Here is a 288,358-nt window from a genome sequence, read left to right as displayed (position 1 = left end):
CAAAAAGCAAAATGAGCTAGTATTTCTCCAATTACGTCATTGTTTACAACTATTGGATTTGATATATTTTTTATTATTTAGTATTAATTAAATTACTCAAGGGAAAGAGCAGACAGACAAGAATTTTTTAGATGGATTTTCTCCTACACTAATCATCCGATTTAAATAAAAGCTAATGTCAAATAAAAGCTAAAAAAATAAAAATATTAGCTCATCATTAATTATATTTTCCAAATTTGGCAGTATTACTACATCTTGTGATCATCCCTCTTTATTGTTGATTCTTAATTACCTCTAAACTCTCCAGACACCCGACTTGTCCAGGTTTAAGTAGTTTACAATCTCAACATTGACACTTCCAGCGTGGATTTTAATAGCGACACTCTGCCTTTCCCACGATTGTGGGATAAATACTTCTTTGATCGACACCAAACAACTCTGTCTAGCCGCCAAAACAACAAACAACTTCGTACCTCCATTTTTGAAGCTGCTGCAGGTGCTCAAATTTGGTTGTTAACCAACTGCCTCACGCTGGATGCTTCTCACCTACCTCTTGCGCCGTCTAATAACACTATCTAACAAAATCACACTTATATATGCACAAGAAGAGCATATAATCAAGTTAGTGCAGTTTGATCTTCTGATTTCAAATATGCCCTTATTTTTCCTCTCATAGCCTCATGGCCTTTAGATAAAGGCCATAATTTTTTTATCATTTTTGAGTATTTTTAAGGTTCAAAGCTGTTTTAAGCCCTCTGTGTTGAAGATTAAATTATAACCACTGAATTATAAATTATGTAAATATATTTTAAAGCCGAATGTTAAAAAATTAAAAAACCCTTTTAAAAGGTGTGCATCAAACTTTTAACTTGAGTTATCTTTGTTTAAAGTGGAAAATAGTACTTTTTATTCAGAGGATCATAGCTTCAAGATGAATAGATTCAAAAAGTTTAAAAGTATCTCATTGGATAGCTGAAAGTATGAACTTTGATTGAAAAAAATAACCTCCCCAAAAACGCTCTACATCGTTGTCAATTTAAGATAAGGCCAGAACAATATTTCAAGGATGAAACTCATTAATGAATTGATCTCATAATAAAAGTCCATAAGTATTGGCATGCCCCAGGTAGAAGAGATAGTAACAAAGAGAGAAATAGAAAAAGCAAAGGGAGAAATTTAAGGAAAAAGGGAAATGCAATCCATCCGATCCTGAGAGTGTATAACTCTAAATTTGGTATCGGAGTTCATCAATGCAGAAGAGTGAATGTGCAGGAAGGAATCCCTGCTGAACTTTCCCTGGCCAGTAAAATTTGCTCCGAGGACTCGCTTGAATGTCCGTCTTTTGGAATTACTCACTAACTACGTGTATGCAACAAGTCATATTTGTGTCCATGGAGCTGAAATAAGGATGCATGTATGGTTTAACTCTTACTAGAATGTAAAAGGATAAATATAGTTTCTGAGTTTAATCTTAGAATGATACCTTCTTAATCTTAGAGAAGGAACCCCTGATATATGATAACAAAATTTCTGCATAATACCACTTATTAAAAGAGATTAAAAAATGTAATATCCACTCTGATATCAAGTTCTATAGAGCCTTTTAATTGACGTCATGAATTGTATCATAATTGAAGGAGACGCCATTTTTGGGGCTCCATGTCCATATTTTTACTGTATAAAATGGATAAATTTATAATAAATCTTGGTTTAACTCCATCAAATGGCTTTATAAATAAAAAAAGACTTTACACTTTTATCGAATATTACTTTATGCAAACGATCAAGACTGATATTTGAATATAATAAGGAAAAATGTACAGAAAATCCCTATGAAAAGACTAAAGAAGATTGTACAATTATTATTCTTTTTTGGGCGATTAGGGAAAGATCGGATATTTGATAAAAATATAGTATTCCTTCCATTGTAGTCATGTATAACTGCAATTTATTTTATCTTAATCTTCAACACAGAAAGACGAATGTATAACGATTAAAACATATTTTAAATACATTTAATTATATATTTTAAAACTAGGCAATGGAGGTATAGATTTTTGATAGACAGTAGGGCTCCAAAATTCTCTAAAATATTTGTTTTAATTTAATTGGAATACAAATAATGTAAACGTGATAAATCATTGACGTTTGAATATATATTTACGTGTTATAAGTCTAATGGCTGATATTTGCTCGTTTTTAAGTTCTCATTCAGACAGATTACGGCAATCCTCATTATATGATCTATGTGCTCATGAGTGAGTTTAGTACTATATTTATTCTTCACCACATTCATCTCAGCGAAAACTGACTCCTAGAACTGTGTTGATACGAATATTCCACAAAAACAAAGGTACAGTTACTTATTACGATAGACTAAATTCATGGAATACATTAGTTTCAACAACCACACTTTTGATGAAATTAAACAAAAAATATATTAAATAAATAGGCTTAAAAATCAATAAGAAATTGACCTATTTTATTTTGCAGGTTTCTGAAAAATAAAATTCTCTATAAACTTTAGAAAAGAGCAAATTTTCACTGGAACCAAAGAGTTGCTTTCTTCTGAATTTATTTATGCAGGTTGATCCATGAGGCTTTATCTTATAAAAAATGGTATAATATATCTTCATTTTCATTGAAACTATTTCATATAAATTACAATTTATATAAATCTACAACATATTAAACACATTCTTAACTCAATAGTATAAAACATTCCACCATTACACATTTGTCAATGGTTAAAAATATATTAATTTATATCTGAGACACAGGTGATACATCAAAATAAATAAAGTCTAATAAGCAATTAATAAAATGAGGATTACAAAGCATAACTTTTTTATGCTAGACTATGAGCATCCCTCATCTAGACATCCATAAATTATAAGTTGATTTCATACATCCTTATTTCAGGCTCCATGGACAACTTGCTGCATGCGCGTAGTGAGTGAGTGATTCCAAAATACAGACATTCAATGGAGTCCTCCGAGCAAATCCTACTGGCCAGGGACGGTTCAGCAGGGATTCCTTCCTGCACATGCCCTCTTCTCCATTGTTGATCACCGATACCAAATTCATAATTATATCATGAGAATGTATAATTCCGAATTCAGTATCATCGATGAACACCGATACCAAATTTGGAATTATACACTCTCAGGATCGGATAGATTGCATTTCACATTTTTAAAATTTCCCCCCTGCTTTTTATATTTATCTCTCTTGGTTTATATCTCTTTTCTTTTTCACTGTAATAGGATTTATTGATGCTCGACGGAGTACTCTTGTGATATTAACACATTAAAGTGTGTAGGTGCATCTTCACCCAATCAAGCGTTAACTTTTTTCATTCAGCAAGTCCAACTACCATAAAAAGTCGACTTGACTTATGATTTGGTACGAGAGAAATTTTTTTTCGTGTTAAAATTGAAATGATTCCTTATAGATACTGATTTAGATTCGTGTTTCGGTCGAAAATCGATCCCAGACTGAGAACAAAAATTTCATCCTTCACAAACTGTTGTCCGTTATATCATTGAGCATATGACTATTAGCCTTACATCGAAGTGTGATATCATCAAAGCAAATTTTTTCTCATTTAAAATCATACATGATGTAATAGACTGTACATAAGAAAATAAACGATGGTAACGTTTTATATCTTAGTATCTGTATTTTCTGTATACAATTACAGGGGTGTACCCAGGATTTTGTTTGATATGGCTGGAGAGGGTAAGCTTAGAAATTTGAGAACGTAATGAAATGCTATTTTTATTCTTGCTTTGTTTTCTAAATTACAATTTCTAGCTCAGAAATTTGGAGGGTTACTTACTCAGCGTATGACATAATGACACAGCAAGTACCGGTCCAAATATCAATTTTATATAGTAACCCTGTAAATAATTTATTTCCCCGATATCACTATAGCACGAGTATATCAAACAACACTTCTATCTACTATTGAACTTTAGGTGTCTTGATCAATGCGAATGAAAAGTTGCGAGACAAAATAAAGATATCATTGTGTTCTTGATTTTTTATTCAAAGATACTTTCAAATCTTGATTAAATAAACTATTTTTTAGATAAATAGGTGACTATATCCGGATTTTTTTTTATCTGAAATATTTTTAAGAAACCCACAATATCCGGATTCGTCTGTAAATAAGTAATTTTGAAACTCCCTATTTCGATTTCTTGATTAGATACTGGCTTTGACATATTTTTGAGGAATTGTTACTTATCTTTCATTAAAAGTATTTTTTGGGGGGCATTCTTAATATGTATCCGTATAGATTGTAAAATGAATTTAATAAGAAAATTACGGGAACAAAAAGTGTGGGCTACCTTACGATTTGTTCCTACAAAAACGTAAAATCCTTAAGAAAATTCTTCATTAATGAAGAATGAGTAATTGATTGGATGACAACTTCAGGCACTAAGACATCCTGGACTGGATGTTGGGTTGAAATTAAAACTAGGTGATTGAATTACTTGCATGTCACTAGCACCTAGCATCAGCTGACATGAGTTGTGGGACGTTAAACAGTTCTTTTTTTTTTAACCATATTTAGCCTTGTGCTAGAAATAATACGAAGTACTTAGTATTAAATTAGGAGAGGGGTAACTTTATAAAAATGAGAAAATTAAGTTTTACCCCAAATTTCTCAGTGACTTTATATCTTGTTAGTATTTTGGTAAAAGAATATTTTAATCGGCTGGCACCCCCCCCTCTCTCAACTCTGATTGTTTGTGTATCCAAAGTATTTCGTTGGCTACAATTTGTTTTTCTTCAAAAAGAAAAATAAAGATTAAATTTTTATGTATGACTGGAAAAGGAACTTTAATGAGACTTTTGAATCCCTTTACGAATAGAGAATTTCGTTAAAAAAAGTCATTTTCAAATTGGTATAGAGGTCCAAAAACGCGCTCTTTTAAAGACTGAAACTTTACAATAAAAACTTTTTCATTAAAATACAACAGAAAATCAAAGTAACAAGTCACCCTAAAAATTAGACACCCTGGTACAAACGTTAAAATAATAGTTTAGATGAAATTGACGTTTTGTTACCTTTGAACTTTTACATTATCTTTAAACTGTACTTTATTACTTCAAAGTTTATATAACTATTGCTTTAAGCATAAAAAGTCTTTAATGATCCCAACATTCGCAAGTTTCTTTTAATTAATTTGAAAAAAGATTTCAATAAATACTCATTCATGCGTGAAAAAGTAATTTTTGGGGTAGGGAAGGGTTTTTTGCCAGGAATTAAAAATTATTCATTCTAGAGTCCTTAAAAGATGCTTTTGTATCCGAAAAAGTAGGGATTTAATTGAATTTCATTTTAAAGCCTCTTAATACTAAGCTGATATATAAGGATATAAGTAAATACTCTACTATTCCAGTTAAATATTTTCCCATTATAATAGAATACATAGGTAATTTTAAATTATGCTAGGAGTTTTGATAATGGAGGTAATAAAAAACATATGCCATACATATTTACATTATTAGGGTGTTTTACTCTAGTGACAAGAGAATTAAAACCCATTTCGACCTCATAAAAAGTAAATTTTAATTACTTGTTTTGTCCAACTGCATTTATAATTACATGACTATTTTAATTTTATTTTTTAAATTAACTCTTTCGTAGTTATACACAATAAAAAACTTTATGCATTTATGTCAAGGGTTCTCAACCAGTGTGCTACAAAGGCAATGGGGCTGTTTTTTTATTTTTTATTTAGCAAAGTAAAGAGGTAAAGCTTAAATTGAGTGTATCCTACTTCAGAATACAAAATTAACTCTACTGTGTTCGGAAATGATCTGATGGAATACTGAACGTATCAGGATACCCATAAAATAATCCTAATTATTATTTGTGCAGGCCAGAAAGCGAGACAGCTTCACACACTCTGTGGGGTGTCCAACCTTAAAACTTTTTAATTAATTTATTGGAAAATATTTCTAATATTTACAATGATTCACACAATAATATATTTTTACGCCTAATTTTGAGAAAACAAAATTCAGCCTGACCAAATTTTTCGTGTATAAAGCAAAAATGCTGTCTTTTTTTTAGGGGGCCACTGTACGTCCAGCCCACCCCGCGTGGGCACCCCTGTAGTGGCATGTTATTTATTTGTTCAATGAAAACTAGGAATGAGTAATTCCATCTCACCAAAAACTACTAAATTACCCCATTTGTAGTAATTTACCTCTGTTACCCCAACACTGATGTAAAGGGTCGCTTTGGAGACTCAGTGAACAGAAAGGATTTTCTCACACTACCTTCCAATAACAAGTATATATCATACAATGATCGTCCAAATTAAATTCTCCATTTACGCAGTGAAAGCATCAGGCTTCAAGGTTGACGGGTGAGTAATAAATATTTTGAAAAACTATATTGGCATTTTAAATACAATTAAGTTTAGGTCTAGAATTTTTTTTTTTTTTTTGGGGGGATAATGTGTTTTTATTATTTTTTTGCAATATACTACATCAAATTTTCAGTATCCCAATAAAATTTTAATTAATTCTGGTTATGAAAAAAAAAAAAAAAAAACTTATAAAACAGTCAGAAAACAGCAACCTGAAGCTATATCTCACAAACGTACGACTGCTAACTCATCTACCTTATTCGCTATATTTAGGCATCCTCAAATTATTTTATATTCTCAAAGTTGAACAAATGGCTCAGTATTTAAAGTTTTCCAAACAATGTAGTTAATGGCTGTTTGAAGGAGCTAGACAGCTTTTATCATAAAAAGTTTATCAAACTTTTTGAACATTGCCGGGAAAAGTGTATGGAGCTGAAAGGAGATTATATTAAATAATATTGCTTTTTTAATTTTTTTTTTTTTAAGTAGAATACTTCTGGGACCGCCCTCATATACTGTGACACCCTGCCCTAACACTCAAATACTTTGTTCATCGTGTAAAATGATTGATCAATTTATACAAAATTTAACTTGTTATTCTCAAAAGATTATTTACAAGAATAGGTTCGACGAATATGATTTTAAAATATCGTTGGTCATAAACAAAAAAATAAAACTACTGAGGAGGCTAGAAACATCTAATTAGGGTATCTTTATAATAATTAAGTTGAATATACCATTCCCGTTCTGTTTCTTTTTTAAATATGATGGACTGTGCACTTAACTTAACCAATTAAGGGTTTTAATACTGAATCATACAATTTCTAAAAAATAATTTTGGACAAAAAGATTTCAATATTTTGAAGTTAGATCCTTTCATATTTTGTAGTATGAAGCACTTTTGTTTTTAGAAAGATTATCCCTCAGCATTATAAATTATTAAGAGAATATAACTTCTAGTATTACATAAATGTTCAAATAACAAGAGAAATTATTAAATTTATCCGAAATAAATTGACCATTGGAAAATTTGATCAACCGTCCATCTGATTTGTGGTTTACAATACACTACTCTTTAGGAATTACTCATAAAAAATCACTTTTACATTGCCTATCATACAAAATTTAGAGGCTATTTTCAAAATGTTGCGAGAATTATATTTCAACTATCCTCTGTCGCTGTCTCCAATTTCGAGATGGAAAAATAAAGTATGACGTGTGGGCCAACTTATACAAGATACCCCAATATTATCCGGATGGTGTGCCCAAAGACTAATTAGGGAATACCTTGGGTTAAACTACTCTTCTGAAAAGTTTTAACAAGAAATGTTTTTTGAAGTTTAGAGGGTTCTTCTCTGTATATTTATTTAAATTTGTGTATAAAATTTATTCAGATTGGAACCCTCTTAAGAGTAAGCCCTGGTACACTTGCCCCAGTGTCCCTCCCCCAAAATACTCCACTTACAATAAATATATCACAAATTAATGAAGAAACGTAGCTCAGTGGATAACCCACTCGAGAGAAATTACTCTTTTTAACCAATATCAGAGATTCAATTCATATGAAACGCAGGTATGTTTAAAAAAAAAGAATCAACGTTGTCACCCAGACCATTTGAAGAATGTTTGGAAGAAGAGCCACATATCAGTCATAATTTTTGATTAGGCAGGAATTACCTTGATATTGATCCTCGAGTCTACTCCTATTCCAACAGGGACTTACATTTATTTACAAATATTCAGGTAGCTATTACAAATACCCGACCCTATTTGATAATATTATTACTTTTATCTATGTTATTTAAATACAAGCGGGAGAAACAACATTTCTCAAAGTTATTAGGTGTCGACAACAGACAGACACAAAAACTTTACAATATTGATATAGAAGACAAATATGTCCTTCAATTTTCTTTTTTAATAAACTTTGTCATGCAGGGTATAACTGACTGTGATTTTTTCTTTCCTTTTTTGAATATAACATACTGAGCTATAGTTACACACACTCGTAGTTTATAATCAGTTATCCCCAGACAAATAAACACACAAACTTTGCTTTATTTATTATTCTAACGGTAGTACGCAGCATTGTCGTAGATATTCGGCATTGACAAACAGACACGATTTGAATGTGAAATTTGATTAAAAAAATAAGGCAGGACGATTAAAACCTGAGATTATTGGAAAATAAAAATTAGTTAAAATATATATAAGATATAATAGGAACAACCTCTCCTCTTTACCCGCGTAGCGATTTAGAGGAAAAGTGAGATAGGCTAGACATTCATGCCTGAGAAAAGCCTGAGACATTTCTATTCGGCCCTTCGCGTTCCATCCTGATAATATGATACATACGATAAAGAGAAAAGACAAAAAAAAATTAATTGTTACAAATCAGTCAAGATCCAAATTAAATTAAAAGTTTCAAAAGTCTGATTTCATTAATTAATTTATTTATTATTCAAAGATTTAAAAACTCTGTATATACTGTGTTGCTCATCAAATCAATTTGTAAGCGATTTCTAAGTCCTAATGGCATAACACAAATCCACTTTGAATTTGATTCTAAGAAATTTAAGGACAATTTTACTCCTTTAAACTTAAAAGTAGTAATTACAAATATAAAAATTTTGTTTTCTTTGCATTAAGATTTAATTATGTTGTTTATCTTCAGGGTTTTTATTAACTTTTTCAAGTTTTAAACATGAAAAAAATAAAAAATTATTAGGTATTTACCAATTTTGTAGTGCATATAATTTAAATTTTAAAAATGTCTACTTTAGTTGTTTGTATCGAATGATCCCATTTTGAAAAAAATTGTTTTTTATCAAAAAAAAAAACACTTCATATTCCTTATTAAAGTAGAAGGTTTTTAATATGAAAAGATATATATTAATATCCCTTTATTATTAATATCAATGATTGTCTAAAAAAGTAGTACTAAGTTATAGGATCATTTTAGAGAAGAGCTATTTTCAATGATACCACATATCAAATTTGAGTCAAATCTGTTTCCCAGTGAAAGTGGAACAAGTTACTAGTTTAGTAACATCGATGTGTGAATGAACGTGTTATGACGATCTAAAAAATGCAAACAATTAGCATGACTAGGTATAAGAACAGTATGTAAATATAAATGAAATGTTATACAACTCTATTCTATAAAATATGAATTGACGACTTATTTTATTAATAAGCGAGTGTAACTAATGCTCATATTAAAAAAGAAAATAAGTACATTACATATATACAAAGTATATTTGCAAATATTTTTCCAAAAATATTATTACCGAATGCCAATTTTCCGAACGAGCTTTTTCACCGAAAGGCCAGATTGCCGAAAAAAATAGTACATACAGTGATGATAATTCATACTACAATTTTATTTAATTATTTTCTATTAGACTACTTCAATGAAAAACACACATTGATCAGTCAGAAACAGCATTGAGATAGAGAAGTGTCGATCAGAACTTTACCAGGTGCAACACATTCAATCCCAACGATTGATTCATTCGCATTGTCCATTGAATCTCAACAATAACACATCAATTGACTCCTTCCATTCTTTAAACATATTTTTTCGTCGTAATTTGTTTATTGGGTGGTTTTCAAGACTCTTGTTACAACAGTTCTAACTTTTGGAGTATCTTAATAATGAAATGAATCAATTATTAAGTAGTCAACACTAAACATTGAAATTTGCTGCAAATAATTAAACATTTCATCCTTTAAAATTTGTGTAACATGTATTAGGTTGGGGAAAAAGTAATTTTGTATTTCTTCTTCATTATTGGTCACATCAGATCATACGATACGGTGTTGTATTGGTGGGAGTGTATACTACAAACCTTTTTATACATTATAGTACTTGATCGGTTCAGTCGTGAATTATCGTGCGTCGAGTATGGAGATGCCAAGGAAAAAATTCTCTATATTTTACATTTTTACTACTTGAAAGGGAAAAACACATCAAAAGCGACCAAGTAAATTTGCAATGAATATAGGGCCCGATACTCTTTCAGTTCGTGCTGCACAATACTTGTTCGAGCGATCCCTCTCCCGCTCTAATCTACTGTGAACAACTACATTTTTTGAAGCTGGCGATCGAATAGAAGCGGCCAACATTGGTGAATAGGAGACAACAGGCATCATCAAGACAAGACCGAGCCACATACATCTTTGATTACACGCCAGAAGCTCCAAGAGCTCACCTGGGAAGTTTTTATGTATCCACTCTACAATTTGAACCAGGAACCAAGTGACTGCCACCTGTTTCTGTATATGATGAACACGCTTGGGAAAACAAATTATGCCTCAATAAAGGCCTGTGAAAATTAGTTATACGAGTTTTATAGCTAATAGTGACGAGGGATTCTACAAAAATCCCTCACTAGGTGGATGGATTCTCGTCGGCAACAAGTTATCAAACAGAACGGAGTATAATAAGCTTTAATTGGATGATTGTAACACTTCTTTTAAGGATAGAAATAAAGCAAGAAGTAAAAAAATATTTTCCCCAACCTAATAATTAAGTGGTTATTCGGTAAAGTAGCTTTCAGCAAAGTGCTTACGCATTGCTTAGCTATAGCACACCCAGGTAGCACTCTGGAGACTAACGTACTTCTAAACTGTTATTATCATTCTTTCATTCCTGAGGAGATAACACTTAAGTATTTAGCAACTACATGTGAGTGTGCTCATCAAAAAAGGGTAATAAGACTCCTGATTGATTGTAAAATTATCTTCTAATTTAATAAAACAAGTGTTTTCTGTTCGTTGACGCCTAACAACACCTGGTACCACCATTAGTTAATAAATATTAGAAACATAATTACCCTGATTAATCAAAGTAGAATATAGCTTATATGTTTTTTTTTTTTTTGTCTGTAGGCTGAAGTTTAATCTTTTTGTTTCTATTTTGTCGGTTCGAGCCCACTCATTTCTACATCTAGTTGCTCTTGATGTATGTAACATTAATGTGATGCATCATAATGATAAAAGTTTTTTGTTTTTTTTTAAATATAATAAATAATGTCATAAAAACATTTCAATTCGTGGAAGAAAATTTTTTAAATATTAAAAAAATATATGGATGTCAAAAAATGCAGCTACTGATGATATTATATTTTTTTAAAAAGAATAAACTTTTGTCTTAAAGAAAAGAAAACTTCTCTTTTTATTATTATTTAAACAAAAATATTTAAATGATTTCAACAGTTTTTATTTTTGAAGAGATAAACTTAATTAATTGAATTTATATAATTGTATGTTAATTAAATTAGTTTTTAAAAGAATAACAATTATAACAAAAGAACAGTCATTAACTAATTACTAAAATATGACATTGATGACATTATTTTCTCTAATTAGTTTATACTATTTATTTACAAGATGTTTGATTATTGAGTTGTATATATATGGAATAATGATTAGTTTTTTTCTTTATTAATTAGAGTAAAATAAGGACTGAATATATAATTGTGTTTAAGTAGTCATGTGTTGGTCTTGTTCAGTCCACTCTGAAAGAACAGTCCTTAGGACAGTCAATACTAGAACAGATTAATAAAAGAAGAAAAATGTTAAGTGACGTCATCAAGGACTGACCTTTATAAGTTTGTAGAATTGATAAGCCGAACTAAATTGGACCTGATCAAGACTGAACTTGAAAGGACTCCAGTCTTCAGTTCTTTATAAGGACAGGCACAGCACAATGTGTAACATTGATAAAATGTCAATATACAGAGTTTTTTTATAGTTTTTTTTATATTTATTATTATTATTATTTTACTACACGAGATAATAAATATTATTTTATACATTATATTTTGTATATATATCATTAAATAAGGGATCTGGTTATTTTGGGGGTATTAAAATAAATGTGCCTTTATAGATCTGTGCGGATCAATCGGTTTGTTGTAATGTTGTGTTTGTTAGTTAATGTAACATATCAAACAAAGGGTTATTTCATGGGATAAATTATAACTAATTAAACCAACAAAACAACAGTAGCTGCATATTTTTAGATCATATATACACATGTAAAAAAAGCTTTTAGAATGGATGGATCGTTTTCAATTCCCCCAGTTACTTAAGCGTTCTATTCACATCGAACCTCTCTAGCGCTTCGTGGGATCTTAGGAGGAGTCTGTCCGGAACAATAGGTATGCAAGATACTCTATTTTAAAGTATAATCAGTTTATAGCCGGTGACATTATAAGGCAATCTACAGCCGTTATTGAAGATTCGTAATATTCATCCAGAAACTAAGTGGCCATGTGCACTAAATGAATTACTTTTAGGCAATGGTAGAACAGATGTCTCAAAGTCTCTAGACTGAGCTTACAGAATGTCCAGTCTCTCTCTCTCTCTCTGTATCTTCAACTCTCGATTTTTTTTTGTATAAAGGGTTGAAGTATGTATTCTGTAGTTAAATCACTTTTCTTTGAGTCAAAGGACCGCAAAATATTTTTATTTTTTAGTTTGTGAGTACATCTTCCGATGGTAAAAACCTAAACGAAGGAAGCGTTTACGTTTTCGTCGAGTTGTTGATTGTTGCCATCACGGCAGTAATAAATTTGATTTTCTTAAATGTATCATCTAGTTATTAGTCATCTCATGTCTGTAGGTATGTAACCTATGTAACAAGACCTACATATTTTATCTAAAAGTGTTCAACCTATTTTTTCCAATACAATATATAGTTTTCATAAATGTGCAGGGCTTTATGACCCAACCCTCGTTTGCATGTCCCGGCGATTTTGCTATGATGCAGTTGTCAGAAGGTGTCTCTTTTTTTTCGGCAGAAACATTGTTAAGTGAAGTTTTGAGCATCATAGCTACAGCTGCTACAGATATAAGTATTATTGAATTCACAAAAGGAGGAACTGTGTTGCACCTTTCTGGTGTTTTTTGTACAAGCCAATTTAGAAATTTCAAATTGTGAGGCCACAAATTCTGATTCTGGAGATATCCCTAGAGTCATAAACAGGAATCAACACCTATTTATATCTCAGACAGGGCGCTGAAGTGAATACTGCTCTGACTTCACTTGTGAGAAAATATGGCCCCTCAGCAGTCTGGAGCTTAATCCGATGCATTATTCTGTCTGGGGCTACGTGGAATCTAAAACTATTCAGAGATATAATTCTGCCAAGGAGACAATGACTAACATGCCAAGGAACTACCTCATCAACGCCTGATCCTCCTTGTGGGCCTGAATTCAGGCCGTGATTGATGCTGTAACTGTAAACATCAAATGAGCTTTTTTTCATCATTCATATATAATATTCAAGCAAATGTTTGTACTAACTCCACGGAAATTGAGGCCTCAGTGACAATTTAAAGATTTTTGACTAAAGCACCGATTTGATTTTAACACCCTGTATCATTTAGACATTAGTACTCTCATGTATGTAAACGACATTTGGAACACAACTTCTATATTGCATCTAAAAAGGGTTTTGCCTACTATATCCAATACACGGAAAGGCTCATTTGTTGAAAATTGTTCATTAAAAGTATTATATTCCAATCATTTATCAATAATATATTATAAGGGGCTTTATGTACATTAACGTTCATTAATAAACATCTTGAGAAAATATAAATCGAAGATTGTTACAATAAAGTTATTTCTTACGTTGATTACTTCAACTTTTTTTAAAGATGAATTAATTAGCCAAGGCAAATGCACAGAAAACACTTTTAAAATAGAATTAGTAAATAATGCAGTATTTTATTATAATTTAAGAACCTTCACTTTTAAAAATTCATTTTTTACAAGTTTTATTGCTATTTTATCGAATCATCCTTGTTCATTCTTACATCCGTTAATGATTTCAAAAGTGAAACTCTTTACATTTTTTTTAGAATGGTAATTATGCGATAAACTGCACTTTAATAGCATTTAAAAAGGTGTTTAAAATAGCAATACATAGAGAAATTGACAAACTTTTATTGAATTTCACCTTGACTATGAGTTATGGACTGTTATAATTCTTTCAGATAGATTAAATTCAAAAAGATTTACTGGGTTTTCTAAAAATATTTGACCATGGCAATTGTGCTACAAATAATAGGGCACAACAGATCATAATGAGGGTGTATATGAAAATCTTAAAAATAAATTTTTATTCACGAATTAAAAAGATTATTATTTATGAATTTGATTTCCACCAGCTTCAATTACACACCCTTCAGACGATGTCGGAAGGCAGTACGGTGTACAAACAGTGGCAATGTAATTCCTGGAAATCCACCTCCATGGGACTCAACAGAGGCTTTGTGGTTGGTGATGCGTTGTAGTGGACTCTATAGGCTTTGAACTCAATATTCGACCATATTAAAATTCCAAAGTATTCAGATCAGGGGAGGGGGGGGGGGAGACTTGGTAAAAGTATTTCCATCTTGTTGGAATACCTACGACTTCTTAATATACTTCTTTAGGGTCTTGTTGATCTATAAAAAGACTTGGCTCTTCAAAATTTTTAACTAGTTAGGTATTGTTAATCAGTAGCTTGTTGGAAATAAAATTGACTTCATTTTTTCCGCTGTTGAGGTAATGATCACAAGCATCAGCATGGGACTGAATCTCTTGGTTGGATTGACTGCAAATGCGTTTTTAGTAGCCTCATAGGTATTTTTTAATGGTATATCTCTTCTAGGGCGATCTCTGTGGCTTTTTCCATCTTCGACAAGCTTTCTGACCTTGTACGCTATATAAAAGTTAACATTCAGCCTCTTAACAATGTCAGGTTGCTATGCCCGGTGTGGATCAATCCCTAACCTTTTTGCTTGCATTTTTATTAGCACTTAACATATAACAATGTTACACACCCTTTGTTATCGAGGAAGTCTAGCGTCAGCTGATATAATTGTCAAAATTGGATGGGAACTTTACAAAACCACTTAAATTGTCGTCATAATAGTGGTCAAAGACTTTTCAAACGCCCAGTATACGGATATCTACTTAATATATTTAGCATCATTTCACTAAAAAATTTTGTAAAATAAATAGTTTATGCCATTAAAGAAAAGCAGATGTCATTAAAAAGTACAATCCTTGAAACATTTTAACTTGAAGTCGTTAAATAGATAACTATCTTATAATAGGGCAAATAAACTTCTTGATAAATAGTTAGCTATATATACATATACTCAATATATTTTTAACTAGTGATAAGATGATTAATCTGAACCGGGTGTTTCTTCTAGAATCCCTGATTTTTCTATTTTGATATATTATTATACATTACTTTTCTTAGTTATAAATAAATAAATTCGAAATATTTCCGATCAAATATATATCATATCAAAACATGATCAATAACTGTACTTAGACAAACTTGTTTTTAACCATATGTGGTTGGTTCAGAAATTGTTATTTTTAGTCAATGTAATGCATGTTGTCTCATATCTGCGACGGTATTGAACATTTCCACACGTGTGAGATCTTTGTTGTTATTGATTAATAAGTATTGTATTTATTGAAAAAGGGTAGTTATTTTAAACGTTCATAATTTTCTCTTGTCTCATTCAATCCCCCTACAAACTGGTTATAATACAAACACACAGTAATGGAGAAAAATTATGTACGAATGTCAGTCTACCACCTCAGTTGCTAATAATGCTTCCTTATGACAAAATATCCCCGTCTTATTTTAATTAGTGCACAAACACGTTGGTAAAATAGGCAACGAGTTTTTGGCTGAAGTAGATGGGGGCATTGCTCGATTCGTCTAAAATTTCAGAATACATGTCGAGCCAGAAGAAGACACATTGTTGATTATTTCTCAGACGCCTTGTAAAAACGGTCAAAATCGTCCAAAGTCCTGCTTTGTCAAGGAAAATAAACAAATAAAAAATGAGAAGAATTTCGGTCAATCGATTAATGCGATCGCTGACAGCATCGACGTAGCGTCCCGTTCAACCGTCAATCGTATCATCAATAAAAACCTACAATATGTACGTCACAAGGGACAACTTCAAACCTGGATAAATAGGGAGACAATGGTCACCCGAACCAAGGCTTTGATCAAGCTAAACAGAATCCTCCCGTGAAAATCTTGTGTAGTTCTTCTCGGATGAGAAAAATTTCTATCAAACTCATAAGTATGACTCGAGGAACAATCGATGGTTAGCAAAAAGTTCCTTTGACGTCCCTAGGATCATAAGGCTAAGTACCCACTACAAGTTATGGTATTCAAGGAGGGCATAAAGGTCAATCCTAAGGTCTACATTAGTGTTCTGCACACCAAAGTATTTCCCTGTTTCATCAGAATCATAAAAGACTGAGCATGGTTCTGGAAGAAAAAGGGGAGCGTAAATCGGATGATTTGTGCAGAGTTAAATTTGTAAGTCCTTGTTGGACTCAGTGTAGAATTGGGGATCGACATCGAAGTAATTCTAACGAATGTCATTGTTTATATCCTTCCTCCCTTTTCACAGCTGATTGTAGGTGATCTAATGAAACGTCATGAGCATTATTCTTTCTATCCTCCAAAACATAATTCCAATTGTTAGGGGTACCATGTTGATTTTTGTTTTGTTTTTAAATACCCATAATTCACTGTATTTTAATCACTGCCTCTCATTATGACCATATATAATCTTCGTACCAAGTTAGATCAAAATTGATATGTAACTGTTGCCATAATCCTAGTGACCAACAAACAAACGGGCAACACTAACAAATAAAACATAACCTCCGTTGAACATCGTTGTCTGGGGTAACTAGAACGGGCACTTGCTAGAACGCAAACCTCTATCTACCGTCATTATACCAAAATTGGACTTTTTGCTATATGAAGCATTAATATTAAACCTCCTTAAGGACACCAATTTGAGCTCTGTACGTCAATATGTTCAAAAGTTATAGTTGATTATGTATTTTCAGCGTTTTGCGATATCTTGACCTCTCAAAATGTAATGGCCTCTCACTGTGACCATAAATAATATAGGCACAAAGTTAGATCAAAATCTATAGATAACTTTTGCTGTAATCCTAGAGACCAACAGACAAATAAAATTAAGCAAAAATAAACCTCTGTTCAACGTCTTTAGTGGAGGTATTGTATAAGAGTCAGAGCAAAATCAGTAGAGTATTACTTCCTCAAAGTAGTTCATAAGGGTTCGTATTACATTTTATCTTGTTTAATATTCGATATGTATCTAACAAATTTCATAAAGTCGGACAAAATACACTGTTGTTTTTTTCATTAATTGTTCATACTTCGAAGCTATTGAAATGAATCATTATTAATACCCTAATTATTTTTTTAAAGAAATTTGATTCATGTGTATTTATATGGAATCTCTAGGAGTTTAACAAAATGTGTTTTCACCTTTAATGGCATATTAACAAAAATACCTATAGGAGTTGTACAAATAAAGAATCAACAAATTGACAACAGCTATATACAGTTAATATATCCAATGAAAGAGCTTATCGAAAAACACATGTGTGTACAATATACAAATATATTGTATTTCTTAGTATAAATCTATATTGAAATAATTAATTACTTTACTAAACGTAGAGGGAACTACTGGATATTCAAAATACGACAAAATGAACGCTACTAAATATATAGCATACATGTACATTATATCATTTTTATTGATGAACAATGCTTGGCTCAGGAACATATTGAGCCACACATATTTTAAGTTATTCGTCTACCAGGATGTATTCATGATTATAACATTTGATGAGGGTCAGAAAACTAATTCTTTAATTTTTGTAATATACAATATATGGAGGAGAATGTTTTATAATTTTAAAACTGTTTATATAGTACCAAAATTGATCATAATTTAAAATATATTATTTGCAATGAGGTTCTAAGAATCTCTAATTCACTTAAACAATTCTTATATGTAATAATCATATCCATCCAATTGATTTTATCAACTCGAGTATGAACTATTCACGAATCATGTGTACATGGTTATAATTAAACAGTAGCAGTATTGAAACTTTGGCACAATTACTATTTCACAAGCTCTACAAGGTTGGATTATTGCAAAAATATCTACCTTCCATGATCCAAGGGGAAGGATGGCGCTTTTCGATTTTATTCATTTCCAATTCTGATTTGACCTTCAATTTGTTTAAAAAGTCAAAAGAACTTTGATCCTATACCAAAGTTGAATTTCCGAATTGGCTTCAATCATTAACATTATATCATCAGCATATAGGTCAATTAGATGTGGAGTCCCACAAAAAGAGACTCCCAATCCCTTGTTAGTTCATTGATTGCTGATATAAATAGCAAGGAGGTGACTCGGCATCCTGGCCTACAGCTCTTTCTTAATAGAATGGGTTCACTCATTCCTATCTCATTCATCATCATCCTACGAAATTATCAAAGAGCCGTTAGTGGATAAAACTCTGATAGGATTAAAAGAAACGTTAAGGGAATAACCTTTTAACAGATCTCATAATGTGGCAGTGACGTAGAGAGTCAAGCCCTTTGAAAAAATCAATTTTAATCAATGCATTAAACGCGTCGCTCCTGTAAAGAGATTCAATTGTTGTAGCTATATTTTGTGAAATATCTGTAATTTTTCTATTTCTCAGGAAATCTTTTTGTTCATCTTGAATATTTTGGTTTAAAATGGTTTCAATTTGCTTAGCTAAAACACCAGACAATATTCTGGAAGCTTCATTTAAAACTGTGATGGGCCTCCAGTGATTGAAATCAGTACCATTACCTTTTTTATAAGAGAAAGACTTCTCAATGGATTTTCCTACTTTTAAAAGGTATGGCACAATTTCTTCAGGATCAAGAGAGAAAATTTTTTCCTAAAGACATCCGAACCGGGTGCCTTGGAGTTCTTGAAATTGTTCTTTATATAATTTACGATGTTAGCCATGGTAAATACTTCAACCTTTGCGCGTCTCCTTCTCTTCGGGAAATTGGGTCTCTCTCCACCTAAAATCTTTGATAGCCTTTTATGGAAATATTGCAATACTTCAGAAGGGTTATCAATTGTTCTATTGTTAACAACAATTTTTTGTATTGTAGTGGTTGTATGATTATGTTTGCAAGGTAAAGCTCCCGTTCTAAGAATAGGATCGGTTTCACTATCTACTTTTATTCTCATTTTAGTTTCAGCAATGTCAAAGATTCTGTATAAATTCACCAAATCTGTGGTGTAATTTTTTTAATAGAGGAGCTATTTCAAACTTTTCAAGACTCTTTTGGAGCCTATTTGCTTTCTTTTTGTGAAATGTAATAAATTTCTTCACTGTTTTAATAGCTATACATATTCTTAATATTCTAATGATCCGTTCCATTACGGTAATTATTTATCAATGGTACACTCAGAAGATGATTGATTGATTAATTATTGACATCACAAATCCAACATGCTTGTGTGCTGGAGAAGACATAGTTCATGTGACTTGTAAAAAGAAGCGAGATCCTGATCAAGCTTCATTGTTCAAAGAAGGATATGAGCTGAGTCACATGATTGGCCATTTAGACATTCCTGTAATCTCAGTTATAAATAGAATGGTTATGGATGGAGGCATTGGCTTGAGTATACACAGAAAAAGTCACATTGCAACGGAATGGCCTGTATTGTCCATGCCAGAACTATTTATTGGACTATTTCCTGATGCTGGAGGCACCCGATTCCTACCCAGGTAAGTTATATCAATTTAGATTTTAGTAACACAGATTGAGAGGCGAGCTTAAAAAATAATTAGGGATGACAGGGTATAGAATTAAGCGATCTGATACGTATCACACTGGTATAATAACACAAATGTACCCTCAGGAAACACTTCCAGTTCTAAGAAGTGATTTAGAATCAGCTTTAATACATGATTTTGATTATTTGAAGACGGTTTGTAAAACTAATTTTTTTTGGGTCGTCATAAAGCACCTTGTCGGACCGTAATACAAAAATTTGCGGGGGAAATCGAGCTGTTGGGACAGGTTAGCGATGTGACGAATAAAACTTGTGCATGTCGCTCAAGAACAACAAAGAATATTGCTGAAATAGCCCAACGTGTTGAAGAAAGCCCAGGTTTGTCCATTCCTCGTTGTTCTTTGGAATTGGGCATTCCACAAACTCATTAAACCGTATTTTGTATAGAGAGTTGAGTCTTAAGGCTTATAAAGCTCATTTAACACAAGAACTCAAGCCGGCTGATCATTAACCAGGTCGTGTCCATGCAGATTGAGTCCCTTACATGTATGAAAATGATCCAGAATTTCCTCAAAAATTTATGTTGACTGACGTGGCCCATTTTCACCTCGATGGCTACGTCAACAAACAAAACTGTCACATCTGGAGCTCGGAAACCCCAAAATTTATTATTGAAAAGCCTATGTATCCTCAACGTGTAACTGTTTGGTGCGGTTTATGGTCCGGCGGGGTCATTGGGCCTTACTTTTTCGAAAATTAGGCTGGAGCAACAGATAAGGTGAATGGATTGCACTATTGAGAGTTGATTAATGATTTTTTATGTCTGGAATAGGATGTTATTGATCTGGTCAACGTTTACTTTCAACAAGATGGTCCTAAGTATCACACAGGCAACGATACCATCGTTCTTTTACAGGAAAAGTTTCTGGACCATGTTATCTCTCGAAGAGGTGATCACAATTGACCACCGAGATCTTGTGATTCAATACCTTGCGACTTCTTCCTTTGAGGCCACGTGAAAGATAAGGTCTACACCAACAGCCCAGCGTCGATTAAAGACCTCAAGGATAGAATTTGTGAAGCTATTGAGGGTATACAGAAGCCCCTTTGCAATTTGTTGATGGAAAATTTCATAAAAAGGATACGGTCCTGTAAGCGTAGTTGTAGTGCCCATTTGTCGGATATTGTTTTCCATAATTTATGGCATACCTTTTTATTTACATTGAAATAGACATCCGATCATTTAATGTACAAAATGCCATTTTTCTTTGAATATGAAAATAAAACCTCTTATTGGAAAACCTTTTATATGTATATATAAATTTAGACCTATACGCGGACGATATATGTGGTAACTTTTCTTTAGTCCTTATTGGACTTAGAGTAGAATTGATGATCGAAAACAGAGTAACTCTTTACTTGTATTTGTTTCTTTCATCTCACAGGTTGACACATCTAATCTAATGAAATGTCATAAAAGCTAAGCTTCTCTTTTTTCAAACATTCTTTAAATTTTCAGGGATTCCATGGTTACTTTCCGTTCCTTTTTTTTAACATACCAAAAATGTTTACGATTTACAATCTTAGTCAAAAGTACTTTCTGTCTAAAAAAGGATTGTGATGTTTTAAAAAAGTTTCAAAATAGCCTTCATAACATGTCGATCTTTAAGCTTTACGAGTGTGGTGTGAATAGTTTCCAACCTTTACGTGAAGATGGCAGCACTCGTAAATAAAAGCTAGTTACATCTATTTAGCATCTGTTGATAGTTAATCATCAAAGTTTCAGCAGTTTGGACGCACGGTTGTTTGTTACAGTCGCTTGAGTGAGCTGATGTGACTCTTTTTTTTTTAAATGGGCAAAATCTAGCATTGCTCTCTTGGCACAGTTTAAGCGCAATAAATCCGAGTTTTGGTGCCGATTATTTACTGTATATGAAACTGGGGTAAACCATTATACCCTCGAAACAAAAGTATGTAACAAACAGCGGACTACAAAGGTTTTCGTTAAATGAAGAGGCAATCGCCTTAGTGAACAATTATTTTACAGAGAAAAACGCTGAGTAATATTTGGGCGGATTATAGGGATGATGGGACAAATGTGTAAAATTACAAGGAGACTATGTTTTCTTTGTTAGGTTGGAAACTTTTCAGCCATCCTCGTATACATTCTTTAATTAGTCTTGGGAAAGATTGTTGAAAGTCTCATGTAAAAATTTTCGGCAAGCTTTTTTTCAGTTGATTTTTATGCTATCTTCTGACGTTGCTGATACATTTTCATTCAGTTCTCTCTAGACTAAAACTACAAATTTTTGATTAGATAAAGATCAGGACTATTTGGGACCATGTAAATTTACCTTCTCAGAAAGAATCTAAATTTATGGAATACACTTCTTCTGCCTTTTTTGAGCGGCAATTTTAGTCTTTTCTTAAATTGTATATTTAATATTATAAATTTGCTGGTAAAGAATCTGTATATCTAACTACTACTAAATGTTTAATGTTGGAAGAAAGAAAACTTATCTGTTCTTTCTGAAGGGAAGTAACGTAGAACAATTGATGTTTGTACATACATTCATAACTTTGAATTGATAATTTGTTGAGGAACCTTTTACGAATGTATGATGTATTGATAATCAATTGTCTGCGTCATGAAATGTTATAAACAGTGACTCATTTAATAATTATAACTTATTGTGAAGTAATTGCTTAAGAAAAAATGATATTTTATCATAAGAAAGAGGAAATAATTAAATGTTTAAATGGCAAATGAATTTTGGAAAATTTTGAACAATCATAATAATTGTAAGAAATCCTCTTCCTATTTACAACATGATTTGATAAATCCAAGATGTGTTGTGATATGTTAGACAATGATGACTCCATATTCTTTTTTTTTTAATGTAACATCAAAGAATATGTACATAGTTGTGAAATCTATAGTAATATTTTTTTAAAGCTACATATTCGATTAATATTAATCATTAAACCTCTTTTAGGGAACATCCTTTTTTACGTTTTTAGTGAACTGGGGTGAATTGTTCCCCAAATATTTAACAAATTTTATTATACGAGACAAAGTGGCGAAAAATTTACACTTTTTAAACTTGTGACATTTCCCAAAATATTTCAAACATTTTGCACTTGTAAATATCGATTAAAATTCCACAAAATAAAATATTTTTATATTAATCTTAATAACAAGATTTAATTTTTAATTTTTTTCGTTAAAACAGAATGAATTGAAATATCAATATTTAATTTTAAAGGAAGTTTAAGGAAGAAACTAAAAAGTTCCAGCTGTAAAATCTATTTTGACAGATTTGAAGCAGTTGTATTCACTTTGGGGCTTAGAAATACCGAATTCACTAAAAGAAGGGTTAATAGTATATTTTCAGTCATATCACAAATAATATAACCAATTAAGGCACCCCTATGTTGCAGTTCATATAGTTAAAAAATTATAATCAAAGATTATTCACTGGGGCATAAGCGTTCTTTACTTATATCATGCAGTTTTTTTACAACACGATCGAAAGTGGGGCAGACTTCGGGCTAAATAGCATATCTCCACGAACGATAACATCTATGTATATATTAATAAAACAAGTTTGACTGTCCTTTTGATTTTGATTTCTGTAATAGTCCGGTAAATTCTAATTTTAAGCAACGAACGTCTTATTTAAAAAAAAAAAAAAAGAAGAGTAGTACGTATAAAAAATAAATAATGTCATTTTGGAGAGGTCTAACAACAAGCGTGCGTAGCTAAATCTTAGCCAATGAGTGCCCTAGAAACTAAATTACTATATTAAAAAAGAAAAGGGAAGTATATATATTTTAGGCGGTGAATTATGAGCATTTTTTAGGCACGAGTTTTTTTTTTTCTGTAGCAGTTATCATTATTCTTTTATTCTTGAGGAGAGAATATTTTTGTATTGAGTAACTGAGTTTGAGTGTGCTCAATAAAAACGTAGAGTAAAATTGAGGACTTCTCAAGGAGTCATCATCATAGATGAAAATAATACTATCCATCAGTGTGTAAAAAAAAATTCCAAAAATTAATGTGTTCACACTGACAATTATAGCTTAGCTGGAATGGTGTTTAATTAAATAGGCTAACAGCAGCTATCAAATCAAGAAAATAAAAACAAACTCCACTCCATATTTAGCAATGATATACACAGAAGCTCCTTCGATGTAGACCCTCAATTCTACTCCACTTAAAATTCCTCTGCGTTACTCTTCGTCATTCACGAAAAAACACATTCGTTTATTTTTATTTTCTTTAGCAGTTGACATTAGTATTTAATTCCTGAGTAGTGAACATCCTTTCCTAAATAGATGTAATTATACTCAAAACCTTATTGAACCTTCTTATGTGCTCAAAAAAGACAGAGCGTAACCCTGAGGAATTGTTGTAGAGTTATAATTGTAAGTCATTGTTGGACTCAGTGTAGAATTGGGGATGGACGAGGGATTAATTTTGCATTGTGTATAACCTTTTCTCCTTCCTCTTTTGGCACAGCTGATTGTAGCTGATCTAATGATACAGACTCCAGGACTGGACTCATAGGACTCCAGTATTTTTAGTAATGAATTTAAAAGTTATCCGTGCTTTTCACCCCTTACCTTGACAATAAAATTAACATGTTAGGATTATGCTATTTAGATGGGTTCAAAATACTTTCTGGCTAATCTTCAGTCCCTGGGAATGGAATAAGTGCTCAGAAGCCCATCCAAATCGACGATTTATATTATTATTTTATCGACATTTTTGATGTCCAAATTACCATAATGGAATCCTTGGAACCACTGCTTTGCTGTTGTATTCAATAATGTATTGGGTTCATCAACAGTATGATTTTGTATCCGCCTTTTCGCCTTGGTCATAGTGACATTGAAGAATGTATCGAATTTTCTCTTTACTTCCATTTTGGAACGCTGTAACACATAACTGACTTCATCAAACACACAACTGTAAATGAACTTTTTCTTAAGTGTGCTATTAAGCTTTAAGCTTACATATATATACAATGTGGGAATCGTTAGATATAGCTTACTAGAGACATCTAGCGAAAAATATTTTGTATTGTTTACTTTACTTAATGATTATAGACCAATGCTACAATATTTGACAGAAATTGATGATAATTCATCGAAGATTACAAATCTAATCCACACTCAATTTAGAGAAAAATCATTCTTGCTTTATTTCGTGTAGGGAGGGGGGTCATGTACTCTTTATTCATATCTATAAAAAATACTTGAATTTATTTCCACCTCATTTATATAATTAATATGAGTCCCGATATCCCTATAAAAATGTAATAATAAAAGATAGATTGGTACGATTACATTGAGAGACAAAGGAAGAGTTCATAGACTTATCATGAAATATACTCACCAATAAAACCACTCACAATCAGTCAATTGAAAAAGAAAAAAGTGTAATAAATGGGCAAGCCATTTAAACTAATAGTATTATCATATCAGAATAACAGCATTTTAAAAATATTGTTTTCCAATATTTTATTTCCTTCCATTATGAATATAAATTCAGCCACACTCAATCTAAATTTGCCCTACGCTAAGAAAGTTAACATGATAACTGAGAAATTAAATTGTTTTCCTTCTACAAATGATATGAATAGGGATTTTATAAAAAAGATATATTAATATCAATTGAATAGACCAAGTAAATAATACGTGTTCTGAATAATAATCAATATTTATGGTACAAAGATAATCATGTTTGAAATACTTTGAAAGTCTAAAACACCAAAAACGAATCGGATTTCATGTCATTTTCCTTCACTCATATTCGTTCAAGATATACCAAAGGATGTACCTATGCTGATAACCCAGGAATCGGAGTGAATATTTATAAGCCAAAAGGTAGAAGTGGTCGATATTTCACGTCCAAATCCCGTTAAAATAAATCATTTTCCTTTCCTTAACTCTTCTAATACCTCTTACTATTGTCCTTCTGTGGTAGAGGACACTCAGTCTTTCTTTAAACTTTCGGACTCACTTCTACCTCTGGTCAGATCATTCACCAGGCATAAGGGTTCTTCTTGTCATAACTAGTAGGTTTTCTATCTGATTTTATAAACCCTGTAGAAGGAGACTCTATTATGAATAAGTCATTTAATGACACAACTAATTAACAAGTGAGCACCTCTTCTAATGATTTAAGAGATACAAGTGTGAGTATAAGTGAAGAAGCTGTTACGAAATTAGTTGTAATTTTAAAGATTTTTCACATATAAATTAAAACGATGTATTTATGTTTCTTGTATTAAGCTCTTTTCAAACAAATTAAAATTATTTTTATTAAATTAATAATTAGATAAAATTGATGAAATGTTACGCCTCAAGGTTACATAAAGAAGGTAATTCATAATTTTTTATATCAATATTGATATCATCGATATAAAAAAGATCAAAATTTGAAAGATTATTCGCCCCCCCCCCCGCCTTCTAGTCCGGAAAGGCTTCTGTCGAAGTAAAAAAAAAAATTGATAAAATTAACTTTTTTTTTTCTTATTTATAAAAAAACTTTATGTGCTTAAAAAAATGATATTGCACGAGAGATAATATTTTGCTAAAGTGAAATCCCTTACTTCAACAGTGAGATAAATGTTGTGCACCCCCAGATTTATTGCAAAATAGACAAAAAAGATAAAAATTACTAATGAAAGGTGTTAAGGTGTATTCACTGATGCGCGAGAAGTAAATTTCAACGCAAATCTTCCTCCTTTTTTTCTTTTTTTTTTCTTTGGGGATCTTTACAATAACTGCTATTAGAGGTTGCCTTGAACTTTTTACGCAACCTTTCATTATTTCATAATTTTGAGGGGAAAAGGAGGAAAAGAATGTGCTCAAACTCATGAGGAAAATGCTTCCACTCACTTTAACTATGAGTTTGAATGTTCAATATATATACATATTCAAATATAAACATTGCATGATTTTAGTTTTCATTAATGATGCCTTTTTGCAGGGTGGGTCATCTGATTTTTCTCAGAGAATTGCAAAGAATTCAAAGTAATATTTCATCATACGATATACCTTGCTTAAGTTAATTGAAGTAAATGATAATTAGTTATCATGTAGAGTCTGGAGCCGAATCCAACAACAGTAATTAAAAAAGTTTGACTTGCACTGTCTGTTAGTATTTTATTTGTTGAAATTTCGTTTTATTTCCAATAATATATTTGAACAAATATTATAGGAGAGGTAGGAATAGAGATTGCAAGTCCATATCTTTGCTCATAAGTCCAAGTCTCTTAATATTTTCATCGACCCCTCAAATTATGAGAAAATTTGTTAAAAATGGTCTTAAATTCATTAAAGGCTCGAATTTTAGATTTCAAATACAAGTCAATTCGTAAGTCTTGCATTTTGTGATCAGTGGAACATTTTATGTTCTACATTTTTAATTCTATTATTTTTGCACTTATTTAATTAATCCATTCTAATTAAAGCATAACCATAATTGAAATCTTATGCTTTATTATCATAATCATAATACTTTTATTAGAACTGTTTAAATCAAAAGTTATTTCGAGAAAAATTAACCATTAGTGGGTATTTATTTACTTATTAGTTTGGTTTAAGATTGTCCTACTCTCTGGAAAATAGACGAATCTTCTTACGGTTATCGATTGAGCGACTAAATGTTTGGAAGTATGTCTAATGCAAGCACCGTAAGAATATAAAAAAACTGAATAAAAATTTATTTTTCCAGATTTGGATACCCAAGAAATATAACAGCTCATCAAGGAGGATAATTCGGTTCCTTAATTTGAGAAATACTTGAACAAGATTGAAAAATAAAAAATCTAAAAACAAGTCCTTAATATCCACAAGGGAATGGGTTGATTGAAAGAGAACAAAGAAGTAAATCGCTTCAAATTACTGGACTCAAACCAACGTTGGGTTGACCTAGGATCTTGGTTGATCTAAGGAAAATTATAAAATTTGGAATGAATGTTTCTCCTGCAGAATTGATTATTTGGACAATAAATTCATTTCCTGATGACGAATATATTAAATTCAAATTTAACACTATATAACAATTTATAATTAATATATTAATAATATAAAAAATGATTCTTATATACATAATGAAATCTATGAAAGATTAATGCAGTTCAAAGAAGTATATGTTTTTAACCCTCCAACGAAATTTTCCAAACATTTCATTTTAACAGTCCCTAAATGAAATTATTGTTAAAATTAATGGTCAATCTAAGACAATGCCAATTTACAATTTAAAACCGAAATAATTCCGAGGGGAAAGTATGTTGTGCATGTAAATAAATTAATTATACATACTAATAAAGATGATGTTTTGGATTCCATTTTGTTTTCTTTGTAATTATTATTATTTTCGTTGTTATATCGTCAGTCAATTATGTTTTTAATTTTTAGAATAAACAACTCCATTAACAAATAACATGTTTCAATTAGAATCAAAGTTTAATCCAAAATTGGAATTTACATGAAATTATACTAATTTGAAGCATAATAAGCATTTTTAATTGAAAAAAAAAACAAAAATTCATATTGAGAAGCCTGACAACTTGAGAGATGTTTTGGAGGAGAGCAGCTTAGCTGTCATGTCGTTTTATAAGGAGACATAGAGACAAACTTTGCATTATTAATAAAAGATGAATTTAGTCACTTTTTATTAAACTTTCTCTATCAAGTGGAATCGAAGTTTCTAATATTTAGAGAGGAACTGTTGGAGATAAAAAAATATATAATTTATCAACAACAAGGTCATTATAAATGGCAGAAAAAACACTAATTAGATTGTAAAAGGAAATGACTCCCACTTTTTAAAGATTTATTAAGAAATAACTTACTTTTTGTAAACCTTATTGTAGATACAATTTTAACAATTTATGCATTATTAGAGTAAAAAAGTTAGTATTTATATAATGGCGTTGTTTCAAAAAAGACTATGTCATTAATACATTATTTGTAATCCAATTGTACCACGCCAATTCGAGCTCTATAAAATCATTACTACATGCAATCGAAAAAAAGTTGTCCTGAAATGTATCACCTTTCATTCGCTGTATTTTAGATTGCAACACATCAATAAACAACAACAACGGATGCGAAAAAAGCAACAGATTTCTGATTTTCTCTGCGTCTACTATTCTGTATGTTGAGCTTGTCCGTAAGGTCAGGAAGCTTCTTAAGATCCTCTCAAAGAAGACAGGAAGTTAATAATAAAACAAAATTCTCAATGAAGACTAATTGACCGGTATGGCTTGGGAAGGAGGCCGAGCAGGAGTACCAGGGGATGATGAAAGAGATTGCAAAGCTCTTGTTGGGTGCCAACTACTAGAAGGGTATTACTGTTGGCAAAAATACTCGCTCCTGGCCATAAGGTAATAACAACTGTAGCTTTATGTATAGAAATCCTCCTCGTTTTTTGTCCCCCTCATCCCCAGACTGATTGCCATTGGATTATGGAATATGGGAATTCCAGGAAAACAATACCAGCCAAGTCCCTCACCGCAATGTTGATTCTCTCCGTTCAGGCCCTGACTGGAAGCCATGGTGACCGCAGAAGGAGGACATTTTGAGTATAATTGTTGATTTTATAAGGTATAATTACAGATTGGGGACTTTAAATCCGGAATCTCAATATCAGGGTAACCCATAAATCCATGATAATGAAAGTGTGCTCATAAGAGTTAATTCACACAATTATATAAGAAAAAATACAAAAATCCTTGTGATGTCCTCCGATTGCGAACGTTGTGCAGCCATTATTATATGTATTTTTACTGGGCGCACACGCCTAAGGATGCAAATAACTCCATATAGAATTATACTAGAGAGCTTAAATTGATGATAATAGATCCGATATCATACTAGAATTTTTAATGGGTGTGGTTTGTCCAAATTGGGATTTTGGAACTTGGTTTATTTCCTTTAAAAAAAAAAACACATTTCTAAGCACTTTATGTTTTTGTTAAAGTGATAGTTCACCAGATCTTACTCCCTTGGACTACTTTGTCTTGGTGAGAGAGTCCAATTAACATACACATAACACTATTAACTCCTTGCAGCTGTCCATTCTCGAGGCAGAGTACAATATAGACAAGGAGTTCTTCATCAAGGCAGGTTCCAGGTTCAGAGCCAGGTTGGAGGCTATGGTTGAAGCTGGAGGTTGTTGGTTTGAGTGATTTACTTCACTATGGATACCTACATGGATGAGTAAAATATTTGTGAAATAATGAATTAATTGTGATAGACATCTTCTGAACCTATCAAATATTTTTTTTTTTTCTAAAACTGTCCATGAAACAAAAATAGAGAAAAATGATAAGAAAATTTGATGATTTGCTGATAGCGTGCCCCCTTTTTTTTACATTTTCCGAAAGAAAGATCAAAATTTGCATATGTTATTCTCAATTTTTCTCCTTAAGGGACTTCAGAAAAACAACTTTATTTACATTTTTATATATTAAATTAATGTCTTTCAAAATTAATGGAAAATAATGATGAATTTTGGAATTCAATCCTAATGGACAAAGTAAATAACTTACGTCTCCTTTCAAACTTTTCGTACCCACTAACAACTTTTCTGAACTATACGTAATCGAAATTCGAAGAAATTTGAGGAAAAAACTACCTTATTGTATGTTACATTCTGCTAATGTGAAGAAAATATATACATTTTTTGAGTCATGCTCCATATTCCTCCAATGAGACCTACTTTATTTTATTATGTCAGGAAGAAATGCTAACCCAAAAATCCATATTTCTTATGTGGAAATAACTAATGTTATTAATGGGAACCTAAATTTAACCATTTACTTGAAGCTATACAATATATATGGAACATTCTTCACTTACCAGAAAAAAATAATAAAGTACCTCACATATCCCTTTGTTTGAATCTATAAGAGCAACTGTTTGCAATTTAGCAAAATATAGAAAGAAAGAGCTTACCTTTTGACAACATTGGAAAAATGAATATTTTATAGGGAGTCCACTCTACTCCCTTATCAAAAAATATGTTAATGTTCCTCGGATGAATTCTTCTCTCGTCATCCCTTGTGGAATCAGAGTTCGAACATCTCTTGAGATGGATGATCAAGTTAGAAGTATCATCCTTCGATTACCTGGATCTTGATTTTACAAGGTATAACGTCATGAGATTGGCATTGAAATAGAAAAAATACTATGATAATGTTGACTATTTGCTAGTGCACCACCATAAAAAATGGGATCACTACAAAATGGAACAAAATCCTTGGAGACGCATATTTTTTTAAATTATACATGGAATATTTTTCTATAATATGAGCCGTGTATTTTGAATAAGGGTCTGAGAAGAGTGTCGTTTTTCATTATTATTAAGCCTAAAAATGGAAATATATCCAGTCCAAAATAATCATAAAACACATTTACATAAGTTTTATTGATCCTACTTTTAATTTGGGGGAAGTTTTAAGGTTAAATATTGACTCTGAACGATAATAGTCCCGATTTACTAGAATCCCAGATATTTTAGAATTCAGATGACTGAAAGAAAAACTTAAATCTGTTTTGGATTCTGTACGCATTGTTGAATTCGATTATTGTCTTCAATGCATTTGTACAAAATACCCCCCCCCCCTCGAATTGTTCCCCTGTGTTATTCATATTAGAAAATACTCATGGATTGACAAACAAGCATAATATCATTATTATATAATCATAATTTAAGAACATAATTAAAATATTATTATCCAAAAGAACACTTTTAAATTAAATCATCTGACATTTATAGCATATGAACAATACTTTCTTAAGTGTACAGTTAATATCTTAGTATTGTATGACTACTTCATTTAAGAAATAACAATGTATCAACAAGTGTTTGTACTTATATTCAAAAAGATGAGAAAATGGACGTTCATATGTATGTTATTAAAACAAAGTTTGTAATTTTCCTTTTTCAAATATTACTTTTCCTTTCCCTTCGTTATTTTCTAAGTAAAGATAACTTATGACAGAAGTCAACAAAATAAATATTTTATTGACTTTTCTTATTATAGTAGAAGTTGTTGACACGTTAATCACGAATGTGTTATTAGTAGTTGTTTATGACTTTTTTATTATTTTTACCCTTTTTGTAGATTTGACCCAACTTTTTAATAAGAAAAAACATCCGTTGAATATTTTCTTCATATATATATTGAATCAGGACATTTGAAATGTAAGTCCATATTTGAAATCAATATAACATTAATTGTAGTAAAATAAATCCAACTTCAAACCTTACTATATTAATATAAAGGATATCTACTCCTCTTTCCTGTTTGTTTCTTTTTTAATAGGATGCACTGAGCTGTAATAGAAACGCTCGTTGCTACACTGCTATTTTTTTTTTATCAAATAGTCCCGCAGTTCTAAGATAACAAGCGAACACTAACAAAATGAGGCATCCACAGACGAACTAATTTTCTTTTATTTATAAAGATATGCCAGGTTTTAACGTAAGCATTATAATAGGATTAGTAAAAATAAATCCATTATTTTTAATGGATTGTTTATTTAAATTTTTTACATATTAAAAAATTATCTCCCCGGCAATCAAAACAGTGCCTACATGACGGTCAGACTCGACAATTTCCATTATTTTATCTACATTTTCGACAATGAACCTTTCAGAGCGTGGTGCATCTATGACATCAAAATTACTATTACGGAATCCACGTAACCTTAATACCCCCACGATTGACTGTTATTGTATCAATTCCATAAGCATTGTCACATTTTGAGCTACCTGTCTTGCGACTAATCCTTTATAAAAGAAAAACGGTAAAATATGGCGTATTTTGTCTTTGCCGTTGTCCATTTTTGACAATGCCTTAAACACAAATGAGTCAAACAATCACAAACCTGTCCAAAGAGTTTTTTAGCACAAAGTCTCATCTTTCCAATGACATATAGCGTAAACCAATTGCACTTATAAAACACGATATATACATTACTAAACCCATCTTTAAGGAAAGTAATGACCATTTTTTTACTAAGCCTATTATTTTGCAAAAAATAATCTACATTTTATTCTAAAGTTAACAAATATACACATTAATTTTAAATATTTTTTTTGTCCTTGCAAATACATACAAATGACTATTTTAGTTTTGACTGGATAAATTGCATTGAAAAGAAGGAAACAGAGGCTTTGACCTTGCATTGTGACTATTGCAAATTCTAACTATTGATAGATTTAATGGAAAGGGTAAAAAAGTACTTCCGTATTGCAAAAAAATATTTAAATAATATTATGTCATGACAGTGTAAAAATAGTATGCGAAATGTTACATTGATACTTTTGGCATGCAATTCCGTACATGAGAATCAATATTTTTTCATACTTTCTTATTTGAATTTCATGCTATTCTGCATTTTTAATCTATATTAATAAAGCAAAGTTTGACTGAATGTATGTGTGAATCTTTCAAGCAAATGAAAGCATTTTGATCTAAGGCACAAGAATGGAGTCAATGTAGATCTTGCAATCGTTTAGCATGTAGCCCTTAATATGTATATAGGGAGCACAGAACAACATGCAGCTGCTGTTTAACAACGAATAATTAAATAAATGCGCAAGTAGGACGTTGTTTGTTGTTGGTTTGGGGGCCAGCCAGAAGTTTTTGGTATCTGATAAAAAAATGGCATGGATCAACTATTCTACAATCAATGAAAAGACTGAGTATTCTTGTTACGATCCGCACCGGATGAGATATTATTTCATTTCCAAACATCCAAAACCTGGATAGTTCCTTTGTCTTGAGAATCAGAAAGGAGCTGGTTGCTGTCTGGAGGTGACAGCAACGCTCTGGTTGTCATTTTATTTTTTTTTTTTTTTTTTATTTATTGGACAAAGTATTTACCGATTTTAAAGATCCAATGGTTTATTTTTGTTTATTAATATCTAAAGATTTATTCTGCTAAACATAATATTCGAAACATTAAAAATTGATTAAAATTTGTAATAACCTTAAAAACATGATATAAAAAAACTATTAACATCCATTATATGAAACAAATGAGAAGTTGAGTTTCCACATTATTATTATTCGTACTTTCTTTTTCTTCCCCCTTTTAATATACATAATACATATTAATTATTGCTGATCTTATCCTACATTTTATTCAAATAATAATGAAGAAATACATGAATAATGACAGCGGCAAAACATGACGACTAATAAGAGAGAAGAATAAAAACCAGTAAGTCCCTGCTAGAGAATTGGTAGACAAGCTAACATACGACTGAACATCTATATCGACTTAGTTCTCATAAATAATTATTTAGATATAATCGTATCGTTTAAAATGGTTGAAGTACACTCAATTATCTATCGACGAAATCATCTAGTCCTGACGTTTTTATTATTGAGTACATAGTTCGCCTGAAGTATAAAATACACATAACTTTCATGAAGAACTGCATCTGCTTTTAGGGGAGCCCGAGTCGTTGGTGTCTATGCCACCAACGAATCTTTTTTTAAGCTCTATTCCAAGTGAATTCCTAATTTTATCTTACACAATTTCCCTGACGGGTATCACTCTATCACATTCATAAAAAAATGAAAGGAGGACTCCATGCGGTCCTTGCAGAAAGAGCAGAATATATCTGTTTCATCTTTTCCGACTTGTTGGTGAAGACAGTTGATGTAATCGTAGCCATCTCTCTCCTAAATTGGTGAATGAATTTTTGTTGACCAATCTCCATTCCATCTGATGGATAGGGGGATCCGTTCTATTCAGCTCCATGATTTGTTGAGAACATCATGTGTGCTTCAGAATTGTGAACATCGACTTACAATAACGTAATATGATTTTTTTTATACAACTTAAAGAAAAGGATAGAGAGAAAATTGATTAAAGTTCGGATTGTGGTATGGATAAAATATCAGGTATTTATAGAAGTCTTATTTCACAGATCCAGGAAGATTTTGAAGTCTAAAAATTCAGCTATAGTCGCGGTTTTTGGAGCTGTTGTTTGCAATGATTCAATGACATCACCACATTTCATCATAGGTGGACTTAAGCGTAACACAGCTGAGTAGAAGATCTTGAAGGACTTTTTGCTACCCTAGAGGGAATAAAAGTTTGATCTGAACGATGTGGTACTTTTAGTAGAACTCTGCATTCCTACCGGTAGTTGCCTAAATACGCGGACTAATTTTTAAATGCTTATATCTCGAGGTTCCGTGACCTGAAATATAAAAATTCAGCACAAGTAACTCAGTAAATCTTTTGGCTTTGTTTTTTTTTCTTACTCGCATGAAACAAAGTCGTTTACGATGAATAACGAGGTCAAACGTCATATGGTTGCCACTCTCCTCCACGTCGGTAGGTCTGTCAACTTGGAGATTTTGAAGAACAAGGTCCTTCCATAGGCCCTCAAGATCTCTAATGGAGCCCCCTTTATCTTCCAGCAGGATAGGGCATCTGCCCATACCTCTGGAATGACTCAGGATTGGCCCGCTGCCAACATGCCATTTTGGAGCAAAAACATTTGGCCACCTCAATCACCTGATTTGAATCCCCTTGACTACAGTGTGTGGTGGCAAATTTAGAAGAAGGCCTGTGCTACCCACCACCCGAATTTGGACTCATTGAAGGCCAGCGTCAATTAACAATGGGCAGCCATGGAAGGCTATTACATCATCAATGTGTGCAAGGCCTTCCGCAGGCGCTTAAAGGGTGTCATAGCAGCTGATGACGGTTATATTCAGTAATTATATTAAATTTTATACCAGAATATATTCTCTATTATATAATTCTCAAAAAAAAAAAATACGTCATATGAATTTTATTACAGATTTAATTATTTGCCACAAATAGTCCGCTTATTTATGCAACTAACGGTATTTGGTTTTCGTGAAGGTTGAAATTTGGCCTAGCAATAATCTTGATTTAAATATTTCAGATAACTATCTGTAGGGCATCCTTCAAGAACAGATCAAAAAAGACCTCCTACAGTAGTGTTAGCTCCCTAACGGCCAGCCTCACCAAGAAATGCAGGATAATCTCAGCTAATCATTTAATCAAGGTTGCAGTACGTTTCGGGCCAAGATCCTAATGGTTATTGGAGCAACAGGAAATCATATCAGATCAATCAAAACACAAGATTGTTGGCAACAACTTCACAATTTTTTATAAGATTTGATGAATAAATGACGCTTTAAATATTATTATTTGCCGTGTATAATTTGACAATTTATCTCCAAACCCCTGTATATCCATGAAATTTTCTTACTGTCCTAAATAGTTATTGCCTCTAATGTATTACATGGGTAGGGGGCATATTTTCAAAAACACGCAATATAGCTAAAAACATTTATATATGTAGGGCATTTATCCACAAAATTCTTAATTAATCATAATCAGATGGGCCATTTTCCCACAATATATTACGAAACTAACTGTGGAAAAAGGGATTATTAATATATTATGAAATTATAAAATAAGACTTACATTTTTCAGATCTATCCATATCCTCTATTACACACTCTACTGAACACAACTGTCCATTGTTGGCATGCAACTTTAAGTTAGATAAATTATAGAATTGTACCCAATTGATTGTTACCAAGTCCAATTATTTTTACTAGGCTTGTTCTCCTTTCTAAATTTACCACTACTGAACTTTTCCCTTCAAATCATCACATGGCAATGTCAATCAATTGCAAGATAGTCTACAGCGTGAGTGGACTATTAGCTGATTTTTTTTTCCATCCTATCAAACGCTAATTAATTGATAACTGAAAAGTGATTTGCACTTCTTCCATTAGAATCACTGTTGTGTTTACTTATAAAATAATTTATTAAGAGTATTACAATAGTAAAGACTCCGAACGACATGCAACTGCGTTGTGTTCAGATAATGATAGGTAATAAATATTATTTCACAAAATAATATTAATAAATTGATAATAATTATATATACAGGGTGGGAATTTTAAATCCAATATATGTTTATAACTCAATATCTTGGCAACCCTTAAATCTATGTTAATAAAAGTACGCTTAGCAGATTCAGCTGACCAAACTATATAAGAAAAACTACAAAATCATTCATATATCATCCGAGTACTACTTCCATGCGGCATTATTGTGTGCTTCCGTACCGGGCGCACGCCAAAGGATATCATAGACTTTACAAAGCTGCCCAAATCCACTGTTTATGATGTTTTCAAGGCTTTCAAAATGTATAATGGGTAGAGAACACATGCAAGGAAACTTATGACCGTTCTGTGAGCACAAAAAGGACTCTAGACTTCCTAGGCTAAAGAAACGTGGCCTCTGAGCACGGCGAGTCTGGACCTTTTTCACTACTATGCATGGGGCGCCTTGGGGAGAGAGCCTATTAAACGTGTACATAATACTGTTAGCTCCTTGCGGGCTTCCATTCTCGAGGCAGTGGACAATATAGGCAAGGAGATCATCATCAAGGGTTTTGCCAGTTAATATCATTTTTTGGTCAAATGTCCGTTCTTCAAATTATATGTCGTCAAAATGTACACTCCACAAAATTAGCCTTTGGCAAAATGGTTCTGGCCAAAAGTTCTAGAACCAATCTACACATTCTCCAAAATTACAAGAAAATAATAAGTGAGAGTCCATGTGATTAGTACCTTATCTTCAATTAATTAGAATTCATTAATGGTTAAATCCCATATCTGGCAGATAAGGCATTCGACCAATTTATATTTGTGTGTGTATTGCAATTAGGGCATACTGCATAACATTATCCTCTATATTAATAAAGCAATGCTTGGCTTTCTTTCTGTCCGTAAGAATGTATATGAAAACTCGTCACTGGGTACATTGTATATAGAGCTCCATGAATCATGATGTATTTCATAATCATTATATTTAGATGTGAATTATATATAAACACTAGTATCTTAAAAATGATTTTATTCGTTTTTATTAGTGAGCGCTCTTAACACTAAAGTACTCATCAGTCATAATAACATATCATTTTTTTGTTTTTTATTCTAAAACTCCTATTGTCATTCATTCATTCTTCAGGAGAGAACACGTCATATGAATTGATATAAGTATAGAGTAGTTACGTGTGAGCGTGCTCATGAAAAATGGAGAGTAACACTGATGATTTCTTGGAGTGTTATATCCTATATTACTAAGGCAAAATTTGTTGGTAAACCGGCTTCTAATAACCCTCGACGATGAAATATATATATTTAAATTGTCAAACAAGCCAGTTTTCCAATATACGACAGTTCACTTTTCGCATAAAAATTTGAATTGGACAAATATGAAAATGACCGTTATAACCTGACATTTATGCTACTGCGACCGAGATAGTATTTTTTTTGAACGACATTATTTTCTTTATGTATATGTTGTTTACAAGTTGAGATGTCCGAACGAGTCTCAACTTGTATAAGCAAATTGTACAAGCTACAATTTTTTCGTCTTAGAATGCATTATTTAGTAGGACATGAAGTACTTATATTAGTTTGTAAATAATGTGACAGAGAGTGGTTGCAAGAAAATAATACTCCTCCCTGGGTGAAAATCACACAACTTTGTGGAGAATGTATATTTTCATGCCATACTACAACATTGGTCATTCTAATAACCAACTATTAATTAATACTATCAGTTCATTTTTATCTATAAACATAACAGGGTTAATATTTATTTAAGATTAATATAAAGGTTGCCATTTGAAATTTATTTTGTACGTCATAATTCTTTCATTTCAGTAATTTGTATTAAAACAGACAAAAATGACAGCATTAATATATCAATCATTATTTCCATCCCAAGTACGGTGAATGCTATATTTAAAATTATTCGTCTCATTTTTGGTTACTTTTACAATTTGCGTATACATGTTGGAACACATACACGACATAGGGAATTGATCTTATTTAGCGCTACACATTTATTATTTTTAATTTTTCAAGTGTAAAATTTTTACGAGAGGTTTTGTGAGGACATTTATTTTACAAAATCATTTGAAAATAGTGCTCGGTTAAACTTTTGTTCAACATATGATCCTTCGGCTCTAATAATTACCTTTATACGAGGTCTAAATCTCTTGGACCATGTCCTGAGACTTGATCTTGGTACACTCCTTCTTGATGGAAGCCTCTAGAAACTGGACACTCTGGTAAGGAGTAGCACACACCCTCACCTCCAGACGCACTTCGATAGATTATTCCAAGAAGTTTGTGTCTGGAAAGGAGGACAGCTACATGTTGAGGTCACAAAAGTCCAGAAAATTTTCTCTCAGGAAGGCCTGGATCTTAAAGGCGCAATGACACACTGCTCCGTCTTGAGTGAAAACAAAGTGGGCCCCAAACTTTTTCCTACCTATAAATGTTATAAATAGAAATCTCAAACTTATTTAAAAAAATGTATACTTGTACTCAAAATTATTTATACCCTTGATTTTGTCTCGAAACTAACGCATATTTGTCAAGTTTGTTTATGAGCTTCATGTTACTCTTACCATATTTACTTGTATATATTTCTTATTCATGTACCTTCTCATATTATAATATAGTCAGTTACTCTTCCACTATTCAACATGGCGCAAGAGCGGAAAAGAATCTATTCCCAAGGATTTGATTTTTAAGAGTGATAAGTGTTGAAATAGGATATCATTGATACAAGATAACTACGAACATTCTACGCACAACTCTACAATTTTTCTTCTTTTCGGATAAGAAGAAATGGGACCTGGATAAAAAATTTAACCGACAAATAACTTTATCTTGGCATCCTCATCAAAAAGTGTCTCTTTAGACCTAAGAATTGTTCCATACGGGTTTTTAGTCGATCCCGTATGGTTTGGGCAGGGGTTTTTTTTAATAGAGGAGATAAGCTCTACAAAGACGAGTGATCACATTTCATATACATTCTATAGTCCTTCTATGGTTTGAAACCGACTCATCCAAAATGAAAAAGGTGAGCTTTCAGCAAGACTCATACCAGCATATCAAGAGTGGCTTAAAACAAAAATTCCTTCCTGGGAAAAGTCAAGTCTATGTAGCCCCCTTGAATCCAACATAACCCCCTCGACTACTTTGTGTAAAGTTACCTCGATTCGAATCCAAAAAATTACTAAAAATCCTATTCGGAAGATATCCCTGTCGCAATTGAGACGGATAGGCATAACTTCCCAAATATATAGTATGTGCAGTCTGCTAGACATTTTAATCGTGTCTAAAGGAAGTAGTTGATAAATGAGGGGATATATGAAATATACAGGGTTAATCGTTGCTTACACGGAATTGTCCCTGAAGGTCATCAGGGAGCAGACTGAAGCCTTGAGGAAGACGATTTACAATGTATCCATGCAGGGAATACATTGTAAATTGTCTTTGTCCAAAAGAATAAGGGTGGGGGCATTAGATTAAAGTTCAAGTAATTTTCTGAATTATTTACTTAAAGAGTTTTACTCTACAATCAACTTATCACTAAATTAATAAGAATTACAGAGGTCTATCTATAACTGATGGTGAACCCTCTATGTTCTGCCTCTAACTATATACTATCACACAATCTTTCTGATGATATTTTTATTTTGTTCATGCCTCATTCTTTTTTAAATTGATTGCTTCTTAAAAAAATAAACTTACTACCACTTGATATATACACGCACGATAGATGTGGTTACCCACCTTAAATGTATTTATAATTAGCTTCCTCTGAAGTAAGATGGATTGGTCTTTTTGTAGTGGCAAAAATAGGGATGTATCACTCCTTAATACGAAACTTAGAATTAGTTTTATCCCATATTCTTGTTATAAATCCTTGAAAAATGTTCAATATTGTAGAGACCCCAATAAAATGTATCATTTTCCGTAATATTATTGTAAGTATTTTAATGTACCAACAGGGCATGATCAAACTAAAAATATATATAATTCTCAAGGTGGATTGACTGTCTGTAGGTTGCTGTTTTAAGTATTTTTTCTAAATGGGGTATGCTGAGAAGATATTTCAGAGGGGCCTCTATGTGAGTAACACACACCCATATTTTATACTTGCTATTAATTTTGTCACTTAAATAATATGTCAGAGAACTCCCAAGAAATCTTGAGTGTTGCTCTCCGATCTTCAGGAGTACACTAAAGTGTAACTACTAAATACTTATATCAATTCAGTGATGTATATTTTTTTACTTTACGTCAGTTTTATAGATTTTTTTTAGTCCATGAAATTTAGGCAACATAGAGCATAAGACTACATTAAATAACACGAGGATCAATCCTGAAAGAAAATAAAAGTATATTCAAAATGTTAAAAGCTTCCAAATAATCTACGTCAAGTTTTTCTCGTGAACATATAAAACAGAAATAAACAATTTGAGTAAACAAACTTTTCAATTTGTGTTATTGAAAGACAAGATGTAAAAAAAATCTATATTTGCTGCGTCAGCATAAAAACAATTTTGAACAAAAATCAAGAAAAGAAAAAAAACATTTATTTTTTTACTTTGTTTATACAAACAGGCAAATATTTTATAGACTTTTTGAGTCCTTTGTAGCCTTTTGTATTCAAATTTGTGGAACGAGTTAAGATACTCAAGACTTTTATGTATATTTTAGAATACTTATTTGATTCAAAAAAGTTAACATTGCCCGGATATGACATTTCAAATAAAGTTATTCATCATATTTTTTATTGTGACGATCAATTATAGCTAATTTAAGTGCAATTTGCGGCGGCTACAATAGTTTATTGAGAGTAATTTGTTTACGGCAGTGTGGGATTGGTCTTAAAAATGCATTCCCAAGGGCACTCATAGGATTATTTATAAATATTTTATTTTATTTTTCAAAAAAATAATTAAGTTCTTTCCCGAATGAACAATTTCTAAGGAAATAGGTCTTTAAAAAAATGTTAACCCTATTTTCGCGTAAAATTTTCAAAAGAAATTGTAGTAAGAAGCAAAAATTTCTAACTTCGGCGGGGGGTCAGATCCTCTCCATTCCAACCCCTGGGAACACCCCTGACTTTGGAGTTGAACCACTCAATCTTCACTATCCTTATATTATGAGGAAGTTACAATAAGCAGATCCGAGGGGCACAATCTCCCCTTAAAGTATATCCTGATCTCTTCCTCTACCATCTGAAGAATCGGAGTAATTTTTCACATTTGTAGAATAGACGAAACGGAGTTTCATACTCCTTATAGCAAAAACAGCAACCTCTCTCTAAAAGATCTTCCCGGGACTAGTTGTTAAAAATATAGGGCATTCCTATCTATACAAATATTAAGCAAATATATTCTTTAATTAATTAAGATTGTTTTATTTGTGAGAAAAACACTAAAAAACCCCAGAACATAGAATGATAAATGTTTATTAATCAATAAAAAAATAGAACACTACAAAATAGAAATAAAATGAACCAATCTAACCCATTAAGTCTGAACTCTAGATTTTTCTTCATCGCCATTAAAAACTAGTCTGAATATTAAATATCCCAATAAATAATTTATTTATTTGGACCTTTTTATCATCGATGCTCATCTTGATGTTTTTTTACTTAGTTGGGAAAAATATAATCTAACTGATAGCTAAAAAGCTTGGCTGAACTTTGCAATAGTTTAATCAATTTTTGACCGATTCCAGAAATAATAATTTTGAATTATGGCTTCAATTTTAGGCATGTAGATAGATTACATTCAAATTAAAAGGTTCAATGAAATAACTTACATCACTCCCAGGGTTGGATCAACTTTATAGCCGGATATTGAGTGTGTGTTTCATGTATTGACTATACAAAAGCCAATGATTATATTCCAGCGTAGAATGGGCATGTTAAAAAAAGAAACCGAAATTTAATATCGTCATCCTGTTAATTTGAAGAATATTTTGGAGGAGAGAAAGAGCAATGCTCAAAACTTTTCATTAGATCAGCTACAATCATATCTGACAAGAGAGAAAGGAAAAAAGGATATAATCAAGGAGATTTGCTAGAATTACTCCGATGTCAATCCTCATTTTTACTCTGAGTCCAACAAGGACTTACATTTAAAACTCTCAAGGTTAAATTCTGTCTATTAAGTGCACACACGAATGTTTAATCAGGTTTTGAATATAATTGAATGTATTTAGGAAATAATTTTCACTATTTCGAAGTGAAATAATAATGACAACTACCAAGCAGAAGAAAATTCATTATTCAGATTACCAATTTCAAAAAAACAGGCCAGCTAAAAAATGCACCGGATTTTCATCAATGATTATAGCGCCAAATTATTTTCATTATCATATACAACTATCTTTTATTTTTTATAAAATCGATTTATCTCTTCTATAAAAAATATTATTCGTTCAAGTTTAGTTTCGTAAAAACGTTTTTGGGAGAAAAATTTAAGAATCCATAGATATTAACAGAAAATTAAATCAAATTTCAAATGTTAAATATTTTGAAAAAAAAAATTCAAACATTAAATTGTCTAGTAAAAAACAAAAATTCCTTATTATTATTTTTTTGGAGGGGGGGCTACAGCCCTTCTAACCCACCTTCTGCTGACGCTGCGACTTGTAAAATATTCTTTTAAAATCTGAAATACTCCCTTAAGTTCCTCCAAGTATCCCAAGGGGTACGCATACCCCCATATGAGAACCACTCTTTTTAAACTATAACCAAAGTTCTTGGTATCTTAACTCATTCCAGAAATTTGAATAATAAGGTTACAACTGACTCAAATATATCTCTAAATTGGCTTTGTTGTATATATGAAATTTAAAAAAATATTGGGATTTGCTCCTTTTCTTGATTTATGTTGTTGATTGTATTTTATGTTGACACACACAATATTTTATTTTATTTTAAACTTCAAACGATTTTTCTTCTGTGAGTATGGATATTTTCTAACGATAAACCTTTATTGTTTATGGGGAAATAAAATTTAATAAACACATGAAGAAAGTTTTGAGAAAGAGTCAGTCAAATACGTGACAATTTTATTGCATCAACAAGAGACTTTTTAGTTACAAAACCTTCTTTCTTTGAAAAACTTAAAAGTTAAAGTTTGAAGATATATCGATTTTTGATCAAATGACAACTCTAAAATGATAATAATAGCCTCACGCAGTCTAAAAACCAACTAAAATTCTTCCCATAACTAAAGAACAAAATTCTTAGTGTGTGTTTGATGTAAAAACATAATAAATGGGCTAAAATTTAAAAAAACAAAATATCTTTAGTAGGCTTTGTTGGATCCGTTTTATACGCTCCAATAATAACTACTAAAAGAAGAATATCGAGCCATTTCTTAAAAAAAGATGCTGGTTTATCTGCCGTTCCACTAACGGATCCAAATACACCGTCTCTCCTCTCTCATCAAAATCACCAAAAAAAATACTGTCCTTTGTTATATTTTAATTAAATTATCAATTTGATCTTCTTAATCTCTTCTCTAACATTTTTATATTATCATGTATATATATGTATATGTAAAGTATACTCTTTATCTTTTATCACTATAAATAGGCTGACAACTTTGTGTCTGTCAGAGTATTATGTCATATGTATTAAGTAATAATATACGGGGCAGGTCGGCAAAATAGTGAATCGAGAGATGGATTTAGAAATACATCAATAATTTTACATTTAAAAAAATAATAATATTAACAAGACAAGGTTTTAGAAAAACTTTTTGCACTCAATATGGCCACCTTCATTATCAATCATGGCCTTTACACCATGCAAGGGTTTAATGCAAACTCCTCTAACAAGTTGTCCCATGCAGCCAATTTGAAAAACTTCAGTGATTTCCCCTTTGGGAGTGATTTCCTAATGGTTTCCTTCCCCGAAGTGGATATAGAAAAATTCAATGGGTTCAAATCTGGTGAAGAAGGGGGTCATTTCTCTTTGGAACAGAATCAAGCCATGTTATCTGTGCATAACTTTTGCCACTTGGCGGGCGTGGGAGAGGGGGCACTGTCCTGAGTCTACACGTAGTTACTCTCCAGGTAGTTTGTCTTCAGCTATGGTAAGAGTGTGTACCTAAGCACCTTATAGTAAGTCTTACTGGCCAATTTTCTGTCCAGCCTAGAAAAAAAACCGGATCTTCATTCTATAAGAGGCAAAAAGGGCCATGTACCATTGTTTGGGCAGGATATTAGGTACGGTAAGCCCCACTTAGAACTCTTATTTTGTTTTTTCAAGCAAGCGGTCGTTCCGGTGGCTGTGGAATTGATCAACTGTGAAAATCTCCTTGTCCGAGAAAATTTTCATAATTTACCCCTTTACCTAGATCCATGTGAGGATTTTCTCGGATCTCTCGAGTCTCTTGGCTTTCATGCCCTCTATCAGAAGGTGGTGTGGGGTACTTGAGAAAGAAAATAATCCTAATTTGTTATTTATAGACCTCTTGATGTTCCTATTAGCCACAGAGAAGTCGGCTTAGTGGGATCCTCCTTTATATTCTTCTCCAAACTTAACAAGAACTTTGTATCCCTTTTTCAATGATGCCCTCCACTTCCTGACATCCTGGACAGGTCTTATCCATTTTTTTTCATCTTGTTCAACTTAAAAACCAGGCTCCTAGAACACTGAACAACGTCCTTAATCTTCATCACATCAACTCCAGCATCTAGGAGATCGGAGATGCACTGCCTTTTTGCTTTTTGCGCGCTCATGATGATGAAATGGGTAAATGATTAGTATAGTTTTGTTTTTTAAGAAGGAGGGTGGACACAGAATATCAAAAAATAATCCCTAAACATTTTCATAGTAATGAGAAAATAAACATTAATCAACAGTCCACGTTTTGCTGCCCTACCCTGTATATGTATTCCTAGTAATCATACATGACCGTAATCCTCCACAATCCTCATCTTTATTCTCTCTCGACCATTCTGGATTCCTCATAATAAAGATTGTGTCTAGTAACCTCATGAAGACACAACATGTACATTTTTACTAGCTTTTACAAACCTATGGTATAGCTGGCCCGGAAGATCTTGCACCATACATCCCGGCATAAACTCGCTAAGACAAAAACACATAATGTATTTAGTTGTCAGCTGTCGATTCACTCATCTCACTGGATGAGTTGTTGCTATTTCATAATTTATTCTTTGTGAAAAATCAACAAATTAATAAATTGTACTAAAAGAAATGAATACATTTCATTTGATATCTCGTCACTTTGTGAGTAATTTTATTATGTGAACCTTTATTTAAGATATGTGCGTCTATTTTCAAACAGTTTGCTAGGAAATTACTTTAGAAGGCCAGAAATAGAACAAGAAATATTTTAAAACAAGTTTCGACTCTCTCAAATGTCATATAGTGGTACAATAGAATGGGAATTACAAAATGTGACCCCATCACACTCACTGAGCTGCAGAAGTTTCTCATCGATGGATGTGACTCACAAGGCTGTCCTACCTTGACTGTTGAAGAGCCTAAGGAGTGAGAAAGGAAGCAGTCTGGTTTGTAGTTCGATCAGAAAGAGAAATAGCTAGCTTTTCGAGCGATTGAGAGGGTAACATAGAAGGATGTACAGGTAAATTGGGACATTTTTGAAAGCCCTATAACTTAGAAAAATTTAACTTTACAAGATTTTTTTGTTCAAAAAAGTTATGGGGTTTGGTTTTAAGTTTAAGGAGAAAAAGTTTCTTTCAAATAGGTACACAAACAAATATGGAACAAGAGAAAAGTTCGACCATTATCGAAATTATTCGCGAAGACACAAACCTCCTGCAGAAGAGATCAATAACCAAAACTGACTCAGAGCTGGATTCTTTAAAATAAAGTTACAAGAATTCAGTGGAAAGTAATAATAAATCTAATCAGAGATGGGGAACTGTAACCTTAAGTCTACATTCAGAGATGTAAGTCAAACAAAATATCTCCAAATCTGAGGTGGAGTTGTACTTCAATATTTTACTGTATTTATATAATATCTTTTTAACTTATGATCATTTTTGATATAGTGCAGTACTCAAGAATGTCTATTTGTGGGGTTGTAAATCCTAACCATTTTTTAGCGTTTGATTTTTTTTATGTTGTCAACCGAATAAATATTTTTATCTATAAAAGCCGTTATCGTTATTCTTGCAAACGTGGGGAGATAACATCTAAATCTAAGCTGTAATAACTAGAACGTGTGCTCATGAATGATGGAGAGTAAAGATGAGTATTAGTTGGGGGAGTTCTATCCAAGTAGTGTTGCTAATTGAGAGCATTTTGGGCATGTTTAAAAAAAAAAATTAAGATAGTAACCTGACAATTTGAAAAATGTTTTATTGGAGAGCAGCTTAGCTGTTATGACGTTTCATTAGATGAGTTATAAATGATAACAATGATAAAGGGGAGGCGGAGATGGAAATAAACAAGGACATGGATTAGTATGTTATCATGACTCCGATGTCGATCCTGAAGTTTACTTTGAGTCGAAAAGGACTTTTGCAATTATAACTCAACTGAAAATCATCAGGGTTATTCTCCGTTTTTTATGAGCAAACGCGAATATTCCATCCGGTTTCGTATACCAGTTGCGTGGAAGTTCCGTCGATTTTTTTATTTTTTTTTGTAATGAAACTAATTTGTGACTAAAGACTTCCTTCAGCAAATCCCTCATGGTCTTTTCAGGAAATTTCAGCTCCCTCTAGAGCTTCCTGGTTGCTGTCCAATGGTTGGCTTCAATAAAAGCTACGGCCTCCTCGATCTTGGCTAGTTTTCTTCTTGTACTTGGCTTCCCTGATCTCTTTTTATTCCTGAAACTCGTGTGCCCCTTCCTCAACATGTCCCTAACCTTGTATATGGTATTGATGTTTATGCTTACCCTCTCGTCCATATGCTGAATCTTAGCACCTGCCCCGATCTGTTCAGGGATTTTTGTGATCCCTCTTCAATATTTTCAACAAAAGACCTGTAATTGTTGTTTACATTCAGCTAAAAATAAAATTTAAAATAAATTTACGCAACTTGTGTAAATATTTCAAGTCAGTATCTTTACTCAAGACCGAGCTATGAATCTGTAAAGTCACATCTAAGTAATTTCCACGAACCCGCTATATCAGTGATATATTGCATTTAGAAGAAAAGGAAGTTCACTTCTCAGGAATTAAACAGGCATGTCAAAGATGATATCCACAAAATTATGTTTCATAACCAAATTATATACGCTGGAGAATTATATTGTATGCTTTGAGGCAAAGTTTTCTCGTTCTTTTGTATCAAACCTCGAATTTGTCATGTACTGAGGGAGTTAAATTACGAGGTTCTACTGTATAGGTATAGAGAAAGGTAGAAATTAAGATATGTGTAATGTATTATACACATTCATCATACTATAATGTCTATCTTATTTTTACCCTGTTCATTTTATAATGATGATTGAAGACTTATTTTATATTGAATATTTTTTAGAAAATATTATCTCTATATATTATTTTGAAGTTAATTTAGCTTCATCATAAAATACATGCCGTACGATTTACATTATACAAAATGATGTTATCAATGTCTGTACGACCTTCTACATGCAAGTACAATAATTTTAGCAATGCCAATTTTGATATTACAAAATAAATCTAAAGCATTTTTATGTATTAATGGGTTAATCTGCAGAATTTCTAAAAATATACAAAAATGATAACTACAGAGTGTGGGCCAAAAGTTTGTTGTAACATTTATTTACAATCTTGTCTCTGTTATTTTTAATTTCATTCCACAACAAAACGAAAGCTGAAATAAAAATAAACAAGTTTTTTTTCATGTCTCTTAGTAAAAATGTCGGATAAACAACTAAAATGGTAACGCACGCATGACAATAAAAATTAAAAACAGTTTACTGTCATTGCATTGGCTGTTAGATCAAAACGAAGTCCTCTCTCATATGACCAGTACATTCTTGAACTTGGATATTTTACATCTGACCTTTCCTTAAGCATATTTATTGCAAGAAAGGTTATGAATTCCTTTGAAATCAATGCCAGGTGATATTTTCCCGTCGGAGTACCATAAAGTTTTGTGTTCGTATGCAATATCATCTATCATATCATCTGTAAAAATATACTTGAAAAAGTACATTGGATCTTCTCCTTCAATATTTATTTTGATCTCCACTATGAAAAGAGGCGGGTCTGCCTCAAATAGGTGTTCCTTGCCTTTTTACATTATTTTCTTAACCTTTTATTTTTTTTTCTTTTTTTTCATCGCAGATTCAAAACCCTTATTTCCGTCCCCAACCTCAAATGCCTCTTCAGTTTCACCAGCTGGCCCAACTTCTTCATATGCATCAATTAGTATAGATAACCATTCTCCATCGCTACTAACACAATGGTCATCACTTGAGTATGAAAACTCCACTATAAGCATGTATGCTTGTCTTTCTTTAAAACTTGGTCACGCATAAAGATATGCCTAAAACCCAAATCACATCATAGAAACATAAAATAGTTGATGGACTACCAAAAAAGTATGGGATATGAATTATTATTACTCAAACTCTCGGTTAAAAATTGTAACTGAATATTAGACGAACTTTCATTATATACTCATTTCTATTGTGTGAATTTTGAGAGGTTAAGAGTCATTTGTTTACAATTTTCCTATGAACAATAATGCACATAATTAGCTGTCGATTGCTGAAAAAAAACACAATCCACGAGTACAAGATTGAGATAGTAGCGTTTCTCCACGCGGGACTGTCATAGAAGACCATCGGGAAGCAGACAGGTGCCTCGAGGAAAACGATTTTCAATGTTTCATTGCATGGAACATGGACTCTTTCGAGATACTCGGACAATTACCATTTTTGAGGATCTTAAAAAGTAGATGGAAAGTTGCATTATGCGGAGGAGATTGTAAGTTCTTCTCTTGTGTAGATTCAGGAGTAGGACTTAGAGTCTATCCGTGGACTGAGGGATATCCCCTGAGCAGGAATGGATCACTTCTCATTAATTTTTTCTAATCATGTAATACATCACAATATTGCTATAATTGAATTAACAACCTTCAGCTTAAACTGTCTCCTTTAGAGTTTAAAAGTTATATTAATGGATCAAAAACTCAATTTATGTATGGTTAGTAACACAATGAATAAATTAGGATCAAAATTGAGGGAGAACACATTTATAAACACCAAACTATATATTATCATTTCATGATCAAATATCAAAAAACATGTTACGGAATAGTTGGATGATTTATGGATGTTTAAGCATGTCCATAAAATTATGTTGTAAAAACATCGTCCTACCATGTTTTATTTATAAATGAATTTATACATACAATAGATCAATACAATACAAAATCCATTCAAACATGAGTTTACAAGTGATAAGAAATCGAACTTTTAGCAACACTAATGTTAGTACCCGGCATCGCCTGAGAAATTAGGCGTAGACTGCAAGTCAAATTTTGCTTTAATAATACACAAAATATAGCAATGAAATCTGCACCTTTGTCTATCTAATTTAAATTCACATAAAATGGTCATTTTTTAAGATATGTTCAAAAAAATACAAACTGAGCAGCAGAGACAATCATTGAAAATATATTGCACTCAATGTACATAGCTCCTGTTGGCCTCCATAATGGTATCTATTCATGTTATGAACCGTGTACAAGCCCTAGATCCCAATCGAAATTCTTGCATTCCAGATCAAAAAACTCATAACTTTTAACATTTCTTATATGTTTCACTATAAACTACTCTTCGCTTGTGAACTGGGGTCAAAGTTACCCCTTAAATAATAACCTTATATACACGAAATAATTTATTATTATGATAAAATTTGATTTATTAATATGGAAGATACATGGCTAAAAATTAAAAATTGAATGGAAATTGCCGAGCTCTCTTATCTACTCGCAACCTCGACTGACAAAAGGGAAAGTTAGGAAATATAATTTTTCTGAAAATTGAATCTAAATTACATTTGTAATCTTTGAAAAATCATCCATATTTTCTATCAACAAATTATCTACCCTTTTTAATTAACCCTTTAGGTGTGTTGTAAATTGCATTTATAGTAGCCTAGCTAATCGTCACAATAAAAGATTTATAAATTTATTGATTTTATTTCTTAAAAATCCCCCACATCAGGACAAATACCTATAAGACTTTTAAATCAAAAAATGTTTGTAAACAATAATTAAAATTCTTGGGTATCATAACTTATTCCAGAAATTGGAATATAAAGCTGATAATTGACTCAAATGTGTATATGAAATTTTTAGCTTTAAGTATATATGATGCTAAATAATAACTTGAGATTTTCACATTTTCTTGACTTTTTAACAAAGATTGTTTTTATGTTTTTACACAACATATAATAACATTTGATTTGTTCTGTCAGAATTATTTGGCCATAGATTTATATACTGAGAGTTTTTTTTGTTTTTTATAACTCCATACTTAATATTTATTTCCAGCTTTTCAGTCACAAGATATCTCTTGCTGAAAAGATAAATTATTCCCTTGTAGATTAAAGTTTTTCTTGATTGAAATGGATGAATCGTGAGAGACAAATTGATTTGAATAAATGATATTTGAGTTATAAATTACAAATTCATCAATTTGACCCCTTTTTAGTAATGTTAGCAAGATGATCGTTTAAAAAAAGACGGATTTCTATAGAATAAAAACTTGACAAGCCTTGTTACTAAATAAATGTTATCATGGGTAATGTAATGGCCAGGAGGCAATCTTTGTGTCGCACTCTTTTTAAAAAGTACATAAGCTCATTTAACACGTCCGTTTCTTTGGAGTTGGCAAACTCAAGAGTAAATTTTCTTTTCCAAAGCTATTATTTAATTCTGAAGGAGTGAACTTCTACTATATCCAATTATATTCAAACCCTGATTTGAAAATATGTACGTTCTCATCAAAGACGGAGAGTAACCTTGAGGAGTTGTTGTGGAGTTATAATTGTAAGTCCTAGTTAGACTCATAGTAGAATTTAGAGTCAACATGGGAGTAATTCTTTCCTAGTTTTTTGCTTATTTCCATCTCCCACTTCCCCTGTCAAATCTGTTTGTAGCTGATTTAATAAAACGTTATGACAGTTAAACTGTTCTCCTTTAAAACATTGTTAATATTGTCAGGGTTACCATGTTGATTTACGGTTTTATTTTGAATTTTGGTTTTGATTTTTGAAATTTTTCTCCTAAAAAATATAATATTTGAATTTTTTCTCCAAAAAATATAATATTGGAAATTTTTCTATTTTTTTTTTGTTAGCAGCTGTAGATTTTTAAAAAAAATTTTAAAAAATTTAAATATTTTTTTTCTAAAGCTACCTTATAGAGCAAAAATACAAAATAACAAAAGAAAATATTATTCTTTTCTTTCTGCAAATGTAAAAAAAAACGTGTGTGGATCATCAAATTTTCTAAACTTTTTTCTTTTTTTCTGTTTCATAAAACAATTTTAGAAATAAAAATTGGAAACATTTTTATAGTTTAAAATAATATTATGCAAAAAATTAAAGAGGTCCTTTTAGTATTTAAATTCACTAAGTTAAGTTTTTATTCCTTTGATTGGTTAGATGGAGTTGTGTGGATGAAGTATAAGTAAACATTATAGTATTAAATTTACTCAATCTTGTGTGAGTTCCATATATTCAAATTATATGTATTTCTCTAGGAATGACCAGGGCGCGAACCTACGCACATTGAGTTGTGAAGATAATAATTTTCCCTACCGGATTTGTCCTTTGAGCTACGCCGATTCCATTAGTGGTATTTGGGTTTATACCCTCGGTTGTTTTGTTTTTTTCATAATTGGATCGGTATGTGCCACCTTAAGTTGACCTAGTATGACAATGCAATTTTGCATAGGTAATTTTTAACATAACAGTTTTTCCGCACAAGATATGATAGAAATTGAAACTAAGTTGAAAATCAAACCGCTCTAATCTCTATACTTAAGAAACTTATTATTAATTATTTTTTTTATGAATCACAATTGAATGAAAGGATTTGAATGTATTCACTTGGATGATTAATTTGTATAATTATATAATTACATTATACTCCATAATTCATATTAATTCTATGCAATTGTGTCTTTAAATCAAAGTAGTTATGTAAAAGTATTTTGAATAATTGTTCAATCTAAAATTGAATTACATCAATTTATAACCTTTTAATCAATTTAACAACCGTATGCAACCAAATTAATGTCTTGGAATGTCCACTTGGTAATACCCACATTTATTATGGTTATTTTGGACGTAGAACACGAAAATAACTATTAAAACCTTCAACCTGAATAGTTTAGCCTTTTATAGCTTGATTTTTTTAAATCACGTTCTCGTATTAAGTCACGTATAGTTACGATTCAGAGTCATATTTCAATGTGAAACTGTTTAGCCCATCCTGGAAAGAGCACTCTTTTGCAGGGGCTGCTACTTCTCCAAGCTTCTTGGTAGCGTCTCCAATATCAGTTAAGGGCACATTTTTATGAGTTGAGTCCAAAAATACCCTTTTTTCATGAATAATTGGATTTCCATTCTTGTTTGTTAGCTGGACCCATCATACTTCCTTTTAATCCTTTGAAGTTTCCTTCAGCTCTTCTTATAAGTAAATCTCTTCTACATGATCTAACACCCCTCTAATATGGATCCTATCCTTTAGTTCTACAATAATCATATTCTTATATCCTAGAATAATCCGAATTCTCCAAATATCTCTTTGATCCAGCTTGAGGATTTCATGAGTGTGGTCTGAAAAGTTCCGACCTCAATGTGAAGATGTCAGCACTCGTACATAGAAGCTAATTCCATATATTTCAGATATATTGAAAGTTGCTCACCCCAGTTTGAGACATTTAGAACGCGTAGTTGTTATGTACTAACAGTCGTTTGAGTGAGATGATGTGAGTGCTTTTGTGAAAATTGACAAAATCGAGTTTCGCTCTGTGAGCACACTATTTACTATTTGAATGTGATATATAGATTAGCATCGTTGCGAGAAGTGAGTAGAGTTACAAAGGGACTATGTCTTGTATCTTTGTGTGGTCAGAAACATTTCAGACCACCCTCGTAGTGCTCTCTACATCCTAATCAATTGAAATAGCCATATACATACAGCGTGAAGCCGTTGTTTAGCAACGAACATTGAGCGCCTGTGACAGCTGTGGATACGCAAGTATGACTTTGTTTGTTGTTTTGGCGGCTAGCTTGAAGTGTTTGTTGTCAGAAAAAAAAGGCATCAATCACCGAAGGCAGATTGTCCTTTTTGCGATCCACGCCGGACGAGGCAAAGTTGAGATTATAAACTTCTTAAACCGGGACAGGTCCTTTGTCTGGAGAGTCAAGTAGGAAATGGAAGAGTCTGGAGGTGAGTATAAACCCATACTCCATGCCACACTGCAAATATAAAGTTGAACTGGTTATCGGAATTTGTTTTGACTTAGTAGGACCCGTTATTTGGCCTCCAAGCTCACTGAACCTCAGCCCCATGGACTTCTTTGTGTAAGGCACAGTTGAGAGACACACCAACAGACCTTCCTCATTTAAAAAAAATCCTAGCTGATGTCCAGGATACGGTAAAACTCTGGAATTAATATCTGCTCCCATTTCCAAGGTATTACCAGGCCATTATTGACACCAAAGGCGAGTATATAGAATCTATTTTAGCAATAAAAAAGGTTGCGTGAAAAGTTCCAAAATTTCATATATACGTCAATTAGATTGCTTGATCTATGATAAATACTAATCAAATACATTGGATATGAAACATATTTAGATTGGAATCAATCTTTTTCCCTTTAAAATATTAATTGTGTACTTATTACAATTAGACAAATAATGAACTAAAATATATTTAGTTTTGGAACATCTTCACGCAACCTTACATTGCTTATTTATTAAATATGATAAAATTAAAGGTTAAAGTGAAAAAATCAATCGAAATCTTTTTAAATTGTCATATAACTAAAAGGTTTATCTTTAGTTTTATCTATAACATACTGTAATTGAAAAAATATGTAAGAAATATTAGCTTCTAAATAAAAAACTTCATTATACTTTTTAATTTTATTTGATTTTTGTAAGAACTGTATTCAAAATAACTCAATAAATTTTTATTTATCTTTCGAATGCTGGAATGTTTTTTATCTTTTGGTATTACCTCTAATTCTTATCTATATTTCACTTCGAAATATGACTCTGAATCGATATTATACCAAAAAACGTGATATTAGAAGGGTTTATAGGGCAAAACTACTGCAGATGAAGATTTTAACTGTCTTTTTCGTGTTCTATTGTTTATAAAACATTAGTTAATCTAGTGTGGTTTTTTTTCCAGATGAGTGACAAATGATGTTGCATATAGAGTTATACTACTCAGTATCAATATTTATATTAAATGCATTCAATATAAAAGAGATTAATATTCTCATACCTTTTAAATATGTAAATATTGGGGCATTAAATTGAATATAAACATAAATTTTATCTTCCTCTATAAATATTTCAATGCACAGCGATAGTATAACGGCTATAAAGAAGTCTTATACCAACTTCTTTGAGGAAATTCAATTTTAAGCTAAATAAAGTCAAATGAACTTGGACGGGGTGAACATCAAAAAAGATTAATTAAGTATATATATATTCAGGAACAATATTTAGGAACTTGAGGGCAATCAAAGCCTTCAAGTGGGGCTGGAACGCTGCACACAAATATACAATGTAGTTGAGGTTTATCTTCTTCCACTCCCTATTCACAAAGGACTTGAGATCGATAATGTTGCAATTATGAGCTTGGCAGGCTTTGGACCCTCCTTGCCAGCGTAGGCTTTAGTTCAGTGAGATGAAGATTGGGCTCCTCCGTCACCAAAAGTTAAAAAAAAAGTAACTTAGAATTCTTCTACACCTTACTCTATACGGGAGGAATTAAAGAAGTGTTGATGATTGAGACTTTAGACTCGGTAAAAGGGTCTGGGAAATTTTTTCATTTTTTTATGGGAGTTATGATTCACTTATCACTTTGAAGACGATGTTTGAACTTCAATACATCATTTTCTTTTCTTTTTTAAGTCCAATTTTTAGGGTATAACTATGATTTAGTGTCATATTACGACATGACAGAACTATATAGATAAAAATCAAAGTAAATAATAAATTGATAAGAACATTACAGCATTTGAAAAATAGACTATTTATTCCTTTATCTTGATTTCAATTAACAAAAAATGTATATTACCACCTAAAAATTGAGTAAAATGAAGGTCCTTACTTACAAGCGAGTATCCTTTTTTTTATTTTTCAAGTGCTTTATATCATAGCTGAACTTATGGAATATATTTAAAATTTCAATTGAAAAATAATGCCTTTAAAAAAAAGGTCCATTTTGATTGATTTTTTGTAAATTTAGTTTTTAACATTTATTAAGAAATTTAATAAAAATAAGGGGGTGGGAGAATTGAATCGCTTATTAGTTTATAACTAACTATGTAATTAATAAATGGTTGAATACTAATCAATTATTTTGAATATGAAGCATTTATAATTTTATTTTAATCCCCTTACATCCAAGACCTTCATTTTGGTGAATATTGTTATTGAACGGAATAATTTTAAAAGGAAAACACCCTCAATGATATCACAAGGGATCAATTTTAATTTCTCTAACGACCAAATAGTGGAACTGGAGTGCGGTTCTAAATAAGGACCAACACAATACTAGTTAAAAGTTTTAGTCCCTGTTGGACTCAGTATATAATCATGGACCAAACACATAATAATAACGGCTTATGTCCTTTCTTGATACAGATTGAAATTTTTTTATAAATGATCCTTGAATTAGTCAGGTGGAGAAGCATCCCGCTGATTGATTATAAGCATACACAATACCAGATGGTCCATTGAAATCTGAACACTTACTAATTCAAGAATCAAGAAATATTGATGAAATTGGAATTAATTCATATTGCGATATATTAAAGCACAATCAATTAGTAGCAAAAAAAAACTTGTGCCCTCTAGCTTACCTAAAAGTCGAGAAAATGACATTTGAAAGGGGCTGACGAATTTCTAAGTAGTTGGACGTCTCCAGGACAAGACATCAAATTAAAAACATTGGAGAGGAAGAGGGCTTTGTCAAAAAAAAGACCTAACTGGACCCGGAGTAGTTAAAGAAATTGAAAGAAATCAGCCAGGGCCAGTTCCTCCAAGCACATGAGTTTCACACAAAGCTGTCCAAATATCTATCAAAAAAGCGAGTAAAAATAGCCTTATGAGAGTGGAGAGGCCAATTGGGACATCAGTAATGAAAGGCCCCCGCTCCTTCGTTGCAAAACTCTTTTGAATGAGTCTTAAGAGTTCTTTTGAACTCTTTTTTGACACATTTGGCTAACCAACAGCCCTGATTCCAGCCCCTTTTGGGTACATATAGAGGGAAGTCCTGCATTGTCATTCATCAAAACACTGAGGCCTCAAAAACCATTGTCAGCCAGCACTGGGACGCCATGACAAAGGAATACATCCGTAGCGGGTACCAGGGCTTCCACCGCCACCTGGAAGACATCATTGTCACTATGAGCGATTAAATAAATGATTAAGAGAACTCAGACAAACATCTATTTATAGTATTAATTAATTTGAAATTATATTGTTCATTAATAAATTATATCTTGTTGAAGTTTCAAATTCAAAGTATTCAGATTTTAATGGACCACTCGGTATTATTACATTTACTCCATCTGACCTTGGAATCGTCTTTGAAGTTCATATTCATTATACATATTTCCTTCTCTAGGAACGAACTATGCGTGAATCTACGCACATTGAGATCAATAGAATAATTGCTCCGAATCGCATTGTTCATTGAGCTACGTTGCTCCATGAGTGGGATTTGGGTGTATACCCTTTGTTGCAGCTAATTTAATAAAAGGTCGTGAGAGCTCTTCTTTTCTCCTTTCAAACTGTGGGAGTTGTTTTTTTTATGCCCATAAAGCTTACGATTTACAATCCTATCCATTTAATGCAGGAGGAGACCAATAGAATAAAGCATCAAAATATTTCACCTCGAATGCAAACCTCAGCCAAGTCATTGAACTATTTGCCAAATTACTACAATTTAAAAGGATCTAATTCTAAAGCTTTTAAAGCTCATTTAGAGAGAATTTCGAGAAATAATGGAGCGTACTTTAACTAAATTAACTCTTTGTCGTTTAATCAAATTATTTATAATACATTTGTCGCGGATAAATAATTTTTCCAATTGCAACATCTTTTGACTCACTTAATACTTTATAACAAATTGAGTTATTTAATTACTTTAAAGATTCACAAAACTAACGCTTAATAAATTTGAATGGAAATAAACTCATTAAAGAACCTTTTATAACTCAGTTGGTTAACTTGCTAAAAAGATAAAACGTATATCATAGCTTTATAAATAACGGCTCAATTTATATAATTACATCATATAAATTGTGTATCTTTTTTTTAACTATTCTATCCATTTTACACTTCTTAATATTACTTAAATTGCTGAAAATATTTGTGAAAATATAAAATCTCAAGAAAAAATAAATCTTCATTTTAAAATAATCTGAATAACATGAGTTTGGGGTTTCAACAAGATATATTTGTTATTTTTATAAGTAGTAAAAACAGTAAAATTTTCGATGAAATATTCATGAAAACTTTTTGGGATTATGGAATTCAAATTAGAATCAATACATTTTGATAATTTTCCCATTATTATTTTAAATAATACTACATTTTTTTGTAGCTACTGTTCTGTGCCTCATTCTTCAGATCAAAACAAAGAAGAATCCAAGAAATCAAATTTAAAATTAAAAGACTTTTTATCTTAATACTTAATTAATCACTAAACTTCAATTGAAAAATGCTAAATGTATGAATAAATTCTAAACAAGGCATTATCATTATCAATAAAAGATTGCATATTATAATCTGACACTGAAAAATATTTATGATAAAATGTAATTCAAACTCATAAGAAGCATTTCAATCAATCTTCCGGCCTATAATATCCCAGTTCACTTACAGAGGGTAAATATATTTTATTTTTATGGCTCAGTGTAGGTTTTTCAAATTAATGGTACTTTGATGAGCACTAAAGAGATCAATATTCTAAAGATTTTGGCTAATTTTAGTGTAGAGTCGCAGAAATATATAAATTTTAGATGTGCCCAAGACCAATTCCCTTTGAAAAACAATCACAGACTGTCAACAAAACAAAATGATTTTTTATTAGGTGATTTATGTGACCATTTGACAATGACATACTTGACTTCTCACATAAGCACTATGAAATTATGATTCCCATTCATGTTACACCAATTTTAGAAGATATTATGTCTTTGTTTTTTTAAGTGTTCCTTTAATTGGTTTGACGGAGTTGCACTGATTAAGTATAAATAAACGTTATAGTATTATATTTATTCCATCTGACGTAGGAGTCTGAAGTCCATATACATCAAGTATATTTCCTTCTCTAGGAGCAACTGGGGTGCAACCCCAGGCACATCGAGTGTAAGAGAATAATTTCTCCTGAGCGTGTTGTCTATTGAGTTACGTCGTTCCGTCATATGTATAATTATTTGCCACAAATTAGTGTCGATAAATTAATAATTGAATTATTTCATTATGAGGATACTTCAACAGTTAAAACGAACCGCTATTAAAAACATTATAACAAAAAATTTGACAACCACCTAATCAATAAGTAAAAGCGAAAAAACGTGTAAAGAAGAGAAGGAGTCAATCAATCAAGGTATAAATAAAATCAATATATTTTCGGAACCTCAAGCTAAAATTAGTCAAAATATTTTAAATGACTGTGTCAAGTTTGGGAAAGACTTGCCGAGAAGGGGCATTTAACATTCATACTTTAAATGCGCACCTTCGAAAATGATAATTATGATAAAATGAATATGTAAACTGTTATTATAAAATGCACTAAATAATTACATGCTTATACATATATATATATATGTTTTCAAAATCATTTTTGTTCACGCCATTACATTACTTTGGTTGAATTAGTTATGAACTTAGGGTAAAAATAAAAGTGTTGCGTTGTATTTAATCATTAATTATATATTTGTAGATAGTGTGCTGTCGGTCCTATTTTATTTGGTCCAGTTGAGTCAAGTCTTAGTCTTTAAGACTGTTGGTTCATAGAGCTCTCAGTACTATAACTGATTAAACAAAGAAGACATAAAGTTGAGTGACCTCATCAAGGATCGAACTTTATAAGCTTTTAGGACTGGTATACTGTATTAAACTGTTTTGGACTGAGACTGAAGTGTAGGGGACTGCAGTTCTAAATATGAAAAGGGCACAGCACTTTATGTTGATACTATGTTTTTTTAGTGGAAAAAATAAGACTTGCAGTATTACGATTTTATACCCGCTGTTTTTAAATAGAAGGTTTCATTACGCCACCAAACGACAACTTAAACTAAAATAATCAACCCTCGTATTTTCCCCCATGTCTCTATGTGTAAAAATTTAGGAGCAACAGAAAAAAAGGAAACACGTTTGCAATCTCGTTTGAGCCTGAATCAGTGTTGAGAAGGATACAGAGACCGTTAGCATCATCTCCATTCGGACTCCTTACCACATCAATATATCCATTACAGCCCCATTAAGAAAGGAAGAATCAAAACCAAACCATCAAAATATGGCCGACTTCTGGCCTAACTCCATGTGACCCTCCTCGAGTCCTAACTTCATCCCCCTGTATATTGCAGATTATAATTTCTTGGAGAAGATTGTCTGTCACAGCTCTCATCCAAATTTAGATTCCATCTGAGCAGTCATCGTGGTACACCACGGACACAGACTTCATTGTCAAGAGCTACGAATCTGTTCGCCGTCTTGATGAGGCTGTTATTGTTTGTGTATGAGGACATATTGTATTGAAACATATCACCACTTGTTTCTGAGTTGTCTTTGCTTGAGTCTTTCTAAAAATCAATTTTTTTGTAATTTAGTAATGCGACAGCAAGTTTTGGGTCCTATCGCTCTCTCTCTATATATATACTTATATATGCACATGTACATCGTACATTTACAAGGTGTACCCCCTTAATAGATACCCGTGTTAATTCTGCTGTCAAGAGACAAAATATTTAATTTCGTGTCATTTTTTCTCTAATACAATACTTTAAACTAGTAAAAAAAATCAAACGAACGCAGTTTAATAGTTGAACATAGTTCCACAAAAAACTTTAAACCTATTAAATATTGTTATCTTTGGCATTTTCTTACAAATTATTACCCTACTATCCCAATCCTCAAAAAAGCATATTCATTGAGAAGGGTGATAAAATAAACCAGGGCTTTCCTCTAGGCGGACTATGTGAGTCATTCCTTTTTCAATCAATCACTAATGACCAATTTTGTTATATCTCATCTATTTTTGTAAAATGAACTACTTGATATTGGTATATCGACATTGGATTTAGTTTCAATAATAATAATAAATATATTATGGATAAATAATATGAAAATGATAGTGTGGGATTCATTCAAAGATGGTTCATCGAAATGTTTTTGAGCCGAGAAAAAAAACCGAAATTTTAAGGGTGGAACGAATATGTTTGGTCTACATAAAAGTCTCAGAGCAGACCCTAAAGCCGTCATATTTGGGTTGTCACGATACCAATATTTTGTACCGGTTCAGGTATCAAAATTGGTATTGGTTTATTGTGCTACTTTTTCGATGGAGAATATTTAGTATAGGGCAGTTTGTCTTAACGTTCGTAATCCTAGAGAAAAAATTAAAACGCAGCTATGACTAAATTTTCCGATTAGAATTAAAATAATCACGAGAATAAATATCATAACATAAATTTTATGTTCAATTAATAAAACCGTCGTTAGCTTGGACCACACGTTCACAGCGTCCCCGGTAACGTCCCATTCCCTTTTTGACTGCCCCACTGCGTAAAATCCAGAATGCCCTACTTATCCCAGCTCTTAGGGATTTTGTGGTGCAGTGTACTTTCATTGCTCAGATTCAAGAAAATGGTATTTACTTTTGTTGGTGTGACAGAGTTCCTTGTTTTTTTATTGCCAGATCCAATGTTGGTCTTCATGATGCTGTGGATCCAGGTTAAGACTTTGGTGAGCAGAACACTGATGTAGATTTTAGTTGTTTATCTTCAAGTCCTGCAAGAAATGAAGGGCGGTATAACAGGACCTTCGCTGATAAAAGTCCCAAGAATCATAACCTGCTGTAGGTACTAGACCTTCATGATCCTAAGGACGTTACAAGGACTTTTTACCAAACATCTATTGTTCCTCCACCTATGCTTCTGATTTTGAAAGAAATTTTTTCTCATCTGAGAAGAAACAGAATCTTTCACGGGAGGTTTCTTTTTTTGCTTTATCAAAGCTTTGGTTCGGGTGAACTTTTTCACCCTTTTGGAAGCCGTACCTTGTAACGTGCATAGCTGTGGTAATGTAGGGTTTTATCTTTGATACGATAGATCGTTGAACAGGAAGCTACATCGATACTGTCAGCGACTGCATTGATTTATTGGCCGGGATTCCTTTTAATTTATATTTTTCTCGGCAAAGCAGGACTTTTTACGATTTTGCCGTTTCCGGGTCACAAGGCTTCCGCAAAATCGTTGTCAGTTGGGATGAGAGTTGTGACAAAAAAAATTGCGAAAAACTACACTTTAGATATTGGTTGGAACTATTAACTTTTTTCTGTTTCTTTTGGAGGAAAGCTTGCGTAATACAATTACAGTAAAAACGTGATATAGGTAAACAACAGTCATGTGTCATTGCTTTGGACCTACAAAATATACTCAATACACCTATGATATTTATTTATTGATACATATTACACTATTCATGCTCTTTTTATTATTATTCAATTTAAGAAAATCACAACAATGAATTCTTTTTTTTTTTATCCTTTGAGTTATTTCATAGTTCAAACAAACAAAAATAATATATGATTTTCTGGTAGAAAAAAATTGAAATCCTTTTGTGTGGAAATTCCTTTGATACATAAAATAATATTCGTAAATTGAATTTTTTTATAAGAAGTAAGTCTATCAGACGACTTGATTTGAGTGTGAAAATAAATGTTTATAAATATAAATAATCTACTAAAACATTTATGTGTAAAATTTATCAATATAAAAACAACATAACATTTAACATACATCAAAAGGATTGTTTAGTTCATATACAGGATGGGGACTTTAAATCTGGAATAAGTTTATAGGTCAATATCTCGGCAGCCCTGAGATCTATGTTAATGAAACTGTGCTCGACAGATTTAGATAACAAAACTGTATAAGGAAAAATACAAAATATTTGCAATGTCTCCCGAACACAAACACCCTACGAACATTATCGTGTGTCTCCGTGCAAGGCATATGAACAAGGATGGATATAATTATGTTTGAGAGCTTAAATTGATCCTGACAAATTTGGTGTCATGCTAGAATTGTTACATTGGATCAGTTTGTACAAATAGGGTAATTGGAACCGGATATATTCTGGTAAAACTAATATTTTAATAGCTTATGTTTAGGGCAAATAAAATGTGGTCTCATAGCTACCCAGATATGATCCTTTTGAACTACTTTGTGAGTGGAGTCTTGGAGAGAGAGTCCAATAAACGTCCCCATACTACTGTTGAATCCTTGTGGGGTTTCATTATGAAGGCAGTGGCCAACGTAAACAAGACTTACTCATCAAGGCCTTTGCCAGGTGCAAAGCCAGGTTGGAGGCTGTGGTTGAAGCTTGAAATGGTTAGTTTGAGTGATTGACTTTAAAAACTTTTAAAAATGTTAAAGATTTGTTAATTGCTTAGTTAATTATAGGAAATAAATAGCAAATTACAATATCCTTATTTTTTTTTAAATTCCCACCCTATATGCATTCGACCCAATATTTAATAAACATAGTTAAGTCATTCAAAGGCTTTCTATTCAAATTTGGGGGATGAGTTAAGATACCCAAAAATGTTAGCTATAATGTATAAACTTGATTTGATTCAATAGATTTATATTGGCATTGATATGGTCAATATAGTCATAGAATTACCGGAGCTCTGAAATTAAGGACGTTACATCCTATTTTAAGTCCAACGACCATTTAGCTCGTCAATACATATACTGGGTGATTAAAAAACAATTTTTTAATCAGCCAGTATAAGTTTATGAGTTTATGTGTTGAAATTTCAAAAAGAAAAACTCAGTTAAATATGAATAAGTTTTATTTTTAATAAAACCAACAACAAAATTTTATTTTATTTTACACATTTTTCATGCAACTCTAAATTATGCAACCAACAGACATCAAGAAGCAATGCTCGGGCGCCAGAGACGTCACACGAGGTCCCTGACATCCCTTCCGGTACGTCTATAAGTATAGTAAAATCTATACATATCTAAATTTTTTTTAGAACGATTATTTTTGACTACTTTAACTGCATTTTCGGCACACCAAAATGGTTAATAAGAATATTTTTAAATAGAAATTAAAGATGATTTGTATAAAATACAAATGTAATCCACACTACATTATAAGAATAAACATTCTAGCCTGTTTTTGTGTTGACGAGTCAGATATGTATATAAAATTTAAATGTTAAACTTTTCACAAAGAGCTTTTCTCTCTTTTAAAATATTTCCGGAAAGATAAAAAAAGATAGAATGAAGTATTCTTGAAGGCTTAGTAAATCATCAATGTAATGATGACAATTATAAAAAAATGTATTTAATATATAAAAAATACAGCATCGATTACTTCAAGTTCTCATTCCAATAGAATTTACCTGGTAGGAAATCTGAATGTTTTATATATTTTTTTTTTTTTCATAAAAAAAAAAATAAAGGCGTGTTAATATATATTTATACAAAAAAAGGACACTGACGGGAAACAAATCAAAAGGAGTGATGGGATTTAAAAGGTCATTTTCTGCGAACAAAATAAAAAATAAATAAATAATTCGAATCAACATAAATGCTTCAAATCTTTTTAAAAAGATTAGTTTGTGTTGAACATCAATTCTGAAGTGAGTTACTTATTTATTTTTGGAAATCAACAACTGAATCAATAAAAGAGATTTCGGCATAACATTAGTATTGATAGCAAAAGCAAAATACAATGAAGCAATTTCAGCTGAAGAATACTATCATACCATTAGTGGTAAGTGAAAAATTATATTATTTTTTTTAATGGAAAATTCCTTTTCTTATTGAAATTCAATTACTTTGAAAAAATTTAAATCAAGAAATCACAAATAACATTATAGATTCTTACACTTTTTTTATTTATCTTTTAACGGATTATATTTCTTTTAAGAAAGTGAATCTTTTTAATTTAATCTTTTACTATTTTGGCATTTTTTAGCACATATGTGATAAGCTAATACCCAAGTAGCCTTGAGTAAAAATCCTGTTATTAAGAAATTGTTATTTTATTAATATTTGCTTAATAAATATCAACGGCCAAATTGTTCATAGACATACTATGGTCAATGATGGGAATACTCAAGAAAATAACTATAATAATAATAAAAGCCTTTAACTGATAAATGTAACTTAAATTAGCCCCGCAATGACCTTTTAAATATAATTTATAATATTCAAAGCCTCAGATATTTACTCAAACAGAGTTTTCATTTCAATTTTAGTTCGTTTTATAAAGATTTCCAAATAAATTGTTTCAGCAGTTTCTCTAATAGATCAGATCACTTCTTTATTAAATTCGAGAATCGACTTCAAAAATAGTAAACAAAGGATAATAGTCAATCATTAACAAGTTCCAAGTGATAATCACATTTAAAACCACCACAATATGTTAATAAAAAATTTAATAAGCTTATATTTATATATAGATTTTTTTTTTGCAATCTCTAAATAGAAATTTGAGGTGCTTTTGTACAGTTAATCATAATATTTTACAAATAGAAATTGAAGATAATGAGTTGAATTACGCAAGTCCATCACACAATTTTTTAGTGAGAAATCATCTTCGCTTACTTCGTTGTTAACTAATTATTAATATCTTAAATAACATTTTTTGGAATCCTTTTTTGATATTAATGTTTTTGAATAAGAAAAAACATCCGACCCTTTGAATTCATACGTTTTTTTAAAGAATTGTTCAATTATTAAATTACAAACAAAAAGATACCTATCCAATAAAACTTAATTTTGTGAATTTAAATGGATATTTATCATCCTTAAGTTAAGTATCACATCCTTTTAAATTTTCATCTTAAATAAGGATCAAAATTGTTTGCATAAAATTACGTTATTCAAATATGTTTATTCCTCAAAAAATATATTCATGTTTAAATATCTTTAATGTATAAACGATATCCATTATTTATCCAATATATACACCTAGATATTCTTTTTTTGAAAAGTCGATAGCTATAAAATCTGTGGATAATGGTGTAAAATCATGGGCTAAAGAATAAAAAAAATCCTTTAACCAATATTTAAAAGCTGCATTTAAAAAGGAAAACCAAACAATTTCTTCGAAGAATAAAATTGTAATCAACACTCAATTTTGAGAAAATTTGACAATAGTTGAGTAAAAACAACCTATGTTAGAGATATATTAAGTGATTTCTACATTTTATAAGGCTATGCAAACTATTCTTGGCCTTCATTAAGTCAATTTTAAGTAGTTGTCATGTCTATTTAATTTTTTAAATAAATAAACTGAATTTCAATTATTTTCTCACAACCTTTAATTGGTAATATTATTTTACGGTTTGCTTTTTAAAAGCTATTGAAAATTTTGAATATAATATTTTAGGACATGATATATGTAAGCACTGGTATAAAATGCCACCTACATAGGGAAGAACCCCCATACAGAATCGATTTAATGAAAATATAAACTATTAAAAATATATGTCGTACTCAAATATAAAATCAATTTTGAACAAAAATTAAATCAAGGAAAATATCCCAATGTGTATTTTTTTACTTCATATAACAATATTTCTAGACATATTTGAGTCCATTTTGGATTCAAATTTGTGGCATGAGTTAAGACACACAAGTGTTTTAACAATACTATAAAACCTTTCTTTGTTTCTTTGATTTAAGAGACTTTATTAATTTATTAACAATCAATTTACCCTACTGCAAGGGATATTTGCAGGATACCCAAAGGGTTGATAAGAGTTATTTCTTAATCAAAATTGACGAATATTCGTCAAAGAATACAAATGTAATCAACACTCCATTATGAGAAAAAAATTTCCAGCTTGCTTTAGTGTAAGCAATAAACACGTTCCTAGTTTCCATCTCTTTACAACACTACCTAGGACTGACAAATTTTATTAAGGCGGGAATTATAGGACTGCAGTCTTTTTTAGTCTTTTAGATCGATCAAATACTAACAAAACCATAAAACTAGTTTAGAAAAATAAACGGTATGATGTCACAAAATATCCCTTTTAAAAATGGGAAATAAATGTCCAGGGATTAACATTGCAGGGAATTAAATTACAAGGAATGTATCTACCTATTACAGGGCCGTTCGCAGGTGCGAGCTGGAGGGCCCTCCCCAAATCAAGGCATATTAGATTTTTTTTTTTTAATTCGACTGATTTTTTTTTCACCCCCTTGGTATCAAATTAGAAGCTTACATGACACACCCCTATGCAAAATTATATACTTCAATTTATACATGTAAATCCGGTGTGTTTTTGAGGTGGCCCGTTAATTTGTAATTGGTTGTATAAAGAACGAATTTTATTTTCCTTAGCAGTTGTTATTATTAATTCATTCCTGAGTAGTAAACATCCTTTTCTAAATATATTCAAACATATTCAAAACCTAATTGTACATTCGTGTGTACTCATAAAAGACTTCCTGCAGGATATTCATCTGGGAGCACGATATATTGTGCTCAATGTATATACTATCGAGGCTACAAGGAAAACTCCTGTATTAATGCGACTATATTGATATTTTTTAGATCAAAAATATTTTAAACATATATTTATATTAATTAAATCCCTCTTTCCACTTTATACTGTATTGGTATATGATATACATCAGTGAGCACTATATGCTATATATGTATTATAAACGCTTGATGCTACATTGTTATTATTGGTATATTTATCTTAGATCAAAAACATGAATACAATATCAGGGACATCCACAGGGGGTGAGCTGGACTGGATGTAACCCTCCCCAAATCAAGGAAAAGGGCTAAAATAAAATTTTCTTTTGTTTTTTAAATTTTTTCCCAAAAAAAAAATATACATACATTTGACATTGTCTTATGTAAATTTTTTTCAAAAAAAAAATATATATATATTTGACATTGTATTTTTTAAATTTTGACCCAAAATATTTAATTTTTGAAAAATGTTGGCTAAAAATTTATTTTTTGAATTTTGTCTAAAAATTTAATATTTGAAATTTTTTCAAGTTTTTTTATAGCAAATTAAATTTGGAATTTTTTTTTCCTCTAAAAAATTTTGAGAGTCAAATACAGGGCAAGGTTTCAGTATTTTCCTATATATTAAAGAAAAAAATCTTTTTATCCCTATCAAACTTGATAGCTTAGGCCCAAAAAAGTGGAGCACTTCAATAATGGCATTTTTGGTATGTAACTTTAATTTTGCTTCAATTCTTAGTCAAATACAAATTCGATAAAAGTTATTTTTTTTTCTACTTTTATATATGGATAGAATTTGGGATAAGGTCATTTCCAATGTGAATAATCGCTTACTCATTCTTTAAAAAGATGCTTACACGTTTTTATGTTTTTACAAAAATGATAGAATGAGATATCAGGGTCAGGTTTCAACACATATCAGTGTCAGATTATTATTTGTTTTACAACACTCTATTTCCCTCTCATTTATTGTACATATGTATAACTATAAAATCAAGGATTATTCTTTTTTTGAAATGAACGGATCACTTTTCATGATTGTCAGTTTAAGTTTTCTTTTATTTCTCTCAGCAGTGTTTTTTATTGTTTTTCAATTGTATCCATGATATATTTACCATGACGATACTCATGAAGTACGAAAGAGTGACGCCATTATTTTTATAGACAATAATACATGCATCTTTACGTTACTATACACTTTGATATTTTACAAATTATGCACATATGTAAAACGTCAACATAAAAACAATCAAGTATAATATAAGATACTTAAGAATTAGAGCTATAGTTACAAACATTTATTCGATTTAAAAGACTTATATTGGCCCCGTTCAATAAATTAGGTCAATTTCTCATTATTTTAATGTGACAATAAATCTGGGAGCAACTTTCAGCGCAAATTGTGGAGGCTACAAAATATCAATTTAAAAAAAAATGGACAGAAGTGTTGAATCGGTCCTGTAACTCCATTCCTTTTGAGTTCCCCCCTCAACAGTCCTAAGGACGGATTAGTCGACCCTTTAGTTCTAGGGTCCGAGCTATCTCTTAATTTTCTTCACTCCTAGCTAGGATTGAAGAATATATTGAATGATAGGTAGAAAAAGTTCGAGCAATCCCCTTTCCTACTTTAAACTTACTTTATTTCGTCTCTTTGAAAGAGGTTATGATAAAACTTCAAGAGCGAAAATGACGTAAAACAGGGGTTTCTGCAGGATTATAGATATATATTTTTTTTTAGGGAGGAGGGGGGGGGGCTTAGGTCTTGGAATTTAATAATAAAAATGCATAGTTATTCAAAAACAATTAATTATTTTTTCTAATCCAAAGTAGTGCAAAACAAAATAAAAATTTTAAAAAAAAAATTCAAAAATGAAATTTCAAATATTAAATTTTTTAGGAAAAAATTTCAAAAATCCATAGCTATTAATAAAAAATTTAATTTTTCGGATAACGATTTCAAATAATTGATTTTTTGCTCTACAGCATAATTTGCCCGAATGATGAAAAAAATTAGTAGTAAAATGCAAAATTCCATAATTTGGGGGGGGGGATACAGCCCCTCTAGCCACACCCTGCAGACGCCCCTGGCCATATAAGACTGAAAAGGACAGGTCCTATGACTATCATAGTTTAAGTTAAGACTTACTTTTATTTATTTTTCTTCAAAAAAAAATTCCTCTGCATAATTATAATTTGATCTTTTTTAAAGAAAATAAATCCTAATATTGATATACATATGTATATATGAAGTAATTAAATAAATTAGAATTTTCTCATTTCTTGAGCTTTGATCAGGATTTTTTTTATGTTAATATACACCACATTGCCGTGAAGACTTTAATATATATCATACATTTATTATTGATTCAATGGTTAAAATAATTGAATCAATAATTAAATAAATTTCAAGGGCATTTTAAACATAACTATATATTTTTAATGAGTAATTTCAATATCTGAATTGTGTATACAAATATCTTTTCAATTCATTAAAGTTTGTTCCTGAAGCTTTTATATTTTGTATGTGCATAGAAAAGGGTTTGGTTTTTTTTACAATATTAAGCCATTCTAAAGTTGTAATTAAAATATGGATAATGAGTGTTTTTTTCTAACTATGCGTGTTTGAGGAGCTATTTTTAAAAATAAATAAAGCATTTAAAATAATATAAATCCATATTGTACGATTATATATTATACTTGTGAGTGGTATTTTCAGGAAGGAAAGAGCCTCTATGATATTAAAGGACTCTAGGGACATGAACCTCACAAGAGGAGTAGTTATTTTTATCTCCCCCTGATTGGCTTAAAGTATAAAAACTTTAATATCATATGAAGTGAAATATTTACATTGCAGAATGAAGTTTGGAAATTCCATTCTCATACTATGAATAATTGGGGTTGTGTCAGTTCTCATTTAGGACCGATGACTGCAATCCCATCCAGTTCAGTCTGGGTCCGGTCCAGTTCAGTCCTGCATAGCAGTCTTACTTATAAAGTTCGGTCCTCAATGACGTGACTCAACTTTCTTTTTCTTCTTTTAATCAGTTCTAGTACTGACAAACGGAAGGACCAGTCCCAAGGATGGATATGACCGGTCCTAAGACTGGACTGGACTGAATAAATAAGGGCTGGCACAACACCATGAAAACTAATGATTTCCTTTTTGTACAATAAAATGGATCTGAGAAATTCGTTTCCACGGTCTGAATTTCTATATTTTGAAATATTAACATTAAATATTCGACTTGTAGGATGATCTATACAACGTATATTTTTAATTTTTGAGTTACAACAATTTGGGCCTCATCATTCGATTTGTACAGCTCATAAATCATGATAGGGCAGAACATTCGTCTATATATTGAGACTGGAAAAATTTGTCCGCGATTAAATGTCAGTTAATGGTCTGAGATTGGCATTTTGACCAAAATAGGGGTTCAAATTGTTCTAGAAAAAGATTAAACGACGTAGACAACGCACTCGAGTGAAATTATTCTCTTGAACTTAATGTGTGTAGTTTCATGCCCCAGTCTTTCCTAGAGAAGGAAATGTACATTATGTATAGGGTCTTCAAAGAAGATTCCTAGGCCAGATGGAGTAAATGTAATATTAAAATGTTTACTCAAACTAAATCAGTGTAATCCCATCTAACCAATTAAAAGATCAGTGAAAAAAATCACTTCAGACCAAACTTTAAGAAATTGATATTGCACCGACTCTCAACACTAGTATCTTGTTATAAATTCTTCCTTTTTATCACGTGAGGTTGTGAATTTATTAGTCTTTCATATACTTTTCTTTTTTCATTTGCCGCTGAATCTTTTATGTCCAATAGTAACCCAGAGTTCTTTATTGGATATGAGTAATGAACCTAATATTTATTCAATTTATGTATAAAAATACATAAAGAGGGCCTTAAAGTTGTACTTTCTCCATATTTACGCATAAAAAAATAAACCATATTTTATAATATGGTATATAAATATATTCGTTTTGTGTCTGTCTCTAGATTTGAATGGATTTACTTTATCCGGATTTATTTTTTTCTTTTTTTGTATACCTATCTGAAAATATTAAATATTCCCAATAAACTTCAGATAGATTTCAAGCAAATTATATCCAACATTTGAAATGAATATATACTTTTAAAACGTGTTCAAAATTTTAACATGTGATAAGATGAATTATATAGAACGGATATGTGATGTGAATTTAGCAATAATTGAATCCTCCAAGGATAGTCGTCCGAATATTAATTACTAGCAGAAGTACCAAGTATTACTCGGAGTTATTATGCGCCGACAATTAGATAAAAAGATAGAGACACTTTGCTTTAATAATATAAAAGATAACTCCCAAAGAAATCTTCAGTCTTACTCTGCGTTTTTCAAGAGCACACTACACATAGTTACTCAAAGCTTAGATATTATCTCCTAAAGAAGGAAAGAATAATGATAACAGCTTGAGAGAAGACAACAGTATTGCTTTTGTTTTTTTGCCAACAACAACTCACACTCGGTTGTAAACCTCATCAAAAGTCAAATTCATTATTTTAATAAGTAATCCCCTTTTATTTCTTTTTTTTTTAATATGACGCACATAACTAAAGTTACACACACTCACTGTCCTCCCAGGCAGACGAACATTCATTTATGAATATATTTGTTATTGTCTTTGACATATTTATTGAGAGTGACTCATTAATAATAAGTATTTTGTAGCAGATTTGAAAGTTCAAATCCCCACAGTTACACAAAGTCTTATAAAACAGGAACCGCTATTTTTCTCATTTCGAATTCAATCTTCAAACTTATCTTTTTATTATGTTTGTACGCATGTCCACAACGTTTGCCTTGTTCGTTTGTTATGGACATGTTGGACGTTTTTTGGTGTGCTCCGAAATTTTCTACTATAGAAAAAAATACGGAAAGAGAAAATTCTTTAAAATTTAGTATTTTTAAAACATAACTACATCATAGCTCTTTATAATTTGATCAAATTAAGTTTAAAACACTAATAAGTAGTAGAAAAATCAACAGCTGATATATAAAAAATAGAATGTGAAGTTTTATGTCTGTTGGATAACGTTATGTTGATTAGATGGAAGGAAAGATAATTAGATATTTCATTTTGTCAAATGATTGATGAAGTTTAACGCTCATTTTATTCGATAATTAAAGTTATACAGTTCTTGCTTCATTTTGTAATATCTTTCAACATATGATATTGAATTATGTAAACAGAAGCTTCAAATTCTACTCCCACAAGGATTCATGCGGAATTTCATGAAAAAAATAACAATAAATTAAGCACAAAAAAAAACAATTTGCAATGTCATTTAAATGACAAAACAGCAGCGCACTTTCTTTGTACTAGGTGTGAACTAAATGGAACAAAGAGATATATTAAATTACTTCGACCTCCCATTGGGTTCTATCATCATGCAAGGATTCAGAGAGTTGAGGAAAATATACTCTACAAACTTATCAACTATGATTTCCATGCTGTTTTCCCAAATTACTCAAGTGAATAAAATCTCCCAAAAAAAAAAAAAAAAATAATTATAATAATATATTCACGATACAGCGTAGGCAAACATAAGTTCCTTCTTTCAAAAAGCAATAAAACAAATTTTTATAGATTAAAGATATTTTACTTTTGTTTCATAATGATAGTACACAATTAAAGTTTTGTTCCACATAGTTTGTAAAATCAATTCGGATAGATGACTTCCTCCATTGTTGAATAACCCCAAATTTGGTAAATAAATACGTCGTGATTTTTCCATTATTTTGTTTGTATTTAAATTACTTCTAATGCAAATGTTTTAGAGGGATACTTATTTTATATAAAAAGATGCAAAATTAAATAGGCAATGTATTTTATCTCATAGTTGTTGATGATTAGTTGAGTGTATAATTAGTAATTGGCGATTTTTAGAGATCTAAAAAATGAGAGTTTTTCCGCTATAAATCCAATTTTAATTATCCGATTTGAATACAACGGATCAATTTAAAATCATTGCATAGCACATTATCTAATGATAGCAATTGTAATTTTTTAGCTTTATTAACCGTGGAGTTCTTACCACAACTCGCGAAGGGTTAAATCTGTCAGTAGTACCAATACACCGAACAACACAAGCATATATTGAGAATACAGAAACAGTTACACTTCTCATAGGTTTATTTCAAAAGTTCCATTTGATTTCTATTCACATCTTGTCTCCAAATGATATTTAACTTTCGACTGATGATTAAAAAAATATAAATAAATAAAATTAAAATTAAACATTTTTCATTTGGTACCAAATGTCTCACTACCAGTTGGTTGGTAGTGTTGAGAATCAGTCCAATTTTGGTCCAGACTACAATTACAGACCTAACACCGAAATCATTTATAAATCGATTGACCGACTTTTTTGGTCTCAATCTACGGCCTCATTTTTTCTCCTACCCTCATTTTTGAGGCATAGAAAATTGATTTATACAACACATTTGACTTCATATGAGGTTAAAGAGACGATGTTCACAAGAAACATAAAAAAAAACATAATCAGCTGGCTGTATTCTTCCTAACATTATAAATATTATTTAATCATTTCTGGGAATGGTATACAGGTTCAACAGAGCTAATTCCAATTCAACCAATAAACGTTTAGAACACTACTTAGAGAAACAAAGTTAAAGTAACGACAGCTAGAAAAAAAATGTGTATTTTTTGTGTTTGCGAAGTAACACCTCGATCCAAACTGATTTTTTTTCTTAGAGAGATGTCCACATCAAACTTGCCTCAGACCGGTCTAGGATTTTCATACCGAAACACAACACTAGTAGTTGGAGACCCATACTCTAAAGTGCACTAATTTTTATTCATTGAAATGGGAATTTGATATTTATAGCTGCAAAAATTATGCGTATATTCATTGTAATCAATATTTTTGTTGATTAGAGTAGCTTTTTGAAGTACATATTTATGCTATACTTCACTATGATGATCACTTAATATTCCTTGCATAATTCCCTATTTACATTTAGGGAACTTTTTATGAGTACATATTTTTTACGAGTACATATTTTTACTCGTTTCTACTCTAAAGAAGTATAACTTAGAACTTTAAGAGAAAAATATTACATACTATTAGGCGTCTATGAACAGACACACTCAGTTTTTTTAACAATATAGAAGATAACTCTTCAAAAAATCATCAATCTTACTCTTCATTTTTCATGGAAATACTCACACGTAGCTACTCCATACTTAGATGTTGTCTTCTAAAGAATGAAAAATAAGGGTAAGAGTTTGGCAATAATTTTTTTAATATAATAGTTATATCTATGGATATTAAAGCTTTTAGATTTTTGTCAATAAATTCCCAATATTTTTCAAAAATTTATGCAAAAATATGAGCTTGAATTACATTAATTATAAATTAAATCAGTTTGCTCCACTAAAAAGGATATGATTTTCAGACCGAACCTCTACACTAATTAACATATACTAGGTACTTATCATAAATATAAATATGATATACCGATAAGTTAATATGATGACAAAGAAAACTGAACGATTCTAATTAAATATATATGTTTATTTGTTTCAATATTTTCTTTGATGTTTTAATAAAGATATAATTGAGTCAAGCTAATCAAATAAAATTTCATTTATCTCTTAACATCCCGTCAGGCAATACCATTGCTTACTTATACCTACTTCCTTTATCTCAATAGTTTGCAACCAAATGGGGTTGTGACACCAATACAAGGGGGTCGTAAATAGATTTTCGACGAATGGGATTATTATAAAATAATAATTGAATAAGCATATTAAGACAGTTAATATAAATTCAACACTCTACAAAACGTCTGAGCCAGTATACATAAAACATATTTGGTTTCTGTTTTATTTTGATCACACCATTGCGTTTCCTCCTCCCACAAGTATTGCCAAATTAGCCGATTTCCTACTAGATTTAACCAAATGGGACGGCATCTGTGCGACTTTTTTCCCAATAAACGTGTTTTTTTTTTTTTGTTTTGTTTTGATCACGCCATCGTGTTTCCTCCTTCCACCAGTATTGCCAAATTAGCCAATTTCCTATTAGATTTATCCATATTTGACAGGATCTTTATTTTTTTTTTTTTTTTTAAATAATAGAAATAGCCACGTCCAGGGCTGAATTAATGCACCTATCAATGGTGGCCAAAACTGCTGGCTGAAGTGAAAGAAGTTTGAACAGAGTCCATTCTTGACTCAAAAGAATCCACAATTCCGTATGAAGCGTTGTAGGAATCTTCTAAATGACCTCAAACTTCACTGCGACCGAAATATTTTCTTCTACGGAATCGTTGTTCAAAAAATGAATATATATTAGGGACGTCCGGAGGTGCTGAAGCACCCTCCCCTCCCCCCCACAAAAAAAAAAAATAATATTTTTGCAAGAATTTAATTTTTTGTAAATAGCAGTGGATTTTTGAAATTTTTTTACTAAAATTTTAGGATTGGAAATTTAATTTTTGAAATTTTTTATTAACTGCTGTGGATTTTTTGAAATTTTTGTGAATAGCTATAGATTTTGATTATTTTTACAAAAAAAATATATAATCCTGCAGACACCCTTTTTATGTATAAAAGAAATTTTAAGGGTTGGGGTTGCTATATTTAAAAGGTTGGGACACACTGCTCTATCTGGATTTGATTTATAAAATATATAAGAGACGTCTCTATGTTATAAGCGATTTTACTTTCTTTCATTGAAATTACTCATCATTGCATTTCTGTAGGATCAATGTAAGCCTAAATGCATTCATCATTGCAATGTATGTATAATGATACTTGCCATACAGCAGGATGAATATAAAGTATTTCCTGTGTGTATTATCATTAAAGTGATTTTTAACAGATTTCTGTTGCAGTCAAAACAGTCAACAAAACAAAACAATCATCAACTCTTTTTGAATCAAATTTAAACTTGATATGTAAGTGAGCAAAACTTTCAGATATGACCGATTATATGTTGGGCATGCAAAGAATTAGAAATAAAATCAACACGGGTTATCATATATGATTTTAGTTTCTTTTTCTAAGCATGCCCAAAATGCTACCAATTATACATAAAACATGCTCTACTGAAATGTAAAAATAAACTAAACGGAAAATTAACATAATAATCACGACCATTGAAACTAAGTTTCAGATAAGCACAGCTTAACTATCAAGAGCGTTTCCTTATATCCGCTCAATCAACTGTGACGAGGGAGGAGGGGATAAATAAATAAAAAAGGACATTTGCAAAAATTACTCTGATGTCGATCCCCAATTATACTCATAGTCCAACAAGGACTTACAATTGTAACTCTGCAACAAATCCTCAGAGTTACTTTCTGTCTTTTATGTGCAACATGAATGTTGAATCAGGTTTTGAATATAACTGAATGTAGTAGAAAAGGAAGTTCAAATGACAGAAGCTGAGGATTCATTCTTCAGATTACCAATTCCAAAAAGCGGGGAAGCTAAAAATAACTCAAGAATTAAATCACAAAAACATCAGGGAGCACTACGTACTATGGACCCTATGACTGTTTTTTATACAGTCACCAAGATGAACTTTAACCATTCCAATTTGGTACTTGAATCGAATATTGTATTTTTGAATATGTTCCAAATTGGGAACAATCTACAGCTAACAATTTAAGCCAATCAGAGAAGAGATAAAAAGACTACTTCTCTTATTAGGTTCATGTCCATTCTTTCCCAAGAGTCCTTTAATTGTATTAAAAAATATATTTCCTCTCTAAAACAAACAATGCGTACAATATGGATTTATATCATTTATAATACCTTATTTATATTTTAAAATAGTTTCTCACACACGCATAGTTAGAGAAAAAAAAATAACACTCACAAAAAACTCATCATCCATATTTTAATTAGAACTTTTGAATGGCTTAATAATTTAAGTTTTGACAGGAAACTATCAATTTCATAGAAGCGTGAAAAAAAAAACTTTTTATATGTACATAAAAAAATTTGGAAGCTTCAGGAACAAACTTTAATGATACATGGATCTCATTTGTATTCTTCAGCAAATTATCCTCCTTTCTACCAACAAAAACACCCTTTGGGTGGCCCACAAATTGCACTTAAATTAGCCAACATTCATGGACTTAACTATAGAATGAGAAATTGACATGTTTTATTTAAAAGGAAAAATCCAGTTTAACGATAAGTAAAGGAAACCCGGTTGTTGAGTGTGCTCTTTCTTCTTTTTTATTCATTATTTAATAATCGTGTGTGTGTTAGCTCCTCCCTCTGAAAGAAGAATCCTCGCCCCACTTCGGTGTAAATTGATTTAAACATGCATATTAAAATAAATATATATGTATTTAAATAAAATTATAATACCTACCCAGCCCTAATACTACTTTAAATGTTATCCATTTCTAGCAGTGATTCATTTCCTCCCAACAAAATCCTATAAAGGCTAGCTCATTTAACCTGGTTCTTAATTCAGTAGTACCATATCTCTCACTCCCACTTTCTCCTTGCACTTATTTTCCTTTACAAAAATAACTAAAGATACTCTAAAGAAAGAGGCGACAAACATACCAATGGAAAAAAAGTAATTTCATTAAATTATCATAGCTTTCAAACTATCTACTACACTATAATCAATGTGAACTCCCGTCAAAGATGGAATTTTTGTAGAGAAACATTCCAAGGGTTTTTATTATCCTTGCGCTCTACAAAAGTTCCATTCCAATTCATTTATTGATCAATTTATTTGTTACAAGGGTCTTGTCTCCTCTTTTTTGAGTATCTCCTCGCGCTCTGGACTTATCAGAAAATGATTTGGGAATTAATTAACCAAAAAGAGCGCACGCAACAACTGTTTTCCTTGTCTAATCATTAAAGAATTATTAATTCATACTTTTCACTGTCTCAGACGGGTCTAGTATTTTCAGACCAAGTCCCAACACTAGTATTTACATAGTTATGTAGGTCTACACATATATTTTAAAAGTAATGGGTATTCAGAGAATATGTTCTCTTTTTTTCTATGCTTATGAGCACTCATTACTCAACCATTATATATATATATATGTATGTACGATCCGGAGTAGTAAGTTTAGAGTAGAAGGTATGGGGGTTCTTATAAACAGTTATTATAATAATGAAGAGATAACTGTGTAGGATTACTTTAGTAATACCCCATTCATTAATTAATGATATGCTTTTTTTTAGTTTGTTATTGTTGTTAGAAAATCATTAAAGGAGAAAAAGCTTTTAACATTTCCTTACATTTACCCCTCCTCCCCCTTATCTCCATTGTTTGTTTTTTTCTATTTCCCATCCGAACAAAAACTCGGCTTTTACATTTGGATTAATAATTATTGTTATTACAACATCCCATATTTGTATTTTCTACGCATATGACGTATGTATATAATTATCTTTTTGAGTAATAGGAGGATAAAAAACAGGTGGTCCCCACATAACGCAGTGTTATAAATAATTACAACGCCCCTCAGAGTCAAGAACACGATCTACAAGGACTTAAACTTAGTAATTAAAACTCTTAGCATTTTGGGAATGCTAAAAAAAAGAAACCGATCATTAACATGACAACAATTTGAAGAATGTTTTGGTGGAGAGGAGTTTAGCTGTCATGACGTTTCAAAAGATGAACTACATCCATCTGTGTCCTTGGTGAATTCAGAGTAAAATTGAGGATTGATGTCGGAGTAATTCTTGCCTATCTTCTTGATTATTGTTACAATTGAAACTCTGTAAAAAAAATTTCATCGTTACACTACGTCTTTTATGAGTGCAAAAGAAAGTTCAATGAGGTTTTGAGTGCAATTAAATTTATTAGAAAAGGAAGTTCACTACTCAGGAGTTAAATAATAATAACTACAGGTCAGGAAAAGAAAATTGATTCTTCGGATTACCGACTCCAAACAAAAGAGCTATAAAAAAAGATACAGACGATTTACATCACATGAAATAAACAAAGCTATATGGAAGAACTACTTCGAAGTCGATCTTCAATTATACTCATAGTCCAAGAAGAACTTACAATTATAATTCCACAACAAATCCTTAGGGTTACTCCTTGACCTTTATGAGCACGAAGAAATGTTCAATCCGGTTTTTGTATATAATTGTATGTTGTTGATAAGGAAGATTATTGCTAAAGAATTAACTTTTAGTATGATAAATGCTTAGGAAAAGAAAAGAAACACAGTTTCGATTGTCCAATTCAAAAAAATGGGTATAAAGCGAGAGCTGTTTTTTCTTGTTGACAATCTGAGCAGGTTTTTTTTTATTTTCCAAAGCTGCTATTATTAGTATTTATTTTTTGTGAGGGGAACATACATGCATATAGTTGTGCTCTTGAAAGACGGAGAATAACAATAAGAATTGTTTATTTAGCAGACCTGCCAACATTATTGTCTTATTTTTGAAGAGAGAACAATAATTATAAAATAATAACTAGTGGGGTAAAGACGAAAAGTAACTCGTAGGATTTGTTGAGGAGTTAGAATTAGAGTCCTTGCTGGATCAGAGTAGTTACAGTAAAATACGAAGTGGAATTTGTATTTATTTCCTTTCCTTGCAGCTGATCAATTAAAACACAATAACAGCTAAGCAGCTCTCCTCCCAAAAACTCCTCAAATTGTCAAGATGGGCACGTTCATTTTCGCTTTCTTTTATTTTTACATACCGGCAGATATATTTATGCATCACTGTTTATAAATACTTAAATGTTCTCACTTCTAGAATGAGAGAATAATGACAACAGACTTAGAAAATAAAAACACTGTTCACCTTGTCAACAGTAAAAACTTGCACGCTATCAAATGCTTAGGATTTACAACCCTATACATATACTACAATGGGCAATTCGGTCTAAAATACATTTTTTCAACTTTTCATTGATGACAATAACAATGGAATAGCTATGCTCAAAAATCCAGCAAAAAGTTGTCAAAAGGTGACTTTAAAAACAACATTCTCCCATTCTAGGGTTTTTAGTACTTAATGTGTATTTCATGAACTACGGATTTTTCATCCTTTCAGAAATTGCGTTATTCGGGAACCTCCTGAGTACTTACATCTCTTTGTGGACGAAAATTGTAGGAAGTGCTCTTTATTTTTTTCCTTCTTTTTTTTTTAAGTACATACTATGAAAAGTAGTTACGATAAATTTATTTAATGGCATGTTTTTCACATTTAACACTATTTGAGATTCTACTTATTTATTAAATATAATTGCATATCTATAGTATAAATTCAAAAGCAAAAATATCTATGAATAGAATGATGCTCCATCTCCTTTCATCATTAAAAAATCAAGCCAATTCATCAAGATTCTAGATATATACACTTAACTAGATTATATCCTACATATACATGATATATGTATGCCGTATATATATATAAATATATTAGTTTATTTATAAGGTAGTTAGCTAGGATCAAAATGTCAAATAACAAAGAAACGAAATAAGGCCTCACACCTTTAACTATGATTCGTTTTATGTCCAAAATTCATTTAATAGAGAAGATAATTCCAAACTAATACATTGATGTTATAAAATGAGTTTAACATTAACTAACAAAAATCAATATACATGGTGCACAAATGCGAAATGGATTTTTTTTTTTTTCAAACAAAATGTTCTCTCCAACCAGTTATGAAATTTTAAAAAAATACAACCAGATTCTGGGTACTTTCGTCTCCCATTTAGGGTTACTTTAAACTGCATGTATTTTAAATTTGCAACAATTGTATTTGCATTATTTATATGCGTTATTAATCACTCCAATTTTCTAGGTAATCATATTGGCAGTTGTAATGGATTCGTCAACACAGGAGTCCTACACATCCTTTTCAACTTTCGGGAATCAAAGCCTCTTATACCCACCTTCACCAGAAGCAAAATCTGACCTTGTTCCTGGAGGAGTCAATGTTTCTGACAAATCATCATTCCGATCTTATGGGAATGATCATGGACACGGAGGGGGCTACGGCCATGATCATGGACACGGAGGAGGAGGCGGCTATGGCCATGGTGGAGGACATGACGATCATGGAGATGGTGGAGGATACGGCGATCACGGACATGGAGGAGGCGGATATGATGATCACGGTCATGGGGGAGGCCATGGGGGAGGCCATGGGGGAGGTCATGGGGGAGGCCATGGGGGTTACGGTGATCATCATGGATATGGGAAAAAAGCAGGTCCATATGGAGAAGCGGTGCCTAACTTTAAATGCGAAAAAGTAGATAAAACCCTATACGTTACAAAAACCAACACAAAATACAAAGATGATTGCTACAACATCTACAAAACAAAATGCAAAACAGTATATGATTCAGGCAAGGACATTGGTTACAAAACTGACTGTGATGAATTCAGTGTAACAAGATGCAGAACTGTCTACGATACAGACATTAAGAAAAAATGCTCGACATTTTATACTAAGAAATGCTCCAAATTCTATGAAACTGTGTCCGATTGGGTATACGAACAAAAGTGTAATACCTACTATGAAGAGCAATGCTCAGGTTATGGTTATCACAAGCATTGTGAATCTCATCCTAAAGAAAAGTGCAAGCAAATACCAAGACAAGTGAAGAAACATGTACCCAAAACTAAATGCACAAAGGTCCCTAAGAAGAAATGCAATGAATTTCCCATCCACGTTCCCAAAAAAGAGTGCAAGGACTTTCCCAAAAAGATCTGCTCTCAAGTGCCTGTACAAGTCAAGAAGGATATCACGAAGAAAGTCTGCAAATCCATTCCAAAAAAAGTGTGTAACTCCATCCCCATCACTATTATTGACCATGTACCAAAAACCGTATGGTTTAAAAAATGCAAAAGCACCAAGTCTCATGGCTATGGACATGGTCTCGACCATTATGATGGTTTTGGTCGTTCAAGTGAAGATGGAGCCATTATTGATGGCCAAACTGAAGCTCCTTCCGACATCGTGTCTGTAAGCAAAATAAATACTCTATCACCCAGCTCTGAAGTAGCCAAACCCCCACTTGAAGCTTTATCTTATATTCCCACGACCCCTTCTCCTCCCAATGGCGTACCTTCATCAAATACCGAGACTGGTGATAATCCCTCTATAATAGCCTACACAACCCCTCATGCATATGGAAACCAAGGTCAAGAAGACTCCATTAACCATCAGCCAACAACATCTCCAGTCCAAAATGATTACTTCACAAAGAAACCAGTATTTTCAGTTTTTTCACCAGAGTTCCGAAAGGGACAAAATTAAATGTAATGTCTTTATAATATATTTAAAGAAAATTAAATTCGACATATCAGTCATGTTTAGATTAAGTTAAATATGAAAATGATTTTTTCCATGAAAAAAATTTTTACTGTATTTCTTACCAAATTAAAGCAGGAATTATATTTCATCCATTTACATACAACTCACTTGCAGTGATGTTTGTTAAAGTGCAATAATGATTGGAAATAAATAATTATTAATAAACTACCATCCACTGTTGCTTCATTTATTTATGGGTAAAAATTTACATTCTGACATACAACTCAAATATTAATGAGTAGGGTTGTAAATCCTAAGCTTTATTTATAGTGAGAGTTTTTTTGTTTTTTTAAAGCTGTTATCCTTATTTTTTTTATTCTTGAGGAGTGAACATTTTAGTTATATAAAATGTTTGTGTGTGTTCGTGAATGACGGAGAGTATCGCTGAGGATTTGATGCGGGAGTTATCAGTATGCAGCGATTAAAATTAGAGATATACGAAGCTTCGGATTCGGAATCGCTGAAGGAAAACGAGGTTTCTTCGGAATCCAAAGTTTTTTCAGCACCTCCTCCAGTGCGTCGAAGTCGACTATGAAATATGTATATCATATGAAAAAAAATATGATTCAGTTTCTCTTTATATCAATAAAAAGCTCTTATTTCCCTTTTTACTATATATGTTGTGTGACCAGTTACAATTTAAGTCTAAGTCAAAACTAGAATAATCTAGTTACTCATTTGATCTGTTTTCATGATCGTAAGCCAATCAAAGTTGAGAGGGAAAATATGTCACTCCTTTAACTATCATTTTTTCATTATCTCGTGTAAAGAAAAGTGGTTTGCTAGTCCATTTGCAGACAAATAATGGTTCGGAGCCTAGTTTGGGGGCACTTTGATGTCGACTATGTGGACAAATGTTTGGAGAAATCTGGCGGAAAAAAGTTTCACGTTGGGGAAACAATCGATCCAATTTCTCCACTACCCCCATTAAGGGATAATCTCCAGTCGAAGCATCAAATGTATTTCTTGACAATGATTATGGTTGTCCCTCTGGGTCAGTTGACTCTGAGAGAAGATTTTCTACTACACGCCACGTACTAAATGTAAGGGGCACTCGTCTTAACCCAGAAAATTCGGAAGACCAATTTTTCTTTCTCAATATCTCCTATTCTTCAACTACGACTATTACGGAATATTGATATAGAACTTTTTAATATTATTTTTGGTGTGGGACTTTATATATATGTACTTCTGTAATGCCTACTTCTCATTAAAATTAATTTATATATATTATATATTCTCTCAAAAACTAAAAAATGTTATATCAATTGTTAGCAAAATATATACTTAAATTCACTTAACGTCATTTATCATCCTGTTTCGTCATTTATTGAAGACTGTATTAATATTACGACACCTTTGGCTCGACTTCGGGTAACCCTTCTATGGTCTATCTCTAATTAAAATCTTGAGTATTTTGGCAAGTTAAAAAAAAGAAACTAAAAATCAACACGGTAACCCTGTCAATTTGAGGAAAGCAGCTTAGCTGTTATGACGTTTCATTAAATTAGCTGCAAGCAGCTTTGAGATGAAGGAAATTTAGACAAACCTCACTCCGCATCTAGCAGGGACATGGGCAGGAATTGCTATCATGTAGATCCTCAATTTTATTCTGAGTCCAAAAAGGAATTACACTTATAATTTTTTAGCGTTACTCTCCGTCATATTCATGAGTAAACACATTTGTGGTTAAACTCTATATTTTATAAATAGTGATGAAAATCCATGGTATTTTTTAGAACGTCCGTTTTTTTGTTTTTTTGAATTGGTAATCTGAAGAATGAATGAATTATACTTCAGCCATTGTCATTATTATTTAACTCCTGAGTAGTTTAATTCCTTTTCTACGACATTCAATTTTATTGAACATTCGTGTTTGCAAGATTAACCTTGAGGATATTTTGCTGAATTATAATTGTAAGTCCTTGTTGGACTCAAAGTAGAATCGACATCGGAGTATTTCTTGCCAATGTTCTTGTTTATCCCCCCCCCCCCCATTGTCATAGATGATTATCACTGATTCAATGAAACGTTATTAAAGCTGTTCTCTTCCAAAAAATTATTCAAATTGTAAAGGTTATGATGTTGATTTCGGTTCTCAAACCCAAAATACACAGGATTTTCATCATTGCTTATAAATATATATATATGTTCTCTCCTCAAAAAATGAAATAAGGATATATTATAAACCGCATTTTTTTTTTTTTGTTTAATTTATAATGAATAGTATGAATTACTGTAGTTCAGTTTTCTTTTTTCAGTCTATATAAATCATAAAATAAGTTTAAGAAATAAAAACGTAAGTAAAATTGACCAAATTTTCCGGAGAAAAGTAACCTAACTTTGAGATCCCACTCTGGGAGCTATGATAAAAAAGCCAACACGATTTTTGGCACAGTGTCACCCCTATTTATGTAAAACACGTTCCTAAAGGTTCATATTCATAAGAGTTGGTCAATTTTTTTTTATTGTTGATCTAGTACTTCCTAGAGTATTTCAAATTTTTTTCTAGATTTAAATTTTTTTTAATGACGTCAATACATTTATGCAGTCTTGAATTTAAGTTCGGCTTCACTTTAAGTAGAATTGGTGCACTGGGTCATAGGTTTTTTTGGTTTTTTTGACGAAAATAGAAATCATAAGAAATTTAAGTATTCTAATTTTGACTTCATTTTTGGAATCCTCACACTTAAAAATATTTAAGTAACAAATTTTAAGAGGTTTAGCTCTTTTGGATCAAAAATGTACAAGAAAAAGTAGTGTCCAGTAAAAAATCATTAAAGCGACGTTTAAAATTTTGGTCTGAGACGAGTATCTGTATCTAAAAAAAATCAGAATTATATACTGAAATTTGGCACACTTATTGTACTCATGAATTTAAGGTTGTGTGCCAAAAATCATCCAAATCTGAGGGGGGTTGTATTTATTTTCGTTGATTTGACATGGAATGACCCTATAGTTATTATTTAAGATACGTCTAACCAGTTTTGAATATAAAATATATGTGTTTGATACGCGTGTACTGATATAGAGGTCTCCCATGATTCTTTCAAGATTATATCTGTAATATAATTGGATAACACGTGGCTCAGTCAGTAGTTTCATAAGAGCATTAAAGAAGACAGGCCCATAAAAACGCGACAAGATGTCGAATTAAGAGAAGGCGGCCATGCTATCCATTGTGAGAAGATCTCACGGGGCCCAGAAAAGATCATTTGAGTTGTAATCTGAAAATTTCTAATAAAATTAATAGAAAAAGAAAATTTGTCCCCTCATAGAATCAATCGAACTTTGATAGCTATAAAAAATGTAGTTGTTAATTATAATGAAAAAACGGAAGAAGTTTTTTATTCTTTTGGAAGAATCGTTGGAAGAGAATATAAAAGAAAAAATAATATAGCATCAATGAGAGAAGAGCTCGTCGAATTTGAATCTCGAGTAGTATTCTCGATATGTATTTGGAAAGACGTTCCAAAAATTCAATGGACCCTTCAGTAAGGAGCATAAGACATCCAAATATTCAGACAAAATTACCAAATTGAAGAAAATATCAAACACATAGACTCCCTGAAATGGATCGAGACCAGGGATAATTATGTGAAGTTGACTCATTTGTACGTACAAGATGGTAGATTGGTAAAAGTATTATAAATGAAAGTTGTAACTAATACTACTATGCTACAATATATGTACATATATCTAAAAAAAAATATATCACACCTGACCTATCAGCTATTACTGATTAATATTAGACTTTTATCCATTAGATGTTTTTTGTTGCACACATGAAAAAACCCCTATTTGATATAATATTCAACAAGGATGTGTCAAATTGAAACAACCATGTTGATAAGTGTGAGTAGATATTCGTATGATATTGATGTTGCATCAGCACATACTCTAAATAGTTAAATAGTCAATAAAAAAATATTTTAGGGTTTAAGCATTTTTTTATATCTAACTCAGAATAAGTGTGACTACTTTTTTTTTATTCTATAATTCGTAACTTCTATTAAAGCAATCAACATAATAGTCATTTAAAGAAAATCATAATTTGGCACAATAATTTAACTTTCATCCACGAAGATTTTTCAAAAAGTTACTAAATTATTAAAAAAAAGAAGCAAAGTTTAGGTCTTTTCATTTTTTCATTTAGGTCTTCATTAAGGTTTTCAATCGATATTCCTAATGAGAATAATCCAAAAGTTCATACATTTGACATTAATAATAGGGAGAATCTTTAATTTAATTTCAACGTTCAATGAAGCTAGCAGAGTGATGAAAGAGCACCCAAAAAAATCCGTACCAACTCCCATGAAGCCTTCTCCTAAAAAGAGCAAAATACAATTAATATAGTTTGGAATCAAGTCAAAAATGGCTCATGAATTATAGGTTTACTATCATAACGTTGGACAACGAAAATGAGGGAAAAATGCACATTTTTTTTGAAGAGAACCCATAGATCGAAGTGTTTGAATGTCCTGTAGGCCGGGGTGTATTTTGGGATATTATAAAGGTACCAACACTTCACCTGTACAACCTGTGGGTCGGGGTGTATTTTGGGATATCAGAAGGGTACTTTGATGCTCAGTAAAGCAGCAGTTGATAAATTCAACAAGCATTGAGGCCCAGCTGTCCACTTATACAATTTGTGGGCTAGGGCGTATTATAGATTAGAAGGGTTCTATCCTGGCATGTTTCTTCATCATTCGATAGTTTTATCGTCCGAATATAATATAAATTGTAACGAAATTGTACATGATGATATTGTAATAATGAAATTACTCACAATGATATTGCTTCACGATGATATTATCGACGAAGTTTTTGTCTCACAATGATAATGTACACAACGATAATACCATACAACGTTTTTGTCCGCTACCTTTTTACCAAAATCATTTTACCAGATACCGAATCTATGCTAATCAAAAATAATCAGAACTTTAAGATTTAATCAACAACACCTATTTAAAACTGTATTTTTAGAAGGTCTCATTACTTTTTCTAAAGCCCATATAAATGTATAACGGATATTATTTATTAGCACTTCGTCCATTCGATTGAATCACTGTCGTTGGTTTATTATAAAATTTATTTAAAGTACAGGAACGGTAAATAATTCGAACTACATGCTACTGTGTTGTGTTCATATATATAATGATCAATAATGAATATACCTAATTAATAAAATAAAAAAAGGATACGAACAGAGAGAAGACCTGGTAAGTATATCCTAGCTATGGGTCTCTTGAAGAGTAGCGGCATCTGCTCCGTGATAAAAGAGAACTTTGATAATTGAGCTGGCTCCTATTCTGAAAATTCTAATAGTCAACGGAACAGGATCCCAATGACTTCATAATCCTCATTGTTCTTCATTTCCTCCTTGATCTAATATATGCAGCTATGTTGATTACTTCTATATCAGATTTAATCTTACCCTGTGATTTTGTGATTAGGCTATGTGAAATTGTACTGGTGTTAATCCTGTGATAGTCTTTAAAAACTTTGAAGGTGAGGTCATCTTCTATTTCATGACTGTCTTTGATTTCAAGGCCCTTGTAGCTTCAAGCTAGACTAAGGATAATTTTGGCGATTTAAGAAGAATATATCCTGAACGGAGTGTATCTTGAGATAACTTTTTATATAGCTCTTGAGATGTTTCAACCCCTTCTTTCATGAACATCTCAAACCCAATAGCCTATTTTCGTTCATAGTCGAGTTGAAGCCTTTAACTCCTTGATGCTGCTACAATAGGTCTAAGGGTGCTGGAGGTGAGGAGAAATACGAAGGAAAATTTGTCCACACTAACGGAACATCTTTCAACCCCTACAAATTAAAAATTATTTTTTCAATTAGATAATAAGTAATACAAGTCGGTTCAGTCTGACCTTTATTTTAGATCTATGTTTAGTTAGAGCCCGTGGCCATGTTGCTTGTCGATCGACTTGGTGATGAAGTCATCATCTGTGAAATGGAGGCTGCAGATTCTTGAATTCTTGCATTTATTGTCTAAATTGTCTCTTGGCTTTTTTTTTTTGTTAACTTTGATCTTAGAATGGCTATTTCCCACTTCAATTGGAGCTCTTGATTAGGGGGTACATTGAAGCCTGACAATCTGTGAAAACTGATGACAGGGTTCTTGGAAGTGCCGGCACTAAGAGGAACACATTCTCAACCCATCTTCCTCGAAGTAACGATGATTCGATCACCACATGAAGATAACTTAGCATTTTTATTTGTAGTTACTGCTTTTTATCAATTACCAAAAGAAAACGAGCTAAATATCTAGCCCACCTTCTGATACCGGCGTGCGTTTCTTATTCTAAGAGAGCAGTCCAGATGAATTAAGAGCGTCCTTGTTCGAAGTAAATCCATGTTCTTTAGCTGACCTGTTAATTTGTAATTGGTAGTATAAAGAAGGAATTTTGTTTCCTTTAGCATTTGTCATTATTATTTAATTTCTGAGTAATGAACATCCTTTCCTAAATAGATTCAATCTTATTCAAAACCTGATTGTATATTCGTGTGAGCTCATACAAGACGGAGCGTAACCCAGAGGATTTGTTGCGGATTTATAATTGTAAGTCCTTGTTGGACTCAGAGTAGAATTAGCAACATCGGAGTAATTCTAGCAAATGTACTTGTTTATATCCTTTTTTTCCTTCATCTCTTGTCCCAGCTGATTGTAGCCGATCTAATTAAAGGTATTGAGCATTATCATTTATCTCCTTCAAAAGATTCTTCAAATTGTCAGGGTTACCATGTTAATTACACACTAGATTGTCACCTTTGTGAACTATTATTATTTTTTTATTCATGAGGAGATAACATCTAAGTATGAGTAACTTTGTGTGAGTGTGCTCATGAAAAAAGGAGTTATACTCAGGATTTGATGGAAATTATCTTCTACCTTATTAAAGCTAATTATGTTTGTTGAATACACTCAATTACTCCGGACATTGCCAGGTACTACCACTAGTAATCAACATCGTATTATATATACTCTTAATTATTTTTTTTTTTACAAATTCATTGTTGAAAAAGAAAAATGTTAAACTTAGATATAAATTAAATCATCTCAAAAACTCAAGTATTTATTTTAATAATTTCATGAAATTACATGGTTTCAAAAATACAATAGATCCGATGCAATAAATTTATTCTTATAAATTAATTACTAATTATAATTAATCAAAAAATCATTTAAAAACGTGAGAAAATAATAATCAATAAATGATCATTACAGACGAATTGTGCTCAAACTTTTGCATAGATCATAAGAATAAACAAATCATTAAAAATAAATTAAAAAATCAAAATAAAATTTAGTCCAGTCAATCAAACTTAACAAATTTATGACAAAGTCAAAAACTATTTAACCATAGTTATTATGATTTCCTTTTTGACTATAAACAACGACATAATCTCTCATTCTTATTTAACATTTTATCTTCATTCTATGGAGGTGACACCCGTCAATTATTTATATCAATAAATTTAGATTAAGATCTTGAATTTTTAATTTTTATTTTCGATCAGAAAATATAAAATCAGGGATGAAGCTGATCTCTTCAAGGATGTTACCTTCATCATTGTCCTCCTCATCGTCCACAGTAGGTCAACTGAATTGATGAAGAGCAGCTTTGACTCTTAAAAAAATAAAAATATTAAAACACTTTCACCCACTTTTTGATTATGAATGTGAACTTACTTGTCGTAAAGAACGGGCTCAATAGCTGAATCTGTAGAGGCTAAAAGCTGATGTAAGATTTTTTGAACGCCCATTTCGATGAGTATATTCTGTCTCTCAATTGAGCCTTCTTCTTCATCCCAAATTAGATTTTGTATACAATAAACCGCAGCCATCTGAAGTTGTACATTACTGTGAACCATGAAATTAATAACTTTCTTGAGAATATCTTCGTGTGACATGATGAAGTCCTTTGCAGAATCTCCATCAGCAATATTTCCAAGAATGCAGAGTGCTTGTTCTTTCACATCACACTGGTTATCACTATCCAAAATGAGAACGACTGACTAAACAAAATTGAAATAAAAGTTGAATATATTAGTATATTATAATATGTTTGTAATCATACATATATAGAGCGTTTTCATCTTACGTTAGCATTTGCTGATATTGGTCATTTTAAGGGCCTAAATAACCAAAATCATTTTTTCATTAATATTAAGGAAGATATTGAATTATTGAATGTCAAAATGACACCAACAAATAAAACACCTTAAGCCTTAAAAATTGAATCCCTCTAATGCCTAGTTTTATTATATATCTTAGCCTAAAATGTATTAAAATTATATTATTATTAAATCGTTATACAATCTTATTTAAGTGTTGTATGTAGATAAAAATTTAACGATATTTTTTATTGATCATCCTACTTTTAGGGGTCCTAATCTATGGAAAAAAATAGTAAGGCTACAAATTAGCCACTTTTAGGGATTATTTTTAGAACATATTACTTTGATTTAATTCAAATATCAGTGTTTACCATTGGAATCAAGTAGTCTTTAATGCAAAGTCTGATTTTATAATTAAAGCCATTGAATAGAGTTTCATGAAGATGTATTCGAAATTTGTTCATTTTATCCACTAAAAATATCAATTAAATTAAAAATTTTATCTACAATATGGGAATGCGATAGTATAACGATGTAATAACATATTTTAATAGATATTAGGACCTGATTTACACTAAAACTAGGCAAAAGGTACAAGTATGTATGTTACAAAAAGCACAACGGTGCGAGAAAAAAAACTTGCAGGAGGAGTGCGCAGAAGTCCAGAAGTGTTTTGGGAATCCCACAGAAATGCTGGATTTTCATTAATTAAATGGGAAATCAATTGGACGTCATTTATATTTCATGTAGATAAATTTTTAATCTTTCACCCTGTCTATAAATGTTTTCTAAAAAATTTGCTTCGTTTAATCGCACCATGTGCACACTCAAGATATCCTTCAAAATCCCGGATAAGGTGTAATGGATCGAATAGAGCGTATAATGGACGTTCATATCTTTAATTATCTTGTATCTTTTTAATTTTTCTACCAATCTGTCGATGCGAAGTACATAAATTTCAACCCGAGATTAGCACTTTCAATCTTTATTACTGCACAATAAGAAAGTACTTAATCTTATTATTAAGATTTCTAAAGATAAGTATTTAATAATCTTTAAAATTCTGCACAATACTGTATTCTTTCATTCCTGAAAATTTCATACAATTCCAAAAAAGTTGTGTTGTTTTATTAAAATATATTATTAGATCACAAATTTTGGTGTAGGATTTCTTTGCAACTAGATCGTACTAGGAGAACACGGGCATTTCAAAATAAAAGATTACTCGACTTAAACTGGAACTATAATAGAGGGGGACATACAGTCGGTAGGAGAATACGAAAATATTAAGTATGAATGCAAATAACAAAAGAGCGTTGAGAACATATAGTAGGGATTGTAGCTTGTTGCCCGTGAAATTTGAGTCAATTAGAAATTATCCCTCCAAAAAATCATTGACAACTACCTCGCACAGTTTTTTTGCAATTATAATTAATATATTCTTCTTATCCTACCAACTGTAGATGAAATAGTAAGTTCCTCTTTATTATCGTCCCAGACTTAAATAATAAATAAAACAGAAAAATACCTAATTAATTATTGTGAAGCCTGGTAGTGATTGATCCACGAACATGAGTTTGAGAACCACTATTCTATGGGACATTATAAATTTGTCCTTAGTTATCTTACTCATAACTAGTGTTGTGCCGGTCCTTATTTATTCGGTCCAGTCCTAGGATTTTTCCATATAAATATTGATGGTTTATTGAGCCAAATAAGATATTTGAAATATGTATTCAGATTATTGCACATATCTTGCAAAAAATATTATATTTTTCATTATAATACGAACATATTATATTGTTACTTTGTTATATAATTTATTCTATTACGTAACGGAATAATTAAAAAGAGGAAAAACACCGTCATAGACGTCACGAGGGATCGATTTTAGATTCTTTAAGGACCTACAAGAGGGACTGGACTGGATGGGACCACGGTCCTAAATAACGACAGATACAACACTACTCATAGCTACATAATTACCATGTAACTTTAATATATCAAAATGAAATGATAGTATCAATGTATTGTAAGTATTTAAAATGACCAATCATGTAATTAAATAATACATTTTAACACAAAGAAATTGCCACTTGTACAATTTGCTTACACAAATTGCAACTTGTACCAAACATTTATTACAAACAAACTAACTTACTTGCATAATTTCAGCACCATACAAAGTCATTATATGATCTATGTGAGCCTTATTTGAGAGCAAATTCCTCAAGAGTCCGAGAGTTTTCATGACTACTTTTACGTCACTATCTGATAGCAACCGAAAGATTTGATCTGGTTGTAAGGAAGTGATGATTTGAACTTTTATTGGTTGTTCCGCTTGAAAAGCCATATTCTAAAAGAGAATGAGAGAGTAGACAATTGTAAATATTAATCTCCAATTTAAATATAGATAAATTTACAATGAATAAAGTAATCGTAACTAAATTGAATAAAACAGCGTACCATCAATCCCCATACTCCATTAAGCCTCAGTTGTACTTCATATCTACTTGTTAATTCACAAAGCAACTCAATTGCACCAGAGTCTAAAATGTGTTCTTTGGATGGGGAAAATTCAAGCAGTAAGTTGCATAGAGTTGACGATGCTACTATTAAAGATTCGACTGAGGATGAGTTAGGTAGAGATAACATTTTCATAAGAGGTTGCCATACAGGATGATCCTGAAACGTGGTTCGTAGCAGCTGGACTGACCGAGAAAGAGAGTGAAGACATCCAATTGCAGACATTTGAAGTTTAGCGTCTGGATCTTCCAATGCATGTACTAAACAAACCATAAGTTGATCAGTTTCAATAATACGTTTTCTTATTCCTTCATCATTCGCACCTAACGATGCAAAAACACGAAAGGATGCGCGCTTCATATCCTTTGCCAGTGTTTCATTAACTGCGGAGTTCTTCTTAGTTTGTTCTAATGAAGAACATTTTTTGGTCTCTGGTTCCCACCAAAGAAAAGATGAAATCGTTGGTATTAAATGATTAGAGATGGCAGCAATGCGTTGTAACTCTGCACTCACCTCCACTGCATATGCTAACGTCTCGGCTGCGAGGAGTCGATTCTCAATGCTCTCTTCCTTCTTTGTCATGCGAATCTAAAAATAAATAGACCAGATAACAATGATTTAAAATAAATAAATGCAAAAATATATCATTCCTAAAAGGTTCTTGTCTTTTTTAATTAAAAATGTATTAAAGCTGTTTGAATAAAATTAGATTCTGAAAAAATTATGATGAAGAATTTGTGCTTCATGTTCCTAGCAAAATTATTTCAAGCTTTACAAATATGTTATTTTTATATTCATAAAAATCAAAGACAAATGGATTTCTTTTTTAAATTCAAATAGATGACCATTAATAAGTGAAATTAACAATTGTAATAGTAGATGTCAAAATAAAGTTGAGAATGAATGTCATTATTTATCATTGACATACAAAAAATGCTACGAGGGTATTCAAATATGATTAAACATCCATTTTGAAGTGTTTATGATTATTTATAATAAAAATAGATCTTACCACGCATGGAAGAGCTTTATATAATATTTTAGGATCATCATCTTGTAAAATCCCGCATCTGTTCAGATAAGATAAACACCTCGCAGCAGCTAGCTGTATTTCAACTTTCTTATCTCGATTTAAAAATGTAACAATCCAATCAATGAGCATGACTCCTTTGTATGATGAATTTGACGCAATTTTAGCTACGTGATCATTATTGAAGATTAAATATGCAAGACACTGCAAGGCTGGTAATTGTACATCAGAAAGAGGGGAGCATAGTAGCGTATGCAAATAATTGACAAGACTATGAGTAGCAAGTATATTTTGATGTTCTCGACTCTGAAAATAAAGATGATTTTCTGTGAATGAAGCAGACAAAACTATGAAATATTCAAACAATCACCTTGCAAGCATTCGTTAGAATTGAAGGTACAGTAATTTGATGAGTAGGAATGAGTAAAATAAGATGTGGAACGACTTTAGCATTGGAGTATAGTAATTCTACGGGTGCATCAGGATGATGGAAAATTGTTCGTAGACAGCGTAGACATGCCTCCGTCACATTTTCGTGATGCAATGAGTTGGTAAGAATAGTATCCAATAGAACAGGGACTACTTCAGAATCTATAATCACTTTTAGGTGATCTTCGTTCCCCTTTGCGATGGAGCCTAATGCAACTGCAACATCTGCTTTCAAAATGGGCTTCGTTTTGGGCTCAATCAGGAGTTTGATCAATCTTGGAACAACACCTTGCTCAATCACTGTGTGTTTTTGCTTGTTGCTTCCAATCAGGCAGCTTTTTAGGGTTCTGGAAAGAGAATACAATACAATCATTATATATTTAGGCCCTTGACTTAAAGGAATCAGGCCTTACACAACAGCTCGGCTGTATTTGTCCTCTTCTGCTGAAAACAGCTCCTCGACAACCGGGGATAGTCCACTCGAACACTCCATGAACTACAACACAAATAAATCATCAAAATTGAACCTATATACTAATTAATAATCAAGTGACGGAAGTCATTCGATCTTTACCATGACATCCTCCGACGCTTGTGGGGTAGCCACCATGATTATTATTATCCCTCTCGCGCACTATTTACTTAATCCTATTATTCATTTATATACAAATCCCTTCGGAGATGAGCAATCGGTAATTTTTGGTAAACTCCGTCTTTCCTCTTCTTGGCTCTATAGTCTATATAAGTATATAATATAAGTTGTTAATAAATATCAATATAAATATATTACGGTCCGAACTTCTAATATTCTCCTCCTGCATCTAGTTCGAACTTTTTATGTACCATAACAAAATAATATATATGTTGAGTAAAAGTTGCAGTTTTGTACATGTTGCAATCTTCCTCTTATAAATGTCTCATTTAATATCAACATTGGCAAGGGCGTAGGAATTTCAAAGATCAAAAATTTTAACTAAATAAATCATCCGGACTTTTCACGGATATATGAAAATAATCAAAGTAATATCAATTTGAATTAAAAATGGCTAGATTTCTACGATCATTTTTCTTTTAGGATCGATTAGGGACGAGAACTTAGGGTAATTAGAGAAACATATCTTACTGTTTCCATTGTAATAGTTAATTTATTGTCTACAATATGGAAATAAAATAGTGTAATACCAAGTTAACTTGAGTATTGATGCTTTAATTTAATTTTGATCTATTAAAAAATTACATAGTTAATAAAAGTATTTATATGTAATATAACTCTAGGCATTTAACTTTATAGTGTAAAACAAAATACTTATATTTTCCATGAAATATTATTCAATTACTGTATTATTCTCGTCCCAAGTACTGTGAACCCTTCATTTAAAATTATGCATCTTATTTTTTGGTTGCAACTTGTACTATATGCTTAAACAAGTAGCATCTTGTACACAACATATTTTTTATAATTATTTAATTGGAAAGGAAATAACTTTCTACAACACACAACCTATCTTTACTAATTGTATCTTGTAAATAAATACGCAATAGTATATTACAGGAAGTTAGCTCAGAATTTCCTTGCAAAAAAAGGCAATTTTTCGTCCGAAAAGGGAAATAAATATTTAATTTTATCATTTTAAGCTAAGAATTCTATCTTATGTTCATATATTATCAGATTGAAGCCGGTTTTCATCTTTCAACAAATCAATATCAATTATAAATTTCCTATCCGACGCAACTACATAATAACGTTCAGTCAAAGACTCTTATATTAACATTTAGGACTTACAATTAAGTACATAATATTACCATTGATGAAAATATATATTGTTTACTCTATAATATATCACATTTACAAAAAAAAATGTGAAGGAAATAAGTAATATCATTTTCAAAACTTTATATCAAAAGTACTTAAGAAATCATAAGTACTCCTTTTTAAACCAAGTATCAGTACCCGTGTTTCATGAATACTTGAGTTTTAGTAATAAATTGTTTGACTTAAGGACACTTTAGTACATGTAGAGTTGTGTCAGTCCTTATTTATTCAGTCAAGTCATTGGACGGGTCCATCGGACTTTCAGTACTAAAACTGATTTTAAATATGATGAAATAAAGTTGAGTGACGTCATCTAGGATCGAACTTAATATCAAATATGTTTTAGAATCGACTAATATTATGCAGGACTGAACTGGACTGGACGGATACAGAATAAGATTGATTATTGTAGTCTTCAGTCTTAAATAAGGAAAGACAGTGCATTAATTACAAGTACTTGGCCACATCTTAGATCAATACATATTTCTCAAATCAATAATTAGTTCTGGAGTTACAAAATTTTACACCAAAAACTTTACCGAAATTAAATATGATGAAAATCAATTTCAAGCTGTAAAAAGGTATTGTCTCCCTCTTTTAATTTCTTCATGATTGATCAGTTGGACTACAATTAGATCTGTCTTGACTATAAATAGTTTTACTATTAAATAAAAATGAGCCAAACGGTTTTTTTGTTAAGATAAATATAAAAATATTGAAAGATACGTCCTTCCCGATCATTATAATGGATGCAAAAAAATATCAACTAGATTGGGCACTCGGTCGAGCACAAAGCCTTCGCCTAAAGTTAAAAAGAGTTATGTATCTCAATTTGTTCCAAAGTTATGGTCGATTAGGAATTTTTTACGTCTATCGTTACGTTGACCTCTAAAAATTTAATGGCCTCTTACTGTGTATGGTCACATAATCTTCGGACTAAGTGTGATCAAAATCGATCTGTAACTTTTGCCCTGACAAACAGAGGTAAATAGAATGGGCATTCAGTATTGTTTCTAGCAGTAATAGAACAACTACTTCTGTAAATTAAATCTTAATTATATTAAAGCTTAAAATAAATTATTTTGCCGTTAAAATTTCTTTTCAAGCAAACCCCTTTAAATAAGCTTGTTTTTTATCCTTTAAGTGGCACTTTCTCGAGATTGGATGATAGCATATCAAATATGAGTACCTATTTGAAATTCAAATACAATTAAAATTAATAATTTAATACTAAAACCGGCTTAAAAAGTTAAAAATAGACAGAAATTGAATTTTTTCGAAAGCCAGATTTGATATGAACAAATTAATAACAGATTCGGGATCAGCAAGTCAAGTAATACTAAAATGGAACATAAAAGATTTTGAAAAAGTAAAACTTTGTTAACTTCTGTAATCAGAGCTATTGGGACACAATACTGCCATGGTTGGGCAAGACAATGTATCTGAAAAATTTTCAGATAGGGACTTTTGTCATTTTGAAGAATATTTTGTGAAAAAAAAAATCATTGGAAATATTACTTTTTTGATCGGTAAAACAATACATCTAAATATATTCCCCCACTAGTCTTTAAAAAATAAAACTATAATTCGAGTGTTGAGGGCCAAATTTTCGTAACTCAAAAATTACAAACATTAGTGTTATTGCCTAGATATATCATCCTAGAAGTCTAATATTTCGCTACTTTGCCGAATGACCACTACAGATTATTATTATTAGATTTAAATAATAATAAATGAATCTTCTTATACGATATTGACCTCTATGGTAATTATTAAATTATATTGATATATATTTATATATAAATGAAGTGAGTTAGTTTTGATCGACCAAGATTAAAAATGAGAAAATGTTGGACTTATGATTGGAAAATTGGCTGAAATTATCAGCATACCATATATTTTTTGATAATTATTCATTTGCAAAGTTGATCCCTTATCGGTCTAGCCCTTCCGATTCTTGAACCGGAACCGACAAAGTCGAACCGAGACCTAAATATATTGCTTATCAGTCTCGGTTCTTGTGCTTTCGTTCCTGTATAGAATATATAAAGAAAATACAATGTACATATATTATAAAAAAAATTAGCTTTAATCAACAAGTCAATTTAATGAGTTTCTTATGTGTGATTTCAACGTTTTCCAATGATTTTTGAAGTCGCCAGGGTGATATATTTGTATCTGAGTTCCAAATAGCTAAGGGCTTCTAATGGATCTGGAAAAGTGATTTTAGGCACCAGACGCTGTAAATAAACGAGGGAAAAGGGTAGGGTAGATTATGGATCCAGGTCCATTCCTAAGTTGTCGGGGTCTCTAAAAATGATAACTATAATATTTCTTAAGCAAGGGTTTCCCAAACTTTACTATGATAAGGGTCCATTCATTAATACATTATTAGCTGAGGCCCTCTTTATATGAAACATGTGTACTATGTATGTGTAGACTGAAAGACTTCATCTTCCTGTAACCCCCATAGGCTCTCCACACAGCTCTCACTTTGAAAACCATTGTATTAAGCAACCTTGGTTTTCGGGGACCCCGAGGGAGGGGCAGTACGCACTCTGCATATAGCTACGGCCCTGTTTGTATCAAATATCATATCCTGGGACCGAATTTTCTAGCGGATCCCCTTGTTTTAAGTGCCTGTTACCAAACTGAGTCTGTTTAAAAGAGAACAGAGTTCTCGGTGAACGACAGAACCGCTGAACTTGACCCAGATCAACCTTGTTCATTTGTTCCTATGGAACAAAACTTGTATAAAAAGATAAAAAATCTTGACAACATACTAAGAAATAAACAGTTTGAAATATTAATTAATCCAAATCACATTCGATTTACATTATATTAAAAAAAAATATAGACGACCTCGAGATAGAGGTGTGTCTATCAGGACTTGGCCAGCTATATAAGAACTTCAACACATTTAACCCAAACGGTTGATTAATTTGCATTGAATCTCAATCGACAATCATTGATTGATCGATTCCATATCCTCTCTTCTTTAAACATTTTTTTAACATCTTCCAAATTTATTTTTTGGGCGGTTGTCATTACTTTAGTTACAAGAGTTATAATAGTGGTTTGAGCCAGTTTTTAAAACATCTTCATAACTAAATGAACCAATTATTAATTAAATAACATTTAATTATTGTAATGTTTAGCAAAGAATTAAACATTCTATCTTTTAAAATTGGTTTAACATAAATGGGAATCATAATTACATAGTATTGCACCAAGTAGTATTCATAATGAAAGAATGAAGTTTCCTATCTAAACTTTCTTAAATATATATTTAAATTATGACAATTTCTCGTTCACTCCACTAATTGTAAGCATTACTTGATTGGAGATTACCTGTCCCCCCCCCCGCCGATAACAGAATAAAAACAATTGGTCCTTCATGCCAATTAAAATAAATGATTATTTTAATTCTTATACATCCGTTTTTGACTCTCGTGTAAAATTTGATTACAGTCAGATACATTGTTTTGCTGGACATGGGAGAAGCGTACATGTCGCAGCTAAATAAATTTAGTACTGTCAAGTGCTATCAAAATTGAAACAAGACTTTTGAAGAAGTAAATTTTTGTTCAGAACTAAGTTATCCATTTTTTTTTCTGTAATCGTTTAACATACCTAGGCTAAACGGAATAATTGTTCAACGACTATTTCAATTAAAAACATTTAATGAATAAAATAGCATAGGGACAGTTGTATGTATGAAGATAACGAAACTAGCAAAAATAAAAAATGCAAATTGTAGAATGATAGGAGAGTTTAGGCTCTGTTGTATTTGCCCCAGATGTGCAACATGAATACACAGGCGATGAAGAGTAGAGACATGACCAGTACGGGGATGGGTCCAACTTTAATTCCGGGAGAGTCGTCCGTGTAGAATCGCCACATACCCCCAGAGCTGGTTCCACCAGCACGACCAGTGGGTCGACTCGAAGAAGATCCTGATGAAGCACCTCCCTTACGCTGTCGGACAGTTCCTCCTCCAGCACGGGGAGAGGCGGAGGACTTTGTTGGGCTTCGGCTTCCCACGTTCGTAGAACTAGCAGCAGGTCCAGGCTAGAAACAAAAGAGGAAAGTTAATCAGAATCTGGACCTCAGGGATGATTTCCAAAATACTTACCATTATTATGAATTGATATCAGGTCCTCCCTTTCAAAAACTAACTGAGAAATATGAGCGGAACGGAATTCTCCAGGTTTATTATTTTGAATGCGCGCTTATGACGTTTTCGGATATTGACGCTGTGGATTTTTTACACAGGGGTATCAACCAACACTCTATGTCATCAAGTCATCACTAACAAACATCTTATAAAACCAAAAATTAGGCTCGATCTTTTATTAACGTTGGATCATTTTAAAATTATAGGACTATAATTTAGTCTATATTTTTTTAAATCTCAGTATACATATGGGACTCGTCAACACAGAATCCTGCTAGTAGGATTTTTATCAAAATTGACTGTAGTCCGGATTACATTTGTATTCATCAATGACGAATTATTGTCCATTTCTATCAACAAATTATTCTTATTAACAGGGGCATAGTCCTAAAAATTATGAACACCATAATATAATTACTTATATAAAAAAAATATTATTTTATATGTTTTTCACAAGTTGCGATGTCTATAAAAGTTCCTACTTGTATAAGCAAATTGAACAAGTTGCAATTTGTTCGTCTTAAAATGCATTATTTAATTGCAACATGGGTCATTCTAATTACCAACTATACCTTGATTTCATTTTGATCAATTAAAATTACATGGTTATTATGTATTTATGAGTAATATAACTGTGGGAATTTGAAATTTATAATGTGCCACATAATACTTACATCCTAGAAAATTGTATTAAGATAGTCAAAATTACCCATTAGAATATATATCATCTATGCAATATTCAATTATTTCATTATCTTTCCAAGTACTGTAAATCCTTCATTAAAAATTATTTATCTCATTTTTTGGTTACAACTTGTAAATTACATATATACATGATAAAGGGACAACAAGCCACTGCCTATTAACCCTTTATAAGCCAACCACATTACATTTGAAATATCCTAAATTGATCTTCACAATAAAAAATTGATATATTTTATTCAGAATGGGTTATATCGGGGCCAATATAAGTATCTTAAATCAAATAAAGGCCCTAATCACTAGCTAACAATCGTCGCTATCATAATTCATCCCACAAATTTGAAGTCAAAGCCTGTAACTGACGCAAATATATCCATAAAATATGGGACTGTATCTAAATATGTCTCATTTTCTGGATTTTTGTTCAAGATTGTTTTCATTCTGATGTAACACACATTAAAACTTTTACACCGAAAGGACTGGTACCATTGAATTAGTGTCTAATTTGTTACAATGTTAATTATTGGCCAACTTCCTTCTAACCAATCCTAGAGCTCGTTCAATATATTTCCGGCCATCGCGAGTTATATGACGTCAGATCTTACTGTCATTTAAAGATGATGTCATAAACCACAGTTTCTTGATGTGTATTTCATTAAACGGATATGAGACAGGTTGTCACACACTCAATTGCGAAAACGAACTCATTATTAGTCATTAATCATTATATAACGTTTTTCAAGAAAAATATTACCCAGCTTATTCATATAAAATTTTGTACTCCGATGCCGTCCTTCATCGGTTATGCAGCTAAATAGCTTATTGTGAAAGGACACTTCAACGTATTATGAGGATTTATAGATTTCTGGTTGGGGATATTAACTTCGGTTTTGTTGCACACCGCATTAATAAAAAGTGCATAATATTAAATTTGATGATTAAAAAAATATTTAGCATTATATTATATATTATAATAGAAGTATCATGTATTATTTATTTTTATTTTTCTATATAATTAGCCTGAAATTAATAAAACTAATGTGACATTTGAAAACAAATTTGAGTTCTTTAGTATATCTATAGAGCCTCTTCACTGAAGTCATAAATTGTATCAAATTTAAGGGCTCATAGCTGATATTTTTACTACATAAAATAAATACATTTCCAAACCGACTTAATTAAACTTCTATCAAATTACTACTAGAATAAATTAAGACTTATTGCCTGCATTAAATACTACTTGATGCCAATGTTAAACACTATTATTTGAACTATATAATGAAAATTCATATGAAATAGGTGGATTTGTACAATGAATTAATTTTTTTGGATCGATTAGGGACGATAATATAAGGTAATTAGTAAAATATCTTATTGCTTCCATTGTAATAGTTAATTTACTGTCTACAATATGAAAATATTAATTAATAATGACGTTATAATATATTCTAATATATGATTAAACAATGCATTATAGTGAAAGATTTTTGATAAGACAATTATATTTTATATTATTTGTGTCTCATTTTGACATCCAATAGTCAACTATTTTCCTATATATGAATGAATAAAAGGGTTTTTATTGTTATAAAACTTTGTTGTTTAGGGAACGAGTATGCAGGCAGTCACAGGAAAAGGGTCTATACCATCACCTACGCTTGAATACCAAATAAGTATAAAACTCAAAAATAAATAAATAAAAGTTGATTTATTAACTATAAAATGTAAACAGATCAATATTCATACATCTGCCAATAATAACAATAACTTTGATAGGATGATTTGTCTAACATATATAAAAATAACATAGAATTTCATCAACTGCCGGGCAGGATATTATAGAAGCGTACTTTTCATTTTTACTCTGTGTGGGTTCGAGTATAATTTCAGTTGAGTAAATGTCTATCTATTTATCCATATATTTACCAACTGTATTCATGATGTTCTTATATTGATTAGCACTAAAGTCCATACCAGAATTGAATTTCTGATATACGTAGTTTTTAATATCCGTCAGATCAGTTTTCCCCCTACAGGTTAGATAAAAGTAAAAATCAATTTAAAACTACATAATATATTTTAAAAGTCCAACTTACTCAATTATATCATTTATGCAAGTTTTTGTCGACTCCAAACCGTAAGTAGTGTATTGTATCAACATTTTCTTGGCATGAGGAGCCTTCTCCTTACTCCACTCCCAAATTAACCCAGCACTAGAAACAGATTCATCAAACCAATACTGTGCTTTGGCTTTTACTCCTGGGCCATGCTCATTAACATAATCCGATACAGAAACATATCCCTCCGAAACATATTTGCCAACGACCTTTCCAGCTACTTGAGCCTTCTCAATGAAAATATCCTTACCATCTCGCATCATTTGCATACCTTCAGGAGATTTTTCTTCCATCCATTTCATCCCTCTTCTGAGGGATGAGTTCGATTTGTCAAATGCATAGATGAGATTATCGTATAAACCAATATCTGACAGAAGCCTACCAGTGTTGGAAGCTGGAAAAATTAAGTTTAAAAGAAATAATAACTTAAGATCAATATACGTTATACATTATAATGTGGTAAAAACCAACCTTTCAATGTTTTATGCTTATTATAATCGGCATGAACCAATGAAAATATCACTAATGTGAGGATAAGACATGCAGTTTTCCATGGGAACCAAGCTTTAGATTCATTACTAGCCATTTTACTTAATAAAATCTGTAAGTTTAAAAAAATATATATATGTTAAAATAGTTTCAATTAAAACTATAATGCCGATCTGTAACACAGCAGCGTTCAATATATACGCAAAATAAATAAAAAACAATAATAAATCCAATCAAAAACAGGAATGAACAAGCGCAATATTCAACAAATAAATAATGAGTCAGTCACGACGTTTAATTGTGCAACTTAAAAAAAAAAATCTTACGCGACAAGAAGAATCGCAGTTAGTTACACCATCCTTGGTTTCATTAGTTAGATTATAAGCTCGGAAAGCTTCTAAGGTTCCTATTAGAGCTCTTGAGTTTTTCACTCCTCTCGGAAGCATTGACCAATTATTAACTGCAACACGATAAATAAATGTTAAAAAGAGGCAAATATATATATTGAATAATACAGTGAGTCCATACCCATATACTCTAACAACAACGAAGACTGAGGTATATAAGATGAGTACATCTGATGCCATTGACTCAGAGAAGCTTCTTGTGAATTAATTATACATTGTTGTAAAATTACTATGATTTCTGTTTGTTCTTGCTGGTTAGTTTGGGATTCAGGAGCAGTTAAACGTCGCATCAAATGAGGAAATAGTTCAAAGTCATTAGAGCCATCTGCAATGGCGAAATCCTAGACAACATAAATAATGTCTTTATAAAAAAAATAGTTTTCAAAAATAAAAGTACCTTTATTTTAGAGTAATTCTTCATCAACGACTCCGCAAGTTCTTTATTCAGACATGAAGGTGCGTAAAAGAAAAAAACTTGAATAAATTGCATAAACTGAGAGGGAAATATGACGCGTTTGTCCGACTTTGTATGACGATCCATTAATTTAGACAAGTAATTTAAGATAAACTTATGATAACTACGAAGAGGTAAGAGAGGAACCATACATTCCAGCCAGGCTTTCAATCCAGATCTTAAATCATGCTTTCCACCTTGGCCAACTGCCCAAAGTAGAGCTAAACAAATAGCGGGTTGGTTCTGATATGAATTACGTAGTTCAGAAAGTTTCGAAACATTCCCGCAGCAAATATTGGGGAATGCCTCCAATAAAACTTGTATAACAGTCAAATAACCATTTACAGACTTGCCTGTAATGAAAAGAAGGATATGAATTGATTAAAGAAGGAAATATAATTTTTAATAAGACATTTAGTTTTAATTTTAAAATTATATTTTATGAAGGTTCAAAGTAAACACATGCAAATCTCTGCATTGGTAAGAAAAGTTCTTATAGTTTCTAGCTTTTGCATGTGTTTCCTGAAGGCCTCACAGTAAATATGTATTCATGAGGATACCTTTCGCCATATAATGGGCAATATTCGCCAACATGGAGTCGAATATACTTTGTTTTTCGGGCCCCGAGGCTTCTTCGAGGGTAGACGTTATGATTTTCTTAGTTTCACGGAACAAAGAGGATATGGGTTGGTCAGAAAAGGGATCAGACAAAAATTCCGGAGACTTCTCCGTCGTTTCTAAGCATCCATTCAAATAGAGTGCAATTTCTCTGACCCACAATTCTCTTAGATCTGGATATCCAACCTTGATATCATGAACATAGGCTTTTAAATCCGACGCATGCACCAATGCCGCAGCATCCATTATGTTGTTGGGCTTGCGTGCAACTTCTTTCTTGGCTGGATCCGTTTTCTTTTTCGTATTTTTCGACTGTTGCTCGTTGACGTCTGTCGACTTCTTGGCCTTTTTACTTGGCTCTTCATCGCTATCAGATGGGGGAGTGTCATATGCGTTGGCGTACCAGGATCGCACTTGCTTTAGTGGCACTATAAATCAATCAAGAATCTTCATAAATACAGAAATCACCTCTCAAGACAACTTGTAACTCAAACTTACAGACATCTTCGGCTCTCGGTCCGACGTGTCCAGATCCTCCATTCTTACTAATAGTCTTCTTACTCTTAGAAGAGGACTTCTTTGAAGAAGGCTTCCCTACGACCTCCCAAACTCCGCTCGTATTATTATTCGACATAGTATAAAAAGCACACTCTTGGACCTTAGAAGTTTTATGTTATGATAGGGATAGTAATATTATCCAATCTTCCGCCCGGACGTCACCTTTTTACTACAAATCCTTCTCATTTCTTCCCCTTCCTCATCTTACCATAAAACACCGTCTCTCATTGGCTGAAGGAAATTGAGAAGTTGTAACGAGAGTTTGGATTGGATATTTTTATTTGAAATACAGTTTTTCTCTGTATACTATCAGTCTATGGAAGTTATAAGTTATAACTTAGAATAATTAAGCAGTACGTACATACACATCTTTCTCAAGGAAGAATGTATAAATGGTGGCTTGTGCCTAAAAATCCCGTACCTAATAGACCGTAGGTATTTTCTTCCCCTTTATTTTAAAACAGATTTCTTTCTTTCTATCGTAATAAATGAAAAATTCTATTGCAGTAACGATATTTATTATTCAGCAAGGGTTACCCGTATGTATGAATTTATTAATTATTATACTCCCTAGTTATAATTCATGGCCTGGGAAGGAATAGTAGTTCAAGTTATGTTGAATAATTTTTATTTAGAACTTGCTTAATTTTTGGAAATTACGCGTTTTTATGTAAGGACCACTGTTCTGGAGGTATAATCAGTGCTCAGGTTATACGGAGATGCCATCATTCCCAAGAATGAAAATTGTCTAAACTATTGATATATATTCACATATTGTTTTAAAATTGCATTAATCAACTATATTAAAAAAAAAAAAAATTGGGAGAGAAACCCCCGAAGCACCAATGATCAAAATCCATCGTTGACCATCACCTGGTATGATTTTACAACTGGACCACCGAGTATAATCGATCAAGTTTTATAAGAATAAAACCCCGTTTATTCATTCATATTAATGGAAATTGTGAACTAATGGATGTCAAAATGGGACGAATAAAGCAAATGGACTTAAACCAAAGTGTCTTTTCAAAATCTATCCTTCAAATGCCCTGTTGTATAATATATTTAATTCAACACTAATATGTAGTGAAATATATCATTACATCCTTATTCAATCTTACTTACCTATTGTAGACAATAAATTAACTACAATGGATATAATAAAATAATATTAATTATCTTACTTTTCTTGTCTCTTATCGTTCAAAATTTTCCTTGGGATTTTCAGTAGATATTACTTTGATTATATTCAAATATCACTGTTAATAAATGGCATTAACTAAGTATTTAAGGCAGGTTTCAATCTTTTGTATTCTTGCAGCAATTGGATGGAGCAACACTTTAGTGACCAAAACGCCCTAACCCGGATTTGTCCGTATGTACTCAAACCAACCGACATCGTTCATTTGTAAATTTTTCAATATTATGTAATGTCGGATATTTTTGGAATATATCATAACCGAAATATCATTGAATAATATTATTATTTTTTAGTTAATTATTAAAAAACCCTTAATACTTAAATGATTAATTACTTAGAATTTGATTGAATGAAATTTAATTAAAAAATACATATACAGTACACACGGAGTATGTATGATTTACGAAATTTCAGGAAAATGTAACAGAAACTAAAAAGTTACATCCCAAAAGAGTAAATTATAATTCAAACTTTTTTTTTTTAATTAATTGAAACGCCTGCGGTACCCAAATTTTCGGTTAAATAAGAGCACTAAAAGGTTTCAAGATGTATTGAAATTCTTCCATTTTATGAAGTTAAAATATTAAAACTTCATCAAATGACTTTAAGAATAAATAAACAACTTTATACCTGCAATGAATACTACTTGATGCTAATGATAAACAGTGATATTTTTGAATCAAATTAATTTTTAGATTGTAGGTACTAAAAATCCCTAAAACGGGCGAGATTTGTACAAATTTTTTAATCGATTACGGACAAAAAAAATAGGATTTTTAGAGAAAATATCTTATTCTTTCCATTGTAATAGTTAATATTTGTCATCATTAAAGAGATAAGATTGTATAACAATGTAATAACATATCTTTAATACATTTAGTGGTAGATATATGATAAAACTAGACAATAGAGGGATAAACTTTTAATAGACAGTAAGGTTAAGTACTGAAAACTCTTTTCTATGCATAACATATGATTAAAAATTTTGCAATCGTCCCACTTGGAAAAGTGGAATATGAATCGGTTAATTGGATATAATGGAAACTAATTAAATTTACGATACAAGCCCGTGACTACGGCCCTTCTGACTAAAGTTTTGTATGAAAGACAGCGGTTATCAAAATTTAGAATATCTAAGGACAAATAAAAATATATCTAATTTGTAAAATGATGACATCTATTAAATTAAAGTTACCATAAAAAAAGGTCAAACAACACTCATAATGAAAATCTTAAAGGAACTGATTTCTATGTAATTTAATAAGGGATGTGCAAAAAGTAGATCAAAATTTAAGTCTTGGGATTAGGAAAAGAAAAATAGTAATATTTATTTTTTAATTTTCTTCCCTCTTTAATCATGTCGGCATCTTTTTGTATCACGCAACCTTTCTTCCGAAAAGAAAAAGGTCCAAAGTCAATAGGAAGTTAACAAATTAATCCCAAAGGTTGTACTTTTCTCAAGACAATAAATATTAAGAATCGTTCACAGCTTTAAAAAAGACGAATTCCGTTTCAACAATTCAACTTTCGAAAAACTGAATTGAAGAAAATAAACAAAAATATCGACAGCTGACAACAAAATACCCGGTCTACATAAAAAATTTCAAGCAAAAATGGCAGTGGAAAAAATAGCAGGAGAAAAAAAAAAGGAAAAGTGTGTAAGAAGAAAAAATGGCAGGATTCTTTTAAACTGATGTCACCAATATAAATATACTACAAAATACGATAAAAGAAAAATAAAGAAACACGACAGCGGTTGCAATCGAAGAAGTGCTAATCACTTAATTCTCTGTTATCAATTGTAATATCATTTGACATGATGGATTATTCATATTCGACCATACTCTTGGATTCACGGACAAGCATTTGCATAATACTAAGCAAGAGCAGCGATTTCTACCTCGTTATGATCCAGAATGTGTCAGAAGAAGAGATAGTTAGCTGTAGCGCGACAAACTACTGAGAAGATTTGGGGAGGTAGTCAAAAGTTGAGTCGTTGGAGAGTGACAGGAAAACTGTAAAGCTCAGTACAGTTGGAGCAATCTGAAATTGCAATAGAACGATGTTCTTCGTCTCTTCATAAGCCTTCTTTCTTGTGCAAAGATTACAAAACAGGCTGCATTACGTAGTTACCTAAAGGACTCGAATTCTTAAAGTTATCTAGGACTGTGAATTGTATACTTCCAATGTATCAAACCAAGTTATGAGAACTATAACAAATAGGGTCTTTTAACGAATTTCTATATGTATTTTTCTACGTTTGTAATAAATAATAATGGTCTTTAGGGATATTTATCTTATTTCACCAATGCGAAAACTATGTGGCTAGGCATAAAATTATATCCCAGTTTCTGTCAGGTGCTGGTCACAATATCCGATTTGAAATTTTAAACAAGGGAAAAATTTGTTGAAAATTTACCAATAAATGTACAATTAATGAAGTTTATATTCAAGTTTATTTTGTTTATTAATAAAATGGTTTCATTGATCCTGTATCTTTTTTTTTTCAACTCGAGATATTTTTTTTTTTTTGGTGTGAAAAATGATGGAAAACGACACTTTTTTCTTTAGAAAAAGTTAATAAGTTATTAATCATTCATAGTGATAAGGAATATCAAAGAAATTTATTCCATATTTTATTTTAAAAACAGCTCCATTCAAAAAAGTTTTTGTTCGATTTTTTATATCCTGAGTGATCCTATATTTTATGGAGCTGTACAAATAAACACAAAACAAAATTTTCCTATTTTATACGATTTCAATATCTTATAATGACCACGTAATATATAATCCTATATTTGAAATATTTTAATTCCATGCTCTCCGTGAACGGATCCGTTCATAGTTTCAATTCTTGAATATATTCAATTGTTATATATGGATTGATAAGATTCTCCACCCAAGGAAGGAGTCAACTCTACTCCTTTGAGGCTTAGGTTGGTTTGGTTTTCTTCTTCGGATAAAGTTTCAATCTGCTACCATTCCCGTAGATATTGGAATTCGAGCATCTCTTGTTGAGGATGAAGTATCTCTGATCCCTCTTTTGTCCTAATTCTGAAATAATGATTTCTGTCTTTAATGAATGAAGTTCGATCTAAGCATATGAAAGGTCCATCTAAATTAAAAATGTGTCGCTCCATTTATCCAATTGTTTGTGTGTATTATGTTTTATATGATTCAACATTAAAATAATCACTAATGTATAATATACATGCTGTGATAATCCTACGTAAACATATCTATCTTATAACAAATTGATGGATGTAATTTTTATGATTATTTAAATCCTCTTTAGCAACTTTTTTATTTTTCCCATGGGTATATATTTTATCTAAACTAGTTGAAAATTTAGCATTTTTTAAAGATCCATAAGCCAAAAAGAACGATCGAATTCACTTGTTTGATATATCTATTTTATTCATAAAACGAACATTTTAAGGGCCTTTGAAAAATTAATAGTGTATTTAAGATCACTAGACATGGACTAATAACTTTCATGATCAAAAGAAATAAAAAAAGATTGTATTTCTCTGTAATTGAAAGGTAAACCTAGAGTTAAATATACGAAACAGTTTCACAAATGCCAAACTTTTAAAATACAATACAGTTAAGAGAAATTAAAGGCACTTGAAATCTTTGAGGGATTGAAACCTTTGCATATAGTTGGCCCTAATCTACGTACCTAAATTAACCAAATTAGATAATTACAGATAATTTTTTAGAGGCACTTCTGTCGCCATTAAATATGTATTTACATTTATTCAATAAATTAATTAATTGATGGAATTAAACATTGGAAAAAGAATTACCATTAATATTTGTTTTACATGTTAATCAAGTTGGTGATGGATTCTCATTTTAAATTGAAATGAATAAATATATAGAGTTTTAATATTCATATTCTTAGATAAATATCACTTAAGTCTATTATTATTTATTACAAATGTAGTGACATATTAGAATTTCATTGTATCATCTAGAAAAATACACATAAAAATTCCTTGAAAGAGCTATGAGTCATTTGTTAGGGTCCTCATAATTTGGTTTGATACATTGGAAGTATGAATTCACAGTTTTAGGTAAACAACTTCGAGTCCTTCAGATAACTATGTAATGCGGCCGGTTTTGTTCTCTTTGGACAAGACATAAAGTTTATGCAGAGACGAAGAACATCGTTACAGTTTTCCTCGCACTCTCCAGCGAACCGATATAAATTTATATATTTTATATTTTAGGATTAATTAGTTGATCTAATAATAAATAATGGACGATTTCGCAAAGGTCCTAAAAATGTTGATTTTTCTAGAATCAATCCGGTTGTAATTTCAGGAGTAGTCGCATCAATGAACTTTAGGCGTGTGCACATATAGCATCGAACGTATATACAGGGTTCCCTGTTTATAGTGCTAGCTGATGTACTCGTAAATCCTATACAACCCTTTGAGCTAAGAACTAACCATGAAATATTGTATTTAGCCTCGAATATTCAGGAATATTACTGTTTGTTTTGGTTATTGCTCTCTTCTGTATATCATAATTCAATTGCATTTTCAATATATGTTAAGATTTCAATAAAGTGTAAACGCTGGTATGTAAAAAACTATCGCAGGCGTTTAATATTTAGCAAACGGAGAGACAAAGTACTCATCACTCATCCCATCATACTGGTTTTTTTGTCTAAAACTAATATTATTAAATTTTCATTCTTGATGACAGAACACAAATGAATTGATATAAGTTTGATTAGTTACGTTTGAGTGTGTTCATGAAAAATAGAGAAAAAAACCCTGATATTTTCTTAGGGAGTTATCTTCTTTATTATTGAAGCAAGATTTGTATGTTTGTAGACACATTATAACTTGGAGCAATGTCGGCTACTACGACTAGTATATTAATAACCCAAAAGGTGTCATTCTACAGGTTGAGGACTCAAAATTAGAAAATTGTAGAAGCCGTTTTTACTTCTCTATATTTAATTTTGTCCCATTTTTATGTCAAACTTTTGAAGCAAAAGTTGATAATTCAACAATTTTCTAAAAAATTGTATTCAATATGTTCCCCTCCATTCTGAATAAAGGCTTGAATACGGGGACAAATAGAAGCACAGCTGGTCTTGATGAAGTCCAAGGACAAGTTTTTCCACTCCTTCGTGGTCACGGCTTTCAAGGCATCGACATTCGGGTGAGAAGACTTGTTCGTCTGCCCTCCAAGACACACCAAACATTGAAGTCTAGGGTGTTCAAGTCGTGTGAAGACGAAGGCAGCCATGTTCAGCCTGCAGAAAAACTGTACCTCCTTGGACGTGTGTGCCGGGTCGCCGTCTTGGGTAAATACATAACTGTCCCTTGGGAACGTAATCTTCAACCATGACAAGCCATGGTACCTGACCACATTGTAGATACAATGAATCAATTTTATCTTGTTGAAGTTTAAATTCAAAGTGTTTGGATTTTAATGGACCACTCCGTATCATTTGGAAATTTAGCATGTGAACGTATAAAATAACCAAGCATGTTCCTATGATGAGTTTGGACCTTTGAGGTCATTTGACCAAAACAAAAAAACTCATTTTCCTTCTTTCTTTCTATATATATATCCTTCTCTCTGTCTCTTCTTTTTTCTCTTCAGTGAGTCTTCTCCTTCTGTCTCTTTTCTTCTACCTTCATTTTTTATTTCTATCGCCCTCAATTAAGTCCTGCAACGAGGGCACCCCATGCTAGTATTTAAACATGAATTTATAAAATAAACCTATTTTTGCAATATTACAATGCTTATAATTTTTTGGGCCCTCCCCAAATGATATAAGCAAACAACGCCCTTGATTACAAGTCTTACATTTTGAGCCCAAGTCAATTCTCGAGTCTTGTAGATTAAGCTTTTATTCAAGTTTTTAATATGTGGACTCGTGTTCAAGTCTCCACAACATTGCAATAATTGAATTGAAGTTAGCAAATAAACGGACGTAGGTAGAGAACATAATTTGATTGTTTAACCTTTGAGTTACGTTGGATTAACCGAATAAATATAAGGCTTTGATATATTAAATAATATGAACAATTGTTTGGTTGAGTCATCAGAATGTTCAAGTGTTACGTATGGGATCATGACTATCAAATATTGTATTTGCAAAAGTCTTACAGAAAAATATATTCATATAATGTTATATTTGCCAAATTGTAAACTACTATTATTATTTTTATTCTTTAGTACCTGTTTGTTAAGCCTATTTTGATATGATAATGCGTTTTTTCTTCATATTTATCATTTCTTTATGTAAAATGCGTACTTACTAGTGTTGGGTTCGTGTCTGGAAATCCTAGACCGGTCTGACACTGTTAAAGTTTTAATACATTCTACATGTAAAATCGTTTTTCTTTAAATATCGGTCCACAAACTTGAGACAATCCCAAATAAAGAGATAAAAAAGTCGTTGAGGACTTGGAATGGAATTGGTCCATTAATATTTGAGAGAGGACTTAAAGGGTACAACGACTCCAGGAGGACATAAATTACCGTCATGCAGAACTCTTTTTCAAATTCAATGCAAAAATGGTTTTGCTATAAGATGTCGACTATGAGCTTCTTCAATAATAAATAGATTCAAAAAATGGATAAGCAGAGTTGTTTCCTCTGTAAAGAAAAAAAACGAGTTGGCAGCTCTTCTACGACTGCTCAAGGATCCTTAGAGTTCGTATTATCCTAGAGAAAAAAAATTTGAAGAAGAATACTGGGTAGATGTCAGCAATCTAGACTGGATGATAGTGTTACTAATGAGTGATGAATCTAAGAAATAACAATGTAACAACGAGCGTGTGTAGCAAGAGCTCAGTTCGTCATATCTAAAAAATCAAACAATAAGTATAATTAAATCAATCCATTAATTTTCTAATAGATGCTTTTATAATGTTTATCAGGTGTTGTATAACAATTTAGGCATGAAGGTGCAATAATGAAGGTGCCTAATAAATCCGAGCTCCCGCTAGGGATCTAGGAAAGCTCACCTACGGAAAATTTGTATAGGGAAAGTTTGTACTGGGATTACTCCCACCGGAAAAATCGTATAGTATATAGCTTACCCGGCGGAAGACTCACCTTCCTTTATTTAATATAATAATCTCACTTATGTAATGATTAATGTGTTCGAACCAGAGACAAAATAAGTAATACTAATAAACATATGATTAAAGAAAGATTAACAAACACGACAGCAATTTGAATGGAAGAAGTGATAATCACTTAAATATACGTAATCAATTATCATTAGACTTTAGACATGAATGATTATTCATATTGGAAAAGACTCATGGTGGGACGAACAAGCATAACATCAGATTAGGCAAGAGCAGTGATTTCCTCATCATTATGAGCCAGGATATATCAGTGGAGGACGTGGGAAGGCTTATCGCTGAGATAATGGGAGGAGACACTCAATGGTGGAAATATTACTTATTTTATCTTTTGTTCCAACATATTAGTCATTACATACGTGAGATTATAATTTAGGGGAGAGTGAGGATGCATGTTACAATTTTTTTTTTTTTTTAAACTGTCATATGTTTCACAATTTTAAAGATAATTCAATGCCCATGCATATGTAGCTACCTAAGACAAATAATTCCAAAGGTTTTTTGATCTCCTGCAATAACTAATAGCCATTTATTGGTGTTTTTTGAAATTAAACAAAAGTAGGATACTTGATACATCAGGAGGAGACATGGTACAAGGTAGAAGGAGACATGGTACAGGGTAGAATTAGACATGTTACAACAGGAGGAAACATGTACAAACTGTCATTTGTTATATTCAAGCATTTATTTTACTTTTTATTACAGTTTGTGAGCATAATGTAAATTCTTATAATTACATATATAGCTAAACAAATAAAACATTTACGGAAATAGAGTATTGTTCATTTTTTTTTTTTTTACTATTTACTGTGATTGATAATTAAAGTATAATTACACAAAAAAACAAAAACATAATTAAATATAATATATATATATAGTACGAGTATATATAATATAAATAGGGTGTAACAAGTCTCCTCCATAGTGTTGGAATAAGAATAAATGATGTGAACTGAATATTTAAACTAATAATACATTACAAACATGCTAATTAATTGAACAACATGCTAGACTATAATATTTAATAAAATTGAATTAAAATCTCATGTTTTAGAATAGAAATATATCTCAACAAACACTTACCTCAAATTTTTACTTTTTGTGTCAAAAATTTCAATGTCCAAATTCTATATAACTGTATATAGCATTAGCCAACCCGGAATTTATATTGATTTGATTAACAAAGGCAAGGTTAATAGAAATAACCATAATGCTTTTAATATTGACGTCATAGTAAATGAGTGGTTATGTATTTTGTCAAAATGTACCTGTCCTGTCCAGCAGTTGGTACAATACATCAGATTGAAAATTCTAGCAAGCCCGGTTGGTTACATGATGGTCTAACCTTGTATTTCTATTAACCTTGAACAAAGGAAGATATTCAATGGTAAAAGAACTGGATCGTTAAATAACTTTACACATTAAAGTTATTGGCAGTCTAACATGTCCCCTTCGTAACATGTATTCTCACTCTCCCTAAACTAAATAAAGGTTGGGAGTCTTCCTCCCGGCGAGCTTTATCCTATACGAATTTTCCCAGTTCGAGTAATCCCAGTACAAACTTTCTCTATATAATTTTTCCGTATGTAAGCTTTCCTGACACCATCTCCCGCTAGTATGTTATATATAGGGATGGGATAATTGGTAAGCGTAGGGAGAAGGTGGGAGCGAGACTTATGGTAACCCAGTATTAAAACTACCGTTAACATCAGCTGCCTATTTCATTACTTTTTGGGGGGAGAGGGGAAAGTAAGTGAATTACCACTCTACTATTTAAAGTAGCATTAGTGGAACGATATATTAGAATTATATTAAAATTCATATACAGTATGTCCAAAAATGGATGGTGGTTTTTAAAAGTTTCAAAAAATGTCCAAAACATGTGATTTAAAAAAAAAAAGCATTTATTTACATCCCAATATGTCGACTTTTAAAAGCTTTATATATTTTTTAGTTCGTTTTAGCATTCCCACATACCGATTGTGCGAAGGCTTTTTCAAATTTATTTCTTAAGTTATTTTCTGAGGTTGCTGGTAGATTTTCATGGAGTTCCCTTTGGGCTAAAGCTCACAAATTATCGAATAAATATATGTCAAGACTGTTGGGAGGGACTGTTGTACCTTTACTCTAGTAAGAAGCCAAATTTATGTAACACCATTCTTGCGCCTTTTTTGAGTCGTGAGCTTGAGTACCATCTAGGGTGAAAATGGTCTTTTATGTGTCAAACAACATTCTCCTCCTCATTGGATAGCCACTTTCTTGGGTACGAGACAATGCTGACATCAGAAACTTATTGAGGATCTCTGTAACATAACATTCAGCTGTCACAGATAGATGATACTGCCTGATGGCTAATAACTTCCACAAACCTTAATTTCCACATGATCTTTATTTATTTTCCATACCCAATCTGTTTGAGGTTTTGGTGCATGAAATAGCTCAAATGAACTCTCATAAGTAAGGTGGACACATTTTGAGTCATCTACGGTCCATTTTTTACGTGCACAGCAGAGTTGAGGTCGAGCTTTCCTTTGATCTTCCAAAAGTTTGGGGTTGAACACGAGTTTTGTAGGTAAAAAAATTCAAAAAAATCTTAAGTAGGTGTGCACAGATGACAGATTAATATTGGGTGACTCTTTGCATTCAATCTTGTAGCAAATTCCTTGTGTATTGTCTTTGTCTGGTCAAAGATTTTGAAATTACCATTTTGGCAACTTTGGTAAATTTTTTTCTCCTTTGACCGTTTTGACAAACTAAACTTTGCTTAAAATTTATGCAACGTCTCTTTAGTTGGATCACCCATTATCATATCAACAGCCTTAGCCTTGTCTTTAATGAATATTCCTCCACCATGTCAGAAATACAATTTCAACTTATTATAATAGTTATTTTCTCAGCCCTTTTATAGTTGTATCTGATGCAATCATCATAAATTGTTAACATTGTCTAACGTCCACATCAAACAAAATTCAATTTTTTTCTGATGAAAAATGGCCTTTTTATATATTTGAAAGATATTTTTTAAATACCGTCATCGTTTTTTTGCTGTATAATTATTTTATTAAGCATTTTTAAAAGAATTACACAAATGACAAAGGAGATCTTAACACCACGATGATCTTTTAATGAATAAGCAAAAAAGAAAAAAGAGGACACGCACTGAACGTTTTACCGTTTCTAATTACTATACTTAGTCTGTTATTTTAAATCCCTTTTCTACTTATATAGTAAGATAAAGATTATAAATATACAAGAAAAAGTAGCAACCAGTAATAATGCACTCAGACAAGTATGTATATCTCATGAATGACACTTAATCTACTCGTGAATTTGAGTTTGTGGGCCAAAAATAATCGAAATCTGAGAGGGACTGGGTAAATTTTTTTGGTGTCACTTTGACACCCTTAAATCAACATTTTTAATGTTTATGACTGTAAATAGTTTTTTTCTGTTGGAATTATACTCTTGTCTCATATTATACTTGTTCGTCAATCCATGACTATTTGTTAATATTAATAATCCATCATGTCTAATAATAATTGATAACGGAGTAGTGATTAGCACATACAGTTCTACTATTTTCAGCCTGTTATGTTGCCACGCCTTGTACTTTAGAATTTTTATTTGATTTTTAGTTGACACGAAATTGCCCTTTTCAAATAAATCTCCATTTATTATTCTTTTATTTTGACAATCAATTTTGCCTACTTTAAGTGATATTTGAAACACACGCAAAGGGTCAAAATAATAACTAGTTGTTAGAAATTGACAATAGCTCGTCGAGGAATACAATTGTAATCAATATTCAATTTCGAGAAAAATCATTTTAGTTTACTTTTGTATCGATGAATCACATATCTAAGTTGTAATAACTACTAACTCATTGGATAAATATAGTTTCATAATGCTAAAGTATCCATTTTAATGTTGGATTAAAACCCCAGTGAAATATTTACGTGATGATATGATGATGTGATAACTATTTATTACTTTTCTAATTTATGTAAAAAATAGCCCTATCCCAAGTTAAGGATTTTTTTTTGAAAAAAAATAATATTCGAAATTTAGTTTATTTTTCAAATTTTTCTCCAAAAATTTAATTTTCGATTTGTTTTTTAAATTGTGTATTTGAATTTTTTTTTTTCAAAAAATTTAATACTTGAAATATAATTATTTTTCAAATAATTTTTTCTCAAAATAATTAATATTTGAAATAAGATTTTTTCAATTTTTTTCATATTTTTATAGATATATTGAAGTATGAACAATTAGTTATAAAACAAAACAAACCTGATCTCTTTATCTTACGTACAAGTCGATAAAATGACACTTGAACGTGATCAATGAATTTCCATTCGCACAGTTCAAGAAGTTGGTCGTCTCCAGAACCACCGTTTATGCTGTTAGCAAGTCAAAAACGTTGGAGAGGAAGAAGGACTCTGTCAAAAAGGCCAAACTAGGCACAAAGGATTGAAAAAAAAAATAACCTAGGGCAATCCCCGTCAAGTCCTTGACGGCCCATGCATGAGATCTGGGAGTTTCACACCAGTCTGTTTAGAGAGCTATCAAAAAAGCGGGGGGAAAGAGCCTTGTGAGGGTGGAGATGCCATTTTTGACAACAGCAGTAAAAGAAACCCATCTCCTCCCATGGAAGACTATTGTTAATGAGTCTTATGAACTATTTTGACACTTTTGGTCCCTTATAGCCTTGATGCCAACCCCTTCGAGTACACCTTTTGGGTACATGTCGAGGAAAATGCCTTCAATGTCTGTCATCCAAACACCGAGAGTCTCAAACCCACTGTCAGCCAGGACTGGAACGCCATTACAGAGGACTACATCTGCAGTGGGTGTCATGCCTTCTCCTGCCACCTGGAAGCCATCATTGCCACCAATGGCAGCTGCATGTATGATTAAGAGAGGTGTGACGCACATCTATTTATACTGTTTATTTTGAAATTCTATACTTGATTAATAAATTATATTATGTTAAAGTTTAAATTTCAAAGTGTTTATAGAATTTAATGGACCACTCGGTAGAATAATAATAAAGACATGAAAAGTTGCTAGAACTTTCTTCCCAAAGATTCGTTCTAATTAAGTGAAAGAGTTATACAATATTATTTACATAATTAGACACATGAGTGCGTTGTTATTGAACAAATAATACAAATATATTCTATAATTATTTTGTTAGAAAAATGCTCTTTTGTACTTAGTATTTATTCCTAACTATTTTGAAAATTATAACTTATTGGACAAGAACACAATATTATATAATTATATAAATTGAGGGGCTACAACCCCTCCAGCAACGAATCCCTTCTGCGGACACCCCTCCCTAGTCTTTACTCAAAACATTCTCTATATGATTTATGTATTAAAACGTACCCAAATCTAATTATTTAATAAAATCACGTATCAATAATGCCTCTCCCGCTGTTTGATTTATTCAATGAACCATCCCCAAAACATTCCCTCAAAACACACGAAGAAATTACAAAAATATTTCGGTTTTTTTAAGTAAAAATTATTTACGCACAATTGTTTTTGTTTCCTCATGTTTTTCATGTTCGTGACAAATTTAATTTCAGGATCCAAAATATATATAGTTTGATACAATGTAGATGAAAGACAAATTTGTTTATTTGTTAAGTGTCAAGGAATATAATTGGCATGTGATGACAAAATGTTTCTTTCGGTGATTTCTCAAATTATCATTTTGAAGAAAACATTTATTTATTTTAAATTATACAAATCAACACATAAATTTACTTTCTATAAAATAAGAGTGTATTATACCAGGTCTGTGGATATTCCCCGGATGTTTTTTTTTCAAGAAACTAACTTGTGGCTAAAGTCCTCCAAGTTCACCTTAAGCAATTCCCTCTTTGTCTCCTCAAGAACTTCCAGCTCCTTCGAGAGCCTCTTAGTTGACGTTGAAGGGCGACTTCAATCAGAGCTAGAGCCCTCTTGATCTTGGCATCCCTGATTTCTTTTTATCTCAGAAATTCGTGCCCCAATTCCTGAACATGTCCATAACTTTGTACACTGTCTTGACATTCACACTGCAACTCTCGGCGATGTCATTGAACTTATCAACTTCCTCAATCCGCTCTGCGATTTTGTGCAAATAGCCTCCATTTTCAATTGTTTCAGTAAACGCCTTGTAATTTTTCTTTACATCAATAATCTTATTAAATCCTCATCCATTTTTTGCAATTTCTGTGGAAAGTATGTATGAAAGAATAAGTATTATTAATAGTGATCATGTAGCTGAGATATTAATAACGGTTCTAAGAAGATTGAATATTATAGGAATATATTATAATTGGAAAATTGCTCTTAAGAAAATTGCTGCAGTTACCGGGTGCATAATTGAAAACTAAAAAATTTGAATCTGGAATTTTTACAAATTTAATTGTGGAAATTAGAAGACTTTGATATTGGCCTTGATGTACCGCTGGTAACTCCGACAGGAGGTAATAACATAATTGAGGCTCTTGGAGTTACAATGATCATCAACTGAAGCTTTGTAAGCTTCGAAATTCGGTATCCTTGTCCGGGAGGCCCAGGCCTCAACACGCTGACAGAAGAAAAGGTTGAGCGGGTTGGCATCTCGTGAGTAGGATGGCAAGAAGACAACGACTTGCTAACCTTCTAAGCGTCTCCAAAAAAAGACGAAATTAAAAACGAGTCATCTCGTATAAAATACGTTTAGGGATTTATAGTAAAACTTATATTATGAAATAATTAAATGGAGATTTCTCAGGAGAAGAAATATATTTATCAAGAATTTTACATAGGTGTAATGGTTGCATAATTGAAAACTAAACTTCTTGAATCTGGAATTTTAAAATGTTTAATTTCGGAGATTGGGGGAGCTACATTAACTAAACTTTGTACATATATTAGCACATATATAAATGTAGTATAACTGAAGGCAATTTTCTGCAGCAAGTAATTTTCCTACTGATAAATATTTTCTAAAGGCAATATTCCGGAGGACAATTTTCCTTCCGATGATCCTCCGTGCACGGTGATTATGTAATACAGGGCTCACAGACGAAATTCGCGGCTACCATCTCTCGTATTTAAAAAAAAAATCCGTTATTTTTTTTTTTTTTAATTCCAATAAAAACAAAGTCATTGTAGATCAGGGGGCTTGTGGCTTATTCTATATAATTACCCTTAGCCTGTATCACGGCCTCTATACAGCCTCTAACGCGGGAGTATATATTGATGACGAGGTCTCTGGGCATGGATACAATGTGCTCCTTGATATCGGCCACCAGACTTCCCTGAGTTGTGTGGAAACGTCTATTATTGTGTGGCTTAAGGTAGACTCAGACAAATAATCCATTGTGTTAAGATTAGGGCTGCTGGGGGCACTTGCCTTTGTTATAAAGTTGTAGCCGTTCTCCTCGAGTCAGGAAAGATACTTGTTGGACACATGGGAGGGTGTAGAGTCCTGCTACACAACCCTGTAAGTAATGCATTGCCAGCCCAGTTGTGTTACAGATGTAACGGTTGCTGATTTGTCTTTGATTATTAATTAGACGCATAACTACGAAACATCTCTATTCCTCCTCTGTGGACTAAATCTCCGGCAGCTCCAATTATAGTTCTTCCATTGTGATAAAATTAGATTGAATAAATGTATTTTGCCTGTATATTACGCGGTATTAAAAAAAAGAATGATATGACGACGACATCTGATTCCAGGGCGACCCAAAGAGGGCACGGATTTATGTTCGAGCTTTTTGTAGATGTAACTGTATGAAATAATTGCCTATTATGCAAAGGAATATTTTCTCAAATGACCTATATTATTTCATACATAATTATTGACTGACTTATTGAGGTGGTCAAACTTTTTTTCCTAATGCACTTTACTCTACTTAATTTTTAATTACTCGGGCTCAATGGCTGTAACCGTTGTATATATTATTAGTGTCAAGAGTAATTAAAGCAATAGTTTTATAAAGCTATGACTATTTTTATATCCCTCCATGTATTAACTTAATTTCCCACTAAAAATAAAAGAGTTTGATTATTTCTTTTATGTCATCATTCCCCGATGAGAATATTAATTTCTAACTCGGTCATTATATACGTTATACAGGGTGCGTCAATACAACCTTTTTTCTTATAAAGCTATAAAAGTAGTTAGTGGTGTCCAGGAATTTCCGCAGGATTATAATTTGGTTAGGGTTTCTTTTTTGGAATTTTTTCAATTTTCTTGAAAAAAGCTTAAAAATTCAGAACTATTCCCAAAAAGTTAATTTTTTTACTCTGCTGCATAGTTTGCCCGAATGAAGAAGAAAAAATCTAATAAACAACAAAAATTTCTTAATTTGGGGGGCTACACATAACATCTGCAGATAAATAATGTTAAGTAAAAACATCAATTGGGATTTTTTTCCTTTTCTTGAATTTTGTTCAAGCTTGTTTTTATGTTGACGCAACATATTTGTACTCAAATTTTATATATGTAAGATAACCTTGATCAATTAAAACGTTTGAACATGTGGTGAATATGACATCTTGTAATTCAATTTTGAATGTACATAATGTATGATAGAAGATGAATTTTTGCGAAGACCTCCTCTTGCAAAAATAAAAATAATAATGATAAAAAAAACCGTCATACCAAGATGAATTTGAAAAAACACAATGTATTCTATTTAGTTTTTATTCCAACATTTGAAAGCTCTGAAAAGTAACAAAGTTGGGACAAACTTTAAGGGATCAATCCTTGATGTTGAGTGAGACATAACTCTACTCAGACTCTACTGATTTAAAAAAAATGTTTGTTATAAAATACTCACAAGAACAAGCTTTAATTGAACTTTGATAACATAATAATATTTGTGTACAAAATCCCATGAAAGTATTATTGCAAAATATTAACCAAGCCAAGCTACAAGTTTGATTTGGAAAATCTCCTATAAGAAGTCCAACCATCTCATATACTATGAGAATGCAAAAAAATAGAGTGAAGGTCTTAATAAGACCATCTTTATTTAGGCCTATAATTGAAAAATGTCATATTTGTCATAAGGGGGTATACCCCATCACAGGTGCCATTTTATTCGTAGGGCCTTTTATTCACAGTGTGCACAATGTTAACGTGCCGGCGTCTTGGGGAAATGTCTCATGTCCCCTATAACCTATTAAATGAGTGGATAAGTGAAAATACACACATTTTTAAGCATACAATGATAACATTTGCTTGTACATGTTTCGAGTAGGAGGAGGAGTGGTAGTATATTATGTTATCATTATTATTTAAAAGTACATCTTAGTTCAAATAAACCGCTAACAAATGTGTCATTTTTTGCAAAATTCAATAAAGATATGCAATATTTTATCCCATTTAGGAATATTTTGACGGCTTCCTGTTTGAGACAGGACCTTTAGCTGTTCTAAACGTCATTATTGTTAAAAATATGATACTAAGGGATACTTCAATGAAAGTATGATTTAGCCTCGTGAGGTAAATCTATTTTGGATCAAACTTGTTTTAATTTGAAACTGTTTGAGATACTTGTTGAATACTCTAAACGACGGGTTGTCAACCAATGTACTCTAGAGGGGCATCTAATGTACAGTGGAAGCCGTAGTAACATATTATTTTTTATGATTATTTGTCAAAGTGCGCAGGTTACACCTTTTTACTATGGATCCTGCTTCAGAAAACATAATTCTCTCAACTGTATTGGAAAATAAATTGATGGAACTATCAGCAGACAGCAAACTTAATCTAAAACTAAGAAAGATATACCTTATTTCATTCTGGATATTGACTGCCTGTCAATGCCCCACTCTATCAAAATAGTCAATCAAATTTAGCTTGCCTTTCACCACCGCCGGATTATGTGAGTAATGGGTTTCCATTGTGACGGTCACAAAATCAAAGATAAAGAACATACTAAAAGCAACTTTGAATTCACCTCTGCGTCTTAATCAATCCCATCCCATCAAAACTTGAACTGATTATTTCACGGGTACAAGTACCAATGTCCCACTGAGTGTAAGTAGAATATCTATATTGGTCATTACAGCTGATACTGTTGGAACACATATTATCTACAGCCCAGTTTATTATATGTTGTATAAACATGTAAGGGTTTTAAGTCATTTATTTGGGAAGGTGTGACTCAGAAATGTTTGGACCAGAGCTGCTGAGCCGAAGTTGAAGTCGTGGAGTTGGAGTCAGATTCTTTTTTTGGAGGAAAAGGATCAGGAGTTGTAAAATTTGTACGCCCTCCTACTCCCCCTACAAAAAATATTTTAATTTATGTTAATAAAACTTAAGGCTTACTTGAGTGATCGTAATTGTTTTATCTCAATGTTGATAACTAATTTATTTGTTTACCTTACAAATTTCAAAAAATTTCTTTCCGTGCTCAATATTCCCGAACATCTATAAAGTCTAACTTATTATGTTGTGTAGAGTGTAGCCATACTAGTTCATTACTTAGTCTTTTGAATAGTCAGTTCATGTGTATGTCATCTTTACTTTCGAGGCCATAAATTATGTTCAGAAACTTATGAATGAACCAGCAATAGATATACATAACTCATATACATTTTGATCCAGTTCATTTGTTATTCATCATGTTAAATATCTTATATTCTAAATATTTGCTTTATACCTGGCACAATTATTGACTACAATGAAGTAATAACTACCTATAGCTATAAATTGAATCTATATTTATATTTTCTACACTCCAATAACTCACTAGTACTTATATAGCCCATAAAGTATATTATTATAAAATTGTGTGTTGGAACGGGAGTCTTGGATACGATGACATTCAAAATACTTTTATTTTACATTTTATTTACCGACTCCAGAGCCTTTGTTTTGACAATCACAAGTGTGTCCTCACCTGTAAAAGGTTAAAAACACTTAGTTTAGAGGATAAACTAATTATGATACGCCAAATACCCTCATTTTCCCTTCTCCGGATATAAAAGAGGTGAATGGTGGGTAATGAATTCTTACTAATGATGAAAATGAGATAATAAACCTTTGTGTTTAATTACAATTCCTTGGAATGAGAAATACATTTTTTTATTTCCAACTCTAACTTACTGGGGAGATGATGTGTTTTAGAAAAGTTTAAGAAGACTCTTTCTGCTCACGATTCTGCGTGAGAAGTATAAAAAAATTGCTATTATATTAAAATTATATATTAAAGCTATAATACAATACATACGTATTAGTGTTGGTTTTCTATCTGAAAGTCCTATACTGGTCTAAAACCGGTTTTGATTTTTAGTGGACTAAAGTCATTCGGTGTATTAAAAAAAATTCAATCTATATGCTTTTTTAGTATAGATGACGTGTTTCAGATTGCTTTTACTCCGATAAACAGAAAATTGACGTACTGTGTGGGTACTCAAAACTTGTAGTAGCATGCCTAAATTACAAAAAACGTGATTTTTATGGAGTCAAGAAAAGGCAACTCAAAAAAAATATGTGATCTGCATAAACACTATATTTAGCTATATTTTTATTCAATAAGTCCTCTTTCAAAACCAATAAAAGCCTCAAAACACTTGCAAACTGATTGGTAGTTCTAGGGGATGAAGTACATGTCCATAGCGTACCACGCTTTCATAAAAGCTCGAAGCCAAAATTTGTATAAGTGGTGCGGCAGACATTCTTCTCCAAGACAATTTTGGGAATATATTAACCAAAACTTCCAATAAGGTTAAATGTGTTGATGAATCATACTTTTGCAACTCATAAATCAGGAGTGGGTAGAAAATCGATCCATGGTCTATTGCCGAAAAAATCTGCCCAGAGTTTGAAGATGATTAAATTTCGATCTCCAGTCCACATATCGTTACCTTCGTTATATCACGCAACGTTTCCTTCGTAAAGAGACATAAAAAAGACTCTAAATCAGTTTTGATTAGTCCAATCTAGTCCATATTTGTCATTAATGTCGGGAATTGATCACAGCTTAAAAGCGGATTATGATCATTCAACCAATTAATATTCAGAGCACTGATTAGAAGGAAAGAAGTAGAAACATTGAGAGTGAGAACCGAATAAAGTGTATATTTTTTGTTTGTGAGGTAATGTGTCCAAAGATCGCGGTCTGGACCGAAATATGAGTTTAAATTACTCTAAAAAATATTACCGAAAAAGAAATCGGCCTCAAACCGAGTCTTAACACTAATACATACATATACACAATAATAGTGAGTGTCTGTATAGTGTAAGTATAATGTCTGTACATGGTAGCAGTATAAGCCCCACGACTTCTCTTTCGCGTGCGCATTTTTTTCTAAAAAACGTCCGTCTTTTCACAGAATATTTTCCTCGACACCATACAATAGTGATTCAGTCTAGAGCGATTCTTCGTTCTGTATGTGCGTCGACGCTGGGTTCCTCTGTGTAATAACTATATTTTGTGAACATTTTTTTACATAGGATTCAAAGATGGAATTTCAATTTGATGCTTAAGTGTATAAAAATAAATATTTATATTGTATAGGTATATATTACTTTGAGCACTATTAATTGTAAATTAGTGCATTTTGATTGATTGATAAAGAAAATAATGGAGGGATCTATTGAAAGTAATTTGGACAAAGAGTGCGGAGCACTTAGTGGCCTATTCCAACAAATCATCTCTGAAATGAAGGTAAGAAAATCTACGTAAAATATTTGCCCACTCAACACAAAACAAATTTGTAATTCTCTACAAATGATCCTCAATTTTCATAAACAATTTTTTCTTTTTAATCCTTTGGAGCCACTGCAAATTGTAATAAAATGGGTATTATTTGAAAGAGACCAATTGATTGGAGCCAATGTAAGTCTCTTAAATCAAAAAAAGGTTACATTTGTATTCTCCGATAAATTATCATAACTTTCTGTAAATAAATTATTCTTTGGAGGTGTTGAAGATTGCAATAAAATAAGTTTCATTTAAAAGATAATATTTTGGGGTCAATTATATGTTTTTTAAATCAAATAGAGGTTCTAAACTAAAGCTAAAATTCTTATGTATCTTAACTTATCCCATAAATTTGAACACGAAACCTTAAATTGACTCAAATAAGTCTATGGAATATTGGACTGTCTGTGGTGTTGGATCAGTCATAGGACTTATTTCCTAATCAATATAACTGATACATGTCCCTAGCTATCTTTATAGCTACTCTTCACTCATAGCTAGGATTGAATAATAATATATACATGAAGAAAATAATCAATTATAGTTAAAACGTATTTTAATCTGCTCTAGCTACATACCTCCCACTTTAGTCTTCAGGTTTCCTTTCAATTGAAAGAGGTTATATGGTTATTAGGTTAGAGGAAAAGCTGAAATGACATAGTAAATACTGTTGTAGTTACTATAAAAGACGTATAAGGGCCGGTCCTAGGACTGACAAATTCTAATAAGGACATAGAGTGCTTACGCTGAACAAAAGCAAGGGATTTTTTGAAGCCGAAATTAATAGACCAAAACAACGGAAAATGTAGTTATTTTAAAATCAATCACTCCAAATATTATTTGGAATAATTTTTAAATTCTATAAAAACTTGTGAATTCCATAAAGATAGTGAGAAATAGAAAAAAATATTTGAAGCGCCCTCTATTTTGTTAACATAGATATTTTTTACTACTATTAATGTTTGGTCAACTAGGACGGCGTCAACTTCTTTTCACATCATTGCTCTATGTTTTTATTTCGTTGGGCTACAATTTTTTTTCTTCAATATGAAAAATAAGGATTCTAGTCTTATGTATCTCTTGAGAAAAGTAACTTTAAATTAACTTTTGAGGTTAAACAACATAATTTGAAAATTCAAACTTCCAAAGTTCAGCAACATAACTTTAAAGTTCAAACTTCCAAAGTTCAGCAACATAACTTTAAAATTCAAACTTCCAAATTTCAGCAACATAACTTTAAAATTCAAATTTCTGAATACCTTTACAAATAGAGAATATCGGTAAAAAAATTACTTTTATATTTTATAGAGGTTAAAAAACGACCTTTGAAGACTTCAACTTAACAAACATACTTTTATTATAAAAATACAACAAAAGATCGAATAAAAAGGCCACTCTAAAAAATTGGACACCCTACGCTCAAATATAAATTTAAAAGAAATTTACTTTTTTTGTGACCTTTTATATGACCTTAAAACTGTATATACATTATAAACTTAAATGGTTCTATATCTAGTGCTTTAAGCATAAAAAGGCTTTCTTGATCTCCACATTTCCGAGTTTCTTCTTATTATTTTGAAAATAGATTTAAAAAATGCGCATTCATTGGCAAAAAAGTAATTTTTTTTTTTTTTTGGGGGGTATGAGCTTTTTAAATTTATTTCCAGCCGGCTTAAAAGATTCTTTTGCATCTAAAAAGTTGGGCTAAAATTGAATTGAATTTTAACACACCTTCCCCCTAGTAATATGAAGTCAAAAACATATATTGAGATTGTTTTAATGTTGACGTACCACACATATATATTTCCCTTCTTGACATTAAAATAATTGAATCCTCCTTTCCGTTTCTCTTCAAATATATTATATAGGTTAGAATACGCATAAAATACATACATAGACTCACATTCATATCATCTATGTTTCCCTCCATTTTACCTTGGACAATGTCCATAGGGACTCAAATTAATTTCATTTTTTCAATGAAAACGAGGGAATTGTAAGATCCCCCCTTTAACTTTTGTAAAAGAAATGTAAATGGATCTAATGGATTATTCTTTTCTTTTTCTATAGGTAGGTAGATGAATTTTAAATTCATCTACCTACCTTTCATTGATCGAATATATAATAAAGCAAGATTTCAATAAAAAGATCTTAATAATTTCTCATTAGATTTTATATAGATTATTGAGAGGTCGAATGAGTCGGTTGTTTTCCATGTATCCATAAATCACGTTACAGAGGCGTCCGCAGGGATATAGGTATATGTATATAGATATATACCGGTAGTTGCATAAATACGCGGACTATTTGTGGCAAATAATAAAATGTGTAATAAAATTCGTAAAATTGATTATTTTTGGAAAAGATTTCAAAAATAAAATTTCAAATATTACATTTTTGGAAAAAACTTTCAAAAATCCACAACAAATTCAATTTTTCGGTAAATAATTTCAAATAATAAATGTTTTTCTCTGCTCTATAATTTGCCCTAGTGGAAAAAATATACAAAATTTATTATTTTCAGAATAAATTTCAAAAATTAAATTTCAAATATGACATTTTTTGGGCAAAAGTTCAAAAATACATAGCTATTCATAAAAAGTTAAATTTTTCGGAAAAAAATTACAAAAATTAAATTTCAAATATTACATTTTTTGGAAAAATTTCCAAAAATCCACAACAAATTAATTTATGGTAAAAGATTTCAAATATTAAATGTTTTACTTTGCTGCATAATTTGCCAGCATGACCTTTTTTATGAAAATAATATTAAAAAAAAAGATGTACCCCAATTTTCATGTAAAATTTTTCATACTGACCAAAAAAATTCTAGTAAAAAGCCAAAGTTCCTTCATTGGGGGTGGTGGGAACAAATATATTGGTAATATTTAGAATTTTTATTTTTGTAATTTACTTTCGTAAAAATTTAAATTGTTAAATTTTTTTTTTCAAAAAATTTAAATTTTTGGAGTTATTTACAAAAAAAAAAATCCAAAACGAAGATCCCTCCCCCAATATAATCCTGCAAACGCCTCTGGGTACGACGCAAATTGTACTTTAAATAGCCAAAAATTGGTTATGACAATAAAAAAAAGGAAATATTGATAGTTATATATTGAAAGGGGCCATATTGGAGCCAATACAAGTATCTAGAAAATAATAAAGATTCTAAACTATAGCTAAAATTATCGGGTATCGGAGATCACCCCACAAATTTGAATATTAATCCAATAATTCCCTTAAATTAGTATATGAAAAAGTTTATAGGGATTTTCCCCTTGTCTTGTTTTATTTTGACACACCATATGTGTAGTTATATTCCTATCCCATTCCAAAAATTTGGTCGGCTATGAGCTAGCCATTCTATACAGCCATATGTTTGAGTTATTTAACCATTAGTTGAATGGCCTTAACTCTGTATTAAGATCAATGATCAACAACCAATGAATATCCTCCTTACATATTAGTTCCCTGTTATTTATATATATTAGCTATTTTCATTGATGTAAAATAATAAACCAAAAAATGTTGAATCCATTACTTTCTTATACTTATAGGAAATACCCATCAACAATTTTAAATTGATTTCCTATGGGTGTAACTCACTAAATAGGAAACTTTATATTTGTTTTTGTGATTCTATTGTTTTTTGTTGTAAATACGACTGTGAACGTTCGTTATTTCCTGTAATAAAGACCCCCTATCAGTTCCTCCTGGGCTTATGAGATGATGTGTTTTACCATTGTTTGAAAAGGTTGTTGTTTTAGGATGGTATTATAATCTATGTGTATTTATACAAACCTACAACTAATAACCAGTGATATAATTATTGTTCATATGGAACATTTGTTTTGTTCAAAGAAGGAATAATCATATACTAAAAGACTTTTATACAAATAATGATCTCCATGTCTACATACAAAGGTGATAGATTTTGTTTTTATATCTACATAATAAATATAAATTTATATTTGTTGTGCGTCAACATAAAAAGTATATCGAACAAAAATCAAGTATATTTTTAGACCAAGTTGCAATTGGATTCTTAAGATAAAAAAGGCAAAAATTGACTTTATATTTTTATACAGTGTGCGTTATCAAATTGTACCGTTCTATTTGATCAATAACAACATGGCCTGTTACGATAACATATTTTTCTGTGCGATTAATTGCCGCAGAAATGATTGCGATAAGCGATGATACTGCCGTTTTGCCAACATTTTTAACTTATATAATGATAAAGGCATAATAATTCAAGTACCCTTTCGAATATCAATTAACTTTTATTTTTAAAGAAAACTGAAACAGGACATCTGGAAGACATTTAAAATATCAAAAATTAATTAGCAAAACATCCAAAAACAGTAGATAAAAATATTTTAACCATAAATGCTCTTGAATAAAAACCAAACACAACCAAACAATAAATACAATTTAAACGCTTAATAAAAATGACTTAAACCAGATTGCAATTCAACAAATAATAAGCATTAGGCTCAAACATATAGACAAAACTGTCAATTAGACCTTTGTGCAAGCTAACAGCCAAAGACCTGACTGAAAACGAATACCTCAATAGGTCATTTACAAATCTGTAGCTTCTTTAGTCTTGGAGATTCCGAGCAAGAAATAACAAAACCGGATTCAAAACTTTTGATATCCAGTTACTTTGAAGCGTGCGAATGGAAGGTATTGCAGCCCGCAAAAAAATATCGGTCATTTTAATTTATTGGACAATTAATCGATTTATTGCATATCGCGATAGGCCTAATAACAATATGACCATAGTATCAAGAGTATTTTTTTAATATAATTGTACCTTATAATATCAACAATTATTTCTTAAAATGCGCTCCTTCTACGACCGCCATGACTTTCAGTGTGGGCTTGAAGACCTTGAACAAATTGAAGACCTAGTCATTGGGCATATCAGCCCACTCTTTTTCAATGGAGGACTTCAGGGAAACAACATCGTGGTTGGGACGTGGGCAGGCCTTGTTCTCCATGAAGCAAGTTTGGAGCTAAGATTTTTCCTTCAGTTGTTATAACCTTATGGCCAGGTGCCGAGCCTTGTTGACAACAGGGATATGCTGGAATCCAACCAGGCCTTTACGACCTCTTCTATCACCTCCTTGTACTCCTTGGCCCCTCCCTCAGCCATACCGGTCAAGAAGCCTTACCGTGACAATCTTGGTCTGGTCTTCCTGGAGAGTCTCTTGTCTCTGTTAATAAGCCTCCTGATTATTAGTGGCGCATTAACATCTCCCTCTAAAAAAGAATCCTCGCCCATCTTTGATGTAAGGGGATTTAAAAATGTATAATCAAATAAATATTTGTGAATTTTAATATTTTCCCAGCACAAATGCTATTTTAAATGTTGAAGGTTCATGTCTCCTGTTTATAGCAGTAATTCCTTTTCTTTCTCCCCCCCAATAATATAACAGGGGCTGATGTTTACAAGGGTCTTAATTCAGTTGTACCATATATTTTGCTCCCGCCCTTTTCCTCGCGTCCTAATTATCCTTACAAAAATGCCATCTCTAATTATTACTCATACAAGTCCAAACATGTTATAGTTTACATATATTAGTAGGGAATTGTTTAGAGCTGTAATAGAATAATTTTTTTATGTGCAACCACTGGACGTTAAAAAAATTCATAAAGAGCTGACAGAAAAATACATATAGTAGTTGATATTTTGGGTGATTATACCATTGCATCATATTACTGTCTTATATAACAGTAAATGAAATATGACAAATAAATCAAATTTATTGATATTTTATATGGATTTGATAAAGAATGCTGTGAGTTAATTGAAAATCAAAAAAATCCATGCAAATACTTCTTTTATAATGAGATATGTGTAGATAATTCATTTTGGAAATGCTTGAAAAAAGGGCGTTTTTTACTGTTTAAATGATAAATGAACTGAGAACACTTGTGATGACGTTCAAACTAATTGATTTTTTTATAATCAAGCAATGTCTAAGTAGATTGAACGATTTTTTATTTCAAATAGGTATATAAAAGTACATTATATATGTGCACTGTCAACATAAAATAAGCTATAATGCTTTTTCTCAATATTGAATGTCCAATCCATTTGCATTCTTCCACGAACTATCGTCCATTTCTACCAACAAATTATTCATATTATCTCTTTAGATTTGGGTACTCTTCAATTTACAAAAAAAAAAAAAAAAAAGCCGTTCAAGTAGGTTCGCTTGTGGTAGTACAGACAGGGCCGGTTTTAAGAGGGGGTATTTGCTCCAACCCACACTTGATTGAAAAAAAAGGGTCGTACAGAATTGATAGATTTGAATAAAAAAATTACTTAAAAAAATTAATAAACAATAAAAAAGTGAGAATTCGAAAAAAACAACAACTAAATAAATAAGAAAGCGAACGACGTAGCTCAATGGACGACACGCTCGGGAGAAGTTATTCTTTTGAACTCAATTTGTGTAGACTTATGTCTCGGTCGTTCCTAAAGAAGGAAATATACTAGATATATATGGACTTCAAAGAAATTTCATTGGTCAGATGGAGTAAATGTAAAAAACAAACAAACTAAGTTTAGGGATTAGAAAAGAAAAATAGTTACTGTGTGTGCACTTTCTTCTTTTCCGTTCATTATATAATCAGTCTTGGGCTGTGACGTGTTAATATCTCCCTCTAAAAGAAGAATTCTCGCCCATATTTGGTGTAAATTGATTTAAAAATGCAAAATAAAATAAATATATATTACTTTAAAAATAATTATCATATTTTCAAAATGGAAGGTCCTTTTTAGAAGTCATTTATTTATCTCCTCCAAAATCATATAACAGACGTATCTATTCAGTAATACCATATGTATTGCTCCAACCTTCTCCTCGTGCTCTTACAATAAAACCTCATCTCTATGTATAAAATATGTACCACTAAAACGGAAAATCAAAGTGGTCACCCTGACAATTTTAAGAATGTTTGGGTGGAGAGCAAATTAACTATTAGGATGTTATATTAAATCAGAGGCAAGCAGCCGTGAGAGGAAGGAAATAAAAACAAACCCCACTCTATACATAGCTATGATATTGACTAGAATGATTCTGAGTCGTTCAAAGACTAACACATATAACTCCTTAGCAAACCTGCAACCTCCGTTTTTCATGAGCACATGCGCTAGTTAATATTTCATAATGACATGTTCTGGCTTCAAGAATGAAATAATAATGATAAATAGTATTGGGTCGGTCCTTATTTATTCAGTCCAGTACATTCCAGTATTAGGACTACCAGTCTTTGGGACAGGCCCTTAACTGTCAGTCTTTCCTTGGAATTTTTCATAAAACCATCGATGGTCTATTAAGGCAAATAAGATATATGAAATATACATTAAGATTATTGCACATATCTTGGTAAAACTTTTATATTTTTCATTATAATACAATATACTACGAACATGTTATATTGTTATTTGGTTATGTAATTTATCATTATATAAGGGAATAATTAAAAGGAGGAGAAATAGCCTCATTGACGTCACGAGGGATCAACTTTACTTTCTTTAAGGACCAACAAGTGGCACCAAACTGGATTGGATGGGACCAGACTGGGCCTTTGTCGTTAGTCCTAAATAAGGACCTAGACAACATTAATGACAATAGCTTCAAAAATAAAAATCTTGTTGAGATTACTAAGTAGAAAAAGACCTACATACATAGCCTGAATTATAATTTTATCCACAATGTAACTCCATATAAATAACTAATTAATTCTCTACATGACTTGGAAGCATGAAAACATACACATTATCAATTTTATTCTTACAAAAGATCCGATTTCCATTATTGACAATCATTAAATCCATCTATAGAACTAAGATACTTGGGGTGTTATTAAGGAACAAATGTGTTAAGAGAAATAAAAATTCAGCCCTATTGTTGATTTCAAAGGGAATCTCATATATATTTATCACGTTTAAGAAAAGAGAAAAGAAGAATGAGAAACAGAATTACCATACGAAATAGAAAATTATAAGCCTTAGAGAACTCTATTTTTGGAAATCACTTTCACTTACGTTCACAACAAATCTAGAGGGGAAGTTTTCTAAATACATAATGTATCACTTAAATATAATTGCAAATGTACTATAAATATTCAATAAAAAGGCTATTTCACGAACTTTAATCTAAATTATACTGATAGGGGGAGTACATATGCATTTAAAGCACCACTTTGCTCAACATATATTGAAATTGGTACTTGCGTCTCCATACAAAATGACCTACCGATGATGTATCAGGGTTGTCTGCAGAGAATGGGCTGAAGGGACTGTGCCCCTCCCCCACAATTAAGGCATTTCTGCATTTACTAGAAGATTTAATATTTCATTTTTTTTAAAATTTCAATATTTGACATTGAATTTTAAATTTTTTTTTGAATAACATTGGGTTTAAAAAAGAAATTCCAAAGAAATTAAACTTTTGAGAATAACCGGGAATTTCTCATTTTTTTTTTCAAAAAATTTAATTTTTTGTGCATAGCTGTGGATTTTTGAAATTTTATTTAAAAAATTTAATTTTTTGTACATACATGTTGAAAATTTTTCCCAATAATTAATTATTTGAAATGTTTTTTCAAAAAATTTAAGTTAATACCAAGTCCCCCATAAAATATAAAGTATACTCAGCGATTGCTTAAAATATGTCCCACCGCCATGAAAAAAATATAAATGAATGTGGTCACTCTGAATATTTGAAGAATGTTTTGGGGAAGAGTAGCTTAGCTGTAGTGACGTTACATTAAATTAGATACAATGAGCTTTGAGATGAAGGAAACAAACACAAACTCTTCTCCTTATCTAGCAATGATTTAAGGAGGAATTATTCTTATGTCGAATTTCAATTCTACTCCGAGTCCTACAGGAAATTACACTTATAAATCCACAACAAATCGTAAGAGTTACTCTTAGTCTTTTATCCACAAGAGATTTTTTAAACTGATAGCTTTCCCTTCATAAATAAAGGTATAATGACCACTGTAGTGTTGTGTCGGTCCTTATTTATTCGGTCCAGTCGAGTCCTAAGACCGGTTCTTGAAATTTTTCATTAAAATATCGATGGTTTATTAAGCCAAATAACATATATCAAATATGCATTAAGATTATTTCACATATCTTGCAAAAAATATTATATTTTTCAATATAATACAATATACATAATTTGAAAATATTATATTGTTACTCACAAATGGGACTGAACTGGATGAGATCGGACCGGAGTGAACCGTGGTCCTCCTTCCTAAATAAGGACCGACACAACACTTTGACCAGTGATGCATAATATATGTATGCCCTTTTATAAAAATAAAAGAAGAAGAAAGTTAGAGAAGGCAGCTTAGCTGTCATGACGTTTTATTAGATCAGCTGCAAGCAGCTGTAAGAGGAAAGAATATGCATGTATCCCACTCCTCATATACCAAGGATCTATACGGAGGATGCCGATCTTCAATTCTACTCTTAGTCCATCAAGGATTTACACTTTTAACGCCCCGTCTAATCCTGATTGCTTCTCACCGTTTTCCATGCCCACATGCATTAGTTATTACTTAATACGTATAAGTTATTTTCTTAAGAATTAAATCATAACAACTTTAGAAAATAAAATAAAAAACTGTTCAGAATATCAAGAATGAAGAAAAAGCCTCTCTCGAGATATTAATTAATTTGTCAACTTTATATGTGGCAAGTTGGTTAAAAAAATTGCCAACATTAACTTGATATTTCTGCTAAATTACCATTATCAAATTTTTTGCCAAAAGTGATGTGCCAAGAAGTAAACTTTGAGGAAACGAGCCCCGTTCTCTTTTATATATGTATATGTGCTCAGTGATGTATTCTATTAACTCGGTGGAAAATAAGACTTGATTTATTAACCAATCAAGTCTATGATTAAAACGCATAGATAAATGATTTTTGAAATAAATGAGTATTTTCACGTATTTTAACGATATATTCATCAAAATATGAATATAATGATTGCAAAGTAATGTATAAGGTTTTAAACATGTTTACAGCATGATTATTCCTCATATTTTTAAGTTGTGTTACCTAAGAAACTTGGTATCTATCCTATATTACCTACATGGACCAAGTTTTTTTTCGTTCTGATGATTTAAATATATTATTCTACGTAAATATGCAAAATTTTTGGCTCAAAACACCTTCAAATTTCCATTTGATTATTGTTTTTTAAAGTCAAAATTTCTCGAAAAATAAATGTATTCCATTATTTCTATTAACATTTTTTGGCTATAAAAACGAATGTGTCAATAAAATATAATATTGACAAAGAGCCATGGGTGGATTCAGCCAAAAATATAATTTATTTTGTATTCTCTACGAATAAACAAATAACATATATTACATATAGGAATGTACTTGAAGGTCTTCATTGATGAAAAATGACAAGCTTTATTTAAAAAAAAACAACAACAACAACAGTGATTCATCTTTAAAGTTCAACCTTGGAAGGATACTGTCATGGATTCAGAAACACGACTTCCTTCAAGCAGTAGACCGCAAATTCATATTCAAAGATTCTAACCTTGTATTAATACAGTCATTTAAAAGCTATGTGTACATTTTCAGTCATTAACTCGTTTTTGAATTGTTGCTCTTGATTTTTGATAACTGGGGTTCACTAATTGGTTTATGGCTTTGATGGGTTATTATTTATTAGTGCTAAAGGAGAAGTCCCCAAGTTTAGATGAATACGTCTGATAGCCAATTATTAAAAATGCAGAGGAGCCCTTTTTTACATCAAATGTATTTTTGTGTATTGGGATAAACTACAAAACTGTTTTATTTTCAGCTGCCGCTTAGTTATGTATTAAAACCTCTTAATAAAAAATAACAAGGGCTAAATTGCAATGAAATACTAGTGCAAGTTTTGGGTCCCCAATTTGTAATTATTTTGATATTGGAAGGGAAAGAGGGAGTCAAACATCAGAGAAGGGATCAACCATAAAGTTATTTGTATTGAATAATTCATTTGTTATTTTATTTACAGTGTAAACAAGTCTAGTGAACAGAAGGAGGGAAAAGTGGATTGGTGTGTGCGTTTCCAAGACCTTATTGGGTTATTTTACTTCTTATATTTAATAACAATCCAGGGAGCTATTATATCGAATATACGTCTTTGAAAATCAACCTCCCCTACAAAGATTATTTTGAGAGACAAACAAAACATTTAAGAACAAAAAAATAAAAAAACCTAATTAAATTACACGTTAATTTTTTTATCTTTCCTATTTTCAATTAAATAAATGGAATTATTTTTTTTTGTTCCAAGTTCATAAGAGCTTATGTTGTGATAATTATCTATTCTTTTATAAAACAAAAACCCTTCTATTTTTAACATGATATCCATGTAACGCTGTCATACTTTATACTAATGGTTATAAACAGATGTATTCACGTTAAAAAAAATGCTGAGTAACAATTGAATACACTAATCCAAAATTATAACAATATGGTTTTGTGATAATTCAAACTGATCAGACCTACAATTATAACGAGGGCATTCGGAATGGCATAAACAGGTAGCCAATGCAACATATACTTTGTTAAATGTATTAATTAATTTATTTATCCTTAATAGTATATATGTGGTGCGTCAACATAATTTAAGAAAATTAATTTAAGAAAAGGAGAACATTTTTATACCTTATATATAATACAAGCCAATATTTCATAGACATATTTGAGTCCACTATTGGCTTTGTATACAAATTCGTGGGATGAGTGAAGATAAATTGAGGATGATTTGTAGAAGAATACAAATGTAATCCACACATATTTTTGAGAAATATGTGTCAACAGTCCAAATATATTACAGAGCTTGATTTACCAACTCTAATTTTATATAATATTTCACTATGAGTGAGGGAACATTCATTTCCAACAAATCAACATTGATCTATTGCCAATATTTCATGGACATATTTCAGTGAATTATAGGCTTATTATTCGAAATTCTGGGATGAGAGTATGTAGCTACTCAAGAGCTTATGTATAGAACCTTTATTTAATTTAAGAGATTTATATTCAGGGGTGTCCACAGGACTACTATTTAATTGGTTGGGTTTTGGATTTTTTTGAAAAAAAAAAAAAAATCCGAAAAAAACATCAAAAATTAAATTTTTGAAATTTGTTTCAATAATCCAATGTTAAATTCACCAAAAAAATTAAATTTTTTGTAACAAAAATTCAAATAATTAGTTTTCTATTAAAAAGCTAAAGCCCCTCCGACCCACCTCCCTGCGGACAACCCTGATATAATCCCCGATATGGCTCCTTTCAAAAAAAAAAAATATGTCGATTTCTAATTGCAATTTGCGACATACCCAAAGAGTTTATAAGAATAATTTGTTGATAGAAATGGAGAATAATTTTTTTAAGAATACCAATGTAATCCGCACTTTATTTTTGGAGAAAAATCGTTCTATGCTGCTTTTGTGTTAACTGGCTGTATATGTAATTTATTTTTCCTGTTGGTTCAATATTTGTAAAAGAAATGGAGGGTGGGAAAACAACAGTTTCATCCCCCCCTTCTTATAATTTGCATGGTGGAGAATTGCAAATATGTTTATGACTCATCTAAAACATACAGAAATATGTATTTTTTGTGTTTTTATTTTTTGTGCAAAGATAAGGGTTACGTTTTATAACAGCATAAAATGACGTAACATTTACTTATCTCACAATGACATATGTACAATGCTATATCCATTTTTTGCTTATCTATTTTGTCAACGAATACAATCGCAATGCCATCATAATGTATAAAAAAAAATATTATAATTGTTTTTATTATAACTATCATGTTGTATTCGAGATTTAACCATTTAGTTTGAGCAATTGAATATTAAGTGAAGTCAAGTTTGTGTTTTAAACCTTCAGTCAAGTGGAGTTCAGGCAAAGAAAAATGCTTCTCATTGAATTGATAAAATTTAAGTTCAACGATAACGTTTAACTGTTAAACACACTAATGTTCAAAACGAGGTTTGTATATAATTGTATGTAGTAGAAAAGGAAGTTTATCCCTCAGAAGGAAATAATAATGATAACAGGTTACACAAGGAAAATATACTCTTCATTTTGTCAACATAAAAAAAAAAACAAAAAAAACACCGACGAGCTAAAAAATGGTAACAATTAGCAACACTGCTTATTAAGATAGATGAAATAATATTTATTATAATGGAAGAGGCCCGGCTTTTCGTAGTTGCTTCCTGTTTTTTTATTTTATTTTCCAAAGCTGTTATTATTAGCCTTATATTCTTGAAGAGAGAACATATATAAAGTAATCAATAGTGAGTGAATGACAAAAAGTAACCTGGTGGATTTGTTGCAGAATTATAAGTGTAAGAAGTCCTTCTTGGACTTGGAGTAAAATTGAGATTCGACATCCGAGTAATTCCTTCTAAATCGTTGCTAGATACAGAGTTGGGTTTTTATTTATTTCCTTCAAATCATAGCTTTTTACAGCTAATTTAATGAACGATCATGACAGCTAAACTGCTATTCTACCAAACATTCTTCAAATTATTACGATTACCCTGTTGGGGTTCGCTTTATTTTTTAAATACATAGTGGCAGATAATATTATTTTCATCATCTCAGCCGCATGATCACTACCAAGAATATCTCTTCTTTTCGATATAATTTCGTCAACAGTAGAAGAAACCATCAGCTTGGCATTGAAGTTGTTGAATTAGATATGCATTTCACGACTTGCCCAAATAAAGTTGGGCGAGGTCCTTTTCCCTTAACTGTTCCACTACTTCAATGGACCTTCTGAGTTAGAGTTTAGTATATTTTTTCAAATATTATTTCTGTCGACTTTGAGTAATTTCAGAAAATTGTCGAGTTGAATAAACTTTCATACTCGAATACAACCCTAATTATTCCTTACCGCGTTCCTTTCCTCATGTCAAACTACTTTCCTAACTACTTGCGTGTTCACATAATATGTAATGTATCTTAATTGCGCTAGTTCACTCATGAAATTCATGGACGAAGGGTGAAGACGCAAGATGGTATGAGGTAAATAACCTCATATCAATTTCAGTCTGATTGATTAAAACGTTATTAATCTAAGTGTTTCTTATTCTTCACCCAATCATTAACTAATAGATCATAATCAACATTGAGGGTTCAATGCAACAACGTCTAATATCGAGGGAAATAATTATGATTCCCAAGGGAATCTTGAAATATATATATATATTTATTTAGATATTATAAGCTTTGGCCACAGGTGCAAAAGTATAATTTAATACAAAGATCTGGGATATGTTTTACGATATTATTGCTGTGTTGCTCGGAATCAAAAATATTCAATTAGAGATCTGTTATTAAAGTAACAACTATTGCTGTATCAACCCTTATTTAGGACTGAAGACTGCAGTCCGTCCAGTTCATTCCCAGTTTAATCCAGTTGAGTCCTAAATCTTAAACAATTTCCTCATGAGGAAATTTGTACGTAGTATAATTGGCCGAGGCGAAATATTGTCACCAAATAACCTAATTTTTACTAAGCTATGAAGATACAAAGTTACTTGTAAATAAACCTATGAAACTATTGAAATTGCATAAAATGAAGAAAGCTTTCTCTTAAACTCAATTTAGTTTTTTTTTTGTAAATGTATATATTTGCTTAATTTACTTTTATTATTAAAAGGCTTAACTTACAATATTAAGCTTATAATTGCATTATTTTTTTATCTTTTTGAATAGCGTTTGATTGAAAATAAGAGGAGGATTCATGAAATTCATATTTATCTTTAACCTTTGAAAAAAAAAAATCTCATCTATATTTCCATTCACAAAGGAGACAAGCTTGATTTACTTGTGTTTCAATTGTGATTTTGTTCCAAAGCCCTTTTTGATAAAATTTTATGTGTTCCACCTTTGTCAAATTTCCCCCTCGTACAATTTTCCTAGCACTTTATTTTCCTTACAGTTTTCAAATGATATTTCAAAAAATAACAGCTCTTTTAAGGTATTAACGGAGAAATTGCCACTTTTCAGAGAGCAATCCTCGACTCTTTCCTACTCTCTATAAATGTATAAGGCGTCGTTGTAGTTTTAGAAAAAATATATTTTATTAATTGTTCCTTCATTTGATGAGAAAATAATTGTATTAATCTATTCCTGAGATATTTAGTTGTATTATTTATTCCTTTACTCACCAATGATGGTTTTTATAGTATACTTTAAGAATCCTACATCTACGTTGATATTCAATCAAACTAATGAAAATTAACGAATGTAGGCAAATCACTTATCAATAGAAAATTCCTTTACAATTCTTGTGTATAGCTTCAATCAGAAATAATGAGTGATTCATTAATCAAAATGATTTCCAGTAGTGAAGAAGACGCTTTCAATCAAACAAAAAAATAATTTTAAAGATTACAAATTCCAATTAAACTTTTAAATATATATTTTTTAAATAAAGTGTTGGAGTGGCAAGGAGCGTGTCTTTACAAGGGGGAAATAAATATAAATGGTTTGACAAAATGTTTTAAGAAATTAAACCAATTGCAATTTATTTTCTCAGTTTTTATTGGTGCAATTTATGATAATCAGTTAATTTCTTTATTATAAATTATATATAAAAAACGATTTGGTCAATTTATTTTCGTAATTTGAAAGTAGAAAAATTCTTTGAAGGCAAATTACTCCTCACTTAATAATGCTAGAGAGCAAAAATAGATCCGGTGTCATGTGATAATTATTGTTTATGCAGTTTGTCTAAATTTAACAGTTGAAACCGGATTTATTGTGGGAATAACATACTTTTGCGAAATCGCCAACAACTAATAAATTATTCTATTAATCATCCACAATTATAAAATAAGATATGTAGCTAATTAACTTTTGGATCTTTTTGTATGGAATAACTATTCCTCTAAAAGTAATTTAAAGAAGACAAAAAATCACCATGAATAAAAATACCAAAGTTTGATTCATTCAGTGTATGGACGCCATTTTGTATGCTTAAGAAAAACTATCTTATAACTCTTAAATAATTGTGGCCTATCCTTTCAATATGAAAATTGTGTTGGTACTTTTGATAAAGTGATATGTACAATATTGAACATGATATGAAGAAATTTGATTAAGTCGAAATGAAGGATTCTCCCCAATCGTACATTCATTCCCTGGGTTGATTTATTTGTTTGTGACTTAAGAGTGTCATGTTCAATGTAATTCCCAAAAGATCTGGAATATGTTATTAGCATTTGATAACATGATTGTAATAGATACATTTATTTACTGACAGCAAAATAAGTACATTAGGGCGCTGCAAAAATCAAACATTTTTTTCTACTTAATGCTACACAAATATGCCCAATTATTTCTTTCCAACAAGAATAACTTGAGCTTAGTACTAAAAAAATTTACATTTATTATGTTTTTACTAACAGCAAATTAATTAAAAACACCGCACTACTAAGTACTTTTTACGAAATTGACATTTGAGTATAAAATGCATATGTCACAATATGCTCAAGGGAATGCTAACCCTCCGTTAATGAACAGGGGTATTATACATATAAAAATGCTTCTTATTCCTTTGAATCATAGGGAAATAAATATATAGAAGCGACAAAATATTTTTAATACCAGTTTGATGTTGTGTCGCAGAAGTCTTTTTGAATATACAACTCGGATAGAAGAGAGTTGAGCTATATATCTTTAGCGTAAAATACAAAATTGATCTCAATTTTTCTCTTAGTCATCCAAATTCTGAAATATCTAGGATTATAGTAATTCAGGAATATTATTGTTCAAAGTCATTTTTTACCATTAAAACAATCCACAAATTAAAAGTAGTATCAATAAAACTTATGTGTATGTGTTTTGATTGATTCTGTTTCTTGTTCTGAACTCGATATATTTCCATTTTTAGGCTGAAAAAGGCTGAAAAACGATACTCTTCTTTAGACCCTTATAACTTATTCATCGTACATAGTGATGAGGAATAAATATCATAACTTATATTATTGGAAAATATTCAAAGTAGAATTTACAAAAAACAAAAGAAAATCTATTTAAAACATTTGCATCTACAAGGATTTTTGTTCCAATTGTGTAGTGGGATCACTACATTTCTTCTTATTTTCTATTGCTCACTCCTTTCATTCAGCTGTCACGCTCTTCTTCTAGTTCTTTATATATTTTCATTGGGACTGAGCCATACAACACTAGCTGCAAAATTATAATATTCTGTCTATTATTTTATGTAACACACTCAACCTCATCAAAAACTGATGGCTCCTAATTTGATTTCTAAAATTCGCCTCAAGTAATGAACATTTCATAAACATTTTTATCAAAAACAAAAATGTAATATTTTGACTACCTATAAAAATATTAAATTATATCTTGTTTCCACCCCAAACCCATGTTTTTATGATTATTTTTAAATAAGGATTTATTTTTCCTCCGTGTCCAATATTTACAAAGTATTTTTAGCATTTTAATTGATATTTACAAATGTCAAATATATGATGGAATGGCACAAAACTGAAATGACGTAATTATATTCATTGTTCAACTGTTCATCAAATAATTAATTACGTTTTATTTTTTGGGCTTTTTTTACACCCAGATATCTAACCGCATTATGGCGGCAAAGATGTTCACTAATAGAGGATTAAAGTTTCAGATCCAGTCGGAAAGGGCTACTCTTCTTCTAGAGAAATAATATTTCTATATTTGTTTAGCTGAGATCTTATATAATATAGGGGTCAGGATTTGAAGGAAAAAATAATTTAGAGCGCTTTAATGTATATATAACACAAGTTTTGAGAAGTACTTTTGTCATTATGTGGGTTTAAAATTTATACATGGGGTACGTCAGGGGTGTCCGCAGGATTGTATATATATACAAAAATACAATTTTTTTAGAAAGCAAATTGAAAATATTAAATTTTTTGAAGAAAAATTTAATAAATCCATAGTCATTCACCAAAAATTAAGTTTTTGGGGTGGGGATGTCATCTTTAAAACAAAGTTATATATATGCAAGAAAGGTAATATTTTGAGATACATTGATTGTTACATTTGTGGTGCGTCAAGATATAGATAATAATGAACAAAAATCCAGAAAAGGTGAAAATCCCAATTCATTGTTATACTTCATATATATATAAATACTGGCCCATATTTTATAGACATACTTGAGTCCATTTTAGGCTTTATATTCGAACTTGTGAGATGAGTTAAGATACTTAAGAACTTTTGGTATAATTTGGACCCTTTATTTGATTAAGAAACTTACATTAGCCCCATTATGACCCCTTTCAAAACAAATCTATCAAAAATTCCTTCTTTCATTGGCATAATCATTTTTTGCTACTTATGTAAGTAGAACTTGCAAGATAACACATCCCCATTAAGTATATTTTGAATAATGAATGCATTGTAAATATATGGACGTCAACATAAAAATAATTTTCTACAAAAATCAAGAAAATAAGAAAACCCCATTTTATTTTTTTACTTCACATATTCATACAAACAAAATTGGTCAATTTCTCATTCTGTTATTGTGACGATCAGTTTTGGCTACTTTAAGTGTATTTTGCGGCCCACTCAAAGGGTTAATAAGAATTATTTACTCAAAGAAAGGGAGAATAATTTGTCTTAATAATACAAAATGTAATCGACACTTCATTTTGAAAAAAAATCATTCTAGTTTGATTTTGTGTTTACCTTTGTTCTATTTCACAGTTAATTAATCGCAACCTTTTGTTTGAACTCTGTTCAACTCGTATTGCTTTAACCATAGCATATGTATTTATCATATATTGAAGTAATATGATCTCTACCTATTCACACTACAATTATTTACAGCAGGATATTACAAACATACTTTTTATGGGTTAACTTTTGAAGCATATATTCATATAGGGTCTAATAATTATATATTTTGAAACCAAGTGCTCATTATAGTCTACCCATTATTACCTATAAATAGACGGGGGGGGGGAGAACAATGTGAAATTTTCATCAGGTAGATATACCTACATAAATCTTTGATCACTCGTATAAGAAAAAATAAATACTACGTTATTATTTTTTTTTTTAATACAAATAGTTGATTGAATAACTTATCCTTTCTTGGGAATGAGAGAAGAAATCAATTAATTGTTGAGTATATGTTTTTAAAATGGTAAATAAATTAAATGTAACAAAGTGTTTATTTATAATTAGGGTCGTAAATCCGAATTTTTTTTGTGTGTAGTTTTTTTATAGTTGGAAAACTGAAGAGTGTTTTTTTATTTAAATTTTCCTAAGGATCATTTTTCTTTAATTCTTGAGAAGTCGATGTATAAAATGTGACCAAGATTGTTTATTCTCATGAATGGCGGATAGTAATACTGAGTAGCTGTTGGGGAGTTATATATGTATGTTAGTCCTTGTTACTTCCGCAACGAAGTTGAACAGAAGTTTTCCAGTTTGTTTGCTATTTATTCACCAGGATTACGGTAACAGTTAGATATCGATTTTGATCAAACTTTATACAAAGAATTATAAATGGTTACAGAAAGAGGCCATTAAATTTTAAAAGGCCCAATTCTAAGGTCAAGTTAACACAAAATGAAAAAAACAAAACACAATCATAATCGACCATACCTTTGGTTCAATTTGAATTTAGGCGGAGGTTTCGCACTCTACTGAGTGTCCCTTCTAGTTACATTTGAATTATGACAAGCAGACCACGATGCTCTTTTTAACTTATTAAATGAAATATTTTTTTTGACTCTAATCCCCAAACGATTTTCAGCAGTAACAAAGACTTATGTACGTTAATCATAGAATAATTACCATTCAAAAGGTTGTTATTCAACAAGCATAAATATTTATGTCTTCCATAATAACCTTGCAAATATAATTTTTGAGCATTTCAAATTATAAAATGATTATACCATTGTTGTTATTTTATAACCTCATGATTTTGTATGAGATAAATTAGTTCTACTTTTACATCATTAAGGGAATGGTTTATTAGTATGTCTAAAATAGTGATAGGACGATTTCAAAAAATATCCCAATTCCAGTGCCAATTCTAGTAAAAATTCCCAATTACGGTTGCCAATTCGGACATAATTAATACACTGCTAACGATCTTTAAACTATTTACCATCTTACTTACATAAAACAATTCCTTGTTTGAGTGTAATAAGTACACTCTCGCATCGATGTTATAGTTGTTATATGTTAAAATATACCAATCAGTGCCAAAATCAAAATTTTATTATTGGGATGGGGGTTGTTGGAGTGCGTATGGATGACTTAGTAGGCGGAATAAATACTACTACTAAAATAAATATTCCCTTGTCCACCTTTGCATGAGTACGGTCCCGCCATTACAACCCTACTATTAATATCTAAAGCCTTTAAATAAATCCTGTTGCTTAGTATTACTTATGACTAGTGAGGAAAATCTTGTGTAATTTGGCCATGTTTGAAAAAAAATAAATAAAAAAACTGAAAATCAACATCGTAAGCCTGACATTTTGAAGAGTGTTTTGGAGGAGAGCAGATTAGCTGTCATATCGTTTCATTAGATCAACTACAATCACCTGTGACAAGGTTCATTTTATACAGAGCTCTCCTGTATATCATATTCCTCTCCCTTTTTATACTGTGTTGTTATATGATATATATCAGGGAACACAATATACAGTGCACTATGTCTGTTTTTATAAATTTATACAGACATACAGATAAACTTTTCTTATTTAATATAGATAAGACTAAATTCATATGGTCTTTCCATGATTTTTTTTTTCATAACTTGGAAAAGTAAAAAGTAGTGAAATTATATTCGAAACTAAACCTTATTTTCCTGATTCAAATTAATCGTCTTATCACTAGTATAGAGTAATGTATTTTGTAGCTTTAAAGTATTCTTTTAAATTGGTCTTTTTGTGATTAATCAAAGACTGTATGTATTTTTGTGTGTGGGAGGGGGAGTAAGCAAGGCAACCAAATGCCTTTTGAAAAAGTCATTAACCCTCTAAATGGATTGAAAATATATGGGAAATATTAATGGAGAGAAAAAAATTATGTGTACCTACTTTGTACACGTAGATTACTTGTAAGTGGAATACTGTGTCATACCCTCAATGTTTTTCATTTAAGGTGTAAGTTTGTTTTACGAAAACAAAACTTCGAGACTATTTGATAGAAAATAAAAGTATATAATAACTAACAGAGTACCTGCTGACTGAAAATTTATCAAATTTGTCGAAATGCATTAAGCCTTCATTTGTTTTTTTGTAAGCAGTATTATTGACAAAGTTAGTAGCCGATTTTAGTAAAATAGGGTGGGACTTTAAATCTGGAAAAAGTTTAAATCTCAATATCTTGGCAACCTTCATACGTATGCTTATAAAAGGTTGCTCCTCAGATTCAGCTAACCAAATTGAATAAGGACAATGATAAAATCCGTGAGGTATCATTGCAATACGAACGCCGTGCCGCAATTATTGTATGCCTTTGTGCGGGACGTACGACCAAGGAGATTATTGAGATTATGACCAACTGTTTTCGAGATTATTGATGGGGCTTTGTTTGAGCTTGATTGAAGTTTTGAAGCTTCTTAAATCAACTGTTTTCGATGTAGACTACTATGTGTGGTGTGTCATGGGGGCTTTGTTTAAAGCTGGAGGTGATTGGTTTGAGTGATTGACTTCACTATGGACCCCGTCTTGTAAAAGCAAATCATTTTGTGAAATACTGAAACAATTTTGAGAATTAAATTGTAATTTTCTGAATTTATTATCCCCACCCTGTATATATAAAGAGTAAGAAGAAATTGAATTTTGAGACGTCAAGTTTACGCAAAATATTAAAAACGCAAAATCGACCATAACTTTGATAAAAATTGAGATAAATAACTCTAATTAATTTTTTTAATGGTCAAGGTCATGAAAAACGTAAAAGAAGCCAAAATCGACCATAATTTTTGAATACATTGAGATAAAAAACTTAGATTTAATCTTTTGAGAGGTCAATATCACATCTAAAGTTAAAAACGCATAATCGACCATGATTAGGGAGATTAATTCATACGGTTAATATGCATGGGCATATTTCGTTCAATTACAGGCCTTATATTCCAATTTTTGGGATTAGTTAAAATACACAAAAATATTAAATTTTTGGGATTAGTTAAAATACACAAAAATATTAAATTTTGGGACATAAAATTACAAAATTTTATTAACTAGACATAAGAATCGCCACTTTATTTACTAGACTAAATTTGGCCCCGATATGATCTCTCAAATAAAAACCGTCTATTCTAATCTGCAACTTTCAATGCAATTTAGAATGGTTTGAATCATTTTTTAGCTGGGAAATATGGCACCCCACAGATATTAAAACTATAGATGTCTTTTTTTTTTTTTGGTAATGTTAGCACCATAGCCATGATACATAATAAATAACAATATCATAGAACTTTTGTGGAGCCGCCCTCGGATTCTACGGCCCCTTGCTACCAACGATTACTCTAAATAGTATTATATATATATTCACTATGGATATTATCATATTTGTTGAGTGATTAAAAATTGAATCAACTTATAGAAATATAAAGTCAATTTGGGGATTTTTAACTTAACAATGGACTCAAACCATAGTCGAAAAATTAACAATTCAAGTTAATTTAAGTACATTCTTTTTTAAATATATATTTTTTTAATTTTAGTATGAGATCAGCCCTCAATTCCACATAGAACTCGTCCATCAAAACATAAATTTCCATATGTTACAAATAAGTGCATTTGAAAATGCACTTTGAATCAAGTGTACTTAATTAGACGATTTGCGTATGATATAATACTTAGAATTGTTGAAAATATGTGTACAAAACACATATACAAGTAATTCAATGCTGTGATCCATTTCAATTATTATTATCAGTCTATTTCAAAAATATTTCAGAGCTTAAAATATTAATCCACAAGAGTGGAAATTCACCCAATGATTGATTTAATTATAAACTTTGAAACTATCTCAAAAAAGAAGCAATGTAATCTTCCCTTCCCTTCTAATTTTTAATAGCAGAGTGTTGAACAAAAAACGTTACTACCTGAAAAAAGGGCACAGAAGTAGGAGGAAGATTCAAAAGTTTATTTATGTATATTTAAGATTTATAATAAACCTATTAATGTAAGTAATTATTTATTGGTGTTCATAATTTTTGGGCACAGCAACCCTAAATGATGAAGCTAGTAACGCCTCTGATTATAAAATCGAATTAGAATTAAGTTTGGAGTTGGAAATTAAAAAATAAAGGTTTCTTTTTTTTCAAATATCGTATACCTATCAGTAATTGGCTTTGAAAAATGCATTTTATTTGAGTGGTGAATATTTTTAGTTTGCTATTTATTAGTCTAAAGTAATTTTTGAAACTCAAGAAATAATGTATATACAATGTGCATACATGAAAGAATAACAATTATTATAATCGCTTGCACTAAGAAAAGCATGGAATCCTATAAATCATATTTACTATAATACATCATTCCACGCTGAATATACAATATAACTATATGTTTGTATTTGGATACTTATTATTTCAAAATTATTATTTGGAGAAAAAATACAATTATACATAAATACCATTCACAAAAAGCTTTCATTCCAATTTTTTTATGAATCTCATTTTGCCTGGTCCCGTTTGTATTCTGAGTCCATAATGAATGATCACTCCGTAGAACGCAAATTTCCCCTCCGGTGGCAGTGCCGAGAAGGCTGCAGTGCCCGTTTTTATCTTCATCCAGACTGTCTACAACATCAAAAGTAAATTACATCTCCATACATCCAAGAAGAACTACAACTTCTACTGTAACAATATGGCTGACTTGTAAATTACGAAAAGTAAAGCAATTTTATGGTAAAGCTAGAATTTTACAATTAAAAGCTCCGATAACTTCATGTTTTTTTTGTAATGATCCCATTTCTCAATGAGTAAAATTGAAAGAGCAACAATAAAAAAGGCAATGCGTGTGCCATCTCCTCCGCGCCGATATTATGCTAAGAAGGCCTCAGAGACCCTTGGCATCTCCATCTGGACTACCTGGAAAATCAAAAAGTCCATTAGAGGCATGAAAAACAAAAATTTATGTAGCGTCAATATGGCTGACTTCTGCCCTGCCTCCATCTGGCTTTCCTCCAGCCCTGACCTTAACCCTTGGACATTTTAGTTTGAAAGGTCTTGGAGAAGAATGGCCACATCTTTAATCGTCTAGAGCTGTCAATTTGTTCAAGGACGTTTCAAGGCTGTTATTGCTTATGAAAGGGTACACATTGAATACAAAATATAGGCAGATATCATTTTTAAACCTCACACAAATGGGTATTTTCTTGATTCCATAAACATCACGTTTTTCGTAATTGAGTCATACCTCTGCAAGTTTTGGATCCCCACTCGGTACAATCCTCCATGTTTGAAATAAATATATCTCGACTCATTTTTTATACTTTTCTTTTCGTCACATGTATGTACCTACATAGATATAAAATGAGATGAATTTTGTACGTCTTTCTCTTCAACTACATAATATATATATTTTTTACAGTATTATTTTATAAACAACGAACAAAGAGCTGTATTTTTCAATGACGGAAGCACAAAACAAGGAGTAATAAAAATCGTGGAGTAAAATCCTTCTTTTGTCTAATAATTTTATTATTTTTTTACAGTTCCTTATATTTTTTTGATGTTAATAAAGTACATTCAAGTTATAAATATGTATTATCTTTTAAGATCTTGTCTATAAAGAAAAATGATTCCTATATCTATTGAAAAACATATAATAATATGTACGTTTGTTTATATAATAATCAAAGGTTATAACGGTGTATAGGATTTTATTTAACGTTTTTTTTTTTTTTTTTTGGGGGGTGATTTCTATGAGTTTTCGTGATTTAAAAAGGTAAAAAAAATATGTATTTACAATCTTTCTTAATTTTTTTTTAATTTCTACATTTTCATGTGATGCGTTCCATTCTATTATTTATAAAAAATAATTAAGGATGGGAAAATTGTCGGAGTTCTCGTTAGCATACCTTCAGAAAAATAAGTATAAGTCGATAATCTGCAAGAGATTGGTGCTCTTATCAAAGAATTATTTATCCCTATTTTGAAAATTCAAACGTATTAGCGAGTAAGGAGGACTATACTTTTTCTAGTGATGTTAATCAATAGCATTTTGGGTATGTCAAACTATTTGATTAATATATTGAAAGAGAACAGGTTATTTATCATTACGTTTAATTAGATCAGCTGCAAGCAGCTGTGACGAGAGAGAGAGAAATAAATAAACAAAGTCCAACAAGGACTTACAATTGTAACTCTCCAATAAACCCTCAGAGTATTTTATGAGCACATGCAAATTCTGAATCCGGTTTCTAAACTATATCTCAAAATCTGGGGTATCTTTAACACATCCCACGAATTTTAATACAAAGCCTATAATTAACTAAAATAAGTGGACTGCCAACACAAAATCTAGCTAGAAGGGTTTTTCTCAAAATGGAGTGTGGATTACATTTATATTGTTAAACAAATTATTATCAAGTTCTATCAACAATTTATTCTTAATAATCCTTTGGAGGTCGTGAAAAATTTACACTTATAGTAGCCAAAATTAATAGTAAAAAAAAGAAATGGAATTTATGGTTTTTTTCGTGCCCAATATAAGGTTCATTATCTAAACTATCGTTAAATTCATGGGTGTTGTAACTCATCCCCACAAATTTGAATACAAAAGCTATATTGACCCAGATTTGGGCCTGTTAATACAAAAACAATCTAAAAATTAAGTGTATATTACAATTGTATCCTTTCTATCAACAAAAATTATGTTTATGAAGTCTTTCGGCTTGTCGCAAATTGTACTTCAAGTAGAAATATTGATCCTCAAAATAAAAGAATGATAAATTGATAGATTTTTTTGAAAAGGTCCATATTGGGGACAATATAAGTCTTTTAAATCAAATAAACGCTCTAAACTGTTGCTAAAAGTATCATAGTGATCCTTGTTTTCCCTTTCAATTTTAATAATATTCAATTTTGTTACATGAAATTGATATAAAAAAAATGAAGCTAATTAAGTAATAGATAAATATTCAAACTGGTTTCATCATTCAATTTTATGACATCAATATCGGCTTTGTAACTAAATATCTAGCTATGTATAGGCCTATCACGATAACGAATTTTTTCTGTGCGATTAATTACTCTAGAAATTATTGCAAAAAACGATAATACTGCCTTTTGGACATCATTTTCAACTTATATAATAATAAAGCTAGTACACCTTTTCGCAGATGAATAAACTTTTATTTTAAAAAAATACTGGAACTGGACATCTGAAAGACATTTAAAATATCAAAAATTGATTAACAAAACATCCAAAAACAGTAAATAACATTATTTTATCCGTAAATGCTCTTGAATAAAAACCAAACACAACCAAAAACAATAAATACAATTTAAACGCTTAATAAAAATGACGTAAACCAAATTGCACTTCAACAAATAATAAGCATTAGGCTTCGACATACAGACAAAACTGTCAATTAGACCTTTGTGCAAACTAACAGCAAAATACCTGACTGAAAACGAATACCTCAATAGGTCATTTACAAATCTGTAGCTTCTTTAGATTCCGAGCAAGAAATAACAACACCGGATTAAAAACTTTTGGTATCCAGTTACTTTGAAGCGTGCGGATGGAATGGTTTGCAGCCCGCAAAAAACTATCGCTCATTTTCATTTATGGGGCAATTAATCGATATATTGCATATCGCGACAGGCGTACAAGCTATAGGTATAATATTTTTATTTACTCAATGATAAAATATATCAAATTAATCCAATATTTATTGATATATAAAAAAATCTTCATATATTTTATTCCTTCAATGTTGAATAATTTTTTTTGAATTTTTTTTTCAAAAATTATGCGTCTATTTATATTTAAATATTTGAACAACCTCATTTTAAATATTCTTTTTATCTTTTACTGACTAAGTTAGATGCTTTTTTATTTATGAAGAAAGTTAAAATGTATTTAGACATGTTTATGAATGAGACAGAAGAGTTTCTTTCAAGTCTTTTGAACTCATATGTACACCGTGTGTCAGTAAATCACAGAAAGATCTGTGAAGATAATTTTTTATAAAAGAAAGTAAATTTTTGAGGTTTTGTAGAACAAAGGTTTGAAAATTTGGAATTTCAACATTCTTGAGGTTGAAATTAATCTGCCTACTTGTCTAAATCGAGTTTCAGATCTCTTTTGAGGGGGGCGTCCCTCAAGTTAATTTTAAAAATTAATTTTTTGGAAATTTTTTTTGAATATTTCATTTTTTCAAAAATCTACAGCTATTCAGAAAGTGTTAATTTTTTGAAAAAAAAATGTAGAAAAATTTAATTTTTTTACGAATATTTTAAGTTTTCTGATTTTTTTTTCAATTATTAAATTTTTTAGTAAAAATCAAAAAAATCCCTAAATAAGAGGTGGGGACTGTTTCTAGAGTCCCTCTAGCCCACCCTCAGTGGACACGTCTGCTGTTGGTGTGTGTTCTGCCCAGAATCGAGCAGCAATCTCGATTCTTTTGTCTCTTTGTGGTGCTCTTTTTCGATTGATTGTGTTAATTCTTTTATAGATGGGTGACAATACACAGGATTGTCAGCTGATGGGATGAATTATCCATTTCTGTCATGTGTTTTTCTTCTTTCTTTCTTTTATAAGCGTCCAAATTTCATCTACGCACCCGGTATAATCCCTAGAAATCCCGGGAAAACGAGTATGTACTTGTCATGTCAAGTCAACAAAAAAATTGGAGCACATACTCAAATATTTTTAGTGTTATGGGGGTACTTATAAAAGTAAAATATGCTAATGGTATCCTTTTTACGATAAATTTTTAAAAGATTTTTGACAAGAAAAGGCGTGACTAAAGATTAAACTGCTAATTATGTTATCATTTTCGCAAAATATGTTGAATCTTTTTGCTAAAGTAATTCAAGAACCATTTTTATTGTATATTTAACAAAGGGATGAAAATTTTTTTACCCATGTTTTTGCATATATCGTTGTCCCCTCTCAAAATAGTGGAGTCCTCAATGACAACAATGTTCATTCATGAATAAATAAAAAAATCAAGATGAGAGTGTAAATTGCACAATTCACATTCCGTTGTGAGAAACTAGGACACATTCTCTATGAATGTTTTGAAAATTATCCTTTACTACGAAGTTTGAACAAAAACAAAAAAAATAAAATACAATCTACTAGTCAGGATCTCAAAAACAGATTTTGGTGTGACAACAGATCTGAAAATTCTAATGGCTTAAAGGTACAGGCCATAATTATCAAATTACAAGAAATAATTTATTCAAGCAAATGCAACAGGAAACCCAATCCAATAAATTAAGAGATTGTCCTCGTTAAAGTTTAGGGATTGTTTCGTGATTATATAATTTTTGTTTGTTTTTTCATCATTAAGAGTAGAGCTTTGGAGAAAAACTGAGGTAAAATTCAATATCAGATAAAATATAATCCCTACTTTTCGAAACCATCAAACTTTTATGAGAAAAAATATATCAAAAGAATTTACAATAAAACTTTTATACTGAGAGAAAAAAAAAATGAAAAAAGAAGGAATTAAATTATCGATATGAATAATTAAATACAAATGAGTTGGATTTTTCAAGTAGATTCTTTGACATATTTATTTAAGAAATGCTGATTACTCAATTGGAAAGATTGTCACTGGAAATTATTGTTATACATATTTGATATGTAGGGTATATAGTTATGTTTTGTTATGAATATTATGTCATAAGGTCATCCTCGTCCCCTGGCAATAGGATAATGAATAATAATTATGAAGAAATTGTCCAAATGATAATTTATACGTCGTAGATACTACATGTTTTTTGGCTCACCACAGTTTATTCTCATAATTACTTGGCAAATCGAACTCAAGTCAGATTCGACGTGATTTATGTCCACATAATCTTGATTACTCACGTTGTTCCATGTTGAAACTGAAGTTATCAATACGTATACTATGAAAGGGAAATAATTAATGTAAATAGATCTGAAGGGAGGAAGGAAATAATATTAGATTGTATGTTCGCCGCCGGTAATTTTGCTGCTTAGGAGGCTGATAACTCGGTGTGACCTACAATACATTCTCAGAATCAAGAAATCAAGTGTTATTTTACTGGTGTGACAGGTGCCTGACTTGCTTCCAGATCCAAGATCAATCTTTTAGGATGCTGCGGTTCCAGTGAAAGACTTTGGTGCAAAAAACACTGATGTAGATTTTGACGTTGATATTCAGGGCCAGCTTTAAGATGAAGGGTGGCATAGCGTGGCCCTCGCTGCTAACAGCGCCAAGAAGTATAACTTGCTGTGGGTATTTGTCCTTCATGAGACTTTTATAGTTATGTTAACGTAAGTCTTCACTGATGAAACGATGGAGAGTTGAACCGGACGCTACGTTGATGCTGTTAGCGATCGCATTCATCGATCGGCTGTGATTTTTATCATTTATTTTGAGCTTGAGTGAAATCCTTGTCAGTGGGTCCTCAACATCCTACTCGACACGTTTTCTGAATTTTTGGACGAATCGAGTTGTGCACCCGACCTGTTTAGCCAAATAGGCGTTGTCTATTTTACCATTTAAATTGCACAATATATATGAACAAAAGTTGCTCAACGTTTTTGTTCCTGATTATAAGACGACAAGAGTATGTGCAACTGACGTGATCGAGCGAGATTCTTACCGGACTTACTCTCTGTTAGTATGTTTTTGTATTAAAACATGTTTGTAGGGAGATGGGTTGGGACCAGAGAAAATTGCGAACGTCTAAAAAAACTACCCTTTTAGTTTTACTAAAGTAGTTCTATTGTTACACCTTATTATATTATTAATGAAATGACACTTTGTGAAGGTGCTTTAAAGTTTAAGACTTTTTTGAAGAATCGATAATAGGGATTATTAATATGGGTTTAAGTATCATATTAATAATCCCTAGAACCTTGCAAAATATTAAACAAATATCTTTAAAATATGGAATAAACTTGAATAATTCTTAGTCAAAAAATATAATTTGTATAAAGAAAAAATGCTACACTCTTAAAGGAACAAATACAGTGGAGAGAATAAGTATTTGATCCCTTACCGATTTTAATGGTAGATTTACATTACTAATAAGATACTTATACGAACAAATAATTAGGAGAAGTCGTCCTTTCCCCTAGGCAGAGAAAACATACACAAAACAGAATGTTTCCAGCCCCATGCTTGACGCTGGGGATTGTGTTCTTGGAGTAATACTTATCACTTTTTTTCATCCAAAAGCTTGATTTTTATCTCATTTGACCACATTTTCTTCTCCCAAGCCTTCCCTAAATCATTCAAGGGTTCATTGGATAACTTCAGACGGACCAGTATGCATTATAAATATAACTTTCACATGATTTGATTTTCTGGATTTTTATAGTATGTGTACAATTTAATCATTGTAATTTATTTCTTAGTTAAATTTTGGCGTTTTTGTTATTGTCATTACTGAGAATATATAGATATGCCTTTAGGCCTTCCAAAACAAAAGATAATATACCATTTTTTTTTTGCTTATCATTGCTCATGCTATCATTTTTGAGGTACATATTAGAGTTGAGACTCTGTTCAAGACACTATTTTTTCCAATTCGGTCTTAAGTGATTTTTTCAAGAACGATTTGGACCGATATTTTTGTAATATTCGTTCTTAGAATGTGTAACAACTCACCTGCCGAAGCAATTAACCCTAAAAATGGAGGGTGCTAAGTTGTCTCATACCTTACCGTTAAAACACTGAAATTATTTTTTCGATTATGTTTCAACGAGTAGGAAGGTCTCAGAGGTGACGTGGAAGGATCCGAGTGTATATTACCTTGAGCTGCCTCTGGTGCAGATCTTGGTGGTAGTGGCAAACACTCCATGGAAAACCGATGTGGAGAAAGGTTTTATGAGAACAGTGGTTGAACACGGGTCAATCTACCATAAGGATTAGGGAAGGTCTTATATAATTGTTGGTGTCTGAACATTTGTTTTGTTAAACATTACAATAAAATACCCATTCAAAGCCCAAAGGGAATCTGCCACATATTTCAGAACCGTTTCGTATTTTTATCCATCGTGGTAACTCAAAACGACTAAGAGGCACCCGTTAGAGCTCTGAAAAAGTGGGTTTTCCTGCATAAGCCATCGAGCTCCTGGAGTCCTCTTGCAGGGAGAATGGTTTTAAGTTTTTAAGACTTGGTAGGGAGTGCTACAGTTTTCGCGGCATCCATGTTACCATTCTAGACCGAATTTCAAATGAGACCCATCCAAACATAATTTTTCTTCGAGGCTGGTGTAGACGGAACTTCTTTAATATACCAAAGTAGATCGCTCCACTAAAAATCAAAGTGGTCTCAGACCGCTCTATCATTTTCAATCCAAACACTTTATCATACCTTTATGATATATACATAGGTATTTGCGCTAATAACAATGAGTCACCTTCATATAAACGGTTACTATGTAATCATTATAATCTGTGGCTTCTTTCCCCTCACTTCACTGTGTAATTGTAAATACAACTGATAAACAAAGGCTTTGGATTGTTTCCAAATGTCTGCCAATCAAAGGATAAGCAAATTCTGAATAAAGAGAAGCACAGTAACACCCCACCAACACAAAAAACTAAACGTTTATCTAGCCACAATATCATTTTTTGTTCTGTGCCATTCGCATAATTAGACATTGTGGTTTAAAAAGTTTTTGTCTTCTTATGGAGGAAACATATGTTGCCTACAAAGTCTTTTTTTATTTATGGATCCTATTGGCTATTGGATACTCACTTAGGGAAAAAGAGGGAAGCTGTAAGATCTGAATAATCCATCATAAGGTATGAATTTAATAAAAAAAATATACTTCAACATGTTGGATGTGTTCCACAAACGTAATTTAATCATAACTTACCTTTTAAAAAATGTTAAACTTACTGCTGCAGTAATTATGTACTTTGTCTTGAAGGTAGTTATAATTAAGATAACTACATTTGTATGAGAATAGTCAAAGTATATGTATGTCGTTTTTTTTATATTCAAATGAGCACAAATGCATATTTTCTCCAATATTATCTAATAAGAGCAATCTTTAATTATTATAAATATACACAAATTTAGCCTTTTCACTGATAAAATAATTTTAACAGTGAAAAGACTAAATTTGTGTATATTTATAATACTTTAACTTCAAATGGCAAAGTAAGGTTTTGGAAAATATAAATGTAAGGGGTGGGCTGGATGGGCTCAAATTAAGGAATTTTTGATTGTTACTATAATTTTTTTTGTCATTTGGTCATTTTTTTTTTGTGAATAGCTGTAGTATTTTTTAAATGCTATTAAAAAATTTATTATAAGAAATTTGTTACAAAAAATTAAATTTTTGAATTTTTTTAAAACTATAATTCATTTAAGTAGCTGTGGTTTTTGAAATTATTTAAAAAAATTAATTTTTGGACTTTTTCTCAATAAAATTCCAACCCCCCTAAAAAAATATAAACCTGGACGCCTCTGGTGTATGTTCATGTTAAGCCCAAAGTATAATTGAGGATCGATATCGGAGTCATTCTTGACCATGTCCATGCTGGAAATAGAGTGGGATTTGTGTTTACTTCCTTTCCCTAATAGCTGCTTCTAACTAATCTAAGGAAAATTATGAAAGCTAAGCTACTCTCCTTCAAAACATTCTTCACATTGTTGCCATCCTGAACAGATTTTTTCTATTTGATAGAGCTGTTATTTTTTCATTCTTAAGGAGACAACGTCTAAGTATAAGGGGTAACTGTAGATTATCTTGGATCTTCTGCCTCCATAATCACGAGAATGAATGATGAAAAGAAACAACACTGACGCTTTGGTGATGAAAATCGTGTGCATTTTGGGCATGTTAAAAAAACATGATATTTTGAAGAATGTTTTAGAGGAGAACAGCTTAGGCGTCATGACGTTTCACAAGCTTCAATCAGCTGTAACAAGGGAGGAAGAAAAAAGGAAATAAACAAAGACATTGGCAAGAATAACTCCGTCGTCTATCTTCAATTGTATTCAGAGTCCAACCAGTACTTACAATTATAAATCCATAACAAATCCTCAGAGTTACTCTCTATATTTTATGTGCTCACACGAATGTTGAATCAGGGTTTGAATATAGTAGAAAAGGAAGTTAACTACTCAGAGCTAAATAATAATAATGACAACAGCTAAGGAACACCAAATTCATTCTTCAGATAACCAATTCTAAAAAATATGGGACAACTAAAAAAATACACACGGTTTACATCACTACTTAAGTTATTTTTCTTTTAATAAAACACTGGAATGAGTCGCACTTTTATTCAATTTGGTGTGTGCCATGTTCTTGAACGGAGAGTTGTAAAAAAAGGAAACGCACGCACACACATATACAAGTATTGAAATTCGCTTTATGTTGATAATTTCCGGGAAAGAGGCCTTAGTAACAAATAAAAAATAAATATTATTTATGAGTTACATATATATTATATTCTGTATACATATAATACTAGAAAATAAGTGGTGGGAAGAAATCACAGTCCTCCTCATTGACTATAATGACGACGATAACAACTCCCTGTCGTTTTATTAATGCTGAAAGACAGAATAAGGAACAAATAAAGTCTTTCTTTTTAGTTAGACATATTTTTCCCATGCGTATATATATATATATGTTAGGACGGTTTGTACTTCAGCTAAAATATTTAAACAAACCACAATTTTTTTTTTTTGTCTTTCTTGATTCCATAAAAATCACATTTTTGAAATTTATAGATGCTATTGCAAGTTTTGGGTCCCCATTTCGCATATACTAGATCATATTAGAGGTGAATTATATTTATACATGACTTACGTTAATATCTATTTTCCCTTTCGATGGGGGTGACACTAGAAAACAACGTAAATAATATTTTTTATAGTTTATACAAATGTTTATCAAAATGATTTTATACTAAATAAAGAAAATGGCTTTATTACAATATTAATGGACTAAGGAAATAATTTTTGCAATTTTTGTAATCTCTAACTATAAAAAATGATATCGTAGGTCAATGAAATTTTGCATAGGTTATTTTCTGCCCGCATGAGAACATTTCTGCCCAGTCGTAATCGAAATTTGAAGTAAAGTTGAAATACACTCCGCCCTAAAATATATACTATGTAGATATATTATGGGACCCCCGCCTCCTCTTCCTTCAAGAGCAACGCTTGAACATATACGGGATGATGAATGGACAGCATTTGTATGCATGACTTTTACCACAAAAAGTAATTACTGCTTTAATAAAGAAATAATCAGCAGTTTCTATCTGAAAACACTCATTTTCCAAAATATCAAATAATAATGTAAAAAGTGGAAGATAAAAGATGGGAAAGAAAGAAAAAGAGATGAGTCATGCCTTATAAAGAGCTGAAATAGTGTCGAAAGTGTTCTCACACAAACATAATGTACTTATGTCTAAAAATGGAGTTAAGGATTTGTTGTCCGTCAACTTGAGAACAATCAGTAACAAAAATCAAGAATAAGAGAAAATTATAATATATTATTGTTTCATATAAATAGAAATCTTTATTAGAACAACCTTTATTTGATTTAATGGGTTTATATTGTGGCCAAAATAGCCTTTTAAATACATAAAATAAATTAATTTTTCATTCTTCTATTGCGACAATCAATTTTGACTATTTTAAGTGTAATTTGCTGCACACCCAAAAGATAAATATGAATAATTGGTTAATAAAAATACTCAATACTATACTCAAAGAACGTTAAATATAGTTTATAATCAGAGATTCAAATAATATGAATTATTATATAGAGGCAGGAATTAATCCAATGTCGATCCTTCATTTATTAAACCTAATTTGGTCAAACCTTTTAAACAAAATCTATCGATTTCTTATTCTTTCTGTCTGACGCTTATTTTTTGCTACTTTAAGTATAATTTTAGGTGCCTTATAAGGATTCAGCAGAATAATTAGTATTCGTGTAGAAGTTGACAATAAATTGTCCAAAAAAAATTGAACACAGGCTCAATTTGTAGAAAAATCGTACTAGCTTGTTTTTGTGTTGACGGACTGGACTAAATATAAAGATTAAAAAAATAAAATGTAGATATTTTATAGATGCTCAAATTTTTATTAATGAACCCTGCGGTTATTCAAGAGTATTTTGTTCTATTATTATGTAAATTCTCAAATTTTATGACTCGAACCTACTGCCAATTTTTTTAAAACCAAAAAAAATTAAGGCATAGAAATACAAAGTATACAATGATGCTGATATGCTCCAATTTTAAAGATATAATGTCAAATGTCGTTAATATATTTTTTTAATCCATGATTTACCACAATATTTATTTTAATACACATTATATTTTTTCCAGGTAAGAATGATTGAAAAACCACAAATTCATCAACGTGGCAACAACTTTAAAAAGTCTAATTTCATGTTTGATTATATGTCGTGCGTTATCATAAAGACAATCTTGAAAAAAAAAAAAAAATTGAAAAAATCCTAATATATTTTTTTACTTCATATATAAATACAATCCAATATTTCATATGCATATTTTGGTCAACAATAGGCCTTGTATTCAACTTTGAAGGATGAGTTAAGATGCCACAGGGTTTCAGCTTTAGTATAGAATCTTTAACTAATCTAAGAGATGGATATGGTCACCAATATGACCCCTTTCAAATACAATCTGCCAATACAAAATTCAAATATATATTTTTTTAATTTCAAACATCCATGGATATTTTCAAAAATCACAGATCTTCATAAAAAATTATTTTTTTAGAAAAAAAATTATAATTCTTCATTTTTTAGAAAAAAACCTATTCACTAATAATTATATATTATTATAATTATACAAATATCAAATATTTAATTTTAGAAGGAAAATTTCAAAAATCCATAAATATTTACAAAAAATTAAATTTTTCCTAAAAAAATATAAATTCTAATTTTTTTAGATAAAAAAATTTAAATCAAATATGAAATTTTATAAAAAAAAATCAAATATCAAATTTTTGGGTAAAAACCAAAAATTCCTTAACTTCGGGGTTGGGCTACAGCTCCTGCATCTCGCCCCCTGCGTACCCAAAGAGTTAATAAGAATACTTTTACAATATAAATTATTGATACAAATGGGATCCACACTCAATTGTGAGAAAAATCATTATAGTATACTTGGTGCTAACGGGCCACATATACGGCCTGAAAAGATCTAATCGGGGCATTTATCAAAAATCTTTAAATTGTCACCGAGGCCACATTTTCGGGGGATTTACTTGAAAGTTGACTTGAATTGTAGGTATGAATGTTGAAAAGAGCTCATTTGATGTATATCCAGCATCAATCACGGTCTCGATCCGGCCCTGGAAGGAGGAGCAGGCATTGACTAGATAGTTCCTTGGAATGTTGGTCATTGTCTCCTTGATGGATGAAATAACAGAGTCCTTGATGGTATGAGATGTTCGATTTGTTTTAGATTCAATGTAGCCCCAGACAAAATAATTAATCAGATTAAGATCCAGACTACTGTGGGCCTATATTTCCTTTCCTGTATCTCTTGCATCTCATGCCCTCCAACACACAGGCTCTCACAGTCACTTTGCTTGTCCCCAACTCATCAGCAATGGGCTTAAAGCTTCTGCATTGATCATGGTCTGAAATTTTTGGTTGAATTCGCTTGTCTTGACTTTCCTGATCGATTTTTTTGTGGCTGATGATAGATTTGGGATAGAAAATCTCTAGAAGAGCCTTCCAAATCTTTTGCACAGTCTGGATTGGGAGGCCAGTTATATTTGAGACCTCCGTATTTTAATTTCCCATTTTACTGTGGACAAAAATCTTCGTCATGGTGCAACTTTATATCTGGAGCAGCTGTTGCCATGATTCCATAAACTTTAGTAAAATAAAACACTAGTTGGACTATTTTAAAATTGCCGTCGAATGCAACTACTGATTAGATCTTAACGCCCTGTATTCTATCAATAAGTAAAGGTTAAATAATAATTATAATTTATAGGGAAAAAATTCATATATTCGTTAGTAATGCACCTTTGACCTTTTCTTTAAAAAATTGTAAAGTCAACATCAAAGGAAACCTCCGAGAATTTCCTTAACACAAATATAAGTCAAAGTTATTGTTCTATATTCATATTTCTTATTTATTATCCTCATAAATTCTTCTTGGAATCTATAGGTTTATTTTTTCCATTTTAGGTTTGGATTAGTTATGATGAAGGTTTCAAATCCCATAGCTTTTTTGCTAAATAAATCAATAAATATTTTTATTATGAATCATTTCAAATCAGACCATTTGACGATTATTATGTCCAGGGTACTTTTTTTTTGCAATTAAATGATCGATTGTTCAGATATTGAGTGTTTTTTTTTTTTTGCAATTAAATGATCGATTGTTCAGATATTGAGTGTTTTTTTTTTGTTTTTTTGCAATTTTTTTTTTTATAAATGTCTTACTATTTAAAGAAGAGTAAGATCATACGTACATTTTATTATATTTAATATAGCAATCAAATTTTAGGCTTGTATGTTATCTAAAAAAATAATTTAAATATATTTTTGAATACCCTTTGAAGTTAAAATAGTTAAAAATTAGGTATCAAAATCTATGGGAATTATCAGCAATATCATGAAAATTGTACGTTTTTCAGATAACCTATTATTAAAAAAAAACAACTAAATTTTTCCATCTCCCTTCTTACCTTGTTAAACCTGTTTGTAACTAATCCAATGAAACGTCATGACAGCTAAACTGCTCTACTTAAAAAACATTTTTCAAATTGTCAGGGTTATCATATCGATTTTGATTATTTTTTTAACTTCTCTAAAATGCTCCCCATTACGTATACTCCCTTTCATTTTTTAATATAATGGAATGCTCTATCTACATTCAAAACGCACGTGAGATTTCATTAATAAGACTATATACATAGTTATTTCTTAGATCAAAAATGACTGTCAGATATCCAAACATAAATACATTCATACAAATAAACTTTGCTTTATTTGTATAAAAGATTAAAATATGATCTTTAAAAAAATCTATTAGAATGTTAACTCATGAACTTATCGAAAATCCCTCCTGTGCTCTTATGAATGTTATGTAATTTTCTGATTGACGTCATTACCTTTAAACACTATGAGGTATATAACTATATTTATTAAAGCCTGTTGTTCAAAAAATAACATTTAACAAAATATCGAAAAGTCAAATGAATTGAAAGGAGAACATTTCACTCCTTTAAACGGATTTATCAATTATTTTCTTCTTTAACTTTTTAATAATCTTCAAAATCTGTTTTTCTTTTTTTTTAAATATATGGTGCGTCAATATCAAGTTAATATTGAACAGAAATGAAGAAAAGTGGAAATGTCCCTATTTCTGTATTTTTTTGTTTAATTTATATATACGCAAATCCCAATAGTTTACAGACATATTTAGTCAGTTATAGGTTTTGTATTCAAATTTGTGGATGAATTACAATATAAAATAATTTTAATTATAGTTTAGAACCATTATTTGATTTAAGAGACTTATTTTGGCCCCGATATGACCTCTTTCAAATGAAAAATATCAATTTTTCATTTATTTAATGTGATGACCAATTTTTGCCTACTTTGATGGCAATTTGCGGTGTCTTCAAAAGAGGTTAATAAGAATTACTTGTTGAAAGGGATTTTTTCAATCATTTGTCGAAGTTTACAAATGAGATCTACACTCAATTTTGAGATAAATCATTATATCATACTTTTGTACTGACGGGCCACATATAGAGGGTTTTATGATCAAATTTATCACAAATCTTGAAATTCTTACTGAGCCCACCTTTTTTGGAAGGCTTTACTTCAAAATTAACATAAATTTAACATGTCAATGTTGAAAAATAGCTCATTTAATATATCCACTCCAGCATAAATCACGGTCTGGATACAAGACCTGAAAAAGGAGCAAGTGATGCCAACGTAGTTCCTTGGCAATTTAGTTATTGTTTCCTTGATGGAGGAAATATCAAGAGTCATTGATGGTATAAGATGCTCGATTTGTTTTAGATTCAATGAAGCCCCAGGCAAAATAATCCATTAAATTAAGATCCAGACTACTGGGGTCATGTTTTCTTCCTTGTAGCTATTGCATCTCATTTCCTCCAACACGCGGGCACTCAAAGTCACTTTGCTGATCCCCAACTCTTCAGCCATGTAGCTAAAGCTTCTCTATGGGCCATCATCGATTATGGTCTGAACTTTTTGGATGAATTCGCTTGTTTTGACTCTCCTGGTACTTTCTTGGTAGACTTTTTTGCGGCGTATGTCGGATCTGGGATCACCAGTCTTACTCATATATTCGAACTAAAATTTGGATTAAAATTTGTCAATCTCTCACTCTTTTATTGTGACGATCATTTTAGGGTACTTTATGTACAATTTGAAACGGATCCAAAGGGTTAAAATGATCTGGTATTGAAATAAATTGACGATAATTAATCGAAGAATACATATGTAATCCACAATTAATTTTGAGATAAAATGTTTTAGCTTGCTTTTGTGTTGACAGGCACACATGTAAAAGTCAAATTGGTCGAAAGGAGTGTATTTATTTTTCTTCATGAAAAACAGATTTATACATCATAACTATTCTTCAAAATCTGTTTGTTTATTTTTTTGTTAAATATGTGGTACGTCAAAATAAAACTACACTGAAGAAATATCAAGAAAAGGAAAATATCTCAATTTACGTTTTTAATTCAAATAGAGTGCACGAACTCAAAAAATTTTAAAGCCGTTTTCACTCCTACATATTTTTATGACAAAATTTTGAAGCAAAAGTTGGTAATTTAACAATTTTCTACACTTTTTATTAAATATGTGTACCTCCATGTCTAATGATGGCTCCAATACGGAGATAAACAGAAGCACAAGTGACCTTGATGAAGTCCAAGGGCAAGTTGTTCCACTCCTACGTGATCACGGCTTTCAGGACATCGACATCAAGTTGAGGAGTCTTGTTCGTCTTACCCTCCAAGACACACCAAACAGCAAAGTCCAGGGGGTTCACATCGGGCGAGGACGAAAGACAGAAGGCAAACATGTTCTCCCTGCAGAAATGCTGCACTTTCTTGGACGTGTGTGCCGGGGCGCCGTCTTGGGTAAACACATAGTTGTCCCTGGGGAACGTGCTATTCAACTGCGGCAAGACATAGTACCTTGAGGTAGGCGTCCCTGTTGACTTTCTCGTTCTCCTTGAAGTTGGCCCATGACGCCAAGGACCATAGCCTGAGCTGGATGTTTGTTCCTGAAGGATCCTTCTGCCTGAGCTATTGATTCAGCCAAGAAGCGATTATTTCTCCTGTTCAGAACAGGAAAAAGATCTTCTTGTTGGAGATCAACTTGTGTGCGGAGGAGATCCCACACCCTTTGCCGTCTTGTTTGTTGCCTCTACATTTTTGATTGCACAAATACAAAATAAAATTAAATTGTAGCGTTTTGTCAGTTCTTTTGAATAACGCCAAGTACAAAACTATCAGACTTTTAGAACTGAGGCCTCGAAGAGGATTCTAATTTTTGAGTTCTCACCCTGTATATATACATGCTTCCCAATATTTGAGTCAATTATAGGCGTTATATCCAAATTTGTAGAATAAATTAAGAAACCCAAGAATTATAATTATAATTTAGGACCTCTATTTGACTTAACAGACTTATATTGGCCCCAATATGGGCTTATTAAATACAATCTATAAATTAATCATTTTTTTATTGTGACAATCAATTTTGACAATTTGTGACACACCCAAAGGGCTGATAAATATTATTTGTTGATAGAAATGAACGATCATTTGTTGAAGAATACAAATGTAATCACCATTCAATTTTGAGAAAAATCACTTTAGCTTGCTGGGGTTTTGACGGCCCATATATATCTATAAAAATCAATGGGGTTAAGTGCTGATTTTTAAACAGTAATAGTAGTTTATTTCATTCATTTAAACGGATTTACAAATGAATTTCTTAATTAATTTTTTACTAATCTTCAAACTCTGTTTGTTCATTTTTTCATTATTTTCTTCTGTTTTTAAAACAAGATAATGTTTATTTACTATCTTTTTTTCCTTCATTTTAAAAAAAATCTTAATCCGATTATCATTTTTTAGAGCTTCCGTCTTAGTCTCAGGTATACATTTTTAACTTAACTATAGGAGTAGAAATCATATCATATTTGACAATTTATATTTTCAAAAAGGTACCTCACATTTTTTTCTTCTGTTTTAGCTTTTTCATTCAAAAACTAAACATTACTTAAGTCGACAGTTTTCTAAAAATTACAGACACATCTTGTTTTTGGGATGAAATTATATATACAATTATGTTATATATATACTTAGCAAGTAAAATTTTATTTGATACAAGTTCCTTCGCCCAAATGTTATTCATCTAATATTATAAAAACACTAATATGGTTGTTTTTAACCATTCGATCTTGTCCAGATCGTAAAAATCCTCTCAATCCTTGGATATCCGTAGTCAACTCTTTATATAAATGCTCCAATGGCAATGCCACCCATAGAAGATTAGTCTCCGAATGACTAATTCGTTGTATTTGTTTGTCAGATACCTTTTTTTTTGGACTCGAATTCAATCGAATAGTTATAACTATCATTGTATCGGTTTTTATTAACTCCATTTATAGGTCCAGTTCAGTCCTAGGACCGGTTCTACCAGTCTTTAGAACTGTTGGTTATTAGGACCGGTCACAAGGACTGTCAGTTCTTGGGACCTGCTCTTAACGGTCGGTCATTGGATTTTTTACATTAAAATATAGATGGTTTATTAGGTCAAATAATATATATGAGGTATATATTAAGAAGATTGCACATATCTTCCAAAAAATATTCACTTTTCATGATAAAAGAATACGAACATATTCTGTTATTACTTAGTTATAAAATTTATTCTATTATAAAACAAAATAATTAACAAAGCCCCTCCCCCCCTCCTCAATGACATCATGAGGGATCGATTTTACCTTCTTTAATGACTATGTAATTCTAGATACAGTATGTATATGATTTGATATCTAGAATATAAATTTTTGGTTATTACTTATTATTTGTAGAAACTCGAAAAGGTTGCTTTATAAATATTGCTGAAGTTCCGATTATTGAAATTATACCGTATCAAAATGACGGGATTAAAAATCAAGTAAATACCCGATTAAGGTTAAATTTTGCCATTATTTTACAAGAATCTTGTTCGCCATACAGTATTTTCAATAATTTTTCATGAGTAAAATATTTTTATCGTACTTACCATACTAAAAAAAAATGAAAGAAAAATACAAAAAAGTTTACTTTGAAAAATAATTTCTCCTATTTTACGGGTTTTAGTAATATATAAGTCCCGATACAACGCAGATTTTTTTCCTCCCAAAAACTGCAGTTAGTGGGGACATAGAATAGTAACGCATGCAACTTACCATATTTTCTTTATTTCCCCTCTTGAAGGAATGGAGTAGAAAATGACATGAACTCATTTTTTCCCCACCAATCAATTCGTTTATATTCCCTCATGTGGGAATATCAATTCTAAGTGATTATTCTAGGTCTCTAGAATTCCAAGTTAATGACCGACATGTGGGACTGGACGGCAGTCCTAAATAAGGACCGGCACAACACTAGTTGAATCTATCACCAATAATAATTAAATATTCATGGGTGTCTTTTTTCCCTTTTTAAATTTTCAACAGAGTTGTTTACAATAAGACCATAGAGATTTACCAAATACTACATAGATGATGGATATCAGGAGTAACTGTTATAAGAATGGAAAAACAATATGTTTATACATATAAACAACATTTAAGAAGGAATTAAGAGACTATTACTAAGACACTAGAATGTAGGTCCCCTTTTTAGTTGTTTTGTTTTATGAGGAATTTCTTTATGGTTTTATGACTTAGTGGATTCACTTTTTGTATGTTATTTGTTTATCATAATTTTATTGTTTTGTGTACAAGTTGAAATTTTGAATGAGAGGAGGATTATTCGTTCTTTGAAAGGCATCAATGATGACCGGAAGTTCACCTCCCAGTTTCAGATATCGACTTGATTAATTAGTACATCACTATGTTGCAAAGACTATGGACAAATATACAAGTATGGCCAGAAAAATGTGTACTCGAGGGGTTTCTATGGAAATACTTCAATAATAATAAAAAATAAACAGAAATTGTAAACATGGCCTTTACAAACTTGGTCAACAATATGGCCACCTTCAGCATCAAACGCAGCCCTTACACGCCACCGAAAGTCCTTGCAGAAGTTAATGACAAAACTCCTCAGGCAAGCTGTCCTACGCAGTCACTATGGTGGCCTTCAGTGAGTCCATATTTATTTGTTGATTTCTGTTGGTTTCCTTCTACAAAGTGCCCCATATAGAAAAGTCAAGCGGGTTCAAATATGGCAAGGAAGGGGCCTCATCTCTTTGCCCCTTTACCTCTTGAGCTTCCTGGCCTTCATAGAAGACACGGAGAAGTCATTGGCGAGGTAGTTCATCGATTTGGTGGGGTCCTCTTTTATCTTCTTCTCCTAGCTTAGCAGGAACTCCATATCCCTCTTTTATCTGTGCCATCCACTTTCTACTTTCCTGGGGAGGTATTCTCCATCTTTGCTATAATTGTCATTCACTATACAGTTCTGAATATTATTAAATATTTTATAATACTTCCTTCCAAACATATTTTAAATTTTGAGTAAAGATACTGAGAATCGTTTGTGCTATTTGGTATTCCCTCTAACAAGAAACAGAGTTTAGATGAGGAATAAACAATTAGTGTACAGCTATCAGTCATTGTTTTGCGTCGATTGCTCAAGTTTAGACAGAAGATAGGGTGATTGACGTAAGAAATCTTAGGGCTATCTTTATATCAGCTGTTTCTAGAATTATGGTTTTAAATCTGAGGATTTCCCAACCACAAGGGTTCTAGTACACTGCAGAAAATTTTATTTCCAAAAGCCACTTTGCGAATGCCATTTTATCGAACGGATACTTTGCCGAATGACCTCTTTGATGAGCGGCCACTATCCCGAATGACCACTTTGCCGTATGCCCCCTATGCTGAACGGTCACTTTACCCAAAAAATATATATGTATTTGATGATTTATGATGCAATGCTATGTAATTATCTTTTAGATTACACCAATGATACATACATCTTAAAAACATAAGGTCAGTGACAAACTTGGGGTAGAGTAAGGTAAATTAGTACTTGACCAGTTACATGCGTGCTCCAACAGATTCGATATAAATACTTGATTCATTCGCATTGTCCATTGAATCTCAACCATAGACTTCTTCCTCTCTTTAAACATTTTTATCTTTAATTAATTATTGAATAGTTGTTAGGGTTCTTATTCTGATAAGGATTTGAGACAACTGTTGAAACATCCTTATAACGACATAAATCTACTATTAAATAATCAAAACTTAATCATTACATTTCGTGGTAAATGATGAATTATTTAATCTTTTAAAATTTATGTAACATGAATGGGAATCATAAATACATTGTAGAATAGCAGCATGTATATTTAATAGTCATCAAATATATTTATTCTTACTTTTGGCAAGGTGTCTGTTCGATAAAACAGGTTATTCTGCAATGTGTCTGTTAAGCCAAATGGGATTTAGTAAAATAGCTTTCGGCAAAATGTCCATGCACAAACCACAAGTCTCATAGTGGAATTTACCCTCCGAATTAATTAAATATGTTCCATCAATGTCACTTTGGCATGAAAGTACGCTTAGGCTAATTATTCCTCTATATATAAGAAGCATAAGAAAGAAACTACGGATTGTTTTGTTTTTCTTTTCATTTAGTTGTTTTTTGTTAAGTACATTAAGTTTGAAAAATATCATATTAGTTAGTGAAGATATTTATTTGTTAAGTGGTTGTAACATGGATAAAGAGGTCATCAGAAAGGAAATTAATTTTTAACTAAAATGTTTATATATGTTTTTTATACACAAATTTCCTTTATTTTAGTTATTTCAGGATTTGTATTTTATAATATTAAATAGAATAAAGACTTTGCTGAAGAAAAGATAAAGTTTTGTACAAGTTGTCACTTGTATAAGAAAACTGTACAAGTTGCAACCAAAAAATGAGATAAATAATTTTAAATGAAAGATTTACAGTACTTTGAATGAAGATAATGCAATAATGGAATTTTCAATAAATAATCGATATACTAATTTATATTGTGTTTAATTTCAAAAACAACTTGTACAGGCATTGCAATTTGTACACAAAATATAGAAAAGTCGATATCTAACAAGTAAAACGCTTGGATTAAAGGATATAATATAATTTTTTGCTTATCATTTCAATAACTATTTTCTTTGTACGAATAAGATAATTTTCTATTCGGTAAGAAAAAAAAAAAAATCATGACATTTTTTCCTCTCCTATTAGTAATCATGATGAACGGATAAAAGTTTCTAATAATAATAATTTAGCCTTTACAAAGAAATCACGAAAAAGAAGGAAGAAACTGTAATAACATGTAACTGAATTCTACTATTTTTTATGACAAGTATTAGTGTTGAGTTTCGCTCTGAAAGACTGATTTGAAACCATTGTGATTTTTAGTAGACCAAACTAATTTAGTCGTCACCTTTTTTAACACAGTTAAAGAACTGGGGTAATAAGTTGCCCCAATAATAAAACAGATTTTTTTACATTCAAAAGTTACACTATTTAAGTTTCAAATATTTTTTAAGATTTCGTAAAATCAATGCCAATGCTAAAAATACTGTTATGAGCTCTAAGCATTGCTCAAAAATAATTCCTTTATTTTAAAAATTAATCTTAATAGAGTTTGGGGTATATAAAAATACTGCTGAAAAGAAGCTCGCCCAAATAAATACTAGATCAAATGAATGTTGCTAAGATGCCACTCGTTGGAAATATGCTTGCTCAAGTGAATGCACGCCGACATAATGCTATCATGCAGAGTTTTTGGTACTTTCACCTTAATTTTATTTTTCCTGAGGACTTTTCGCCTTAATATATATTAATAAAGGATATTCGTACGTCGTGATAGTTTATTTTTGATTGTAATTAATATTCCCTTTGAATTTTTAAACAAAAATATGTATTGTGTATACAATAAAAAGCTGTGAATGGGTTCTTTCTGTTGGAATAATCATGTTATTATGCCTCAAAGTTTCAAGCCATACAATTCAAATCTCAATGTATATTGATTTCGAATCAGAGACAAAATAGGTAATATAATAAAAAAATAAGCTGCCAAAACATCTGTTCGATTTGAAGAAGTGCTAAACAATTCTAGAGTCTCTGTTATCAACTATAATCGTTCAACATCATGGGTTATTATTACTAACAAATATAATATGAGGCAAACTCAGTGATTTACACTTCCTTATGATCCAGGATGTATTGGAAAAAGAGGCAGCTGTCTGTTAATTATGACAAAACCTTTGAGTGCTTCCCAAATCCATTTATTTTTCCCCCTCAGATTTACCAACCCCCTCTTCTTCTGATACATTCTGGATCATAACAAGTGTATATCAACTAATATAAGTAAACAATGTTCATGCCCATCAATATTAATTTTATTGTCATCAAAGTTTAACAAGGGATGTACATATTTATTTTAGCAAAATTATCTTTGTATCTTTTTGTATTTCTTATAAGTATATTCCTTTGTTGTACGTATGCACATTCCTTCTATTCTAAGTCAGTCTCTTTTGATTCTTATCACATACAAAATTTAATGCTACTCTTTATATTGTACTAACAATAACACATATTTTGCTACAAAAAGACATCATTTATCCGTAACAATGTAATTAATTCCTTTGTCTATCACATATTCAGGCGTGCCAAATGCAAATAATGATCTACCACCACATGTAAAATCAACAGGTATATTTTTGCATGTTTTTTCATACTTTGTTCATAATTAATACGTAACGTAATAATATGTGTAGCTTCAAAAATGCGTATTTTTTTGCAAAGCAATTTTATTGTAATTACTTATTTCAAAGTTATAAGCTTTGAGCCATTTATCTATAATTATACCATTTCCAATTCAAAATGGGAATAGCCCCAGTTCAAAATAGGTATACAGAGTAAGGACCTTAAACTAGCAGTAACATTGAATTACGATTTTATCCTGGTTATTTACAATTACGAGGTTTCATTACGCAAGTTAAAGACAGCTGAAACAAAATAAGCAAGTTTTTTTTTAATACCATCTCTTTAATTGTTAAAATGTTGGAGCAAAAAAGGCAACGCGTGTGCAATCTCCTTGCGCCTGTGTCAGTGCTCAGAATGCTGCAAAGGCCGTTGTCATCTCCATCAAGACTACTTACAACATCAAAAAGTCTTATAAATTGTAGAAAATGAGCCGTAGAGCCTTCGTGCCTGCCTCTATTTGGCTCTCCTTCAGCCCTGATTTCAACTCACTGTACTCTGCCGTTTGGGTGTCTTGGAGAAGAATGTGTGCTGCACTTCTCATCTAAATTTGAATTTTCTCCATGCTACTATCACAATAGTGTGGTACGCCATGGAGACGGCTTTCATCATCAAGAGCTGCCAATCTGTCCAACGGCGTGTTGAAGAGGTGACGGAGGACAAATTGAATAAAAAATAAAGATAGATATATTTGGGGTTTGGGTTGTCTTTTCTTGATTGAATAAAAATCTTGTTTTTCATAATTTAGTCATGCTACAGTAAGTTTTGTTGTCCCCACTCTGAGGTCTAATTCAAAATCGAAAAAGTCATATTCAAAATAGAAATTTGTCAATTCAAGAAAATAACAAGTGTATTTTTTAAAGTTTTTTTTTTTTTATGATCTATTTCAAAGTTATAGATTTTGAGCCATTGACCGTTAAAAAGTGCTGTGTCTGTTCTTATTTATTAGATCCACGGTCCCATCAGTCCTTGGGATCGGTCCTTAAGACTGTTGATCGATCTGACAATCCGTAAGAGAGCTGATTAAAAAAGAAGTAATTAAGTTGAGTGACGTAATCAAGGATAAAAGTTTTAAGGAACTGATGAAGGACTGAACTGAAATTGACTACCGTCTTCAGTTCTAAATAAGGACTGACCCAACACTACCATATATTTTGGCTTCGAGTATTACTTGAACTATACAAAAATCGGCCAATTTCTCAAAATTACTTCAACTTGCCTGAAACATTATTTGAAAAACTCCACTAAATTCAAATGATCAAATTTGACAAAATGTGAGTTTTGATTATTCTCATTTCCGGTTATTTTTCATTTTTATTGACGAACGCGTCACTAGTCCCTTTTATAAGGAGGGGTGGGGGGCTAAAAGCTTCTCAAGCACCAAAATTTTTATCATGCATATATTCTAAACCTATTTATATGTGTTCATAATTATTTTTTTGGTTAAGCATGATAAAATGATAAAAGGTAGCAGGGCCCCTGGCCTTTAAGTATTTCCCTATAAATTTTGTTGTCATATGTTTTTCTTTTGTCTAAAATTGCCACATAGTTTTTCGGCTTTGTTAGCTTTGCAAAAAAATTATCGCCCTCATTTTTAGCTTCCATAATATACTGTTGGGTAATCAATGTGTTCAGTATAGTCCCTGACAGATCAGGAAAATTATAAAATTAATCTTACGTAGGAAAGCTGAACGACAGGAAAAATAAAACAGTTGGTCCTTGGAACCTATTGGAGTATGTAATCATTATTGGGCCGAAGGCTTGAATGTTTGAACATCCCTGTTGTTGACGATGTTTTGAGTTGTGATTTCTATAAATTTGTACCACATGATAAGACATAATCTCTCTTGGGAGCCGTCTGCAGGATATTTTATCGTTAAGAGGACTGTGACTATGATTTTTCTTCTCCTTCTATTTTTTTTTGGGTGGGTGGGGGGGGGCAAGGGAGGTAGATACAAACCCTTGAATATTAATTTTTTTAAAGAGGATACTAAATTTTAACAATATGTTTATAATTTTTTTAAAGACAGTTTTGACATATAATTTCTTTTCCATAAGACGATAATTTTATATATAGATAAAAACTATTTCAATTACTCTCTACAAATACTCCATATAAATAACTCAAATTCAACAATATATCTATAGCATAAATATCAATTAAAAGGTTAATTTGAATTGCTACATATTATATTTAAAAGATAATTAGTTGCATAATGGGGATCTGAGGAAAAGTACATAGTCTAAATACCTAACATAGAAATCCCCAATTCGTCCTTTATCATTATTTTTTTTTTCAAAGTAGAAAGTTTTGAAAGTTAGAATTTGCAAAAAAAAAAAAAAAAGAAGAAGTTTAATATTTTCCATCTGCTCTATGATATGCCGGAATGTTAAACTAATATGCATTACATGGTTTGCAAGTAGTTTTATCATAATAATTATAGTAATATACACAGTGATGTATAAAATATGTCCTACCGGTATGTAAAAACAAAAGAAACAGAAAATGATCACGGTAACCCTGGCATAGGAAGGACTTACTTCAATGTTAATCCTCAATTGGATACTCCGAGTCCAACAAGGACTTCCACTTATAACTTTTGAGGAGTCCCTCATTGTTACTCTCTGTCTTTCATGAGGACAGGCAGTAGTTATTACTATGTACTAATATTTTCTGTCTTTAAGAATCAAATAATAATGATACTAACTTTGGGGAAAGAAGAAAAAATGTGTTCAGATTGCCTACTAGAAAAGGACGCTCCCGCTTTATATGTCTTTAGACTGGTCTATTTTGGGAATTGGGGATCGACATCGGAGTGATTTAAGCAAATGTGCTTGTTTATGGCCTTTTCTCCTTCCTCCCCTGTCAGAGCTGATTGTAGCTGATCTAATCAAACGTCATGGGCTTTATTCTTTCACTCCTCCAAAAACAGTCTTCAAATTGTAAGGGTTACCATGTTGATTTTCGGTTTCTTTTTTTTCATTCCACACTGGATTTTCACCCATGGTCATAACAATTAGAAAATTGTTTGTGAGAAGCAAAGCGTAGCGGTCATGACGTTTCATTAAATTAGCAAGGAATGTTACTCCGTATCTTACAATCATAAAGGCAAGAATTACTCCGATATTGATTCTCAATTCTACTCCAACTCCAACAAGGACTGGCACTTATAACTTCTAAAGCAAACCTTTATTCTTACACTTTGTCTTCCAAGAGCACACGCACTAGTTATTACACTATACTTAGATGTCCACTTCTCAAGAATGAATTAATAATGATATCGGCATTGACAAATAAACTTGTTCAGATTACCAATAAGAAAAAGCCACTCCTCCCTCTTTTTAGGACATATTGGATACACCTCTTAATATACAATGTGGTCTGCCTGTATGCTAAAAAAAGATACTAGGGATAGGGAAGAACTGGACCCGGTCAAGACTAAACTGGAGGGGACTGTAGTCTTCAATCCTAAATTTGGAATGACATAACAATAGCTATAGCTAGAAAAAGACGTGCATTATCATTTTTTTTTTCAATAAATATAATATATAATTAGATATGAATGTACCTATTATCAATGTCAGTCGTTTATATTAATTGGCCAACGGGATAAAGCTTCCGAAGTTACAATTTTGTTTCTTTGCTATATATAAATCAGAATTAATTAGTTCTGAAACAAGTCGTAAATTGTTATTTAAAAAAATATTCACTTACATGTATGTTATTTTTTTAAAAAGCAAATCTATGTAATAATTTATGGAAATTTTGTAATTTATAGTCAATTCTACCGTTCTTTTTTTTATTAATTAAATGTTATGTTCTATACTAAGTTGTGATTTGTAATAGCAGCTTCCACTACTTACATTTTCTAAAGTCTCATGATGTTTAATTATAACTACATCCGTGACTTTTTCGTCACTGCCTATCTCTATAGTATTTGAAAAATCGTTATATAAAATACTTTTAACCAAATGTTTTATTGCTTTAATTTTGTTATAGATTTGTTACTTGCCAATGCGAATACAAGGGCTCCTAGCCTGCCTGTTTGGTTTCCTCTGAAATACATCCTCAGTCATTTTAATTATCAACTATTTATTAATGTAATCACTTCATTTTGACAAAAACACAAAAACAAACAAGAATGATCTTTCTTTAAATTAAGTGGGGATGTTTTTTGTACTCTTTGACAAATCATTCTCAGTTTCTATCAAAAAATTGTTCTCATTAACCCTTTGGATTCCCTGCAAATTGCATTTAAAGTATCCAACATTGATTTTTTACAGTTAAAGAATAAGAAATTAATATATTTTATTTGAAAGGGGAATATCGGGGCCAATATAATTCCCTTAAATCATATAAAGATTCTAAAATAAAGCTAAAATTCTTTGACATCTTAACTCATCCCAAAAATTAGAATAAAAACCTTAGAACTGACCGAAAAGAGTAAGTATATTTAAAGTAACAAAATAAATGGTGATTTTATACTTTTTTCGATTTTTGTTTCAATTTTATTTTTACGTTGACACACCACACATTAAATTTACAAGAGATGACTTTAGTGGGATTCTGTATTTTATAAGTGGGATTTGTTTACGCTGGACAGAATAAAAAAGATAAAATTTCGTACTAAATCAACTAATTAGACAGCTTTGTGATTGTTTGAGCATGCGTCAATGATGGACACCAACAACGAGAAAAGACGCCATATTTGACAGTTTTTCTTCGATATAGGGTAAAACGCTAGACAATCAGCTGAAAGTGTGAGCTGCATTTATGATCCTGATAGTGTAACAGCAAATAATGCGCAATTTTGGTTTCGTTGATTTTGTTCCAGGAATTTTTATTTCAAATGTTTGAATCGAATTATGGAAAATGTGGATAAATCATGGAAATCGTTGAGCTCGATCGTCATGTACGTACTCTTCTGATTGTCAAGGAGATAAATTGTAATAGAAAAAAATAAAGAATCCATTAAAAATAAGGGATTTCTTTTTACTATACCTGATACATTTAAGATTAATGTAACTATATACGTTTAAACCGTATAACATGTCGCAGAATACGAATCAATTATTAATTTTCATTAAAAAAAAAGTCGAAAATTACTTTATTTATATATTGACGACCATCCAACTTTTAAAATTCATTTTAGTTGCAATTCATCTCACTTTTTGGTTGCAACTTGTACAATTGGTAAAATAAATTATAGCTGGTACAAAATTGCAATAACAAAGTACACATTTTTTATTTTTACAACAAAAATATATGTAATATCGTTGTAAATTGATGTTCTTGAAAAATCCTTCATGAATCGTGAATCAAACCTTTATATATTCATATAAATGAAACAAAATACATTTTTGTTATCTTTTCGATACGTGCTTCTCGTATTTTCTTGATTACTTGGTTTTATCAAAACCATAGTTAGTCTAATTTTCTGTTATCACATCTCCTTCCTTTTTCCTCTTCACAGGGGGGGCATTCATTATAAATATATTTATATATTTTGGTTATGTGTGGGATTTACGTGGAATGTTTATTTCTATTGACTGTTTTTTTCAAGGGCTCAATGATTAGGCGATTAATGAATTAACTTACATATATCGACCTATAAACACAAAAAGGTTATAGTTTTCTTCAAAAGTAAAGAAAGGCTCATAAAGCTCTACATTCTGAGAAACCATTTGGTTAAATTTTACATTAGCCTATTGATTTCCTTCGTGTTGAAGTAGAAAAAAAACATGTATACGTAAGGTATTATTAGATTTCCTCCCCACTGAGTCATTGGTTATATATTTTCCACTTAATTCTTAGAACTAAGATAATTATGAACGTCTGGCTTATTTCCTATACACATTAAATTATCACGTGTTTAATTTACAAAAATAAATACAATATGATGTTTGCAAAAAAACACAAAGTGTCTTTGAAAAATTCTTTATTTATAAAGAGAAGTTTATATGTCTGTCAGTAGGAATATATGAAAACAATACACATGCTCCATCATGTGTATCATAAACCTATTTTGATTTAAGAAATTACAATTTAGTCGTATTAATGAATTCGCAAAAAAAGAACTGTTTCTGTTTTTTTTTCCTACTGGTTACTTATGTACAGTGATGAAAATCCCTTTTAGAATGGGAAATCAATATGGTAACCCTGACAATATAAAGAATGTTTTGGAGGAGAGAAATACGGATGCTCAGTATTAGATCAGCTACAATCAGCTGTTACAAGGGAGGAAGGAAAGAAGGCTATAAATAAGAACATTTGCTAGAATTACTCCCATGTTCATCCCCAATTCTACTCTGAGTCCAATGAGGTCTTACAATTACAACTCCTCTACAAATTCTCAGGCGTACACTCCGTCTTTTATGAGCATACATGAATATTTAATCAGATTTTGAATATAATTGAATCTATTTAGTAAAGTATTTTCACGACTCAGGAATTAAATAATAATGTCAACTTCAAAGAAAAAGAAAATTCATTCTTCAGATTACCCATTCTTAAAAAACGGGCCAGCTAAAAAAATACACCGGATTTTCGTCACTCTTATGTATATCATTACTAGAAATGGGATTTGTGTAAGAGCGCAAGGAAAAGGCAGGAGCGACACATTTGATACTATTGGATGAACATCATTCTTAATATCACCTTCATATTATAGGATTTTGTGGGTAAAAAATGAACTGCTGTTTTAAAAGAGGAGAACCTTCTACATTTAAAATAACATTATTGCAGGGAAAATATTATAATTATATTGAAATTTCTAAATATATATTTCAAATTACAAGAACACAACCGTTTTTCCTTTTCTAATTGGTAAACTTTTTCAACAGATCTCTTTTAATCATAATTCATGTGTATTTTCAGTATATGTTAAGATTTGAAATAAACATAAAATGGCTGGTAGGTTAAAATTAATTTTGTTTGTTTTTATTATTGAGTGCTCTTAAGACAAAAGTACTTTCCAATCATATTTTGTTTTTTTTCTCAAACTCTCGTTGTTATTTTTTCATTTTTGAAGGACAGATCGCATATAAATTGATATAAGAATTGAGTAGTTATATCTGAGTGTGTTCATGAAGAACGGAGAGTTCTGGGGAGTTATCTTCTATGTTTTTATAGGGAAACTCGTCTTTAACCCAACCTTTAATTATTCCCGGCAATGGCAAGTACTACGGTAGTAATTTAAGGTAATAAAATTTCGCCAAAACTTTATAAAAATTTATTCTCTTTCACATTTTAAGGTCATATTAGGACATAAAAGTAAGCTCGAATGATTTTTTGCAAAAATGATTCTGTCTTGCATTTGTATTCTTTGTCGAATTATCGTCAATCGTTAAAATAATTTATTATAACTTAAAAACAGGTTAATTCCAATAATTTAGTATTGTAAAGTGAATAGTTCTCGCCTTTGACACAGATATGGCGCTGCAATCTGTAAATTACAGTATTTAAAAAAAAACCAAAGATTTTACAAACTTATTATACGTTATTTTTATACGTCGAAGTTTTCCTTGTTCTATTTTATGATTGATTATATTAACACTTCCAAAATTTATATATTTAACGATGGTGATAAAGAAAAAAAATAATCTCTAGAAGCCCTTATTTGTTGCAAAATATTGGCAAAATATACTTTCCCCTCTCATGATTGATGATTATATACATGTATTGTATATAATATCCACATACATTGGCCAAATGATGTGGGAATTTGTGTTAGTTATTATATAATATGGTAAAGGCTAATGGCTATTGAACTTTTCATACTTTACATATCACATTGTCTGAAAAGCCAAGGGCTTTAGAAAGAAACACTTTATTTTTTGGCTTTTTTAAAATAATGATTATTTATTTATTTGCTTTATGGAGCGGAGTCCCCATATGACTTTTCAAGCCATTGCTTAGCTTGAATGGTATTTTTTTTTCATCAAGAAGCAACATAAAATAGAAATGCGAAGTTCTTTTTGATCCATTATTTTAGAAATACCAAAAGGAGCTTCACACTTGGCACAATAACTCACAACCTGAAGAACATATTCTAAAAAAGTTTTGACATCTGTCTTTTGAAAGTTGATATTAACTAAAAATGAGGTGAATAATAATACAAAATTGTGCCATCTATATGTGAAGCCTGGGACTTTTCAGGTAATATTGAATTACTATTTATATATCCTGACTTATGTTTCTCCATTGTCAGTGGACATAGTACTTTTGCTAAAGTTTTTAATTTAGGTGGAGACCTGAGACTGTTGCAACACTTTTTGCTTTTGACGGAATTGTTCAGAGTTGGAGACACTTTGACCCACCAAAATTTAACGAAACGTAGCGTCATACATAGCCAGAAAATAAGTATCCAGTCCCCTTCCGATTTTCTAAGTTTGTCCACTGACAACGAAAAAGAACAGTCAAAAATATTCATGGTTAGTTTATTTTAAATGTGAGAGAGATTAGAGAAAAGTGTTTGGAGGAAGAAAAACGTTGAGTATAACCCCAAGAACACCACCCCTACAGTCAATCCTCCCAGAGAAAACATTTTTTTTCGGTTAGTTTTTTTACTCAGGGGAAATGAAGACTTCACAGCATAGAAGTGAAGATAGACAGGGCCATGTGCCGTCACATTTCTAACATCTGCCCCAAAATATAGCTAAAGTAAACTGAAGACACTTTTCTCATTGTTTATGTCATATAAAAAATCAAGGAGTGGCCTAGCTAGTCCCCGGACTTCAATCCCATAGAAAATCTTTGGCAGTAAACAAATTTACAAAATCAGGAAAGGATCAATACTTATTTTCCACATTGTATCTGAAATATGCAGTTATTTGATTTCCCAGAAAAAGTAATTCCCAATATTTACACAACGATTATAACTTGCTAGCTTAATAGAAAAGTCTTACGCAAAGGAAACTACTTTATAACAATAGCTCTGAGCATAAATAGACTATCTGCAATATTTTTTTTTTGTGTGTGTGTATGGATGAAGTTTTCGAGCCATACATTTATTTTCGAATGTTTATATTTATGTTTATCCATAAAAAGCGAGGAGAACCCTGATTGAAGAAAACTTTTATATCATATCTTTAATACAAATGTATTTCCATATAGAATCATTGCCTTAAGAGCATCCAAACTTCTCTTTTCCATATTTGGTGTGTAGTTTCAAAGTAAAAATATTTTAACTGCGCACACCATTCAGCAGAATGATATTCCATACAAAGAAGTCCATGGGGTTGAAATCCGGTGAGCTTGGAGGCCAAACACTGGCGCCAACAAAGTAAAAAAAAAAATGCAATCTATTTTTTATTCAGTATGCTTTGCACTATCAGACTCTTCCCGACAAAGGATATTTCTAGGTATAAGGAGTTTGTAATCTCAACATCGTCTGGCGCGGATCGCAAAAAGGACATTCTGCCTTTTCCACGATTGTGGAATAAATACTTTGTTGATCGATGCCATTTTTTTCAGTGGATGCCAAACACTTCTGGTTAGCCGCCAAAATAACAAACATAAAGTACTACCAGCGCATACACAGCTATTGCAGGGGCTCAAAGTTAGTTGTTAAACAACGGCTGTACGCTCTATATAATAATTAACAATTAGAATAGAATGAATAATATATTTTACTCCAATTATCCTAATTTTCTCGTCCCTAATCGATCCAAAAAAGAATATAAATGAGAGAAGTGTTAGTACACATTAATACTTTGATTGTAGTAAAATTTGACTGTTTATCATTGAGATCAAGTATTATTCAAAGAAGATGTTCAGTCATTTGTTTTTCATAAAGTAATTTTATGATATATTCTGTAGTAAAAATATCAACTATGTACGATTCTCCAAAATTTCAGAAAAGTGTCCTAAAAATGCCCCAAATGACGCTGCCTTCAACTATGATGCAATTTCTGACGTGAGTGAAAATTGCTCTATTGAATAAATAAATCCATAAGGATTTTCAAAAAAAAGTATAAACAAAACTTTTAATATTAGGTAACCCTCATATTCTCCAATTGTTGAAAACAAGCATCAATCCGTTTCATTTATATTATTTTCATAGGTAGGCTTTTATAAAGGAAAATTTAATTATAAAACTTTTTTAAATGAGTATACAAATATTTATAAATGTAAAACATTTTCTTTCTTGATTGAAAAATAATGTAATCGTGTTTCCACGTTTTTGTCGTTGTATTCCTTTCTTGTCTATAATTATCTTAGGTATATCTATATGTTTGTAAGTAAAATCATATGTATACCTATATAGAATAGCTAAACATTAATTAGATAAGGGATTCTCAATTTTTTTTAATAATCTACTATTTTTAAAATTTTTTAAATATTAATACCAACACAGAACGTTTTTAGCTTGAGTGACAGGATTGCATATATAAATTTATACATTTATTTGAAGGGGGGGTGAAATTCAAAATATTTCATTTAAATAGAAATTGAAAAATCTACGACTATTCACAAAAAAATTAAAATTATTGGAAAAAAATTCAAAAATTCATATTTATTCTCGAAAAGTCAAGTTTTTGAAAAAAAAATCAAAATCTATAGCTGTTCACAAAAAAATTAAAATTTTTGGGAAAAAATTTCAATTATGAAATTTTCTGTGGAAAAATTTAAAAATCCTCAGTTATTCACAGAAAATTAAATTAAATTTCAAATATTAAATTCTTGTCAAAAAAAAAATCAAATATTTAATTTTATAAAATAAAAAAACAACAGCCCCTCCAACCCTCTTGCCGTTGTCCCTGGGATATGTACCATTTGAAAATATTCTTTCGGAATCTCAAATACCTCCTGAAGTGCCTTCAAGTACCCCAAGGAGAACCTCTGCATTAGATAAATGTATTTTACTAAACGTAGGAATTTGTACAGGGTGCACAAGCTATTTGTGCTGCAATAAGGTTTTTTTCACAGGCAAATTTTCTCTCCAACCAGTTATCGGATTAAAAATTAAAACCAGGTTCTGAAGCTTATAGATTCTGATTTATTTTGTATAATAAAACTACCTCAAGCCTCAATTATAGTCTCTATTGGAGAACGAAACTGTAACCAGACACTTGGTACCTTGGCAAATCCAACGAATAAGTGTGTCTTTGGCGTTGCAGGGGGATCGGTTGGTTTTTCGTTCGATCGCGCCCTACACAAAGAAATCCATTGGATTCATATCCGACGATTTTAGAAGGCAAAAGTCCAGCAAGATGAACTCGTTAAAATTTTCTTGCAGCCATTTAGACATTTTTTGATGTGTGGCAGGGAGCCCATTAGAGGCCTCAAATTCTCTCATAACCTTGCGAACAAACGTTTCTCTGAGTCCTAGAATTCGAGAAATTGTTATGTTGTCGCTCCCGGCTCAGATTCCTAAAAGAGTGCTCCGTGTCTTTTCCAAAAAAATTTATAGAACGAATTCGTAAAGTTGATTCCATTTTTCCAACTGGCGAAGGTTTGAATAAGCTATCTAGCAAAAAATTATCTACGTAAGTGCTTGTGTTTGGGCAGGAGTACGCACCAAAGTGGTAACATATATAGCTTCTGTACCCTGTAGAAATACAGAGTAAAACAATGAATTCCCGCCTTATATTTCATTAATACGACTGCATACATCGTTATTTCCTAGATCGAAATAAGTTTATGATATACATCATAGAGCACTATATACAAAGTACCCGGTGACCCGTTTTCATTTATTCATAATGGCAGACAAACTTTGATATATTAATAACGATTTGAACTCAACTTGTGTTATTCTTTCATTTATTGCGTTCCACTGACATAAAATCTTCATACGCACAATGTAGTTAACACAAAAGCTACCTAGAATCAAGGTTAATAGAATTACAAGGTTAGAACATTATGTAATCGGACTTGATAGAATTTTCAATCTGATCTATTGTACCGACTGCTAGGCCAGACAGGCAGATTTTGAAAAACAAACAAACAAACACGCAACCACTCATCCACTATGACGTCACTATTTCTAGAATGTTCAATTTTAGGTATCTTTCCGACTGCTGGTGAAGAAAACACGCAACCAATCATCCACTATGCCGTCAATATTAAAAGTGTGTGGAAGTCAAACATCAGTTGTACACGTGTTATGGTATAACCTCGTATTTCTATTAGCCTTGCCTAGAATGACTTTTTCAAAATGGAGTCGAAATTCCATTTGAATTCTTGAATTCATAGTTTTCGTCCATTTCCCATCAACAATTTATTCTGATTAATCCTTTCAAGTCACTAAAAATTGTGCTTTATTTCGCTAAAATGTATCATCACAATTCAAGACTTATAACTTGGATGTGTTCTACGTTTATAAAATCATGCCAAATTAAGTGTTATAAATCAAATAAAGGGTTTTAAATTATAGCTAAATTTTTTGGATATCTTGATTTATGGTCTCTGTTGGCCTCAATAATTGTTTCTATTCGGTTTCTGAACCGCACGCAGGCCCTGGAAACTCGAGCTCGGTCTAAATTCTTGCATTCCAGGAGTTACAATTACATTATATTTCACAACAACAACAAAAAAAAAATGATATGATTCTTGCCACCATTAGGACCTCAGTATTGCTAATATCCAGATCGTTGTGTACCAGAATAATCAGAATAATGCACCTGCGTTCTGCCTCTGATAGTTTAATAGGTTTGAAATCTTCTGTTGTTGACTCCATGGCGGTGTTTGGGCTAGTAAATGAAATGTGTATATCTATATTTCTCTGCTATTTTACCCTATTTTTATCAGGGAAAATCCGGATATCTGAAGCCCTGGACTTCATTGTTACACTTTGTGCATATTACATTAGTAATAGCTAAAGTATTTTCTTTTTTTTTAAATAAAAAAATAATCATATCTTTTCTCTGTGTAATATATACTTTTATATAATGTTTTTTCGTTAAAAAGAATTAAAGCCAGTCAAGAAAATATGAAATATGATTTCTACTTCCTTTTATATAATATTGATAAAAAGTAAATGTACCTAAATATTCCTTGAAATTTAGAGATATTTATCTTCATACGGAAATTCAATTCACTTATATACCTACATGAATACATAATTTAGATATGTAATATTTATTTGACAATTGGAATCTATTGATGAATAAAGTCAATTTATTTTTTTACTTTTACATATATGATACGCCAACATAAAAACAATCTTGAGGAGAAATCAAGAAAAAGAGAAAAATCTCAATTTATTATTTTACTTCATATACAGAACTGTGATCCAAAACTTGCAGTAACATGACTAAATTACAAAAAACGGGATCTTAATTAAATTAGAAAACAAAAACATTTATGAAATGTTTAAATACTATATTAAGCTATATTTTATATTCAATATGTTCTCCTTTACACAGAATAACGATTGACGATGAAGACCTTGACAATCACGTACCACGCTGTCATGATGACAGCTCGGAGTGCATCCAAATTTGAATGAGAGGTGCGAAATACATTTTTCTGCAAGCAACTCAAATTGCAATGCCCAGGAGGATGAGACCAGGGCTAGTAGAGGGTCACATGGAGACAAGCCCAAAGTCACCCATATTGTTGCTAACGAAGTTTTGGTTCTTCTTAGCTGTATAGGGATGTAATGGATTCTTTGGATTCAAATTTGTGAGATGATTTGATATGTATACCCATGAATCTAATTTGGATTTAAGAGAACTACATTGGCCCCGATATGACTCCTGTCAAAGAAAAACTAATCATGCCTCTTTTTCGTATAATGAAAATCAATTTTGCCTACTTCATGTACCATTTGCGACACACCCAAATTAGATATCTAATATTTGTTTGACAATTGGAATCAATTGATGAATATAGTCAATTTCGTTTTATGTTTCAAAATAAAAAAATCTTAAGGAGAATCAAGAAAAGATCGTTGACGAATTCTGATTCCATTTTTTCCGTGGGATATTTAAAAATACTTTCTTTCAAACAATTTTGTATTTTTCAAGCAGCATGATCTCTATGTCCAAGGTGCATAGAAATTAAACCTGTTCATTGGCTTGTATCCTTAAACAGGAGCTTTGCAATGGATTCCCTTTCTCTACACTGCCCATGAATTCGATATCCTCATCCAATATCCAATTATAAGATTAATTTGTTGGTAGAAATTGAGAATGATTCGTTGAAGAATACAAATATAATCCACAATCATTTTTGAGAAAAATCCTTCTGGCTTGCTTTTGTGTCGAGAGGCCTTATATGCATAAGTATAAGATTATGTCATGCTATTAAAATAGATAAAGCTTCTACGTATGTACATAATAGAAACTTATGATGTTGCAAATAAAAACATTCAAAGAACATTAATGTAATATAATTACTTTGCTTTTAATGAGATTTTTTTTCGCGATATAGATGTATAAAGGAAAAACATAAATGCCTCTTTATCAGTTATTAGAAACTGTTAATCTAAAAATGGAATTTTTATTTAATCAGGGAAGACTTAGAATAGTTGGAAGACTTATTGAAGACTGAAGTCTAGTCCAGTTCACTCTCGGTCTAATCTAGTTCAGTCCTGACTATTTGTTCTAAAAACTTTTAAACTTTGGTCCTTGTTCACGTCACTCAGCATGATTACTTTTCTCTTTTTAAATAAGTTCTAGTATTGATAGTCCAAAGGACTGACAGTCTTACGGACCAGTCCTAAGACTGGACTGGATCGAATAAATATGGATTTTGTCAGTATTATCTGATATTGCTCGAATATATTGAAAGGTTATATGGGTTAAAAACTATCAAAATATCGAATATGAGCTATAAAAAAATAATAATATAACAACAGCTAAATAATATTTACTGATGTATAAATATCTACACTTTTCATGATGTGGTGGTCAAATCTTTTATATGAAGTCTATATATTATTAATAAGGTTTATATTATAGATCATTATTATTAGAGCTGTAGTAAAAAGAAATCCAGTATTTTTTCAATGTTTGACTTTAGTAATGTGTATCTCACGTTGTATTAGTGCAATTGGGTTACGCTAGATGTCGTTGGAAAGATAAGGTTTTGTTCTATAAAATCTTTCAAGACATTTATTCACCCTTTAAATATAATAGAAAATGGTAGGAAAACAAATTGATTACTCCAGAATGAATAATAATGACTAAAGGTCAGAAAAATTAAATTTATTCTTTACAAAATCAATTCCAAAAAAAAGAATAAAAAAAAAAAGTTAAAAACAACAATTATCTATTGCTCTATTATGCATATCATAATTCATATCCATTTTCAGTATAGCTTAAGATTTGAATAAAATTAAAAAGTTGGAATGTAAAAGTGAGTGAACTATCATAGGTATTATGTATTTAACATACGATGAGCACTCGTTTGTTTGTTTTTGTTAGTGAGTCCACTCGATACTAAAGTACTCATCAGTCAAGCTCTTATTATTTTTCTCTCATTCTTGAAGACAGAAGATATATGTATGAGTTGATATAAGTATTGAGTAGTTATGTGTGCTCATAATAAATGGAGAGTAACAGTGAAGATTTCTTGAGGAGACATCTTCTATGTTATTAAAGCAAAATTCATATTTTAGTTGATACCTAATTACTCCAGACAGTGCATGGTAAAATAACAAAAAAAGAAAGAGCACATAATACTAGAACTATTATAAAATCTGTTGTAACTATCCCCATTGTACTGATTGATACCATATGTCATATTTTTCAACAATGATTGACTTTGATAAAATTATATAAAACGAAATTAAAATATACAATTATTCAAATGGTGTCAGTAACTGGGAAAACAATGAAAAACTGACGGAAACAGTCCAAAATTATAAAAATCAATCAATTGATTCAATATGCCCTCCTACACAAGGAATAACAGCCTCAACAAGCCTATGAACAGGTTGGCAGATCAATACATTAAAGGTCGTGTTCATGGTGTACCGTGCAGTCATTATGACTGCGCGGAGTGAATTCACATTTGATTACGAAGTGCAGTTCTTCTCCAAAACGCCTCAAACTGCAAAGTCCAGTGTGTTGAGGGTTGGAGGTGTGCTACATGGAAGCTGGCCAGAAGTCGGCCATATTGTTGCTACAGAAGTTTTGGTGCTTTTTAGCTGTATTGGGCTGCTATGAACTTCTTAATGTTGTAGTTCGTCTGAAGGGAGATGCCAAAAGTCTTCAGTCTTTTCGGCGCGGACACTGGTACAAATGAGACCGCACATGTGTACTTGGTTATTTATGTTTAAGCTATTGTTTATATGTGTAATGAAAGCTTAAAATTATAAATAACGAGGATAAAATCATAATTAAACCTGTTGGTACAAGTTTTGAGTCCCCACTCTGTAAATTTGGTTTATAGTGTCTAGAAAAGTGGGCACCTTATCTTTCTGATGTGAATGAATATTTTTAAATGAAACTTGGTACAATTAATGAATATTATATGATAAAATAATACTGCGTAATCTTCATGCCCAGGGATTGTTGCAGCCGTACCACGTTACAATTGTGCTGGGTCTTCCCTACGATAAATAGGATACTATTTGATTTAAAAAAAGAATATTTAATATTTATCTATTTGATTTGCTACTTCTATTAATACTAATAATGATAGTATTAATAGTCTCGATATTATTATCAATAAATTTATGAATGTATGTTTTGACATTTGAAACTCTTTCAAAACAAAAGAATAAAGGAAAACACCGGCGAATTCATAATACATACTCCACATCTTTGAATGCAAATTACGGAAAACAATAACGGTAATATTCATAATAATAAAATGAATAAGTCCATTTTGCAAAGAAAAAAGTTTTAATGAGCAATGTATTTTATGCGATCATCGATATTATCTTCTTGCAATTCATACACGCATGCACTTCTTTTTTTTTGCAATTGTATGTCCAATAGAAATATAATTAATTATTCACCTTAGTACAGGCCTAACAAATACGAGAATGGTTTGAAAAGTTTCCGACCTAACAAAGATTAAAATTATTTTTCCCTGTTTTAAAAAATCTATTCTTCAAAATAGTCTCCACACTCTTCTCTCTAAAATGCCCCTTCTCTTTAACCCATTCAAATAGTACTCGGCCTTTTTTGTCTGCAAAATAATTATTCACAAAACCCTTTTTATTTGTGACTCAATTACTCCGAGTTGGATTGACTTATACGCGTCAAATTTAAACACAACAAGCCTTTATGTGTCTCCTATTGTTTAAATCTATTTAAAGGTTACCCTTACAAAAAAAAAAAATGAAAATGACAGATCACATATCGATTTTATCCATTTTCACAAAAACACTCGAACGACTATTAAATAACAGTCGTATTTCCAAAATGGCTAAAACTATGGTGAATAACTCTCAATAGATGCTAGATAGATTTGACTGGTTTTTTTTAATGAGTGCTGCCATTTTCACATTGAGGTCGGAAACTTTTCCGACCCCCCTCATATATCCAGACAGAGTTTTACTTCATCTAGATCAAGTCTACCTTTCTACGTATTTATTCGTAAGAGTGTGTAGATACTTTGTTCTTAATGGAACGACGTAGATCAATGGACAACGTGCTCGGTAGAAATTATTCTCTTGAACTCAATGTGCGTAGGTTGAATTCACGCTCGCTCCAAGTTAGAAAATGTACATTATTTACATGGACTTCAAAGACAATTCCTAATTCATTGGAGTAAGAGAGTAATACCATAATGTTTACTTATAAATCATGACTGCAACTCTCCAATTAAAGGAACATTAAAAAAATACTATTTCTATTTTTACCCAGAGTCCATGGACCAAAAAAATATGGACAATGTAGAGCTCTAGAGTTGTATAAAATATGCAAAGTTTATGTCTTTTTAGAGATACAATTAAGATAACGACGTGATGAGTGAACACTTCCCTACTGAAATGTCCCAAACAATATATCATGCATACTTATTAGACGCAACCTGTATTAGGTACTTCACAAAATCCCTATTACACTGATAGTCTCTGCACTTTTTTTTATTATAATTTACGAAGGCATTAGCATTAAATCTTGTATATGAAGATCGTTCATTTCCATTACTTAGACAATTTTTACGGCTCTAGCACCATATTTATAATATGCCTAGACGCCTGAATAACTCCTCCTTTCTTCTCCTCAGGGGGTTCAACCCATTTTATTACTTTATATATATATATGTGTATTTTATAAGTGATGAGTCATGGTATGAAAAAAATAAAAAATCCTCAATAATTGGACTGATTCACTAGTTTCCTGAAACTTAATGAGTTACAACTTCCTTAGAAAGCATCTGAGCATCTGACTAGGGCCTTTTATCATTCCAAAACGGAAAATTTTAATATTCTTTTAATTGATTTGTTTGTTTTTCGATATCATATACATATAATATCCAGAGTGTAACAACGAAATTCGCCGCTTCAGACTTATGGATTATTTAAATAAAATAGCCTAATGTTTTTTTTGTGAGGAAATATACATATTCACGTTTCACTTAGTAGTGTAAACATCGCAATGGAGTCAACAACATAAGTTTTCAAGCGTATGACTTATTTGGAGGTCGATTGTAAGTGCACTATGGTGATGATTTTGGTGAACAACGATCCGGATATTAGTAATATTAAGGTCTCAAACATAGCAAGGATTGACAGAAGAAAGAGTTGTAGAGTTGAATAAGGCTCCCTGGTAGAGACCAAGGACCTCAAAGGAGTGATCACAAGGAAGGAGGTTCCCGATCATATTTGATATTTTGTCTCCTTGCTCCCTGATAGGAATCTGATGGATTATTTTGTTGGAGCTACCTTTACACCACCAACAAGTCCTTGATCGACTCCATCGTCCCAGAATGCAAGAATTTATTTTCCAGGGCTTATGCATGGTTCAGAACTCTGATCGAGGACGTTATTGAGGCCAACAAAGGGTACATTCTCAATGATTGTATTTACTGCTCAGTTTTTCTTTTATGAATATCTCTTCCAAAATGACTGTTTCTGTTATTTTAAAGAAGATAGATCAAAAACGCCAGTTGTTATCCCAGTATATAGTGCTGATGTATTACTTTAAGGATGATGTTATATAGGTGCTATTTTTTTCCCTTTAGTAATAGTTGTTCTATACCCTCATATTGGACGCACTTCACACTTTGAAAAACACGGACCCAAATAATTACACCACTATCAGAACATATACATAATAAATGGTCTAATACCAATACTTGATATTGATTAACAAGTTTTTAAATATTATATTCTTGAATTACTGATTATAAGTATATTTATGCATATGATTTTTGTAGAATGTGAGAAGAAAGTGGGTGTAAGATTTATGGTTCTACTAAATTAAGACCCTTGTAAACATCAGTTACCTATTATTCAATGATTTGGGTAGGGGGAGGGGGGGTTAGTAAATAAATCACTGCTATCCAGAGGATCACCTTCGACATATAAAATAATTATTATATTTAAATTTATACGCATAGACATTTCACGTCACGTCAGCGTGATTAATGCCCCTCATTTTGTGGAACTTAACAACCAAGTTTTATAAGAAGGAAATACCTTTTTTCATAAATACGAAGAAACTTTTATGAGACCAACAAATGAAAAAACCTAAACCTTATTGTCTATCTCAATTTTATCCATCCATTGCCTAGTTTTATTATTATATATCAGACCAGAGACCATATTGAAATATGTCATGACATCGTTATATAATCTTATTTTCATATTTTAGATTTAAAAAACTATTAGAATGAATAAATAAAAAGAACTTTTCTCAAATTATTCTACTTTTATGGACTTTTAGTACATATATCTTTTATTAAATGCAAATATCATTCTTCATCATTTGCATCAAGTAATTTTCAATGCAGACGTTCAGTCTTTTTTAATTATTTATTATTCTTAAAGCCTTTTGAGGAATTTTTATCAAGATTTATTAGAAATGTGTCACTTTTAACTAGTAAAAATATGAACTTTGAGGCTCCAAAATTTGGGCTCCTTCAATTATAATACAAATTAATATTGTAGTTACAAATATTTGATTAAAATTTTATTATGAATTATTTTTAATCTTCTGTTAGTGAATATCTTTTTATAACACAGTTAGTGAACGGGGTATAAAACCACCAAAATATACATGATTTAATTACATGATAAACAGTTGGACAATTATAATAGATTACGTGTATTATATGTAATAAAAGCTACAATATTACCTTTTAAGCTACCGTAGTACGCCTCAGCCCTGACTAAAAAAAAAAAAAAAAAAAAAATCCAAGAAATTAAAAGGAAAAAAAAGTTAAAGTGAAAAAAGTTAATGAAATTAAATAAACATGTTTACAAAATTGCTAAATACACTTATAAGTCCTAAACAAGGCATTAGGAAGATAAATAAACAAATTACATATAATCAGATTTAATGTTTAATGTGATGCATTCTGAAAAGTATTGCCGATAAAATGGGGATTCAAAAGAATTATAAATATTTTTTAAAGTTATGGTGCGTATAATATCCCAGTTCAATGATAGAGGGTTATATTATATCTAAAACAATCGTGAACTCTTTTGTCACCTCTACAAGCTTAAAATATTAAAAGTTTTTCCTTTTTGAATCACAAAACTGTACTTTTTCTCTCTAGAAATCTTAAAATATAAGTTAACTTTGTCCTGTCACAGACGTACAATGTATGACGTTGATAACGAAATAAAAAACTTTCAAGATAAAAGATAATGCATTAAAAATCATCAATATTGTTGTTTTAAAACATAAGTATATTTTTAAGCTCAAATAATCATACAACATTCATTTTTGCATATATTTTTTCCCCCTTTCATACATATGAAATGCAAATATTTTTGTATTAAAGTTTGTTCTATCTCTAAGAGTTTTCTTATTGTATACACACTTTCATACATAGTTTATTATATAATATTTATTTATAAGGATTGTCATTTATCAACTTTCATGGTCTGCATTGACATTCGTGTCTAAAGAAACAACAAAAAAAACCACAAAAGGTATGTCTTGATATGTGCTGTCCATCCACTGTGAATATAATCATTGTTAATAAAATGAAAATCTTGTCAAAAAAGTGTCACACGTCTTTTTTAAATCTTAATGGCATCTTTCATTTATATATATTGTTCAATTAAACCAGAAAAGGGTACCTTTTTAATGGTTATTTATTTTGAAGTGCCTCATAATGTTGTTATATGAACCAACTATGTTTGTATAGTGTGGTTAGAGAAGATGTTTTTGTAAAGAAAAAACTAAGTTTAGGGATTAGAAAAGGAAAAGCGGTTGTTGGGTTTGCTTTTTTTGTTTTTTTATTATTTAAAGGGTCGTCGTGGTGTTAACTTTTCTCTCTGAAGTAAACATTTCCCTCAGTATTTGGTATTAATTGACTTCAAAATTCATAATAAAATAAATATATATAAATTTAAATATAATTACAATATTTTCTCAGCACTTATGATATTTTATATTTAGAAGGTTCTCCTCTTTATAGTAGTAATATTTCATATTTTCCCTCCAAAATCATGGACGAGCAGCCGATATTAACTTTGCTGCAGTATATGTAGGGCTTAACATCAAGATCTCTAACATAAGCTTTAATGGCTTTGATACAGCAGTGCACCACTAGCCTAACAGCTTCTAAGAACTCTGAAACATATTATTAAAATATTCAAGTCGAACAGTGTTCATCATCCAAAATAATGAATTATTTTTATTTATGTGTATTGGCTAGGATGATTAATTTTAATTTCTTATTTTTTTAGTAATTATATCAATATTATTTTTTGTTAATATCTATATGTTTAACCTTGTAGGAAAAAAAAAAAAAAAAAAAAACTCTGAAAAAGACTGAACCCGAAAAATAAATTTAGTCTTGAAGCGAGTCTCACTACTAACGACTACCTTATTTTATACTTTTAATCTCCTGAACGTTTCGAAATGTATTTCTAAAGGAATATAATTAAATATGTTATTTTGTAAACGGATCAAAAAAGCACAATCATAATTATATTTATTAGTGATGGGAATTCCGTTACGTTTGCAAACGGCACATTACTTAAATTTACACTAATTGTTGTTGCCTCTTTGATATTATTTATTTAAATAGGTGGCATTAATATTTAATTGCCTATTCCATGGAATATATACTATGATGAAAATGCATTTAACAAACTCCTTAGTTAAATATACTATAAATAATTGTACTAAAAGATAAAGGGAAGATATTATCCTCTTAACATTATAAGTGAATATATTAGAAATATTGATACTACAGGGTCAATATCTACAATTGGAATACAATTTGACCTCATCCAGCTCCCGTATGAGGTCATCATTGTCTTTTTTGTTCCTGCTCATACAAGAGGTTAGGTAACTGACAAATAAAATTTCCGTTCGTTGTCATTTTTAGTCATTTGTCAAGATAGAGAAACACGAGCACTCATCAAGTAGTGCTTTGCTAATTTGAAAATTTTCAAATTCTTTGAGCACGAATAACTCCAAGTGCTATTATTAGTCCCATCTGATTTCCTATAATTTATGAATTCTAACTTATCAATTTGGCCTGGATTGAGTAATTGGAAGAAATCCTGGGACCGTTTATGGAAGATTACATTTTTTCTTAATGAAATAAAATGGTTACGATCGTTTTTACTTTAATTAAATGAAAATATTGACAAGTAATAAGTGTGGAAATAGGACAAAAAGTCACGAATATCAACGGTTTAAAACAGCACCACACGGCCTAAATAAGCTTTCAAATTTCTTTACTTTTTTCAATATGTTTATGTTCTTTGAAAAGATGCAACACAGAGAAAAATGGAAAGCTAGGGCAGATTATGTAAACCTTTTGTTATTCAAAACTGTCTATATTTAAAAGATCTACTAAATTTAATATGTTGCTAATGTTGCCAAATCTAGACCAGTTTTTATTAGATTAATATTGTTCTTTATGAAATAAAATAGTTCAACGTGGACGAATTGAGGCAGTGATTGAGGCCCATGCAGGTCATACTTAAAACTATTATGCTATTACCATCTATCCTTAGTGTTGCGTCAGTCTATATTTATTCGGTTCAGTTCAGTCTAGTCTTATGACAATTCCTTAAGACTGTTGTTCCTTCCAACTGTCAGTGCTAGAACTCATTTAAAAAAGTTGAGTGACTCCATAAAAACCGAAATTTATAAGTTTTAGGACTGATATGCAGAATTGAACTGCACCAGACTGTATGGAACTGATAAGGACTGACACTACACTACCTATACTTTAAAATAAAACTAAAAAAATCGTAACAATACTATGATATCAAAGTGTGGTTCAATTGTAGTATAACCACCCTGTACAATGTACATACTAACAACTATATAATTTGTTTTGATGCTCATTCACATTAACCCTTGTTTTCATGCAATGTCGTTACAAAGTAAGTGAGTTAGATACATTTTCAGCATTCACAAAAGTAAAGAAAATTGATATTAATTGAATCTCATCATGATGCCCTCTTTCTGTAAACGAGAGCTCATTTAAGGGGGCCAAACTCAGCTGGAATAACTAAAAGGAAGAAGCTTTCTTTCAGAAAGTTTTTCAAGATGAGAAGGATTGTCAGTGGCCATCATTATGAACACTTGTCAGCTATTTTTTCAAAAAGTATATATTATGTATGTCTATATACATATATGTTTTTTTAATGTAAGTTACATCAATGTGAAAACGTTGCTCAGGATATTAAGTACCATAAAGATGAAATGAATTTTTAATAATATATTCCAAACGAGAGTCAGTTTTATGTATTACTCATTTGAGTTACAGCTTTGCTTACATTACTTACATTATTTTAAGATCTTTTATTGCCTCTTTTTTTGTTTTTATTTGATAATTGTTCAACAGATGTACAATATATATATATATGTATAATTATAAGTTGTTGTTTTTCTTTCAGAATGGGGCTCCTATTTTTGATGAATTTGTGTCAAGAGCTGGAAAACTACATACAACTCTAAAGTAAGTTATGATTCAATTTATTTTTGTTCACGTGTATCTATATATTTACTTGAGGTAGTACCCGGCATTCCCCAAAGTTATTAGGCGCCGAAAAAGAAGCAAACTTTACTTTAATAATATAGAAGATCCCTTCCCCATAAATCCTGAGGCTTTTCTCTCCATTTTTTATGAGCATACTCAAACGTAGTTACTCAATACTTGGATATTCTCTTTCCAAGAATAATAATAATAACAGCTTGTGATTTTTTTATTTTGAATAGATGACTAGGCAAGGAGTGCTTAAGTCTAAAGTTAATAAGTTAATCTATATTAATAAAACATTTAGTTTCTTTAAATGAATAAAAAGGAGGCATTTTTAATTTAAGAAATAACAATGTAGTCATGTGGATGAAATCAAGGAGTCGTTTTGTATGTAGCATCGAGCGTGCATATAGGATGCACTATATATAGTGATCCTTGATGTATATGATACACATATTTTTGATTTAGGAAATTACAATGTAGTTGTATTCATTAAATATTGCAGGTGTTTTACAGAAATAACAATTATTGTTTCTATTTGTAATAAAAAAGCATAGCAATGACCGTGTGTGAGCAAAACCCAGCTAGTAAGCACTCTAGAGACTAAAGTACCATGACATAATTTGTACATTTTTTCTCAAATTCTAATTATTCTTTCATTCAATTGATATAAGTATTTTTTGGGTACGTGTGATTGTGTTCATGAAAAATGAAGAGAACCGCCGAGGATTGGTTGGGGTTTTTATATCTATATTATTAAAAGAAAAGTTGGGACTTTGAAACTTTGAGAGTGAAACTTGTGACACACTTAAAGGATTACGCATTTTACTCCGGGCAATATTGGGTATTCCGCTAGTAGTTATATAATTCAAAGAATGTTGAATGATAATTCATACTTTCTTACAAAAAACAATTCTCTTGTATGGCATGGATCTAAATTTATATCATAACTTTTAATTTATTTTTTAATTTTTGTTTTGTATTGCGATTATTAAGTATTAAAGTTGTTAAAAAGCTTTATTTTTGATCTTATTACTTCATTGCAAAGCTTTTGGATTAATTATACACACATAATAAAATAGTGTAGATTGTATATGTTTGCCTGTACGTCATACTTTCTCTTTCTATATCGAAATGGTAGAAAGCAGAATGTTAAAACTCAAATACCTTTGAATAATAAGAAATATCTTCGCTTAAATAATATATTATTGGAGTACGGAGGGAGGGATCTCAAATCTTTCTAGATATTTGGACAATTATTGCTTAGGAGGATCATGAAAGTGAATGGAAGGTCTCATTATGTGGAAGAGATCGAGTTTGTCTCTTATTAAGTATTTCGGGTGGGGGGTCTTGGGACTTGGAGTGGATCCGTGGCCTGAGGGATAAGGTTGGAGGATATTGTATCTCATTAAGTAAAGGACTACAACTTTTTCTTGTAACTACCATGGACCATTACCAGGGACGTCCGCATGGTTATATATGTTTTTTAATTTTTTGGGGAAAAAATTGAAAAATTCACATTTCTTCATTAGAACTTATTTTTTTTGGAAAAAAATTTCAAAAATCCACATCCATTAAAAAAGATCCAAATTAAATAGCTATTCTCAAAAGTTAAATTTTTGCAAAAAAAAATTCAAAAATCCACAGCGGTTTACTAAAAATTTCAAATATTAAATTTTCTTGTAAAAAGGAAAAATTTATTGCGGACGCATTATTTCCGAATAAACAAAAAATCACTATAAACATACCTCATAAATATACAGTACAGATTGTTTAATGCTACATGGAATCTTATTCGAGCAATTGTGATCGATTGAGTCGATATTTCTCTCCTCCTACACCAATAATATATTCTTCGCTTTTCAAAGTTATTTTCTTATTATTCCAAGGTTTTAATAGTTGAATTTCAACGTTGACGAGTAAAGTATTTGTTATTTTAATTTTTTAAATGGTATTTTATAAAATAAGAAAAACATTTTTCATGAAGTAGAGGACAATTGCTAGACTTTCTTTTGCTTTTGTCTCGATGTCTTGTCACTTCTTTACTTAGAAACATCAAAGTTTATTACAGCATATCTACACACGTCTTCTTTTTATTAAACTTATATATACAAAATGTAAGTTTTTTTTTTTTTTTTTTGCACAAGTTGTATTTAGAATGTTACCTTTTTAAAAGTTGAACCCGTCTCCATAACTAAAAACAGTTGCAACAGTCGCTGGGGACGATTGCAAAAGATATATATATATATATCAAGTATGAGTTTGAAAATAATACAATTAGGCTTATTAATATTTTTGAAACTTTCAAGGGGTTGAATTATTAATTTCCAACGTATTACTGCAGATTATATGATATAACGATATTTATATTATACATGACTAATCGGTATAAAAAAATGATTCCATAAATTCAGTTTAGTGCCCATGCGCTTCCACACTTACAGAGTTCTTCAGGGACTGACCCTGGCTATAGATTATATTTTAATGAAATATAAATATTATTATTGAGTTTTGGTATGAAAGTCAAAGACCGGTCTCATTTAAAATTCGGTGTAGAACGATTACATATATAGAGGAATTCTTGATGACATTAGTTGTGTTTCTGAAAAATTTGGTCCGCATTTCGAAAACGATTAAATTCCGTCTATGGTCTGGACCGAAGTATCGGTAATATGTTTGATTTTTAAGTAAAATATTTTTTTAAAGACAAATTTTGCTATATTTCACTTCCTTTCTAGTTTGGAAATGTTTTTTTAGCTAAACTGATATTTCTAAAGGTGGAACACTTTGTTTATTTTAATTCCAGAACCAACCAATCTATTTAACATATTCTGCAATGTACTTGTTTCTGATTGGACAAAACAGTATGCCATATATTGGGGGTTCCCTTCGAATATAAGCCACTCAAATATCTCTGTAAATATACCAAGTAAATAAAAACTTATATTTTGTGGTATTCTGGGCCCGTAAATTTTTCACATGGCTAGCCAAAAAAAAAGTTTGTTAAGCTTTATCGGTAACTGGCCGATTTTAACGACCGCCCAACTCTGATTATATGCTGTACGTCAGCATATAACAATATTCTATAGATTTTTTTATCAATAATTTAATGTTTGACTTTTCTAATGAACATTTCAAATTGACACGTATTCTCCGGCACATTATATAGTTTAAACGTCCGCAGTTGAATTATTCCTAATTTTTTATTAGATGTGTGGGCGGTCAACATAAAAACAATATTGAATAAAAATCAAGATGGACTTTTTTTGTCATGATCAATTTTGGCTACTTTGAGAGTGCAATTTGTGACACACCTAAAGGATTAATAAGAATGAGTTGTTCTTATGACTTGACAATAATTTGTCGAAGAGTACAATTGGAATCTGGAATCAATTTGTAGCTTGTTTCTCTGTTCCTTTTTTCGGTCAACAATTAAATCTTCGGTTATGGGTTTGAAATCTCGTTCTCATTAGAAATTGAACTATAAAAAATCATTTAAGACAAATTCGGGGTTAGACTGCGTCTTTGCATATGTATCTAGGTGTATTTATTGATTTAACCACTGACCCCAAAAAGGCTGAGTTATTTAATCAAATGCATGCCTAAGAAAAGGAGAAAATTCCTATTTATGTATTTATTTCATATGATATATATACAGGCCACTATTTCATAGACATATTTGAGTCATTTATAAGCTAGTTATTCAAATTTGTTGTATGATTGGAAATACTCAAGGATTTTAGCTATAGCTTGGAAACTTTATTTAATTTAAGAGACTTATATTGGCCCAGAAAAGTCATTTTCAACCCTTAAAATCCATCAATTTTGACGACTTTAAGAGTGCAATAGTAATAAGAATAATTTGTTGATAGGAATTGACGATAATTCGTGGAAGAATAAAAATATTATCCACACTTAAATTTAAGTTTGCTTTTGTGTTGATGGCCACATTTATTTTTTAACGGTAAACTATTTAAATTTCAGTTAACTATTTCATTTGCGACTGAACCGGATACACATTCGGTGTCGAACTACGTCACAAAACAAATATCTAGGTATAAATACTTGTGTTGAGTTTCGGTCTGAAAATCCTGGACCGTTCTGAGACCATTATATTTTTTGTTGGATCGAATAAGTTCGGTCCAACAAAAAGCTCGGTCTGGACTGGTGTCATATAAAAATTTGGTCTAGATCGATTCAAAAGAAATATTCGGTCTAGTTCGGTCCAAAGGAAAAATTCGGCCTAGTTCGGTCCCAAAAAAATCGGTCTAGACCGATTTTACGGATAAATTGTTTATAACATGACAATTGTTTTTTCAAGTACAATGACGTTATGCGAAGTTTAAACAGATATAACTAAGCTTAACTTTGATCCTGCGGTTTCTTATACAGTTGATCTTGAAAAAAATGGTGTCTCTTAATATATGAAACCGAAAAAAATTGGCCCATAAATTGAGTCCGAAAAAAATCGGTCCATAGAGCGAGACCGACTCAAAATCGGTCTATAAAGTGAGACCAAAAATAATCGGTACACGGTCTGAGACTCCGGTTTTATACCGATCCAACAAATATCACTGTATGTAAGTACTCCATATGACGTACATACTGGATTGTATTATTATTTCTGAGATAAAGTATTTAAACAGTCCTTAGATGCACTTAAAAATGACTTTACAGAAAAGATACGCATATACATACAAACAAACATTGCTTTATTCATATAAATATATTTTTATTTATTTAACTTCTCTAAAATAATAAAGTCACTGATCACAAAGGATAATCAAAGCTTTTAAGCCATAAATATTACAGCTGTTTGATTTTCAACTTTTATCCGAATTTCGATTACGGGTAGTGTGGAAAAAGTTGTCTTATGTTAATTTTATGTTATTCCCTGTTTTTGCTCCATAGGGTAGCTTTAGAAAAAAAACTTATGTTTTTTATAGGTTGGAATAATGTCTAACATAATTAATTTATGTAAAATAATGATCCATGCTGTATTTTAATATTTATTGATAGAATAAATAACTTTTGTCTTCTTTCAAACTTTGAAATAGATTTTCTACCTAAAGATGACATCGTAGGAAAATGAAATTTTCCAAGGTTATTTTCGAACCACATAACAACCTTTTCTAATCAGCAATATTCGAAATTCGAATTAAGTGGAAAAACAAACCATCCTAATTTAAATACTTTTGTGGCTCAGATCTGTTGCACCTATTTTTTTAGATTACATAATATAATAACATATCTATTAAATATCTAAATGATTATGTATTTATTTATGTGTTGTATGTACAATAGATATAATCATATATCATAGTCTTTTTATTGATAAATTGAAGTAGTTCTTGGATTTTTTAATCCTATTCATGATAATTTAAATACATATTTCTGAGAACAGTGTTGATCAATCTGATTGGATTATGATGATAATAAAAACATAATTATATATGGGGAAGGATACTTTATCCAACGTATACTAATACAATTTTAGACATATACTGGACCGTGCAAAATTACTAGGCACACGTTCCGGGGATAAGTACTTTTTTACTCGGGCTACTAAAATTTCACACTTCCTGTCAGGGTGTAAATTATCAAAGAGTAGTTTACACCATATGTTGGCTGAGGATGATAGGAGATGACACTATCCTTCTGTGTGCAAAGTGCGGTGTCAAGTTTTGACCTTATACATATCTCCTTAAATTAAGTATCTGCATGATCCTTTTGCAATGTGACAGTAATTAATTTCAGAGTATTGAACACAAATTGAGCACTATTGACAACTTTAAAAAAAATATGTTTCCTGGAATCCTGCTCATAGGGAATTTCCAGGGGGAAAAATCCCTAATACAAATTGCAATTAATTTAATTTTATAAAATATTATGTCAAGCCAATATTGGAAATATTTATTTTCGACGGCAAACGTTAGAGTGTACACTTTTAAATTTTTTATCAGTATCCAAGCTTACAAAAATCGGCAAGGCCTCAATACTTATTTTAAAACAGTATTTATATTATTTAAGCAAATTTCATCGGACGCCCATGCCATGTACTTCCGCTAGTGTTTTATAAAAAAAACTTATCATCTGTTTGAAAACGTGATCAATTTTGAATATAAAAATATTTGTTTATAAGAAAATTTTTGTGTGACTCTGAGAATAAAACAAATGCACCATTTGTTATTTCCTTAATGGTTTGTATTTATTAGATATGTAGAGCCTAATGGCTCTCTAATTTGACCAATAAAAAGCTATACATATATTGTATTCTATGTATTACTCTTATGGTTATTAGCAGAAGGAGGAAAAACAATTTTTGAAAGAATATTACAATCTTTTATGTATTATAGTATAAAACCTAATTATTGTCTTGCCTTTTATTATAGGAACACTATATTTGTACTTGGATCATTCCTTGACAGTTTTCAAAAAATTGCAGATGCTGCTTCGAATACAAAAGGTGAGTACATTATTCGTTTGTTGATTCAATCCTGTATCGAAGTAGGCAGAAGTATGTAAAACTCCATAATTTTATATTTTTTGAAATTAAGCAAAGGTTTTTTGACAATTAACATTGCAAGAACCACTTCTGAGCACTTTTTACTCGATATGGTCGGTATTATCTTTAATCACTGAGTCTCAATAATGACGGAAGATAGTATTTTTTGTGGTTACTCTTTATTGCCTTGTGGGGACCGCACAGATGCCTCAGTCATATGAAAGCCGTTTCAAAACGTTGTCACTGTATTTCTGTTGTACTTTGTGACGCACCTGATATCCTTTGCGGCGTTTTTGTCCAAGTACAAATCGCGGATCACTTTGCATCGCTGCTCCGGGACCTCCATTTGGAAGACTGAGAGCAAAACTTCTTTAATAAATGCTGTGTATAATTTTTTTTTGCCTCACGAAAAAAATACATACGACCGTCATTGTAAAAAAATCCGGCTAAAAAATTTACAGGTGAACAACACTTGTGTAAATACTTATGTCTACTTTTGTATATCGAACAAGAGGTATTTCAAATTCTAGGAGAAGCCCCATATTAAGGACCGATACAACTTTAATACTATCTCATATTATTTTAACAAAAATGACGTATGTTTATTGAAAATATCAGCGTATACAGGGCCGTTCATAGGATGATATTCTAGGACACATTCCCGAATTTTATTTTGCCGAAAGGACAACTTCCCGAATCACTACATTTCCGAATGTACACTTTGATGGGTAACCACTTGGCCGAAAAATAATATATATAAATATTCTATGATGATTCATGTTATAATTCTTCGGCCAGAGACAATCTTGGGATAGAGGAGCGCCAATCAGGACTTGGCCAACTATATATGAATAGAGGCCCAACATATTCCATATAAACAATTGATTGGTTTACATTTTACCTTGAAATTCAATCACTGATTGGTTTATTGACTTTGTTTGTTTCTAAGAGCGAATTTCCTTATGACGAAAGTAATCAACTATTAATTAATCAATGCTTAATCATTGCCATTAGTGGCAAATAATTAAATATTTTATACTTTAAATTTAGTGTAACATGTATAGGAATTATAATTACATAATATTGCAGCATAAATAATTAATCATTAAATATAATTGTTTTTTTTCGGGCAAAGGTTGGAATCTGTCTGTTCGATAAAATGACATTAGTGTTTGGGGATCAAACGACGTTTTTCTTTTTAGAAAATAAATCCTTACAAAAGTTTTTCCTCATTAATTTTTTTTTTTCATCAAACAAGTAATTATTTATTTTTAATGTTGGGGGAGGGGGGGCTGAGCTATAGTCCTTACCTCTGTCCTGTAGAAGTTTTGATATATAGTGGTGTAAATCGTGTATAGTTTTTTGGCTGGCTCACTTTTTTAGAATTGGTAATCTGAAGAATGAGATTTTCTGTTATCAGCTGTTATCATTATTATTTCATTCCTGAGCAGTGAACTTCCTTTCCTACTGCAATTCCTACCTGATTGAACATTTGTGTGGGCTCATGAAAGACGGAGGATTTGTTGCAGAGTTATAATTCAGAGTAGAGTTGGGGATCGGCTTCGGAGTAATTCTTGCCAGTACCCTTGTTTACTTCCTTTTCTTCCTCCTCCCTTGTGACAGCTGATTGTAGCATGTGAAAATGTTATGACACTTAAGCTGTTCTCTTCTAAAATATTCATTAAATTGTCAGGGTGGCCATGTTGATTTTCTAACATGCCCAAAATACACACGATTTTAATCACTACTGATTTATCGAAGACCGGATAATTATTGGCCTCCACTATTTTCTTGCTATAACGCCTGTCTTTAGATGTACAAAAAAACAAAAAAAAACAACAACAGTTGACTATCAAAATAAATGAATAGTGCACTTACGCTACAAAAAAATATATATATTTATGTGTCTCAAGTAATTATATCTTGTTTTTTTTTAGAGTAGTGATTAAATTGTGTTTTTATTAGATGTAAAAAACAAACACATACATTTGTAATTGAAAATGTGTTTTCACAAATTTTATACAAATTTAATTACAAAGTAATGCATAAATAAAGATATTTGCTTTTAAGTGATATATATTTAATAGTGAATAATTTGTAGTGATGGGACGATTAAAAAAAAATCCGGATGCCAATTCCGATTCTTTTATATTTTGAGTAATAGTTAAAAATACAAATTTGCTATAAGGGGCGTCCACAGGGTTATATTTAAAGGAAGGAAGGGTACTTTGATATGGAAATTTTTTAGGAAAAAAAATCCGAAAATTGAAATTTTTTGAAAAAAAAATTGAAAATTAAATTATTTAGGGAAAAAAATCTGAAAATTGAAATTTTTTGGAAAAAAATTTGGAAATTAAATTTCTTGTAAAAGAAATTTCAAGAATACAATTACAAATTTTTTGTAAAATCCACAGTTGTTCACAAATCCGAAAATTTTTCGATAATCCCAACTTGTTTAAAAAAATATAAAATAGAAATACAATAGAAAAATTAAATTTCTAATATAAAATCTTTTGAAAAATAAATTAATATAATAAATTTTTCTCCGAAAAATTAAAAAAATACTAACTTATTCTTAGAACCTTAAATTTTGTGGGGAAAAAAATAATGTTATTAAATTTCAAATATTAAAATTTTTCGTAAAAAGTAAAATTTCCTTAATTTTTGATGGGGATTTTTTTTTCATAACCTAGAAATGTAATAAATAGTTGAATCCCAGTAATAAATATGTATCGTTATCGTAAATGAAATTTTTTTCTTTTCTTGATGCTGTACCCGATTCCAGAAAAAACAGCCTATTCTCGATTCTGATTAATCGCCCCATCACTAATGAATTGATTTTCATGTATAGAAGTGAGCATTGAACGTCTGAAAAAAAAAATCAAATAAACAAGTAATAAAATGTTAATAAGTGTATTAAAAAAAAAAAAAAAAAATTGAAAGGATGGAAATTTAATCAAGGGTACGGCTCTGTCCTTTTTTAATATATGTACTTGAACTAGAGATGTATCAAAACCAAAATTTCAACTACTTTTGATACCGAGGAAATGAATTATTCAGATATCAATTCCAATTCTTTATCATGTATAAATGAATCACACAAAAAAATATGAAAATGATTTCCTTGTTTTAATGTAACTATTTTTAATGAATTATTGATTGCCAAAAAAAAAAAAAAAAATTAAAATTATTTAGATTTTTAGTTCCTCTCTGTCCTCTGGAGTCAATTTATTCCTGGTTGGCTCATATATATTTTGCACACTACTGGGTTGTTTATCCTTTTCAATGGATTGACTTGGATTTTCTTATGCAGGTATATTATGTTACAATAAAAATTAATTTGCTCGGTCTGTATAAATGTAATACAGTTTGTGTGTGTGCCTCCATTGTTGGAGCTAAGTTGCTGAAACTTTGTATGGGTGCCTCTTTTGAACCTAATCAAGTGTAGACTTGGGTGCCGATTTTTAGGGGTGGGTTAATATGAGGGGGCTTATTCTATAATCAAAATGCAAAAATTGTTTTAACGATCTAGATAGGGGGCTGAGTTATAAATAGTGTCATAAAAAACAACTACATGAAAAATAAGGTTTTCTTAATTTATTCAAAATCAAAAAAGTTATGGACAAAAAATAAATCAGTGAAAATTGCATTCTTTTTATTCATGTGCAATTGAATATATAATTCGTATTTAAAATATAGTTTCTAGAAATTTGTCTGGAGATTCATTTGCATATAAATGTAGTATGTAAAAACTGATGTTTATCTAAAAATCTATCATTCTCTGAACCATTTTTCAATTTGTATTCTCTTTTTTTCATCAAACATCAATTTTCAATTTTAAGAAGAAATTCCACGAAACGATGTATTTTGGAGAAAAAATGATTAGCCTTAACAATAAGTAATATATCTTAAGCAAATTTCCAGAAAAATTAATTACATAATTTTTGCTATAATTGAAAATAAAAAGAAACAGTTATTGAGCATTATTTTCTCGACAAAAATATTCTACATAACCTTTTTGGTTTAGAAGTAAAAAAAATCTCGGTAGGTTGGTGTTCCTCTTTACAATGCCAATAAATATTATTAACTACTTTTGTTTTTACAAAATAAGTGCAAAACAGTTTTTTGGCAATTTTATTCGTGAATTTTGATTTGGCTTCCGTTAATGAGCATTGGAACTCCATGAGGCCCAATTACAATTACGTGTAAGAGCTTCTGGCGAAACATCGAGGCCATTATTAAAGTTGATGGAAGCGACAGTGGAAATTAGATATGCGAATACATGTGACAACATCTTTAGCAAGTTGATTTAATGTGTAGCTTCCCTAGTTTCTGAAAGAAAGTTTGTTAAAATTCTAGATTCAAAGTGATTATCTTTCAATTATGTACACGAAATAATCTAATCCTTGATCAACATTTAAGTCTAAAATGATTACTAACTTATCAAAATGAACTCTTTATTTCCAGAAAGGTAATATGTTCAAAATACCTTAAATATTAAATATCACGACTGGGTATGACTATTCAATTTCTTATGTTAGTTTAATATAATATAACACCTGATGATTGATAAGCAGTTAATTACTCTTATAAGCACATTGGTTTACTACAAAATATATTTGATTAATTTTCCTTTCCTATATCTCGTTTTGTCGGAGTGAAAATCAGGCTCAGTGTAGGTATAGGAATAACATAATGTTATATAAGGAGCTTGTTGAAATTCCAGATTCAAAGTGTCTAATTCTCAATTGGGCATCCGTTATTATGTTATTCATTAGAAGATTGATATTTTAAAATCTTTCATATCCATACTAAATAAAATGTATCGTCCCGGATAGATAATACAATCTAGTACAAATATTGGAAGGAAGAAAAGCCTCAAAAAAGTATTTCAATGTTTAATTTGAATGATCAAATTGTGTTTTATATTTCACGCCTAGGTTTATTTAAAAAAAAAAGAAAAAAGAAGAAGATGGATATTTGGATGTTTTTTATCGTCTTTTAAAAAAACTCAAATCAAAAGAATTTATATTTGATTTTCTTTCCACACTTTGATTTGATATTCTTTGAATCAAATATATATATTTGCCATATCTATTCACGGATATAAATTTTTTTAAAACAGTCTTCTATGTAGGTAGAAGTACATATATTACTCACATAGAATATCTCATCGAGTGTTATTATTTTTTATTCTCAACTTCAATTGGACTAATTGGCTTTTACTAATTTTTCCAAAGAAAAGTTTATAATCATTCTTTCTTCTTTCATATTTTATTCTAATTAAACCGTCTACTTTACTAGTAAAAATTAAAATGGTTAATTTATCAATCATACCGCTGATTAAAGCTATATGTATAGAATAATTTATTACGTTTAAATAAAACGTTTATTTTCCAATCATATCCTGCAATGTAATAGAATTTAATGAATATTACGGGAGTTGTATGATTCTAAAATTAAATATATTGTAAAAACCATAATTGATGAGTAAAGGAAAAAATAATTAAACAAATGTAGTAGTATATCTTTAATACAACTATATTCTTTTGTCAAATAATGGTAGAGTAATTAAAATTTATTTAGTAAAACTACAATGTTGTTCTCTAAATTAAACACTAATGAAGATGATAAAAGAATCGACGATTAATTTAGGAAAAGTGGCGATTTCTTGATAAGTATCTTAGACATCTGTTTTATTTGGTAATATCCTTTAAAAACTGCACGGGAAGTAACCATATTGTGACCTCTAATTAAATATTTTTAATTACGAGGTTTTATTACGCAACCAAACAAAGCTGAAACAAAAATAAGCAAGTTTTGTTTTAATCTAATCTGTCTAAGTGTAAAAATGTCGGAGAATCCAATGAGGATGGTAATTAAGCATAGAGAGCCAAGAAGAACTCATACTTCTGCAGTAACAATATTGTTGACATTTTGCCCCCATGTGGCTCTCCTCCAGCCCTGACCTTAAGCCTTTGCGACTTGGAGAATAATGTCTACCACACCTCTCATCCAAATTTAGATTTACTACGAGACTGTGTCATGACATCGTCGTACGCCATGTTCACTGCCTTCAACGTCAAGAGCTGCGACTATATTCTCCCGCGTATCGAGACTATTATTGTTTTAAAGGAGGACATATTGAATAAAAAACCCAGATAAACATAGTATTTAAACATATCCCAAATGAGTTGTCTGTTCTTGATTCGATAAAAAATCAGATTTTTCGTAATTCAGTCATGCTTCTACATGTTTTGAGTCGCCAATCTCTAGTCTTTTGTTCAATTTAAATAACTTACAAATATTTTTAATCATTATTAATCAAATAATACATACATTCTTAGAGTGAGACTAATTTTTCTTGACAAGGAAATGTAATTTAATGTTACTTTGTACAAGTTACAAATATTTAAATGCTCATTCTACCATTTACCAATTGATAATCAAATATGTTAAATAAATAAATGAAATATTCTTTATTTTTTGCATTATAATATTTTTATAGAATTTGAAAAATTCTTTTTTTTTTCTTCTTCTTCACGCATGACTAAAAATGAGTAATATGTATAGGGATGTTGAATGACATCAAACATAAAAGTCTATGGACGTCATTTTACCCTTCTTTTTTCCCACTTGAGTCATAGATCCTTCTGTTTTTATAAAATTTATACTCTTGGGTATAAATCAATAGAAAATATTTTATACTATAAATACGAGTTTAAATATAGGACAATAATACTATTATAAAATAAAAGTGGCTCTTCGTACTCTAGTTAGTGCTCTCATTGTAAGTTATCCCATTAAGATCCCATTCTGAATTTTGGATATGTTTGACAACATATACTGAGACATGTTCTACAAAAATTAAAACAAAGTTGGTTTTGCTACTTGGCAGGGGCGCAATTTTGAAGGCTGCACCAGATTCCCAAACTTTTATTTTTGATTAAAATAAGATTATGAGTGAAAATAAGATATGGTTTGCGTTCTTGTGCATCTTCTGACGTAATTTTTGTTAAAATCGAACCACTTCGAGCAGAATTATGCCTTCTGAACAACACTGATGCAACATATTATGCCCAACTTTGAGCGGGCCTAGAACGGCCAATGTGAGTTACAGAACCATAATATTTTACACGCTCTCTTATTTCATATAGAAAACCCAAAAACCATCAAAATCGATGATGGTCATGACGTGAGGGACACATGACTTGAAATGATTCCCCCGCCTCCCCACACCAATCAATATTCTGAACGTTGATTGTTTGCATTTGAATTTGCTACTGTTAAGGTGGAATAATTTTCGACAATTAGTACATAATAATTCCATTGTTTGGAGGAAAACTTCCGAGATTCAAAAAAGTAACGACGTATAACAATTGAAAGAAACTTATGAGAAGGTTCACATATATATAAATATACTTTAGTTATAAAGCTTTCATCGATGATGAAAATCTATATTTTTTTGTTCGAAAGTAAAATTAAAAATTGGATAAATATAATATTTTATTTGTCAAATAAATTTATGTTATTCAATTTCTTCTTTTTGGGATTTAATGAAAAAACAATAATAATAAAAAAAACAAAGAATATTCCTAATATTCATAAGAATATTATTCACACGTGAAAAAATAAATAAGTAATAAGATGAAATCCCTTACTTTGTAAAAAAAAAAGTTTCAATTATTTTTTATATCAAAAACTTTCTTTGATTTTCTTGAAAATCAAATATATAAAATATTACTACAGTGCGTTTCAAAACAGGCACTTTTCCATAGCACGTTTGAAACGCATTTTATGAAATTGAATAGTCGATAGACTTGCAACGGAGTCTTTCCCTCATTTCGGACACAAGGGCCTTACTCACGTTTTTACTCTTGCAAAGGTCATTTACTTACCAGATATTTGCAACTAATACAACGTTTTATTTCTATTTTCTAGTAATTTATCTATGGGAACTCTGATTTCAACGTAAATCACTTAGTTTATAAGATTTTTTATTACATTTTTTGAGCAATTATGACAAGTTTTAGTCATTGCAATCTTTCATAAACTGCGTTTTTAATTTTATTGTGGAAAAAATATATTTTATGTCATCTAGATCAGAGCCTAGAGGCAAAAAAATGGTGCATCTAGAAGCATGTGACAGCTTTTCCTCTGAACTAAAGTTTCATACGAATAGATATTTTCATATAGTCAAAAGTATGCAATTGTATTTTGAATCCATGAAAAAATCAACTTCTTCCTAATCCCAAGGAATACAAGAAGTCTTCTCAACACTAATTTGGTGTTATTGAAAATATTTATTTAAGCTCATTGAATGAAACATAAAATGGTCTTTTAGGTCTGATGGTTTTGAAGAAATTACTAACATTCGTGGGTAAGGAAATTTCCTAAATTAAAAAAAAACAACGGACTTAAGATATAAATTGCCGATTTTGTAATTTTTCCCCCTGATAAAGATTTTCCATGGGATTGAATTCCGGGGAATGGCTAGGCCTCTCCATTATCTTTATGTGCTTCTTTTTGAGCCGTTTATTTGGTCTTATTTTTTAGGGCATTGTTGTTCTGGAAGACCCATGTTAAGTGCCCTTCCTCTTTGTTAGGAAATTGTAGCCCAAGATTTTCTGGAGGATGGACGGAGAAGTCGTCCTTTCCCCTAAGCAAAGAAGCATGTCCCAAACATAATGTATCACCCACATGCTTCTCGGTGGAGATGGTAGTCTTAGGGCTATTTAGGAATATTTTTCCATTGACAGATTACGGAATTCCTTTCATATCTTGGACATCGGCTCAGATTTTGTGTTACAGGTTAAGGTACGGTGAGCTTGGAGGACAAACAGTGGATCCAACTAAGGAAAAGAAAAATTGTGGCATGGATCAGAGTCTTGTTGTCACCTCCAGACTCTCCAGTTCCTTCGTGACTCTTCTCACAAAGGACTTGTTCAGGCTTAAGAAGTTTGCAGTCTCAACATTGTCTCGTTCCACGATTGTGGAATGAATACTTCATTGATCACTGCCATTTTTTTAAAAGCTCTACGCCTAAACAACTTCCTACCTGCGCATCGGAGAAGTCGCCGGCGCTCAAAGTTAATTGGTAAACAACTTCAATATTATATGTAGTTATTTTGTATTGAAAACCCAATTTAGCAATTTAAGTTTTTTTCCCTCGTTGATTCAAATAACTCAGAAAATTGATCATACATTTGTTCAACTTTTGTAGGTATATGATATTTTAGTTTTAAAATATCATATGTATTTCTATATTTTCTCTTTTTGTTTCTTCTTATTCAGAAAAAGTCTTCACATACAAAAAAACGGATCTTTTCGGATGAGCTATTTTGAATAATAAAACAATTTTTTTATTTATGTACAATGTACATTCATATATTATATTATGTACTCTAACAAAATCAATCATATCCATGTTACTCTAGACAAAGAAAAAACTCGAACTATAAATGGCTTCAAACCAAGGCAATGAGGCATTTGTATAAAGCCAAAAAATATAAGCATAATCCCAATTTTATTTCATATGATGAATAGGACTGTATTTCCTCCCATGAATTTTATTTTTTTGGATTGAGCAAGATATTCTCTTATAGTTTATTCAAAACTTTCAAAATCATAAATCTGTTAAGAAGCAATTATTTTCTTTGAATCACTTGAGGAAATACTGAGAAAAAAAAATCAAGCATATTATAAGATTAATCTTATCGGCTCAGTACTCTCTAGCGAGAATGTGCCTGGCATGAAGGAGTATCCTAACGCCAGAGCAAGCTTCAACTGCGTCCTCATGACATCCGTGGACTGTGAGAGAGCCTTCAGTGTTTTCAAAGAACTTGAACCAAAAGTATATACGCTCACTGAGATTCCAGCCATTTTCACATTTATAATATTAATTATTAGTATGGATTTTTTTTTGATAATATCCAATGAATAATTCTTGATAGGGTTCAAAAATAAATTATATCAAAAAATACAATTTAAGGCACATTCAATAAATTCGAGTACGAAGTATAACAAAATCTACATATTTTTATTAAAAGTAATAATTACGCCTGATGTTTCATCATGGCATAATACTTGCTCTGTTCATGTTATATATTTCAAAATGTTATGCTTGGATTCACTTAAATGAAGACTAAGACTCTGACAATGGACTTTTACTTCAACTTGAATTTTTAGTTTGAAAATTGTAGTGTAAAAATATAATGATTATATAAGTACAGGGTGGGTGGAAATGGGGAGCAAGATGATCCCATTTCCTCTAAGAGATCCCATTAGAGCGGCTTGATTTTCTACTTTTTCGAATTTCGATTACGCTTAGTGTGGAATAGCTGTGATATTGTATGTAAATTGCCTATGGAAGGTTGCATTGTCCCACGAGTCATCTTTAGGTCGAACATCTCGATCAAATTATTAAAAAAAAAAGCAAACGTTTTTTACTTTGTGAATATAGATACTGACAAGACATTTTTTGTTATTTTGCAAAAACTAATTTTATTAGACATTTTTGTAGGCCATGAAAAGTGTCGAAAAAGATTTTTTCTAAAATTGTATTTTGAAACAAATAAATTAGAAAAAAAGTTAGGAAAATTTGATACTTTGCGTATACTGCGCCTCCTTTTTTTACATTTTCAGAAAGGAAACTTTTATTATACCTTGTCCTTATCCCTCAGTCCACGGATCGACTCCTTGTCCTCTTCCATAAGAGATAAATTCACAATCTCCTTTAATTACCAAGGGTTTCCTCTAAATCTAAACACTTTGAATTTTAAAATTCACAAGATATAATATAATTTTTAAACAATATCACTTCAACAAAATTAGTACTATGGAAAGATATGTCTTTGAGCACTCTTAATTATTAATTTAGCCCTCCAAAGTGGTAATTATGGCTTATAGGTGGAAGGGAAGGCATTGAACTCAAGGCGTCAAATTGCGGGCAAACTGTGGCTTTGAGGTCCTCGGTGTTTGTATGACGGACACTGCAGGCCTTCTACTTGACATGTACCCAAAAGGTATTGTCTAGGGGGTTGTCATGGGGGATGTGGGATGGCCAAAAGTGTCAAAAAAGAGTTTATAAGAACTCAAAAGAGTGTTACAACGGAGGAAATATTATTGCTGGTGTCAAAAATAGCCTTTCCACCCTCACAAGGCTCTTTCCACCTCCTTTTTTGTATAGCTCTCTTGATATTCTGGTGTGAAATCCCGAGATCTCTTGCATGATCTCTCATGGACTTGGGGGAGGGGGGACTGGCCTAGGTTGTTTTATTTAACTCCTTCGGATCCAGTTTGGCCTTTTTTCATAGCCATTTTCCGTCTCCAACGTTTCGAACTTGTTGACAACGTAGACGGTCGTCCTGAAAACGTCCAATTGCTTGGAATGCACGAATGAAAATTCGTTAATCATGTTCAAGTGTCATTTTCTCGACTTGTATGGAAGCTAGAGAGCTCAAGACTGTTTAGTTTTATAACTTATTGTTTATGCTTTAATATATCGAAATATGAATAAATTTCCATCACTCGACCTTCCTTAATTATTGAATTAGTATGTATTCAGATTTCAATGGACCACCCGATATTTTTTTATTATTAAAAAGTTGCGATAATTGAGTTTCAACTTACAAGTTTGCGCTGTCGAGGTCTCCAATTTTGATATCGAAAGAAAACGGATAACGTGTTGGTAAATTTATACAGTGTGTCAATTTTAAGCTTGTGAAGCTTGTCTTCTGTTAAGGTATTCTCGTCTAATAAAATTGTGAGGTTTGTAGGAGATAATCAATGATTTTTCGATTTTGTTCTTGTAATTCATTTTTCAAGCGATCGCAATGAAACTTGACAAGAAGAAGGAAATATTGTTAACTTTAACCAAACTGAAAAAAAAAAAAAAAAAAAAAAAAAAAAAAGTTACCAGATGTTGTATATGAGCAACTAATTAATTTCTGTATATTTTTGGCCACCATTAGTGTATATGTAGGTATTTAAACTTTTGCAATAAAATGCATTGGCTTGAGTTAAATATTACACAAGGTTTTAATATAAATGCAAATTATTTCCAGTATTTTTCGACTAATGAATTATGATCCATTATTTAAAAAAAAAAAACCTTTTTTTTTTTGAAAATGTCATCATCTATACAGGATATTGAATAACATTTCCCCCATTTTCCCCCCAGAAAAAAATTAAAATAAATATAAATTTTTTCAAAAATGGACGACAATCTCTGTAAAAACCACAGTGTACAAAAATAATGAAGTTATTTGTTTGAAAAAAGGTATAAAAGATTTATTATATCAAGTTGTGCTTGGTTCTATGCGGATTAATTTTGGAAATAAATGTTTTATAATTGATTGCAGGACATCATTGAATATAAGTGCTGTTAAATAGAGTCTATGAGATATGCAGCGCATCAATACAAAACTAAATTTGAATGATTTTTCACAAAATTAAGTGTGGATTACATTTGTATCCTTCTACGAATGATTGTCAATTAATATTCTTTTTAGTTATCCCGGAAATACTATTTAAAGTAGGCAATATCGATCGTTACAATAAAATAACGATAATTTGATATATTTTATTTAAAAGGGACCATATCAGGGCTAATGAAAGTCTGTTAAATCAAACAAAGGTTCTGAACTAAGCTAAACTCTTTAAGTATCATAACTCATCCCATAATTTTGAATACAAGCCTTATAATAGACTTAAATGTGTCCATTAAATATTGGTCTGGTTGTATATATAATCTATAAAAATATTGTGATCTTCTCATTTCTTTTATGTTTGTTCAAGATTGTTTTTATTTAAATGCGCCACGTATACACATCTTTTAAGTGATTATTTGAGTAACTATAATATTACATACTACTGACTTTGATTAATAATAGTAATAAAAATCATTACTAATTCCCAAATATGATATATATATATTGTGAGCCTCTGTCTTTTTTGAGATAGATCTATACTTATTGCAAATGATTGAACCCCTTATGGATTGTATGAATACACGCTATTTTTTATTGCTTGAATAGAGAAGCATAAATATTCTATAATACTTCAACTTTTTTATATATTTTTCCAATATAAATATACACCTTTAAAACAAGAAAATTATAAAATATTCTTTTTTTGACATTATACACCAAATAAATTTGATATAAATTGTGACATTTATATTCTTGAGATTTTATTATCTTTTTAATTGTATTTTTGATGGACCAAAAAAACAAAAAAACCTCTGTAAATGTTTGAATCTCCTAATAAGGAGAGGGACAACATATTTAGCAGGGCTCATGTACTTGTGGGCTTGCTATGTTTCATAAGAACCCTTATAAATTGAGTGCGAGTCCTGAATCCTTCTTTCTGTTATGTATTATTTATAAAAACCTTTAAAGGGGCTCCTGATTCTGAATGAAATCATTTTCTTAAGAGCAATCTGGGATATCTAAATAATTTTTTGCTATTTTTTCTTAAAAAGTATTAGTAAATATACATAATCAATGAATACCTTCCACTGTTATGAAAACGAAAAATATATTACTAATGTTTTTATTACTCTTGTACTTTTCTACGAGAACCCCTGTGTCTTTTCATTTTCTTGTCGTAGTGTTCATCAATATTGATTGATGGTTGAAATCTCTCCAAGTGTGTGACTTGTCAGATTCGGGGACTCCAAAAACCCGCCAATATGGAATTGGCGTCATATCCATAAACACCATAAATCAATTATATCCGTCTCCCATCTATTACGTGTGGACTACTCATCCACACTGCCGACTGCCCAGTCCTCCCTGTATAGTACTAAACAAGAAATACTTGCTGCTTAGAAACTTAGGCCATATGACGTCAATAAATATCCTTCTTCCAACTGGGAATGAAATGTCCAGTGATGAATTTTGCTGATAATTTAATTTTTTAATTTTTTTTCAAAAAAAATCAAAAAAAAAAATATATATATATATATAAATATATTTAATTCTGCGTACGCCCCTGGAACCGGTCCTAAGACTTACAAAAATTTATCACGCCCAGACAGATAGTATTGCAACACTAAAAAAATATCGTCAACTTTTTGAACAATCCCGGTTTAATAATCATATGAAGGCCCCAAAAAGTACCTTTGAAATTTCCCTTTACGACATTTTGTTTTAATATTTTAAAGCTTATAACTCTGAGCAACTCTGAGTACTCCCTCTAGTGTATACATAATAAAAAAAAAGCTTCGAAGCATCAATGATATTAAGATTTCAGATTTAATTTGTGGGTATTTCCTTTTTACCTTTTAGTTTTTTATCAAAACCCCTGGTGGTTGATCATAAAATGAAGATAAGTATTTAATTTATATATTTAGAAATATTTTCCCGAAATAATAAAGATCTCTATGATTTAGTACTCATTATTTCCTTCTATTTTTTTATATACTCGCTTTTATCCTTTTACAGTACACATATGTGTTATAATGTATATGATATAAACAACCATTGCTCCATTTTTATTATTTCCTCCAACTTAGATAATACTTTATGTTGATTAATGTGCATAAACAGGTTAAAGTAGTCCTATGTAGGTATATATAGGGTATTGCAATGTTCTCATCAAGATCATTGATAACATCATTAGCAGCTTTTTGGGATAGTTTAGAAGCCTGAAATGTCTGCTGGGCTCTGGCTAGATCCATCGTTTTGATTTACTTTTGATGGAATGTTTGTAATTTGGACTACTGGTATTACAAATCCAGAGTAATACAGGTAATCATTAACTAGGAATATGTAAAAAAAATAATTTGATAGCGTTATTGACTGTCAATGCCACCATTATGAAAGGCTTTAAAGTTTGTACAGTTTTATTTGCAACAACCTGTACTAGACTACATTACTTCATGTGATAACCATGTATCTTCTGCTTAGTCATTAAGTCTACTTTTATTAAATTAATACAATATTTATTTCCTTAATTTCAGTTTTATTACGCAAAAATAAAATTATGTACCCATTGCTTTTAATTAAACAAATATAATGAAAGTCTAAGCCATTTGTACAAAGAAACATTTATTGAAATTGCCTCCAAAAAATGTAATAGTCATTGAACACGATTTATTTATCTTTAAATAAAAAAGTTACTAAGCATTAGGCATTATTTTATGATACCTTTTCTTTCAAACAATAAAATACTTAATTAAAAAAAAAAACTCCTACCTAATACATGAAATTAATGTTGAATTTGGCTAAAAAAAACTCGACTTTACAAAGTACACAATTTTGGAAAATAAATTTAAGCTGTTTGAAATACTTTTGGGAAAAATTTGAATTTAATTGAGTTTGAATATTCAAAACTCGAATCATTTGAGTAATCAATTATATGCATTATATAATATGTAGAAATCATCAAAAACTATAACTCTTATGAAAGTCGATAAATTTTTTCAAAAAAATCGAATCAATCAAAGAATATATCAAACGGATTATAAAATATCTGAATTCCATCATTATATAGGAAAATTTGTATTTCTGTTTATCTATAAAGAACTCATTTTGAAACTTCGTACCTACTTGCTCTAAGAAATATACATGGACAACACTATTCTGTGGTATGGTTAAAAAAAGCAACCGAAACTACAATATCAAATACAAATCCGACTCTGTATCTATCAATGATATAGGCAGGAATTACTTCAATTCTGATCCTTAATTCTACTCCAAGTCCAATTAGTCCTCAGCATTATTCTCCGTAATTCATGAGGAAGGATATTCGGGGTTACACTTTATAGTTTATACGTATAATATGTTTTCTCCTCAAGAATGAAAGAATAGTCAGAGCCGTTTTAGAATTTGACAAAAAAAAACAACTTTTATTCATTTATCAACTTAACAAACTTGGTCCCTCTTACATTATAGTATTACTTTCATCCCTGAAAATATCAATGTTGTAACGAGCGTCTGTAGGTAAAGCTCAACGTGTCAATAGGATTTACATTATCTCCATGTATAGAAAACATTTTAAATTGTTTTTCTCAAGGTTCAAGTCTGCTCCCCGATGACATTCTGGAACAATCCTGCGCGGAAGAGTACTACTATCTCAATCCTCTACTCGTACAATTGGTGACTAGGTCAATGTTTTTCTTAGGAGTAGTCTGCTAATGATGTATTCCATCATATTGCTCATAGGAAAATGGTAAAAAAGTGACTCTTGACATCTCAAAATTGGCAAAATAAAGATGAGTAAATAATAACGGTTGGCCCAGTATGAATATTTATAAGTATTGAGTATTTATTGTGCTTATGATGATCAAAGAGTAAAACAAGAGATTTCTTGCGGAGTTATCTACTATATTATTAAAGAAAAATATGTGTTAGCCGACGCCTACTTCCTCTGGGCATGACATATACCATCACTAATAATATAATAAAGCTTATATATATTTTTGTATCAACTTTAAACTTTTAATAAATCTCTGACAAAAAGTTACTCGATAGAAATAAATTATTTCGTGAACAAACAAGAAACTGACCATATAATATTTATAAAACATTATAACTGTTACTATTAGCTAATGTAATTACTCTAAACAAGGGATAATAATATATTTATCATTATTGAAAACGGTAAAAGTTTTTTTTTTACAGTTACTAATATAAAAAAATATTCACAAAAAATCTTGATTCAAATGTTATAACTTTAAATTTAAATATAAAATATCACAAAGAATGGTTGAAAAAAGAAAATATTTGAGTAATATAGTAAATCAAAGTTGTCTCTTACATAATAAAGAGTTTTATGACTGCGGTTATAAAATATGGGTTTTTTAAGACTTGTTTATGCATAAGAATTAAAAATTTGAGAATTTATATAATTTACGACTTTACATTAATGTTGACCCTTTTGAAATTATAATTAAGTTATATACTAGGTAGATTAATCCATCATTGATTTTATCTCTTAAACTTTCATTGTAAGATTGCATGAATGTTATTTTTTTACTAATAAAATATATTTTTACAGGTGCTACAAGGGATATTGGAACTTGTTTAACAAGAATTGTTATGAGGCATAGAGCACTGGAGTCTAGAATGAAGACGCTTGCTGGGTAAGCATTGATTATATATATTTTTGTATATTCAAAATTATTCAACTTATACTTCGTATAAGCGGTCGATGAGCATATATTATTTTGGTAGGTGTTAATTAATACATAATATGTGCTTGGCAACAGAAGAGCAAGATAGAATAATTTTTCTTCAGATAGAGTGTGGATTACATTTGTATTTTTTGACAAGTCTTCATCAATTTCTATCAACAAATTATTCTAATAATCCCTTTAAGGAACAGGAAATTGCACTTGAATGAGCAAAAACTGATCGTTAACTTAAAAGATTAATAAATTGATTGATTGCATTTAAAGGCCCATATAGGGGACAATTTAAGACTTTTAAATCAAATAATGGTAAACTATAGATGAAATTCTTGGGTATATCATCTCATCCCAGAAATTTGAATACAATATAGGTTAATTAAAAAATAATTAACCTTAATTGTGATCTCTGCCCCATCGATTCACGAAAAATTCGAACGCTTGATTGTAAGAAGATGCTTTAGAAAATTTTATTTCCTAAGTATCATTTAAGTACTTACTATGTCAGAAGTCTCTATGCCAGACCTTGATGTGAAGGAGCATTTGCATAATTAACGATCCTTCCAGTAAAGGATATGAGATTCACCAAATGAGTCACAAAAAGGAGAGATCCCTTGAACAAAACAAAATGAAAGGATAAAAAAGCCTTATGCAAGGATTTCCCAATGGGAAAATATGAATGGAATCTATTTATCCAAATGCTTAGTAGGAAATAAACTTCCAAATGACAATGAATGAAATGTCTTTCCACTCCATTTCCTCCCTTCTCTTTCCTCCCTTATTATCCTGAGTAATTCATACGTACCAACGTATGAAGGTTTCATGAATCAAAAGTGCAAAGATCAACTGCGTCCTGACTTTAACTAGACCAGTGACGTACAAAAAGGACACATTCGGTCAAAAGGATGGAGTGTCTTCAACAAAAAGAGTTGTACTTTATCCCTTATCCGATGGTCCATACAAATTTGACATTATATTTGTCTAAGACATAATATTTCAAATGTAATGTTTTTCTTTAATTGCGATTCAGAATTTTTAGAAACTTTAAGTTTAATTTCCAGTGTCTTCTAAGGATTAATCAGAATAGTTTGAAAATAGAGTTGCAAGATAATTATTTTAAGAACACATAATTATGTATTTTAGGATATTTTCCACGAAAAAATATTCTAGCTAACGTGTTTCTTGACGGGCCACATATGTAGTTATTAGTGTTGAGACATGGATGAGGACCAACTTTTTTCTCCGGTTCGATAACGATTTTTTCCTTGGTCCGATCTTCAGTATTTTTTTAAAACCAATTTGGACTGATATTTTGGTAGAGACCAACAACTTTAATTGTTAATTTATGGACGGATTCCGCCCCCCCCAATCTACCTTATGAGTTGAACTAATATTATTTATGGAACACTTTTAAATTCATATGACGTCAATGTAGGGTAACGTTCACAATGATAAAACCTAATTGACGTCTTGAATTGTTCATATTTAGAATTAATTTTAAATGAAATTTTTCTTAACTGAATTTTGCCTTTGAGTTTGATCTCAAAGCTTAAACTCGCTAACACAAAAATATACCATGTATTTTGTGTACATCTCTTGATGTTTTCACTTTTTACCTTTTAATTATTGTTCTGAACGTTGATTGCTTGAATTAAATTAGCTCCTTCAAGCTGTGAACAATTCTCAACAATTTGTTTTTCATAGTTGAGAAGTGTTGGCTTACTACCAAATGATTCAGACCCTTTTTTATGTATCTTTTAGGAGAAAATGTTGTAATTTACAATATCATTATTATTTTTTTTTTTTTTGAGTGACTGAGCTTTCTTAAAATAACCGAGTTATTTCAGTCCGCTAAAAACATAAAGTTCACAGACCGGTCTACTTTTTTATACCGGAATTTGAAACTAGTACTTATAATTGAGTAAACCATAAAATTAAATTATTTTGTTGTTAAGCAAGATTTAACATATAATTATTACTTAGAATCAATCAAAAGTATAAAAAACTATTTATTCTTTAGAGCTTTAATGGATTGCCTGGTACTTCCAATTCAAGGAAAGTTAGAAGAATGGAAAAAGTGTGCAGTCACCTTTGACAAAGAGCACTCCAAAGGTATTATAATCAATTCCTTTGCAGGGTCTTTTAATTCATACTAATTATCATATGACAGGCTATAAGAAAAGTCGGAGTCAAATCAAAAAGAAATCTGACCAAGTGCAGCGCCTTAAAAAAAAATTGAAAAAAGAAAAAGTTGCAGATCCGAGTGTGAAGCGCTTATTTGACCAATGCTCTAAAGATTTAAATGCTCAATTCAAAACTTTTGAAAACACAGAGCGCACTGCTGTACGGAAGGCTTTGTCGGAAGATCGGAACCGCTATTGCACTTTTGTTGCATTTTTAAAACCAGTGCTTGATGAAGAAATAGCCATGTTCACTGAAATACATCAAATTGAGGAAATATTATCGAAACTTAATCGAACAGCTTCACTCAAAGAGTCCACAGAGATATTTATTGAAGATTTTGTACAAAAGGGTGTCAGAGGTAAGGAAGGGGAAAATGGTGGAAGTATTTGCCTTGCAACTCCGCCATCTACTCCTTCATCTTCCATGGGATCGAGAAAAGGATCCATGAGTTCATTGGATTCTGGTGGATCAACGGGAACGTCTAATTCTTCAGTTAGTATTAGTATTAACGGATCTCCGACTCAACGATCAATTCAAAGCGGAGTAAGCAAGCCCAAAAATCAACGATTTTGTATTTAAATTCTATTTCTTATTTTTATTATTTAAGTCTGATTATGAAGCTTACACGACCACGAAAAATGAATCTCTTTCTACTAGACCAAGTTCGTCTCTTTCCCATCAGAAATTCACTTTAAGCAATCCAATTGGAGATATTGCACGGCCCATGTCATCCACATCATGGGACGGAGCCCATCAAGTTCGTCCTCGTACTATATCCACATCCTATGATAAAAGAACACAGAGACCAGTTGTCACAGGAACCACATTTGCTTCAAATCATGTTGAGTCTGGGAACAATACGGATTCCGAGTTGGAAGAAATTAATTCAAAATCTCTTTTAAATCAGTATAACAATTTTTCGACTATCAAAAGGACCTATAGGTAAATAATTAATTATTATAGGCATAAATTCAATGTATTCTAATATAATGTCTTTTTAAGTCCTTTTCATAGAATATCTGACTCGCACACCTTAATGAAAAGGCCGCCTTTACCTCAAAGGTGCTCTTCGGCTGATCGGTCAATCACTTCGACATCCTTTCATGGCGCATATGTTCGTTGCGCATCCATCGACAGAGCTTCTAGTCACCATAACAAACCAATGGTCTCCTTAGATAACGGTCCTCATTATGCTATTCCTAAACCAACACTCAACCTGACAATGGTTCCTAACTTTCACTCCGACAAACGAGATATGGGTAAGGAAGTTACATTAATTATCTTTCATAATAAACAAATCCTGCCTAATAGAGTTCGTAACTTTTTTTGAATAATCTGGTTTTATATTAGTTACTAGCAATAGTACCTGGTATTTTCTGGAGTTATTCGGGGTCGACAAATTAACACATTCTGTTTTAATTATATAGAAAATAACTCCCTTACAAATCCTTAGTGCTACTCACTGCTTTTCATGAGCACACTCACACGTAATTACTCAATACTGAATACTTTTTTTTTCTTGATATTATTTTGTTATATGATACACATCCCGGAGTAATATTTATAGTATACACACTCGATGTAACATGCAAAACCGCCAAGGAATTTCATCAATATGACTACAATTTTATTTCTTGGATCAAAAATGCCTTTTTTTCAAGCATTTTACCTAAATATAGTTACACTTTATTTTATTAATATAGATTTAACTAACATAATTAACTAAATAATCAGACTCACTCAGGATATTTAATATGAAAGGCTTTTAAATATTTTACTTTTCTTTGAATAAAGAGTTCATATTTATATTTAGTTAGCCATCATTTTAGAATTAATTGTAGATCAAGAATTATGCATGACTTAATTATCATAAATGGATTTTCTTACTTTATAATGGAAGTAGTACAAGTTTTGGAGTGATCATTTTCTTGAAGGATTTTATTTTTTGATATTATGAAACTATTTTATTAGAATAATAATGAATACGTTTATTGCAATAATTTTAATATAAATTATATCCATTGCTGATAAAATTAATTGTTCGTCAAAAGGAAGTTAATTACATGGATGAAAAATTATATTTAAAAAATTAAGTAGGACTATACTTAAAATTCCTGATATAATTTATTTTACAAAAAAAATATATATTGAAGCCATAAAAAGTATACAAGTCAATCTATACGATTTGGTATACATTTGGGAATGATGTCAATAAGAAAAAAAATGTGATTTGCTTCAGTGAGTCGGACGTAAAAAATTGTTAGATTAAATAAAATAGTTGTATCTTTACTTTGCTTCTAAAAAACTATACTGAATTTGGTAGAAAGTATTTCAGCCTCATTATTTACACTTCTACCATGGCTCAATTCTAATTAAAACTTAAATAAAATGCTACATTTTAATAATTTTACGATTAACAAACATGATTACCGTAAAATAGTTTCAATATACTGCTCTGATAAACAAGAAACAGGTATTTTTTAATTTCAAATTCAATCTAAATTTTTGTTTTGATATCTGTTGGTACACTAGTTATCAACCATTTTGCATTGTCCGTTTTTTTTGACGTATAAAAACAATAGACGTCTTTTTACATGCTTGGTAATTTTCTACAATTGAATAAAATGGAAAGAAAAATTAAATTTAGGGGAAAATTATATAAACAAATTTTAAATATATTTTTCTTATGAAATAGTTAATTTTTAAATGAATCATCCTCTACATATATTTTCCTTTCTATTTTTTTAAATACAAAGTTCGACAACATAACCTCATTATTCCAAACGGCAATAAAATAAGTTTTATTCATCAGAAAAGTTTTATGGATCTTTCAAAATGATGCTACGCATTTAAAGTTTTTATTTGACACAGTTTTGACAATTATAGCAGAGAGGTGACATTCTCCATATTTGAAGAAACCTAGCTTCGGTATAATAATTACAGAGGCGCCCCAAGGGTGTGGGCTGTAGTGGCTGTAGCCCCCTCCCAATTAACTTTTTTAATTAATAAAAAAATTTTTGAAAATTATCTCAAAAAATTTGAAATTTAAATTTTTGGAAAAAATTATTTTTTCGTAAACACCTGTGGATTTTTGAAATCTTTTTTTTCAAACATCACTTAACTTTTTAAATTTTTTTTTTTCAAAAAATTAAATTATTTCATAATAGCTGTGGGATATTTGAAACTTTTTAAAAAATAATTTAATATTTAATTTTTGAAAAATAGCTCTGGATTTTTAAAATTTTTTTACACAAACATAATTTTTTTGAGATTAACTGTGGATTTTTGAATTCTTTTTTGTAATCATTTATATTTTGATTTATAATTTGGGACTTTTTTTACAAAAAAAGTTATTTTTCAAATTTATTTTCCCCAAAAAAAATTTCCAAAAACTAAGTCCCCCCAAAATATAATCCTGCGGACTCTCCTGTTTCACATGATTTTTTTTTATTTTCTTTGTTCTCTTTTAATAATTTTTCATGCAGAACTTTTAGGTGAATAATTATATAAGATAAAAAATTTAATTAGTATCATATTTGTGGATTAAGTAATTTGATATTGACGATACCGTAATGGTATTGAAATGTTTGTTTTTCTTAAAATTACCCATCCCAATTTCTCTATTATAACAATTTGCTCCAATTTAGAATGACTGCACGACATAAAATTTGATTGCGCCAATTTTAGCCCTATAGCATAATTATTCTTGTTGAAATAATTCTGCTTTAAAAAAAAAATATAATTCTTTGGATATTAGAAATTGAAGCAATAAACTGATTGTCATAAATTGCACCATTAAAAGCTCAGGAACTAAACTGCAATAAGTTTAGTGTCATAAAAATTTCTAAAATAAATTTAGAATCTTGCTCTAGAATGAAGCCACCCCCACTCAACTACTATTTCTACAGCTGATAAACCATGCATTATACAAAAAAAGGAAGCTCTCCCGCCCTGCAGTAAAAAATTGAGGAACACACAAAAAGATGTCTGTTAAAACCAAGCCAACCATTCAAACGTTGTGTAATAACATAATAAGAAAATATAATATGAAATGATAAAATAACGGTTTCATATTGATCATATTTTTATGTAGGGTAAAAAAATATATTATATAGTGACTTGGGATACCTAATTTGATTGCATTTGCATAAACACTCAAATTTAAATGAGGAAAAAAAATTGCTTTTTGCGTTGAAAATGCATCTTGCGTTTTTTTACTCTACTTTTTACCCTCTTAAGTTATGATGTTAATGATAAATTGTTCTTACCGTAGTAATTCCTCATCCTGTCTACATGAATTGTAAAGACTTGGACAAGATGAAAAATTCTAAGCCGACAAATACTGCATTAAATGATGGGAGTGTCAACGGAACTATAAATGAAACTGTCTCGCCAAAATCTGAACAAGAAGGAGATGATCTCAAAACCCCTACAGTAGAAGAACTTTCCTTCCCTGGAAAGAAAGTGGTAAGTTGGAACATATTTCCGTTTTGATCTATACATGAAACGCGCGCTCTTTTTCTATCTTCCGATTTTTTGACCAACTAAAGGCTATAACTAAATGAAAAGAAAGAGAGGTTCGAAATAAAACAATGGATTTCTGACATTTAAAGATTGTTTATTTATTTATCTACTAGTAGAAGTACTCGGAATTGTCTAGAGTTTTATTAAGAGTCGACAAACAGACAAATTTTGCTCTTCAATAAGATACAGGATGACTTATTAAGAAATCCTAGGTGTTACTACTCTACGTTTTTCGAGCACATTCACACGTCATAGCTCATTACTTTGATATTCTTCAATCAAAAATGAGGGAAAAAACTTTTTTACCTAGCCAAACAACAAAAAATCGCACGCTAAAAAAGGCTCAGGACTTACAACTAAATATTTATGTACCCCCTTTTTCTTTTTCAATATGAGGGGATGAGCGTACCCAGATTCGTTGTTAAACCTCATATAAAGTCATCCCCGTGTTTTTATATGTTATATTATATTGTTCCCTTTTCTTTTTAATATAAGTTTTCTCTACACACGCTCTTTGTTAAAAATGAGCCGTCAACTCATATTTTATACACCTCTATACATTATGCAGTTGTGTAAAATATGAGTTGACTTAAACATTTACGACATTTTATTAATTTTTACATACAGCTGTATACTCCCTTTTCTTTTCTTTTTTAATATAACACGCAGTCCTGATTGTATTGTTGTTCCTTACATTAAATATTTACATAGTCCTTAGAAACACTCAAAAATGACTGTACGGGCAAACATACATACATAAATGTAAACAAACTTATTAATTTAATGTTATCAGACTAACCATAAATAAATAAAGTTTTTATATTTGTTTCAATCCCCTTTAGTTAAGTGATCACTTTCAACTCATAATCATTCCACTAAAAGTGTCTATTAAGGTAGAGTTTGGGTCTCAGAATACTAAACTGTTCGAAGACCGTTATGATTTTTAGTGGACTGACCCCTTTCTGTTCTCTAAAAAAGTTTGGCCTGGATATATCTTCAAAAAGTTGGTCCATATTGGTATCATATATATTTTGTTCTAGATCGATTCTATAATGGAATAGAAACAGACATTGAAAATGGTCTTTTTGAAGTTTTTGCGAACATCGGAACATTTAACTATAACATCAAATGTGTAGCATAAATCATATTTGTACAACTCATAAATCAAGATTGAGAAGTAAAGATTTAGAGACAGTTCAAATAGGTATATTATATTGAGATCGTTAATATCGGTCCACGATTAGAAAACCTTTATATTTTGGTCTATGGTCTGGACCAAAATATCGGTCCAAAGTTGATCTATAAAAAAAAATTTAGTTTTGGGCCGAGTCTCAGTACTAGTGCTTGTGATAGAAAAAAACCCCTTTAGTTGGCAAAAAAAAAAAAAAAAAAAAAAAAAGGGAAAGATTTTGTGCTTTAAGAATAGAATATTCCTTGGTATACGTATTTATTAAACTTTCTTAATTAGACGGGATCAGCAGAAGATGGCTCAAGCTCCAGCTCAGGATCTATTGGATCCTCAAGCGGATATGGAAGTCAATGCACAATCAAGTTTGATGAAAATATGCCTCAATGCTCAATTGAAGGTAATTATTAGTTCCAGTACATTATTTTTTCCCCTTAAGTTACAATTTGCATGAGATGTTTGACTCCTTTTTTAAAAATAAAAAGAAATCAAATCAATGAACTTAGTTCCTTACCTTTATCTTTGCACAAAACACTCTTAATTTAAGTGTGCATTCTCTCAATCAAAACATTGATTGTGGTCTTAACTAGATAAAATCCTTTCTTTTTGTCGTTGTTGTGATCTTTTTATTAACCTGTTTTTTATCTGAACTTACTAGTGCATACCTTGGAGTCCTTTTTATTAAGTTTTACTCATCCAATTGAATCCCTATTATAATAATATATACTTATTTTATTTTATAAATATTAATCCTAACTCAGGCCAATCAACGCCACTTTCATCCCCACCCCATGTCCATCAAAACCATCAAGAATCTTATCATCATCCAAATTTTTTGGAGAACCGACAATTTATTTCAAATATAATGACTCTGAAAAGGCGATCTCTGAGTTTACGAAGGAATAATGATTCCTCCGTTCAAGGTAAATTCCATCCAGCTATTGAGTGCATGCAGTTGTTAGTACCCATTTGCATGGATTATATTTTTAAGGATTACTTACACCAGGGACGTTGCTAGCTACCATTATTTTGGGGTAGAGCTTATACCAAAAATTATCAACAACGTAATACTTATAGCACCTAGTTTGTTTTATATATAGATGTGTATATGATAAACACTTGGAACTAGCAACGTCCCATGCAGTTTCACCATGAAACTTCTTCACAAGGAATTGGATTAGACAAAACTATTAATGTGATTTTTTTACAGTAGACTAGCTAAGAATTAATTTTTTTGATCTGTAGCTCAATCAAACTCTGAGTTTTTGAGATCTTAAAGATGAAGAAATTAGCATTGCAATTACAATTTTAATTAGCGATATCTCATCGACCAAAACAATGATATGCAAGCATATTTATACATCTATTACTTAGTTTAATACAATTTATGTTATAATTTTCTTTGATTTTTGTTATGATGAAAAAAAGTAATTCATGACCTTAATTTTTTTGATTTTTTAAATATTAACCATATAGAAGTAAAACCCTAATAATCAAAAAGAGAACTGTAGACTGGAAAATTCACGGAGTAAAGAATAATGTTGTGATTTATAAAAATCATAACTTTATATATATATAAATAAAAATAAATAAAGTTTTCATCAAACATATCCTTTTATATGCAAATATATAAAAAATACTTTATAAATATAAAGTCATGATTTTATAAATCAAACCATTTTTCCTAACTCCATGGATTTTTTGCTCTATAGTTTCTTTAACAAAATTAAAAGGGTTTTACCTCCATATGGGAAACCAAATCAAAAATCAATCACCATTTACCTCGAAAAATTTAAGGTAAAAAAAATATGATAATCGTATTTTTTTTTTTATAACAAAAATATACGAAATATTGCTAATCAAATATTAATGAAAGTGCTAATTTGTTTATCTTTAAGATCTCAAAACTCTGAATTGTATTGAGTTACGAATCCAAAACTTCAATTTTGAGGTCTTATTCTACTATTAATAATGCCAAGTGTTGGATTGGTCGCCTCATCAGTCTATCTCCTCCCCCCTTCCAGTCTTTTTTTCCATCGGTTTGATTTTTTTATCATTTAGCGTTTAGGTGGGTGGCTAGAATATATGATAATAATTTCTAGCCAAACACCTCCTAGTTTAAGCTTTAGGTATTGTGTCTCTTTGAACGAGGTTATGATGAAACTTCAAGAGCTGAAAGAAGATAGTTAGTAACTGCGTCATTTCAGCTGTTGTAGATACAATAAAAGACCGACGAGAACCGGTCCTAGGACTCATAAAATTTATTAGGGTGGTACTGGTAGGACTGCAGTCTTTTTAGTTTTTTTAGACCGATCCAAAACTAACAATAAACATAGTAAATTTTAGTCAAATCCATATCCTCGTGAAAATTTATCATGGAATTTATTATTACGCGTATATATTTCTCAAACCCCAATCCTTTTCCATTTCAGGATGTAATTTAAGTCCCTCACATAACACAACAATGAATAATCTCGGAATCCATCGAAGCAACTCCCATTCTTGTGACGTGAAACCCCCTCCACCCATGCGTAGATCCTCCATTGGAAACAAGGACTCACTATCTCCCAGTAAAACATTGAATGTATCTTTTGAACCCCTACAGAATGATTCATCCCTGATGACAGATGAAGACGATACCACACCACGTGGCTCAGTTGAAGATCTTCCTCCCATGATGGCAAATCAGGAGCCCCTGTCCATTCTACGGCGTTCTACCTCAATGACTGGACCTCCAGTACAAATCATTGAAAGGAATGATCGATTTCGACGATCATATCAACCTGGCGAAAAATCTAGTCTTTTCAGTACTTTGAGCTCAAAGTTGAACCAAAGGTTAAAGATTGAGGAGCGCCCAGATCCATATATACTTAAACTAAAGTCAAAATCCCCGGATGCGGAAGATAAATATGGTTTTGGAATGCAATTTCAAAGTACAAGACAGGATTATTTTATAAAAAGTACAAGAGACGTAAAGGATAATATCAATGCTAAATTAAGAATCAATCCAAATTCATCGAATGGAGCTTAATATCATGCGAATGTTCATGAAATAATACGAAATGAGCCAATTATTAGAGCTCAACGACGCAAAAAAAAAAGGCCATTTTTACTTCCTTTTGAAGTGAGTTTTAATATGTATTTTATCAATACTTTATCGCTACTGACTGCCTAATATTCCTACAGTTTCTTTTCTTTACCTTTTAATTATATATGTACTTACCTTTTTTTTTAAATGTAATACCATAGCATTTTTATAATAGAAATATTAGTCACCGAATTATTTACTGATCGAAATTTCTTTATAAAATTTGTAGAAACATAATAAATTGTAATAATAAAATAAATTTCCTTTTGTTTATTCATTTAGTTACCTTATAATCATTTTGATTGCTTATGAATCGTGTTTCATCTTTTTATAATATACCAGAAGTAGTACTCGGCATTTCCTGGAGTAATTAGGCGTCGTCTAAAAACCAATTTTTCTATAATGATATAGAAGATATCAACTCCCCCAGAAATCATCAGTGTTACTCTCCGCATACTCACACAAATCGATATAATAATACTCATATCAATTTCTGTGACGTGTTAACTCCTCAAGAATGAAGTATAATTATAAGAGTTTAAGAGAAAAAAAAAAAGATAATACGTTTGATAAATGATTTATTCTTCTTCGCACTAGTTATTGGTATTAGCGACTAAAACAAAGAAAAAAGGTAGACTTTTTGTTAGTTTTATTTAATTTTTCAGTGATTTTACTGCCAGTCCGCTTGAAATCAGATTAAACTAAATTCGTCTCCCAAACCATAGTGAGTTCTCACTCTTTATTTACCTGAACCATGAATATGAAAAGAGTAACAAATCAAGAGTCAAGGATTTTCTCTTTAAAAACATGACGTTGAATAAATATATCAATATAGAAATGATGTATCCCCCACCATAGAAGTGGTTCTTAAACTGTGGTAAGTATACTACTGGCAGAGTTGGTTTTAGTAGTGCCATAGGGGGCACTTGACCAAACCCCTGCTCTAGAATGGAGGCTTATACTGAATATACTATAGATATTTTAATTTAATTATATAAATTGATAATAAATTTCTAAAAAAAGCAGGAAATATAGAATAGTTTTACGTTATCCAAAAAACTCTCTCCAAAGACCAAGCAACACCAGCCTACCTTTTACTTGTATATATAAAGGATAACATATAAGCATAAAGTAATCACAATAACGTGAAAGACGAAATAAATTATAAGTGTAAGTGTTGCTTGTACATGAGTAGAATTGAGGATCAAGATCAGAGTCATTCCTGTCTGTATCATAGTTTGATACGGAGTAGAGTTTGTGTTTATTTCCTTTTCCCCAAACTAGTGATGTGCCGCGAGCTGAATTATACTACATGGGTATTTTCGAGTTTGTAAAAAGAAATACTAGATGAATTAAGAGCTTTACTCGTTACTCGCTTGAGTACTCGTTACTCTCTTCAATACTCGTTACTTGCCTGAAAACTAAATATCACTTTTTGCTTCCTAAAAAACTTTCGGTGAAAAAATCATATTTTTCAATAAATTATAGATTCTATTTGTGATAGAATATATTATTTTTGTATATACATATAAAAGGATCTTATAATAATAATAATACTAGTATATCAGAAGGACTATATCACTTTAGTATAGGGTACTGATGACCATACAAAATTGTTTTTGTTATTTATGTTCCACAAATTGATCTAAAAATTAGTTTAACTTATTTGAATCGTGGTCATAAGCCTAATTCAACAGTTTTTATAGACAAAAAACCAATATTTTACTATAGTCTGGTTATAACTTGTAACAAGTATGTTTATAGTGGCACTCATGCTTATTAATATGAATGCATATTAATGATAATATATTGAAAAATGAATGGTTTTAGACGGCTAAGTAATTCCATGCAATGTCGAGTACTCTGGCTAGTCTTAGAAGAAATCAAACTAAGATTATTCTTAAAGCAAACTCGGATTATAAGTAAACATTTCAGAGAAGTTAACACATGGGAAAATATAAATTCTAAATTTTTGCAAATAAAAATATCCCAACCGATTTCTATTTTTTATTTTTATTTATTTAATAAAACTCGAGTACCAGTTTAATAGTTTTGCTACTGGCATATCACTACCCAAACCTACTCACAACTGGTATGATAAAGGTAATGAAAGCTAAGCTGCTTTGTATCTAAACATTCTTCAAAATAACAGGGTTACCAAGTTAATTTTAGGGTTCTTTTATGATTAACTAACCGGTACGAAATATTTTATACAGCATTGTCTTGAGGAGTGAAAATTAAAAAGTGTCACCATGAGTGTCTGTTTCCATGAGCGTGAACGACGGAGAGTAACACTAAGGAGCTGTTAGGGAGTTATAAGAGTAAATGGTGTTAAGCTCAGAGTAAAATTGTGGATGGAAATCGTAGTAATTCCTGCCTATGTCCTGGCTGTTATTAATTTATTAATAAAGAGAGAACAACTAAGTATAAAGTAATAACAAGTGTGTATGCACATGAAAGGTTGTGATTAACAATAAGGGTTTGCTCAGGAGTTATAACATAAGTCCTTGTTGGACTCGGAGTATAATTGAATATCGACATTGGAGTAACTTTTGGCTATATCATTGTAAGATACGAGTGGGGATTATATTTTTTTGTATATCTCATTCCTTGTTTCTTGTTAATTTAATGAAACGGCATGACAGCTAATCATTCTTCAATTTGTCAGAATTACCACCATATTTTTCGATTTCTTTTATTTTAACATACTGGCGGGACATATTTTATCATGACTGGGGACAATCTTCAGATATACGAATTAACTCTGAACTGGATCTCACAAATTCAAATGAAAGGATATTTGTTTTTACTGACTTTAGATGTATTATAAGTGATTTATTGTAGAGTGCAAGTCCACGATGGAGTCCGAGTAGCATTGAGGATTGACATCGGAGTAATTCCTGTCTATATCATTACTAGATATTGCGTGGGATTTATATTTATTTATTTCCTGTGATAGCTGCTTGCAGGTTAGTCTAATAAAACCTCAAAATACCTAAGCTGCTCTCTCTCAAAGCATTATTAAAACCATTGGAGTGACCATGACATTTTCCAGTTTCTTTTATTTATACAAACCGGTAGGTCATATTTGATACAGCTTCAAGTATTTATGGAGATAGTTAGTGTCAATTATCCCTAGATATAAAACTTCCATGAGTAAACTTAACGGTACAGTTTAGAAAATCATTAAAAAAATTCATCATGTGTAAAAAGAGAAAATAAAATAGACTTAAGAAGTAAAACAAAATTTTATTTGATCAATTTATGTTTGAATGTGTATTCATATCTTTTAATCATGATAAAAGAAATACTCTTTTTGAAAACAGTACACCGAAAAGAGTCAGATAGCTAAATTCGATTTTATAAAAATAGATACAATCGAAAAAAAGAAAACAAAAATGCTCATTTATATAAAATAAAACCGAAAAAGGTTATAAATAGAGTTTGTAAATAAATCAAAGAAATAGTAGAATCACTGTAGACTTTTTAAGACATAAGGCTACTAACAATGTTCAAAATATAGGATAATCTGTTTAGTATACTTTGTGGTCGAAGAACAAGAAAATTACTGCGTTTCTTAATTTATGTGAGGGCTTTAAATCCCATATTGTCTACAAGACACAATAGAAGGGTCATCCATGAGAATTTACACTGTTCTTACTTATTAATCCTCTTTTAGTGACCTGGGCCGTTTTATACCCCAAGATTGATTAAAATACTTCTTATCCTTTTGTATCGAAATTTTACTCCCAATATTTTGCTTCTGAAACATTTAATCTGAGTATATGCAATACTTTATTTATCTCGATAATGTCTTGCTTATGACTAGTTTGTTTATGTTTAGGTGTTTAAAAGAGGTTGAGTTAATTTGGTTAATTATTTTGCTTAAAAATCGTTCCTTTCCATTTCATGGATCCTTCTTTTTTTTCAATGTGAGAATTGTAGCGTACAAAAGTAGCTACATAATTGTAATAATATACCTAATTAATATTTTATGTAATGCATGAAAAATAGAATATCAAAAACAAGTAAAATATTTTTTAAATACCAAATTATGGCATAATGCTTTAAGCAGGGTAAAGCTCTTTTTCACGTAAGTAAAAAAACAAATCCCTGGTAGAAAATGTCCTTTCCACACTTTTACTATCAATATATATTGCCTCCTTTCTTTATCAATATAAACAATAAGCACTTAACAATATATTCCTTTCAGGATAAGAAGGTCATAGATAGATTTGTGAGGAATATGAGCTGCCGGTATGCTAAAAAAAAAGTGACAAAACATTTTTCCTTTTCCGTTTCCTCCTGAAGAGAGAACAACAAAGTTATAAGTTGTGCGAGTTTTTATGAAACGTTGAGTCTAACACTCATTATTTGTTGAGAAGTTATTCGTGTTAGCTTTTGTTGGGATATCTGACTAAATATTGACTATTTCTTGGTAGATATGGTGTGGGAATTGTGCGACCATTGATAACATTAATAATATTATAGGTAATGGAAGAGGTTCTAGCGTTTTGTGGTTCCATCCTAAATATATGTTTTTATTTTAAAAAGTTGCTGCCATTATTTTTAATTTATTGAAGTTCTTATATATAATCATGAATTAAACATTATTGAGTTAAAGGCAAAGAGTAACTCTGAGTATTTGTAGCGGAGTTATAAATGCAAGTCCTTGTTGGACTCAGAGTAACATTCAAGATCAATTTCAGATTAATTTCTGCCTACATCATTGTTAGATATATTGGGTGGGATTTGTCATTCTTTATGCCATTTAATAGCTGCTCAAGGCTAATTTAATCAATCGTCAAGACAACTAAGATTCTATTCAACCAAACATTCTTCAAATTATCAGGATTATTAGATTTTTGTTTTCAGTTTATTTTAAAATAATATATTATTTTAATCCATGGTTATAAACATTCCGGCCACATAAAAATTACCAATTAGATATGTTCTTTGCCTGCAAGTAATCCTCCATGCGTGGTTCTAAATATATTTTTTGTCAAATCAATACTCCTTCTCCCATTTGCGTTGATAATAAAACTTATAAAAATACCTCTACACAAAATGTATGTATGGTACATAATATGTCTAGAATAATGTTGAAAAGTACTCATAAACTCTATGTTTTGTTTTCTATCGATTTATCATATTCCAGCTCTGCTAATTCATACTTATTATGGATAGGAGCTTAAAGAAGTTTTTATGGCTCATTTGTGCATATGTAAGAACAATTGAATTCAAACTTTTCTCCTCATTTTTTTTAGTTAATGCTGAGAAGAAAAAAACTTTTTTTTTGGGAAAAGAGTACGAAAACATTAGTTGAGTATTATTTTTTCATATCTTCTTTATAATATAAAAGCATAATTCATAATTATTTTTCAGTAGATATATCTATATAAACATTTGCAGTGATGCTAATCGTTAGCTTCTCGGGCATGTTAAAAAAATGAAAACAAAAATCAACATGGTGCACCTTACAATTTGAAGAATACTTAGTAGGGAAGCCGATTAGCTGTCATGACGTTTCATTAAATCAACTAGAAACATGAGGGAGAAAGAAACTAACAAGGACATACGTAAGAATTACTCCAATGTAGATCTTCAATTCTACTCTGACTATAACAAAGACTTACAATTATACCTCACCAAACAATCCTCTGGTTATTCTTTATCTTTTGAGAAGACGGAAATGCTCAATCAGGTTGCATATAAGTCAATGATAGCGCATGAACAGAGCGGGGTCTCAAAACTTGCTGTAGGAGACTAAAAAAAAAAAAAAAACGTGATTTTTATGGTATTAAGAAAAGAAAACTCAAAACCAATTTGTATATACTATATTAAGCTATATTTCTAATTAAATATATCTTCCTTCACAAGCAATAATGACCTTGATACGCCAGCAGACAGATCAAGGCCGTGTCCATGGCGTACCACGCTGTCATGACGGCAGCACGGTCCGTAACCAAATTCATATGAGAGTTGCGGCAGACATTCTTATCCAAGACATCCAAAACTGCAAAGATTTTTAGAAAAGTTAAGTATATTTAGGAATAATTTCTTTCCTAAGAAAATAAATTATTAAAGAATAAAATATGGAAAAAACTTAAAAAACTACTTTAATTCTATTAATTATTTTTTTTACAATGACATAGTACCGAACTGCGTACAGTCCAAGTCCTAGTTAAGATGCCTAAGAATTTTTGCTTTAGTTTAAAACCTGATTTGATATAACTCTTTTCTGAATGGAAAAGATCACGAACCTGTACAGACCTCAGGGGTGCCCGCAGGGAGTGAACTGGAGGGACTTTAGCCCCCTCCAAATTAAATAAATTTTCGTATTTTATAAGGAAATTTAATATTCAAAATATTTTTCAAAAAAAAAAAAATTTTTTTTATGAATAACTGTGAAAAGTTTTCCATCAAATTTAATGATTGAAATTGTTTTCCAAAATATGTAATATTTTGTGAATATCTGTAAATTTTTAAAATTTTTTTTACAAGAAATTTCATATTTAAAACTTAATTTTTGAAATTCATTCCTAAAGATGTAATTTTTTTTAAATGTTGGGAATTTTTGAAATTTTTTTTCAAAAAAATTTAATAAATGAAGTTTAATTAAAATAATTTTCCGAAAAAAAAATATGACTTTTTGAAAAGCTATGGATTTTTGAAATTTCTTTCAAAAAATTTAATTTTTAAAATTTGTTTTTATTAATTTAATAGTTGAAATTTAATTTTTGAAATTCTTTTTCATTAGGTTTAATTTTTGAAATTCTTTTTCATTAGGTTTAATTTTTGAATTTTTGTAATTTAAAAAAAAAAATACACAAACTAAGCTAATAATACATAAGTTTATATAAATAAAATATAATCCTGCGGACGCCCCTGTATCTGCAATCTCTGACATCACTAGTATGTATTCTATAACAACAGATAAATCTCCCAAATAATTAAAAGAAGGAGGGATATTTCTTTGTGTATGTTTATAATGCTTTTTATTTTTCAGACAGGGCCTGTAACTATGTTATGTATGTACACTTTGTATTATGAACATGTAATGTGCAGTGATATTATGTACATTCAGACAAAGACAAATATTTCATTAAGAAGAATATCACATTCTCTAGAAGAAGAAAAAAAAAACAAATCACTGTCGTGTATATATGTATAGTATATGCTCTTTATTTGCTTTTAAGCAGACATTTTATGTATATACGAGAATACTAAAATCCATTTGTGAGGTTCTATGCCTTTTTCTACGAAAGAAAAGAGACCAATAAGATAAAAAAAAAACGTTAAAGAGAAGTTATATATACGTGAAGTAGCACAATTGAACAATATTGCCCTTCAGAAATTCCGGAGTACCCGCAGAAAATTGCTTACGATTATATAACACTGATAGTGATTCATCTACTAATCTACAAATATGTGTAACTCATTTAAGTATACGTTGAGAATGAACACGCCATTAGTGCCTAAGGCATATTCAGGGTGGACATTTAAAGGCCGGAACTAGTTTATATCTTGGGAACCCTCAGATTTATATTAATGAAAGTGTGTTCATTATATTCAACTGACAAAACTTTATAAAATGAAATACAAAATCCTTAAGATGTCCTCAAAAACATACGCCAGGGGGTCATTATGTGTGCCTTTGTGCTGGCTGCATGTCAAGGACAATAAAAACTTCCTAGATAATGAAACTAGTGGGCTAAAATTGATGTTACTAGTTTAGGGGGTAATGCTAGAATTTTAAAGTACCTCGGTTTGTCGAAATCGAGTAATGGAAACTAGATTTATTCCAGAAAACCCAACACTTTCAATACCTTTATGTTTTAGGCAAAGGAAATGTGGTCTCCTAGATCGCTGTATCTGAACCCCTTTGAGCTACTCTGTGTGGGCGTCTCAGAGAGAGAGGCCAATAAACGTGCATATAACAGTATTGACTTCGTGAAGCTTCCATTCTGAAGGCAGTGACTGACATGGACAATGTCACTATATAAATTTACATGTAAGGGCAAAAAATCGTAAATTACTGTTAATTTTGGGAAATAAATTGTAATATACAATATCCTTAAATGTTCCCGATTTCAAATAAATAAATATATATATAAATGTAACACATGGGCTGAAAAGCAACCATTCTACTAGCTAAGCAATGACTTAAAAAGTGTTATGGCAACTCTGCTCCACAAAGTGAATTAAAAAAAAAAAAATTGCAAATTTTGAACGAAAAAAAAACAATTTGTTTTCAATGTTAAGCCCAGGACATTTAAGCCCATGTGTTAGATAAATACAAAGGTTGTCCTACAATTACCCGCCTCAACAAAAAAAATACAACACAACATTTTTGGGATAGAGATATTTTTTCTTCAACATTATCTTCATTCAGCTCTATACACTTTTAAAATAATCTGCTTTGTTTCTTTGAAATTTCGCTAAATAATTAATTGAAACTTCTTCACGACACTGTTTTCCTTTAGTGTGAGTAAATGCGGCATCCATCATGCACACATCTTTTTCTTCTCCAATTTTTTATCGATATGTATCATAATTTTTGTAATGTCTTCAATGTCAGCTAGCTCGAGGACTTTGGTCGACAATCTGCCGATCGACGACGGGCCTCGGTTTTTGAATGATAGAACCTGCAGACCTTCCCCTCCACATGTATCCAAATGGTGTACTCGAGGGAGTTGGCATCAGGTGTGTACGGGGGTATTGCAACGGAAGAAATTGGTTTCTTCCATTCACTCACAATACTCTTTCCTACTACCTACTTCTTTGATAGCTCTCTTGAAAGCCTCGTGTAAAATCCCAAGATCTCTTGGACTCAAGGACTTGAAGAGATTGGCCTGAGCTGTCTTCTTTAACTCCTTCTGGTCCAGTTTGGCCTTTTTTGACAGAGCCTTATTTCATCTCCAACGTTTTGGACTTGCTGACGGCCTGGACGGTGGTACTGGAGATGCCCAACGGCTTGTTGTACACGAACGGAAATGCCATTTTTTCAACTCTTACGTAATCTGGAGAGCTCAGGTTTTTTTTTGTGAGTAATTGCTTATGCTTTAATATATCGAAATATTAATTAATTATAATCACTCAGCCTTAATTTATTATTGAATTAGTAAGTGTTCATATTTCAATGTACAACCCGCTGGTTAAAATAAAAATATTAACTCGCAACAAAAACTCAAAATAATAAATCCTGATATGTGGATTATATGTTTGAACAAGTAAGAAACCGATGGGTTCATGAATGATTCCACTGTTTGCTGAAATAACATAAACAGTCCTTGAATAACTAATAAGACTATGGTTCTAAAACTTTTTACTCTGTTTCTGATTATCTATCCATATTGTACTAATAGTCATATTTGATCGAAGAAAAAACAACTTAGTTATAATGATTAAATTTTGCCGGCGTTTGGCATGTTGCATGAAGCGTGTATACAGGGTACACTATATATATAGTTGTCCCTGATGTATATCGTAAACATATTTTTGATCTAAGAAATATAAATATAGTTATATCTATGAAATTTTGCAGGCATTTTGCATGTAGCATTGAGCGTGCCCATCATATTAAAAAAGAAAAGTTAGTTTATATTATGTATAGAGTTGTATATGAAAGTAAATAAAATCTTGTAGAAGCTTAGGTCACATCCTATTGTATACAGTATTTACTATAAAATGTGATTTGAAGACTCAATTTTAACAACGACTGTGTCTATCTAAGGCTCCGCGAGGCAGCACTCTTGCTGTGGCGGTGCTCCCAGTACTAATTGATTTCCCTCCATGTTACTCTTCAATTTTGGCGTCTTCGAGCATGATTGGGATCAAAATCAAATCGCAAAACCGCCTGATTGACCTTGAATCTGATTTTTACTGCCCCATTCCAAAAGCAGAACCGATCATTGAGGCACTCGTCAAGGCAAAACAAATACAAAATTATGATTAACCTCTTTGTGTCTAGTATTGCATACTATGTAGGTTTTTTTATGGGCCAAATAAATTGAGAAAAAATATACCAAGCAATCTTTATATATGTATTTTATTTCCATGGGATAAGTGTTAGTAAAAACTATAATATATCCAAACAAAAATTAAGGACCTTAAAATAGCACAAAAAAGCAAGATGAATAATTACATACAAAAAACTGCAGGGGTTAAAATCTAATTTTTCAAAGCTTGATGCTAGGGTAGGAAATGGAGAGTTGGCTCACTAAAATGTGAGGAATTGGAGGAAAGAAAGTAAATATTCCCTGAATTAGAGTTATATAAATGATACCCTTTTTCCTATGTTTTTAAGCAAGGCGTCCGTTCAGAAAAATATGATTTGGCAAGTGGGTTTTAGTTAAGTGTCCTCCAATCAAAAAAAAACAATTTAGCTATAATTTTTTTTCTCGTTGTTGATCATCAGGCGTAATTTCATTTTTTTATTTTTAAAGGCAGCATAAAATTATTATGATGTCAAAATAAAAACCTTTCAAATCCAAGGAAATAGTGATATATATCAAGCAAAACAATTAACATACCAGGCCGTGAAGAATTATTTACCGATTTTTGTTCAGAACATAACGCGGACAATAATGACATTTCGAATGACTTGAGAAATAATTTATTCATACATTTTTAGAATAATAAAATAGTTTGTGCTCAAATTTAATCAATGTAGCCACCATTTGACTCAATGACACTGGTCAGGCGATGTCTGAAGCTGCCATAGACTTGCTGGATGTAATCGGCGTCAATAAAGGCCCAGTCCTTGTTGACAGCAGCCTCTAAGGCATTTATGCTCTTGCGTTGTTTTTTGCAGGCCTTGGTCTCCATGCGCGCCTAGATAGAGAAGTCTGGTGGGTTCAGATCTGGGCTCTGAGGGGGCCAGTAGTCCTTGGGCCAAAAGTGCATGTTGTCCTTGAGCCACTCCTGATCTTTCTACGGAAGCGTGGCGGGTGCTCCATCTTGTTGAAAACCCCAAGGAGAGTTGCCGACTATGGATTTGATCCATGGAAGGACCTTGGACGCCAGAATCTTCACATCATCCTCCGCTGTTAATTTGTTGCCAGTGAAGAACCATACCGGCTTCATGGCCTTCCCGTTGGAGGCTACGAGACCCAACATCATCACCGAAGCAGGGTGCTTTGTTGTTGCCACATAGCGGTGCTTATCTTGCACATCTCCAAAGCTCACAACACGGTCATTTTGCCTGTTGAAAACAGGATCGACCGTAAAAGTTTTCTCATCTGAATAAATGATGATGCGTCCAGATGAGCTCTTGATATCATTCAAGATTTTCTTGGCACGCTCAAGTCTGACTTCTCGCTGACTTTCAGTTAGCAGAGGGCGTTCAGTACGCCTCAGGGACTTTCCTCCAGCCCTTTTCAATGCCCTTGTAACAGTTGATCTCGATGTTCCCATCTTTCTGGCCATGTCGGCAATGGACCAGTTGAGAGTCCTCTTTAACACTGCCTTTACTTGCCTTTTTGAGACAGTGGGCTTCCTACCAGCCCAGGGGAATGCTTGAGATCACCCCCAGCCTCCAAGCGCTTGGAAAGGTTGTAAATTGTCTTCAACGAGGCCCCAACCTTTTCTTTAATGTTGTTATGAGGCACTCCCGCTCGGAGGAGGGCTGCAATTTCGATCCTCTTTACATCATCGGTAAATAATTTTGCACGGCCCGGTAAAACATTTGATTGCAGTTAATAATTGAAAAATATCTGAAACAACACCAAAATAAACACTACAAGAAAATAATCAGCCAAAAAATTTCAACATATAATTTTATTTAAGACGGCTATCACTTTTAAACAATCATTTCTAAGTTTCACAACTGATAATACTTTGCTTTACATTTAGAATATCATGAACCTTTATGATAATTACTTTTCTTTAAAAAAAAAAGTAAAATGTATATATAAAAGTTTACCAATTGCATTATACAATGGTTCAAGAGTCTTGCAATCAAATAAAAAAATCAGTGGTTAAAGAATGGACGATTTTATATTTTATCAGAACTGGGTCGGTTGAAATTTTCAGACATAACACATGGGATCAAATGCCTCAGGCTTCATTCATTGATGGGTCTATTTTTTTAAATCACGTCATTCTCCGTTAGTACCAACCAAAAGACATGGGTCAAAATTTCATGACAATTTGCTCTTTAGCTTGTGAGTTATTGTGCTCTGTGATACGCTACTTATGTTATTTCCAAAACAATATAACAAAAACAAATTCGTGTTTTAATTTTACACTTCTTCTTGAGGGGGAAAAATACCATCTGAGCTAAGCATTTGCTTGAAAGGTGCTTGAGGTACTCCCTTCCATAAAGCGAATAAGAAAAAAATAAATAAAAAAAGCCAATTTTGATAGAAAAAAACGTGTTTTCTTTGTTAAATCTGGGACTTTTCAACCCATGAGTTGAATATGCAAGTAAATTTCGGGTACCCAAACTTTCGTAGCTGCATCCAAAATCAAAATTAGAACGATACTTGTCTTGAATTTTATGAACATTTTAACCAAAGATTAGACCACAGTAAAATAGGATCCGGATTTTTATATTTATACTGATTACCTTTGCCGAAACAATGATTAACCGAATGTTATCACTATAAAAACATATTTTCTAGTTTTATCTAGAATTATTGTTAGAATAATCAATCAATTTAACTGTTTATGTAGATGTCACTCCAACCACTAATCAGGATAAATATAGTTGTTACGTTCGATGTAAATAATATATATTTTTTTAAACTAGGATTCAGTATTAGGCAATTTATTAGCTTTTTAAAATCCGTAAAACTTTGAGTATCAAAATTGTATTCGGATCTTACATTTCGGATAATACAAATGTACTTCCGATTCAAGACCTGTCTTATCTTTATGAAGCAATAATATATACTTTTTTAGATATATGTATATATATGCAGGATATAACAACGTGCTTTCGATGTATTTAATATAAATAAGCATAAAATGATCATTTTGTAAGATTTATTCAAAAAACAAAAACTGAAAAGTAGATACAAGTATTGATAATATATCTCACTCGATGTAGCCTCTGTTGGCCTCAAAAGCCCTCGATTCCAATCTAATTTTTTGCATTCCAGGACAATGGGTTTGTTTAAGGACTTTAAGGTGTTGTGAGTACCTGAGTTGACCTTTGACTCAAGGTAGCTCTAGACAAAATAATCCATCAGATTTAGGTAGGGGGAGCTATGAGGCACCTAGTCCTCCCTTCCCTGTGATTACTCTTCTGGGATCCTAGGTATCCACCAGGGCTTCCTCAACTCTGCAAACTTGCTCCTGTCAATCTTTGTCCTCTTTGGGACCTCAGCATTGCTAATATCCGGATCGTTGCTCACCAAAATAATCTCAACAGCACAACTACGTTCTGCCTCTGAAAATCTAATAGGTTCGAAAACATTCTGTCGTTGACGTATTGACGTTGTGAAACGTTTACCAATTGGATGACACAATGGTACAATAGTCTTGCAATAAAAAAAAAATGATCACTGGTTAAAGAATGGACAAATTTATATTTTATCAAAACTGGGTCGCATTAAATCTTTAGATGTAACACATGGGCTCAAAGGTCCCGGGTTTCATTCATAGATGGCTCTATTATTTTTTTAAATCACTGTATATCTTACCTCAAAAAAACAACAACACGTTCTGCATTTTTGTCATGATGTGGTGACCCGTTTTTGCTTTAACCAAGCCATCAATTCTTGGTTTCTCTTGACTTTACACAGAACAGATTTTCCTAATCCGGGTCTTATTTTATCTCTAGATCTAAATACTCAGGTATTCGGAATTTTGGATCCAAATCCGAAACTAACATTAGACAAATAATTGTCTCGCATTTTACCAGAAGACCAGACTTAAATAATATACGATAAGGATTAATGTTTCATTTTTACGTAATAGTGATACTGAAACTATAAAAACAGAATGTTTTTACTATTAGAACATACTCATTAGTTTTTGTTTGGATTATTTTTATAATTACGTCAATACCTCTATTGTATTCCGCAACTTCTTTTGTGAAACGAAACAGAAAAATGCCCAAAATCAGTTAGAAGTTGACCCATTCTTTTAGCTAGAGAATTATACGACCTTCATAATCTTCTTGACACTCAATAGGGCGTGGAGCAAATCAGACACCCTTTGCATTTTCGCCTCCAGACTGACAACTGTTGATTGATTGTTTATTGACTATAATAGTCCCTACTTGTAACAACAAATATAATATTTTAAAATATTCACCTTAAAGAAAACCATATTGATTGAATGACAAGTCCACGATTTCACCTCGCATACTGTGGGAGGGTAATTTGAAAATTTTTACACCTCAAATTGAAGATGTCATCACTCGTAAATCAAAGTTAGTCACATCTATATTGCATCTGTTGACAGGTACTCAGTAAAGTTTCACCCATTTTGTTATATTACAGTCGTATGAGTGAGTTGGTCTGAGTGTTTTTTTGAAAATGGACAAATTCAAACAATAGCAGACATATAAGGCTTATTGTGATAAAATTTGATCTATTTATGTCAATCCCCAACTTGGGATAATTGCATCAAAAATAAATTGTATATGACAGACAAGTTTTAATTTCGTTGTTACACCTTTTCCAAAGATTGACAAGTCTGAACGATACATGATTATAAAAGCAATTGTCAACCAAGTTTTATTTTTTTACATACATATGTCGACAACGTAATATTTCCTTTTTTCCCCGGAAAAAAAGGAAATAAGACTGAAGCATTTAAAATAACATTCTTTACTTTCTTCTTGACTTCAAATGATATTTAATGCCAAGAAACTTTTTTGAAAGCGGAATATATGTAGTTTCACCATAAGGAAATAGCATTGACAATAAAATGAAATGGAATGAGGGGATGATGCTTGGAAGGAAGGGAGAGATAGTTAGGTAGGCTTATTTTTCAACTTTTGTCGAAGTTCAATTATGATTAGTACGGAAAAGTTGTAATATAGTATGAAAATCACCATTTGAAAAATTACATGGTCCTACAAAGTCACACATCTCGATCAAATTATGAAAAACGATAAAAACACTTAAATTAGTCAATATGGTTCAAGGACAATTTACAGAATTTTTTTACCGATATTGGGCCGAAAAATGAGACATAATTTATTTGTACCATATTTATAATTGAATTGTATATTTGAATTTAATTTCTAATGTATATTTTACGCTTATGTACTTAAAATAAGTTAAATAATATACAAACACGACAGTAATACTTATTGAAGAATTACTAATCACTTCCCCGTTATCAATTAATTATCATTCGAAATTATGTTTTTTCATATTGGAAAATACTCATGGATTGACAAGCATGCATAATATTGCGTCAGAGTAGTGATATCCAATTCGTTATGATCATAATGTTTCTGAAGAAGAGGATGTTAGCTGTAGTGAGGAAAACCCCGGAGAAGAAGGATGCACTCAAAGTTCGAGGAAAACCAATAATATATGATAATAAATTGATGACGGAGAAGTGATTAGCACTTCCTGCATTCGAGTTGAGGTCGTGTTTGTTTATTATTTAATATATTTTGAAACATTTGTAAATATTCCAACTAAATTCAAACCCCATACTACTGTGCTGTGTTTAAAAATGGTAATTTACCTATATGATTTTACATATATTGTTTAAGAACAATACCTTCTTACCATACTATCATTTTAAATTGAATTAAATTATACACTTGTATATATAAATAAATTAAATATCTTTTTTTGGGCCTAATTTCAGAAATGGTCTGTCAGTGACATTCCCGTTCTGCAAAGTTTACATTTGGCAAAAAAGTTTTCTGCTAAAATTATCTCACAAGTAAATATACAATAAGAAGTCCTTTTAAGTTAATTTTAATAAATATATTTTTTAAACCCTAAAAAAGTGTTTTTGAAATTATTCTCTTATGGAATAATCAAAGAAATAAAAGTTAGTAAAATTTGATGATCCGCCTAGAGTGCTATTATTTTTGTACATTTTCCGAAAGAAAATATCAAAATTTTCTTATGGTATTCTCTTTTTTGCTATATAGAGTATCTTTAGAAAACACTTTATTATTATTTTTTATTAACTAAAATGGTGTCTATTATATAAAAAACATAAAAAAACAACAGCAAAAGATTAATGCTTTATTTACAATATTTATTGAAAAAATAAAGGACTTTTGTCTCATTTCAAACTTTGAACTGGATGTACCACTTAAAGAGGGCATTGTAGGAAAATGAAATTTTAGCATAGGTTTGTTGTCTTACCAATTGACAACTTTTCCGAATTAGTCATAATCGAGTTTCAAAATCTGTTGAAAAACAAACCGGCCTAACCTACATATATATAGAATGTGTTTCAAATGAATACGAATACAAGAATGAATATGTGCATATATATCACATTCATACATCCCTGTATCTATTAGGGATATTACGGATCGGGAGTTTGAACTGATTTGCGAACCACTTAACTGAGAAAAATACGTTACCTGCGATCTTTTTCTCAAGATACGTAAAAGAACCCGCACTTTGTCTCCGTAAGTAAAAAAAAACTTCACCCTACATTTATAAAAATCCTTTTTATAACGTGGTTAGTGAGCAGGGTAAAAATAACCCCCAATAAACGTTTTAAGCGATTGAATTATAAACGATTATGTCATTTATTTGTATTATTTTATAACTAAACCCGTCCATTTTGCATTCATAAATATCAATTAAAATATTAAAAATACTTGTATAAAAGTAAAACATCTTTTAAAATAAATCCTTATTTTATATAAATCCTAACAAGATAAGTTTAGATTTTGAACAGTTTATGGTTTGTTACTCTTGAAGTGAAAACACAAAATTTATATGATATAAAAAATATTATAAAATATTCATTACTCTATGCGAAGTTCGGGAATCAAATGGGCAACCATAAGTTTTGATGATGTTGTTTGATAATATCTATATAAGATAATATCTACAATATGAATATTTTGTAGCTAAAAATCCAAGAAAGTAAGCGAAATTACTCAAGTAACGACTCTTAAGTAAAACAGTTAATTACATTAACAGTAATCTCCATTAAAAAAGACTAAATATACGAATATCAAGATAAATAAAAAACTACATATAGTCTGATTAAATGTGTTATAAGAGTACTGAAAAATATTGGGATAAAATGTAGATTAAAAAGGAATGAGAAATTTTTTTATAAATTTTGGGGTATATTATATCCTAGTTCATCAACGGAGTGTTAAATAAAATGTCCATCTAAAAATGTGAGTAAAATGAAATTGATTTTTTGCTACCCCTTTGAGGATGTATTTGCAAGGGGGGAGGGGGAATATTATATAATGGTGCCACATTTAGAGGCGCCCAAAATATTTAATTTGGGAGGGAAGCAGGGCTGTCGCTGAAATTTTCTTTCGTAGGGGAAGGGGTATCTTTTAGGACAGAAGAATGGGTTTTTTATAAATGTTGAATTTTACAAATAACTTAGTACAACTTTGAAAAAAAAAAAAAAAAAAATAGACAATTTTGTCAATTCAATTTTTTTGGGACGACGAAACTTTTATATTGCTATAAATATAAAAAATTTAAAAAAATGGGAGGATGAAGGTGGCAATGGCTCTTTGTACCTTTACTTTTGGTGTCACTGCAACATTCCCTATCAAAATAAGAAGGGGCCTGCCTTTTACGCTTCTTGCTCATCATTGGTGTGACATAGGAATAGATTTGATACAGTTTATGTTAGTACGTATTTATCTATTGTGAATATATGTGGAAGTATCCTAAGCTGTTATTACTATTCTTTAAAAGCGAACATTTAAGTATTAAGTACTCACTAGTGCGTGGAAGACAAGGAGTACCACTAAGGACTAGTTGTGGAGCTGTAATCGTAAATTGAAAAATGATATTTGAGTAATTTTTGCTTATGTCCTGGTATATTTTCTACTCCCATCATTACAGCTGATTTTAGCTGATTTTTCTGATCTAATGAAATATTCTCTCTAACAAAAAATTATTCAATCTGTCAGTGTCTTTTATTTTTACATACCGATAGAACATATATTCTATTATTGTACTCATAAGGATCCGTTACATCACTAGTATTTAGGAAGATATGTATGTTCTGTACAATTTTTTAGATGAACATAGATAAAGTCATTATTTTCAAGTTAATAGATTTTTTTATTTACGGAACTAAATGAATAAAAATCTACAATGTAGATTTATAGGGGGAAGTGAAAAATATATATTTAACAATCCGCCATCATAAGAAATATATTGCTACGGTTTTATATGTAGCAGTACCTCGTTAAAACTTAACCTATTTTTGTTGCTGTCAGCTGTAGATGTTTCTGCTCTCAACCCTTAATTTGTATTCTGAGCGTTGATTGGTAGAATTCAAATTTGAAATCCAAATATTGTAACAAATACTAATAAATAAATAACTTTTTAAAGCAAAGAATATATTATTTTCTTTCCACTTTTTTGAGATATTCAGAAAATTCAGAGGATCATTAAAGTAAATGAAAGCTTAGATTATGTGGAGGAAGTTTTGAGTTTGACTTGTATGAAATATTCGGGAGGGAGGGGGACACCAAGTCGATCTGTGGACTGAGAGATGAGGCCAGAGGAGATACATCTTGTTAAGTAAAGTACTACGACTTTTTCTTTCATCTACCATGAACCATTACAGTATAATTAGAGGAGAAACGTAATGGAGAGGAACTTCTCTGTCATCAAATCCATTAACTCCGGTCATTTCAGTAGTAAAAACAATCAACAACATGTCAATCAAATGAAAAAACAAAGTTGCAACATTGATGATTAGTTTTATTAATTCAATTATCTCCTTGAAAATATATTTACTGTTGTGTTCAATACTTTTAAGTGTTTAATTGAAATGTTTGCTCTCTCACTATAAAATTTTATCTCTTTATACTCTAATTAAAAATATTTACACTTCTTTCCGAATCTTTATATAATTATTTCTTGAATGTTTTTTTTTCTGAAAAGGAGAATCCATTTTGTATATATGTATTCTTTAGCTAAATAGCAAATTGTAATTTTGTTGAAACTATATATTCCTTTAAAAGCTTATTCCCCCTCAAATTTTATTCCTCAATGTTTGAAAATGTAATCATAAATTTAAAGGAGACGTAACGTTTTTATTAGCAAGTTTATTATAACGATTTAAATCCCTATTGGAGGTTTCCAGAAGAAAATAATGAATTCAATTGTGAGTATAAAGGAGAATAAGTATCTTTGAAGTTTTTCTAAAGGAGTCTGTCAGTTAAGAAGGTTTCAAAAGAATTAAAACTTAATGCTTATATATTCCCTGGTTTTTTAAATAATTTTTTTACAATATAGTAAGAATGTTTAGAATGTATAGGGATGGATAAAATGTAGATAAAAATAACAGTTCTAAGATTAGAAATGGAAAAAAGGGTGTTGCTATCGTTTTTTGTCCTTTTTTGTTTATTCTTGAATATACTCTTTTGGTGTTAACATCTCACTCTGAATGATGAACTCCCACCTACTGTTGATATACAGGGTGAGGACTCATAAATTATAATCCTCTCCAAGTCCGGCAATTTTGTACTTGGCGCTATTCCAAAGAACTAACAAAAAACTAAAATTTGATTTTTGTTTTGTTTTTCTGTGATCAAAAATATCCGAGCAACAAGCAATAAGGCAGATGGTGTGCGATCTTATCTGCACATAATTCGACATATGGACACTGTTCTGAACCGAAAAATTATTGCATGTTTAATCTTGGGACAACTATGTGTTTACCCAAGATGGTGCCCCAGCACACATGTCCAAGAAGGTGCGTGATCTGGCCTTTGTCCTCAACCGACGTGAACCCCTGACACTGTTGTTTGGAGATTATTGGAGGTCAAGACGAACAAGGCTTCTCACCGGAATATTGATGCCCTGAAGGGTGTGATCACGGAAAAGTGGAACAACTTGTCCTCAGACTTCATCAAGACCAGCTGTGCTCATATTCGTCCCTGTATTGTAGCCATCAGTCAGAATGGAGGGGGAATATTGAATAAAACATGTAGAAAATTGTTGAATTATCATCTTTTGATTCAAAAGTTTGCCAAAAAAAAATATGAAAAAGTAAAAACAGCTTTTAAAGTTTTCTAATTTTTGAGTCGTAATCCTGTATTTAAAAAAAGGAAAAAATTAAATAATTTATATTGATAAAGCAATGGTTGTCTGTTTTTTACCTATAGAAAACTCACTTTTGAAAACAAGCTGTGTTAAAAGTAGTTGAATCTAAGCCGCTCCGACTGGTTACTATCAACGTCGGCAAATATCAGGGAGGCATTCAATATAGAGTTCATCATAGCCAAAGTCCAAACATACTATATGCCGTAAAAGCCAACGCTTAACCTGTCCGGTAGGTATTGGAAAAGTAGTAAAAAAGCGAAGATAGAGCTTGACTCTTTTAAAAATGATTGATCTAGTGTTGACAAACAATAGGGCTCTATAACCAGTTTATCGAATTTTAGAAAGAAGGGCAGGGTGTTACCTCACTAATACAAAAATACAGTATGTATTTTTGTTCTCAATAGATTCCTTCCTCTGACATGATACGTCATGACAAATTCATAAGTTATCCTTTTTGATAAATAGACGAAATAATAAGGTATATACTATACTTTTGATCCGGTTCCAAAAGGACAAGAATACAGTTTCTTGTTGATCCCTCCTCGTATATAGATACAATATCGACCATCTTATTATTTCTATGAATAAATTTTGGCTATCATATACAAATAAATGGCTATGTTTTCATTAAAATAATACTTAGCAATATAGTAATACCGGAACGAATTAAATAATTGGTAGAATTTTAATATTATGAATGTATATAATTCATTTTAAAAAACTATGAAGCAAGAATATAAGAATGATAGAACCTAAGAGATAAATAGCAATTGCTGTGATTGACTTATTTGGCTAAACTACCCGATCATTTTGGGTCTTTTTTCTGTTTCTCTTTGGAGGAAAGGTTTCATTAAAGGTAATAACGTGAGGAGGGAAGATTCTTTACTTTTGTCTACATCAATTCATTAATTAGATGGGTTTTTGTAATCTGTTAATACAATTTTTATAAAAGTATTCTCGTCACCTGCGAGGAACGTAAAGGAAGGATAATTGATCGTATTATGCAAGGATTAAGAGGGATGGCGGGTGGAAGAGAGAAATATATATATGAAGTAAAAATAGACGAGGCAACTACTACCGTTCCGGGTGGGAGATTAAAAAGAGTTCATAATAATTGTTGTTTAACTCAAATTTAACATTTAAAGTAATTGAAGTTACTTCAAATATGTAATTTTTGTGCTCACATTTAAATAATTGATATTTTGTTGTAACTATTTAAAAAAAAATGTCATGCTGCCAAGGAAAAGAAAGGGAGAGTACATCGACATTATATAAGGGTTAGCAACGAGCGTGTTTAGGTAAAGTTCAGCGTGTCATCTTAAAAAAAAGGTACACTACATTATCTATATTACTAAAACAATGTATGTATGTTCATCAACTCCAAATAGTTCTGAACAATACCAGGCACACTTACTAATAATATATATGCTTAAGTGCAATTACCTCTACCAACCAAGTGTATTTATGTCTGGGGTTGTTTGTTTCTCAGCTGGATAACTGAAAAACTTACAAATTGATTTTAGTTATACCTTGTAAGAAGGTTATATATGTTAAAAGTAAGAGGCTATTAAATTTTGAAAAGTCAATCTCACATAAAATGTTAACAACCCAAATTGTCGTAACTTTTGATTAAATTGAGATGTGTAACTTAATTTATATTTAGAGAGGTTAAGATCAAAGTTCAAAGACACGCCAAACGTTAAAAAACGCATAAGCGACAATAACTTTTGAACATTTTGAGATATACAGCTCAAATGATTCTTAATTTATTCACAAAATACTTTAAGCAATACCGAGTGCCTATTCTAGTTTCCGAATACTTCCCCTGTATTAATGCTATTTCAGAGTGAGAAGATTTTCCTATCTGTACTACAAATACATTTTTTCCCTTTCAGATCATATAACAGCCAGCTGATCTCAACAAAGGTTTTAATGTAGGGGTACTATAAGTCTCTCTTCTGCCTTCTTCTTGCACACAACAAAATGCCCAACCTAATAATATGTTATATACACAATTCATTCCATTTAAAAATATATTCAATAATGCCACTTGTTTAGATCAAGAAATACATTGCTTTGCTTATTTGATCTTATTTCGGCCAGTTATGCAGCAGCAAAATCCTTAAAAAACTAAATTGATGAATTTTTGGATATGATATAATAAATAAAAAATACTGTTAAATTATGTTATTTATATGAAATTACAAGAAGAAATTATAAATTTGAAGCAATCTTTATTCAATGATACTTAAACAAAATAAAGGTGACAAGACGTTTGAAAAAATAATGGAAATAAAAAACATGATCCTAAATTTTGTTCATTTATTCATTCAACCTTTTTAAAGAAATCAAATAAGAACAATTTATTATTAAAAATTGATGATAGCACTATCCAACAAAATTACACTTTTTTTTTAATGCACAGCAACAGCCTATGCTCAACTTAGTAATGTTTGATCCCCTGATTCTAAATATCGTCTTATTTTTTCTCTCATATCCTGGTGGCCTTCAGAATAAAACCATATATTTTTTGTTATTTTTAAAGTTCAAAGCTGTTTTAAGCCCTAATTGTTGAAAATATAGATAAATTATGTTAATATATTTTTAAGCAGAATGTTAAAAAATTCTAAAACCCTTTTTAGAATTTCTGCATCATACTTTGAACTCGAGTTATCTTTGTTTAAAACAGAAAATGGATACTTTTTGCTCAGAGGCTTATAGCTTCAAGACGAATAGATTCAAAAAGTTTAAAAATATTGTATTTGATAGCCGAAAGCATTAACTTTACTTTTTAAAAAAAGAGTATCTCCAAAAACACTATATCGTTGTCAATTTGAGATAAGGCCACGACAATATTTTAATGATAAAACCCATTTTTGCATTGATTTCATAACAAAAGTCCATTAATATTCGTATGCCCCAACTTCAAGAGATAGAAAAAGAGAGAGAGAAAAAGAAATGATATAAAAACAAAGAGAGAAAAAAAAAAGGAGAAAAAGAAAAAATATATTATACAATTTGTTATAACATTAAGCCTCATGTCTTAAACTGTATAAATAAATTATTTCAAGCTTCATGGACACATGAGGATTCGTTGCATACCTGTAGTGAATAAGGGATTCCTGAACACGTACATAGTGGAGTCCCCCGAGCAAAAAATCATTTTTCTTTTTATCTGTCTTTGTTTCTATCTCTTTTCTTCTTCTCTGTCTTTGTTTCTATCCCTTCTAGCTGGGGCATACGAATACTTATAGACTTTTATTATTATATCAATTAAAAAATTGGGGGCCATGGCCTTATTCTAAACTCACGACGATATAGTGTTGAGCATATGTACTCGTGATTACTTTATATTTACATTGATGTTCTCTCTTCAAGAACTAAATAACAATGATAACAACTTTGGAATATAAAATCACTATTCAGATTACAAACCAGAAAAAAATATCTCCCCGTATTTATGTCATACTATATAGAAATCAACTTATATTTAGAATGTAATAATAGAACTCTAACGTCTCACATTTTAAAGTGCTCTCTACCAGGCATTATTTTGACTAATAATATAGTAAAATACTTAATTTTACCCAGGTAAATTAGTTAATTAAATCTGTAAATATCATTCATGCATAAGAATGGTTTGTCATTATTCTTAATTTATGCCTTAATTGATGCGTTATTTATTATTCTAATAAACATTGGATTCTTGGAGATGAGTTGATATTGACTTCATTTTGCAAATATTGTTTTACATAAATATTTTGTGTCCAATTTCGGTAGTTTGGTTAAACTTGAAAGAGTACTCTAAAAGCAATTATCAAGTATGATTCAATTTGGTCTAAGAAAGAGTAAATTTTATATATATTATTTCTTTCTATTCCTTTCAGATCTAACTTATTATCCCATATATCTTTTCTTAGTACGTATGGAGGAATGGCCTCATATTAAATATCATCCCTCATTTTTTGAGGGATTATCTATGACATATGACATATTGTCACTTTCTTCGTAGGTAATCACATTTCGCTTCTATTGGAGAAGAACGTGGTCTCTTGGCAAAATTTCAATCAGAAAATATATTTTTGGCCCAAAGTAAACTCATAGTTAAGTTCTCCATGCCCTTAGAGTACAATTTGGGAAATCAGGAGGTTTATTTTTTTGTCTCCCATCCACAGATGGAAAAACTGTCAGCAAATACTTAGATGGGTCAGATCGGTAGAAGAAACACTATAAATTTAGTGAAATGTGGTCCATTTTCCAGTAATGACTTTTTAAATGATTTCAAATACACATTTGAGTGTTGATATGATCTTAAGTCCATTTTGTTTCTAACTAAAGAGGTATTTAGAAATAATATTACTCACATAAATTATTCAGTTTGATACGAGATTCAATATTAATATTACTCTTGGATATGTTTTGAATTAGAGTCAGGTTTAGAGTCGAACAAAGAATAAAAAAGTTTAATGAAGTTTCCTTATAATAGCCATATAACTTCTGTGTGGAACAATAAACGTTAAAACTCTTCATCATTATCAATACTAAGCTGTTGAAACAGAGGTAATTTGCGAGGATATTACTAACGGCTGTGATAACAGTAGTAATTGATTTGTGAAGTCTACTACTCACATTGCAATGCTACCAGACGTCTAGTGATTTATGTACAACTGTGTACATAACAATTCTTACTACCCAATCGTGTAAGCCTTACCAAGCTTAGAAATCAGCAAATATAACTAGGAAGTACTCAAACAGTTATTAGATTGTTGTAAAGTAATATAAACCATATATCTTCTTTCATATCTCTAAGAAGAATTAGAATAAATAAATTTACTCAAAATTCTTTATGTTCTTCTTCTTTTATATATACGTAGCTCTTTCAATTTTTTTAAAAAGGATTTTGTTTGTATTTACCGAATTAATCATTTAAAATGAACATATAACCATTTTTGGGCATTCATAGTCATCCATACAAAAATTGAACTATCCAAAAGACGAGTTCTCAACAGTTTTTGGTTGTAACTCTAAATAAGGTAAATAAATAATACCACAGGCCTCACTAATGAAACATGGCTTCAATTTTAATTAGTCAGTAAATAGTATTAATATGATCAAAATCTTTGACGTTTGAATATTTTAAATTAATTAAAATAATAATATTCACTGCTATATAACAAAACTAAACGTAATGTGGCTGTCATGTCGTTTTATTTAATTAGCTCTAACCAGCTTTGATATGAAGGAAATAAACACAAATCCCACTCTTTATCTTGCAATCTCCAGGGTAATTCTCAATTTTCCTACAAGTCAATTACTCTTTGTCATTCATGATTAAACATATTCCTGGTAAACATATATTCAAGTAGCAAACACAAAAAGACAAGTTAACAACTCCAAGTCCAATTAAATAATGAACAAAAAAGAATTAAGAGCACACACAAAAACTGTTTTTTTTTCTTCTAATTTTTAGAAGAAGTTTTTTTTTACCAATGATGCTAATCAGGGTTGTTTCTTAGCTGACCCGTTAATCTGTAATTGGTACTATATCGAAGGAATTTTATTTTCCTTAGTAGTTGTCATTATTATTTAAATCCTCTGCAGTGACCATCGTTTCCTAAATAGATTTAATAATTTAAAACCTGTTGGAACGTTCGTGTATGCTAAAAAAGAAGACGGAGGCAAACCCTGAGGATTTGTTGCAGAGATATAGTTGTAAGTCATTGTTAAACATAGAGTATAATTGGGGATTGACATCTGAGTAATTCTAGCAAATGTCTTAGTTTATAGCCTTTTCTCCTTCCTTTCTTGTCACAACTAATCTAAAGATCCGTCATGAGCATAATTCCTTTCTCTCCTATACAACATTCTTCAAATGTTCAGGGTTGCCATGTTGATTTTCGTTTTCTTTTTTGAACATGACCATTCCACACTGGATTTTCACCTTTGTTCATTATAGGCAATTTAACTACAATTATATATAATTATTTTCATAAATCATTATAATTCTAATATTTGTGAATTCATATCTATCTTTTTAAAGTTTGCATCCGCAATGGTTTTGGCAATCTTCATCTTATTTTATCTACGTAGTCATGAGCTAGTTTAGTACAATGTTAATTTCTTAATGCATTTATCTGAGAGAAAACAGAATTTCACAACCATGCTGATTCAAACATTCAACAAATACAAAGGCCCAAGTTTTTTAGAAGCTCAAATCTTGCGGCAATCTAATCCGAGTCTTCTATACAAGATGATGACTTGAACAAGCAGGTCAATCAACTCAAGTTGCGGAGTAACAATCTTTGATTTTTTTCCTCATCCAATCTATCATTGGACAGGGATAAAAATGCGTGCTTAAACGGTTGAAATACATCATCAAAATTATTAAAGTTTTGAAATTGGTTAAAATTCTCTGATCCCACCTTCGATAAAATCAAGAGTACTTGCTTCAAGGTTTCTATATGTGGGAGTTTTATACGTATTTGTCTTTATTTGTTAAAAGAAATTAATAATTTAAGATAAGCCTATAACCATTTTGAAATATTCATGCAAAATTCCACATCTTAAGAATCTACATGTTTGGAGTTAAGTTGACACGCAGAATGTGCATAAACCATAGAAATTTTTATACACATTAAGATTAATTGATTACTAATATAAAACAACATCTTTTTATTTGGCTGTCAATACCATGCAATTAAGTAAAATTTATTACAGCACATTACTATACATTAAAAAAATGTTTTAAAATAACTAAGATTTCGATTTCTTTCTTCTAATTAGAAGGGAAAATTAATGACTATTTAGAATGAGAAATAATATAATTAAAACACATAATGACTAATTTATTTTGTGTATTAAAGATTTTTTTTTGTATTGGACCGACCAAGTAAAGACGTGAAAATGCTAAAACGTATGAAGTTACAATTGTAGAATTTGCTTGTACATGTTTAGGAGAAGAGTTGATATTTACACGCCGATTTTATTTTTTTCAGAAGCAATTATAATTTTTCTTTCATTGTTGAAGAGAAAACATCTCAGTATTAAGTGTTATCACGAGTGAATGAGCACAGGAATCAAAAAAGATCGGATCAAGATCATAAACGGATTCTTTTCCGCTTATGTTCTTGCTAAATACGGAGTTGACCTTGTGTTTATTTATTAATCTCACAGGTATGTACTTGCAGCTAATTTAAGGAAACGTTGATGATAACAGATCTCACAAATACAACCCTTGTTGCAATTTCTAAGGATTGGGCTGCTGCACAAAAAATCATCATGAAATACAAGTCTGTATATCAGGGAAATTCATTAATAGATATAATCCGATAAAATTTAGGGAAATGTTTTTTGTTTTTTTTTCACTAACATCAAAGATCATGCACCTCTGGAGGAATATGCAATCAAAAATGGAATTCTTAATATTCATAATTTTGTAACATTTAGGGACAGAAGATCCAAGTTTCTCCTCACAAGAGTAGCAATTGCCCAAATTATACCTTGCCCTTGGTATCTTAAAATGAAAATTGGGGCTCCCAGAAAACTGGAGAAGGTGGAAATTAAATTATCTAAGAGGAATTAAGGATGGCAGAAATTTTACTGTTCATTTCCAAATCTCTACTGGAATGATTAAGCTTTTTATGCCATTTATGCCAGATTGAAGTATAAATTTTTAATGATACTCTACATACTTTCGTGGATTGTCCCGCTGTGGGATTAGAACATACTAATAGTAATGTGGCAAATGAATAATTTTGTTCGGGATTTCCAAAAGGGACAGAGGAGTGTCATCTGAAACCAGGGCTTTAGATTTTGCTCTACTACACTCTAAAGCTTTAATAGCTAACAGAGTAACAAATAATCATGTGTTGCATCCTCAGGAGCTGAAAGCAATTGTTATTGCTGAAACAGCAAGATATGCTGCTCTTTCCATTCAAGTTCAGTCTCTGGAGAATAATTCTCTTATATTGGCTGGATAAAAAATTAAGTACCTTCGATCAACTTCAAGACACCAATTAAAGTCCTTAAAATAGATTTTACGACAATCTAAAATTTAAATTTGAGACTTGTTTTTAGTATTTTCATAAATTATCTTTGTTTTATTGTGAATGCCGTATTTGTTTTACATCCGATAGGTCGAAATAAATATTACCTGTTTTATGTTCGTCTTTTTTTTTGTAAATTTTAGTAACATTGCGATGTAATCTTACTCTGAAGCTTAAATTTTAAACAGAAATATTTATTTATATATATATTTTACGTAACTGCTTCGGTACTTAAGTGTAAGAACCAAAAAAAAAAAAAAAAAAAAAATCATGAAAGCTACAATGTTTTTTTTCAATATTATTGTACAATATTTCAATTTAGATCAATTATAGGTGTTGGAATCAAATTTTTAGGATAATTGTTTTACCCAATACCTTTACTTATAGTTTAATGTCTTAATGTGAGATTTATATGCGTCCCAATAAGGCCATTCATATATAATCTATCAATTTCTTATTTTTTCAATGGTACGATTAATTGTTGAAACATTGAGGGTAAGTTGCTACGAAAACAAATGAAAATCGGAAATTGTGCATGCGGAAAGTGGAAATTCAATTATCACAATCTTTCAATAATAAGAAAATATTTTTCCTTAGTGAAGTGAAGGGATGCAAAGAATATATTATTTCAGTAGGAGGTGAGGAATTTCGACTTTTTCGAGTTTTTGGACAATCAACACTTTTGAGGGTAGAAGATGGAATATTTTATTATGTGGAAGTGGTTGTGTTTGTCTCCTATGTAGTATCAGGGGGAAGGGGGCTCGAAGCCAATCTGTGGAAGGAGGGATGAGGCTGAAGGAGATCACATCTTATTATGTAAGGCAATATGACTTTTTTTTGTATCTTGTCTTCATCCATCAGTCCACGGATCGAATCCGAGTGCTCCCTTTTCTCTCCTCCTCCAGAATTATCCTAAAGAGGCAAACTCACAATCTTCTCAAGTTATTTCCTTATTATTGAAATGTTGCAATACTTAAATGTCAACATTCTGCTGTCGCTGTCTCCAATTTCGAGATAGAAAAAGAAAGTATGTTTTGCGACAAACTGATACAGTATACCCTAAATAGTTTTGTTTTATATAAATCTGAGAGAAAAATGGCAAACCTAATCCTCTTCTTTCTTAGCCAATCCAAAATTATGGATTTACTAAAAAAAGTATTTAATAGTTTAAAAAAATTAGATATATATTTTCGCATTAAATATATCGAGCAGAAACTATAATTATCTTTAAAAAACAGCATTTTCTTTATAATGCCTTTGGTTTAATTAATATCGAAACATTCCTTCTCATTACTTTTTTTTTAAATCTATGAAATTGTGGGTATATTTTAAGTAAGAGGTCATGAATAAAAATTTAATATTAAATTTCTAAATTTAAAGTATTTTTTTATCGTACTTTTTCTTACTGCAGGGAGCATCAACAGTGTTTTTTATTTCCTAAAGCTGTTATGATTTTTTGTTGTTGTTGAGGAAAAAACATCTAGGTATAAAGTGTAATCACGACTCCATGCGCTCGTGAATGACGACGAGTAGAAAATTGAGCAGTCAGGGAGTTGTAAGTGTTGGACTCAGACTATAATTGAGGATGGAAAACGAAGTCATCCTTTCCTATGTCGTTCCTTGAAATAAGATGGACCTTACAAGCTATTTTCTTCCTTTCATAGCTGTTGCATCGAGCTAATCTAATGAAACGTCATGAACAACTAAGCTGCTCTCCTTCACAACATTATTCAAATTATAAGGGCCACCATTTTGAATTTTTCCCCCCCCTTTTTAAATACCAAAATGCTTGCGATTTACAACTCTAGTCATATCATCGAAAAAAAAAAAAAAAAAAAATGCTAAGGAAGTTGAAAAAATCTATTGAAATAACATTCCAGTATAAAAATTTAAAATCAAAAAATTTATCGTTTCTTTTTCAAATTTTAATAAATTATTCTTTGTGATGCTAATTTACATTTGATTTATGATCAGTGTGTTGCAAATACTATGGACTAGACATCACCAAATACTCAAACCTAAAACTCAATTTAGATTAAAATTCATTAAAATTATTTTATGTCTGATGGTTAGAGGTGTTGGTTTCTAAGTCTGGGCGTCCTGTTCTGTGTTAAATCTGTATGATGCGTCCAAGGCAGACGCAAAAGACATTCATTGAAAAAATCTTTCCTGATCCTTTGTTAGTGAATTGGGATATTATATACACCAAAATTTAGAAAAACGATAAGAAATTTTTATCTGCCATATTTATTCCTATATTGAGTAACTTTTAATCGAGGTTTAGTAAATTTAATTAACTGTTTTGAATCAAAAGTTGTTCTTTTCCTTTTTATATTCCTTTTTTTTCAATGTGTGGAAACGTTATATTGTAGCTACTATTCCACATACTAATGAGAACCTTATTAAGACTTATGGTTACTAGTTTCATTTCCAAAGTTTGTATAAACTAGCAAATATTTTGCAAAAATATTCCTACCACAAACAAAATTTTAATATTTTTACATAAGAATAATAAATTATATCTCGTTGAAGACCCAAACTAATGTCGTTAAAATTAAATTATTTTTAGCTTTTTAATTGATATATATATATATGACTGAAAAAATGGAACAAATAGTTAAAATAAATGATACAACATTTGATAGTTGTATTTATTTATATTTGTTCAATCATGTAATTGAATAAATTTTATTTCAGGGTTTCTTTTTCGTCATGTTAATTATGAGAGTGTAAAAACGTGTGGAGGAATTGATTTTTTTTATATAAACAATTTGTCATATATTTGAACCCACGTAAGATAAAGGAAATTTTCGTTAATATAACTTAGACAGAAAAAAAATATATATAATGTATATCAAAATTTGTATCTAATTTTTATCTGTGACTTTTAGGACTTTTTTTTTTGTGATTTTTCAATTTAATACATACTAGAGTTGGTTTTTCTGGTGTTGCTCATTACATAAATAAATTAAAATTAATTCAGATTTTTTCTTCTTTATAGAAATCAAAAAATAAAGACATAAAATTTTAAGAATTATTCTCATGTTGGTGTTATGACTATGAATATACTTTCATACAATGTGGAAGTAATTGATTCATTCTGGGTCAAACGTTGAACTCGGAGTCTCGCAGCAACTTTCTTGAGCATCTAGAAAACCTCTTAATATCCCAAAATACTCTCCGGCTCTCAGGTTGTACAGTTGAAGTATTAAGCCAACATACAGCTTAAACTCTACCGTTGCTGCGTTTGTAGGCACCAAGTAACCTTTCTAAAAAACAATAATACACCCCAGTCCATGGACTGTGCAGGTGAACTGCTGGGCCTGAGTCAAGGTAAATTTCTCTATCGCCCCTTCTCCAAGCATGTATGAAACAACTAATATCTCAATATACAACACCCGGCTCTCAAGTTGTCCAGGTGAAGTACTGGGCCTCAAGGCAGTTGAAACTGCACCACAGCCGCATTTCTAAGCACCAGCAACCCCTCCTAATATGCTACAATACATCCCCCGTCAAAGGATTGTGTATATGAGCTGTTGATCCCTGAGGCAGGTTAAATTCTTCAAGTGCCGCTTCCCTGAGCATCAAAAAACTCTTCTAGTATCCAAAATATATCTCAGCCCTCAGGTTGTACATGTTAAGTGTTATCAATGCTGGTTAAAGGCCGCCATTGCCTTGAAAAATAAAAAAAAAATTGTTACTAGAACTATTTTTGGAGCCCTAAAAGCCTACATAAAAAATTTCAGTAATATCCATCCATTGATTCGGCGATGATTGAAGGAAATACACACACATAGACATTCACATTTAATATACAAAGATATTCTGCTAAAAATAAACGATGTATTTGTATATAAATTTAATAAAACCTATACAGTATGAGCTATATTTATGTATTTGAAATAAATTTTACCATATTTGAAACTGAAAAGTTTTGAACCAAAAACTAAAATACCAAAATTAATTTAATACGTGTTAGGTAAAAATATTATAAATAAATTAAAAGAATTTCAAAATGTAAATTATATATACCTCTATAAATATATCACACAATTTTAATGGTCTATTAACATCCAGTGAATCACATATACAATTCTTTACACGGAAGTCAAAAATCATAAAAGTTTGTAATCCAATTATGTACAGAAAACAGACTACGTCCAAATAATAATTATTAAAATCAAAAATACAAATAAGAGAATTGAAATATTATTTGTTTAAACAAAATAAGGTTAAACGTCACAAGGAGTAAAATAAAAATAAAAAATGGCAGATCCACAGATTTGATAAGTAATCAGATCCAGACAAGATGTTCTCGATCAAAATTGTGACAAATAACCGTCTGTAAACAACTTTATATTCATATTGCATATTATTTATTAATATTTCCCTTCGATGGAGAAGGAGCCGAGGAATATAATCGCTTCAGTGACGTAATCACAGAGCGATGTAGCGAGTTCTTGGTTCCTGTGCTTCACTACCTTGTACTTTGGAGAGATGCAACTCAATCATCACATATCCTTATACCGGGATGACGTTACAATGAACAAATCCGAGGGACTCAGTCTTTCGTCTAAGTTTCTTCCTCCTCCATCCTAAGGAGGAGGGTAATTTTTATACATTCGTAGAATAAATGAAATGAGGTCTCCAATTCTTCAAAGTAAAAGTGAGAAATTCTCTTTTTAAGATCTGCCCGGGACTTGTTTTTAAAAATACAGGATGTTCCTAGTCTGTACTGCAACCATTTTTAATGTGTATCATCAAATCTATTAATCAGAACCCTTTTGGATCCGCAGGTTCCATCTCTAAGACCAAGTATGTCGCATCTTTTCCTTGTTTATAGATTATGGGTCCTACTCTTTACGCCCAATAATAATACTGAAATCTTGGTTAATCATTTTATTTGGAAATACTTCTAAGGCAATTAAAGCCGGGATTAGAGGACTAATACCTAAATTTAGATCATTCAAAAAAAAAAAAAAAATGAATGTGGTCAGCCTGACTTCCCTCACATAAGTATTGAGACATATCATTCCAGAGAATAGCGGATCCTAGAAAAACTATACCTGAAAATGTTTATATTTGGTTTTGGAGGTAGATTGTATTGTGTCGACAGTAGCTAGTCCACGTCCGCATCTAAGCAGTGAAGATTATGTATTCACATATTAATTTACATTTTAAATATTTACACTTCATGAATTATTGAAGCTTCATAATATTGCTTAAGTAACGACATCACTGATGAATATAATATATTTTAATGAGTCTTTTGACTAAATGTATTTTAACCTAAATATTGAGATATTCTTACTGTCCTGATTAATAGTGATAGAATAACCTCCGGATTCCTCGAAAAGTCCTCCAAACCCTGATGGAGATAATAAAATACTGTTTTATGACTCCAACATATGTTAAAGGATTTCATAATTGATTAAAGAATCAAGTAGTTTTAGAGTTTTGTCGATGAAATAGAACTTATCCGCAACTTACTTATGATTAAACAAGTTTCTATGGACAAATTTGGTCGAGGGGAGAGAAAACAATAGGGTGAGAAGAAGAAAACTGTTACATCAAAACTAAACTTTTAAAATTTTATATCATTCATTTTGTTATTTCAAAACTTTATCAAATAATTATTTTATTATGTTTTATCATTTTAAATTGACTGCGATTATGAATTGTTTTTTACTTATAAATTGAGACAAAAAATTAACAGTGTCTGTATCCAAAATACAAACAAATCTTAGTATAACAATATTTCATCATATATTTCAAGAACACTAAGAGATAGAAACTTGAAATTCTATCTAATAAATCATGCTATAATTAAGTTATATTTTATTCAATATGATTCCCATTAACTGCCACAATAGCCTCCAAATGGATTCTAAGACGAACGAAGTCTTCCTGATGTAGGTTTCATCCATTTTGTCTTAGGCTTTAATTATGGATGCCTTCAGGTCATCCATAATTAGCGGAGCTAAATCAGGATGTTGTTTTGATCTCTCTGTTCCATGCTTATAATTGAAACAAAATATAAAAACATCTATATATAAAAATATTTATAAAATCTCCGTAAAAATTTCCACCTCTACTCCTAACTTTCCATTTAAACCTTTTACGATTGCTCAGTAAATAATAATGGTAGTGATAACAGCTTTGAAAATAAAGAATCTTTTTCCAATTGCTAACTAGAAAAACCTACTCCGGCTTTATATAACATTTTTTATACACCGATACTTGAAAGTCTTCTAATATTTTAAAACACCCTCTACAAAGATGTTACGATTAATACAATATCAGTAAAATTGTTAGATGGTATGATTTAAAAAGTTTGCTACTGTAAATATTAATTGAAAACTAGACTTAAGAATCTCAATGTATTACTTAATGCAATACGCAGTACAAAGTATATACAAAGAAACCCCCTTTGCCTATTTCTTTTTAAATTTTTTACATCCTTTTTTTTATTACTTCTGTATAAACCTATTTCTTTAATTATGAATATATTATTTCTACTCCACATATCCTTTAACATTTGATATTTAAGTTTTAAGTCTTAGAATTATTTTTTACTAAGAGATTGATCACATAAAATGCTACATTAAGTTCCCTACTAACATAAGTCTCAATAATCGCGAGTAAGAATATAATCTGTCTGTTTTGAATTGATCATGGAACTCTAGATATCTATAATAAAGACGGTATTTTTCCTTTTCCCGTATGAGTAAATTTTTGTATGTATGAATAAAACAAAGTTTATAATTGTCTATTAATCTTTGAACTAAATAATAAACACATTTGATCTGAGATATAACAATGTTCCTAATGTAGATCTGACAGCAGTCGTTTAGCATGCATCATTCAGTGTATAAAGAGAGAACTCATGAATTGATATAAGTATTGAGTAACTACTTGTGGTGAATGATCTCATGAAAAATGGAAAGTAACACTAAGGATTTATTCTGGAATTATCTTTCATATTATTAAAGCAAAATGTGTCTATCAGCTGATGTCTAATTACTCCGGCAATGCCAAGTACAGTTGCTAGTAATCCCTAAGAGTAAAATAAGGGCTAAATATATTGTGTTTCACATGTCTTAAATTTCACTTATTATTCAAAATTTCCTCACATAACCAATTATTTAAAAGATACAATTTTATATAAAAAACTCACTTCTTACCACGGATATCGTTCAATGTCCTAATAACAAAAGAAACACCAAAGAAAAAGTGTTTTATAATAATGCAATTATGCAACAAAACTAACTGTAGGTGTATAAAGTATATATTTAAAAAGAAGGATACATGACTCAAGTGAGTAAAAAATGAAAAAAATGACAACAATAAATTTCCAAGTATGTAGAATTTCATAAATTGATTAATATTCCATTGATAGATCATGAAATATATTCAATATACATAACAATCCACGTCGTCCATCAATCCAATGATATTTCTTTATCTTTTCACCCGAGTAATTTTCAAATATTTTTTAAATATACATTTTCTTCCCATAGATAAAGGCACTTTAATGTATCTCATAGTATTAGAAAGTATTTTAGCCATGCATTGAGATTCTAAAATTATAATTTTTCGTTTAAAATACAAGAACTAACTTTTTAATTAAATAAATGTAGGTAATGTCAAATAATTTTTCGTTGAGTAATTTACCTCGTATTTTACAGAACGCATCTTTTTCACATAAATTAAACAAAAGTATTGAATTTGTTCTGTAAATCCTTAAATATTTTTCCTTCTGATAAGGGGTTCCTTGACATGGTAGATAGTTGACTTTGAGCCATATTTAGCCGTAAAAACTGTTTTTTGAGACATTCTGACGGAAAGAAAGGTTGCATTTTTTATCTTTGTTGTTTTTACTTCAGGATAACAGACACTAATGTTGTGTATTTAATGCAAAAAAAAGAGAAGAGTCCTGGCTCGTTGCAGAAATAAAAATAATCAAATTTTTGGAATATACGCTGCGTTATTTATTTTTTTAAATTGTCAAAAAACTTTTGTACGGCCCGGTGGAGTATTCTTTTGATAACGTCACTCACTCTATCAATTATGATGTAATTAGCAAAGTTTGTTTCATGGAGTCGCCTTTGGGTTAGATTCGGTCGAGAGATTACACTTAAGGATGATATGTCCAAATTTTGTAACTGACACATAACTTTTCTTTACTATTTAGTCAAATGAATACTTCAGTTCTTTCCTCGGCAAAACGTTCAAAAATTTCAAAAAATAAAAACTTTAAATGTAAAAATTGCTAAACAATTTTGTACAGATTATTGATACTTTAATATAAAAAGATCAAGATTAATTAATTGGCTTATCCCAAAGATAATCTTGAAGCCCATTTACATGTATTCCCAAGATGATTTTTACAACAGTGTTATTTACAAAAAGTAATTTTTAATAAATTTTTGAATTTTTGCCTAGGAAATTACTGCAAAATACTTTATGAAGAGATTATTTAAATAGAAAAATTATAATTAGTTTTACATACATAAACTTTACAGTTTTGGAATTAAAATGCTTTATTGTATCTACATACGAATTGTTAACCTAATTGAATAAAAATTATGCAATTTATGAATGTTGAAGTGAGGACTTAGTTAAATTTCGGCAGCATTTTTTTTGATAAAAATATATATTCTGTTTTGTTTGATTCGTATATCTCTATAATTAATTAACGAGTATAAGACTCATTTTCAAAAATTTCATAAATAAATTAGTAGTATCTACAGTTTGTCAGTTTTTATAGCTAATTATGAGAGAGATATATAAATCATGGGGTGGTTTTAGTAAGTAATGACTAGGGAAGTAAAATCTAAGCATTATTTGGTGTGCAACTTTTGTTGTTGTTGGCAACCTGACCAGTGTTTTCTATTTTCTTAAGTTGTTATCATTATTCTTTCATTCTTAAGGAGAGAACATATTAGTATAAATTGTAACAATGAGTGTTTGTGCTCATGAAGGACGGAGAATAAGGCGTTGTTGGACACGCAGTAGAATTGAGGATAAAAAACGGAGTAATTCCTTCCCATGTCCTTACTTGATACGGAGTGGGACTTGCGTATATTTGAGAGATAGTTAATGAAAAGTCATGATAGCTTTGCTGCTCTTCACTCGAACATTATTCAAGTTGTCAGGGTTAGAATATTTACATTTTGTATTACATATTTGTATTTTCGATTTATTTTTTCAGCATACATGCAGATCAAATTGCATATGCAGTGGTCTATAAAATATGTCATAGAAAGTGGGAGTGGCTATTTCTAGTTGGTAATTTGAGAAATGGTTTTTACTTTCATAAAGTAATTATAATGAAAAATGTGTGTATTTTAGGCACTTTAAAAAAGAGAAACCTTAAATCAACATGTACACACTGTTAATTTGAAGAGTGTTTTAGAGAGGAACAACTTAGTTGTTATGATGTATCATTAGATAAGCTACAATCATCAATGATATTGGCAAACAATTACTCCAATGTTGATCCTCAATTCTACTTGAAGTACATCAAGGACTTCCAATTATAACTCTGAAACAAATCCTCAATGTGACTGTCCCTCTTTTATGAGCAATTAGGGTTTGAATATAATTGAATGTAGTAGAAAAGGAAGTTCACTACTTCTGAGTTAAATAATAATGACTACTGTCCCGGAAAAGAACATTATTCCTTCTTCAAATTACCAAAAAAGCAGACCAGCTAAAACAACAACAATACAATTTACATGCCTAAGTATACATAAAGTCATCTCTAATGTGTGTGCTTATGAAAGATGGAGAGTAAGAATGAAGTTTTGTTCGGGAGTTACAAGTAAGTCCTTGGGGGAACTTAGAGTAGAATTGAGGATCAAATACGAAGTAATTGCTTCCTAAATCTTACTAAATACAGAGTGTATCTTTATGTTTATTTGTTTAAAACGTACGGACAGTTAAGCTGCGTTACTCTAAAACATTATTCAAATTGTCTAGACTACCATGTCAATTTTCGGTTTTTTTACATACCGAACAACATTAATAATGATCCTTTTTTACTTCATATTGCAAATATAACAAACAATAAGTGATTTGAATTTTTTCTACTTTTCAAATAATAAAAAAGGAATTGTTACTCCTTATTTTGTTATAATTTTGCTATAATTGTTACTTTGTAACTCTACAAAAATCCTAAAAAAATCCATGTGATTTTGCAATTAACCTGTTTAATAGTCTGATATAAAATCTTTTTTATTGAGCAGTATTTCATTATTTGCAATTAATATCGTATTAAAAAACAATTCTTTTTAACGTTTTAATATCTAGTAAGCTACAAATTAAATAATACTGTTTCCAATTTTAAAAGATAGATTTAGTTTGTTTTTTCCCCCTTTTTTTTTCCCCAGTTTTTTTTTTAATTTAAAAATATTTTTTTTTCTCTACACTATCTCTAGGAAATGAAATCTTTTGGGAAGGTTACTATCATATTATATATATATATAGATATACAAGTTTCTATCTTATAACTATATATTACCTACTAAAAGAAAAAAAAATATATATATATTCAAGCTTCAGGGATAAATATGTAAAGCAAACACTTTTCACTTCTGATAAAATTGAATTTGTTTTATTTCTCATGAAAACCTAAAAACTAATTTTAAAAGTGACTGAAAATTTGCTTCTGTAAGTAGGTAGTTTAAAGATTTTTTAATTAAATTAATTTTTGTAGTATGAAAAATAACGATTTTAGTCATATATAGAATATTTTACAATTTATTTATTGATTAAAACATGTCAAATGACTTTTTTTTTTCATTTTGATCTAAAATATTTATAATGATTTTTTTAAAATAACTTTTGTTCCTATGGATTATATAGGAATGATAAGTAGGGCTGTAAATATTAAGCCTTTTCCAAATGTAAAAAAAAAAAAAAAATCTCCGGAAAATGAACCTGGTAAATTAAACCATTTGAAGAATGTTTTAGAAGAAAGCAGCGAAACTGTCACGACGTTTCATTAAATTAAATGTGATAAGATATGAGATTAATAAAATAAACAAAAGTCCCACGGTCTATCCAGCAAGGATATAGGCAGAAATAGCTCTTTTTTTTTGTCACTCTGAGTCCAACATGACTTACAAATGTAAAAGTACATGGTTGTAACTAGTGTGGAAATTTATGTGTATTTTTGGCATGTTAAAAAAAAATGAATGTTAACCCTGACTATTTGAAAACTGTTATGAAGTAAATCTGCTTAGCTGTCATAACGTTTCATCAAATCAGATGTGGCAAGAGAAAAGAAGGGGAAGGATATAAACAAGGACATTGGCCAAAATTTCTCCTATATCGATCCTCTAACAAGGACTTATTATTATAACTGTGACACAAATCCTCAAGGTTACTCTCTGTCTTTTATAAACACACGTGAACGTTCAATCAGGGTTTGAACATAATGGAATGTAGTAGAAAAGGATGTTCACTACTCAGGAGTTAAATAAGAATGACAATTGCTCAGAAAAAGAACATTCCTCCTTCAGATTACCAATTCTAAAAGAGATGGGGAGCTAAAATACAACAGATTTTTATCACTACTTAAACTAAAGAAGGGATCTGTGTAAAGAAAAATCTAAGTTTAATCATTAGAAAGTAAAAAACAGTTGTTTCGTGTACTCTTTTTCCTTTTTGCTAATTATTTTTATATGTAGATCGTTGAGACATTAACTCCTATTTTTATACATTCTCACCTAACATTGCTGTATATGGTTTTTAAAATGCATAATAAAATAAAAATGTACCGGTTAAAATATTAATTATTATAATTATACTTTATTGCTGTATTTCATCATATAAGAAAAAGGTTTTAATTTAATAATATCCTATATTTTGCTCCAGCTTTCTCCTCGCCCTCTTATAAAAATCCCATCTCCACTTATAACTCCCCAACAAATTTTCATTGTAACGTTTCGTCACTCATAAGCACAAATACTCAGAGTTACACTTTATGAAGATTAATGAGAAGATCTTTAGAAAATAAAATACACTACTCAGTTTTTGAACTACAGCAAAACTTGCACGCTAAAAATGCTTAGGATTTACAACAATAGATTTATAAAATATATTTTATTTACTTAAAAAATTCAAGACATATTATAGGCTAATTGTAATGAAACTCATGTACTTATTATGTAAATTGAATACTTAGTTACTTTAAAATGGCTCTATTCCAGGAAAAATCACACTACATAGTCAAATTCAATTATTTTTTAACTCTAAATGTCACCTGCAAAAGGTCAACTTAAAATCTAATTTTTAGTAAATATATTGCATATTACTTTCTTTCCAAAGCAAACATTTTTTACCATTTTCCTATTCAAATATATTGTTGGTGACATTAAAACCTTATAAATAAAACCAATTTAATCAAAATAAAATATGATCCACGAGATCAAATTAAAAATCAAACTTATTGATTAAAGGCCATGGTCCCAAAAACGAGCTTATATACACAAACTTGAAATAATACATTGTTTGAAATACTTTTGCTTTCTATAAATACTTTGTTTGATGAATTTGAACCACTAGAGTATAAGATATAATTATTATAAATTTTGTTTGACCAAAATGTTCAAAATAGATTGTAAATACATAATTCATTTTGCATCTCAAGAACTGATTATTTCATTTTAAAAAAAAGTTAGTTTTCGTATTGGAAAGTAAAATTATATATGTATATGCTAAGTCATACCAAAATTATGATGTGATCAGTTAAAAAATTGCCTTTTTGAGATATTTTTTGATACAAAACAAAATATATTAAAATATATAAATACTATCAATAAATTAACCACTATTCTTACAGACCCTATAATTGAAAGCCTCTACCAAAAATGGATTGGTCCTATGTTAAGCATGATTATCTTGTGCTCTCTTTCCAAATTCAAATATTAAGTAATATGTGATCACTAGAGTTCAGAAGGAGAAAGCAATACATATGGTATACAAAAATAAATAGTATGCCATCAGCTGCCTGTTATATAATTTTGGAGGGAGAAAATGAATTATTCTTATAAAGAGGAGAACCTTCTACATTTAAAGCGGTATTAGTGCCTGTAAATATTTTAATTGTATATATATTCATATAAGATAAAATTTCAATATGCATTGAAAAAAATAAATAAATAAAACAAAGAGAGGCAATAATGCTTACTTCAGAGAGAGAGAAAGAGTAGTTAGTACAACGACGACACGATGAAAAAAAGGAGAAAAACAGAGACAACAACTGTTTTTTTTCTTTTCTAATTAATATATCTTTCTCTTTTCAAACTATGTACTCGACAACTCTAGTGATCACATAGCTTTATCAAATTAAACCTAGGTAGACATATAGCTCTTCAAGACAAAGGTAAGGTGGAATGATTTTTCTCAAAATTGAGTGTGCATTACATTTGTATTCTTGAACAATTATCATCACCATATATGTCAAGCATGTTACAAATGAAACTTAATTTTATTTGCTTGTAGTTACATGAAAAAATCAAAATGTAAAGTCATTTTATATCATTGATATATTTTATTTGAAAGGGACCATTTTTTGGGTATCGTTAATCATGCCACAAATTTAAAAACAAGGTCTGTAGTTTACTCAAATATGCCTTTGAAATATCGGCAGTCCATGAAGTATGAAAATATCAAGGGTGTCTTAGGGATTATATTTTGAAGGGGGCATGCTTTTTGGAATTTTTGCAAAATTGCCAAAATCTACAGTTATTCACAAAAAATCAAATTTAGTTAGGAAAAAAACTGTTAATCAAAAGTTTTAAATATTAAATTTTTAAAAAAAAATTCCAATATTTATAATTTTTTAGAAAAAAATTATTAACCCCCACAGTTGTTTACAAAAAATTAAATTTTTGGAAAAAAGTTTAAATAAATATATTTCAAATATAATTTTTTCCAAAATTTGTATTTTGAATAATAAATTTAGTGGAAAAAAATACAACCCACAGCGGAATTTTCTCAATTTCTTGATTTGTGTTTAAGAGTGTGCTTATATTGACGTACCACATCTGTTATGTACAAATGAACATTTTATAATTTTACTTGTGTCTAATTAATGAAACAATTTTTTATGCTTCAAAAGTTGAATAATTTATTTTAATAGATAAATTGTATTTAAAAGGGAACATTTCGGTGCCAATATAAGTCTCTTAAAACAAATAAAGGTTCCAAACTCTAGCTTAATTTCTTGGGTATTGTTACTGATCTCACAAATTTGACTATAATCCCTATAATTTATTTGAATATGTCAATGAAATATAAGTATGGCTGAAATGCAAATATTGGTACTTTTTTCCTTTTCTTTGCTAGTGTTGAATATTGTTTTTATTTTGACGCACCATAAATGTAACAGGCAGTGTATTCCAAAAAATTACCTTCTTTGTGTACAGATACATATATATTTATCTTTGTTTTCAAGAGGAACTCCCCCCCCCCTCTCTCTCTCTATCCACCTGTCAGTAATTAAGAAATAATCATGACAAAGATATTTACTGATTTTGTTGTTCTAGTGATTACAACAAATGCATAAGTAAGCTGGTGAAAATGACATTGCAGTTTTTATTGGTTAAAAAAGTAAGTAATTATTATTGGTGGTTGTAGGTTTAATAATTACATAACATTCTTATGGAATCCATTCGCCATGTTATATATATGTTATGGTGTATTAGTTTAATGATCTAAATAGAAAATATTACATTTTTACATATGTGGCACGTCAACATAACAACAGTTTTAAACAAATATCAAGAAACCAAGATATTTTTATACTTCATATAACATCCAAATATTTCAAGACATATTTTAGTCAATCTTAAGATTTTGTATGGAAATTTGTTAGATGAGTGGATGCTACCAAGAATTTTAGCCATAGTTAAGAACCTTTATTTGAATTAGTGAGACTTATATTTGCCGAATATGGCCCCTTGACAATAAAATCTATCAATTAATAATTATTTTACTGTCAATTTTCCTTACTTCAAGTGAAATTTATGACACACTCAAAGGGCTCATAAAAATCATTTGTATATAAAAATTGACCACAGTTTGTCAAAAAATCCAAAAGTAATTAACATTCAATATTGAGAAATATCAACTCGGCTTATTTTGTGTAGAAGGCCCATATGTAGATTTTCAGCATGCGGCCGATGTTTAACTACAAACTTTGAGGGCCTGCAACAATACCATATGCGTGCGTAGGTTGCACGTTGTTGGATGTTTTGAAGGCTAGCGAGAAGTGTTTGGCGTAAGTAAAAAAACACAATTTATTCAACAATCGTGTAAAAGGCAGAGTGTCCTTATTGTTGATCCGCGTCGGACAGACAATGTTAGGATTGCAAACTTCTTAAACCCGGACAGGTTCTTTGCTTGAAGTGTCAAGAAGCAACTGGAAGAGTCTTGATGTGATTATGACTCTATTCCATGCAACACTGAATAGAAAACGTTGACCTGGTTATCAGATTATTTTTCTTTAACTTTGTACGACCCAGTGTATGGGCTCCAAGCTTAACAGACCTCAAACCCATAGACTTCTTTCTGTTGGTAGAAATTCTGGAATTTTGTAAATTAAACTGTCTTCAAGACTTACTCCCGTTTCCAAAATTGAATCGAATAATATTGCATAAAAATATTTTTTTATTATCCAGTTTTTATTTGACGTTGGTTTTAATTAAAGTCGGATGTTTAGTTTATGATTAAATCCAATTTAAAAATAATTGTAATGGTTGTTAAATAGAAACTGCTCCCTGTTGATTTGTTACTCACTTAGGAGGCCCAAATTGAAAATTTAAATGATGAAAACCAATATTTATGAGTGAATTAATACATAATAAAATAATTTTTCCATTTGTACCCTACGAACTTTTTTTTTTTTTTTTTTGATATTTGGTAGTTCTGTGTCGATCTATATTTAGGACTTAAAACCTCAGTCTCATCCAGTTCAGTCCCATTCAAGTCCAGTTTTGTCCAGCATATCAGTCCTAAAACTAGTTAAGTTTGGGGTTTGAGGGTGTTTATCAACTTTCTTTATTTTTTAAATCAATTCTAGTACTGAGAGCACGAAGGATCGATCCGGAGGACTTATAGGACCGGTCTTAGACTGGACCGGACCGAATAAATAAGGACTGACAGCACACTATAAATAATATTGTTTTCTATTTTTCGATCAAATAGATCTGAGAAATTCTTTTCAACGGTCTGAGTTACTCGGTTTTGAAATATTATCATTGAATATTAGACTTTTAACGACGGCATAGAGACAATAATACTAATATTTTTATAATTTGGCTTCAGCCTAGAATTGTACAACTCATAAATCAGGATAGGGTAAAAAATTAGTCCATATATTAAGACAGAAAAAATTGCTCAACAATTATGGTCTGAGATTGCAGTCTGGACGAAATATCAGTCCAAATTGGCCTGGAACAATCACTTAAGACCCAACTGAGAAAAAAATCCATCTTGAACGGAGTTTCAACACTAGTAAATAGTAATCAATTCTTTTCTTTTTAACACGTGACATTCGGAAATTTTTAGTCTTAAATATATCTTTTTTTAAATTTCGCGCTGAATCTTTTATTCCAAATGTTAACACAATTTTTTTTATTATATGAGTGTAGTGTTGATCCTTATTCAGGATTGAAGACTGCAGTCCCATCTAGTTTAGTCTTGGTCCAGTTTAGTTCAGTCCTAAAACTGATGCAGTTCGGTCCTTGATGACGTCACTCAACTTTATTTTTTATTGTTCCTTTAATTGGTCAGATGGAGTTCCACGGATTACATATAAGAAAATAATATAGTATTATCTTCACTCCGTCTGACCTAGAAATCTTCTTCTTTGAAGTCCATACACCAACATGAAGTATATTTCCTTCTCTAGGAACGACCGGGGGACGAACCAATACACATTGAGTTCAAGAGAAGAATTTCTATTTTTAATCAGTTCTAGAACATTTCTAGACCGACGGTGTTCAGGACCGATTTCAAGGACTGATAGGACCATTTATAAGACTGGACTAGATCGAAAAAGGAAGGATTAATATAAGACTAATTTTAGATACAAACTTCCTCAAATATTTCATCAGTGCATTGAATAAAATTGAATGGAACACATTTATACTCATTTTTATTGGCATTCTATCAAAATTTACATTATTTTTTTTCAATTATAAAAAGTTATTTCATTCTGAAGTGCAATCGTGAAATTACTATGCGCTTATTAATGTACATACTTTGAAAGAAACTGCTTACTACCTAGAAACATACAACATACGAAGATTCGTACGAAAAAGGTTATTACAAGTATGAAATAGAGCATGAAAAACACTTTTTATCCTCTTATGCTCCAACAAAGTCTAAATAGGTTATTGAATCGTGTGCATATATAATAATATAAATATTATTTTTTACAAGCATAACATATATTAGAAACTTACAGAAGAGAAGTTATACCCTGTGAGATATTTAGTTATTTCTTTAAAACGTTCATTATAAATCACTTTGTACATATAGGGCGCGACTATTTTTTTCAAAGTGGATTTTCTTTTTCACTAATCATTCGACTTTAATAAACAACATTGCAAAATGAAGCTGAATAACAATTTTTTTTCTATGTTTCAACATAATCACCTTTGGCGTCATTAATGACGGCGACTCGAACTTGGGAACAGGAGCAGGTCTGATGCCAGCCTACTTTAGTAGATTCCAAATTCCTCCAGGATCCTGTAAATAAGCTCGGATTAGGTGTTGAAGTAGTATCCATCGGTTTATCTCTTAGCTGCTCCCCACATAAAGAAGGACATGGGGTGGAGGTCCGGTGATCTTGGAGGCTAAACACTGGGTCCAACAAAATAAAAAATCTATATATATGACAACCAAGTCAATGGTGAGCTCTTCTCATCTTGTATGATTTGATTCGTCGCAAATCATCCTCCACACACTTTCTCATCAGCCTTTCAGAACAGTGGAGATCCTTGCCGATGATCCTTATCGATTTGGATGGTTCATCATCTAGGATTTTTTACGAATTTGACTCTCGAGATAAAAGAATTGTCCAGGCTTAAGAAGTTTCCAATCTCAGCATCTGGTACAGATATCATCAAAGATACTCTGCCTTTTCCCCGATTATGGAATATTCACTTCTAGCTATGCGCCATAACAACGCCCCTCCTGCGCATGCGCTCAAAATTTGTTGTTAAAAACATATTGGAACCATTATGTTTTGGGTGGGTTTCTCTGCAAAGGGAAAAGGATAGCTTCACCGCATCGACGAGAAGATGGGTTTCTTAGCCAAACAAGTCTAAGGACAACCATCATAAAGAAAACCTTTGTCTGTAGCAAACAAACAAAATTTCAAGATGATAAAATACTTAAATCCCACATTTTACATTATATATATTATGTTGTCTAAAAATTGCTAATTTGGAAGGCTTTAACTTGTGCAGGATGTGTCAGATGTTCGGTAGAAATTATAAATGACTCTAATTTATTCAATTTTTGACAAATTCCAATATTTTTTCTTAATGATGTACAAAGACTCATTTGCTTGGTTTTACATATGTATAACCCAAGAAACAAGAGTAATACAATTAGTAGCTTCTGACAGCATACCCTCACAACTAAAGTTTTAAGATCCTGGTATATGATTTTGACATTTATGATCCACTAATAACAAAAAGCAAACCTATTCCTCACCTCAAGGGCAAAATAGAAGTCAGTTGGATCATTGGAAAGATTTATTTAAGCTCTTTCAAAAAAGTAGAATTGTTGTTTCAAAAAGTTTTGAACAAATGGGCAATTTTTTATACTCTTAAATTTTTCTCGTTTTTCTTACTCTTTTGTACTGTACATATAAATTATTCAATTTATAATTTAAAAAAAAAGTATGAGGGCGTGAGAACAGCTCTATTAAGTTCTTATAATATAGTTATAGAGTAATAATAATGTTTGAACTGCTGTTTTAGAAACAAATATAAATATCTGCATTAAAAAAAAATCTTATTTTTAAGAAATCTTCGAAACACAGAAATTGATTTAATTCAAAAATGTTGACTCAAACGAAGATAATTTATTGCAATTATGGGAAATTATACACAATATACCATTATTTTGGGAAAGTTATGTAAGATTGTGAGTTTTTTTTTTGGCCAACTCCAGAAGTTTTCTTTGCACTAATATACAATAAACTTCTTTAATCAAATTATTATTTTTTGCATTAATTATATGATGTACATAAATAGAATGCAGATTCATAAATTCTTTTCTGCAAAATCAGCACAGAAAAGCTTATGACTTAATTTATCCAAAAAATATCTATATAGAAGTAAATTATGGTGGAATGAGCTTTTTTGATATCTTTCTTTGAGATATACAAATCTAAAGCTTTGGATATTGAATATGCGTGTTCAAAGGATAATTTTATCCATCAGCTAAATGTATATGGGTCGGGATTGTATAAGCCAGGGGATTGGTTTCCATATTAAATGTTTTTGTAAACCGGCATTACATTAAATTGTGTAAATCATAAACCGGGGTGGATAATATGGATCGGTCTTTGGACTAATTTACTAATTAGTGCGATGTTTTTTAACATTCAATGCTGCTAGGGACTGATTAGTTTAATACTTATTGTGCTGTACCTCCTTTAAAAACTTTTTTTTTCTTACAAGCACAAGGTCGTTCAGGTAAAACCGGACCCTCTTTAACTCCATCCTGAAAAATAATGAAAACATTTAATTCAGTTATTTCAATTTTAATCGGGAAGTTGAGCGTTAGTTTTTAGTTAGTTACGCAACTTCTAATGTACTTACAATGGAGGAGACCCAGAGGAAAACCATTATCGAATTTGCTTGCGTAGAATACAACCCAGCGTTAATCAAGAAGATGCTTGGGGATTCAAAGAGCACAGTCAATGACGTCTACAACCATTTGGGGGAGGAGGGGTAAATAAGAGTCATGGAGTGATAAAAAAATGCACTCCCAGATTCCTCGTAGGCCTAAAACTGTCCGTTTAGACATCTCTTGGGACTCATAATAACGTTCTTGCCAAAAAGAGCAAAGTAACCCATGTAACAGTCTTCAGGGCCAGAAACACTGACAAGAGTATGAAGTCATACCGACTCTATAAAAACAATATCCTTACAGAGCAAATGCAAGCTGTCCGGGCAGCCCACAGAAGAAAATTGCTGAACGATTTGAAGTCCCATAGTAACCGAATGATATTTCATTGGGATTTGAAACAATGGACTGTCGACAGATTTCACAACATCGAGAACGACAGATGGTTGGCTATATAGATAGCTAATGCCCCCACGTCTTTAAAACTAAGTTTCCAGTCAGCAAAGATGGCGAATACAATTAATATTTTTTTTCTTTTGTATTATTAGAACTTTAAATAAAAAATATATCAAAACTTATACTTGTTTCCCTTATTTATTAAGATGCAGTTAAACGTGGTCCGGATTTATTTGAGCGAACCTGTAGATAATATTAAAATTCATAATTTTTTTAAATTGATTTACAAAACATTCTACAGTGAAATAAGTGAAGCCTTTTCATTGTATTATGTCAAAAGTAAGGTAGTATTTATAGGTACTACTTATTAAGTACTCCTGTTCCATGAATACTTAACTAATAGTACTAAAGGTAGTACTGCTATAAAAGTACAATTAGGCCTGGACCCATCCTTGGTGCATAGTTTTGAAATTAAATATCACAAAGAGATAAATTTCCATAATTTTGGCTAATATCATTATTGTGGATGAGAGTTGTTGACTTATATTAGTTTGTAAATAAGGCGACAGAAAGTGCTACCGTCTTGCGACAAAATAATACAACTCGTCAAATGAAAACATAGGGGAACAATTAGGAGGAGGGGGGAATTGCACAAATGAATTCAAGATAATAATCAAATTTATCTATGAGCGCAGAATCCAAAACTGATCGCAGTTTTTCTCTGTCATCCGAATTCCAAAATATCTATGATTATAGTAATTCGGGACTATTATCGTTCAGAGCCATTTTTACCTTTAACATAATCAAATGTAGGATTTATAAAACTTTGATAAAAGTGTTTTTTCATGATTAAAAAGTACTTTATATATTCTATATCTTTTCTGAACTCGATTGATTTTCATTTTTAGGCTAAAAAGTGATGAAAACCGACACTTTTCTTTCGACCCTTATAACGTATCCATAATACATAAGGATGAGGAATATCATAGCTTATATGAAGCTAATCTACTATTAATATACACTGTATACCACATTTTACATTAACATAATGACAGATATGTAGATAAATTGTTAATTAATAATGACAAATAACTTTAGTAAGCCCAAAATTTTAGTAAATAAAACGCTTTCAAGAGCTTTTAAATAGGCGTTATGACAGTTGACAATTTAAGCCAATCAGTAACAAGAAGAATTAAAAATGTCCTTCTTCTATTTAGTGTTCTTTCTTTCATTTGTGTCCTTTAGTATAAAGTACATAATTTGAAGTATCTACTTTATACGATTCGATCATAACAGGCAATTTAAATTTTTCAATAGCTTTTTGAACAACAAATATGTATATGATTAAAACCGTTCATGTCATATAAATGATTAAAATAAAGTTCACATACGTCATTTTATAACTATCTTTTGATATAATATATGGTTTAATGAGAATGTAATCAATTTATATATTTTAGATCATGCAAAAAGAAGAGATTCAAAAATATTAAATAATTCGCATCGTTAAAAAAAGATCCTAAATTGAAAAACCTTCTGTTTAAAAAAAAAAAACATATTTGATCTGTAAATACAAAAGCAAGCTAAAATGATTTTTACCAAAATTGAGTGTGGATCACAATTGTATTATTTTGAAAAATGATCTTTAATTTATATCAAAAAAAAAATTCTTATCAACCCTTGGAGGTCCTGGAAGTTGAACTAAAGTAGGTAAAATTGGTACTAGGAGAAAACGTCCAACAGACAAAACGTAGACCGAACAAAAAAACGTCGAACATACAAAACGTAAAATAGACAATTTTAACTGGGTCTTTCTGAAAAAAAAATGGGACAAAGTAAATGAAAAAACAAAGAGATTTGAGGGTATAATGAAATTGCCGAAGGAGAATGAGATTGAAATTTTAGTGACGTTTTTGTTAAATTATTTCATCCAATACTTGTGGGACCCATCAGTACAAAAGCGATCTTTTTCTCAAAATTGAGTGTAGATTACATTTGTATTCATTGACGAATAATCGTCCATTTCTATCAAAGAACTATTGTTTAATAGCCCTTTGGGTGTAATGGAAACTGCACATTGTAGCTTACCAAGGTTTTTATTAAAATCCAAATTTGTCAAAAAAACTTCTTTTATAAATCAGATTTCAAATTTTATTATAGTTTATTGTAATCAAATTGTCATGTATATTTGTCAGTGGGGAAAAAATTATTTTCTGATATCTTTCAAAAGAAAATAATTTGATCTTAATTCAACTTGATCATTACATATTTTTAATTGTTTACAATTTTTTTCTTCTCAAAACTGATTTTTACGTGATAAAAATTTTTCTTCTATTATATATAAAAGTATTTGAAATATAAAAATATAACATATAAAAACAAACAAATGACTAATTTTAATAATTGTATAAATTTTCCCATGTGTTTGCCAAATAAACAGTTCAATTGTCAAAATCTTGGGGAAAAAATATTTATGATTTTATTTAAAAAGGACAAAAAACAAGAATAGATGTTTGCTCTGATATCCATTATGTGAAGATGATTTCGACACTATTATGATTCTATATTTTATAGCACAAATATAGTTATAGGATTTTAGCTACAATCTTCAAATCAACACTTCGGATTCGGTATTAGTAAATGAAAAGAGGAGATATTGCTTTGTGAAATCAAAGTAATCTATATTAATAAAGCAAAGTGTGTTTGTCTGTGATGACTAATTTTTAACAACGAGCGTGTATAGCTAAAGTTCAGCGCGTCATATAAAAAAGAAGAAAAGAGAAAGAAGAGAGTTACATAAATAAAATAAAAAGTAACTAATGTAACTTTAAATGAGGTTTAGACACATACGTGTGTAGCTAAAACTCAGTATGTGATAATGAAAACTTCCTTCACTGTTAGTTCTTGGAATTTTTCATGTAAAAATAGATGGTCTATTAAGCCAAATAAGATATATTGAGAACATTGCGCAGATCTTCCAATAAATATTTATTTTTTCATTATAATGAAATACATAAGAGTCGTTTGAAAAGTCCACATAAATTCCAAGATATGGCACTACTTTCACGTATCAAGGTGATGCTTAGTTAGTAGCCTCTTTTGAAGAACACACACTAGCTTTTGGCTTGATTGGTTTATTATTTTGTGTTTTACATTTGTTTGAATCGAGGAAGTGGAGTGATTTTAAAAAAATGGACGAAAGATAATTTTGTGTCTTGATTAAACATTATTTTATGAAAGACAAAATTGATTAACTATATGATGACTCTACACCTTCGATTTGAACAGTTTATATGTAGTTTCCAAATTTTGGGTGCCCAAATAGGTACAAGTGACGCTGAACGTTCAGAGGTTACTACTCCAGAAATCATTGATAAAATCCATGACTATAGACATAAAAGCGAAGGTGCGTGAGATTGCTAGAGCTGTGGGCATTTCGATTTCCAACCCTATTTCCATTAATTTTGCGACCTCAACTGTTAAAGTGTAAGCTGGTGCATTATCCCATGATGAATTATGACTTATTGTAGGTCAATCGTGGGCGTTTTTCTTGCAGCTCAGTTTTCTAACAGTCTAATAACGGTAAATAATATGCACCTGTGATAGTTTGACCTTTTTCCAGATAGTCGAAGATGATTATTCCTTGTAAATTCAAAAGACAGTCACCATAATCTTTCCAGAAGATTCCTCGATTCAAACGAAGGCCAAACGTCTAATAATTCTGAGTAATGATGGGTACTCCCGATACTCGTTTATAAAGTTAAACTATCCGTAAAGATTGTCTTTTTTTTCTGTCAAAGGTACAACTTCTTATAAGAAGAGGGTATGTTTACCATATATGAATTCGGAAAACGAGTAAATTCATTTTTAGGGACAATTAACGTCAAAATTATTTCTGTCAAAAAGATTTATACATGTAATCATTATATCCATGTTATTTTCAAGTGATTACACGTCGTTAAGCATGTTATTGCTTAGTTAGAAAACAATTTTGAAAAAATTATGTATTCTACTTGAAAACTATTATTAGTGCGTTTATATTTAAATGCAGTACATATTTAAAAAAAAAAAAAAAGTCATTTAAATCTCAAATTTTGGTTGCATTTCTATATATATAAGTACAATTATTTTTTCTGATCGTTACCTTGATGAAAAGTATAGAAATCATTAAAGGGAATATGCTTTCTTTTATCTAATAATACATTATAATTTATGATAGTAAATTACCGATAAGTATCATATCATATTTGATGCATGAGCTTTTGGAATTATCGATTTCAACAGTATGAAATTTTTTGTTTCTTAAAACTTCGTTGATGCAATTGCAAATGTATTGATCATCAAAAAAGATGGAAATTTAAGGTAATCACAATTGATAAAAAATATCCCAGCATTCAAAGATAACTTTTTTTTTATGTTATCTTCTTTGTATTACCATCATACAAAGATTTATGGATACAAAAAAAAAAAGTATTTGACCTTTATCCGGTATTATCAAAAAAGGGGAAAATATATTTTATTGCTTTTCCAAAATCATATTTAGTAGGAAGGGTCTTCAGTATAATTGCCTTGTTTTTTTGTTTGTTTTCAAGCAAATGAACAAACTTAGAATTACCAAACATGGTGATCTACTTCTTCTTTTTAGCAAGCTTGAATCCGATATGGAGGAACCAATATTACGGCACCTACAGGGAGCGGGGGGATCAAATTGTCGGCAAAATATTTTCTACAAAAAAACCCCCAAAATATACATTTTTTAACTCTTTTATTGAAAATCAAAACTATGACGAGCATATAGGTATAGAATAGACCTTCATTCGATATAATCACCGTTGGCATCAATAACGTCCTCAATACAGCCTCTGAACCGGCCGCAGGCTCTTCTGACCATCTCATTGTCCATGTTGCCGAATACCTCCTTGATGGAGTCCATCAGGCTGGCCTTGGTGCTATGGGGATGTCTGTTGGTGTGTCTCTCGACATAGCCCTAGACAAAATAGTCCAAAGGATTAAGGTCGAAAGAGTTAGGAGGCCACACAGCCTTGGTTACGACGTCATAACAGTTCTTGGTTACCACTGCATGGAGATTTTGGACACATGGGAGGGTGCTGAGTCCTGTTGCCACACCCAGGGCCTGTCTCCGGCCACCCCTTGGATCCAGGGCAGAACTACCATTTCATTTAGCGTGTAGTGTTGTTTTAGTTCTTATTTAGGACTGAAGACTGCAGTCTTGTCCACTTTAGTCCTGCATTTCTGATAAAGTTTGGTCCTTGATGACGTCACTCAATTTTTTAAATCAGTTAATACTGATCGTCTGAAGAACCGGTCATAAGAATGGACTAGACTGAATAATTTAAGACCAACACAACACTAACTGTGTGGATGTGAACTGTATATAATGTACAACATTATACTAATTTTTTTGTAATTTGTATTAAAATAGTCGAAAAATCGACCACGTATATGTGATCAATTATTACATTGCCCTCAATCCAAGTACTGGTCCAATCCAACATTTTAATTTAGTCATCACATTTATTGATTGCAACTTGTACAATTTAACTAAAAAAATTACAACTAGTACATAAATAACCAGTCGATATACATAAATATAAAGTAAAATATTAATTTAGATTTTTTTGTACTTTTCTTGATTTTTGTTCAAGAGTGTTTTAATGTTGACACACTACAAATTGTATACTAATTTCAAAAATCAGACATTTCTGACCACGCATGAATGTAGTGGGCGTTAAAGGGTTAAATATGAAATACACAAGGAAGTATTCTCTTATGGCGTCAATATATTATTCAACTTTCAATAAAATAAATTAATGATTCGAAATCAAAGTGTCAAATTATTATTTAAAATGTTGACAGTTTAAAAAATATTCCTAATCATTTTTCGTTATTAAATTTTGGAAATTTTTTTGTCATAAGAATTTTAAAATGAATATTTATGACATATTTAAAATATGGAATAGAGTTTTCCAGATTCATCACTATGCTATTTCACATACACAAAAATACATTATATATTTGTCAATTGTCTATTCTTTCGTCTTATTTGATAAGTTATAGCCACTGATGCATGATCTATATCCCACAAGTATGTGAAATTAATTTAAACAGAAAAATAAATT

At 30.9% G+C, this 288,358-nt stretch overlaps 5 protein-coding genes and 3 long non-coding RNA genes across 14 annotated transcripts; 3 read left to right on the top strand and 5 right to left on the bottom strand.

The window, feature by feature from the left end:
* Positions 1 to 65,058: 65,058 nt before the first annotated feature.
* Positions 65,059 to 83,472, top strand: LOC121132478 (uncharacterized). Its single transcript, XM_040727887.2, has 2 exons — positions 65,059 to 65,218; positions 81,786 to 83,472. The coding sequence occupies exons 1-2, from the start codon at positions 65,177 to 65,179 to the stop codon at positions 83,244 to 83,246; spliced, it is 1,503 nt and encodes a 500-aa protein (XP_040583821.1). The 5' UTR covers positions 65,059 to 65,176; the 3' UTR covers positions 83,247 to 83,472.
* Positions 83,473 to 87,233: 3,761 nt separating this feature from the next.
* Positions 87,234 to 89,570, bottom strand: LOC121132479 (uncharacterized). 3 transcript variants are annotated; one of them, XR_011778931.1, is made up of 7 exons: positions 89,195 to 89,570; positions 88,744 to 89,132; positions 88,515 to 88,688; positions 88,306 to 88,441; positions 88,093 to 88,247; positions 87,702 to 88,003; positions 87,234 to 87,630 (listed from the first exon to the last, which is right to left on the bottom strand). It is a non-coding gene; the product is annotated as an uncharacterized lncRNA (long non-coding RNA). The 3 variants fall into 3 exon arrangements; XR_011778929.1 differs by lacking the exon at positions 88,306 to 88,441 and having other exon boundaries at positions 87,285 to 87,630; positions 88,093 to 88,227; XR_011778930.1 differs by lacking the exon at positions 88,306 to 88,441 and having other exon boundaries at positions 87,285 to 87,630; positions 88,093 to 88,222.
* Positions 89,571 to 90,370: 800 nt separating this feature from the next.
* Positions 90,371 to 96,232, bottom strand: LOC121132481 (armadillo repeat-containing protein 8). 2 transcript variants are annotated; one of them, XR_011778928.1, is made up of 8 exons: positions 96,005 to 96,209; positions 95,844 to 95,926; positions 95,372 to 95,777; positions 94,984 to 95,307; positions 93,912 to 94,559; positions 92,974 to 93,801; positions 91,018 to 91,343; positions 90,371 to 90,955 (listed from the first exon to the last, which is right to left on the bottom strand). XR_011778928.1 is itself a non-coding variant. In XM_040727888.2 (8 exons), the coding sequence occupies exons 1-8, from the start codon at positions 96,038 to 96,040 to the stop codon at positions 90,925 to 90,927; spliced, it is 2,049 nt and encodes a 682-aa protein (XP_040583822.1). In that variant the 5' UTR covers positions 96,041 to 96,232; the 3' UTR covers positions 90,371 to 90,924. The 2 variants fall into 2 exon arrangements, 1 of the variants encoding a protein (XP_040583822.1); XM_040727888.2 differs by having other exon boundaries at positions 93,607 to 93,801; positions 96,005 to 96,232.
* Positions 96,233 to 99,317: 3,085 nt separating this feature from the next.
* Positions 99,318 to 99,725, bottom strand: LOC121132482 (uncharacterized). The gene is made up of 2 exons (XR_005869349.2): positions 99,605 to 99,725; positions 99,318 to 99,553 (listed from the first exon to the last, which is right to left on the bottom strand). It is a non-coding gene; the product is annotated as an uncharacterized lncRNA (long non-coding RNA).
* Positions 99,726 to 101,017: 1,292 nt separating this feature from the next.
* Positions 101,018 to 102,733, bottom strand: Sec61beta (Sec61 translocon subunit beta). The gene is made up of 2 exons (XM_071894143.1): positions 102,728 to 102,733; positions 101,018 to 101,314 (listed from the first exon to the last, which is right to left on the bottom strand). Exons 1-2 carry the CDS (start codon positions 102,731 to 102,733, stop codon positions 101,018 to 101,020), a joined length of 303 nt encoding a protein of 100 aa, XP_071750244.1.
* A 1,078-nt stretch (positions 102,734 to 103,811) lies between these two features.
* Tmem214 (Transmembrane protein 214) lies at positions 103,812 to 107,291 on the bottom strand. Its single transcript, XM_040727891.2, has 8 exons — positions 106,706 to 107,291; positions 106,150 to 106,635; positions 105,533 to 105,942; positions 105,257 to 105,476; positions 105,055 to 105,188; positions 104,711 to 104,840; positions 104,219 to 104,633; positions 103,812 to 104,152 (listed from the first exon to the last, which is right to left on the bottom strand). Exons 1-8 carry the CDS (start codon positions 106,839 to 106,841, stop codon positions 104,029 to 104,031), a joined length of 2,055 nt encoding a protein of 684 aa, XP_040583825.1. The 5' UTR covers positions 106,842 to 107,291; the 3' UTR covers positions 103,812 to 104,028.
* A 350-nt stretch (positions 107,292 to 107,641) lies between these two features.
* Positions 107,642 to 108,235, top strand: LOC139904758 (uncharacterized). Its single transcript, XR_011778927.1, has 2 exons — positions 107,642 to 107,783; positions 108,087 to 108,235. It is a non-coding gene; the product is annotated as an uncharacterized lncRNA (long non-coding RNA).
* A 19,193-nt stretch (positions 108,236 to 127,428) lies between these two features.
* Positions 127,429 to 233,951, top strand: LOC121132486 (uncharacterized). 4 transcript variants are annotated; one of them, XM_040727893.2, is made up of 13 exons: positions 127,463 to 127,585; positions 127,652 to 127,764; positions 198,989 to 199,050; positions 205,464 to 205,537; positions 222,581 to 222,665; positions 224,731 to 224,822; positions 224,881 to 225,437; positions 225,502 to 225,836; positions 225,897 to 226,153; positions 229,168 to 229,361; positions 230,887 to 231,004; positions 231,366 to 231,527; positions 233,037 to 233,951. In XM_040727893.2, exons 2-13 carry the CDS (start codon positions 127,681 to 127,683, stop codon positions 233,633 to 233,635), a joined length of 2,619 nt encoding a protein of 872 aa, XP_040583827.1. In that variant the 5' UTR covers positions 127,463 to 127,585; positions 127,652 to 127,680; the 3' UTR covers positions 233,636 to 233,951. The 4 variants fall into 4 exon arrangements, with proteins under 4 accessions (XP_040583828.1, XP_040583826.1, XP_040583827.1 ...); XM_040727892.2 differs by having other exon boundaries at positions 127,442 to 127,764; XM_071886601.1 differs by lacking the exon at positions 231,366 to 231,527.
* The last annotated feature ends 54,407 nt before the right edge of the window (positions 233,952 to 288,358 follow it).

Source organism: Lepeophtheirus salmonis, chromosome 2 (genome assembly GCF_016086655.4).
Source record: "Lepeophtheirus salmonis chromosome 2, UVic_Lsal_1.4, whole genome shotgun sequence".
NCBI classification, from domain to species: domain Eukaryota; kingdom Metazoa; phylum Arthropoda; class Copepoda; order Siphonostomatoida; family Caligidae; genus Lepeophtheirus; species Lepeophtheirus salmonis.
The sequence above is the reverse complement of the archived record's forward strand: the minus strand, read 5'-3'. Positions and strand labels throughout refer to the sequence as shown.

Bases quoted from the DNA above. Each gene is read 5' to 3' on its own strand.
- Tmem214 (XM_040727891.2), bottom strand. From the start codon at position 106,841: ATGTCGAATAATAATACGAGCGGAGTTTGGGAGGTCGTAGGGAAGCCT. The intron at 106,636-106,705 runs GTAAGTTTGAGT...ATTGATTTATAG, and splicing joins ACCGAGAGCCGAAGATGTCT to TGCCACTAAAGCAAGTGCGA. The intron at 105,477-105,532 runs GTACTTTTATTT...TATGTTGTCTAG, and splicing joins AGAATTACTCTAAAATAAAG to GATTTCGCCATTGCAGATGG.
- LOC121132486 (XM_040727892.2), top strand. From the start codon at position 127,681: ATGGAGGGATCTATTGAAAGTAATTTGGACAAAGAGTGCGGAGCACTT. The intron at 225,438-225,501 runs GTAAGCAAGCCC...TTATTATTTAAG, and splicing joins AACGATCAATTCAAAGCGGA to TCTGATTATGAAGCTTACAC. The intron at 225,837-225,896 runs GTAAATAATTAA...TGTCTTTTTAAG, and splicing joins ACTATCAAAAGGACCTATAG to TCCTTTTCATAGAATATCTG.
- LOC121132478 (XM_040727887.2), top strand. From the start codon at position 65,177: ATGAAGCAATTTCAGCTGAAGAATACTATCATACCATTAGTG. The intron at 65,219-81,785 runs GTAAGTGAAAAA...CCAATTTTCTAG, and splicing joins ATACTATCATACCATTAGTG to GTAATCATATTGGCAGTTGT.
- LOC121132481 (XM_040727888.2), bottom strand. From the start codon at position 96,040: ATGGTGGCTACCCCACAAGCGTCGGAGGATGTCATG. The intron at 95,927-96,004 runs GTAAAGATCGAA...TTTGTGTTGTAG, and splicing joins AAGCGTCGGAGGATGTCATG to TTCATGGAGTGTTCGAGTGG. The intron at 95,308-95,371 runs GTGATTGTTTGA...CTTTATTTTCAG, and splicing joins TTCTAACGAATGCTTGCAAG to AGTCGAGAACATCAAAATAT.